At 40.3% G+C, this 288358-nt stretch overlaps 5 protein-coding genes and 1 pseudogene across 10 annotated transcripts; 1 reads left to right on the forward strand and 5 right to left on the reverse strand.

Moving 5' to 3' along the window:
* Positions 1–34263: 34263 nt before the first annotated feature.
* Positions 34264–65899, reverse strand: LOC148120727 (uncharacterized). Its single transcript, XM_087909626.1, has 5 exons — positions 65824–65899; positions 43485–43596; positions 42700–42826; positions 42450–42510; positions 34264–41222 (listed from the first exon to the last, which is right to left on the reverse strand). Exons 2-5 carry the CDS (start codon positions 43542–43544, stop codon positions 39980–39982), a joined length of 1491 nt encoding a protein of 496 aa, XP_087765752.1. The 5' UTR covers positions 43545–43596; positions 65824–65899; the 3' UTR covers positions 34264–39979.
* Positions 65900–113723: 47824 nt separating this feature from the next.
* On the reverse strand, positions 113724–146097 carry LOC146893706 (uncharacterized). Of its 4 annotated transcripts, XM_087909624.1 has the most exons (6): positions 145997–146088; positions 130331–130462; positions 129267–129388; positions 116836–116962; positions 116578–116638; positions 113724–115346 (listed from the first exon to the last, which is right to left on the reverse strand). In XM_087909624.1, the coding sequence occupies exons 4-6, from the start codon at positions 116867–116869 to the stop codon at positions 113957–113959; spliced, it is 1485 nt and encodes a 494-aa protein (XP_087765750.1). In that variant the 5' UTR covers positions 116870–116962; positions 129267–129388; positions 130331–130462; positions 145997–146088; the 3' UTR covers positions 113724–113956. The 4 variants fall into 4 exon arrangements, with proteins under 4 accessions (XP_087765750.1, XP_087765751.1, XP_085550313.1 ...); XM_087909625.1 differs by lacking the exon at positions 129267–129388; XM_085694187.2 differs by lacking the exons at positions 129267–129388; positions 130331–130462 and adding an exon at positions 117141–117188 and having other exon boundaries at positions 145997–146082.
* On the reverse strand, positions 131127–134149 carry LOC146893707 (exosome complex component RRP4 pseudogene; annotated as a pseudogene).
* An 18927-nt stretch (positions 146098–165024) lies between the features above and the next one.
* Positions 165025–194026, reverse strand: LOC146893708 (uncharacterized). Of its 2 annotated transcripts, none has more exons than XM_087909622.1 (4): positions 193925–194026; positions 173589–173715; positions 173340–173400; positions 165025–172128 (listed from the first exon to the last, which is right to left on the reverse strand). In XM_087909622.1, the coding sequence occupies exons 1-4, from the start codon at positions 193925–193927 to the stop codon at positions 170298–170300; spliced, it is 2022 nt and encodes a 673-aa protein (XP_087765748.1). In that variant the 5' UTR covers positions 193928–194026; the 3' UTR covers positions 165025–170297. The 2 variants fall into 2 exon arrangements, with proteins under 2 accessions (XP_087765748.1, XP_087765747.1); XM_087909621.1 differs by having other exon boundaries at positions 165025–172212.
* Positions 194027–201802: 7776 nt separating this feature from the next.
* On the forward strand, positions 201803–226721 carry LOC125397152 (uncharacterized). 2 transcript variants are annotated; one of them, XM_085694189.2, is made up of 5 exons: positions 201803–201957; positions 220888–221014; positions 221219–221279; positions 222420–222637; positions 225518–226721. In XM_085694189.2, exons 1-5 carry the CDS (start codon positions 201907–201909, stop codon positions 225691–225693), a joined length of 633 nt encoding a protein of 210 aa, XP_085550315.2. In that variant the 5' UTR covers positions 201803–201906; the 3' UTR covers positions 225694–226721. The 2 variants fall into 2 exon arrangements, with proteins under 2 accessions (XP_085550315.2, XP_085550314.2); XM_085694188.2 differs by lacking the exon at positions 225518–226721 and having other exon boundaries at positions 222420–224584.
* A 13439-nt stretch (positions 226722–240160) lies between these two features.
* Ptchd3 (patched domain containing 3) lies at positions 240161–253958 on the reverse strand. Its single transcript, XM_048429440.3, has 4 exons — positions 253007–253958; positions 251993–252114; positions 244780–244925; positions 240161–242742 (listed from the first exon to the last, which is right to left on the reverse strand). Exons 1-4 carry the CDS (start codon positions 253916–253918, stop codon positions 241247–241249), a joined length of 2676 nt encoding a protein of 891 aa, XP_048285397.1. The 5' UTR covers positions 253919–253958; the 3' UTR covers positions 240161–241246.
* Between the last annotated feature and the right edge of the window lie 34400 nt (positions 253959–288358).

Genomic DNA, 288358 nt, shown 5'->3' on the forward strand with positions numbered 1-288358 from the left:
CTTAGCAAATTAAAGACCCATGTGGTCAAAAAAGAGAGATATACAGTAAAGAGAGAAAGAAAACCTCTAAATGGTTTACATTGTGTTAAGAATATATACAGGCTAAAGGTTAAAGTTCTCAGAGTAAAAGAAAGAAAGAAAGAAAGAAAGAAAGAAAGAAAGAAAGAAAGAAAGAAAGAAAGAACAAGTAGCCTGGGAGGCAGAGACAGACGGATCTCTGGGAGTTCAAGGATAGCCTTGTTTACAGAGGGAATTTCAGGACAAAGATATACAGAGAATCTGTCTCAAAAAGCCATAAGGTAAAAGTAAAAATAAAAGAAAATGGAGGTTAAAATAAAGTCATGGAAAAATAGAAAATATACAGAGAATCTTGATACTGTTTGCTATTGTGCTCTCTTTAAATTGTTTAAATGCTGAGGAAAGAGCAACAGCTGCTAAAAGAGATTTGCTTATAAATGCTGCAGAATGAATCCAAGATAGGTATTTTGAAAATACCTTGGCTTCAAAATTGAAGTCAAAAGGTATGTTACTTTGGAGAAGAGATTTTGGTTTTGTTTCCACAGAAAATGAAAGGCTGTGAATTTATTCTGAGTTAAGAAAAATCAAGTTTGACCAAGGGAGACCACCTGAGAAATCTCCAGTAGGAACAGATGGCCCAGATGTCTGAGTTCTTCATCCAGAACAGGTTCAAGACTGCTGCCTGAGATGATCAAGACTCACAGGATACTTCAGTCAGGACTTGATCATAACTCTAAATTTTCTTTAGGTCCCCATAAGATTATCAGCGTCTCCAACCAGCTGGAAGTAGCCTGGAATACTACACCCACATTCCCAAAAAATGGACTATGGATATTTTCCGTTGTTTTTGTTTTTTTTTTTTTAAAAAAAAAAGAGGGGGAATTGGTGCAGAAGAATTGTCTGTATTCTGTCAGTCATGTTTTAAATAATACGCTGATTGGCCAGGCAGGAGGTGTAGGTGGGAAAACCAGTCAGGAAGTGGAAATGATGCAAAGAGAGCAGGAGAATTCTGGGAAGGAGAAAGTTGATTCCTCCCACTCCTGCCCAAATCACCAAAGCAGCAGGATGTGATCTGTCCCACTGAAAAAGGTACTGAGCCACATGGCTAAAATAGATCAGAAAAATGGGTTAATCAAGATATGAGAGTTAGCTAATAAGTAGCCTGACCTAACAGGCCAATTAGCTTTATAACTTACAGAGATCTCATTGTGATTTTTCTCTGGGACTAAACAGCTAGGGGAACTGGGCAGGACAAAACCCCAAAAAGCAGGCCCAGCCTTTTCATGTTACAATGGTGACTCCAGAAGCTGTTTGCCTACCTATAGTGTATGCAATAAACTATTCCTCCTATTCTGGTCTGAAAGGAAGTCATGTTCTACATACAAATCCTTTTCCTCTTACTGAAATGGACAGTTGACTACATGACTCAAATTTTAATTTTAGAGCTCAGTGGTGGTTGAGTTCTTTAATCTAAGAATTTAGTTAGTTTAATCACAAGGACAAGGTCATTGTTCTGGGGAGTGATGGTGTGGAATCAAGGCTACCTGATCCAACATAAAAAAAGTTAGTCTCAGAAACATTTTTCTACAATGCTGGAGGTACTGCTATCATAGAAAATATGCCTTCCCAGAGATAAATCATTCACACACTTAAAGTTTAATAGACATAAATTCCTTTATTAAGAGTGTGCATTCAGTGGTGGTTAATGCTAAAAGAGGAGAACAACCTGACCCAGATTTTGCATTCCACACATGCTGTCATCCTTAAGTCTTTTTTAGGTTCAGGCCTGAGGTTATACATTGAACAGTTTAAATAGGGACAGGAGAATGCAAGTCTCCATCTTAGGCAGGTGGAGATTTACAGAGCAAAACTATCTTTTAGATTATGCATTATGATCAAAATAAAAATATATCATAATGTATGATTTAGAAGATAAATAGATATTAATATAAGATCTAAAAATACATTTAAAAGATGTATTGATGCCTCAATCCTCACACATACAGAGGACATAGAACATAAATTTTAAAAAAATGTTACTGGAAAGTCACCTATCCACACTGATTGTTATTAAATCAACAGCTATTCTGAGCCATTCTAACCTCAGAATAAGCCATTTTTTGCCTCCAAACAAGCTAGCTCAGAGAAAGGCCACAGATGCTTCTTTGATGGACAGCTCTGACTGATGTTTATCTCAAGTCTGTGACATTACTGTACAGAATTTCATTTTTTTAAGTTTTATTTTATGTATATGGGTGTTTGACCACTGGTGTTTGTGTGCAGTACCTGCAGAGGCCAGATGAGTGAATCAGATCACTTGGAACTGGAGTTACAGGAAATAATTAGCAACCATGGTTTCTGGCAATGTAACATGTGTCCTCTAGAACAACACCCAGTGCTCTTAATTGCTACGCCATCTCACAAGCTACATTTTTATTTCAAATTTATTTTTATACATTTTAATTAAAACATATTGCATCACTTTTCCCCTTCCTTGTTAAGTCTGTGTGAATAAGTATGCGCAAATATATTAATAAAACCTGCTGGGTCCCTCTCTGTTGGTTTTGTGTTATGGTTTCACAATTGAACATGCTGTTTCAGATACACAAAAAGGGATCTCATTCCTGCCTGAGGCGAATTCACCCAATCATAAGACAATTTTAATCTTTATTGAGCAACATGAGTCTGACCTTTAAGTGACCTATGCTGACTTGGACAGAAAACATTATCAAGAATAGAAAACTTGGATTGGTAAATACCTCAGCTAACATTTGTTCTTGCCACAGCCCTGAATTTCTAGGACTGCAGGAAAGACTATAGACACTGTCCTGAGCAAATCACAGGCTCCCTAGGTTCAGTGGACCTTCCACCATACCCTACTGACCATTCTCATTTTGGATGATTTTGAAATCCTGAAATTCCTGCCTCCACTTTCTAAGTATCATGGTTATACCTCTATGCCACCATGCTTGTTGGCTTCAACTTCATTTAATCAGTCATTAGAATGATGGAATATGTAAGATGAGCAGTTATGCTTAATTATATTAAAACTCCACCGATCTCCATGAACCTGGGTTTCAACCATCTGTAGAATAAACAGTACTGTGATCTAGTCCCTTGATGAGCTATAATACAAAGATAAAGGAAAACAATATTGCTCATAGTGGGAAGCCACCCATAAGGCTTCACTTCTGGGTACTAACATCAGACACATGTGGGCAGACACTTGGGAACAAAGGGTCCAGTGTCCCATGTGTGTACATGCATGGTTACCTCCACTAAAGCTCTTGTGCACATGTGTGGGTCACCTGCCATCTGCATTATCAGTGTCTGACATACCCAAGCAAACCCCCTGTGCGCATGTGCAAGACGTGGGTTGCCTGTCATCAGCATCTGATGTAGTCCCGTCTTCCCCCTGTATGCATGTGCCAGGCAGCCTTTAAAAGCTGGACGTGCCATCTTTGCACTCTCTCTCGCTCTCTTTCTACCTCTCCCCATGTACAATGTTAACTCAGGCCTGTGAGCACCTTCTTTCTCTAATAAACTCCTAAGTGGGTTTGTTTGCCTCTCATGTCTTCTTCTCATTCACGTCCGACATTTCATTTGGTGCCGAGACTCAAGAGATTTTCCACCCCAGAACCCTATCCTGGGGCCAGAATTTCCAGCCCCAGGCCTCTATCCTGGGTCCAGGATCTACCCTGGGCTCCTGGGACCAGAATCGTAACTGGGGATTTTCTCAAAAATAACCCACGTGTACCATATGTCTGAGCCCGACCTCTCCAAACAAAACCAGCTTCCAATGCTGAGTGTTCCCATTCTGGTCAGCTTAACCGTTTCTTCGAACACAAGAAATTGACAGGATGAGCTCCTGGAAATCCTCTGGAGTTCCTAAAGATGGGAGGACTGCCCCTAACCATGGACTTCAAGACAGTGGTTGTTCCCTTCACTGGCATTCATCTGTGGTTTGCTTCCCTTAGTTAAGCTTGTGTTTGGAACAGCCCAGGGCCAACCTACCAATGACTGAGGGCCCAGGGTCCCTCAGATCTTTCTTTCTCTCTTTTTTTTCATTTCTTTTCCTTTCCTTTTGTCTTTTCTGAGGCTGCTCAGAGCAGCCTCTGGCCTCTCTGGGTTCAGGTCACCAACTGGATCCACCCAGGCCTTACCTTCCCACTCATGGCTTGAGGGACACCCACACGAGTCTTACGGAGGTCGTGCTGATTTACACCCTGCCCTGCAGTCAAGAGACGTCTTCTGTAGAGCCTTGCGGTGTTGCTGTTTTGCAGGTTTACGTGGCTTCAACCATGGGAAGCAAACCTTCCAAGCCTATCAATCTGGCCTCCCCACTAGGATGCCTTTCAGAGGCCCTAAAACCTCAGGCCTTAATGTCCTACCTACAGATTCCCACACTTATCTGAAGGTGAAAGTCACAGACAATACCACACCAGTTTGGAATTATGATTAATAGAATGGTTATTTATTCAAAGGGGAAAAAACTAACAGATTACCGTCCCAGACAACAGCCCCTCCACGTGAACAGGAAAGGAATCTAGAAGCCGGAATCGGAGCCAGAAGCCAGAGAGGGAGAGGAGGACAGTCGCTGCTTTTTTTAAAGAGAGAGACCACGCCCCAGTGGGCTGGTAACTCAGCGACGATTGGCTGAAGGAGCAGAAGGAGCTCCCACAGCATCTCCCCCTTTTGTTTAGGTAAGAGAGTTCTAAGCCTACTACGAAATTATATACAATAAGTACAAACCTACGAAATTATATACAATAAATACAAATATCCTATTCTAACTAGCTTAAGTCTTGTATAACAAATAACTTGGCCAAGTCATGAAAGGAAAGTAACTACATTTATATAATCTTCAATCCCATAGAAGATCTGAGAAGGGAAATAATGTTACCTGAGTAATTAGGAAGTGCAATCAAACAACTTCCAGAACATGTAGCAAATCACAGAGACAACTGGCTACCTGGGCAAACACCCAAAGTCACGTTTGCAGCATTGAAGCAACCAACTTTGGTTAAGGCCTGATGTAACTGACATACCATTTTCAAAGGCAAGAAACTTCAAAACTATCTTACCCTGTCTTGGCAGGATATGACAGTTCTGTTTTATCCATTTACAGATATTCTGTAACTCTCTCAGTAGTTGAGGTATGAGCATTTCTTTACCCAAAGGCCAGTTCTGCCAAGAAGAAAGGCTCCAGGTGGAGTGTCTTTGGTGCTCAACATTCTCTCGGGGATAGATCGATGTTACCAGGAGCGATTGTGTCTCCCTACCACAGAGCTCTGAATTAGATTAATTCTGAATTAGCCATTTTCTACAGCTCTTTGAAGAGGTTGAAAATTATCTATCTATACTGAATATAATGTCTATGTATCTAAAGAACCTGATTAGTCTAATTATAAATGACAAACTTAGATGACTGTTAATCTATATAATTCTCAATCTCTATCTAACCTAAAACTGAGATAATAAACAACTGTGCAATAAATGAGGACAATGTGACCTCCAAATATAAACAATGTGCAAGTATACATTGCAATATGGTAAATATATATATCAATACATAAACAATATATAAGTATCTTAATCAGAGGTAGAAGTGTACAATGGAATATGGTAAATATACATATATCAATACAATATATATATATATTTATATCAATACATAAAGATGTTTTAAACAGAGGTAGAAGCATGCATGCCTAAAATAGTCAACATAATTTAAGTTTGTATCAATATATAAGAATCAATACCAATATGTGTGTCTAAAAACAATAGCTCACAAGTACAAATCTATTATCCCATAATCCAATTATCACTCTTTTTTTAAGATTCCTGCACTTATAAAATTCCTCCCCCAACCCTCAACCGTATACTAATTATAACCAACTCCTAAATGATGTCCCTAAACCCAAGGACAAACTTTACTGGGAGAGGTGACGTCGTTCTCTAGAATTACTTCCAGCTATCATGGGGGCGACATTCTTTCTGGGGGATCCTGTGAAAGTAAAATGATGATTAAATTTCAAGATCAATGTCTTTTAAAATTGCAAATAGTCTCTGAGTATTTTGTGGAGGTCTGGCCAGAATGTTGTACAAGATGTGAACCATTTCAGCTAACCACGTTGGAACCATCTTGTGCAGCTGGTACCCAAAACAGGTCTTGTAGTAGTGCTATCAGTATCATGACGTCATCTCAACCAGGTGGAGTTGCTGTTATGGGGCCCCATCTTCTTCCTCGAAACTTCAAATGTCACTGCAGGAAAAACTCATTGTTCATTGTGGAAAACTTAAACAGTAATCATATAGACATATACAGACACACATATATTCAATGAAAGGCATGATAGATATATTTAATGAAAGGTATGATAGATATGAAGAAAAGTAAAGATGTTTTCTAAACTCATATTTCTTTCTGTCCCATATCATGGCTCTTGACATGAGACAGAAACTCTGGGTTTTTCTTTTAACAGGCTTGGAATTACAGAGGGACTGAGCCAGAGTCCAACTCCAAAACCAGCTCTATAAATTTAGAAATGTGATTTAGTATATTGTTGTAGAGGGCTGCAACCACATTCTCCATTACAAGATGGCGCTGACATCCGGCTTCACCGCCAGGTGAACACACATGTGCTCGGTAATTTCCCACTGCTGTCCCCGCCTACTCCTGAGGCATCGTCTGGGATAATGGACAGTTGACCAATCCAAGAGCGACACGTCCGAAGCTAAAACTGTTTCCTATATAAGGGATGGGTTCCTTCATATCTGGGTCTCTGCCATGTAAGCTTATGCTCTCTCTCTCTCAAGACGCATAAGGCTTTTCTACAGAAGGATCCTAGTGTCCCGCGTGGTTCTTGCTGGCGAGAGGAAGCATGGGACATCTGGTACTGAAACCCGGGACGCCGAGGGAACCTAACAACTACGCACCGCCGGAGAACCCTTGAATAGAGGAGGATTCAGAACTGTAGGCCTCATACTCAAAGAGGTATGAATATTCCTGGATTTTTCAGTTTTGGGCTTGACTTGTTCCCACATTGGGAGGGTTTGGTACAGGCCATGGTACTTCTTTCAGCAGTTTTCTTATTTTTCATCAGAAATTGCTTAAAAGATGAACCCTGCCAGGCGGTTGTTGCAAAAGCGGAGAAAGTCCGGGATGGCATATCAGAAACTGGATGGGGTGAGAGATTAGGCACGCGCAAGAAAAGGACAGTCCTAGGTAAGGAAAAAGGACCTCCCGATGATTCTGTAAAGATGGGGGAGAAAACTGACCTACAAGGTCAAAAGCTTTTTAATACCATCAATAGGAAAAAAGGAAAAAACAGTAGTTTATATCCTCTGCAGGGGCTTGAAGCTCTGCAAATTGAAATTGACTATGAAGGTGAGCACGAAAGTTCTGGCTCAGGAGAAGAGGTAGAAAAACTAGATACAGAGGAGGAGGCAGAATTAGCCAACGGTAGGGCCATGAGGCCATCCCAAACAACCCATCCGCCTCCTTATGAGCTGCGCCCTCCCCCAACTGCCCCTTCGGCGCCTCCTTATGAGGAACGCCTTGGGCCAAAGACCTTTTCATTTATCCCTGACAAGGTCAAGAGAAAGTTGCACCTGGCCTTCCCCGTTTACGAAGGGGAAAACGGGCGGGTGCATGCACCTATGAAGTACAACCAAATCAAAGAGTTAGCAGAGTCAGTCAGAAAGTATGGAGTGACTGCTAATTTTACCTTAGCCCAGTTGGACAGATTGGCCTCATCTGCCATGACTCCGGCGGACTGGGAAGCAGTTGCAAAAGTGTCGCTCATCAGCATGGGTCAATATTTGGAATGAAAAGCACTGTGGCACGAGGCAGCCCAGGAACAAGCCAGAGCTAACGCTCAGGCCTTAACTCCAGAACAACAGCAATGGACATTTGACCTCCTGACCGGGCGAGGGCACTATGCCGCTGCCCAGACAAATTACCCTTACGGCACCTACCGCCAGGTAGCCAATACAGCTGTAAGAGCATGGAAAGCCTTGTCAAAAAAGGGAGAAGGGAGCACTCCGCTCACCAAGATTATACAAGGGACTCAGGAGCCTTTTTCAGATTTCGTGGCATGAATGACTGAGGCAGCAGGACACATTTTTGGCGATACTGATATGGCCATGCCCCTCATTGAGCAGCTCATTTTTGAGCAAGCCATGCAGGAATGCCGTGCCGCCATAGCCCTTAGGAAAAATAAAGGGCTACAGGACTGGCTCAGGGTCTGTAGAGAACTAGGAGGACCCCTGACGAATGCAGGTTTGGCTGCAGCCATCATGCAGTCACAAAAATGCCCTTTTAAAGGGCCAGACAAAAGAGTTTGCTTTAAATATGGGAAGCCAGGACACTTAAAAAGGGACTATAGGTCATCAGAAAAGGAGAGGGCGCCTCCCACCCTTTGCTCACGCTGTGGCAAAGGTTATCATAGGATCGAGCTCTGCCGCTCCATTAGGGATATCCATGGCAAGATCCTCCCACCATTAGGAAACCCGCAGACTGATGATCCAAAAAATGGGATGACGGACCCTCGGTCCCAGAGCCCCCAAAAATATGGAAACAAGTTCGTCAGGGCAACAACCGAGGGACCCCCGGAGGCAGAACAAGAATGGACTTGTGTGCCTCCACCGACTTCTTATTGATGCCCCAAATGGGGGTACAGCCTGTCCCTGTGCAGCTGCCTGAGCCCCTACCCCCTGGAAGCGTGGGCCTGCTTTTAGGGCATGGCTCGTTTACCCTACAGGGACTGATTGTCCACCCAGGCCTCGTTGATAGTCAGCATACTACTGAAATACAAGCCCTATGCTCTTGCCCTAATGGAGTTTTTTTCCATCAGTAAAGGAGACAGGATAGCTCAATTACTGCTTCTCCTGGCAGACATCCACCAGAGGACGGAGAATAAATTAATGGGGTCAACAGGACAGGATTCAGCCTACTTGGTTGTTAGCCTTCAAGATCGACCCAAACTGCCCCTTTGGGTCAATGATAAATGCTTCAAAGGCATTTTGGACACCAACGCGGACAAAAGTATTATCTCATCGCGCTGATGGCCACCGTCCTGGCCCGTTACCGAGTCGTCTCATGCCCTACAGGGCTTGGGCTACAGTGCAAACCCCACCATTAGCTCCGCCAGATTAATCTGGGAAACAGATGAAGGGCAGTCAGGATATTTTACACCATATGTCCTCCCTCTGCCAGTCAACTTATGGGGAAGAGACATGATGCAGGGTATGGGATTGACCTTATCTAATACATATTCACCTCAGGCCCAAGATATTATGATAAAAATGGGTCATAGGCCAGGAAAGGGTTTAGGTCGCTCCAAGCAAGGGATACGGGAGCCAATAAATCCTAAACCTAATGTCAACAAACAGGGCTTGGGTTTTTCCTAGGCGCCACTGGGGCAGCACGGCCCATACCATGGAAAACAGAGACCCCCGTATGGGTTCCCCAATGGCCACTTACCTCTAAAAAACTGGAAGCAGTAAATCAGCTAGTTAATGAGCAGTTGGCTCTGGGACACATAGAACCATCCACCTCTCCATGGAATACACCCATTTTTGTCATTAGAAAAAAATCCGAAAGATGGTGCTTGCTACATGATTTGAGAGCCGTTAATGAACAAATGCACCTCTTTGGGCCTATGCAGCGAGGACTCCCGGTGCTTTCAGCTTTGCCCAAAAATTGGAGTCTGGTAATAATAGATATTAAGGATTGTTTTTTTCTATTCCATTGCATCCTGCTGATAGGCCTCGCTTTGCTTTTACTGTTCCTTCAATTAATCATATAGAGCCTGATAAACGCTTTCAATGGAAAACCTTACCTCAGGGTATGTGCCTTAGTCTGACCATCTGTCAGGTGTTTATGCAGGAGGCTCTTAAACCACTTCGTGAACGGTTTCCATGTTTGCTCGTGGTTCATTACATGGATGATGTACTTATGTGTCATGAGGACTTACAGGTCCTAAAGGAAGCCTACCCGCTGCTCGTTAAAAGTTTACAGCTATGGGGTCTTCAAATAGCCGCTGAGAAGGTCCAGATTGCAGATACTGGCCAATTTTTAGATTCTGTTATTCTTCCTGAAAAGATTCTGCCTCAGAAAATAAAAATTTATAGGGATGATTTGTGAACGTTAAATGATTTCCAAAAGTTGTTAGGAGATATTAATTGGCTGCGACCATTCTTAAAAATCCCTTCCACTGATTTGAAGCCGTTGTTTAATATCTTGGAAGGGGATACTCATATTACCTCCCCTCGGGCCTTGACGCCAGCAGCAGAAGCAGCCTTGTTGCTAATGGAAAAATCCATTAAGGAGGGGCAGCTGTGCCATATTGATGAAACTCAACCATTTGTTCCATATATGTTTAAAACAAGAAAGCTACCCACTGCTATGTTATGGCAGGATGGACCGTTACTATGGATCCATCCGCATGCTTCTCCTAACAAAAGTATTGATTGGTATCCAGCCGCTATAGCTCAAATTGCCCTTAAAGGCCTTAAAATGTCTGTTAGTCATTTTGGTAAACATCCAGAGGTTATGATAATTCCCTATACCTCCTCTCAGGTACAAACTTTGGCCACCGCCTCTGACGATTGGGCCATTTTGGTTACCACCTTTTCAGGGAAAATTGATAATCATTATCCCAAACACCCTCTGCTGCAGTTTGCTACATGTCATCCCATTGTGTTTCCCCGAGTTACGTCTTCTGCCCTGCTAAAAGACGGGATGATGGTTTATACAGATGGCTCCAAGAATGGTGTGGGAGCCTATGTTGTAGGTTCTAAGATATATACAAAGAACTTTTCTGCCACCTCACCCCAGGTGATGGAATGTATGGTGATTTTAGAGGTTCTTCAAAAATTTCATTGTCCCCTTAATATTGTTTCTGATTCTGCCTATATGGTTAACGCTGTTAGATTATTAGAGGCCACTGGAATTATAAAACCTACTAGTACAATGGCAGCTCTTTTCCAGAGGATACAGGACTGTTTACTAAATAGGAGAGCTCCATTTTTTATCTCACACATAAGAGCACATTCGGGGCTTCCAGACCCCATGACTTTGGGTAATGACCTGGCTGATCGCGCTATGCAGCTTGCTGCGGTAGCTCTTGCCTCCCCGTTGCGGACCGCTAAAACCTTTCATGATAATTTTCATGTAACAGCTAAAACCCTACACAAACGTTTTTCACTTACCAGAAAAGAGGCTCATGATATTGTAACCCAATGTCACAATTGTTGCCAATTTCTCCCTATCAGACACACTGGCGTGAACCCCAGAGGGATTGCGCCTTTACAAATATGGCAGATGGACATAACTCATATCACTGCCTTTGGAAAACTTCAATATGTGCATGTGTCAATTGACACATGCTCTGGCATTATTCATGCCACACCACTTACAGGAGAAAAAAATCTCTTATGTCATTCAACATTGCCTTGAGGCATGGAATGCTTGGGGCAAGCCCACATCTTTAAAAATGGATAATGGGCCTGCCTATACTTCTCAAAAGTTTAAATAATTTTATGCACAGATGCAGATCATCCACATTACGGGCCTGCCTTATAACCCCCAGGGACAGGGTATCATAGAACGGGCGGATCACACACTCAAATCTTATCTACTTAAACAGAAAGGGGGGATATTGAAAAAATTCCCCCCGACGCCAAGAGTGGTTATTGCCATGGCTCTGTTCACTATAAATTTTTTAAATCTAGATGATAATGGCCAAAATGCTACAACACGACATTGTTCGGATCCGCCGCGGCCCAAAGATTTGATTAAATGGAAAGACGTGCTTTCTAATGAATGGAAAGGCCCGGATCCCATTTTATTGAGATCCAGGGGAGCTATTTATGTCTTCCCACAGGATCAAGAAAGCCCATTCTGGGTGCCAGAGAGATTGACCCAAACGGTAAAGAATGATCCACAACACACGGATTCGCCTGAGGATTTGCCTGCTGTTCCTCCTGCCATATTGCAGATGGATGACAGCGGCTATGACAAAACACCGATGAGGGACACTCTCAGCCTTCCCAAAGTTGATACCAATCAGCCATAGGATGGTGATGTTTCCTTGCTTTTTTACAACCAATAAGACTCTGGGGCTCCCCTACCATCCTAGAGATAATTTATAAGCTTGGCCGTAGGATTCCAGTCCTGGGTCATGTCCTTCATTCTCCTACTTCAAAGAATGGGTGGGGATGGGAATGTTTGGAACAGCCCTATGCTATGGATTAATGTTTCTCCTCTGGATGGTCTGCTGACTTTAATCCCAAAGCCATAGGGACAAAATGGTTATTGCACCAACGCTGGCTGCCCTAAAACAGGAAACCTCTACTTATATATGGTTATCTATGTTAAAGCAGTAAGGTTTAAGCCAACCAGCTCCTGCACTCCTAGGACTATGGTCCATGGCACAGGATGAAATGCTCGGCTTAGCTAGCCCTAAAGGTTGTCAAGCTAAAGAACATCACACAGAGAATGGCCCTCTCTGAGAGATATGTCGCTCTGCATAAGGGTCTCCTGCCATATGTTCCCTTTCCCAAAAAAATGGCAGAGGGCAGGCCGGATAAGTTCCAGATGTCATGAACCTAGGGGCAGACTCCATGTAAGCCCATTTTAAAGTTTCCACTTTGGGAAGTGCGACCTCTATCTTTGCCTTCTGAGGGAGTTGCCTTTCTGCAAAGTAGTAATAAAAGGGGGAGATGTAGAGGGCTGCAGTCACATTCTCCATTACAAGATGGTGCTGACATCCGGCTTCACCGCCAGGTGAACACACATGTGCTCGGTAATTTCCCACTGCTGTCTCCGCCTACTCCCAAGGCATCGTCTGGGATAATGGATAGTTGACCAATCCAAGAGCGACACGTCCAAAGCTAGGACTGTTTCCTATATAAGGGATGGGTTCCTTCATATCTGGGTCTCCACCATGTAAGCTTATGCTCTCTCTCTCTCAAGACGCATAAAGCTTTTCTACAGAAGGATCCTAATGTCCCACGTGGTTCTTGCTGGTGAGAGGAAGCATGGGACATATTGTACTTACAGAACCTATTCAGTTTTCTTGATAGTCCCTATTGGGCCATTATTTTCCATATGTCAGTATTCAAATATCCAGGGTCCTTTGAACTTTTCAAAGATCAGTGTTTTCCTGTGGAGATAAGAACAGAACCCTGTCCCCATTCTATATGTTTTTCTTACCACCTGTATGAATATCATCATTGTAGATGAGCTGTCATTTCTCCTTTCCAAGAGGTTTCTCCTCTTCAAATTGAACTTTAATTAATTTTGATGGTATCCACAATTTTTCTTCTCCTGTGGAAACAAGAGCAAAACCCCTTCCCCAATGTAACACATCTCCTGGCTTCCACTGAGAGGTCAGCATATCTTTGAAATAAACAGGTTGGTTTAGTTCAGAAGTTTTTTCCATTATCCAATGCCTCTCTGCTGCTGTTGTTCCTTTCTCATTAGCATTAAGAAAATTCAAGGTTAATAAAGCATTATGCAATCTATTTCTGGGGGTATCTTTCGTCCCTTTCTGTTTGTTTAGCATATCCTTTATAGCACAATTTGATCTTTCTATAACTGCCTGACCTGTAGGATTATTTGGTATACCTGTAACATGTTTTATATTATAATAAGCAAAGAAGCGTTTCATTTTCTTAGATACATATGCTGGACCATTGTCTGTCTTTATTTGTGCAGGTATACCCATGATGGCCATAACTTCCAATAAATGTGTGATTACCAAATCAGCCTTTTCTGAGCTCAGGGCAGTTGCCCATTGAAAACCTGAATACGTGTCTATGGTATGGTGTACATATTTTAATTTACCAAATTCCATAAAGTGGAACACATCCATCTGTCAGATTTCATTCCTTTGAGTACCCTTTGGGTTACTCCCTGCAGGCAACGGTGTTTGATTATAGAAAGAACAAGTAGGACATCTCTTTATAATGTCCTTAGCTTGTTGCCATGTAATGGAAAACTCTTTCTTTAAGCCTTTACTATTGACGTGATGTCTTTTATGAAATTCTGAGGCCTGTAGAATGCTTCCAATCAATAATTGGTCAATTTCAGAGTTACCTTGTGCTAGAGGGCCAGGCAGACCGGTATGGGACTGGATGTGTGTTATGTACATTGGACAAAGCCTATTCCTAATTATATCCTGTACCTGGATAAACAATGAAGTCAACTCTGTGTCATCTGGTATGAATTCAGCGGTTTCAATATGCAAGATAACTCTTTCTGCATATTGTGAATCTGTAACTATATTAAGAGGTTCTTTAAAATCCCTTAGCACCATAAGAATGGCATATAATTCTGCCTTCTGGACAGAATTATAAGGGCTTTGTTCCACCGTACTCAATTCTTCCGATTTATAACCTGCTTTCTCTGATTTATTTGCATCGGTATAAAATGTCTGGGCTCCAGTTATTGGAGCATCACATACAATTCTAGGAAGAATCCAAGAAGTTCTCTTTATGAGGTTAAGTCTATCACTTTTGGGATAGTTGCTGTTAATTTCTCCCAAAAAATTAGCACAAGCTCTTTGCCATGGTTCATTATCTTCCCATAACTTTCTTATTTCCTCAGTAGTAAAAGGCACTATAATTTCTGCTGGGTCTATACCTGCTAGTTGACGAAGTCTCAGTTTACCTTTTATAATTAATTCAGGGACCTTTTCTACATAAGTTTTTAATTTTTTACTTGGTTTATGAGGTATAAATATCCACTCTAAAATAATATCTTCCCTCTGCATTAAAATCCCTGTAGGAGAAATTCTGGAAGGCAGTATGACTAGGATGGAACTAAGATTCGGGTTGACCCTATCCACATGTGCCTCCTGTAATTTTTCCTCAATCATTGTCAGTTCCTTTTCTGCTTCAACTGTCAATTTTCTGGGACTATTCAAATCTTTATCACCATCTAAGGTTTTGTTTAAATGAACTATTAGATCAGGTGTTATCCCAACAGCTGGTCATAGACTGGAAATGTCACCTAACAATCTTTGGAAGTCATTAAGAGTCCGTAACCGATCTCTCCTAATTTGTGCCTTTTGAGTTTGAATTTTCTCTAACCCTATTCTGTAACCTAGGTAATTAATAGAATCTCCTCTTTGAATCTTTTCAGGGGCAATGTGTAATCCCCACCTAGGCAAGACTTTCTTTACTTCTTCAAACATACTTTCCAAAATATCTTTATTTGAATCAGATAATAAAATGTCATCCATGTAATGATAAATTATGGACTTGGGAAATTGCTTACGAATTATTTCCAATGACTTATTAACAAAATATTGACACAATGTGGGACTATTGAGCATCCCCTGTGGGAGGACAGTCCATTGATATCTCCTAGTAGGCTGAGAATTATTATAAGTAGGCACTGTGAAGGCAAATTTTTCTCTATCCTTTTCTTGCAAAGGTATAGTGAAAAAACAATCTTTCAAATCAATAACTATAAGAGGCCCTCCTCTTGGTGATAGAGAAGGCAAAGGAATTCCAGATTGTAACAGACCCATAGGTTGAATTACCTTTTTGACAGCTCTTAGATCTGTCACCATTCTCCATTTACCAGATTTCTTTTTTACAACAAACACAGGAGAATTCCAAGGGCTGGTTGATTCTTCAATATGGTTAGCATCTAGTTGCTCTTGTACCGGCTGTTCCAAAGACTGTAATTTATCTTCAGCTAGAGGCCACTGCTTGATCCATATTGGCTTCTCAGTTAGCCATTTTAAAGGTAGGGCTGTTGGTACCTCTAAAGGTTTGCTACTGACTGTATGTTCTTGTACACCCTGAATGGCTGGTGACCTTTTTCCACAATACCTCATTATATCCTTCCGAGAATTGTGAGTTCCTGGAACTACAGGAATGTTAATCTGGGTATTCCATTGCTGTAGCAGATCACGGCCCCATAAATTTATTGCAATGTTGGCTATATATAGCCTTAGTCTTCCTATTTGCCCTTCAGGCCCTATGCATTCCAGCCATCTTGTGCTTTGTTTTACACGAGATAGGGTTCCAATTCCCAGGAACTGAACATCTACCTCTTGAAGAGGCCAATTCGGATGCCAAGATTCTGGAGTAATTATACTTACATCCGCACCTGTGTCTAATAAGCCTTCAATAAAAATGCCATTTATACAGACTCTTAGCTTTGGTCTTTGATCGTTAATAGAAGTTTGCCAAAATATGCGTTTACTCTGTCCTACTGAAATTTTTTTATTTTTTAAATATTTATTTATTTATTATGTATACAATATTCTGTTGTGTATGTCTGCAGACCAGAAGAGGGCACCAGACCCCATTACAGATGGTTGTGAGCCACCATGTTGTTGCCGGGAATTGAACTCAGGAACTTTGGAAGAGCAGGCAATGCTCTTAACCACTGAGCCATCTCTCCAGCCCCTGTCCTACTGAATTTTTTGACTCATTCTCCACATGTAATTCATCATTTAGACCAGTATTACTTTTTACGGTAGACATTGGAGTTTTCAATTTTCTTGATGAGACACATTTTCCACTGTAACTGGGAATGACTGGGCCACTTTTGGCTTGGGGTCCTGCGAGAGGCCCCTCAAGGAGTTTCCTGATGGTATTGGGTTGCCTTGTCTGTCTGTTGTTGACCTACATTCATTGGACCAATGTCGGCCTTTACCGCATCTCCTACATATACCTGAAGGCTGAGGTCTCCTACTTTTGTCATTCCCAGAGGAGATATTATTCCTAGAATTTCTTTGCCTGCAATCCCTATTCAGATGTCCTAATTTACCACAATTAAAACACCTGGTAGTTTGATGTCTCCTCATAGCTTTGGAAATTGCTTCTCCTACCCAGGATTCATCATTATAGCTAAATGTCTCAACATTCATTGTATGTTGTATCCATTCTTCCATAGGTTCTGATCTAGATCTTAAAGGCCCAATTATCTTTTTACATTCGGTATTTGCATTTTCAAAAGCTAGAGATTCAAGAAGTATTCGTCTAGCTTCTGGGTCTGTTACTCCTATGTCCAGAGCCTTAATTAATCTTTGCACAAAGTCAGTAAAGGGTTCTCTCTGTCCCTGCCTAACCCTGGTATATGATTCGACCCTTTTTGCTGGATCTTGTATTCTATTCAAAGCGTTCAAGGCTGCTTTGTGACATAAGAACAGCACTTCTTTGTCATAAAGAGCTTGGACCTGTGGATCAGCATATGCTCCTACACCAAGAATTTGATCTTGGGAAACCTCTACACCTTTTGCTCTTCCTTGCTGTTCCATATGTTTGGATTCTTCTCTGAAATAAATTCCAAACATCAAGAAAGGTTCATCATCTAAAACTGCACACTAGCTGAGAGAAATCATGGAGGGTAGCTCTGACATTAGAAGCCCAAGTACTTATCATTTCCTTAACAAATGCAGAGTGCAAGCCATAATTAACAACAGTTTGCTTAATTTCTTTTAAATCATTCATTGCTATTGGTGTCCATCTAGCTTCTTTAACTCCCTTTGAGCTTTTAGAAATTGACCCTTTGTCAGAATAAATTACAGGGTATGTTGTTAGAACCCTGGGTAAACCAGTTCTAACAGCTTGTGGTGGCATTGTATCCTGTCCTTGTGCCTTCTTACTCTGTTCACCAGCTCCAATAATTTCTTCAATCATTTCTAATCTTTTTATCATTGTCTCCCTTAAATCTTGAATCTCTTGACCTACCCGTGTTTCTAGGAATTTCACTAAGGTATCAGTATTTTGGTTCCCATTCTGGAGGTACATTCTATCTGTTACCTTATCAAAACTTTTTGGTAACGTCTGAACGTAAAATTCAACAGCCTGAACCCTTTCAGGTAACTTCCTAGTACCCTTGGACATGGAGTCAATTTTGTCTATCATAGTATCCACTTGTTCAGATAACCCCTGATTTTCAATAATTTTAATCCTTTCAACTAGTTGTTCATTATTAGTCCGTAGAAATTGTATCTTCCTTACTGATAAAATATTGAAAAGAAAACTGAAACCTAGTAACAAGTAAATTAATGTATCCCCATAGTCATATAAACCTTGCATGACATAATCCATTGTATTAATAAAGAAAACAGTAAAATTGGCATTGGAAACAAAAACTGCCATATTAACTCTTGTCTAGTGGGCGGCACTGTTGTCAAGTCGCGACTAGAACCACTGCAAAGGTGATGGAAATGGGGTCCTGTTTCAGTGTCTGCCTTAGTATTTGTTAAAAACTAGGAAATATAAGTTGCTCAATAAAGAAAATGTAATTAAACCAATTCCATACACAGAACCAGAAACTCAGAATTCAGGGGTAGAAAAGAGCAACCCAGAAGGTTCGTATGCCTCAATGTGACCAAGTCGTTCTGATTCACGCCACTAAAGCACCGTACTTACAAGGGAAATTTAAAAACAACTCAGAAAAGAGCAAATCAGTCAGGCAGAGACTGTCCCGAGCCTGTGGAGCTTGGGAGGCATGGGGTTTAATTGAACTGCTGGCTCTACACACAGGGCACAGGCCGCAGCTGAGGGAGGGCTCGTGACTAGCCGAGTTGGCAGCAAGCAGTTGAGTGGGGGGAAGGGGAGGTTCTACAACCAAACGTGGGGTGCCAGATGAAGGCGTAAGTCACAGACAATACCACACCAGTTTGGAATTATGATTAATAGAATGGTTATTTATTCAAAGGGGAAAAAACTTACAGATTACCGTCCCAGACAACAGCCCCTCTGCGCAAACAGGAAAGGAGTCTAGAAGCCAGAATCAGAGCCAGAAGCCAGGGAGGGAGAGGGGGACAGCCGCTGCTTTTTTTTAAAGAGAGCAAGACCATGCCCCAATGGGCTCGTAACTCAGCGGTGATTGGCTGAAGGAGCGGTAGGAGCTCCTGCAGTACTTATCTACATTTGTTCAAAAATAAAATGGCCTCGTTACAATTTAGATGGCAATCTAAAACGGCTGCCTACCGGCACCTTTAATCTCAATATTCTATGGCGCTTTCTAACTATTGTCAATATACAGGCAAATGGAAGGAACTTCCTGCTACATCCACGGCTGTCATGCCAGTATAGAAGAAATGCTGACTGGATGGACTGTCGCCGTAGGATTGGAATCTGTGCTTCACGGTGCTGTGTTCCAGGCAGTCCCTTAGCAATCAGTTGTGGTGTAATGTCACCTGAGTCACCATTTGTACTGACTCGACTTTGCTGTCCTTGGAGCCATATGTGTGTCTTTATGTTCTTTGTGATTCTTGCATATTGCCAACAGATCAGACTATTCCAGGCAGTTGCAGATACAAACAAAACTGCTGAGGACATTTTGAACTCTGCCCCACCATTCATTAAAGCCTTAAAAGAAGTAGCCAGTTCTGAAAATTGACAGGGTCATCATTAGGATAATTCCTTGATGATGTGAAACAAAAGGAGTTAATTTTACTGAGAAAAAACCTTAGAAACCTTCTACAGGAAAACAGTATTAGGCATTTGCCTGGGAAATACATGCAATTTAACAGGAGGCCTATGCAGCCTTCCTTATGACCAGAAAACCTAGGCTAATTACAACATGTGACCCTGAGAGTCAGGAAGGGAAGGGAGTTGAGATTAATGGTATGAGATGAGTTTCAGACAAGTTTGAGATCATAAAATTTCCTAGCAGAAAGTTTTCCCAGGAAGATAATGGCCTTTCTGAGCACAAGGTCACTGAGCTCAACCCAGCCAGCCACCTGGTGTAAGCTGATAAAGATGACCTAACTCAAGAACAGTGACCTCTCTAAAAACAAGAAAAAAGGCTGACTTAACAGTATGTGAGGAAACAAAAGTCCTTGTACCCCTGCCAACGCATCTTCAAAGATTCTCTTTGTAAAACTGTTTTGTGCTGATCTTTTCTATTTTATAATCTGATGATGTATGCCTTTACCATAGCTTTCCTTTTCCCACGCACCAGGCCAGGGGCTCCCTTCCAGAAACTGACTGGCAGCTGGATTTTACTCATATGTCCATGGTCAGAAGAGTTAAATATCTCCTGGTCTTGGTGGATACAATGTCTGGGTGGATTGAAGCATATCCCACCACTAATAAGAGGGCCCAGACAGTGTCTGATGTTCTTCTCTGAGAAATCATCCCCTGGTTTGGAATCCCAACTTCTCTTCAGTCAGATAATGGCCCTGAGTTTACTTCCCAGTGTTGTGGGAGTAACTTCCGCTGCCTCAACCAATAGTCGCTGAAATACGAGCCCACAGTGCAGCGGGGAGCGACTTCCGCTCCGTCAGCCAATAGCTGCTGAAATACCAGCCCACTGGGGCGTGGTATATTTCTCTTTTAAAAAGAGAAGCATATCCGGAATAGGCTCTCTTGGTTCCGGCTCTTGGTTCCGGTGCTTGCTCCTGGCTCCTGCTCCCGGCTCCTGCGACTAGGCTCCCTTCCTGACGGTTTATGGTGTATGTAAGTTTTACCCCCCAAAATAAATAACCCCTTAAAACATAACTGGTGTGGGATTGATTCGCCGATAATTGACGCCCAACGTTTGGTTTAAGAACCGCCTCACCCCCCCACCCCCAGCTCGGCCTCCCAGGATACACAGGTCCGGACAGTCTCTGCCGGCTTACTTTGCCCTGTTCGGCACGGATTTTTAAATTTCTCCTTGCAACGTGAGTCAAAGAGCTCACAGCGCAAGCTCCCTTTGAAGTTCCAGCAAGCTGTTTGAAACCCCTGCCATCTGCCATAACTGATTAGGAGTGCTGCAAGCAGCTTGACCCTTAATCCCAGCACAGGGACACGGGGCCCAAAGCACTAGGCCTCTTTAGCAACAGCGCAGTGGCTGTGTCACGACCCTCTGCATCCGGTTGAACAGAGCAGCAGGGCCTTGTTTATTGCCTTGTTTATTGGCCACTATAAGCTCTCTGACCTTTTGTGATCTGTGGATTTAACCTCTGGATTTGAGTGTATATATTCTAGAGTTTACTTCCTCAATCAACACCACTGCCACGTGGATTCAGGTGTGCCCCACCTCCTACTGGCAGGCAACGGTCATTACAGGTAAGATTTTTCTTTTCGGTTGAAAATAAATACATACATACATACATACAAGTACAATTTCCTTTGATTGAAAATGTCGGAAAATATTACTATCCAAAAGTTCAATGGTTTTTTCAGTTGCGCTATGGAGGATATTCTGAAGGATGTCTCAGATATTCCTCTTACTTTGTTATTCCTAGGATCTGTTGCTTTTCTGGTGTTTGGCTATTTTATAAGAAAGATACAGTCCTTACAGACTGAATCTACAATGCTGAGGGCAGAGATTAAAACCTTAAGAACAATTCAGACTGATACCAACCTCCTCAAAAAAGAGTTTGGAGATTTCAAGGAGGAAACTAGATCAGAGTTTGGAGTTTTCAAGCAGGAGACTAGATCAGAGTTTGGAGTTCTCAAGGAGGAGAATAGATCTTTGTTTGATATGACTCGGTCAACTGGCCAAAATATCAAGAAGGTACAGTCTGATATTGCTTCTTTAGAAGGGAGCGTCACTGCCCTGGAGGAGGGGACAACCAAAATGACGCATAACCTCCAGTCCATGACTGTAAGTGCTGAAACATTAGCTGAGAGGATTATAACCATTGAATGTGAAAATCGGACTTTATCAAAAGGGTATGATAGATTAATTGACAGGATTTCCATACAAGAAGGCACAGTACATGCCATGAGGATTATGTCCAAGGAGGATATCGTGTCTCTGACGGACAAGCTCCATGCCTTAGAATCGTTAATGAAGGCTTTGGAGCATAATACTGGACAGGAGATTCAGGACTTACAGAAGGCAATGGTGAGCAGATTTAATAAGATTGAGGAAATCATAGACTCTGATGAACAGGAGTAAAAGGTAGAAAGGCAACCTTCACCTCAAAAAACTCTCAGTCTACATAGAGTTATACCTGCCTTTCCAGTAATAACATCAGAAAAGATAACTGGCTCCAAAAACCCTAAGGTCATTAAAGAACATACATGGGAGCCTATACGTATGAATGATCTGAAGGAATTTAAACAAGCAATTGTGAATTATGGACTACATTCATCCTTTGTTAGGGAGATGTTAAAATCCTGGGCTCTGAGCAACAGGGCCACCCCTAAAGATTGGAACCAGCTCACATCAGCTGTCCTTGAGAACGGACCTTTATGGCATTTCAAATGCCTGTTCAAACAAGAGGCCAGACTTTTACAACAACAAGAATCAGCGAAAGGAATTGAGGTTTCTCTAGATCAAATTCTAGGGGAAGGACCTTACTCTGATCCTCAGGAACAAGCTCTTTATGATGAAAACATTTTATCCATATGTGCTACAGCAGCTCTAAGGGCCTGGGACAGGGTTCAAGACTCAGGTCAGAGAGTAGAATCATATGTCAGGGTCAAACAGGGTCAGAGAGAACCCTTTAGTGACTTTTTGCAACGACTAACTAAGGCTGTACAAATAGGGATACCTGATCCAGAAGCAAGAAATATAGTAATTGAGTCTTTGGCTTATGAGAATGCCAATGTAGAATGCAAAAGGATCCTGGGGCCTTTAAAGCTCAGATCAGCGCCTTTGGACGAATGGGTTTTACATACAATGAATGTTGATACATTTGATTATGGCAATGAAACATGGGTACAAGAAGCAATTTCCAAAGGTAAAAGGAGACATCAGATTACAAAATGCTTTCATTGTGGCAAAATGGGACACATGAAAAGGGACTGCAGACAATGGAAGTCCAGGAATAATGCCTCTTCTAGGAATAACAGGAATAGGAGGACTCAGCCTTCAGGTTTATGTAGGAGATGTGGAAAGGGCAGGCATTGGACGAATGAGTGTAGGTCAACAAGAGATAAACAGGGCAACCCGTTGCCATCGGGAAACTCAATAGGGGGCCTCTCGAAGGCCCCCATGGCAAATGTGGTCCAGTCATTTCCGATCACTGCAGAGAACATGCCTCTTCAGGGAAATTAGAATGCCCCATGCCTGCTGTTAAAAGCAATAACGGCCTGAAGGATGAGTTAAATGTGGTGAATGAATCAAGAAATCTAAGAGGACAAAGTAAACGAATATTCTGGCAGACTTCTATAAATGAACAAAGGCCACAGCTAAGAGTGTGTGTAAATGGCAAACTTATTACTGGCTTACTGGACACAGGTGCGGATGTAAGTATCATTACACCAGAGTCTTGGCATCCGCATTGGCCTCTTCAGGAGGTAGATATTCAGTTCTTAGGAATTGGAACCCTATCTCGAGTAAGACAAAGCACGAGATGGGTCAACTGTATAGGTCCAGACGGACAAATAGGAAAACTAAGGCCATATGTAGCAAATATTGCAGTGAATTTATGGGGCCGTGACCTATTGCAGCAATGGAACACCCAAATTAACATTCCTGCTGCTTCCAGAGCCCATATTTCTGAGGACAATATTACAAGATATTACAGATGGCGGAAACCAGCCATTAGAGCTATACAAGAACACAACACAATTGATGGCCCTTCAGAGGTACCAACAGCCATGCCTCTACAATGGTTGACTGAGAAACCAATATGGACTAAACAGTGGCCTTTAGCTGAGGAAAAGTTACAGGCTTTAGAACAGCTGGTACAAGAGCAATTAGATGCTGGACATATAGAAGAATCTACCAGCCCTTGGAACTCTCCTGTGTTTGTTGTTAAGAAAAAATCTGGTAAATGGAGAATGGTGACAGATCTTAGAGCTATCAACAAGGTTATTCAACCTATGGGCCCTCTGCAATCTGGAATTCCTCTGCCCTCCCTGTTACCAAAGGGATGGCCTCTTATAGTTATTGATCTGAAAGATTGTTTCTTCACTATACCATTACAAGAAAAATATAGAGAAAAGTTTGCCTTCACAGTGCCTACCTATAATAACTCTCAGCCTGCAAGGAGGTACCAGTGGACCGTCCTCCCACAGGGAATGTTGAACTCTCCCACCCTGTGCCAATATTTTGTAAGCCAACCATTGAAAATTATACGCAAACAATTTCCTAAGTCCATAATATACCACTATATGGATGATATCCTGATATCTGATCAAAACAAAGATACCTTAGAAAGGCTGTTTGAAGAAGTAAAACTAGTATTACCTAAATGGGGATTGCAAATTACTCCTGAAAAAATTCAGAGAGGAGATTCTGTTAATTATTTAGGTTATAAAATAGGCTTACAAAGAATTAAGACTCAAAAGGCACAAATCAGGAGAGACCGGTTACGAACGCTTAACGACTTTCAAAGATTATTAGGAGACATTTCCAGTCTACGACCAGCTGTTGGGATAACACCTGATCTAATAATTCATTTAAACAAAACCTTAGATGGTGACAAAGATTTGAATAGTCCCAGAGAGTTAACAGCTGAAGCAGAAAAGGAACTGATGATGGTTGAGGAAAAATTACAGGAGGCACATGTAGATAGGGTGGATCCAAATTTTAGTTGCGTTCTAGTTATATTGCCTTCCAGAATTTCTCCTACCGGAATTTTAATGCAGAGGGAAGATACTATTTTAGAATGGATTTTTTTTACCACACAAACCAAGTAAAAAATTAAAAACTTATGTGGAAAAAGTCTCTGAATTGATTATAAAAGGAAAATTGAGACTTCGTCAATTAGCAGGTATAGACCCATCAGAAATTATAGTGCCTTTCACTGCTGATGAGATAAAAAAGTTGTGGGAAGACAATGAACCATGGCAAAGAGCTTGTGCTAATTTTTTGGGAGAAATCAATAACAATTACCCAAAAAGCAAGAGACTTAACTTTATAAAGAGAACTTCTTGGATCCTCCCTCGAATTGTCCGTGATGCTCCAATAACCGGAGCCCATACATTTTATACCGATGCTAATAAATCAGGGAAAGCAGGTTACAAATCAGAAGAATTGAGTAAAGTGGAACAAAGTCCTTATGATTCTGTCCAGAAAGCAGAATTATATGCCATCCTTATGGTGCTTAGGGATTTTAAAGAACCTCTTAATATAATTACTGACTCACAATATGCAGAAAGAGTTATTTTGCATATTGAAACTGCTGAATTTATACCTGATGATACAGAACTGACCTCATTGTTTATCCAGGTACAAGACATGATCAGAAACAGGCTCTGCCCTATGTATATAACGCATATCCGATCCCATACAGGTCTGCCAGGTCCTCTAGCACAAGGTAATGCAGATATTGATCAATTATTGATTGGTAGTGTGCTGGAGGCATCTGAATTTCATAAAAAACATCATGTCAATAGCAAAGGCTTGAAAAAAGAGTTTTCTATTACATGGCAACAAGCTAAGGAGATTGTAAAGAAATGTCCTACTTGCTCTTTTTATAACCAAACACCATTGCCTGCAGGGACTAATCCAAAGGGTATTAAAAGGAATGAAATTTGGCAGATGGATGTGTTTCACTTTCCAGAATTTGGCAAGTTAAAATATGTACATCACACCATTGACACTTATTCAGGCTTTCAGTGGGCAACCGCTTTAAGCTCAGAAAAAGCTGACTCAGTAATCACACATTTATTAGAAGTTATGGCCATTATGGGTATACCTGCACAAATAAAAACAGATAATGGTCCAGCTTATGTATCTAGGAAAATGAAACGATTTTTTGCTTATTATAATATTAAGCATGTTACAGGTATACCATACAATCCTACAGGTCAAGCAGTTATAGAAAGATCAAATCGTACTATAAAGGATATGCTAAACAAACAGAAAGGGACGAAAGATACCCCCAGAAATAGATTGCATAATGCTTTATTAACCTTGAATTTTCTTAATGCTAATGAGAAAGGAACAACAGCAGCAGAGAGGCATTGGATAATGGAAAAAACTTCTGAACTAAACCAACCTGTTTATTTCAAAGACGTGCTGACCTCTCAATGGAGGCCAGGAGATGTGCTACGTTGGGGAAGGGGTTTTGCTCTTGTTTCCACAGGAGAAGAAAAATTGTGGATACCATCAAAATTAATAAAGGTTCGATTTGAAGAGGAGAAACCTCTTGGAAAGGAGAAATGACAGCTCATCCACAATGATGATATTCATACAGTTGGTAAGAAAAACATATAGAATGGGGGCAGGGTTCTGTTCTTATCTCCACAGGAAAACACTGATTTTTGAAAAGTTCAAGGGACCCTGGATATCTGAATACTGACAGATGGAAAATAATGGCCCAATAAGGATTATCAAGAAAACTGAATAGGTTCTGTAAGTAAAATATACTAAATCATATTTCTAAATTTATAGAGCTGGTTTTAGAGTTGGACTCTGGCTCAGTCCCTCTCTAATTCCAAGCCTGTTGTTAAAAGAAAAACCCAGAGTTTCTGGAGTCTCTGTCTCATGTCAAGAGCCATGATATGGGACAGAAAGGAATATGAGTTTAGAAAACATCTTTACTTTTCTTCATATCTATCATACCTTTCATTAAATATATCTATCATGTCTTTTATTGAATATATGTATGTCTGTATATGTCTATATGATTAATATATGATTATATATTATTATTATCATATAATATATGATATTAATATATGATTAATATATATGATTAATGTTTAAGTTTTCCACAATGAACAATAAGTTTTTCCTGCAGTGACATTTGAAGTTTCCAGGAAGAAGATGGGGCCCCATAACAACAACTCCACCTGGTTGATATGACATCATGATACTGATAGCGCTACTACAAGACCTGTTTTGAGTACCAGCTGCACAAGACGATTCCAACGTGGTTAGCTGAAATGATGCACATCTTGTACAACATTCTGGCCAGTCCTCCACAAAATACTCAGAGACTATTTGCAATTTTAAAAGACATTGATCTTGAAATTTAACCATCATTTTGCTTTCACAGGATCCCCCAGAAAGAACATCGCCCCCATGACAGCTGGAAGTAATTCTAGAGAACGACGTCCCCTCTCCCAGTAAAATTTGTCCTTGGGTTTAGGGACATCATTTAGGGGTTGGTTATAATTAGTATAGGGTTGAGGGTTGGGGGAGGAATTTTATAAGTGCAGGAATCCAAAAAAAAAAAAAGAGGGATAATTGGATTATGGGATAATAGCTTTGTACTTGTGAGTTATTGTTTTTAGACAAATATATTGGTATTGATTCTTATATATTGATACAAACTTAAATTATGTTGACTATTTTAGGCATGCATGCTTCTACCTCTGTTTAAAATATTTTTATGTATTGACATATATATATTGTATTGATATATGTATATTTTACCATATTGCATTGTACACTTCTACCTCTGATTAAGATACTTATATATTGTTTATGTATTGATATATATATTTACCATATTGCAATGTATACTTGCACATTGTTTATACTTGGAGGTCATATTGTCCCCATTTATTGCACAGTTGTTTACTATTTCAGTCTTTAAGTTAGATAGATATTGAGAATAATATAGATCAATAGTCATCTAAGTTTGTCATTTATAATTAGACTAATCAGGTTCTTTAGATACATAGACATTATATTCAGTATAGATAGATAATCTTCAACCTCTTCAAAGAGCTGTAGAAAATGGCCTTTAATCTAACTCAGAGTTCTGTGGTAGGGAGACACAATCGCTCCTGGCAACACTGATCTATTCCCGAGAGAATGTTGAGCACCAAAGACACTCCACCTGGAGCCTTTCTTCTTGGCAGAACTGGCCTTTGGGTAAAGAAATGCCCATACCTCAACTACTGACAGAGTTACAGAGTATCCGTAAATGGATAAAACAGGACTGTCATATCCTGCCAAGACAGGATAAGATAGTTTTGAAAAGTTCCTTGCCTTTGAAAATGGTATGTCAGTTACGTTAGGCCTTAGCCAAAGCTGGTTGCTTCAACGCTGCAAACGTGATTTTGGGTGTTTGCCCAGGTAGCCAATTGTCTATGTGATTTGTTACATGTTCTGGAAGTTTGATTGCACTTCCTAATTACTCAGGTAACATTGTTTCCCTTCTCAGATCTTTGATGGGATTGAAGATTATATAAACGTAGTTACTTTCTTTTCATGACGTGGCCAAGTTATTTCTTATACAAGACTTAAGCTAGTTAGAATAGGATATTTGTATTTATTGTATATAATTGTGTAGGTTTGTACTTGCTGTATATAATTTCGTAGTAGGCTTAGAACTCTCTTACTTAAACAAAAGGGGGAGGTGTTGTGGGAGTAACTTCCGCTGCCTCAACCAATAGTCGCTGAAATACGAGCCCACAGTGCAGCGGGGAGCGACTTCCGCTCCGTCAGCCAATAGCTGCTGAAATACCAGCCCACTGGGGCGTGGTATATTTCTCTTTTAAAAAGAGAAGCATATCCGGAATAGGCTCTCTTGGTTCCGGCTCTTGGTTCCGGTGCTTGCTCCTGGCTCCTGCTCCCGGCTCCTGCGACTAGGCTCCCTTCCTGACGGTTTATGGTGTATGTAAGTTTTACCCCCCAAAATAAATAACCCCTTAAAATATAATTGGTATGGGATTGATTCGCCGATATCCCAGATTTCCCAAAACTTGTGTAAGGTTCTTAACATTCCTTGGCATTTTCATATTCCATATCACCCTCAGTCTTCAGGGAAAGTAGAATAAACTAACCGTTCCTCAAAGAATGTTCTTGTTAAAATGTCACAGGAACTTGACCTTGACTGGGTAAAACTTTTGCCTCTGGCCCTCCTTAGGATTAGGGCTCTCCGCAAAAGCCCCCTTTTCATCTCACCCTTTAAACTCATGTATGGTTGGTCAGTTTTAACCCCCAGCCTCTCACCTAAAACCTCTCCCCTTCTTGATCACCTGCTTACTCCCCTGTTATCTCATCTACACTCCCCATTATAGGATTTCACCGACCACTCATTAACTCAACCATGTTAATGCTAACTCATGCCCACCACTGATTAAAATAGGAGATCAGGTGTTATTTTCTCCCTCAGAACAACATCCCTCACCCCCTTCCCCTAAATGGCAGGGTCCCCTTAGAGTAATTGTTGTAACTCCCACAGCTGTTAAGCTTGAGAGACTTCCTCATTGGATTCACCTGTCACATCTCAAACCTTTTACTCTTCCAGCTCAAGATAACCCCTAAGTTCCAGAGAACACCAAGATCAGCACCTCTTTCTCCAGTACCAAAAAACTAAAAGTCTCATCCATATTCAACATTCTGGTGCCAATATACTCTCCCTTTCCCTCTTTTTCCTATATGCAACTTCTCCATATACCGCCAATGTCATGCCTAAATTTCCAATTAACCACTCAGCTGTTATTACAGAAACCACCATTAAACATAGAGCCAGAGGTACAAGGACTGTCATGAGTCCAGGTGGTAAGAGACAATAATAAATTTATAGCCCCAAAACTCCAACAACAACAACAACAACAAAAACTCATGAAGCAGACTTTAACATAACAGGCTTATCACTGACTGCAGCAGTGTCTCCTGGATGGATGTTAACGTAATGCCATGATGCAAAATTTACTTCAGGTAAAACATGAAAGTCTAATAATTGTCCTTTTCAATACTTCCATCATTCTTCCCCCTCCCACCATTTTCCATTCTATGGTTATAATCATAAACTGTTAACATGTCTAAAATTTATTTCTTTTCAAACGTTTTTATAAGCTCAAGGGAGCCAATTTGACCTACCTAAATGGACCAGACTCGCCCGGAATAAGTATCATTTCATGCTTTTCTTGTCATTCCTGGTATTGGGAACCCTTAAACCCCCTCCCCCTCTATCTTCCATCTTGGGACTCTCCTCTATTAAACACTAGGATCTAATTTTTTTTCCTCCCAAACATAATTTTTGTCTTTCCAGCATCTTGCAAAGTCCAAGCTACCAGCTGACCCAGTTCCTCAGAGCCCGGAAAATGCAGTCATGATCAGCCACCCCAGGATGTGGTCAAACATCCCAACTCCTCGACGTCCACAAAGTCAGCGTGAAGCAGTCATGAGAGAACTTGCAGGTGACCCTTTTCCACCCATTAAGACCCTCAACCCCCCCCATTTTTTATAATAAACAAAAGGGTGGAATGTAACTGTTCAGCCACCCATAAGGCTGCACTTCTGAGTACTAAAGGCAGGTACATGTGAGCAGACCCTTGGGAACAATGGGCCCGCATGACCCACATGCACACATGTGTGGTTACCTCCACTAAAACCCTTCTGTATATGCATGGGTCACCCACCATGTGCGTCATCAGTGTCTGACATACCCATGCAAACCTCCTATTTGCATGTACAAGACGTGAGTTGCCCATCATCAGCATATGACATAGTCATGTCTTCCCCCTGTGCGCATGTGCTAGGCAGCCTTTAAAAACTGGACATCTTTGCTCTCTCTCTCTCCCCATATACCATTTAGTCAGGTCTATGAGCACCTTCTTTCTCTAATAACCTCCTAAGTGGATTTGTTTGCATCTTGTGTCTTCTTCTCACTTGCATTGGACATTTCACAGTGGACTTTAAGACAGAAAGGCTGCATTTGATGGGAGTCTTCTTCTGTTACTGGAGTTAGGACCAGAGACTGTGTCTTTGCTACCCCAACAAGTCAGGCTCAGACACTCACTCTTATTAAACCAATGAAAAGAACCAAATTACATTAGTACATTACCATTAGGGGTGGTACATATCTTTAATCCTAACAATTGGGAGGCAGAGGCATATGGATCTCTGTAAATTCAAGGCCAGCCTGGACTACAAAGCTAGTTCCAGGATAGCCAAGGCTACACAAAGAAACTCTTTGCTGAAAATCAAAAATCAAAACAAAACAAAACAAAAAACCAAGTTAGCTATCTGTGATGTACCCATCTATAATTCAGGTACACTGGAGACAAGGCAGGCAAATCTCTCTGATGTCTAGAAGAGCCTAGTCTATGTAGTGAGTTCCAGGCCACACAGAGTTTCATAGTGAGAGTGTTCTTTAGAATAAAAAGAAAGCAATAGAAAAAGGGAGCACATCATTAATAAAAAAAAATTGCAAACAATACTTACTTTCATTGTGACTAATTTAGAACAGTGATGAAGATATAAGGCAATTAATTCATCTTTGGGGTCCTAACAGGCTTAGATAAATAGCAAGACATATGCACAACAAGGTAATATAACTAAGTCCTATAATTAAAATTTTCCCATCTCTAAAACCCACAACCAACCTCAGCTCCTGTCTCTCCTCCAAGGAGGAAAGAGGAGATAATGTTTCCTCAGTACAGATAGTCTCATCAGCAGTCAGTCTTTTCCCAGAATGAAATTATCAAGGAAATAAGAATTTCATGGTATCCACTATTTCATGAGTTGTTAGCCAAAGGGAGAGATATAAATGTCTCTTAGAAGGAGGCAAGTACCAGGGATTGATGAGTTGGAGGCAGAGGACATTTAAGGTCTCGGTGGGGGCCACAAAGTGGGGGTTGTAGGATACTGTCACTGACAAAAGAATAGAAGACCTAGAGGAGGATGATCCACCACAGCTGAGTGGATAGAATACAGTTCATACCAACTGGTCCTCATGTACACACCAAGCACTGCTCTCGGGCATTTGAACTTCAGGCTTTCACACCCAAATCTAACAATTCTTCCAAACTCCACAGCTCTGTGTAAATGCCTGATTGCCTTAGCTTTAGAGTGACTCAAGTTCAAGTCTCAGGCTCTCCTCACAACCTGGATGTCATCTAGAGTGACCACCATTCAGAGCACCTAACTGGAGGTTTTAAACACATCAGAGAAACAGAATATGAAACCATTCAAACTAGTCAGACTTCATGCCTGCAAGTTACTTTTCTTTCCTAACAAGAGGTATAAATTTAATCAGGGGTACACCTGACATGTGAGATTGTGGGTTCCAACTGATGGTTATTTACCTTATTGGAGATCAACTCACTCTTGTGACTCTGGTTAAATAGTCAACCATCTTTTAAAGACTTTTATTGTCAGTTCTCTCCTGATCATTCATTGTACTTTTCCCTCATTTTGTGGAGATTTTGGCTTGGAAAATTCTTTAAGCATCAAGTCTAAGTTACTTTCTGATGCTATCAATCTTCGGGTCATCAAGGCTGAGGTAAAGATGAACTCAAATTAGCCAATCACACCTTACTGCTATCAATGGCATGTTCACGGGGTTGAATAGAAGGCTCAGCACTTAAAACACTGGCCACTCACCCACAGGGCTTAACTTTTGATTCCCAGTATCCAAAAGACAGCTCAAAACTGCCTGTACCTCCAGTCACAGGGGATCAGACAGAATCTTAAGATTACTATTGGTTCCTGGTATGCCATTGGTATACTCACTGGCAAAATCTATACACTTAAATTAAATTTTATTCTTTTCTACGATAATAGACACATGAAGAAAACTCTTTTTAATAATATATAATCATATACATATCTGTCTTTCCACCATTTGCATATCTGGTTCCCTAGGAGGGCAGAAGAATTTACCAGATCTCCAGGACCAGGAAATACAAGTAATTCTGAAGAATCAGATATAGGTGCCAGGAATTAAACTTTGGAATCCAAGAGGAGCAACACTACTGAGCCAACTCTCCAGGTTATAAAAATGCTCAAGATGAGGATGAGCTACTACTATCCCTTCTGTCTCCTATCACTTCAAGGTGAGGAAAGTCCCCTCTTAATGGTTGTCAAATAATTCAATGGATTTCTATACCTCTCCACATTGCTTCTCAGTTTCACTGTTAACACAGTTCTCTTGATGTGAGTAAGATAACAAAAGCTTTTGTTGAAACCAGTCAGAGTCCAGCCAGATTATATTAGGAAAAGTTACAAAATTTGAGATAAGATTGTATTTTTGGAATTTTTGACACAGGTTATGTCCACAAAGCCATAGCTGCAATGGAATTCACTATGGGCAACAAGATGGCCACAGACTCAGAGATTGGCCCAACACAATCCTGCAAGTGTTCGGATTTTAGCCATGTACCTCTAAGTCCAGTTGAGGTATGTGTTTTTAAATGACCTACCACTGAACCAAAGAATAAAAGGATAAAGTATGATTTAAAGGGACCATCATTGTGCTGATGTACAGTAAAATTTCTTGAAATTCTATAATTTAAATGTGCAACCATTTAATATGTGCTCAATAAATGGGTTATTTTCTTTGCTTTATTAACTTTATGCATGTAAAAATATTTGAACTGTGTTTGTGTGTATATACCTGTGCCATGATGTGTATGTAGCACTGAGAGGACAACTCCTAAGTGTCTGTTATTTTCTTCCCCTATGTGAGTTTAGTGACGAAACTTAGGGATTCATCTGACTACAACTGACCTCAGTTGCACTTATTCAGAACTAAAAATCATTTATGTAGGGGGCTGGAGAGATGGCTCAGAGATAAAGAGCACTGGCTGCTCTTCCAGAGGTCCTGAGTTCAATTCCCAGCAATCACATGGTGGCTTACAACCATCTGTAATAGGATCTGGTATCCTCTTCTGTACTGTAGGATACATGCAGGAAGAACCCTGCATACGTAATAAATAAAAATCTTTTAAAAATCATTTATGTATGTAAGAGTGTGCATATGCCACTGCCAAAGGTTAGAAAAAACTTGTAGGAGCAATATGGATCACTCAGAAATAGAAAACAGGTCATCTGGATTAGCAGCAACCAATTTTAATGAATGAGACAATTCTTTGAAATTCAATCATGGATTTGAGAAAGTGTTATAAACAATGTTCAGTCCCCAGGATAAACAAATTAAAAATGTGTATACTTATATAAATATTTTCCTATGCAAGGAGGATTTATTATTCAAATTATATTGTGTTTCTCTATCCTCATATGAAATTAAGTTTACAATCTGAAAATAAGGCAACAGTTTACTATTTTAATATTCCTAATAATCTTATTTGAGGACCAGTGAAATAGCTCCATGGGAAAGGTCTGTGGTGTGCAAGGATGGAAAACTAACCTTGATCATCATATTAAGAGAATCAAAAGTAGAAACTGCAAAGTTGTCTTCTGGTCTCCACATATCTGCATCGGTCCTACAAACCCATAATCACATTGCACACACACCATAAATCTTTGTCACAAAATAAATAGTAGTGCCATTACATTACCTGACATCTCTGGATAATTTCCTGAGAAGGCTATTCTTCAAGATAAAATGCCAAATGATTAACTAATGGAGATGGGGGAAGCATGGAACATCAGTATATATGTACATATATTTATATACATATACGCATAAAACATCAAGCTACAGTACGAGATACACAGTTGAATGTCGATTCTCCTACTTTATTACGTCTCTACCAGATAAACAAAAATACTGTTTTTGAATACACACGAGATCATTAATGTTTCTTATATTCTCTTCTATAAGCATTTTAATATTGACATTGGTAAATTGTATTGACAAAACAGTCAATGCTGGGTGTATATCATCTACATTTAGACTTGCACTCTGGAGATAGACACATGAGGATCATGAGTTCAAATTTATCCCTGAATCATTACTAACATCTAAGCAAAACTGAATAAGAAACAAGAAAATCTCAAGGAAATTTGAGAATTTGTGGAAATAAGAAAAACAAAACCAGGAGCAACAACCCACCACCATTTCAGACACTCTTACTTGAAAAGTATGATCACACACTGCCTGATATTTAAATAAACAATGGACCACTTAGATGATGGGGATACCATTCTACACATTATAGTAGAAAAATACCTATCAATAAGAAAAAACACAATAGATTAACAAAAGTTACAGAAGAACTATAAGGACCACAAAATAAACTTCACTAAATGGATCTGTCACACATGTAGCACACTTTAGTATCTACCTCAAATGTTTCAAAATAGAAACCATAATGCAGTGATCTCTACCATCAGTCTTCAGTGAGCATGGTAAATAATTTACTTCCTTCAAGGCTATGATGAAAAATAAATGATACACTACTTTTTTTTCTTGAAGCTGAAGACAACTGTGATGTCTAAAGTCTTTACAAAATCAATTTCAGAAATAGACCTTTCTTCTGTGTGAGTTTATCCCTATTTCCTGACTTTCAATTGATACAAGTAGGCTTTAAAATATTTAGAGCACAATAAACATGGCTGGGCAGTAAAGAAATGTTCACTCCCAGGACCAATGTCTGATTTTTGACAACCTCCTGTAATTTCTGCTATAAAATCCTTGGGTCTAATATTATCAGAAACCAGCATGCACATTCAAATACCCACACAAAAACACACTGATATCACATAATCACAATTAAAACAACTCTTTAAACGTTTTCACTCATGAAAGTTTTTCTCTTGTAAGAATTCATTCCTATAATAAATAATATTATTTATTATTAACTTAAATAAATTAGGTTAAAGCACCTAATGACTTATAGAACTTTTCTTCATCATGAAGCAATCAGGTAGCTTTTGAAGTCTGAGAAATCAAGACTTCTATGTTAATGGAATCATTTGGAAAGACTTAGGAAATGCTGTCCTGCTGGAGGAAATAAGCCACTGGGAGCAGGCTTTCCTAGTTTACACTCTCTGCTTCCAGTTGTAGGTTAAAGACTTGAGTTCTTAGCTTCCTGTTTTAGCTGTCATGTTAGACACTTGTAGCCATGACTCTTTCTTTCTTTTTTGAGAATGTGTTTCTCTGTAGCTTTGAAGTCCGTCCTAGAACTAGCTCTTGTAGACCAGGCTGGCCTCAAACTCACAGAGACCCACCTGCCTCTGCCTCCTGAGTGTGGGATTAAAAGTATGCACCACCACTTCCCAGCTGCCATGTCACTTTCATGGTGATCCTGTATCCCTCTGGAACCAAAGGCCAAATTAATTTTTATAAGTTGACATAGACATTATTTCACAGCAACAGAAAAAGAACGAATATAAATCAATAAAGTTTCACACCTAAATCAGTGATTCCATTTAATTGAAGAGAAATATAAAATCTAAAAGGGTTACAATATTGTTTACATTCATAGTGCAAGTGTTACAGCTCTGGAGGGAAAGTTATCCTGTCAGGCTATACCTACAACTAAGAAAGGAAGGTAGTCTGGATATCTACAGCTGTGTGGACAAAGAAACCCTAATTTGATGTGGGAGTCCCCCCTGTGTGCTGTGATTACCATTAATGAATAAAAACCTGTCTTGGCCTGTTAATAGGGCAGAACTTAAGTAGGCAGGGAAAACTGAACTGAATGCTGGGTGGAAGAATGACAGAGTAAGAGAGATGCCATGGAGCCACCAGAGACAGGGGTTGGGATTTTTACCCAGTAAGTCACAGCCACGTGGCTACACACAGATTAATAGAAATGGGTTAAATTAATATGTAAGAGTTAGCCAATAAGAAGCCAGAGCTAAGGGGCCAACCAGTGATTTAATTAATACAGTATTTGTGTGGTTATCTCAGATCTAAGCTAGCTGGTGGCCGGGAACCAAACAAGCGACCTCCCTAAATCACTGATTGTTAGAAGTCAGGTTATACATATAGTTGTGAAGGGAAGGTATCCTGTGATGTGGGATTCCCCTCTGTGTGGTGTGAACATGTTTTATTGCCATTGGTTAATATAGAAGTTGCTTTGGCCTACAGCAGGGCAGAATATAATCAGGCTGGAAGAGATATATAGAGTAGATAGAGTAAAAGAGATGCAATGTAGTTGTTGAAGCAGAAAGATGCCAGAACAGAACCTTACTGATAAGCCACAGCCTTGTGGTGAGATTAATAGAAAAGAGTTAATTTAAGATATAAGAATTAGTTAAAAGAATCTTGAGCTAACAGGCCACAGTGTTGTAATTAATACTTTCTGTGTGACTATTTGAGTCTAGATGGCTACAGAAACTGCCTGAGCAGTCTCCAACTACAATTCTGGATTTCTACAGCTGATAGGAAAGGTACCCTGACTGTTATTAAGTCAGGCTATGCCTGAAACTGTGGAGAAAAGGCATCCTGAATAGTTATAGCTCTGAGGAGAAAGGTACCCCCACTGTCATGTCAGGACATACCTACAGCTGTGAAGGGAAAGTATACTGGATACCTACAGCTATGAGAAAGAAATCCTGACTGCTGAGAAGTCTGGCTATAACTGAAGCTGTGAAGGGAAGGTAGCCTGATACCTAGGGCTCTGAAGAAAAAGGGGCCATGACTGTTAGAAGTCAGGCCATACCTACAGTTCTGAAGGGAAAGTGTACTGGACACCTACAACTATGAAGGGAAAAGGTATCCTTGTGGAGGCCCAAAGCCATTACCCTATTTCTGCCTTATCTGAAGGTCAAAGTTTAAGGTTGCTCAAAATTGTTAACAGGTGTGGCTATACACCCTGACCTAAGGTGTGGTTGTTTTGTGTTTTGGACTTTAAGAAAGCCCACAGAGGTTAAACCCTGCTCCTTGAGAAAAGATGAAAGAATTCAAACATACTTCTGCTCCTCCTTTGGAATTAAGAGGTTTGACCTAGGGAATAACTGCCGTTAGGATACTTGGTCTAGGGTGGGTTCACTGCCTGAATAACAGAATGTTTTTCTCAATAATTAAGGACTTGATGGCTCAAAGGATTGAAGCAAGTAACTGTTCTAGTTGTCTTTTGCATTATGTTAAAGCAGTCTTTTGTCTTCTTCCCCTTGTTGTATTGGGGTATAAAAGTATATGAAAAATGAATTGTAGGCAGATTTACAGTATTCACTGGAACTCCCTCCCAGTACTATCCTATGACTTTTTTTATTATTTTCACTTATTTCTTCAATCTCTTTACTTAATTTCTAATCACCATGCTCCTACCCTGGTAAGTAGTATACCTGTCAAAGATGGTCCCTGATATATACTGACTTTTGGGAAGTCCGGCTATACCTGAGGCTGTGTTCCAGTGGGAGATGTTCTCCCTAAAGAATGTAGCAATACTGCTCCTCTCAACACAGCTGGGCCTTGCTTCATTCTGCTAAGACAGCTTCAAAGCAGAGACGGTCATTCCTGTTCTGCTCCACTTTCCTAAGGGAGTTTCCTAGCAAGAGGTGTCCACTGCTCCTCTGTTCCACCCACTAGGGAGTTTCCTAACAGAGATGTCAATTTTTTTTCTCAGCTTCAACCCAAATTGTTAGTTCTCTGCTTCACTGGAATTAATGGGAAACTGTTGCAGAAATGTTGCAGTCTCAGGTGAAGAGTGAAGAGTCATTACTTCTGCTCTGCTCCTTTAAGGGAATCTGCCAGGAGAGGTGACCAAAGCTTCTCTGTTCCAATCCACTACAAAGTTTCTGATCACTCCAGTGAAAGGTCTTCACCCAAAACTCATTCAAGAAATTCATTTAGAAGGGAAGAATCCAGGAGAGGGACTGCCTCTGCCAGGGAAGAAATAGGCAGAAGGCAACTGAACATGTACAGAACTTATATAGTACTTCTTAGTGGCAGAGTTTTCCCAGGGAGAAGATTCTCATGGTGGGAATTGGTTAAATGATGGAGGAAGATTATCTGTCAAAGTGTTACTTTTATTGGTTAATAAATAAACTGCCTTGGTCTAATAGGTCAAAACATAGGTAGGCGGAGCAGACAGAACAGAATGTTAAAAAGAAGGAAAGTGAGGCAGTCGCCATGCTTCTCCTGCCCAAGATAGACATGGGTTAGAATCCTTCTAGTAAGCCACCACCTTGTGGTGCTACATAGATTACTAAATATGGGTTAAAACAAGATGTGAAAATTAGCCAATAAGAGGCTAAAACTAATGGGCCAAACAATGTTTTAAAAAATACAGTTTTCATGTAATTATTTTGGGGGTAAGCTAGCCAGGGTCCGGGCAGGAATGCAGCCCACTCCTTCATTCTACAGTTAAATGTCAATCCCTGATTTTGAACAATGCAGAGATTAGCCGGATTTCATGCTCAGATGTTGGTAGAGCTCAAGCTTAGGGATTAGCTGGTTTTATGCTCAGTTGGTCAAAAGTAGAGTGTGTTTCTTTGGCTCTTATTTCAGGGACAAAGTGTGTTTTTTCACTGGCCCCTTATAAACTTTTGAGTCTGGTTTCAGGATCAGGTGTTTCCTTTATTGACTCCAGATTCAAGAACAAACTGTGTTTCTTGGTCTTAGTTTTAGAGTCAGGATACGTATCTTTGACTCCAGCTTCAGAGTCAAAATTATATATTTTACTGGCTCTGGTTTCAGGGTCAGGATGTGTTTCTTTGGCTGGCCCATTTACCCTACACATAGGTCTTCATAAATTCACAAATTCATTTTAACAAGAGTTTCTAAGTACAAACAGTATAAAAAGGATTTCATAATGCTTGAAAATGTTGTTAACATTGTCAAATTCATTTCTAGAGAAGAAATAGTCTTGTATTTTAGGCAAAGAATTCTTGTTCATTCCTGGCTGCCCAGACCAAAAATAATCACACAGAAACTATATTAATTAACACTGCTTGGCCTATTAGCTCAGGGTTCTTATTAACTAACTCTGACATCTTAAATTAACACATTTCTATTATCTTGAATTTTACCAAAAGACTTGTGATTTACCAGTAAGATTCCAGGGCATCTGTCTCATTCAGCAGATACATGGAGGCAGACTCCACTTTCTTTTCTCCTCTATCTCTGCTTAGAATTCCTATTTGGCTCTATTCTGCCCTGTCATAAACTTTATTATTAAACAAGGGTAACAAAATACATTCACAGCATACAGAAGGGAAACTCAAATCATTGTGTAGCTGATTATAAATGCTTTGGCTAAAGATCTTACTAAATACTTTATAATAAGAAGTCTTCAGTATCTTTTCTAGGTAGTCAATGTCTATTGTAATATACAAAGACTTTAACAGATTGTTGCACATGAAAATTTCTCTCGTATATAAAGTACAAAACTTTATCACATTGAATACATTAATAGGGTTTTTCTGCAGTATGATTTTTTCTCATGATTTAGATTATTCATACATGCAAATGCTTTACCACACTGATTACATTCATAGGGTTTTCTCTCTAGTATGGCTTCTTTCTTGACTTTGAAGATGACTGTGCTATGCAAAGGCTTTACCATGCTGATTATATTCATAGGGTTTCTCTCCAATATGTTTGCTTTCATGTGTTTGGAGACTCTTGCGACATACAAATGCTTTACCACACTGATTGCATTCATAGGGTTTCTCTCCAGTATGGGTTCTTCCATGTATTCGGAGATAACTGGGCATTGAAAAGGCTTTACCACACTGATTACATTTATAGGGTTTCTCTCCAGTATGGGTTTTATCATGTTTTTGGAGACTACTGTGATATACAAAGGCTTTACCACACTGATTACATTTATAGCGTTTTTCTCCACTATGGTGTTTTTCATGTGTATGGAGACTATTGGGCCATAGAAAGGCTTTACCACACTGATTACATTCATAGGGTTTCTCTCCAGTATGGGTTCCTTTATGTATTCGGAGATAACTGAGCTTTGAAAAGGCTTTACCACACTGATTACATTCATAGGGTTTCTTTCCAGTATGGGTTCTTTTATGTCTTTGGAGACTACTGTGACATGCAAAGGCTTTAACACACTGATTACATTTATAAGGTTTCTCTCCAGTATGGGTTCTTTCATGTGTTTGGAGACTAATGTGACGTAAAAAGGCTTTACCACACTGATTACATTCATAGGGTTTCTCTCCAGTATGGGTTTTTTCATGCGTATGGAGACTACGGTGATATACAAAAGCTTTACCACACAGAGTACATTTATAGGGTTTCTCTCCAGTATGCGTTCTTTCATGACTTTGAAGATTACTGGGATGTGCAAAGGCTTTACCACACAGAGTACATTTATAGGGTTTCTCTCCAGTATGCGTTCTTTCATGACTTTGAAGATTACTGGGATGTACAAAGGCTTTACCACAATGATTACATCTATAAGATTTCTCTCCAGTATGGATTTTTTCATGTGTTTGGAGAGTACCGAGATATACAAAGGCTTTACCACACTGATTACATTTATAGGGTTTCTTTCCAGTATGGCTTCTTTCATGACTTTGAAGATGACTGTGTTGTGTGAAGGCTTTACCACTCTGATTACTTCCATAGGGCTTCTCTCCATAATGGCTTCTTTCATGACTTTGAAGATGAGTGTGCTGTGTGAAGGCTTTACCACACTGGTTACATTCATAGGGTTTGTCTCCAGTGAATGTTCTTTTATGCTTTTGAAGATGACTATGATGTGAAAGGGCTTTACCACACTCATTTCCTTCATAGGGTTTCAATCTAATATATGTCTTTTCATACCTGTGAAGATGACAGTCACATGCAAAGGCTTTAACACATTGAGTATATACAGAAGTTTTCTCTCTAGTTTGACTTTTTTCATGCCTACAATGATAATGGTACATGTGAAAGCATAACTACATTTAATACATTGTTGAATATTTTTATCTGTATAAATTAACTTTCCAATTTAGTCCTATTTTAAAGAAGAATTATATGTTAAGGTTTAGTCACCATGTCTACAATCTTGTTTTTTCCCTTCATTAAGGCTTGCTTTTCATCTTTGAAGATAACTGAAAACAGTCTTTAATACATGGTTTACATTTACCAAATCTTTTTTCCTGTGTGACAATTTCATGTATTTGAATAGAACTGAAAAAACTCAGAGCTTTACCACTCTTATTGCATTTATAAAGTTTCTGATACTCTGAGTGATACTACATTTGCTAAGTGAACTAGGACAAACAGAAATAGTTATACAGTTTTAGTAATCATGGTGCTTTTCTGAAATGTAAGCTTGTTGATATCTTAGCAATGACACTAGGAAACCAATTATTTGTATACTTGCACATCAACTTCAACAAGGATACTAAACATGGGGATTGCTACATATATTCTATTTGTTCTGAGAGAGAGGTATGTTATATCTTTTAACATCTCTATGCTCATGTGGTTTGTATCCAAAGTAACATATGATATACTTAGTAAATGAAGAATAACAAATATAAGGTTTCCACATTTCAAGTTCACACAGTTTGACTCTCTGTCCTCATAGACTTGTGGTATCTGGATTAAGGCTTCTCCACAACAGCTGCTCCTTGATTTCTGACTCTAACTGCCCCCTCAATAACTTAACACAGTCACAAATATATGGGTTAAACTACTTCTCCTATGGACTACTAGTGTAATAGAGAGTTTTACAGATATACTTATCACCTTTTCAACATGTATATCTTTTATAATATGAATAATATGAAATAAATGAATTGACAATTTTGCAGAGTAGCTTTCATTGTATTATGATTCCAAGGGCAATATAGGTTAAGACATTGTTTCCTTGACTTCTTTCTTAAAATAATGACGTGCAAATACAATTCTCCCATCTGAAATTAAGGTATACGATTTTGTGAGAATTAAAAAATCATCAATGCACTTTATTATTTACACTCTTGCTTTGGTTTCAAACATATAGGATACATTATAAATTCTTCAGAGGTACATTTGTGTCAGCTTATAAGTGAAAATTACCTTTCATGTCTTCTAGAACTTTGACAATGTTCTTCAATATTATGTTCTCCCCAATTGTATCCTAAAATATAGTGCCAAAAAGTGTATGTTATATATTAAAAATTGTAAAAATTTAGTTACCATTTGAAACCTTACAAGCATGCCTGATTTATTTACCCCTTCTTCTTTCTCAATCATATTACAAAAGAGCATCATTAACCAATGAACAATTGTCCCCTTATTTGAAACATGAAAGATAATTCTGCCTTACCTATAGTAGTGAGGTTTCTGTAGGTCTCCACCATCACATCTTTGTAGAGACTCTTCTGGGAAGGATCCAGCAAAGTCCATTCTTCCCAAGTGAAGTCAACATGCACATCATCATAGGTCACTGCATTCTAAAATATCCCATACATGTGCACAACAGAAAGTATGATTTGACAACACTGTAAATATATACTTCTCTGACAGTATAGTCATATAAATCTGGTGCTCCCCATACTTATTCCATAACATAGACACCATAATTTAATCACCAAGTCACTTTAATTAATAGTTTCTGTCTAATTATTTTCAGGCTGAGCAGCTGGGATCTAATAAGCAGGCTTCCCACAACAAACTGGTGCCCACGTGGACAACTAAAATCCACTTAAAATCTTAGAGAGTTTGGAAAGGAATTCTAGACACTAAAAAATGAAGTTCAGCCACATTTATTTCCCCAACTGAGCTTTCCTTACTGGTGACATGCTTAGGCTCCTTTAAGAGAGGTTTTCCTGATTTAGAGGTAGCAGAAGAAAAGCTGCACCATTTTGAAATGCCAGTTTTTTGGGCCATGCTACCAGCATGAACTCTGACTCTTTCCGAATGACTGCCTATGGGGTCTGTTAGTAGATAGCTAGTGGCAACTTAGACTCCATGTATGCCTAAAAATGGGGTAATGGGCATTGCTCTCAGAGGCAGCAAATATGCCTCTGCCGTGTTGGACTGTGTGGAATAAGCATGTAGGTAATATTTGCTCTACCAATGGCACAGCTTAAGTTCATAAGAAGTGCTTACCATTTTAAGAAGTGCTCCTGAACAGTACAGAATTACAGATACACAATAGGACAGATTCATACATAAAAGACCTCTAAATGAGACACAGTGTGTTTAAAAAATGTACAGAAGCCTGGAAGAGAGAAAAAAAATAATATAGAGAGTTATAAAAAGAAGTAAATGGTTTATAAAAAATTAAACAAAGTCTTTAAAGAGAGAGCATACAGACATTCATAAAGTAAAGAAGTAAAGATAATAAAATAAATATTAAAAAAGTAATAAAATTAAATAAGTCATGTAAAGATGGACTATATACAGAGTGTCTGGATTATGTATATTATTGTGTTTTCTTTGAATTTTTTGACTGTAAAGGAACTAAGTAACCAACATATATACTTTAAAGGTAACATGTCTTCAGAATTTGGGTCTAAGGATTTGTTGCTTTGGAAAAGAGGTTCGTCTTTTGTTTCCACAGAGGATGAGAACCTGTGGAATCCTTGCAGACTAATGTAGTTTGATGAATCAAGGCCACCAAAAAGGTCACTGTGAACGCCCCCCAAAAATTACTTCACCAAATAAAAAACAGGAAGCAGTTTGGAGAGAACTATACCCACATTCCCAAATACTGTTCATAAATGTTTGTTTAAATTTAAAGGGGGATATGCTATAAAGATTTGCATTGGTATGGATCTTGGTTTATTGATACAAATTTAAGGTCAATTTTATTATATGTATTTGCTCTTGATTAAGGTATTGTATTTGTGCAGCTCATTTAAAAATGTAATGTATAATTAAAAATATAGGTAAATAGAGAGTCATCTATAATAGTAATGGTCAAGTTTGTAGTCATATTAGTTAGATTTTCTAGATGTACAAAGATGCATTTCAGATAGATAAGGATTCTTCAACTCTTTCAGAGTCTTTCAGAATATGGCATTTAAAATGTTTTAAGAGCTTAAGACATTTTATGACAATGAAACACATCTGCTACTGGTGGCATCAATCTACTCCGAAAAGATGATGGGCATCAAAGAGGCTCCTTATGGAGTTTGTTAGCCATTTGGGCAAGAAACTGCTCGATGAACTGGAACTGCAGGACCCACAGAGAAATGACTGCTGAACTTGCCTAAAGGTGAGATGATTCTTCGGGGTTCCTGATTCATGAAGGAGTCTGACAGACATTCTGCAGACACAGAAGACAGCAACTAATGGACTTTTCCATTGCAAGGCAGAACAGGTCTTCAAATGTCCTGCTTCATAGAAATTCTGCTGGATACTATGATCCTGTGGGCTGAGCATTGGATGCCCCAACAACAAAGAAGAACTTTGGGTAACTGCCTGGGCAATTAGATGTCTCTGTCATTTCTAGAGTTTTGGAAGTTGCTTACAATATACTTCCTGTTTACTTAGGTAATATTATATCTTTCTGGGTCTTTAATGGAGTTGAAATATTTATACTTATAGTTTTCTTTAGTTATAATAAAAGATAAAGTAGATATAAATATGTAATTCTTGAATGATACCTGTTTTGTTATTTATAACTTTACTATGTTAAAAATTACAAGCTTCCTTTTCATTTAAATAGAAAAGGGAAGGTGATGTGGGATTCTCCTCTGTATGCTATAATTATCATTGTTTAATAAATGAACTGCTTTGGGCCTATAGCAGAGCTATATGGCAGAACTTAGGTAGGCAGGCAAAACTAAACTTAATGCTGGGAGGAAGAAGAAGGAGTCAGAGAGAAGTTATGTACCTCCACCAGAGTTAGTTGCTGGGAACTTTACCCAGTAAGCCACTGGGTATGCGATATGCAAATTAATAGAAATGGGTTAAATTAAAATGTAAGAGTTAGCCAATAAGAAGATAGAGCTATGAGACAAGCATTGATTTTAATTAATACAGAGTTTGTGTGATTATTTCAGGGCTGAGCAGCTGGGAACAAACAAGCATCCCTCCTTACTATATCATATCACATACCCAATGAGCAATTTCATCCACAAAGGCACCTTCTACTAATGGTTTCACAAGCAATCAAATGAAAGTTACCAAGAAGAGGCATATGTTAAAATAAACCTTCATATCTGGAAAGGTTTTCACTCAATCAATTACATTTTGACCTGGGTCACTACTATAGTCTCATGATCATCCAGGAAGAAAATTAATTTAGTCACTTCAATGATAATCATAGCCTGCAATAGGTCCTACACTGTTCAAATGTTCAAAGTCTCTTCTGATACTCAAGACAACCACTTGACAGTGATTTGTTGACAGAGGTTTCTGTTCCACTCAGTCCCACAGTCATTCAGTACTAAAGGAACACACAGAGGAATACATTAATTATAAACAGGTTGGCCTATTAGCTCAGGCTTCTTACTAACTAATTCTTACATCTTAGATTACTACATAATTCTTGTCTGTGTTGGCCACATGGCTTGGTACCTTTTATCAGTGAGGCATTCTCATCTTGTTTCCTCTGTGTCTGGGTGACAACTGGAGACTGAGCCCTTCCTCTTCCCAGAATTCTCCTGTTCTGGTCACCCCACCTATCCTTCCTGCCTGGTTACTGGTCAATCAGCATTTTATTAAACCAATACAAGTGACAAATCTTTACAAGGTACAAGACCACTGTCCCACAGAAAGTAACATCTTGTAAATATCGGAAAGCAAGGTACATCTTTCCAACGTACAATGGTACAGAATACCATTCACACTCCAAAATAGAGAAATGGAGATGTAGTGAGGAAAGATTGAATCAAGACAAGACTGAAGCATAAGAAGACAAACATCAAATCCTGTAGCTCTGTCTCAGATGCACAGGGCTTCAGTTTCAAAGGGCTTAAATGACCCTATTCCTGCATCTTCTCATACATCTCTCTTTGGTTACTTCTACTCCCTATATTCAGCTAGTTCTCCATAGAATATGTCTTATAGTTTAGGGATCTCAGTATCTTCTGATATCAAAATGCAACCTAGGCTGTATCAAAATACAACCCTTGCTGTTGGGGAATATTATTATTGTAAGATGAGTTATATTTATTTATGCTGTGAAACAATTGATTCAATGATGCAAATATGAGTTGCATTTGTTTAATTCTGTGAAGCTGTGGTCCTGGGCTGGTCTAAAATACCTGTTTGGCTTAATGAATAGTCAATAGCTTGGTAGGAAAGAATAAAAAGTGCTGAAAGGCAGAGAGAATAAATGGGGAGAGAAATCTAGGAGGGAAAAAGGAAGGATGACCAAGAAAAGAAGTGGAAGGCATGGGCCAGTCACTCAGCTACACAGTAAGCCATAGAGTAAGAAGAAAAAACTGTATACAGAATAGAAAAAGATAAAAGCCCAGAGGCAAATGGTAGATGAGACAATTAGTTAAGAAAAGCTGGCTAGAAACAAGACAACCCAAGACCAGGAATTTATAAAAAATAATAAGCCTCAGTGTATGTCATTTTTTGAAAGCTGGGTGACAGGCCCCCAAAAGAGTAAAAACAACAACAGAAATAGGTTTCATCTCACAGCTTTATGAAATAAACTCTCACAATCTCTTCACTGGGTTTCTGACTCTGCCAAACATGGATGCCAGTAACAATGTTGAGTTATAACCACAAACTAAGAACCCATTACCTTAAATTGTGATTCTTTCTTGTTTCCAGAACCAGCACATGATGAGTGGTCATAAAAAGTTTAACTTCTTAATTGACAGATACTAACATACTTGGACCACAGGTGTTGAGGTTTTGAATGAAATTGCTTCCTAGGACTAGGAATTACTTTGCATACTCCTTACATAAATTGAAGGTTTATGTGGATGGAGTCTTATTCTTGGACCACCTTGCTATATTTCCATTCCATGGCAAGGGTCTTCTCTATAATAGTAATAAACTTCTTGAAAATCCCTGCTTGTTTCAGTAATTGGCTGCCACCTGAAACTATCTTTTCATTTTCATTAATTTCAGCCCCAAATGTTTTCTTTTTACTGTAGACCTAAATGAATCATCAGGAATAAACATCCAACTGATTCAATATTTCCTTTGAGGAATTAGCCCATTATTCTCTAATTGTGCTTTACTAAATTTCCAGGTCATAGGCAGAAAAAGAAAGATTTTAAAGCCAAAACTATCACAGAAATGACCTCTAACTTAATCTGTTATGGAGTCTATCATTTCCAACTGAAATCCTAAGATCTCAATCTCTACTTCCTGGCATTCTTCTTAACATTTCCATCTTCCTGGTCCTACAAGAGCAGCCAATTTAGGTCTGTGTACTACTTTCTATAATTTTTTGCCACCTAAAGTCTAGATATCTTCTATACTCTTTCAAGAGACATCATTCCAGATTCTGCCCAGCAACAACGCTACTTTTGGTTTTTCATTTTTTGTTCTAACTTGCATTTATGTTGCTCTGATTAAATCCTCTAACCAAAAGCAGCTCAGACAATGAGTGGGGTAATTTGACTTCATCATTTTCAGAGTTTAGGATAGAAAATCAACCTAAAAGGCAAAAATCCATGGACAAAGATTGTTTCCTAGTTTTCTCTCTTGCCTAGTCACTGTCTCATCCATGGTAAGATAGCTCCCTTTTGTAGCCCAAGCCCACTTTCTTAGGGATATTGCCACCCTCAGTGGAGGAGCCTTCCCACATCAATCATCAATGAACACAATCTCTCCCAGATACAGCAGTCTACGGCTTTTATGAACAAAGCCACTATGAACACAGTTAAGCAAATGTCCATGTGGTAGGATATTTTGGGTAAATGTCTAAGAGTGGTATAGGTGGGTCAGTGAGGTAGAGTGACTCACAATTTCCTGAGGACTGAATACTAATTTCCACATTGGCTGTACAAGTTTGCACTTACAACATCAATAGATCCCCTTGCTACATGTCCTTACCAGCATTAGCTGTCACTTGTATTGCAGATCTTAACAATTCTAACGGGTGTAAGATAAATCTAAAAGTAGTTTTGATATTAATCACAGAGTATTCATGGCTCTATCAGGTCCTATGCATACATGCTATGGTTGTTTAGTTTGGGGGTTTGTGAAACTCCTAATTGTAGGAGTGATGGTATCTCTTGACTTTTTTGTCTGTTCCTAGGACACTTCCTTCTGTTGCATTATGTTGCCTAGCCTTAAAATATGAGTTTGGGGCTAGTCTTATTGCACTTTGATATGATTTATTTGGTTTATATCCCTGGGAGGTCTGCTCTTTTTTTGAGGAAAAAGGGGGCAGTGGAGCTGGGACAATGGGAGAGGGACTGGAATGAGTAAAGGAAGGGGAGAATTCAATCAGGATATATAGAATGAGAGAAGAATAAATATAAATATAAATGCATTTAGTCTAAGTTCAATGATCCTTATAATCTGTAGCAACTCAAACATCGCAAATGTCCAAAGTGTCTTCTGACACTTAAGACAATCTCTTGAATGTCACATGTTGTAAAATCAAAAAATAAATAAATATTTACAACATATAATGGGACAGGACATATGCCCATTCATAAAAATAGGGTTATCACTGTGTTACAGCTCCCAACTTAGGCAGACACATGTGTATGTCACACTAGTGAGAACAGATAAGCAGACAACAAACCCTTGAAATTTCCACACTCCCTACATTCCCACAGACACAATCCTCCAGCTACCCTACAGCTGCTATCCCCAAAACCATGTACCCATCCTTATGTCAGATGCACAGCCTCTGTTCAAGTGCAGGCCACATCAGCCAAAAAAAACAGGTAGGAAAAATGAGGTAAAGACTCTCTGCTGGACCAGAACCTATGCCAATCACCAGAAATTCATATAGGTTTCTTGTCTGTATACCTCCTCCATTCTTTTAATAATCCTGCAACACTATCCCCAATCCCACTTCCCTCCTCTTCTCTGTGTTGTAGCCCTCAATTTGAGTGGAGACCGTTGCACTATCTGTAAGACATCTATGTAGGCCACATTCCAACTGACCTTTCTCATTCTCATGGTCACTCTCAACACTATTCCCAAGTTCCCTACCCTTTCCCAAACATGGCCAGACACTTCCTGCTGGAGCAAAGGCCACACCATCTGTAAGATTTCCAGTCCTACTTGGGATGAGAGCCCCTGTTCAACCATAGGCCACATAAAGCAGAAAACTAGAGAGCAAATAGAAACCAAGGAACAAAACACCCATGCAACAAAGACAAACTGAGAAAATGGTACCTAGACCCACAAATATGTCAAACCCAAATACCTGGACACCAACATAAAAGCACAATCAACAACAGCCAGAGGATTAAGTCACTACCAGATTCCAGCTATCCTACTATTACAAGCCATGAATATTTCAACACAGTTGAAGTACAAATAAATCAAGACCAACTTTATAAAGATAACAAAAGTCCTTAGAGGAACTAAATGAATCCCTTAAAGAAAACAGAGAAAGGACAAATGAAGTATTTGAGAAAATTAATAAATCCCTTAAAGAAAGCCAAAAAGTAAATGAAGAAACAGTGGACAGAAATGAATGAATTTGTTCAAGACCTTAAAATAGAAATAGGAGCAATTAAAAAACATGAACTGAAGAAATTATGAAAATGAAAATCTCAGTAATCAAATAAGACCTACAGAGGCATGCTTCACCAAAAGAATACAAGACATTGAACAGAGAATTTCAGACTTTAAAAGCATGATCAAAGAAATAGATATATTGATCAAAGAAAATGTTAAACCTAAAATTTCCTGAAACATAACATCCAGAAAATCTGAAACACTAAGAAAAGACCAATCCTAAAAATAATAGGAAAAGGAGGAGAAGAATCTCACCCCAAAGGCAAAGGAAAAATTTTCAAAAAAAAAATCATAGTCAAAATCTTTCCTAACTAAAATGACACAGGAGAATGCAGGCCACAGAATCAACTAAGTAGGGCTCATAGGAGCTCACAGAGACTGAAATAGCAATCATGGAGCCTGTAGGAGTTTGCACCTGGTCCTCTGCTTATATGATATCATTGAGTAGCTTGGTGCTTTTGTGCAATTCCTAACAGTGGGAGTGGGGGATGTCTCTGATTCTTTTGCCTGCTCTTGGAACCCTTTTCCTTCTACTGGGTTGACTCATCCAGTCTTTGCTATGTGCCTATCATATTAATTTGTTATGTATGGCTTTATTGATATCGCTGGGATATCAGCTCTATTCTGAAGGGAAATGAAAATTGGGTGGATCTTCTGGTGGAGAAGAGAGTAGTGGAAATGACTGAGAGGAATGGAGGAGGGGAAACTGTAGTTGGGATATATTATAAGAAAAATCATACATGATGTCCTTCTGTATAAGTGTTGCTTTTATTGGTTAATGAATAAAGCTGCTTTGGCCAATGTCAAGGCAGAATATAACCAGGCTGGAAGAGATATAGAGAGAGAGTAGGCAGAGTCTAAGAGATGCCATGAAGCTGCCAAAACAGAAAGACACCCCAGAACCTCATCAGTAGGCTACAGCCTCATGGCCATACAGAGATTAATAGACATGGGTGGGTTAAGAGGAAAGAGGTAGCTGGTGTAGAAGGTCCTTCTATATTTTATGTTGCTTTCATTGGTTGAATAAAGAAACTGCCTTGGCCTTTTGATAGGGCAGTACTGATAGGACAAAACTGAATTCTGGGGGAAGGAAGGCAGAGAAATAGAACCACCATGAAGACTCCAGGTCAGACATGCTGAATCCTTCCTGGTAAGCCACGACCTCATGGTTTTATACAGATTACTAGAAATGGGTTGAATCAAAATGTGAGAGTTAGCCAATAAGAGGCTAGGACTAATGGGCCAGGCAGTGTTTAAATGAACACAGTTTCTGTGTAATTATTTCAGGGGGTAAACTAGCTGCACAGCCGGGACAACAAGCCCACTCCTCCTTACTACAGCTAGTTAATAAGAAGTCCAAATGGATCAAACACCTCAACATAAAGCCAGTCACACTGAACCTTGTAGAAGAGAAAGTGGGAAGTACACTTGATTGCATTGGCACAGGGAACCACTTCCTCAGTATAACCCCAGCAGCACAGACAATGAGAGAAATAATTAATAAATGGGACCTCCTGAAACTGAAAAGCTTCCGCAAATCAAAAGACATGGTCAACAAGACAAAGTGACAGCCCACAGAATGGGAAAAGTTCTTCAATAACCCCATATCAGACAGAGATCTGATCTCCAAAATATGGAAAGATCTCAAAAATTGGACACCAAAAGATCACATAATCCAATAAAAAAAAAATGGAGTAGAGACCTAAACAGAGAACTCTCAACAGAGGAATCTAAAATGGCTGAAAGACACTTAGGGGAACTCTCAACAGTGGAATCTAAAATGGCTGAAAGACACTTAAGGAAATGTTCAACATCCTTAGTCATCAGAGAAATGCAAATCAAAACAACCCTGAGATTCCATCTTATACCTGTAAGAATGGCCAAGATCAAAAACACTGATGACAACTTATGCTGGAGAGGTTGTGGGGAAAAGGGAACACTTCTGCATTGCTGATATGAATGCAAGCTGGTACAACCCCTTTGGATGTCAGTGTGATGATTTCTCAGAAAATTAGGTAACAATCTTCCTCAAGACCCAATAATTCCACTTTTAGGTATATATCCAAAGGATTCTTGCTCAATCGTGCCACAAGAATATATGCTCAACTATGTTCATGGCAGCTTTGTTTGTCATAGCCAGAACCTGGAAACAACCTAAATGCCCCTCAATTTAAGAATGGATTTTAAAAAATGTGATACATTTACACAATGGAGAACTACACAGTAGGAAAAAATACAGACATCTTGAATTTTGCAGGAAAATGGATGGAACTAGAAAACATTATTTTGAGTAAGGTAACCCAGACACAGAATGACAATTATCATACGTGCTCACTCATAGGTAATTTTTAAACATAAAGCAAAGAAAGTCAGCCTACAAACTACAATCTCAGAAAAGTTATACAACAAGATGGACACTAAGAGAGACTTACAAATATCTAATCTACATGGGAAGTAGAAAGTATAAAAAGACAAGATCTCCTCCAGGACAGGCTCCAAAGCTACAGAAAAACCCTGTCTTGAAAAACCAAAATAAATAAATTAATTAATAAATTAATAAAATATCACAGAATTAAAAAAAAAGACAAGATCTCCTGAGTACATTGGGAGCATGGGGATCTTGGGGGAGGGTTGAGTGGGGTAGGGGAGAGGCAGGGAGGGGAGCAGAGAAAAATGTAGAGCTCAATAAACATCAACAAAAAATAATAAAAAGAAGCCTGAGCTAATAGGTCAAACAGTGCTGTAATTAATATAGTCTCCATGTAATTATTTGGGTCTGTGTGCCCAGGAAATGAATAAACAGTCTCTGTTTACAAAAAGAATAATTTTTGAAAAGAGAGAGAAATGCGGACACAGTAAGGGAAGATTGGTTCACAGTAACACTAAAACTCAGTAGGGCAAACAACAAAAAACAACAAATTCTTATATATATATTTGCTACCTGTACTTTCTGTATATAGTTTTCCATGGCAGATATCTCAAAGCTTGGATATCTCAACATCCGATCATCTAAAAATACAACTCTGTCTTCATCTTCACAGCTCCATGCAATGAAGTCTCACAGTCTCCTCACTGGGTTTCTGACTGCCAAACATAGATGGATGCAACAATGCTAAACTGAAACTAAAGAGGAAGAATCTATGACCTATATTTTTTTGCTTCTGTCTTTTTTCCAGAAAAAATACAACATGGGTTCTATAAAAAAATTGGCTTCTAAGTTGCTATGGATGCTACCATGCTTGGATCAGAGTTCCAGCAGCTTCTGCATGAAGTTGCTTCCTCGGATTAGGAATCAAGTTACTTATTCCTTTGAGAAATTCAAGACTCAGATGGAATCTTACCCTAAGTTACCTTCCTAGGCTTCAAATAATAAGAAAGGCCTTCTATTTAATGGTTCTAAGCTTCTTGAAATTTTCTCCTTCTTTTTCATCACAGGACTGCCATTTGAATCTTCCTAGTGTTGTTTTTCTCCACAAAACTGACTTTTCATATTTTCTACACCACTTTTTTCTCCCGCTGTAGACCTAAATAAATCAGCAGTAATAAACACCCAACAGAATCAATACTTTCTCTAAGAAATCACCCAATTACTTTTTAATTTTGCATTACTCAATTTCTCATGGAATGGAACAAATTGGAGTGATATGGGAACAAAAATATTATGCAAATGACCAAAAGATAATTTTTATGGAGTCTATTTCCTATTGAAATTCTATGAACTCAAGCTCCACTATGTGCATTTCTTTCAACACTCCCGTGTTCCTAGTACTACAAGAATAGTTAAATAAGCTCTGTGTACAGTTTTCTATGGCTTTTGCCATCTAAAGTCCTAATATCTTCCACATTCCTCCAAAAGACAACGTTCCCACATTCTACCCAGCAACAAAATCACTTTTGGTGTACCACATTTTGAATTATTTTGTTCATTTTTTGCTGCGATTAAATGCTCTAAATAAAAGCATATGAGGTAATAAACAGGTTTGTCTGACTGATATTTCGAGATCACAGCCCACAATTGTGGAAGCTTAGGATACAAACTCCAGTTAGGAACAGAAGGCAAGGACACAGAGAAAAAATGTATACTGGCTTTTTCTCTTGTTTAGTCACTCTCTCACATTCAGCTAGCTTTCTTATCCCTCTCAGTCCCACTTGCTTAGGGTATTGAAACAATCGCTGGAAGAGGAGAGTCTTATCACATCAATCATCAATCAACACAAACATAGTAAGTAGCAATTTTGACCTGGCCAAAGCCTAGATTGATGTTCTCTCAGATGACTCTAACCTACATCATGTTGACAGTTGAAGCTAATTAAGGTAGAGACGATAATATATAAGAAAATTTTTGAAACACAAAATCAATATATTAACCATATCAAACATAAAGAACTGGAAAACACAGACAGTGCAAGAAATGAGGAAACGTAAGCCTGTAAGATCAAGAACAGAAAACTAACACTGTCTCTCCCCAGAAACTTCCTAAGCCAAAAAATGCTCAGGGACCTCATAATATAGTAAATTTTCTGAAAAAGTATGAAGATTGATCATTTTCTAGAGAAATAACAATAAATTTAGATGATAATTAATAAAATCAACAATATAGATAGTATCATAGACAAAGCAAGACACAAAAACAGACCTGAACATACGTATCATGGTTCCTTAAACAAGAATGACAAGATACTAACCAAAATTAAATAACAAGAAATCACTGCCCAGCAGTTATCCTATGCATTCTAGTTCTCTCCCTTGCTGATAATAGAAAATGGATTGGGTGAGAGATGCTGTTTCACAAAAAAATTGGAGAAACGTGCATAAAACTTTCTGATGTTTTAACTTTATAAAAAAGTTTTGATTATTAAAAGGATCTCATTCTCTTATAAAAGAAAGTTAAATTGATTAAGACCACTTAGACTCCATTTTGTTTGCTATGACTGAGATTGTAAGTCTGCTTCAGAGTGAGGAAATAAAAAAACTTTTTCAAACCAAATGCAAGATAATAACTTTTTTAAAGAAACAGTGTATGATTTGTATTTTATAAGTAAAGCAACTTCTTTTCCTCTAATTGTTTTATGAGAAACTAGGTTTTTTGAAAAAAGTTTATCCCCACATTTTGTATATGTTCATGTGTGAGAAAGAATGTCTTCTATGTGTATACAGGTGACATATAAGAAAAGAAGTTGTCAGATCCCCTGAATCTGGAGTAGCAAGTGGTTCTGAGCCTACCAACTTGGATATTGGGATATGAACAGGCCTAATAATTTCAAGTCACTAAAAAACTCTTAAAACATAGCCTGGCATGAACTGAGCAACACTTTAGCTATATCACTCTGGTTATCTATGGGGGGAAAAAACTTTTACAAACTTATAAAGATACAATGAAAATCAAAATGGCAGTTCCTCAGAAAATTGGGAATAGACCTTCCCCCAGGATGCTGTTGTACCAGTCTTGGGCATATATCCACAGATGATCCATCCTGTAGTTGGTTATTTTGTCTCTTTTGGAAGCCCACCATCCAGTTCCCAAATAAATCACATGGAGTATTATTCTTACCTATGAAAGCCCAGCCTTAGCTTGGTTCTTGTCAGCTTCTCTTAAGTTTTTAAATTATTTAATTTAAGTCTTAAATAATTTAAATTATTCTATCTACCTTTTGACTTTTGGGTTTGATCTTTAGTCTAGATACCTTTCTTTACTTCTTACTCTTTGACTGTGAAGCTGGGTGTCTGGTCCCCAACATTCTCCTCTATCTCTTCTTGGTCTTCAATCCTTCTCTCTTTCTCCTTTTATTTATTCTCCCTGCCTGGCATCTCAACCTATCCCTCTCCTGCCTAGCTATTAGCCATTCAGATCTTTATTAGACCAATCAGGTGATTTAGGCAGGCAAACTAACACAGCTTCACAGAGTTAAAAAATGCAATATAAAGAATGCAACACACTCTTGCATCATTAAACAAATATTCCACAGCATAAATGGATGTAACACAGCTTCAATTAATGTTCCACAACATTTCTTCTTTTGGCTAAATAAAAAAATGAAAGGTTATAACTTTTAACTTTCTCAATACCCGCCATTTATTCTTTAGTAGCATTAAAAATTAAAGTTCATAAACTACTGTGCAATTTACATCTAGGGGTCTTAATTACCCCTTTGTCTTTATTATGCATATCTTCTAGAAGGACAGATGAAACATTGACTAATTAATCTTTACCCATAACATTTGGGAGTCAGATATCAAGAGTAAAAACCCAAAAGATCAGTGAAACAGTGGGAAAGTCACCAGTGAATCTTTCTCTTCCATTCCTCTATACAAAAAAGGCAAAGATCCTCTCTCAGCCCAACCTTACTACTTCTTGTCTCCTATCTATCCACAGTCCTCCAAACCTCTATGACATCTATTGGTAAGCTCTGTTCTCTGATTCCAAATTTGCTTTTATATAAATATGATCAAAATATCACACAACACCTGACAACCTCTCATATACCTCACTCTTACTACTTCCACACCCCTATGTAGCTCTCCATGGCAGATGTCTCACAGCTTGGGTATCTCAACATCCTGTGGTCTTAAATATGATCCAGCTTCATATCCATCACTTCATGTAATGAACTCTCACAATCTCTTCTTCAATGGGGCTCTGACTCCACCAAACATAGATGGGCAAAATAGTGATGACCTGATCACAAAAGAAGAATCCATGGCCTTTATATTTTGTATCTTTCTTATTTCCTGAAACATTATGGCCTAGGTGATCCTTCCAAGATTTGATGGACTCTACCAAGCTTGGACCAAATTTGCTCCAAGTTCTATATGATGTTGCTCCTGGGACAAGGAATTACTTTGTGTCCTCCTTACAAGAATTACGGGCTTAGTTAGATGTAGTCTGCACTTGGAGCATGTTTCTGGGCTTCAACTGTACAGCCAGGCTCTTTCCTTTAATAGTGCTAAAACCCTTGATGATCTCTGCACCTTTCTCACAACTAGACTGCCATTGGAAACTACCTAGTGCTGTTTTTCTTAACACAACAGATTTTTTTTGATGTGGGATGTTCTTCTGAATGCTGTGAATGTGTGTTGCTTTTATTGGTTGAAGAATAAAGATATTCTGGTCTATGACAGGGCAGAATATAGCTAGCTGGGAAATACAAACAGATACAGAGAAAAAGAAGATGAAGTCAAGGAGACTCCAAGAGCTGCAGGAGGAACAAGATGTGAGATAACAAGTCATGAATCATGTAGCAAAGCAGATATATACAAAATATGGGTTAATTTAAATGGAAGCGCTAACCAGTAATAGTCTGAGTCATTGACTAAAAATTTATAATTAATATAAGCCTCTGAATGGTTATTTGGGAGCAGGAAGATAGGAGAGAAACTTACAGCTACACTTGTCATCTCTTTCTTCTTGTTATTTTATTCACTGTAGACCTGAATGAGTCATCAGTAATAACCATCCAATAGATGCAGTATTTTGTACAGAAAATCAGTTTATTCCTTTGAAATTCTGCCTATACATTTTCTCAGGACATGAAGAGAATAAGAAAGATTAGAAAAATATCACACAAATGATCTCTAGATATATTTTTCATGAAGTCTTCTAAGCACCTGGGCTTATGTACCAAGCTAAGATCACCTGATGGGGCCACAAGGAATGAAGCCACACTTGGGCTAGAAAGGCCACAACAACACAAGGCTGTGACTGTTTTATTGAGGACTCTCAGACTTTTGATTTATCAAAAATAGAAGATAATGGCAATTTCTAGGATCAATACAGTTGTAGCTTCTAGGAAGATGTGGGATTCCCCTCTGTAAGCTGTGAATATGTTTTATTCCCATTGGTTAATACAAAAAAAAAACATCTTTGGGCTTATGGCAGCACATGATAGAGCAAGGTGGGAATCCCAAGCAAAGATAGAGGTAAAAAGAAAGGAGAGTCAGAGAGACAAGGTGTAGCTGCCAAAGGACAGAGACACTGGATAGAAGTTTACCAATATGTCACAACCACTGGTAATACACAGATTAATAGAAACAGGTTAACTTAAGATGTAAGTGTTACTTTAAAAGAAGCCAAAGCTATTGGCCAAGCAGTGTTGCAATCAATATAGTTTATGTGTAAATTTTTCTGGGTAGCCAGGAAACAAACAAACAGCCTCTATCAACAAAATGGTGCCAAAATGAGACAACTACATCAACATAAAACCTGAGAGAGTTTTAAAAAATCTAGACACACAAAAAAAAGAGTTAAGCAAGACTTCCTGTTAGTCACATATTTTTCCAGATAGACTTTGTTAGCTGGCAGCAAGCAAGGGTACCACAGCTCCTATAAGAGAGGTCATCCTGACTAAGCATTGAAAACAAAGGATATACAGCTTCTTGAGGAAAGGGCTTCCTGTTTTGTGCTGGCACAAATAGCTCTGACTCTTTTGGGAGGTACTGGGGTCTGTATGTACCATGTTACAGACTGCTTAATGGAAACATAGATGCACCATGTCTCTGGAGCTGGGGCAGAGAGAATGGCTCACAGAGCTGGCAGTAAACATACCTCTGCCATGTTGGACTAAGTAGAGCAAGCAGGCAGGGCTTAGGAGTTGGTCCTAGCCATGCCTGTTTAGCATTTTTTAAAAAAGTGCTTCCGGTCAGAAAATGATTATAAATATGCAAAAAAACAGATTCAGATAAAAAGACCTGTAAATGGGTCACAGAGGATAAATATATGTAAGCTTGGGAGAGAAGACAGTCATAGATTAAAGGAGTAAAGAAAAATAAGCCATGTAAAGATGGGAAATAGAGAGTTTAGATTATGTATATTATTGTGTTTTCTTTGAATTTTTGACGGTGAATGAGCTAAGTACAGAGAGACATTTCATTGTTCTGTCTGCTAAGCCAAACCAACAGATATATTTTAAAGGTATCTTGACTTCAAAATGTGGGTCTAAGAATATGTTGCTTTTGAAAAGAGGTTCTGCTTTTGTTTCTGCAGAGGATGAGAACCTGTGGATTCATTCCAGAATAAGGTGGTTTGATGGACCAAGATCCCCTGATAGGTCTCCATGAACCCTCAAAAAAACTTTGTCCAACAAAAAGCAGAAAAGTGTTTGGAGAGAACTACTACAAAATTCCCAAATATTGTTTATAAATGTTTGCTTATATTTAAAGGGAATATGATATAGACATAATACTTTGCATTTATATAGATTTTGGTCTATTGATACAAATTTAAGGTCAAATTTGTTAAATGAATCTCTGCTCTTGTTTAAGATATTATATTTGTTCAGTTCACTTAAAGATGCAATGTAGAGTTAAATACAAATTAATAGATAGTCATTTATAATAGTTAAACTTGTAGTCATGTTAGATAGGCTTTCTAGATGTACAGAGATATATTTCATGATAGATATCCTTAAAATCTTTCAAAGTCATACAGAATATGGCATTTTAAATGTTTTTAAAACTTAGGTCTTTTCATGACAGTAAGACATGTCTCCTGATGGTAGCATCAATTATTTCAGAGAGGTTATGGACATTGAAGAAACTCATTATGGAATTTGCTTCAACATGACAAGGCTAGTCATTGGGGCAAGAAACTGCTCTTGCCTGGATTGCTTGATGGTATGTTGTATAAACTGGACATGAAGGACAAACACAAAAATGACTACTAAAGTTGCCTAAAGAAGGTGAGAAAGTTCCTGCTTCATGAAAGAGTCTGCTAGACATTCTGCAAGACACAGAAAAATAAGGTGACTGAGAAACTTCCAATATAGGTGGAACTGTCTTTAAAATTTTCTGCTTCATGGAAAAGTCTGCCAGACACTACGGGCCTGTAAACTGAAGATGGATGCCCCAGTGTTACAGAAGAACTTTGGGTGACCGTCCAGGCAGCAAGATGTCTTTGTCAATTCTAGAATTTTAGAAGTGCTTGTAATTACTTAGGTAATATATGTCGCCTTCAGGAGTCTTTGCTGGAGTTGAAGATAGACAGCTTTATAATTATAAAAGATAGATTAGATATAAAACTTTAGAGTCACAAAGATAGAATAGATGATAGTGTATTTTCCTTATTTGCAAAATTAAATAAACTAAATATTGGAACTATAATTCTTGCTTGATAATTATTTTGTTATATGTAATCTTGCTATATCAAAGTTAAAATCTTCCTTTTTATTTAGACAGAAAGGGGAGGTGTTGTGCGATTTCTCCTCTGTATGCTGTAAATATGTTTTATTCCCATTGGTTAATAAAGAAGCTGCTTTGGGCCTGTGGCAGCACAGAATAGAAGGTGGGAATTCCAGGCAGAGATAGAGGAGAAAAGAAGGCAGAGTCAGGGAGATGTCATGCAGCCACTGAAGGAGACAGATGCTGGATGGAGACTTGCCAGTTGGTCACAGCCATGTGGCACTACACAGATTAATAAAAATGGGTTAATTTAAGATGTAAAAGATACTTAATAAAAAGCCTAGGCTATTGGATATGCAATCTTATAATTAATACAATATCTGTATAATTATTGCAAGTCTGGGCAATGGGGAAATGACCAAGCACCCTCTGTCTATACCAGGATATAATGAAGTTTGCCAGCTATACAGCATGCACAAGATTAACATCTAAGTTCAATTGTCCTGTTAAGCCTTCATGATTCTTTGACTACTAACGGATCATAAAAAGAAGCACAAATCAGCCTGAATGCTTCACTGCTTGAGGGAATGCTACAGTCTGTCAGGAACTAGGAGGTATATTGTGACACAAGAACCACAGACTTTAACCTGAAAAACCTATGACAGGATTCTCTCAAGGCAGTTAGGTCAGGCCAACTCTATGGTTCCCTAAAGAGCCTACTGCTCACTAAAATCCTATGACCTTGACCTCCACTGTCTGCCATTACTCTCAACATTCCCATCTTCTAGGTCCCACAAGATCAGCTGATTTAGCTCTTTGTCCAGTTTTCTGATATCTTAAGCATTCTTATAAGAGTCAACATTCCCAGGTCCTTTGTAGCAACAAAATCCCCTTTGAGTCCCATTTTTGTTCCAACTTTCTTCTGTTGCTGTTATTAAATTATGCAATCAAAAGAAACTCAGGTAATGAAAATGTTTATTTGGTTGTTAACCCTATTTCACAATTCCATCTTATGAGAGCTTAAGATAGATACTCACGGTAATAACTAAAGGCAAAATATGTGGAACCATTGTTTTCTGGCTGTGTCACTGTCTCGTGCTCAGCTAGCTCTCCAATCCCAAGGTTGCCTGTTCAGATATTGCCAACTCAGTGGAAGAGCCTTCCTATATCAATCAAAATCAACATAATCTCTAACAGATACTTTAATCAGGTATTTTGATCTCAGCACATTCTCAATTGGTAATTTCTCAGATCACTCTAAGCTATGTCATGCTGATAGCTGAAGCTAATTAGAAGAAAAAGACAACATACAAGAAGGATATAAAGATCCAAATGCAACATACTAATCATATCAATCACTTAAGCAGCAAAAACACAAATGAAGATATATATATGCCAGGAAATGGAAAGAGGCAAACATGTAAAATAAAGAAGAGAAAACTAAAACTGTCTCTCCACAAAAACTTCCCAAACCAACAAAAACCCAAGGAACCCATAACATGAGAAATCTGAACACAAAATTGGTGAGAGCATTACTTTCCAGAAAACAAACAATAAATGTAGATAACAATGAATAAAATCAACAACACAAATGGGTAGCACTGACAAACAAAAACATATTATGCTCCTTTAAATAAAAACTACAAGATTCTGCTAGGTGGTGGTGACACAGGCCTTTAATCCTAGCACTTGGGAGGCAGAGGCAGGTGGATCTCTGTGAGTTGACGCCAGCCTGGTCTACAAGAGCTAGTTCCAGGACAGGGTCCAAAGCCACAGAGAATCCCTGTCTCAGAAAAAAAAAAAACCACAACCAACAACAACAACAAAAAAATTCCAAGATTCTAACCAAAATCAAACTGTAAGAAATCACTGACCACCACTCATCCTAGACACTTCAGTTCTTTATCCTTTACCAATAATAGGAAATGGCTTCGATGAGGAGAGCTGTTCCACCAAAATTATAGAGATTCACTTGAAACCTTCTCATGCCTTAACTTTGTAGAAAATAGTTTTGACTACTAAAAAAAATCTCATAATGTTATAATAAAGAAAAGAATGTCTGTTAGGATCACTTGGACACCATTTTGCTCCGCTTCATTGATGATTGCCTGGAAGTCTGCAATCGGAGTGAGGAAATGAAAACATTTTAAAACAAAATACAAGATAACTGATTTTTAAAGAATCATTGGACACCAAAAAGCAACTTGTTTTTACTCTAATTGCTTTATAAGTCACAAGCACTTTTGAAAACAAGTTTATTGCTATATTTTGCATATGTTTGTGCAAGAGTGAGAATGTCTTCCATATGTATACAAGCAATACAAAAAAGAGGGGTTCAGATGCCCTGGATCTGAAAAGGTACAGTTATGAGTCTCACAACTTGAGTGTAGGTATCTGAACTCAGGTCACCTCCAAAATGAATATGTGCTGAGCCACCTGCCAACATCCATAATACCTTTTATCCAATAAACCAAAAGTCTCACACAGATTAACAAGACCAACAAAACCTAAATAAATAAAGAGGTAAATAAATGATCCTTGGAAACATGATGTATTAAAAGTAAGATGATGTGTCTCGTAAATTTACACCATAAATGAATATAGTACAATGACAATTCCCAACAATTTATAACAGGAAAGCTGATTACAAAGCAATAGTCATACTGGAGGCACACAGAGTAATCAATGGGATTATGAAAAAATAGAAGACAGACTGACATAATATGACTTCTTTCTGGGTGGTGGTGGTACTTATCTTTAATCCCAGCACTCAGTAGGCAGAGATAGGAGGATCTCTGTGAGGTTGAAACCAGCCTGATCTACAGAGCAAGTTCCAGGACAGGCTCCAAAGTCACAGAGGAACTCTGTCTTGGGGGAAAAAATTACCACAAAGTTGATCAATCAGGAATGTGTATGATATTTGGGAAAGAATAGAGTATGGAGAGAATAAGCCAAGAACAAAAGCAGGAAAATATAGTCAGCTATTAATCAAAAGACCAAAGGAAACTTAGGCAGGAAATGTGTGATCTTGACCAATGTTACCCAGCTACCTATGATTCTATGTGTATAGAAATTGAATAAATAAAGACTTCACAATTTTCACAAAATTACCTCAAAGTGACCCTTAAACTCCAGATACTGGCATTTCTTCCAAAGAGACCCCATGCTCGAGAGCCCTCTCTGCAAAAAGAGATGTTCTACTGCTATGGTTCTGCAGACCCTTAGAACTCCTTGTGTTTTCAGGTAAACCCCAGCCCCACTGATGCCCAATCCCAAAAGAATATAGAAAAATTTCTGCTTCCTGTTCCATGGATTAAAGCACAAGATGTAGATTCTATTCTATCTACCTGCCCAACACCATACATACCTAAGAAACCTCTGCAGCTCAGAAAATCCCTTTGTCCCCTCGAACTAAACATCACTGAATCACACCATTGTAGCTGGTGGTAGCAGAAAGTTAAAAACATTTTAATCATGCATTGCTAAATTAACATCACTGTAATTCTACCAGCTTTTAAACTATTTGAAACATTTATAAGACAAACTTGAAAGTAGACTGCAATATCCAGAACTTCTAGAAACCAGATTATCAGTTTTCAAATCTGTCTTCCCACCGCACACCAAAAGCATGACTCTGTTTGTACACTAGACAGTGATATTACAAGCATAATATCCAAATCCCAGCAGAAATGACAGCTCAACAGACCTTTTCTGAATACCCTACACACACTATGGCATAGTTTGTGGTCTTCCTCACAACTCATTACAACAAAAGTAGAGAAGAATCCTGGAAAGAACCTGCAAGTTACCTGCCACTATTATTCCTGATTGCTAACACTTTCCAGAGTCCCTCATTGGCTAAGGATACCCTGCTGGGCCTCAGAATATTATTAGCTCCCCTAATGGGTGATCAGAGATTAACTGACTCAGACAGCACAGTACCTCCTATTCTGTCTTTCCAGCCAAGTAGACAGGGCCATAGTCCAGAAAGTTTGTGTTTTAGTACACATTCATTCACTTTCCTAGAGCATACCCTGTTCCTCATTCAAAGCACAGGGTCCTTTGTTTGCACATTCCATTACACATTCAATGTGCAGTACAGCCAACCCATCGCCTCATGCCTGAGAAATCCTGCAGCCAAACACGGAGCACATTAACAACTGTTGTTAAAGAAAAATTGGCCATGAATTAGAAGATAATAAGGGGTCATGGTAAGGCTTGCAGAAAAAAAAGAGAAGTAGGAAAGTTCTCAACCACTGTCCTATCTCTCCCTTTCTGCACTGTGAATTTACCTGCTTCATGCTTGACCTATGTACTCACCCTCTTCATCTATAATCATACACTGAAAGTCAGAGAGACTGGAGGTCACTCATTAGCTGGTTTATTTTTCCTTCCCACTGACCAGTCAAGGTGCAGTCCTGAAGAAGTTGACGGACTATCTACCCAGCAATGGGCAGTAGAAGCAGGATTAGGTTTTCAAAGCAATTCTCAATTGCATAGTGTGAGGCAACAATATTACAAGCTCATATTCTCACATGCCAGGATGGCAGAGCCTCCCCCACTCTGCAGCCCATGGTCTTAAACTTCAGTCTATGATCTAGCTATTGTCCAGTGTGTTTACTCCCTCCAGTGTACACAGTACATCCTTCCTACTTTTCTGGTCTGAAGGGAGAAGTCATGCTCCACATGCAAATCCTTTTATTGTTACCGCAATGGATAGTCACACTGCATGACTCAAACTGGTAATTTTAGAGCTCTGTGGTGCAGCATGCTTGTAATCCAAATATTTATGGTGGTTAGTCAAAAGGATAGCAAGGGTAATGCCCTGTGGGGCTGCAGAGAGGATTCATGTCCACCTCAATCAGCATAGGGGACACTGAGTCACAACTGCTTTCCTAAGAGCTGAAAAATACAGCTGTTCTAGAATTATTATACTATCCTGGCACACAAGGTTGTGACCACATAATGGCTCTTCAGCAGCAGGTCAGAGGCCTTTGATGGGGAAGTGGGTCTTCTGGCTGGTTTGTCTCATGTGTTATAGGAATGTACCTTAATGGCTGATTAATCCTGGTGAACAAACATTTCCATCTCATCATACAAATCTCTAACAGGCATGGTATGCATGCTACTCATCTTTGGATATTTGGGGTGCAGCCCTCCCTCACTTAAATTCCACTTTCTGTGACTTAACGTCTCCTAAGAACCGGTAAATCCTCATACCATTAATACTATTATTAACGATACTCTTCTACATCACAGTTTAGTAGCAGAGCGCTACTCAACACAGGAGAAACTGTTTACAAGCCATACGAAATTAACTACAGATGGATCCCAAACTCAAATGTTAAAAGTGCAGAACTTCTGAAAACCCAGGAGAGACCAGGAGTCTCCGCATTTGGCGAATGTGTCACATGCAATGATACAAGCAGGACAGACACCACCATCTGCAGCTCCTGACGAACTGCTCTGTGCAGACACAGCCCGGGCAGTGAAGTGATTCAGAGGCTGCCAGCAGAGAGCTGCAAGTTTAGGACTACTGAGACAGGAAGACGCTAAACTCTGTGTCTGTCCGCTGGCTCCCACCTAGCCAGTGTAGGACCCACCACACCAGCCGCGAGCCTCAGCAGGACGCTCCGCCTAGTGTGGGGACAATGGCTCCTCGCTCGCCAAGCCCAGCCACTCCTTCCCTCTGTGGAGAGCAACCTTCACTCACCATGGTACAGCTGCCGAGCTGACACGCTCGCTGCCCACAAGAGAGGCTGAGACTCAGTGTGTGAGAGAGCTGAGCCGGAACGGAAGTATGGCTCCCGGAAGAACCCTCCCATCTGACTGGCGGGTCTGCTGGAAGCTCTGATTGGCTGGTGAGGTCTGAGTGACCGGGACCAGGTGAGCTGCAGGGACTCAGCACCATGGTCCAGCACTAACTTCTAAAGACAGTAAATAAATCCCAGATTGCCTGGAGATTTATGCCAAATTCAACAGCAAGTCTCTTGCTAATGTAAATCAATGGGTTCGGTTTTAAAACAAAGTATACAAATTCAGAAAATTAACTAAAATTAAACTAAAGAACTGGCATTAAAAAAAAGAAATGAACTGGTTGGTGGAGGCACAAGGTTATAACTGCAAAGCTCCACAAAGCAGGCAGGCAGGCCTCTGTGTGTTCAAGGCTAGACAACCGGGAATGACACACAGAGAATCCCTATCTAGAGAAAAAAAATCAAAAAAAAAAATTGAGAAGCTGCTTTCAAGCTTCTACTGCTGAGTTTTTATTTATCTGACATATATGGGTCAGGTGGGGAAGGGATTTCTAAAAGAAATGGTCGGCGGCCTGAAGAGGCTGCAGGATCTGAGATGAATTCCAATGGCTGCCAGCAGATGTGAACTGGGGTGTGGCTTCAGATCACTGACTGGGTGTAGCTAGCATTGGCCTTGCCAATAGGCCCCAGTCATCTGTTAACATCAGGGCCTGAAGTTCCTCAAAAGGGACTGAATGAAGACCCAAGACCCTTGCTTATCTAAATGCTTGACTTTGGCGAAGGAACTTGTGGGAAGCAGGCGGCACTTGAAACTCAGGTTACTTGTCTTACTCTTTATTAATTCTTTTTTTAAAAAAAAAAAAAGAAAGACAAACTTTCTTTTTTTCATTATACATACCCAATCCAAGTTCTCCCTCCCTCCCCTCCTCTCATTGCCTCCACTACCCGCCCCACCAGGACATCCGACATCCAGTCTTCCGAGAGAGAAGGCACATTGCTTTGGGGAACGTCTAAATCCTTCCCTACTATATCTAGGCTGAGCAAGGTATTCATCCAAAGAGAATAGGATCCCAGAAAGCCAGTACGAGCAGCAACTGGTTTGATTCTATGATTGTTCCTTCCTAGTCTTACTCTTACTGTAGGGAACTGTTCCCTTCAGAATGCTCCCTTTCAAAATGGAAGGTCACGACTTCTTACTCTTTTCCCATGATACTTTTGTACCTCCCACTCTGATGGAATGGATCGTTCTGTACTGATTCCTAACCCTAACTGAACTCTTCCACTGTAAATAAATAAAGTAAGCAAGTATGTGAACAGATGAATCAACGAACGGACAAACAAATAAATAAAAAGTTCACAGTTGTTTATTGACTTTTGATTTCATAATGAAAACTTTTTAAAACATTTATTTATTATGTATACAATATTCCATCTGTGTGTATGCCTGCTGGCCAGAAGAGGGCACCAGACCCCATCACAGATGGGTTGTGAGTCACCATGTGGTTGCTGGGCATTGAACTCAGGACCTTTGGAAGAGCAGACAATGCTCTTAACCTCTGAGTCATCTCGCCAACCCCCATAATGAAAACTTTTGACATGTGACCTAGAAAGTGTCTGGAGCATAACTTTATACTCAACACCCCCGCCCCTCTCTCTCTCCTCTCTCTCTCTCTCTCTCTCTCTCTCTCTCTCTCTCTCTCTCTCTCTCTCTCACACACACACACACACACACACACACACACACATGGAAACACTTGGATAAATTCTAAAATTAAACTAAATATACAAAAAAGGAAGCAAAACACCTTTACTATCATCATCCCATCACTTGGGAGACACAGTGAACTCTGTGAACTCTGAAAGTCATGTTTTCCAGGCAGGGCTATGGAAAGAGATGCCCCACGTCAATATACAAACAAACTAAGAAACATGGAAAGACAGTGCTGGCTGTTGGGAGCTTCAGAATTGGTTCCAAGTCTAAAGCATAGAGTCTGGTTTCCTGTGCTCACCACCCAGCAGTGATTTAGGTTTGTGTGATCCTGATACCTACCCCAATTTAATACTTCATTGTCCTTGTATGATAGGGCACGTACACGCATGCTTGATATCACACACATACACAGCCTGTGTGGCTGTCTGCCCACCTGCCTCTGTGAACCCTGTGTGAGTGCCTCATTGGTACCTTCAGAAGACAAAAGATGGGAGTGGAGTTCTGATGAAATTAGAATTATGGATGGCTGCCAGCTGTTCCTTGGCTGCTGTGAGGATGGTGGGACAGTAACCCACCAAAGACAGAGACATGCCAGACAGGAGTTTTGGTAGAAAACCGAACTGAACTGAACTGAACTGAGTAGAAACTGGCTATTCAATTTTAGTGTTTACAGAGTTATGTCTGAGCAACCTTCTACTTAAATGAAACAAAACCAAATCCTTTCAAACTTCTAGATATCCTCTGAGGGGGATGAATGGATGATGGAAAAGAAAAGAAGATAAGAGGGCTTTGGTTGTTCCAAAATCTGCAGGGACAAAATTTCCCCTTATATGGTGGACTTGAGAATAGCAAGAATTCCTGCTGAATTGGGTCAAGATTTTCTCACTTGAGGGTGGATGGTGTCAACTGTAAGATTTTTATCTTTTATGATCATGTGAGATTCTAGCTTTTTTAAAATTGATAGATGGACACATGTTCCCTCTAGTTCTATTAGCTGTACAGTTTTGACCAGGAAAACAGGTTGGATTTCATCAAAGAATTTCTCTGCATTTTATCTTTCACCTTTGATTGCTATTAAGTGCCACCTAGTTGGTTCATAGTGTTTCATGAGCACTTTCCTAATTCTTTTGTTTTTTGTGTCTTGTTTTGTTTTGTCTTTTTAGGCAGGGTTTCTCTATGTAATAGCCTTGGAACTTGCTTGGTAGATGAGGCAGGCCTTGAACTCACTGATATCCTCCTGCCTCAGCTTCCCAAGTGCTAGGATTACAGGGATTATGTCACCACCGCTCAGCTTTTCGTAATTCCTTTTTGTTGTTGTTAGTGGTGGTGGTGTGGTTTTCTTGTTGTTCTTTTGTTTTTGGAGACAGGGTTTCTCTGTAGCTTTGGAGCCTGTCCTGGATCTAGCTCTTGTAGACCAGACTGGCCTTAAACTCAAAAATCTGCCTGCTTCTGTCTCCTGAGTGGTAGGACTAAAGGCGCCTGGCTTGATTTTTCCTAATTCTTGAATGGGGTAGCTACCAAAGACATTTCTTCCTATTTGGTTTGTGTTTGATTGCTGTTTGAGTTTTTAGATCACCTGTTCTATGGGCCCTAGCCTACACACCTGTTCCCTGAGGGGACCTGATAGGAGTGAGACTCACTGACTTCACAGACTAGAAAACGCCAAGGTCGCCAACCCTTACTAACCTTGAACAACTGACTGACCCATTAAAGGGTGAGGCTACAATTTGACTGGTCTGCTCAGATATACATTTTTTTGTTTCTCCAGACAGTGTTTCCCTGCCTAATAGTCCTAGCTGTCCTGGACCTAGCTCGTATAGACCAGCCTGGTCTCAAACTCACAGGGATTCACCTGCCTTTGCCTTCTGAGTATTGGGATTAGAGGCACGTGCCACGACCACCCAGCCTAGTTATGTAAACATATTTCCTGCCTTCTTATTGGAGTTGGGAAACATTACCTTCTTGTCAAAGTTAGGAAATTGCTGAATTCAGTCTTTTTCAGGCTTCTTAGCAAAAAAACAAAAACAAAAATCAAAAAACAAACATAAGAAACCCAAAAACCCTTATTTGCATTATTTGTTTTATTTCACATTTTAACTTGATTTTTTTTCTTGAAACAGGACCTGTCTTTTTATTTGTGCTTCAGACAAACTATTTTACTACATGGCCCAGGACTTCCTTCTGAACACTGCTGCTGCAAATATAATTTAAAAAGTAAAACTAAAATTAAAATAAATAATCTGATATTAGCAAAGAAAAAAGGCGGAAAGCAGCATTTTCTTTCTTTCTTTTTTGTTTTCTTTCTTTATTATTTTTTGGGGCACAGTTTCTCTGTGTAATAGCCATAGCCATTCTGAAACTCATTTCATAGACCAGGTTGTCTTCTTGGTAACATTCTGGGTTTTGTTCTTGTTTCCTATCTGTAAATTGACATTTCTTCTCTTTCTCTTTTGTTTAATTTATGTATTTTTGGTTTGTTGTTGTTGTTGTTTTGTTTTTCTCTGTTTCTTTGAAGCCTCTTCTTGGAACTAGCTCTTGTAGACCAGGCTGGCGTCAAGCTCCTGGAGACTCGCTTCTGTCTGCCAGATATGGAGCCAGGCCCCTCTAATGCTTTCATCTTGGTATTATGGGCTCCAAGCTCTCAGTACTGCATCAAAAAATCCAGTGTGCAGGCCCTTGTCTGTCATGCCAGCAGCATTCAGGAACTGGAAATACAAGGATCAGGAGATCAACTTAAGCAACACAGCAAATGTGAACCATCCTGGTTGGAAACAGACTCTCTAAAAAAAATCAATAAAATGACATTTTTACTTTTTCTGTCTGAAATAAAAACATTCAAAACAAATCACTGTGTCAATATTATTCCTGGAAATGATATCCAGTTGGGAAGTTTTTAAATTATTTCACAGTTGTTTTAATTTTCTCTGACAGAGTATTTAGTCTGAGAAAGGGGAGTGAGTTTGTACAAACAGAACAACAGACAGAGAACCGGAAGCAAGCAAGTGGTGGCCATGGTGAAATGTCTTTGAAAGGAGACTTAGATGGCAGGGAACTGCCTTTACCAGCTTCTTCCCCTCCTCCCTCCCTCAGTCACTCCCTCCCTCTCACCATGTCATAATTGTGGCAGCCCCTTGGTCCTCATAGTTCTTTTGCTGAACAGTCAGACACACTCTTGTTTTATTTTTTCATTTTTGAATTATGGTCAAAGTCAATTATTTGAACTCTTAGATTTTATTATTATTGTTATTATTATTAATTGTTGACTTTTGGTTTTTCGACATAGGGTTTCCCTGTGTATCTTTTTATGCCCTGGAACTCACTTTGTAGACAAGATGGGCCTCACATTCATAAAGATCCAGCTACCTCTGCCTTGGCCTCTGCCTCTGTCTCCTAGTGCTAGGATTACAAGCATGTACTAAACACACTTTTTTTCAAGACAGGGTTTCTCCTTGTTACCTTGCCTGTTATGAAACTCACACTGCAGAAGAAGGTAGCCTCAAACTCACAGCAATCTCTCTGCCTCTGCCTCTCTCTGTCTTTGGAGTCTGTCCCCTAAAACTGGGAAAAAAAGGAATGCAGCACCACCACCATCCAGCTAGATGGCTTTTTTTAAAAAATGGTAGGCAATGAGACCTATAAATTCCCTTAAAGGACTGAATTCACTGTATGCCAGGTATTCTGTAGGGTTATGTTTTCCTTTGCTTGAGGGAATACTCTGTTTCTCTCTCTCTCTCTCCCTCTCCCGCTTCATTCTAGATATCTATTTTGTCCCATTTCTCATAGGAACTTCTGTTTTTCTTGATTTTTTCCCTCAGTCTATCTTCCACATTTCTTTTCCTCTCTCTCTCTCTCTCTCTCTCTCTCTCTCTCTCTCTCTCTCTCTTTCTCTCTCTCCCCCGCTGTCACCCTAGACAGAAAGCTAAAGGTTTATGGTATTTTTCTTTACACATATAATGTATTGTCACAATGTGGAGAATCTGGAGACACTGATTTTGAATCGTGGCCTTCTTGAGGCAAGGAGACTGAGAACAAAATGGACCTTGAAAATATGACTCATGGTGTCATATTTCGCTGAGAGAAACAAATAAAATCTGAAATTAAACTCCATGTATGAGAGAGTCAGAGAACACAAAAACAAAACAAAACAAAAACTAAAATAAAAACATGCTACAGAGTGTTCTCATACAGGACTGTCATGCATTTGGCGATGAAATTCTGCCAGGGGACTTTGATTTTTAATGCATTTTTTGGTTTTGTTTTTTGAGACAGGGCTTCCCTGTGCAACAGTCCTAGCTGTCCTGGAACTAGCTCTTGTAGACCAGGCTGGACCCACAGATCTGCCGTTAGATTCCGCATTCCAGTGGATATCCACACCCGACCCAGGCGCGGGCCTTCCCGAACTCGGGCCCATGAGAATGGACGACTGTCCTGAGGGTTTAAAGAGACACACACAAAAAAAGAGACTTTTGCTCATTTACCAAGAGTAAATGGCAACTTTATTAAACTCAAGTCGGGTATTTATACCAGTGGGCTAGAGGGATCAAAAGGGCAAAGCCTCCTCCCATCCAGGAGCAGGAGGAAGGGATCACAGGCCCCAGTAAAGGAAAACTCCTCCCACCCAGAGGGGGCTGGGGAAACTGGCCTCTGTGGGAGTTTTTCCCCAGGCAGGTGGTCGAGGGTTCAAGGCAATGTCAGACAGGTTAGATGGGCCTTGGCGCCTGAGCTTCTTTGAGGCAGGTTGAGAAATTACCATTTTAAAGTAAAATAGATCCCTCAGGCTAATGTACCAGGCTGTAGCAGAACCAAGGACGGAACTAGCAGGAAGCTTAGCTGGTTAGCGTAAACATTATTTGCATCCAGTATTTTGGTCTCAAGGATCAGGGAGGACAGGGTCCCACAATCTGCCTGCCTCTGCCTCCCAAGTGCTGGGATTAAAGGTGTGTGCCACCACCACTGGGTCTAGACAGGTGTATTTGCTGCCTTTCAGCTACACATTACCTTCTTGTTGGTAAATTGGTAAGCTGGGAAATTGCTGATTTGAATTCAGTCATTTTCATGTTTCTTAGAAAAAAATGAAAGAAAACAAAACCAAAAAACTTATTTGTTTTATTTCACACTTTAACTTGATTTTTTGAGACAGAGCTTGTCTTTTTATTTGTGCTTCAGCCAAAGTATTTGAATACATGCTCCAGGATTTCTTTCTGAACACTTCTGCTGCAACTATAATTTAAAAAAGAAAAACTGAAATTAAAATAATTGATCTGGGATTAACAAATAAAAATAAAAAAGCTGCATTTTCTTTTTTTCTTTCTTTCTTTCTTCTTCTTTTTTTTTTTTTTTTTTTTGGTTTGTTGATACACAGTTTCTCTGAAACTTTGGATCCTGTCCTGAAACTAGCTCTTGTAGACCATGTTGGTCTTGAACTCACAGAGATTTTGGGTGATTACTCAGGAAGCCAGTTGTTTCTGTCAGTTGTTGTATATTTTTGAAAGTAGCTTGATTGCATTTGCTGCCTACTCAAGTAATATTCCCCTTCTCAAATCTTCAATGAGGATAAAGGCTAGATAGTTGTAGTTACTTTCCTCTCATGACTTGGCCAAGACTTAAACTCATTAGGATAGGATAATTATTGAAACATTTATCACAGGTTTATAGCTTGATATATTTGTTCTTATTGTATATAATTTTGTATTAGTCTTAGAACTCTCTTATTTAAACAAAAAGGGGAAGTTCTGTAGGAATTCCTACAGTCAGGGCTGGGGTCTTACTTCCAATCAAACAGTATCCCCACCTTCTGAGTACACAGCCTCTTTTCCAGGCAACTGTATGCAATTCAGCACTAAGAACATGAAGTTTTAGGAAGGAAAGACTTGGAAAGAAGTAGATTTTTTTGTATGCATCTGTGAGAAAGCCATCTTTAAAAGTGAAATTTACACAGAGTGTTATCAGTCTTATTTCTATGTCCACAAAAAAAATGTAATGTAATAGAGAGTATCTGGGTAGTGGAAAATAGGGGGAAGATGAGCTCCAAATATGTAGCTATGAACAAACCTTTGACCACACTAGAAGGAAATATTCCTGTGTGCTGCTTTTTGGTATCTTAGAGTTTCTATTGTTATGAAGGGACACTATGACTAAAACATTTCATTGGGGCTGGCTTACAGTTTCAGAGGGTTTAGTCCATTATCATCATGGCAGGAAGCATGGTGGCATGAAAGCAGACATGCTGCTGTGCTGCGGGAGCTCTTTCTGCTCCTTCAGCCAATAGCCTTTAAGATACCAGCCCTGCTCTTACTCTCTTGCTTTCCTCTTCATTTCTGGCTGCTACACTCTGTTCCTGGTTGTGCAGAGGACTGTTTTCTAGGACAGTGATCTGTGAGTTTTTCCCCTTAAATAAATAACCCTTTTATTAATCATAATTCCAAACTGGCGTGGGATTGTTTTGTGACTTAGGTCTTCACTGCTGGAGAAAGAGCTAACAGTTCCAAATCCAGAGCAGGGAGCAGCAGAAAGTGACTATTACAAACTTTCTCCAACAAGACCACACCTACTCCAACAAAGCTACATCTCCTTTAGTGCCACTTCCCTTTGGGAGTCATTTTGATTCAAACTACCACATTAATCAAAACTCTTGTAAGTACCTTTGCAAGCATGCTCAGTAATTAAGCTGGATAAACTCATTGGTTCTCCAGGACAGACTTGATGAAATTGTGCTTTGCATCAACATTAGGGCTTATGGGGATGGGGTAAACATTTCTTCCTCCCCTGTCTTGGGGGAGAAACTTCTCACAACAGATTATAAATATATTTGTTAATGTTCCTCTGTCTCATGGTACTAGAAGAAGGAAGCAGTATACAGAAGAATATGTTAGAAGCATACAAATATGGAAATGAACTTAGTAAAAAATTACTAGATATATGAAGATGATGATGATGACTGGATGACAGCAGAATAAAGAAGACTAGAAAGGTTTTGTAAGTTATGAGGTCTGAGTAAGTTATTTAATGTACATAAAGGATGAGATATAGAGATCCTATGTTAAGTGGGCAAGGTAGATATCAACTGTATCGAGGACTGGAAAACTGTCAAAAAAGTTTATGCGTTATGTTTGGCGAATGAAAATTATACAATAGTTAAAGTATCAAATTCATATAAAACTAATGTTCTGGCTATTACAAAATCATTCTTGGAGGTTATTCTAATGTGGTTAGAGGGATTAAAGGGAGAATATTCATACATTTTTCCTATAATGTGAGTCATACTACATTTGCAAAGTGAAAAAGGACAAACAGAAGTATTTAGACATTCCTACTACTCATAGAGCTTGTCTGCAATGTGAGGTTGTTGCTGTATTTACAATGAAGATGGAAAAGCATTTACTTGTAAACTTGAAACCTATCCAAAAAGTTCATTCAAAGTATATATCTCCTAATTGTTCTGAGAGGGAGAAGGGTATGTTGCTTCTTTTGATATTCCTATGTTTATATGGCTTGCATATAGAGTGACATAGATATACCTATTAAAGGAAGAATGACAAATAAAAGGTCATGAAGTTTGACTTTCTGTTTCTCATAGACATATGGTATACGGATTAAGGTTTCTGCACTACAACTGCCCCTTGACTCTTGACTCTTACTACCCCTCATCACACCAAACAAAGCAAAGTCACAACAAGTTTATGAGGAACACGAGCTTTATTGTAGACTGTTTGCTTATTAGAAGGTTTGGGACATATACGTATCACCTATTCAATGAGCATACCTTTTGTACTATGACTGGTATGAAACTAAATGGATTGGCAGTTCCACAATACAGCTCTCAAGAGCCTGATATTGAAATGGTGATATATGTTAAGAAACTGTTTCCTTCTCTTCTTTCTTAACATACTGGCTTCACATAATTCACATAATAAGACAAAATTGACATACTTGACATTAAAGTATATGGTTTTGGGAGAATTTAATAATCATGAGTGTACTTTAAGTTGTCTTTATTTACACTGTTGTTTTGTTTAAAATGTTCAGACACCTTAGAATTTCTTTTTTTTAATTTATAAAAGTTTATTAATTTATAAAAGTTTCCATTTCCGCCCCTCCTCCCAACACACTCCCACTCCCCCCACTCCCTCTCTTCCTCCCTCTCCATCCCTAAGAGCAGTCAGGGTTTCCTGCCCTGTGGGAAGTTCAAGTTCCTTCCCCCTTCCTCCAGGTCCAGGAAGGTGGCATCCAAACAGACTGGATCCCAAAACTCCAGTAAATGCAGAGGAAACAAGTCCCAGTGTCATTGTCAATGGCTTCTCAGAAAGACCCCATGCTCCGGTGTGATCCGTGTGATCCAGTTTGGTCACATGCTCGTTCAATCCCAGTCCAACTGGCCTTGGTGAACTCTCATTAGATCAGTTCCCTTGTATCAGTGGGTGAACGCACTCCTCACGGTCCTGCCTTTCTTGTTCATGTTCTCCCTCCTTCTGCTCCTCATTTAGACCTTGGGGGCTCAGTTCACTGCTCCAATGTGGGTCTCTGTCTCAATCTCCATCCATCAACGGGTGAAGGTTCCTTCTGGTCTTGCCTTCTTTGCTCACATTCTCTTTCCTTCTGCTTCTCCTTTGGACCTAGGGAGTTAAGTCCAGTGTTCCAATGTGGGTCTCTGTCTCTATCTCCATCCACCGCCAGATGAAGGTTCTATGGTGATATGCAAAATATTCATCAGTATGGTTATGGGCCAAGGCTGGTTCAGGCACCCTCTCCTCTGTCCAGAGAACAATCTTGGGATCTCTCCTTGGACCTGGGATCCCCTCTATAATCAAGTCTCTTGTAAACCCTTAAATGACTCCCTTAGTTGAGATATATACTTCCCTGCTCCTATATCCATCCTTCTTCTCTTCCCCCTATCCCAATCCCCCGAGCTTTCCCCATTCCTCTCCTACTCCCTTCTCTCTAACCCTCTCCCCTTCCAACAACCCCCCACACCCCCATGCACCCGAGGTTGCCTGGCACTCTTGTCTACATCCAATCTCCAGGAGGATAACTACACATCAGAGAAATTGTATGAACAATTACCAACTACAAAAAGATGATGGGCAAGCTGGTGTACTGGCTCATGTCTGTAATAATAGCTCTCAGAATGAGGAGGCAGGTGTGTTTGCCTCTGAATTGAATACTGGCCCCATTTATACAATCAGTTCCAAAACAGACAGAGGTACATTGTCCCACACTACTGTCTCACCAGCAAGAACAACGAGGGACACTTAGGATCCTTCTGCAGAAAAGCTTTAATGCGTCTTGAGAGAGAGAGCATAAGCTTACGAAGCGGAGACCCAGAATGAGGGGAACCCATCCCTTATATAGGAAACAGTCCTCGCTTCGGGTGTGTCACTCTTTGTACTGAGGGTGCTGCAGGCAGTCCTGCTTTTCATCCTGCCCAGCTCCTGCATGGCTAGCTTAGTCCCAGAAATAACAACACACAAATTGTATTCATTTAAGCACTGCCTGGCCCATTATCTCTAGAGAGTTGGTTCCTGACTAACTCTCACATCTTGGTTAACCCATTTCTATTAATCTGTATATCACCACGAGGTGGTGGCTTACCGGGAGAGATTCAGCATGTCTGACCTGGTGGCTGGCTCCATGGCATCTGCCTCATAGCCCTCTTCCCAGCATTCTGTTCTGTTTTCTCCGCCTACCTAATTTTCTGTCCTATCAAGGGGCCAAGGCAGTCTCTTTATTGACCAATGAAAATAACACAATAGACAGATAACCCTCCTCCATCAACTCTTGGATTGGTCCGCTGCCCATCAACCCAGATGATGCCTCGGGAGTAGGCAGGGACAGCAGCAGTGGAAAGTTATTAAAGGTGTGTGCTACAACACCTTGAACTCACAGAGATCTGTCTCTGCCTCCCAGGCATAGGGATTAAAGGCGTGTACTACCACACCTTGAGGTCACAGAGGTCAATCTGCCTCTGCCCCTTGAAGTCAGAGGTTAATCTACCTCTGCCTCCCTTGTGTTGGGATTAAAGGTGTGTACTGCCACACTCTGAAGTCACAGAGGTCAACTACCTCTACCCCTTAAAGTAATGGAGAATGTGGTTGTGGCCCTCCACAGTACATTATAAGAACCTGTCTCCTATGCAAAAATCAATCAAACAGAAAAGATAGGAAGAAATCAGAGGGTTTTTTTTACCGGAAGTTCCCAAAGGAGAATGTATTCATTTCAGTTCTGCATTCATCTTCAAGAAACATGAAATGCCTGTCTACACTGTAACATTAATAAGATATTTCTAAAAGGAAATTGCATATTTAAATAGGTACAAATGGACAGATAAAAGCAATATAAATGTTGATCAAAATAATCAACACAGGGCAGGAGAGAAACTCAGCAGTAAAGAGCATTTGCTGGTCTTTCATATATGTGAGCTCAATTGCTAGTACTTACATGGGGATCAAAATTATCTATTATTCCAAGTTCAGAGGTTCTGAGACCATCTTTGAGCTACAAGAAGGATGAAGTACCCATGGGGTACATATCCAGGCAAACAGACAAAAGACTCATATTCACTTATAAAAATTCAAAGCAAATAACAAGCAAGAAGAATTTCACAAATATGCAATCTACTGCCTCAGAAGACTCAGGCAGTATTAGTGTCATGAGTATATGCCATGTTAGGAAGGAGAATTATATACCCTCTGCAAAATTTCAAAATTCAAGATGTTGGGGAAGTTCCACACAAAAAACACATACTTGACATAGATAAAAATCTACATCCAAGGTCCATAACCCACTAAAATAAAAACAAAAGCCAGGAATGGTGGCCCATCTTTAATCCCAGCACTTGGGAGTCAAAGTCAGGTGGATTTCTAAGTTTGAGGCCATCCTGCTCTACGGAGCTACTTTCAGGATAGCTAGGGCTACACAGACAAACCTTGTCTACAAAAGCAAAAGCAAAAAAATTAAAATAATTAAAACAATATGTGAGCAAAATGGTTTAGCATTGAACAGCAGCTGCTTCTTCTGTATATGTTTCATGATTTTTCATGACACCACAAGAAGGAAGATGGCTGATCAGGTTTAATCACAGCATAGTGGACACAAACAATAGGGACTGAGTTGAGGCTATAGACACACTTTTCCCATCCCCGATGAGGAATTTTATCCTGAAGGGCTCCTCCTACTAAAGCTTCCACAAGAAGCCCAGCCACCACGGAGAGACACATGTTCAAATACATCATCTCTCTGTGAGGTTTTGCAGACAGTTGACTACATTCTGACCCAGGTAAGTACAGGCTCATGGTCATCACTGAACAAAATGCATTTAGTCACTTCAAAGATCCTCAGAGTCTACAACAGCCCCTACACTATTCACATGCCCAAAGTCTCTCCTGACACTCAAGCTATTGATTGTGACATCTCATAAAATCAGAAAACAAGTCATATCTTTCCAACATTCAGTAGCACAAAATACTCATTCTCATTCCAAAATAGAGGACTGTGTACCTAATGAGGGATGATTTGACCAAGACAAGACTGAAACCCAACAGGGCAACGATCACATCCTGTAGCTCTGGGTCAAATCCATGAAGATGCGGTTTCAAATGGCTTAAACCGTGCTATCCCTGCAACTTCTCACACATCTCTCTCTTTGTTTATTTTCACTCCCTATGTGCAACTCTCTGTGACAGATCTCTCATAGCTTGGCTATGTCAGCATCTGATGATCTCAAAATACAACCCAGGCTTCATCTTCACAACATTGTGCAATGAACTGTCTCAGTCTCCTCTCTGAGACTCTGATTCTGCTAAACACAGATGCCTGTAACAGTCCTCAACTGAAACCACAGACTAAGACATTTTGCTTCCTTCTTGCTTCCAGAACCAGTACCATTATGGGCCATGTTACAAGAACCTGAGAGGCTAACAAAAGCAAAGGAACTTTATTTATTGCAAGCTTGAGCTTGGTATCTCCATTCATTCTAACACAGCGGATGGATCAGGGAGCCCCGAGCTCACCTGTGGCAAAGTTTTTAATGATTAAAGCATGGGGGGTGGGGAGTAGGGGACTTCCAGATTCAGATGGGAGTTGAATTGGGCAGAATTGGGGCAACAAGAGTCTTGTAAAGAGGGATTGGTGCTGGCACTGCTGCAAGGAAACTGGCAACCTATATGCAAGTTATGTAAGCTATCTTTAACATTGTGGAATGTCTGACACTTGTTTGTCTAAATTCTGATTGGTCCCGGAACTCAGGGCCAATGTAAGGGTGAGGCCTTAGCATTGCAACCCTGCAGCCTGTTAGATGAACTGATGTTAAGTAACACTTCCTCAGCACAGTATCTATGATTCCTCCAAATTTGGCTTCTAAGTTGTGATGGAATCTGCCAGACTTGGGCCAGAGTTGCAGCAGATTTTGTATGAAGTTGCTTCCTGGGACTAGAAATCACATTGCCTAATTTTCCACTAACTGAGGGCATAGAAGGATGGATTCTTAACTTTAGGGCACCATCTTCCAGTGTAGAAAAAGGGCCATCTCTTTAATAGTGATAATCTCCCTGAAAATTCCTGCCTCTGTTTCAGCACTTGGCTGCCATGTGAAATTACCTGGGCTATTTTTCCCTACAACCCAAAGATTTTCATTTACTTCTGCCCAAATTGTTGCTTTTTCCCACTGGAGTCTTGAATGAATCATTATTAACACTTGTCTAGGACATTCAGTATTTTATCTAAGAAATCAGCCCATCATTTTTAATTCTTCTGTCTTATTCAATTTTTCAGAGAAAATCCTCAACTGATGTTTCATTAGATGACTGTAGGCTCTGGCATGTTGATACCTGGAGTTAACTAGGTCACAAAGACAATAATATACAAGACTTTTTTGTGCTTGTTTGCTTTTGAGATAGGACTTCTCTGTGTAGCTTTGTAACCTGTCCTAGAACTCACACTATAGACCTGGTTAGCCTTGAATTTGGAGAGATCCACCTGCCTCTGCCTCCCAAGTGCTGAGAGATTAAAGGCACATGCCACCACTGCCCTAAAACAAGAAAGTTTTAAAAAGCAAAAACCAATCTAGTAACCACTTCAGTAACTTAAATAGCAAAAATGCAATGATCAATATAGTAACAACTGGAAAACAAAGATATGCCAAGAAATGAGATGCTCAACTACTTGCCACATCCATCAGAAGACCAGGGAGGCTACCCTCAGATCTACCACATTATCTATTAGCCCAGATCCGATTTTCCCAGTTGCCTCTAGCATTGGAATAGAAACCAGAGAACTTTCCTCTTGTCCCACTCCATACCTCCTGGGGATCCCTAGGAAAATATGTCCCTGGCCTCTCATTCCCCTAGCCTCTAACACCAGCAAACTTTCTCCCTTGAGCATATAAGCCAAGAAGGGAAAGTTTTTTTTTAAAAGGCCTCCAATTTTCTCAGCCTCCAACACCAGCAAACATGCTCCCTTGAACACACCAGCCAAGAAGGCCAGGGAAAATGGAAACACTCATCCAACAAACACTCTGATACTTCAGAGAACACACAGAAATCCAGGAACAAACCTCACATCCAACAATGAAGCCAGAAATTAGCACCTAAACTTATAACCACACCAAACCTAGATGCTTACATACCTGCATAGCAATATAATCCATAACATACATGGAAATATATCATCAACAGAGCCCAGCTATCCTATCATAGCTGGTACTGAATATTCCAACATAGCTGAAATAGAAGAAAAAGACCTTTAAAACAACTCCATGAAGATAACAGGTCCTTAAATAGAAAATTAATAAATCACTTAAATTCAGAAAAGCACAAATATTGGGAGAAATCAATAAATCACCCCCCCCCAAAATTCAGGAAAACACAAACAATTGGAGTTTAAACTCCCAAAATAAAGCCAAGAAAAACAATACAAAACAAGAGTTAAAGGAAACAATTGAAACTGTTCAAGACCTGAAAATGGAAATAGAAGCAATGAAGAAAACACAAACTGCAGGAATCCTGGAAATGAAACCAGCCAGGAAAGAGTTGCTGTCCTGTCTTCCCAGCACTAGGCAGCAAGGTCAGGACTCGGTGTTCCAAGTAATTTTCAATTACATACTGTGAGGTAAGCCTGAGCTATAGGAGACATTGACCTAAACCAATAGTTCTCAATCTTTCCAATGCTGCAGTCTTTTAATACAGTTTGGGTTCCTGTGGTAACAACCAGGTATATAATTATTTACCTTGCTACTTCATAACTGTAACTTTGCCACACAGGCAACCCATGTATTAGGGTCTATAACCCTAGGAGTTGTGAACTACAGGTTAAGAAACACTGCTCTAAAGTAAGATAGATAGACAGACAGATAGATAGATAGATAGATAGATAGATAGATAGATAGATAAATAGATAGATAATAAAGTACTGAAGAAAAATAGAATGAAATTCTTTTAATCAGACACCTTCTGTTTATTAGACAATGTTTTAATTTCTCTTCATACTGAATAATATAGAAAAATACCCCTACTTTATTAAACTATATTAGTAGAAATATATTGATAAAAAATAAGAATATGAAATAATGCTAGATACTATAGCGAAATTGAAAGCAAGTTATTAAGAATGTGGGGTGGTGACTTATTAACACATGTAGTATTCTACACATGTAGAATTCTCTGAAGAAATTATAGGAGTGTTTCCCCTCAGACACAGCCAGGGGCCTTTAAGATTATTTATTATGTATAAATAAATAACTATTTGAAGTGTCCATGAGCAAATATTAATGTGTTTAAGATACATTGAACATGTTATTTTCATGGACATTGTGTCATTTTAGCAATAAGCTCTAATAATTGCTGCTATTTTGACTTATTTAAAGAAACACATGAGTACACAGATACTGTGTGTAGTTATCAAGTTAGAGCTGTCTCTCTTGTATCCTTCACATGAATCATTGAAAAGACCATCAGGAGTGAGGTAACCCAGACCCAGAAAAATGAACATGGTAATTGGATACTAGCTGTAAAGCAAAAGACATTGAGCCTATAGTTCATGAACCTAGAGAAGGTGAACCCTAAGAAAAACATACATATATCCACCCAGAAAAGGGAAATAGACAAGACTGCCTGACAAAATTGGGAGTAAAGGGGTGGAGGAAAAAGAACTTGAGGGAACAGGCTAGTTGAGATGGACGAAGGAAAGAGAGGAGAGCAAGGAAAGAGATATTTTGATTGAGGGAGCCATTATGGGGCTAGCAAGAAACCTGGCTCTAGAAAACTTCCTAGGAATTTACAAGGACGACCGCAGCTAAGAAACTAAGCAATCAAGAAAAGGTTGCCCAAACTGGTCTTGCCCTGTAGTCAGACTGATGAATATCATAAATATCACCATAGAACCTTCATCCAGCAACTGATGGAACTTAGACCTGCATTAGAGCACTGGGCTGAGCTCCCAAAGTTTGGTTGAAAGTGGCAGGAGTGAGAATATGAGCAAAGAGGTCAAGACCATGATTGGGACACCTACTGAAACAGTTTACCTGAGCTAACGGGAGCTCACCAAGGAAGGAACCAGCTTACATCCAAACTAGTCCCTCTGAATGTGGGTGACAGTTGTATAACTAGGCAGACTGCAGGGTCATTGGCAGTGGCACCAGGATACATCCCTACTGCTTTGATTGGCTTTTTGGGAACCCATTCTCTTTGGATGGACACCTTGCTCAACCTACATATAGTAAGGAGGGCCGTGGACCTTCCCCAAAGCAATGTGCCTTACAATCTCTAAGGAGTAGATGAGGGGTGGACTGTGAGGGCATGGGAGGAGGGGAGGCAGTGGGAACTGGGAATAGTATATAAAATGAAAAGAGATAGTTTGTTTTCTTTTTTAAAAAAGGAACGAAAATCTTAAGGACTGGGAAAAGTAGGGAAATAGAAACAGAGTTTAGAGCAGCAATGCATTTAAAGAAAATACAATTTAAAAAGTGATACCATAATTAAATGGTTAAAGAGATAAAAATGACTGGAAGAACACTTGGGTATAGTAACTTTGAAAAAGAATAGGCCCTTCCCTGGTAGAAAATGCAATTAATAAGACATTGTATGACTTGGTCCGGTGTAAAATGATAGCTTCTTAGGGCTGTAAACTCATACAGAGTTACAGGCAATGGCTGGTGTCTCACACTTCTCTGCTGAGTTAACTGTGTCCACCAGGACTGCACATATCTGCATAGGAGAGTTCTCTAACTGGAAACTGAATACTCAGTATTCAAGCTACCCTCACTAAAGTGCACACTCACCAATTATGTCTGTATTTGTTTCCACACAAGGGATAACACATACTGGGAAATTACACAGAAAGTACTTACCCTGCCCCATCAGTCCTTCTTTATGATGGAGATCCCCCAACTCACTGCCTTAAGCTTCAGTCTGTGATCTAGCTACTATCTATTCTATTTCCCCCTGCTGTGTGTCCAGTGCACTGTTTGTACACTTCTGGTCTGAATGGAGAAGCCATGCTTCACACACAAATCCTTTCCCTGTACTGAAATGGACAGTCTGCTATAGGACTCAAACGGGTAATCTTAGAACTTCGTGGTGCTACAGACCTGTAATCCAGATATTTAGGATGGCTAGTCAAAAGGATAGAAAAGGCAATGCCCTGTGGGTCTACAGACAGGGTTCAAGTTCACCTCAATCAACATCAGAGACTTTGACTCAAACCATTTTTCAAAAAGGTTAGTGATGTAGCTGTTCTATAATAATAAAACTTTATGGCATATGAGGACGTAATGCTGGTTGTGACCCTGTAATGTCCCCTTGAAGAGCATGTAATAGGACTGTTTTTTGATGGGGGCCTTTTGGCTGTTTACAAATAAAGGTTCTCTCTTTTGTTATGGGAATGTAGCTTAAAGACTGATAAATCCTGGTTAACAAACATTTATAACCTAGCTTCATTCCTAATTTCTAAAAGGCCTGGTTACCTTAATACTTATGTTTGGTGTATTTGGAAGGCAGCCCTAACCTTAGCTAAATTCTACTTTATGTGAATTAATGTCTCCTCCAAATTGGAAAATCCTTATACTATCAATTTTATCACCATCATTACTACTCTTGTACATCACAGTTTAGCAGTGGAATGCTACTCTACACAGGAGATACTGTTTATAAATTGCACAAAATTAACACCAGATGGATCCTAAAACTATATGTCAAATGTCGAAAGTTCAGACACCTCCTCTTCACAATGACCCCCAAAACAAGAATAATTTTAAGTAGTCCACTCTCAACGCTCTGCACAGAGGCAGCCCCAGGAAATTGCAAGGACAATGCAGGACCATGCAGAATTATGCAAGTCACAGGGGATTCTGCCTCTTGCCACTGGCTCCAACCCAGCCCTGGGGAGGACACACAATACCAGATCTAGTAGCTTAGCAGGCCACTCCTCCCTGTCTGGGGACAGTGGCCCCTTGCTCAACAAGGTGTGTCTGCTGAGCATGCCTGCTCTCTACTTGCAATAGAGCACAAGGCAACACACAGGCCAACTTCTGTCTTCCTCAGTGGTGTAGCTGAGACAGTAGATGGGGCCCAGAAAGACTTCCCACCTGAGATTCCAGGTCCAGTGGAGGCCCTACTTGGCTAGTGAGGTCTGAATGACAGGAGCTGTTCCCCTGGAGACAGGGTGAACTGAAGAGACACAGCATAGTGGTTCCCAGCCATGGTTTCCATTCCACCCTGAGTACAGACTATCCCAGACTGGCTGGAGATTTGCACCAATGTCAGCAACCTGACTCTTGTTAACATAAACCAATGGTTTCAATTTAAAAAAAAACTATACAAATTTAGGAGTAGGATAATCAATGTTGCCCAAGAAAAGCATAGGGTAACTCCAGAATATTATAAATAAAGTCCACAGTGACATTGGGACTGATAACCACAATCCCATGTGTGGAAAGAGTCAAGTTCTTAACTTCTGAGGCAACCCCTTCACAAAGGCCCTGGCCACAGATCTCCTTCTAAAGAAGGAGTTCTGTCCTTTTTTTAATACATCAGAGCCTTAGAGAAAGTTTGGTAGGTCGAGGCAGGTGATCAAAGCCAGGAGAGGCCTAGTTTCTCTTGCATCTTCTAGAAGTTCTGCACTTGGCATTTGACATTTAAGTGTAAGATCCATTTGGAATTAATTTTGTGGAGGTTCTACAGGGCATCTCTTGTGTTGGGTAGCAGTTCACTAGTAAGCAACCCCAGGAGGCACCATCTAACCAAGGGCTGTCACTACCAGGGTAACAAGTAGACTGAGGGTGGACACACACCATTCCTTCTGCTCTTCTAGATACAATCCTCCCAGTAATCACCAGGCCTGTAGCAGAAAATACTTTTTGGTCTCTCTTTTCTGAGCCCAATCCCAGTGCATCACAAAGATCAACTCCTCCACCCTCCTTTCCCCACAACTCATCCCATCACTCCAGCCTCCAAAACTAGCCGGCATTCATTGGGAATGCAAAAGCTGAGCAGGCCAGGGAAACAGGGAAGCCAACTGAAGACTTCCTCCTCCCCTCCAAATCTAAATCCCCAGTCTCATTCCTAGCACTGCAAGAGAAAATCAGCTACAGCCTCCCCGCTCACCCTGTCCCCTCATTTCCTATCGAGACCGCCCATGCCTACCCTCCCTCCCATCACTCATCAATTAACCCTAGCCCCCAACTCATGAAGGAAACACCTGCAGATCTTCTCTTCTCCCTCTGTTACCCTAGATATAATACCCCAAGTCATGCCCAACTCTGCAGCAGAACCCCTGTGTCAGTCTTCCCTGCCTGCCTGTTCCCATCTCTTGGGGATCCTACAGATTTTCCTCTGCTCCCCTCCCTCTTCCTAATAGTGTGAGTGATGATGTGGTGGGACATGTCAGAGCTGTACACTAGTGCATGATCCCTGATTCTGCTGTCCTCCATTAATGATTGGTTTCATAAAATGTGGTCAGCATCACATGTATTTCCACCATTGTGATGACAGTTCACGATGTATGGCATAGATGGTAACATGCAACAGCCTGTGAAATTTTGTTTTTGATTCATTCTCAAAACTGTTTCAGACAAAAAAATCTTAAATGTGAAAGGAAAGTCTTACTCATGTGCACACACTAGAAGTTTAGGACCTGGAAATTGCCCTCAAACTAGGTAGAGAGGCTGGCTTAGGCTCAGCAGCCTGTTTGGTGGGTCCTCCCCTGGATTGGTGGGAGCCAGTGGACAGACAGAGTTTGCTGTGATCCTGCCTGATCCAGCGTGGTCCTATGTGGCCTTGAAACTCCCTGGGCCAGGCTGGCTGCCCCTGAATAACTTCAGTCACCCGGCTGTGCCTGCGCAGAACATTGGGAGCAGAATTGTGCTTAGTAAGATCCTTGTTGTTAACATCACAGTGAAAAGCTGGTGCTGCAGTGTGGAGAGACATCACCAGATTTGCCAGAGTCAAAAAATACTGACCTCTCTAGTATCTTCTAGAAGTTCTTCACTTTCAATACTTAATGTTTAGGTTTAGAAACCATCCGGAGTTAATTTTGAGGAGCTTGTAAATGTTATCTCCTGTGTAGAGTAGCAGAATTAAACAAGTGATGGCAAAACAATTTACCAGTTCTTAGGAGACATTAAGTCACACGAAGTAGAACTTAGGTAAGGGAGAGCTGCATCCTAAATACTCCAAAGATAAGTAGTATGCTAACCATGCCAGGGGGGCAGAAGGGCACAGGAACAAACAGGATGTTTAGCTGGAAAATGCAACAAGATGTCTGGCCAGAAACTGTCCTCAAGATGAACAAGACCATGGGCCCAACAAAAAGACAGTTACCAAGAAGCTGTGCTTGATTCTGTTCTTGTCTGTCTATAATCCTTTTTTTAAAGCTTTCTCAGGTTTTATGTGGAAATTCTTGCCAAATGTGAGTGCCATCTGTAGACGGAAATTTCTATCCTGCAAGTTCCTGCAGCCATCCAGTCCCAAGCAAACTCTAAGAGGTTTATATTAATTATAAACTGTTTGGCCTCTTAGCTCAGGCTTATTCTTAACTAGCCCTTTCAACTTTTCAGTTTTCAATATTTTCAGTGGAGAATCATACCCAAATTTCAAAGATGAGTTTATGACAATACTACTCTCATTGTTCCACACAAGGGAAATTCTTTTTATGAAATGACAGTTGCCTTGCTACCCAAACTACAAAAAGATGCAACAAAGAAACAGAATTCCCTTAACGAACAATGATGCAAAAATACTCAATAAAATATTAGCACACCACTTCAAGAATAGAAATAAAAATCATCCACCATGATCAAGTAGGCTTCATTCCAGTGATGCAGGCATGGAATCCTATCATGATTTTCATGCAGGCATGAAAATCTATCAATGTAATCTACCATATAAACAAACTGAAGGAAAAAAATTACACAATCATCTCATTAGATACTGAAAAAAGTCTTTTGGACATGTAAAAACAGCTTATTCAAGAACCACACTACTGGTAAGACTAGACCCAAACTTAAGCTAAAATAATTGCACAGGTGAGCAGGCTTGGAGAGATAGGCTAGGACTACAGTTGGGAATTTAGAGTGTGAAACTTGTGTGATGACAATTGGTATGGTAAAATATAACTTTTGCTCTACTAACTATGCCTATCTACCTTATTGCTCACAAAGGTTAGGGTCACTTTTCTATGATTGAAGTCTAGGTGTAAGTCTGCATCAGAGTGGGGAAAGTATAGCTTATCCAAACTAAGGAAAGTAAACAGATTTTTTAAATAAAGAAATACCTGTATTATACACCAGAAGCATCTTATTTTTCTTGAATTGTTTTATGAGTCACAAAACTTTTGAAAACAAATTTATCAACAATACTTATGTGTATGTTTGTATGTTCAAGAGAATGTCCTTTATTTGTATACAGGTGAGACATCAGAAAAGAGGCTATCAGATCCCCTGAACCTGGAGTAGCAGGTAGTTATGAGCTTCCTGATTTAGGTTCTTTGATCTGAACTCAGGTAATCCCCAAGAAGAATATTTGCTGAGACACCAGTCTGCAGCCAGAAGCTTTTTTATACCACCTGCAGTACCGCAGCTGCTAATAAAATATTCATTTAAAGATGTAATATTAATTATAATTATTTGTCTGATGACTCAGGCTTATTAGATAGCTCTTAGAACTTAAATAAACCCATTTATATCAATCTGTTCATAACCACAAGAACCATGGCTTAAGAGTGATACTTGGAGATATTTCTCCTTTGGTGGCTTGATGGTATCTCCCCAACTCCACCTTCATTCTTACTGTTTCTCTACTTGGATTTTCTACCTTGTTATATTCTGCCCTACCATTAGCCAAAACAGTTTCATTCTTCAACCAATAAAGGCAACACATATTTGTAGCATACAGAAGGGCATCTGACATCACCTGCCCAGTCCCATAATATGTTTTTTACCTAATAATCTAAAAGCTTTTCACAGATTAATGACAATAAAACGTACATAGGTAGGGTATATAAATGATTCTTGAGAACATTATACATCAATATTAAGATCTTGTTTATGGTCAATTTACACCATAAATTGAATATAATTCAAAGAGAATGTCAAACAATTTATAATGGTAAAGCTGATTCTAATGCTACATGTAAAGTGGACCTAATATACATCTAATATACATAATCCAGACTCTTTGTGTATTTTCCATCTTTATGTGGCTTATTTCTACTCTTTTACTTTTGTACTCTGTTTCTTTAAAGATTTTTTGTTTTTTTAAACCATTTCTGTCTTTTAATAACTCTCTCTATTCTTTTTCTTTGACTCTAAAGACTACATACATTTATCCAACACTGTAACTCATTTAGAGTCTGAATCTGTCCTATTGTGTATCTGTAATTCTTTACTGTCCAGGAGTGCTTCTTAGTTAGTGCCTGAGACTGTTGGGTGGGAGCCAACCTCACCACCTCAACTCTGATAATCAGTCGGCCCATGCTGCCACCAAGTAACTTGCAGTATGTTGTCCAAAAACCCCATTTAAATGCTCGATAGCTGAACCTCCCAAAAGAGCCACAGCCATTCCTGTTGCTGAACCAGGAAGCTGCCATTTATTTTTTAAAGAAGCATCACAGTTTTTACTGCACCTTGCAGAACTTAATTGCCACAAGCCCATCTAGAAAAAATTGTGGCAATCAAGACACTGTGCTAAACTCTATTCTTTTTTGTCTAGAATTCCTTTGTAAGTCCTCTCAGGTTTTAAGTGGATTTTAGCTTGCCACATTGGTACCAATTTGTTGGAGGAGGGTGCTTGTTCATTTCCAGCCACACAGCTAGCTTAGATCCTAAATAATCATACAGAAACTGTGTTAATTAAATCCTCCAACACATGCTATTGTCCCTAAACTGTACACCCATTGGTGTCTGTCTTCATTCACATGGAAGGAATTAATGTATGATAGAAAATCATATAGGAAGTCACTCAACATGTTCCATCAGATCCTTCTTTGTAATGGATACCCCTGAAGCTTACTGCCTTAAACTTCAGTCTGTGATCTAGCTATTGTCCAGTATATTTCTCCCCTCCAGTGTACACAGTACACTGTTCCTACTCTTCTGGTCTGAAGGGAGAAGTCATGCTCCATACACAAATCCTTTTATTGTTATTGCAAAGGATGCCCAACTATATGATTGAAATGATAATTTTAGAACTATGGGGTAGCATACTTGTATTCCAAGAATTTATGGTGGATAGCCAGGAGGATAACAAGGGCAATGCCCTGTGGGGCTGAAGACAGGATTCAAGTGCACCTCAATCAGTATAGGAGACATTGACTCAAAACTGCTTTTCTAAAAGCTTAAGTTGCAGTTGTTCTAGAATTATTATACTTTCATGACGCAGAAGGTAGTGACCCTGTAATGGCCGGCAGCATATCAGAGGACTTTGATGGAGAGGTGGTTCTTCTGGCTGGTATAAATCATGGTTGTCTCAATTCTTAATGGAATGTACCTTAGTGGCTGATTAATCCTGGCAAACAAACATTTGCATCTCATCATACTAATCTCTAACAGGCATGGTTAACATACTACTTATCTTTGGGTATTTGGGTTGCAGCCCTCCCTTAACTAAATTCTATTTTGTGTGCCTTAATGTCTCCTAAGAATTGGTAAATCCTTATAACATTAATTCAATTATCAATTGTACTCTTCTATGTCACAGTTTAGCAGTGGAATGCTACTCTACACAGGAGATACCGTATACAAGTTGCACAAAATTAACTACAGATGGATTCTCAACCTAAAAGGGCAGAACTTCTGAAGATACTAGAGAGACCAGTATTCTCCAAGTTTGACAAATTTGGTGATATCTCTCCACATGCGACAATATAGGCACTACAGACACCACCATTTGTGGTTCTCAATGCTCTGCTCTGCGCAGATGCAGCCCAGGCAGTGAAGTTATTCAGAGGCTTCCAGTCTGGCCCAGGGAGTTGCAAGGATCACTTAGGACTACTTAGGATGAGGCAGGACCACACTAAACTCTGTGTCTGCCCCAGCCAGGGGAGGACCCACCACACCAGTAATGAGCCTCAACAGGCTGTTCCACCTAGTTTGGGGACAGGGGCACCTCACTTGCCAAGCCCAACCACTTCTCCGCACATGGGGACAACAGCTCTTTGCTCCCCAAGGCTGGCCACTCTTCCCCACCTGGGGACATTGGCTCCTTACTTATCTTGGCCCATCATTCCTCCTGTCTATGGAGAGCAACACTTCACTCACCATGGTACAACTGCTGAGTTGACATGCTCTCTTGCCACAAGAGAGCCGAAAGCACAGTGCATGACAGAAATTGTGATTTCTTCACAAATAGCTGAACTGGAAACCTAACTCCTGGAAGAACCCTTCTATTTGACTGGTGGGTCTGCTGGAGGCTCTGATTGGCTAGTGAGATGTGAGTGACAGGACCATGTGAGCAGAGGGGACACAGCATTGTGTTCCCAGCTCTGACTGCTAATTTAAAGACAGACCTATATCAGATTGGCTGGATATTTATGCCAAATTCAACAGCAAGTCTCTTGTTAATGGAAATCAATGGGTTCAGTTTTAAAAGGAAGTATACAAATTCAGAAAGAAGCTAATCAGACAATGTTGTACAAGAGGAGCTTTGGATAACTCAAGAACATTATAAACTAAGTCTGCAGCAATGTTGGGACTGATAATGACAGCCCCTTCTGTGAAAAGTCTTGAGTTCTGAGGATCTGGAGCAACCCTTTCCCAAAGGCCCTGACCCCACATCATTACCAGCTCTCCCCAGCATATTCCCAAGATTAAGGACAGAGCTCTGATTTGCTCTATACATCAGGGTCTTAGAGAAACCTCCCAAAGCCTAGGCAGGTTGCCAAACTCAGAGAAGCCTAGTTTCAAGTATCTTCTAGAAGTTCTGCACTTAGCATTTGACATTTAGGTGTAAGGTCCATTTGGAGTTAATTTGGGGAATGTTAAATGGCATCTCATGTACTATGTACTATGCTACTAAGTTGCAACACAGAAGAGTAAAATTGGTGATATAAAGGACTGGTCAATGCTTAGGAGTCACACAAAGTAGAATTAGGCTGAGGGAGGGCTGCCTCTGAAATTCCCCAAAGACAAGTAGTATGTTAATCAGGACTGTTAGGGATGTGGATGCTAAAATGTTAATGTTTATTTACCTTTTGTGTATACAAGTCTGTAGTGAGAACAACAAATGAGAGATCCCCTGTGAAAGGACACTCTAGAGTAAGCTGGAGCATTATAGTTTAAGAGGGATTTCTTAGTTGTGTTGTACTAGATGCTGTAAACATCAATTCCATGGTGTTTTGCTACATATTTGTTGCACTTGGTATTAACTACATACTCACATTGAATTACAAAAGCATGGTTATAGTAGTGATGCCATGTATCATATGAAGAATGTCTTGTGTTTTATCCAAGATTTAACTGAATAGTTTGTACCTAAGAAATATTAATTTATTACATTATCTTTTACAGTTTTGATTCTGCTTTCTTTCATTTAATTGTTATTACTCAGAACAATCATAGGACAGTCGGTACTTTCCCATGATCAACTGTGCCTGCTTACACAGGATGACAACCACCAAGTTTGCTGACTGTTTATATTCTATCATGACAGAAGGTATCCCCTCCATCAAGGATAAAGTCTCCTTTCCAGGCAATTGTATATAATTCATCCCTAATGATATGTGACCTTGTGGTTTTAGGGATTAGCTAGAGTACACAGCCTGGGAAAGACTTGGAGGATGTAGATTCTGTATATGCACCTATGAGAAAGCCATTTTTAAAATTGGGAATTTACCTTAAGTGCTATCAGGCTTACTTCCTACATCCACTGAGAAAAGTAATATAATAGATAGTGGAATATAATATAATATAATATAATATAATTAATATAACATAATATAACAGGGCAGTGGAAGAGTAGAGAGAAGGTAAGTTACACATATGGCAGCTATGGGAGAGCCACTGTACATACTGTTTGGAGACATTCTTGTGTGGCTTTTGGGTATCTTAGAGTTTCTATTGCTGTGAAGAGACACTATGACCATAGCAAAACTTATAAAGGAAAATATTTAATTGAGGCTTGCTTACAGTTCCAGAGGGTTTAGACCATCATTATCATGACAGAAAGCATGGTAGACACAGGCAGACACAGTGCTAGAGAAAGGGCTGAGAGTTTTACATTCAGATCAACAGGCAACAGAAAGTGACTATAACATACTTCCTTCAACAAGGCCACAGCTCCTAATAGTGCCACTCTCCATGGCACATTGGGGGTCATTTTTACTAAAACCACTATAGTATCAAAATCCTTGTAAGTATCTTTTCAACCATGCTCAGTAAGTAAGCTCAGTAAACTTCTTGGTTTCCCAGGATGGACTTTGGTGAAATTGTACTTTGCATCTTCATTGGGACTTACAGTTGGTTTAGACATTGCTTCCTCCCCCTCCACAGGGGAGAAAAACCTCAGGACAGATCATAAACAAATTTGTCAATGTTTCTATTTCTCATGATACTAGGAAATGGAAGCAGTACATAAAAGAACATGTTAGAAGAACGTAAATGTGTAAATGCCCTTAATGAAAAAAAGGACCTAGATATATGAAAATAATGATGAATGGGTGGCTCCAGAATAAACAACACAGGAAAGGTTTTGCAAGATATGAGGGTCTGAGTCAGTTGTCTAAGGTATATAAAGGATGAGATTTAGAGATCATATATTTATTGAAGTTGGCAAGATCAGATATCAACTATTTCAAGGACTGGCTAAAATGTATGTCAAACAAAGTTTATTAAGTTGTATCTGGCTATTGAAATATTATAAAGTAGTTAAAAGTACAAAACTAGTGCAAAACTGATATTCTAGCTGTTTAATAATCATTCTTAGAGGCTATTATAATGTGGTTAGAGGGACCAAAAGGGAGAGTATTTCTCCCCTTTCCATACAAGGTCAATGAGGTTCCTAGGAACAAAGGTCATTGATCACTTATTGTCCAGTTCATGGAGGCCATGGAGAACCCATTCAATGAATCTGAAACATTATCAAGTCTAAAATGGAGGATCAATAGAAAAGCCTTTGCATTATTCCCACATTGATGGACAAATGATAAAAGAGAGACTTGAAGAGTCTGAGATTCCTTCCAAGCCCAAGTGACCTCTGAGGACTAGTTACTCAACTGGCATTGACAACACAGAAAGAAAGATTAATTTTGGCAACCTGCATTGTTCCTCAGTACTTAAAGAGAAATTTTTTATTTATTTATTTATTTATTATGTATACAATATTCTGTCTGTGTGTATGACTGTAGGCCAGAAAGATGGCGCCAGACCTCATTAGAGATGGTTGTGAGCCATCACGTGGTTGCTGGGAATTGAATTAAGGACCTTTGGAAGAGCAGGCGATGTTCTTAACCACTGAGCCATCTCTCCAGCCCTTAAAGAGAAAATTTAATCAAAGACTAAGAGAACTGGTAACAACACAAGGGATTGCACTCCACAGACATTAGATATAAGTCTATATGAGATGTTATTTAGATAACAATTCTCACTAATATTTTCTTCTTGATAAAAAGATGTAGTCCAGATGTGAGACATCAGACCTTGGCTCCTGGAACACCTTCCCACAGCAAAGAAGAACAGGGCATTTATTGTTTTAATATTCAAATTAAATGATGCTAAATACCTTTTCTCTCTCTATTCAGAAGCTACACAGGAAGGGCATCTTGCTGACTTTTGGTTGATAAAACAGTTATAAAATGGTGTGAAAGTTGGTTGTGGGTTCATCACTCTGGAGACCAACTGTAGAGGTTAAATGGAAACATCTAATAGATGGGGAATATTGTGAGCTCATCAAGAATGTCTTAATGGACTTTGGACATTTTAGTTCTTCCCAGCCAACAGTAAAGGAATTCCTTTTCTGTCTACATCAGAGAGTTTGGTCTTTACAAGAGTCTTTCTGGGGGCTGGAGAGATGGCTCAATGGTTAAGAGCACTGGCTGCTCTTCCAGAGGGTTCTGAGTTCAATTCCCAACAAACATATGGCGGCTCACAACCAACTGCAATGAGAACTGGTGCCCTCTTCTGGCGTGCAAGCATATATGAGGGCAGAATATTATATACATAACTAACTAACTAAATAAACCTTTTAAAAAAGGGTCTCTCTGGATGGGTATCACAATACTGCCAACTGATACCCCAAGTTCACCTAGAAGAAACCAGATCAGTCATTGCCCCAATCCCACAATGGTAGTTAGCATTATCACTTCAGAGGAAGGTAGGAGAAGACCTGGAGTTAGAAATCAATTAGACAATTTCAGGTTAAAAAATAAACCCTCATGGCTCCCTATTGGCTCCATCATGGCTCACAATCTACTTTCCACTGGTGCTCCTGATTGCTAGGCTTGTCCAGAGTCCCTCAATAGCTAGTACTACCCAGCTGGGCTGCAGAACAGTAGCAGCTCCCTTACAGGATGAGCAGAAATCAAATGACTAAGCCAGCACAGCCCTTCCCAGCCTTGCCATTCCATGCTAGGTGAAGACAGGGCCCTAGTCTGATAAATTTGTATTTTAGTAGAAAGTCTTACAGTCTCTCAGAATACTTCCTGTTCCTCTTCCAAGATACAGGGTCCTTTGTGTTTGTATTCCATTACAGAGTCACTGAGCAGTGTAATCAACCCTTTCCCTCAGAGCTAAGAAGTCCTGAAGCCAATCATAGGTCATATTCAAACAATAACTCTTGTTAAATCAAAATGAGGATGTGAATTAGAAAAAAATGAAGTGTATATGTGTAAGAGTCATCACTTTCCAATGGATACCCACACCCGACCCAGGCTGCGCGCTTCCTGAACTCGGGCCCACGAGAAGGGACGATTGTCCTGAGGGTTGAAAAAGGAGACACACACAAAAAGAAACCTGGCTCATCTACAAGAGTAAATGGCAACTTTATAAAGCACAAGTCGGGTATATATACTGTGGGGCAGAAAGACACCAGCCCCCCATCAGGATCAAGGAAAGAAAAACTCAGGGGGCCGCACCCAAGGTTGGAGAGCAGCTGAACAGAGAAAAGAGGAAGCCAGGTGGGCGTGCTCAGGCTCAGAGAAAAGCTGACCCAGGAACCTTGCCTGCAGCGAGACCCTTGCTTGCAGGTGGAATTACCATAACAGTAAAGGGAGAGTTCTCTCTAAGCTACACCCTTGGGCCGTAGGTGAAATTAACATAACAGGAGAGGGCAGTTCTATGCTACACCCTCAAGCTGATGCAGTGGAACCAAGAAGCAGAACAGCCCTGCAAAGCGCCTCGGGAAAAATGGGGAACCTGTGTACCTACATATATGGAAGGGCTTAGAGGCAAGAAAGAAATGATGGAAATGATGTAATTATCATCCACAAAATTATTCTAAGAATTATTCATAAAAATGCCTTATGATCATGTGCTCCAGAGACTAGGGATTTGTATTAGAGAGCACAAAATATTAGTCACACATTTTATCTCAGGCTGTACATCTTAAATATGTAAAATAACAGTTCTTTTAGTCAGGGCCACACCATTTTATTCAGTTTGATTTTGGTCAAATTAGTGTAACTATTGTAATTTGGTTTCATGATAAGTTCTGTTCTTTATCCAGATTCTTGATTCCTTGCTCTGTGGGTGCAAGAAATGGCTAGTCAGGACATTTAATAAACATCTAAAATTGATTACCTCACTTCTTATTTCTAATGTGAGCTATGATCTAAGGGGGGAAACTTTCTTTTCTTTTTTTTTTTTCTTTATTTCTTTTTTTTTTGGGGGGGGAGGGAACTTTCATGCTTCTTATTGCCCATTCCTTTCTGTGCTGGCACTACATGCCTGCTTCATAGTTTGTCAGTGAACTCAATTCTTACATGGGTCCCTCTTCATTTGCAAATTTTCAACAAAATCCAGAAAAGTTGGAGGACACTCATTTACTCATGTATTTTCTTTCTCCATGAACAGTTAAGGCCCAGTCTTGAAGCAATTGCAAGACTTGCTTTCTGGGCAGCAGAAGCAGGATTAGGTGTTCAAAGCAATTCTCAACTACATAGTGTGAGATAAGCCTAAAGCTACAGAAGACAGAAATAAATAATCAACAGCATTTGAGGAAAATGGAAAGAAATTCTTTATGACCTGGAAATAGTACGGAATAGAAACAAATAGATTAGAGCAGTAATGCATTTAAAGTAAATAAAATTGAAAAAGTGAAAATAGCAATTATCTTTTTAAAAAACATAAATATAATTTTAAAAACTGCACAGTTATACTGACTTTGAACAAGAGAAAAACATTCCCCAGTAGAGAGACTGATATTAAAATGATATTACTTCACCATGCCCCTAAGTGAAATGTCAGCTGCTGAGACCTATGACCTAAAACACACAGCTATAGCTAATGGATATAATCATTACAGGCAGGATTGAACATATACGCATAGGAGAGTTCCCTTGTTAGAAATTCAATATTTATTGAATAAAGCAAACCTTTCTGAATTGTACACCCAAGATCTAGCCTGCCTTCATTCGCATGACATAGATTAACACATACTGGGAATTTAAAAAAATCAGTGATCCTGTCACAATCAGGTCCTATTTCACAATGGTTGTGGAACAATTGTCTCTATTCTGTCCATTGTGCTTTAAATAAAACGCTGATTGGCCAGGCATGAGGTGTAGGCAGGAAAACCAGACAGGAAGTAGAAATGATGCAAAGAGAGCAGGAGAATTCTGGGGAGGAGAAAGTTGATTCCTCCCACTCCTGCCCAAATCACCAAAGCAGCACGATGTGATCTGCCCCACTGAAAAAGGTACTGAGCCACATGGCTAAAATAGATCAAAAAATGGGTTAATCAAGATGTGAGAGTTAACTAATAAGTAGCCTGACCTAACAGGCCAATCAGCTTTATAACTTATGGAGTCCTCAGTGAGATTTTCTTTGGGGCTTGCCGGCTGTGAGGTACCAGGCCAGACAGAAAACCCCAACAAACAAGCAGGCCCCATCATGTTACAGAATGGCACCCAACGTGGATAACTGCATCCACAGAAAGCCTGAGAAAGCTTGGGAAAGACTAGAGTAAAGCATTTCAGTTTTCAGCCGTAGCAGGAAAAAAGCTGTGCTGTTTTAAAATGTCAGCTTTCTGGGCCATCCTGCCAGGGAAAACTCTGACTCCTTTAAGCAGGCAGTCCAGACTATGAAAACACTGTTGCAGCTTGCTTCCTGGCAAGGACCTTGAAATGCCTTAAGAGCTTTTGATTGTTGTTTTCTCCATATTCCTTAGCAAATTAAAGACCCATGTGGTCAAAAAAAGAGAGATATACAGTAAAGAGAGATTCAAAGAGTAAGAAAACCCCTAAATGGTTTACATTGTGTTAAAAATATATACAGGCTAAAGGTTAAAGCTCTCAGAGTTAAAAAAAAAAAAAGAAAGAAAGAAAGAATGAGTAGCCTGGGAGGCAGAGACAGATAGATCTCTGGGAGTTCAAGGTTAGCCTGGTTTACAGAGGGAATTCCAGGACAAAGATATACAGAGAACCTGTCTCAAAAAGCCATAAGGTAAAAGTAAAAATAAAAGAAAATAGAGATTAAAATAAAGCCATGTAAAAATGGAAAATATACAAAAAATCTTGATACTGTTTGCTATTGTGCTCTCTTTAAATTGTTTAAATGCTGAGGAAGGAGAAACAGCTGCTAAAAGATATTTGCTTATAAATGCTGCAGAATTAATGCAAGATAGGTATTTTGAAAATACCTTGACTTCAAAATTGAAGTCAAAAGGTATGTTACTTTGGAGAAGAGATTTTGGTTTTGTTTCCACAGAAAATGAAAGGCTGTGGATTTATTCTGAGTTAAGAAAAATCAAGTTTGACCAAGGGAGACCACCTGAGAAATCTCCAGTAGGAACAGATGGCCCAGATGTCTGAGTTCTTCATCCAGAACAGGTTCAAGACTGCTGCCTGAGATGATCAAGACTCACAGGATACTTCAGTCAGGACTTGATCATAACTCTAAATTTTCTTTAGGTCCCCATAAGATTATCAGCGTCTCCAACCAGCTGGAAGTAGCCTGGAATACTACACCCACATTCCCAAAAAATGGACTATGGATATTTTCCGTTGTTTTTGTTTTTTTTAAAAAAAAAAAAGAGGGGGAATTGGTGCAGAAGAATTGTCTGTATTCTGTCAATCATGTTTTAAATAATACGCTGATTGGCCAGGCAGGAGGTGTAGGTGGGAAAACCAGTCAGGAAATGGAAATGATGCAAAGAGAGCAGGAGAATTCTGGGAAGGAGAAAGTTGATTTCTCACACTCCTGCCAAGATCACCAAAGCAGCAGGATGTGATCTGCCCCACTGAAAAAGGTACTGAGCCACATGGGTAAAATAGATCAGAAAAATAGGTTAATCAAGATATGAGAGTTAGCTAATAAGTAGCCTGACCTAACAGGCCAATTAGCTTTATAACTTACAGAGATCTCATTGTGATTTTTCTCTGGGACTAAACAGCTAGGGGAACTGGGCAGGAAAAAAAACCCAAAAAGCAGGCCCAGCCTTTTCATGTTACAATGGTGACTCCAGCAGCTGTTTGCCTAACTACAATGTATGCAATAAACTATTACTCCTATTCTGGTCTGAAGGTAGAAGTCATGTTCTACATACAAATCCTCTTCCTCTTACTGAAATGGACAGTTGACTACATGACTCAAATTTTAATTTTAGAGCTCAGTGGTGGTTGAGTTCTTTAATCTAAGAATTTAGTTAGTTTAATCACAAGGACAAGGTCATTGTTCTGGGGAGTGATGGTGTGGGATCAAGGCTACCTGATCCAACATAAAAAAGTTGGGCTCAGAAACATTTTTCTACAATGCTGGAGGCACTGCTATCATAGAAAATATGCCTTCCCAGAGATAAATCATTCACACACTTAAAGTTTAATAGACATAAATTCCTTTATTAAGAGTGTGCATTCAGTGGTGGTTAATGCTAAAAGAGGAGACAACCTGGCCCAGATTTTGCATTCCACATATGCTGTCATCCTTAAGTCTTTTTTAGGTTCAGGCCTGAGGTTATACATTGAACAGTTTAAATAGGGACAGAAGAATGCAAGTCTCCATCTTAGGCAGGTGGAGATTTACAGAGCAAAACTATCTTTTAGATTATGCATTATGATCAAAATAAAAATATATCATAATGTATGATTTAGAAGATAAATAGATCTTAATATATGATCTAAAAATACATTTAAAAGAAGTATTGATGCCTCAATCCTCACACATAAAGAGGACATAGAACACAAATTAAAAAAAATGTTACTGGAAAGTCACCTATCCACACTGATTGTTATTAAATCAACAGCTATTCTGAGCCATTCTAACCTCAGAATAAGCCATTTTTTGCCTCCAAACAAGCTAGCTCAGAGAAAGGCCACAGATGCTTCTTTGATGGACAGCTCTGACTGATGTTTATCTCAAGTCTGTGACATTACTGTACAGAATTTCATTTTTTTAAGTTTTATTTTATGTACATGGGTGTTTGACCACTGGTGTTTGTGTGCAGTACCTGCAGAGGTCAGATGAGTGAACCAGATCCCTTGGAACTGGAGTTACAGGAAATAATTACCAACCATGGTTTCTGGCAATGTAACCTGTGTCCTCTACAACAACACCCAGTGCTCTTAATTGCTACGCCATCTCACAAGCTACATTTTTATTTCAAATTTATTTTTATACATTTTAATTAAAACATATTGCATCACTTTTCCCCTTCCTTGTTAAGTCTGTGTGAATAAGTATGCGCAAATATATTAATAAAACCTGCTGGGTCCCTCTCTGTTGGTTTTGTGTTATGGTTTCACAATTGAACATGCTGTTTCAGATACACAAAAAGGGATCTCATTCCTGCCTGAGGCGAATTCACCCAATCATAAGACAATTTTAATCTTTATTGAGCAACATGAGTCTGACCTTTAAGTGACCTATGCTGACTTGGACAGAAAACATTATCAAGAATAGAAAACTTGGATTGGTAAATACCTCAGCTAACATTTGTTCTTGCCACAGCCCTGAATTTCTAGGACTGCAGGAAAGACTATAGACACTGTCCTGAGCAAATCACAGGGTCCCTAGGTTCAGTGGACCTCCCACCATACCCTACTGACCATTCTCATTTTGGATGATTTTGAAATCCTGAAATTCCTGCCTCAGCTTTCTAAGTATCATGGTTATACCTCTATGCCACCATGCTTGTTGGCTTCAACTTCATTTCATCAGTCATTAGAATGATGGAATGTGTAAGATGAGCAGTTACTCTTAATTATATTAAAACTCCACCGATCTCCATGAGCCTGGGTTTCAACCATCTGTAGAATAAACAGTACTGTGATCTAGTCCCTTGATGAGTTATAATACAAAGATAAAGAAAAACAATATTGTTCATAGTGGGAAGTCACCCATAAGGCTTCACTTCTGGGTACTAACGTCAGACACATGTGGGCAGACACTTGGGAACAAAGGGTCCAGTGACCCATGTGTGTACATGCATGGTTACCTCCACTAAAGCTCTTGTGCACATGTGTGGGTCACCCGCCAACTGCATCATCAGTGTCTGACATACCCATGCAAACCCTCTGTGCGCATGTGCAGGACGTGGGTTGCCTGTCATCAGCATCTGATGTAGTCCCGTCTTCCCCCTGTATGCATGTGCCAGGCAGCCTTTAAAAGTTGGACGTGCCATCTTTGTGCTCTCTCTCTCTCTCTCTCTCTCTCTCTCTCTCTCTCTCTCTCTCTTTCTCCCTCTCCCCCTGTATAATGTTAAGTCAGGCCTGTGAGCACCTTCTTTCTCTAATAAACTCCTAAGTGGGTTTGTTTGCCTCTCATGTCTTCTTCTCATTCACGTCCGACATTTCATTTGGTGCCGAGACTCAAGAGATTTTCCACCCCAGAACCCTATCCTGGGGCCAGAATTTCCAGCCCCAGGCCTCTATTCTGGGTCCAGGACCTACACTGGGCTCCTGGGACCAGAATCGTAACTGGGGATTTTCTCAAAAATAACCCATGTGTACCATATGTCTGAGCGCGACCTCTCCAAACAACACCGGCTTCCAATGGTGAGTGTTCCCATTCTGGTCAGCTTAACCATTTCTTCAAACACAAGGAATGATAGGATGAGCTCCTGGAAATCCTCTGGAGTTCCTAAAGAAGGGAGGACTGCCCCCAACCATAAACTTCAAGACAGTGGTTGTTCCCTTCGCTGGCATTCATCTGTGGTTTGCTTCCCTTAGTTAAGATTGTGTTTGGAGCAGCCCAGGGCCAAGCTACCCATGACTGAGGGCCCAGGGTCCCTCAGATCTTTCTTTCTCTCTCTTTTTTTCATTTCTTTTCCTTTCCTTTTGTCTTTTCTGAGGCTGCTCAGAGCAGCCTCTGGCCTCTCTGGGTTCAGGTCAACAACTGGATCCACCCAGGCCTTACCTTCCCACTCATGGCTTGAGGGACACCCACATGAGTCTTACAGAGGTCGTGCTGATTTACACCCTGCCCCACAGTCAAGAGACGTCTTCTGTGGAACCTTGAGGTATTGCTGTTTTGCGGGTTTATGTGGCTTTAACCATGGGAAGCAAACCTTCCAAGCCTATCAATCTGGCCTCCCCACTAGGATGCCTTTCAGAGGCCCTAAAATCTCAGGCCTTAATGCCCTACCTACGGATTCCCACACTTATCTACATTTGTTCAAAAAAAATGGCCTCGTTACAATTTAGATGGCAATCTAAAATGGCTGCCTACCAGCACCTTTAATCCCAATATTCTATGGAGCTTACTAACTATTGTCAGTATACAGGCAAATGGAAGGAGCTTCCCTACAGCCAAAACTTTTTCTATTTAAGCTCTAAGTCTAGGCCCTCTGTCCTTGCAAACTGTTCAACTGCTCACATGTTTCTCGTGATGCCATTTGCTCTTGAAGAACCCCCCCACTTCTTCTCTGGACCCAGCTAATGAACCTCCACCTTTTCAACTTCAGCGGGAAGCTACCCCCATTCCCTCAGTCTCTGTTCCTGAGACGGCCCCAGCTCTTACTCCCACCTCTGTAGCTCCTTCAGTTGCATCATCACCTAGAGTAGCTCACTCTGCAGTTCCCTCTCTCCCCTCCCCACCTGCCCCAACAGCTAGGTTAAATCATCCTTCCTCTCTGGTGCCTGGCTGCAGCAGCCATCCTGCTCTAGCATCCACCCTTACACCACCTCTCACATCTTCATTTGCCACTATGGAACCTAATCCTAATCAAGCCAAGCCTGCTACAGTTCTCCCATTTCGAGAGGTGGCCAGTGTACATGAATTGATTAGGGTACATGTTCCTTTTTCAGTCTCGGAACTTTCCCATATAGAAAAATTACTGGGTTCCTATACATCTAATTCTACGACTTTCATAAAACTATTCCAATATCTTACCCAGTCTTATAATCTAACTTTTCATGACATCTATATGATCCTATCTAATAACCTACTTCACGAAGAGCACGGAAAAGTTTGAGAGCAAGCCAGGCAACATGCAGACGAGATTCACCAAACTCTTGCCTCCCACCCTCCTGGAGTAGAGACGGTTCCAGAGCAAGAGCCGCACTGGGATTATAATACTCTGGGTGGGATTTTAGCTATGGACAGGTTTTTGACTTGTCTCTTGGCAGGTCTCCATCAGGCTGCCCTCAAGCCAGTAAATTATACTAATCACTCAGAGATTATTCAGGATACTAAGGAAAATCCTTCCGCATTTTTGGAATGCCACACAAAAGTTCTGTTACAGTATACTTAGATCCAGAAAGTATGGAAGGCAGACAGATACTCATGGCACATTTTTGAATCAGTGCTCCTCTGACATTAGGGCCAATGTCAGAGTAGCACCGAGGTGACAGACTGCCCGATTCATGCTGTCTGTGCTGCTCCCTTGCCCCCTGGGGCTCAAGAATCTCCATGTCTGTGTTTCAAATGTGATAAAATCGGTCACCAGTCATTGGGACCTTGTCCAAGGTGTCATAGGAAAGATCATTGGGCAGTAGATTGTCCTCATGCACATAGTGGCATGGAGACAATGGACCCAGAAAATTTCCAAATTGACCTTCTAGGTCTGGCCATAGATGAGTGAGGCTTCCTGGGCTCCTTTGTCCCAACCACAACTGTCATCTGTAATGAGGAGCCACGGGTAATCATCACGGTATCAGGACGGCCCATCTCCATTCTCATGAACACCAGAGTCACATACTTGGTACAGAAGAAATTCTGGGGGCCTACTTCTCCTTCTAGTTTCCCTATCGTTGGGGTATGGGGACAGCCTTATCTACCTCAACAGACCCCACCACTTAACTGTGTGTTTACGAGCATTTATCTCATTCATTTTAAGTTAGGCCAACCTGCCCAGTATGTCTCATGGGAAGGGATTTTTTAACAAAGGTAGGAGCCTCCATTTCTTTTGCTCCTCCCATTTCCCTTACCCCAGATTTGCCAGCAGCTCCACTCCTCCTTCTCCTAGCCTCCCAACCTCCCAACTCTAATGTGTCTTTTCCTCTACCAACCTCCCAGGTAGACCCCCAAGTCTGGACACCAAAACTCCCTCCATTGCTAAACACCATCTCCCCATTATTATCCAATTACAAAACCTCTCTAAGTACATTACCCAAGCTCAGTAGCCCCTCTCTCTCCAGAGCCTTAAGGGACTAAAACCTATTATTTCTGACCTTTCAAGGAAAAAGATACTTCACCCCACCGCTTCTTCTTTTAACACCCCTATACTTGCTGTTAAAAAATCTAATGGAACCTATCATCTGGTTCAAGACCTCTGGGTCATTAACTCTGTAGTGGTCCCTCTTCATCCTGTAGTGCCTAATCCTCTCACCCTTCTATCCAATATTCCTCCAGGAACCTTCCACTTCTCAGTTTTAGACCTCAAGGATGCTTTTTACCTCTATTCCTCTCAGCCCTCAATCTCAAAACATCTTTGCCTTCACCTGGACTGACCCTGATACTCAGTTTTCCACATAGCTCACCTGGACTGTTTTTCCCCAGGGATTCTGGGACAGCCCACACCTGTTTGGCCAGGCTTTAGCTTCTGACCTGCTCTCACTGTTTCTCCCTAAGTCTAAGCTCATACAGTATGTGGATGACATTTTACTTTGCAGCCCATCATTGGCGATCAGCAAAACTGATACCTCTGCTCTTTTAAATTTCCTGTCAAAAAGGGGCTATAGAGTCTCACCTTCTAAGGCCCAACTGTCTACCCCTCAGGTCATTTATTTGGGATTAACTATAACTTCAACACAAAAGGCTATTTCTCTAGACAGAAAAAAAACTAATTCAGTCTCTTGCAATTCCTTCCACAAAAGAAGAGGTTTTTATCATTTCTAGGAGTAGCTGACTTCCTGCATTCCTGGATCCCCTCTTTTTCTCTCCTAGCCCACCCCTTATATGAGGCAGTTCTTGGCTCTCTGCATGAGCCTCTTCTCCATCCTGTTACTAAACCCTTCCAGAGACTCCATCAAGCCCTTATCCAGGCTCCAGCTCTTCATCTTACAGATTTAACTCACCCCTTTTCTCTTTATGTAGCAGAAAAGGAGGGATATGTCGTTGGGGCTCTAGGACATCAACTGGGACCTTTTTTGCACCTGTAGCATACCTATCAAAGATGGACCTCACCACTTGGGGATGGACACCCTGCATATGCGTGCTTTAGTAGCTGCTGCACTTATTCGTGAGTCAAAAAAACTAACCTTTGGGTCACCCACCCCTGTCTTCTCCCACCATAATCTGTCCCACCTCTTAATTTACAAAGGCTTACAAACCTTGCCCCCTTCCCAAGTTCTTTCCCTCCAGGTGGCACTAGTAGAAGATGCCAAACTCACTTTCCAATGCTGCTCACCCCTTAATATCTCAAATCTTCTACCTCAACCTAACATTTATGATTCCCCATCTCACTCTTGCATAAAGATCTTAGAGGATCTACTGCCCCACTCCTCATATATACAGGAGGGAAAATAGTCCCAGGTCACTTATACCTGATACACAGATGGCAGCTCCTTTTTATGTGATGGGACCCATAGAGCAGGCTATGCCGTAGTATCAGATACTGAAATAGAGGAGGCATGGGCACTCCTTGCCCATACCACTAACCAACATGCTGAGTTGATAGCTCTTACACATCACTTCCAGTTAGCAAAGGAACAATCTTTAAATGTTTACACAAACTCGAAATATGCCTTTCATATCTTTCTGTCCCGTGTGGCTATCTGGAAGGAGCGTGGGCTTCTTACAACAAAAGGAGGATTCATAACTAACTCAGGTTACAATATGGACCTGTTAAAAGCTTCTCATCTCCCCAAAGCTATAGGAATTATGCACTGTTGGCCTCATCACACTGACAGTTCCATTATTTCCAAGGGAAATAATCAGGCTGACTGAGCAGCTAAAACAGCAGCATTCCAAAGCCCAAACCTACCTCAATTGCCTCAGGGGGTCCATACACTACAGCCCACACTCTCACAGACACCCCATGACACCCAACAAATTCTGTCCTACCTACATCAGCTCTTTCATCCTAATAGCAAAGTTCTGTTTCATTTTGTTAAGGCTCACCTCCAACCCACCCCTGAGGACTTAAAGTTCCTAAAAGCTATCACTGCCTCTTCTCAAATCTGTCAAAAGTCAAATCCCAAGACCAAATACCATAGCTTTCCTTTTCCCACCCACCAGGCCAGGGGCTCCCTTCCAGAAACTGACTGGCAGTTGGGTTTTACTCATATGCCCACGGTCAGAAGAGTTAAATATCTCCTGGTCTTGGTGGATACAATGTCTGGGTGGATTGGAGCACATCCCACCACTAAGAGGGCCCAGACAGTTTCTGATGTTCTTCTCCGATAAATCATCCCCTGGTTTGGAATCCCAACTTCTCTTCAGTCAGATAATGGCCCTGAGTTTACTTCCCAGATTTCCCAAAACTTGTGTAAGGCTCTTAACATTCCTTGGCATTTTCATATCCCATATCACCCTCAGTCTTCAGGGAAAGTAAAATAAACTAAACGTTCCTTAAAAAAATGTTATTGTTAAAATGTCACAGGAATCTTACCTTGACTGGGTAAAACTTTTGCCTCTGGCCCTCCTTAGGATTAGGGCTCTCCGCAAAAGCCCCCTTTTCATCTCACCCTTTAAACTCATGTATGGTTGGTCAGTTTTAACCCCCAGCCTCTCTCCTAAAACCTCTCCCCTTCCTGATCACCTGCTTACTCCCCTGTTATCTCATCTACACTCCCTATTATGGGATTTCACCAACCACTCATTAACTCAACCATGTGCTAACACATACCCACCACTGATTAAAATAGGGGATCAGGTGTTATTTTCTCCCCCAGCCCAACATCCCTCACCCCCTTCCCCTAAATGGCAGGGTCCCCTTAGAGTAATTGTAACTCCCACAGCTGACAAGCTTGAGAGACTTCCTCATTGGATTCACCTGTCGCATCTCAAACCTTTTACTCTTCCAGCTCAAGATACCCCCTAAGTTTCAGAGGACACCAAGATCAGCACCTCTTTCTCCAGTACCAAAAAAATAAAAGTCTTATCCTTATTCAACTCTCTGGGGCCAATATACTCTCCCTTTCCCTCTTTTTCCTATATGCAAATTCTCCATATACCGCCAATGTCATGCCTAAATTTCCAATTAACCACTCAGCTGTTATTACAGAAACCACCATTAAACATAGAGCCAGAGGTACAAGGACTGTCATGAGTCCAGGTGGTAAGAGACAATAATAAATTTATAGCCCCAAAACTCCAACAACAACAAAAAAAAAACTCACGAAGCAGACTTTAACCTAACAGGCTTATCACTGACTTCAGCAGTGTCTCCTGGATGGATGTTAACGTAATGCCATGATGGAAAATTTACTTCAGGTAAAACATGAAAGAGTCTAATAATTATCCTTTTCAATACTTCCCTCCTTCTTCCCCCCTCCCACCATTTTCCATTCTATGGTTATAATCATAAACTGTTAACATGTCTAAAATTTATTTCTTTTCAAACATTTTTGATAAGCTCGAGGGAGCCAATTTGTCCTACCTAAATGGACCAACTCGCCCGGAATAAGTATCATTTCATGCTTTTCTTGTCATTCCTGGTATTGGGAACCCTTAAACCCCCTCCCCCTCTATCTTCCATCTTGGGACTCTCCTCTATTAAACACTAGGATCTAAATTTTTTTCCCTCCCAAACATAATTTTTGTCTTTCCAGCATCTTGCAAGGTCCAAGCTACCAGCTGACCCAGTTCCTCAGAGCCCAGAAAATGCACTCGTGATCAGCCACCCCAGGATGTGGTCAAACATCCCAACTCCTCGACACCCGCAAAGCCAGCGTGAAACAGTCATGAGAGAACTTGCAGGTGCCCCATTTCTACCCATTAAGATCCTCAAGCCCCCCAGATTTTTGTAATAAACAAAAGGGTGGAATGTAATTGTTCAGCCACCCATAAGGCTGCACTTCTGGGTACTAAAGGCAGGCACATGTGAGCGGACCCTTGGGAACAAAGGGCCCGCATGACCCATGTGCATACATGCGTGGTTACCTCCACTAGAGCCCTTGTGTGCATGCATGGGTCACCCACCATGTGCATTATCAGAGTCCTACATACCCATGCAAACCCCTTATATGCATGTGCAAGACATGGGTTGCCCATCATCAGCGTCTGACATAGTAATGTCTTCCTCCTGTGCACATGTGCTAGGCAGCCTTTAAAAGCTGGACATCTTTGCTCTCTCTCCCCATACACCGTTTAGTCAGGCCTATGAGCACCTTCTTTCTCTAATAAACTCCTAAGTGGGTTTGTTTGCATCTCATGTCTTCTCACTTACGTCGGACATTTCACAGTGACTTTAAGACAGAAAGGCTGCATTTGATGGGAGTCTTCTTCTGTAACTGGAGTTAGGATCAGAGCCTGTGTCTTTGCTACCCCAACAAGTCAGGCTCAGTCACTCACTCTTATTAAACCAATGAAAAGAACCAAATTACATTAGTACATTACCATTAGGGGTGGTACATATCTTTAATTCTAACACTTGGGAAGCAGAGGCATATGGATGTCTGTAAATTCAAGGCCAGCCTGGACGACAAAGCTAGTTCCAGGATAGCCAAGGCTACACAAAGAAACCCTTTGTTGAAGGACCAAAAAAAAAAAAAAAAAGAACAAAACAAAAGAAAACAAGTTAGCTATCTGTAATGTACCCATCTATAATTCAGGTACACTGGAGACAAGGCGGGCAAATCTCTCTGATGTCTAGAAGAGCCTAGTCTATGTAGTGAGTTCCAGGCCACCCAGAGTTTCATAGTGAGAGTATTCTTTAAAATAAAAAGAAAGCAATAGAAAAAGGGAGCACATCATTAATAAAGAATTTGTAAACATTACTTACTTTTATTGTACTAATTTAGAACAGTAATGAAGATATAAGGCAATTAATTCATCTTTGGGGTCCTAACAGGCAAATAGCAAGACATATGCACAACAAGGTAATATAACTAAGTCCTATAATTAAAATTTTCCCATCTCTAAAACCCGCCCCCAACCTAAGCTCCTGTCTCTCCTCCAAGGGGGTAAGAGAAGGAGATAATGTTTCTTCAGTACAGATAGTCTCATCAGCAGTCTTTTCCCAGAATTAAATTATCAAGGAAATAAGAATTTCATGGTATCCACTATTTCATGAGTTGTTAGCCAAAGGGAGAGATCTTAGAAGGAGGCAGGTACCAAGAATTGATGAGTTGGAGGCAAAGGATCTTTAAGGTCTCGGTGGGGGCCACAAAGTGGGGGTTGTAGGATACTGTCACTGACAAAAGAATAAGACCTAGAGGAGGATGATCCACCACAGCTGAGTGGATAGAATACAGTTCACACCAACTGGTCCTCATGTACACCCCAAGCACTGCTCTCGGGCATTTGTACTTCGGGCTTTCACACCCAAACCTAACAATTCTTCCAAACTCCACAGCTCTTTGTAAATGCCTGATTGCCTTCGCTTTAGAGTGACTCAAGTTCAAGTCTCAGGCTCTCCTCACAACCTGGATGTCATCTAGAGTGACCACCATTCAGGGCACCTAACTGAAGGTTTTACACGCATCAGGGAAACAGAATATGAAACCATTCAAACTAGTCAGACTTCATGCCTGCAAGTTACTTTTCTTTTCTAACAAGAGGTATAAATTTAATCAGGGGTACACCTGACATGTGAGATTGTGGGTTCCAACTGATGGTTATTTACCTTATTGGAGATCAACTCACTCTTGTGACTCTGGTTAAATAGTCAACCATCTTTTTAAGACTTTTATTGTCAGTTCTCTCCTGATCATTCATTGTACTTTTCCCTCATTTTGTGGAGATTTTGGCTTGGAAAATTCTTTAAGCATTAAGTCTAAGTTAGTTTCTGATGTTATCAATCTTTGGGTCATCAAGGCTGAGGTAAAGATGAACTCAAATCAGCCAATCACACCTTACAGCTATTAATGACATGTTCATTGGGCTGAATAGAAGGCTCAGCACTTAAAACACTGGCCCCTCACCCACAGGGCCTGACTTTTGATTCCCACTGTCCAAAAGACAGCTCACAACTGCCTGTACCTCCAGTCACAGGGGATCAGACAGCATCTTCAGGTTACTACTGGTTCCTGGTATGCCGTTGGTATACTCACTGGCAAAATTTATACATTTAAATTAAATTTTATTCTTTTCTAAGATAATAGACACATGAAGAAAACCCTTTTTAACAATATATAATCATATACATATCTGGCATTCCCATCTCTAAAACCCTCTCCAAACCTCAGCTCCTGTCTCTGCTGTAAGGTAGACAGGTAAGGAGTAAATGTTTCTTCAGTAGACATGGTCTCACCAGGAGGAGTCAGTCTTTTTCCACAGTGAAATTCCTAGGTGCTACATCCACGGCTGTCACGCCAGTGTAGCAGAAATGCTGACTGGACAGACTGTTGCCGTAGAATTGGAATCTGCACTTCACGGAGTTGTGTTCCAGGCAATCAGCTGTGGTCATGATGTCACCTGAAGTTGCTACCTGCACTGACTCGACTTCACTGTCCTTGGCGCCGATATGACTGCCTTTTTCTTGTCTTTCTGTGATTCTTGCATATTGCTAACAGATCAGACTATTCCAGGCAGTAGTGGATACAAACAAAACTGCTGAGGACATTTTGAGCTCTGCCCCACCATTCATTAAAGCCTTAAAAGAAGTAGCCAGTTCTGGTAATTGGCAGGGTCATCATTAGGATAATTCCTTAATGATGTGGAGCAAAAGGAGTTAATCTTACTAGGAAAAACCTTAGAAGCCTTCTACAGGAACACAGTATTAGACATTTGCCTAGGAAATATGTGCAGTTTAACAGGAGGCCTATGCAGCCTTCCTTATGTCCAGAATAAGCCTAGGCTGATTACAACATCTGACCCTGAGAATCAGGGAGGGAAGAGAGTTGAGATTAATGGTATGAGATGAGTTTCAGACAAGTTCGAGACCATGTTTTTGAAATTTCCTAGCAGAAAGTTTTCCCAGGAAGATAGTAGCCTTCTTTCCCACCCAGGATAGTCTGAGCACAAGGTCACTTAGCTCAAACCAGCCAGCCACCTGGTACAAGCTGATAAAGATAGCCTAGCTCAAGGGCAATGGCCTCTCTAAAGGCAAGAAAAAGAGTCAAAATATGAGAGAGCAAAAGTCCTTGTACCCATGCCAAAGCATCTTCAAAGATTCTTTTTGTAAACTGTTTTATGCTGTTCTTTTCTATTCTATGATTTGATGATGTATGCCTTTGCCGAGTTTTTTTGATTGTAAAAGAACATAAATCTTATACTGAAAAAAGTAAAATTTCAGCAGCATCTTCAATCACATTGAGGGTGTCTGTCTGTCAATCCTCGCCGATTTCCTGAACTCTCCTGAGTCTTCGCCCTGATTTTCCCACGGTCTGAGTGGCTCCCCTGAGCCGGTCCGTGGCACCTAGGTAAACTTAAATTTTATAGTGTCTATTATTTCACTAGCTGTTAGCCAAAGGGAGAGATTTAAATGTATCTTTGAATAGCCTTAGTCCTGTCAGGCAGACAAGTATTGGGGATTGATGGGGTGGAGACTAAAGAGTTTTATGCTCCCACGGAGACTGCAAAATGCCAGTTGCAGGATAATGTCACTGACAGTTACCTGAGTTGCCAAATAGTAAATAGTGGAAGACCTGGAGGAGGTTGAACCACTATAGTAGAGTGGATACAGAGTACAGATGGTGCCAACTTACTTAAGTGCACCCTATGCACTGCTCTTTGGCATTTGATCCTTGGACTTTTGCAAAGCTGTGTCCCTAACAATTCTTTCAACCACAGCTCCATGTAAGTATCTGATTAACTTAGCCTTACAGTGACTTCAGTCCAAGTCTCAGGATCTCCCTACAACCTGGATGTCATTTGGTCATCACCATTCAAAACTCATAACTAGAGATTTTGTAGGCATCAGGGAAGCATGATATGATTCCATTCAGATAAGTGAGACTTCATGCCTGCAAGTTCCTTTTATCTCCTTCACAGGAAGTAAAAACTAAACCTGGGGTCCATCTGACATGTGAGCTTATGGGTTCCAACAAATGCCTATTTACCACACTGGAGACAAACTCATTATAAATATCCATATATTATATATATTATTTGTGTGCTTGTGTATATTGGGATATAAACATATCTTGAAGTTTCGTAGTTCTCCCTGTCCCCATAGTTAAATATTTGGTATTTCCTCTTGAAGAACATGAGTTTGTGAGTACAAACAGTATAAAAAGGACATCACTATGCTTGAAAAGATTGTTAATACTGTCAAATTTATTTCTATAGAATAGAGTCTTGTGTTGTAGGTGGAGGATTCTTGTTCATTCCTGGCTGCCTAAACCCAAAATAATCACACACAAACTATATTAATCAAAATACTACTCGGCCTATTAGCTTAGGATTCTTTATTAACTAACTCAAACATCTTGAATTGACCTATTTCTCTTATTTTGTATTTTACCACAAGACTTGTGATTTACCAGTAAGGTTCCAAGACATGTGTCTTCTTCAGCAAATACATGGAGTCTGACCCCACTTTCTTTTCTCCTCCATTTCTGCTTGGAATTCCTGCCTTGCTCTATTCTGGCCTGCATAGACTCAAAGCGGCTTCTTTATTAAAAAATGGTAACAAAATATATTCACAGCATACAGAGGGGAATTCCAAATCATTGTGTAACTGATTATAAATCTTATGGCTAAAGATCTTACCAAATAATTTATAATAAGAAGTCCTTAGTATGTTTTTCAGGTAGTCAATGTCTATTGTAATATACAAAGATTTTAATAGAATGATGCACACAAAAAGTTTTACTCCTCACGCCAGGCGGTGATGGTGCATGCCTTTATTCCCAGTACTTGGGAGGCAGAGGCAGGCGGAACTCTGTAAGTTTAAGACCAGCCTAGTCAACAAAAGCTCGTTCCAGGACAGGCTCCAAAGTCACAGAGAAACTCTGTCTTAAAAAATGAAAAAAAGTTTTACTCCTATATAAAGTATAAAACTTTATCAGAATGAATACACTTATAGGGTTTCTCTGCAGCATGATTTTTTCTCATGATTTAGGTTATTCATACATGAAAATGCTTTGCCACACTGATTACCTTCATAGAGTTTATCTCCTGTGTGTGATCTTTTATGCATTTGAAGAGTACGGTTAAGTGCAAAGGCTTTACCATACTCATTACATTCATAGGGTTTCTCTACAGCATGGGTTAGTTCATGTCTTTAAAGATAACTATGATAAACAAAGCCTTACCACACTGATTACATACATAATGTTCCTCCCTCTTTAGTATGGGTTCTTTCATGACTTTGAAGATGACTGTGCCGAGTGAAGGCTTTACCACACTGATTACATTCATAGGGTTTCTCTCCAGTATGCATTCTTTCGTGCATTCGGAGATAACTCTGAGACACAAAGGCTTTACCACACTGACTACATTCATAGGGTTTCTCTCCAGTATGGGTTTTTTTATGTTTTCGGAGATAACACTGAGAAACAAAGACTTTACCACACTGACTACATTCATAGGGTTTCTCTCCAGTATGGGTTTTTTCATGCATTCGGAGATAACTCTGAGACACGAAGGCCTTACCACACTGACTACATTCATAAGGTTTCTCTCCAGTATGGGTTCTTTCATGAATTTGGAGATTACTCTGACACACAAAGGCTTTACCACACTGATTACATTCATAGGGTTTCTCTCCAGTATGGGTTCTTTCATGACTTCGTAGATGAATGTGCTGTGCAAAGGCTTTACCACATTGATTACATTCATAGGGTTTCTCTCCAGTATGGGTTCTTTTATGTTTGCGGAAACTACTGCGACATGCAAAGGCTTTACCACACTGATTACATTCATGGGGTTTCTCTCCAGTATGGGTTCTTTCGTGACCTTGAAGATGACTGTGCCTAGCAAAGGCTTTACCACAGTAATTACATTCATAGGGTTTCTCTCCAGTATGGATTCTTTCATGACCTTGAAGATAACTGTGCCTAGCAAAGGCTTTACCACACTGATTACATTCATAGGGTTTCTCTCCAGTATGGGTCCTTTCATGACTTTGAAGATAACTGTGCTGTGCGAAGGTTTTACCACACTGATTACATTCATAGGGTTTCTCTCCAGTATGGGTTCTTTCATGACTTCTTAGATGACTGTGTTGTGTGAAGGCTTTACCACAGTGATTACATTCATAGGGTTTCTCTCCAGTATGGGTTCTTTTATGACTTCGGAGATGAATGTGCTGTGCAAAGGCTTTACCACAGTGATTACATTCATAGGGTTTCTCTCCAGTATGGGTTCTTTCATGACTTCTTAGATGACTGTGGTGTGTGAAGGCTTTACCACACTGATTACATTTATACGGTTTCTCTCCAGTATGGGTTCTTTCATGACTTCTTAGATGACTGTGCTGTATGAAAGCTTTACCACACTGACTACATTCATAGGGTTTCTCTCCAGTATGTGTTCTTTTATGCATTTGAAGAGTACGGTGACGTGCAAAGGTTTCACAACATTGATTACATTCATAGGGCTTTTCTTCAGTATATGTTCTTTTATGCATTTGAAGATGACTGTGATGTGAAAAGGCTTTACCACACTCATTTCCTTCATAGGGTTTCAATCTAGTATGTGTCTTTTCATGCCTGTGAAGATGACAGTCACATGCAAAGGCTTTAACACATTGAGTATATACAGAAGTTTTCTCTCTAGTTTGACTTTTTTCATGCCTACAATGATAATGGTACATGTGAAAGCATAACTACATTTAATACATTGTTGAATATTTTATCTGTATAAATTAATTTTACAATTTAGTCCTATTTTAAAGAGGAATTACATGTTAAGGTTTAATCACCATGTCTACAATCTTGTTTTTTCACTTCATTAGAGCTTGCTTTTCATCTTTGAAAATAACTGATAACAGCATTTATTACAGGGTTTACAATTACAGAATCTTTTTTTCTGTATGAGAATTTTCATGTATTTGAAGAGAACTAAAAAAAACTCACAGCTTTACCACTCTTATTGCATTCATAAAGTTTCCTATATTGTGAGTGATACTACATTTGCTAAGTGAACTTTGACAAACAGAAATATTTATACAGTCCTAGTACTCATGGTGCTTTTCTGAAATATGAGCTTGTTGATATATTAGCAATGACACTAGGAAACCAATTACTTGTATACTTGTACATCAAGTTCAACAAGTATACTCAATATGGATATTGCTAAATATCTTCTATTTGTTCTGAGAGAGAGGTAGGTTATGTCTTTTCACATCCCTATGCTCGTGTGGCTTGTATCCAGAGTAACATATAATATACCTAGTAAAGAAAGAATAACAAATATAAGGTTTCCACAAGAGTCCACACAGTTTGACTTTTTGTACTCATGAACTTGTGGTATCTGGATTAAGGCCTTTCCACAACAGCTAACCCTTGATTTGTGACTCTAATTGCCCCCTCGCTAAACTTAACACAGCCACAAGTATATCGGTTAAACTACCTTTTCTATGGACTATTAGTGTAATAGAGAGATGTAGAGATATACTTATCACCTTTTCAACATGTATATCTTTATAATATGAAAACTATTACATAAATGCATTGAAAATTGTACACTATAGTTCTCATTGTATTATGATTCAAATGGCAATATAGGTTAAGACATTGTTTCCCTGACTTCTTTCTTAAAAGAATGACTTGCAAATACAGTTCACCTATCTGAAATTAAGGTATAAAAATATGATTTTGTGAGAATTTAATAATCATCAATGCACTTTATTATTTACACTCTTGCTTTGGTTTCAAACATATAGGATACATTATAAATTCTTCAGAGGTACATTTGTATCATCTTATACATAAAAATTACCTTTCATGTCTTCTAGAACTTTGACAATGTTCTTCAATATTATGGTATTCCCAACTGTATCCTAAAATATAGTGCCAGAAAAGTGTATGTTATATATTAAAAATTGTAAAAAATAATTACTTACCATTTGAAGCAAACCTTACAAGTATGCCTGATTTATTTACTCCATTTTTCTTTCTCAATCATATTACAAAAGAACAGCATTAACCAATGAACAATTGTCCCTTATTTGAAACATGAAAGATAATACAGTCTTACCTATAGTAGTGAGGTTTCTGTAGGTTTCTACCATCACATCTTTGTAGAGACTCTTCTGGGAAGGATCCAGCAAAGTCCATTCTTCCCAAGTGAAGTCAATGAGCACGTCATCATAGGTCACTGCATTCTAAAATATCCCATATATGTATACAACAGAAAGTATGATTTTGACAACACTGTAAATGTTTACTTCTTTGACTGTATAGTCATATATAATTCAGGTGCTCCCCATACTTATTCCATGACATAGCCATCATAATTTAATCACCAAGTCACTTTAAAAGCAAACTGAATAGGAGGCTCACCTCTGTCATTTCTGAACCCATTGGGATATCAGCTTTCAAGAGAAATGCCTATTAACCAACAATGAAAAATAAGTAAACAGGTCAACAGTACAGAGTACAGATAAGAGAAATTGTATGAATGATTAATTCCTAACTAAAAAAAAAAAGAAAAATAAGATGAAAAAGCTGGATGAATTGAATCATGCCTCTAATCTTTGCACTCAGAAGGCGGAGGCATGTATATCTATCTGCTTCTGAGTTGAATACCAGCCTAGTCCTTGCATACACTTCTAGGGCAGCCAGAAATACATGTTAAATACCTGTTTCACATGATAAAAATGAATCAAACAAATATAAAAGTTAGAAATAACTCATAGGTCTTTGCTGAAGTTTCTACAAAAAGCTATGCATTCACTTCAACTCTTTATTCATCCAACAGAAACCTGAAGTGCCCCAATTTAAACTGCAACATAAATAAGATTTTACTGTGATTAAAAAATTACAAATGTACAAATGAAAACAATATCAATTAATATACTGATTACAAATAATCAAGACAGAGCAGGAAAGATGGTTCAACAGTAAAGAGTCTTCCTAGTCTTGCATATAGGTGGCCTCAAGGACTTACACAGGGATCATAAGTATCCATTATTCCAAGTTCAAGGTATACAAGTTCCTAGTACCATTTTTGATCAATATAAGAACCAGGTACTCACATGGTGCATATTCTTACATACAGGTATAATACTCTTTTTAAAATAAGAATTTGAGGGCTGGAGAGATGGCTCAGAGGGTAAGCGCACTGGCTGCTCTTCCAGAGGTCCTGAGTTCAATTCCCAGCAACAATATGGTGGCTCACAACCATCTGTAATGAGATCTGGTGCCTTCCAAACCAGTAGTACATTGTATGCTTAGTAAATAAATAAATCTTTTTTAAAAATTAAAAAAATAAAAATTCAAAGCAAAACAGACAGAAAGAAGGTTATGCACCTGCAATCCAATAACTCAGAAGGCACAGGCAGTATTAAGGTCATGAATACATGCCATCTTGGGAAACATAATGATACCCTCTGTCAAATTTTAAAATTCGAGATACAGGTGAAGCTCAGTACAATAGCATATGATTGATAGAAACAAAATCTTTAATACAACAATATAAAAATAAAAAAGCCAGGAATGCTGGACACCTTTAATCCCAGCACTTGGGAGTCAGAGTCAGAGGTTCTCTGAGTTTGAAGCCAGCCTGGTTTATAGAGCTACTTTTAGGGCAGCTAGGGCTACACAGACAAAACTTGTGCTATAAAACAAACAACAAACAAACAGAAATATAAACGATAGGCTACCAAACCACCTTAGCACCATATAGCAGTTAATTCTACTGAATGATATGTGATTTAGTGATAGAGTTTATGATGGTGGGGAAGTTATGACATCTAAAGAAGAAAGCTGACTGATTAGTTTCAACCACAACACAGTAGGCACAAAGAGCAGGAAATGGGTTGAGGCTAGACTCATATTGTGGGATTCCCTTCTGTATGCTGTAATTATCATTGGTTAATAAAAAAACTGATTTGGACCTATGACAGAGCTATAGGCCGGAACTCAGGTAGGTGGGAAAACTAAACTGAATGCTGCGAGGAAGAAGGTGGAGTCAGAGAAGTCATGCAGCCCAGTTGGAGACAGACACTGATAACTTTACCTGGTAATACACAGATTTACAACTTTACATAGCAATACACAGATTAATAAAAATTGGTTAAATTAATATGTAAGAGTTAGCCAATAAGAAGCTAGAGCTAATGGGCTAAGCAGTGATTTAATTAATACAGCTTCTGTGTGATCATTTTGGGGCTGAGCAGCTAGGAACTAACAAGTGGCTTCCAACAACAGACAGGTGCCCATGTAAAATCCAATTAAAATCTTAGAGAGCTTGGAAAGAAATTCTAGACACTTGAATATGAAGTTTAACCATACTTATTTCCCCAAATGGGCTTTGCTTACTGTTGACATGCTGCAGCTCCTTTAAGAAAGGCTTGCCTGATTTAGAGGTAGCAGAAAAAAAAGTTGCACCATTTTGAAATGCCAGCTTTCTGGGCCATGCTGCCAGCATGAACTCTGACTCTATATGGATGAATGGCTATGGGGTCTGTGAGCAGATTGCTAATGGCAACTTAGACCCCTATGTGCCTGAAAATTGGGCAATGTGCATGGCTCTTGGAGGCAACAAACATGCCTCTGACATGTTGGACAGGGTGAATCAAGCAGGCAGGCCATATTCACTCTACTAATAGCACAGCTTAAGTTCATAAGAAGTGATTAGCATTTTAAGAACCACTCCAGAACTGTACAGAATTACAGATATACAATAGGAAAGATTCATACATAAAAGACCTCTAAATGAGACACAGTGTGTTTTAAAAATGAACATAGGCTTGAGAGAGAGAAGAAAAATAATGTAGAGTTATAAAAAGAAGTAAATGGTATATAAAAATGAAATGAAGTCTTTAAAGAGACAGAGTATAGACAGTCATAAATTAAAGAAGTAAAGATAATAAAATAAATAGTAAAACGTAATAGAATAAAAACAAATAAGCCACGTAAAGATAGACTATACAGAGTGTCTGGATTGTGTATATTATTGTGTTTTTTGAAATTTTTGACTGTAAAGAAGCTAAGTAACCAACACATATACTTTAAAGATAACATGTCTTCAGAATTTGGGTCTAAGGGTTTGTTGCTTTGGAAAAGAGGTTCTTCAATTGTTTCCACAGAGGATGAGAACATGTGGAATCCTTGCAGACTAATGTGGTTTGATGAATCCAGATCACCCAAAAGGTCGCTGTGAATGCCAACACAAAATTACTTCACCAAATAAAAAGCAGGAAGCAGTTTGGAGAGAACTTGCCGATATTCCCAAATACTGTTCATAAATGTTTGTTTAAATTTAAAGGGGAATATGCTATAAAGATTTGCATTGGTATGGATCTTGGTTTATTGATACAAATTTAAGGTCAATTTTATTATATGTATTTGCTCTTGATTAAGGTATTGTATTTGTGTAGCTCATTTAAAAATGTAATGTATAATTAAAAATATAGGTAAATAGAGAGTCATCTATAATAGTAATGGTCAAGTTTGTAGTCATGTTAGATTTTCTAGATGTACAGAGATGTATTTCAGATAGATATGGATTCTTCAAATCTTTCAGAAACTTTCAGAATATAGCATTTAAAATGTTTTAAGACCATAAGACTTTTCATGACAATGAAACACATCTGCTCCTGGTGGCACCAATCTACTTCTAGAGGATGATGGGCATCAAACAAGCTCATTATGGAGTTTGTTAGCCATTTGGGCAAGAAACTGCTCTTGCCTGGACTGCTTGATTAACTGGACATGCAGGACCCACAGAGAAATGACTGCTGAACTTGCCTAAAGGTGAGATGATTATTCGGGGTTCCTGATTCATGAAGGAGTCTGACAGACATTCTGCAGGACACAGAAGACAGAAACTGATGGACTTTTCCATTGCAAGGCAGAACAGGTCTTCAAATGTCCTGCTTCATGGAAAGTCTGCTGGATACTATGGTCCTGAGGGCTGAGGATTGAATGCCCAACAACACAGAAGAACTTTGGGTGACAGTCTGGGCAACAAGATGTCTCTGTCATCTCTAGAGTTTTGGAAGTTGCCTACAATATATTTCCTTTTTACTTAGGTAATATTATTTCCTTCTGGGGTCTTTGATGAAGTTGAAAAATTTATAGTTATAGTTTTCTTTAGTTTTGATAAAAGATAAAGTAGACATAAATATTGTATCTGTAATTCTTGCATGATACCTGTTTTGTTATTTATATTTTTACTATGTTAAAATTAAAACCTTCCTTTTCATTTAAATAGAAAACGGAAGGTGATGTGGGATTCCCCTCTGTATGCTGTGATTACCATTGTTTAATAAACAAACTGCTTTGGGCCTATAGCAGAGGGAGGAAGAAGGTGGAATCAGAGAGAAGTTATGTAGCCCCACAAGAGAGAGATGCTGTGAACTTTACCCGGTGAGCCACAGCCATGCAGCAATACATAAATTAATACAAATGGGTTAAATTAAAATGTAAGAGTTAGCCAATAAGAAGCTAAAACTAATGGGACAAGCAGTAATTTAATGAATACAGTTTCTGTGTGATTATTTTGGGGCTGAGCAGTTGGGAACAAGCATCCCTCCTTACTATATCATATCACATCCTGTATGAGAAATTTCATCCAGAAACGCTCCTCCTACTAACGGTTTCACACACAATCAACTGAAAGTTACTAAGAAGAAGCACATGTTAAAATACATCTTTCTATCTGGGAAGTTTTTCATTCAATTACCTTCTGACCTGGGTCACTAATACAAGCTCATGGTCATCCAAGAAGAAAACTAATTTAGTCACTTCAATGATAATCATAGCCTGCAATAGCCCCTACACTGTTCAAATGTTCAAAGTCTTTTCTGATGCTCAAGACAATCACTTGACAGTGATTTGTTGACAGAGGTTTCTGTTCCGCTCAGTCCCACAGTCATTCAGAACTAAAGGAACACACAGAGGAATACATTAGTTATAAACTGGTTGGCCTATTAGCTCAGGCTTCTTAGTAACTAATTCTTACATCTTAGATTAGTACATAATTCTTGTCTGTGTTAGCCACATGGCTTGGTACCTTTTATCAGTGAGGCATTCTTTTTTTTTAAGTTTATTAAATTATGAAAGTTTCCATTTCCGCCCCTCCTCCCAAAACCCTCCCACTCCCCCCTCCTCCTCCTCCTCCCTCTCCATCCCTAAGAGCAGTCAGGGCTTCCAGCCCTGTGGGAAGTTCAAGTTCCTCCCCCCTCCCTCCAGGTCCAGGAAGGTGAGTATTCAAACAGACTGGATCCCAAAAATCCAGTATATGCAGAGGAAACAAGTCCCAGTGTCATTGTCAATGGCATTCTTATCTTGTTTCCTCTGAGCCCTTCCTCTTCCCAGAATTCTCCTATTCTGGTCACCCCACCTATCCTTCTTGCCTGGTTACTGGTCAATCAGCATTTTATTAAACCAATACGAGTGACAAATATTTACAAGGTACAAGACCATTGTCCCACAGCAAGTAACATCTGTAAAAATCAGAAAACAAGTTACATCTTTCCAACATACAATGGTACAGAATACCATTCACACTCTGAAATAGAGAAATGGAGACATAGTGAGGGAAGACTGAACCAAGGCAAGACTAAAGCATAGCAGAACAAACATCAAATCCTGTAACTCTGTCTCAGATGCACAGGGCTTCAGTTTCAAAGGGCTTAGATGGGTCGATCCCTGCATCTTCTCATACATCTCTCTTTGGTTACTTCCACTCCCTATATTCAGTTAGTTCTCCATAGAAGATGCCTTGTAGTTTAGGAATCTCAATATCTTGTGGTATCAAAATACAACCCTAGCTGTTGTGGAATATTATGGTAAGATGTGTTATATTTGTTTATGTTGTGAAACAGTTGTTTCAATCATGCAAATATGAGTTACATTTGTTTAAATCTGTGAAGCTATGATACTGGGCTGGTCTAAAATACCTGTTTGGCTTAATGAATAGTCAATAGCTTGGTAGGAAAGAATAAGAAGGGCTGGCAGGCAGAGAGAATAAATGGGAGGAGAAATCTTGGAGGGGGAAAAAAGAAAAGATGACCAAGAAAAGGAGAGGAAATCATGGACAAGCTACTCAGCTACACAGCAAGCCACAGAGTAAGAAGTAAAAAACTGTATACACAATAGAGAAAGATAAAAGGCCATAGGCAAAAGATAGATAGGACAATTAGTTAAAAAAAACTGGCTAGAAACAAGACAACCCAAGACCAGGAATTTATAAGAAATAATAAGCCTCAGCGTATGTCATTTTTTGAAAGCTGGGTGACAGGCCACCAAAAGAGTAAAAACAACAATAGAAATAGGTTTCATCTCACAGCTTCATGAAATAAATTCTCACAATCTCTTCACTTGGTTTCTGACTCTGCCAAACATGGATGCCAGTAACAATGCTGAGTTATAACCACAAACTAAGAACCCATTACCTTAAATTGTGATTCTTTCTTGTTTCCAGGACCAGCATATGATGAGTGGTCATAAAAAGTTTAACTTCTTAATTGACAGATACTAACACACTTGAACCACAGGCATAGCAGGTTTTGTATGAGATTGCTTCCTAGGACTAGGAATTACTTTGCTTACTCCTTACATAAATTGAAGATTTATGTGGATGAAGTCTTACTCTTGGAGCACCTTGCTAGATTTCCATTCCATGGCAAGGGCCTTCTCTATAATAGTAATAAACTCCTTGAAAAATCCCTGCTTGTTTTAGTAATTGGCTGCCACCTGAAACTATCTTTTCATTTTCATTAATTTCAGCCCCAAATGTTTTCTTTTTACTGTAGACTTAAATGAATCATCAGGAATAAACATCCAAAGGATCCAATGTTTCATTTAAGGAATTAGGTCCTTAATTTTTAATTGTGTTTCACTAAAGTTCCAGGTCATAGGCAGAAAAAAGGAAGATTTTGGAGCCAAACTATCACACAAATGACCTCTAACTTAATCTGTTATAGGGTCTATCATTTCCAACTGAAATCCTATGATCTCAATCTCTACTTTCTGGCATTCCTCTTATCATTTCCATCTTCCTGGTCCTATAAGAGTAGTCAATTTAGTTCTGTGTCCTACTTTCTTTATTTTTTGCCACCTAAAGTCTAGATATCTCCTATACTCTTTCAAGAGACATCATTCCCAGGTTCTGCCTAACAACAATATTACTTTTGGTTTTCCATTTTTTTGTTCTAACTTGCATTTATGTTGCTCTGATTAAATCCTCTAACCAAAAGCAGCTCAGACAATGAGTGGGGTAATTTGACTTCATCATTTTCAGAGTTTAGGATAGAAAATCAACCTAATAGTTGAAGGCAAAAATCCATGGACGAAGATTGTTTCCTAGTTTTCTCTCTTGCCTAGTCACTGTCTCATCCATGGTAAGATAGCTCCCTTTTGTAGCCCAAGCCCACTTTCTTAGGGATCTTGCCACCCTCAGTGGAGGAACCTTCCCACATCAATCATCAATCAACACAATCTCTCCCAGATACAGTAGTCTATGGCTTTTATGAACAAAGCCACTATGAACACAGTTGAGCAAATGTCCTTGTGGTAGGATCTTTTGGGTATATGTCCAAGACTGGTATAGGTGGGTCTTGAGGTAAAGCAACTCACAATTTTCCGAGGACTGCATGTTGATTTCCACATTGGCTGTACAAGTTTGCACTTGCAACAGCAATGGATCCCCTTGCTACATGTCCATGCCAGCATTAACTGTCACTTGTATTATGGATCTTAACAATTCTAACAGGTGTAAGACAAAATCTAAAAGTAGTTTTGATATTAATTTCCTTGATGGCTAAAGATGTTGAACATATCTTCAAATATTTCTCAGCAACTTTAGATTCTTTTACTGAGAATTCTGTTTAGAGGTGTTCCCTATTATAATTGGATTATTTGGTTTGTTGTTGAATTCTTGATATTCTTTAATATCCTTAAATTCTTTAATATCCTAGCTAAGGAAACCCATAATCACATAGAAAAAATATGGTATTTACTCACTTATAGGTGGATATTAGCAGTTAAGTAAAGTATAATAATGGTAATCACAGGACAATCCATAGACATAGAGAGGCTAAGTAACAAGAACAGCTCTAGAGGGGATGCATGGATCTCCCTGGTAAGCAGAAATAGAATAGATCTTGTGGGTATACTGGAGGCAGGTGAGGATGAGAAGAGGATGGATTAGGTGAGTAAGGAAGTGACAGATGAGGAGAAGACAGGGAGAGATGACTGGAATAGGGGAGATTTTAACAGGGGATGTGGAAACAGTGTAGTGACAACTTTCTGGAACTATAAAGGTGACCCTGGTGAGGACTCCTAGTAATCAAGAATATGGAGGCTGAACTAGTCATCTTCTGTAACCACACAAAGTTCCCAGTAGCACTGGGACACCAAGCCAGCTGTAAAACATTCAACCCATACTTGTACTACCTGCAAGATATGCTGGGGCACTAGTGACTCAGAGCTTTCTTAGTGGCCAATAAATGACTAGTCTGACATGAAGCCCATGCTGTGAGAGGAAGCCCATAACTGACACTACCTAGCTGGCCAGGAACCAGGACATTAATGGGTCAGTGAACAGGGGTAGAACCTAATACAGCCAACCAAGAAAAATCATCAATAAAATGATTCTTAACTATTTCCTGCTATAATCATAGGTTGATACCTGGCCTACTTGTTATTAAAGAGGCTTCTTCCAGGGGCTGATGGAAGCCCATGTAGAGATCACTATCCAAACATTAGCCTGAGCTCTAGGAATCTTGTAGAAGGAGGGTGTATTGTAGCATTCAGTGGCTGATGAAATCAGGAGAACATGGCCCACACAATCAACTAAGTAGGGCATATAGTGGCTAAAAGAAACTGACATAGCAATCACAGAGTCTTCATGGCTCTGTGCCAGGTCTTATGCATACATGCTATGGTTGTTTAGCTTGGGTGTTTGTGAAATTCATAACTGTGGGAGTCATGGTGTCTCTGACTTTGTTGTATGTTCTTAGAACCCTTTTCCTTCTATTGGATTGCCCGGTCTAGCCTTGAAATAAGAGTTTGTGCCTAGTCTTATTGCACCTTGGTATGATGTATTTGGTTGATATCCCTGGGAGGTCTGCTCTTTTTTTGAAGGGAAAAAGGAGCAGTAGAGCTGGGACAATGGGGATATGGTGGGGAGGGACTGAAATGAGTAGCAGAAGAGGGGAGAATTCAATAAGGATACATAGTATGAGAGAAGAATAAAAACAAATGAAAATAAAAATGTATTTACTCTAAGTTCAATGATCCTTATAATCTGTAGCAGCCCAAACATTGCAAATGTACAAAGTCTCTTCTGACACTTAAGACAATCTCTTGAATGTCACATGTTGTAAAATCAAAAAAAAAATTAATGATTTACAACTAAAGGGACACAGGACATATTCCCATTCATAAAAACAGGAATGTGACTGTGTTACAGCTCCCAACTTAGGCAGACTCTGTATATGTCACATCAGTGAGAAGAACAGATAGGTAGACTACAAGCCCATGAAATTTCCACTCCATACATTCCAACAGACATGATCTTTCATCAACCCTACAGCTGCTACCCCCAAAAACATGTGCCCACACCTATATCAGATGCATCAGCCAAAAAACAGGTAGAAAAACTGAGGTAAAGACTCTCTCCTGGACCAGAACCTAAGTCAGTCACCAGAAATTCACATAGGTTTCTTGTCTTTGTACCTCCTCCATTCTTTAAATAATCCCACAACACTTTCCCCAATCCCAATTTCCTCCTCTTCTCTGTGTTGTAGCCTTCAACTTGGGTGGAGACCCACACACTACCTGCAAGAAGTCTATGTGGCCACCTTCCAACTGACCTTCTCTATTCTCTCAGTCCCACTCAACACTATCCCCAAGTTCCCTACCCTCTCCCCCTTTTTCAGGCCCAAACATGAGCAGACACTTCCTGCTGGAGCAAAGGCCACACCATTTGTAAGATTTCCAGCCCTAACTTGGGATGAGAGCCCCTGTTCAACTCTAGACCACATAAAGCAGAAAACTAGAGAGCAAATAGAAACCAAGGAACAAAACACCCATGCAACAAATATAAACTGAGAAATCGGTACCTAGAACCACAAATACCTAAAACCCAGATATCTGGACATCAACATAAAAACACAATCAGCAACAGCCTGAACAATAAGTCACTACCAGATTCCAGCTATCCTACTATTACAAGCCCTGAATATTCCAACACTTTATAAAGATAACAGAAGTCCTTAAATAGGCAGAAAATGAATCCCTTAAAAAATAGAGAAAAGATAAATGAAGTATTGGAAAAAATTAATAAATCCCTTAAAGAAAGCCAAATAGTAAATGAAGAAACAGTTGACAGAAATGAATAAATCTATTTAAGACCTTAAAATAGAAATAGGAGCAATTAAAAAATGTGAAGAAATTATAAAAATAAAAATCTAAGTAATCAAATAAGACATACAGAGGCATGCTTCACCAAAAGAATACAAGACATTGAACAGAGAATTTCAGATTTTAAAAGCATAATCAAAGAAATAGATATATTGATCAAAGAAAATATTAAACCTAAAATTTCCTGAAATATAACATCCAGAAAATATGAAACACTAGGAAAAGACCAATCCAAAGAATAATAGGAAATGGAGAAGAATCTCATTCCAAGGCACAGGAAAATTTTTCAAAAAAAACATCATAGTCAAAATTTTTCCTAACTAAAATGACACAGGAGAATACAGACTACAGAATCAACTAAGTAGGGCTCATAGCAGCTCACAGAGACTAAAATAGCAATCATGGAGCCTGCAGGAATTTGCACCAGGTCCTCTGCATATGTTATCATTGTGTAGCTTGGTGTTTTTGTGCAACTCCTAACAGTGGAAGTGGGGGATGTCTCTGATTCTTTTGCCTGCTCTTGGAACCCTTTTCCTTCTACTGCATTGACTCATCCAGTCTTTGATATGTTCCTATCATATCAATTTGCTATGCATGGCTTTATTGATATCTCTGGGATATCAACTCTATTCTAAAGGGAAATGAAGATTGAGTGGATCTGGTGGAGAAGAGAGTAGTGGAGAGGGCTGAAAGGAATGGAGGGAGGGGAAACTGCAATTGGAATATATTACTAGAAAAGTGATGTGTGATGTCCTTCTGTATAAGTGTTGTTATTATTGGTTAATAAATAAAGCTGCTTTGGCCTATGGCAAGGCAGAATATAGCTAGGCTGCAAGAGATATATATATAGAGAGAGAGTAGGCAGAGTTTAAGAGATGCCATGAAGCTGCCAAAGCAGAAAGACACCCCAGAAACATATCAGTAGGCCACAGCCTAGTGGTCATACAGAGATTAATAGACATGGGTTAAGAAGAAAGAGCTAGTTAATAAGAAGCCTGAGCTAATAGGCCAAACTGTGCTGTAATTAATATAGTTTCTGTGTGACTGTTCAGGACTGTGTGCCCAGGAAATGAATAAACAGTCTCTGTTTATAAGAAGAATAAATTTTGAAAAAAGAGAGAAATGTGGACACAGTAAGGGAAGATTGGTTCACAGTAACACTAAAACTCAGTAGGGTAAACAACAAATCCTTTAGCTGTGCCTCAGACAGGTAGGGATTCATTTTCAAAGAGCTTAGATATTACTATCCATGAAAACTATATATATATTTTTTTCTTTGCTACTTCTACTTCCTGTACATAGTTCTTCTTGGCAGATATCTCATAGCTTGGCTATCTCAACATTCAATAATCTAAAAATACAACTCTGTCTTCATCTTCACAGCTTCATGCAATGAAGTCTCACAGTCTCCTCACTGGGTTTCTGACTGCCAAACATAGATGCAACAGTGCTAAACTGAAACTAAAGAAGAATAATATATGACCTATAAATTTTGCTTCTTTCTTTTTTCCAGAAAAAAATACAACATGGGTCCTCCCCACACAATATTTGGCTTCTAAGCTGATATGGATGCTAGCCCAATAAAAAGCAAAAAGCAGTTTGGAGAGAACTACTACAAAAATTCCCAAATATTGTTTATAAATGTTTGTTTACATTTAAAGGGAATATGATATAGACATAATACTTCGCATTTGTATAGATTTTGGTCTATTGATACAAATTTAAGGTCAGTTTTGTTAAATGAATCTCTGCTCTTGTTTAAGATATTATATTTGTTCAGTTCACGTAAAGATGCAATGTATAGTTAAATACAAATTAATAGTCATTTATAATAGTTAGACTTGTAGTCATGTTAGGCTTTCTAGATGTACAGAGATTTCATATGGATAGGTATTTTCAAATCTTTCAAATACATATAGAATATGTCATTTTAAATGTTTTAAAAACTTAGGCCTTTTCATGACAGTGAGACATGTCTCCTTCTGGTAGCACGAATTATTTCAGAGAGGTTAATGGGCACTGAAGAAACTCATTATGGAATTTGCCTTCAATGTGACAAGGCTAGCTATTTGGGCAAGAAACTGCTCTTACCTGGATTGCTTGATGGTATATTGTATAAACTGGACATGCAGAACCTCCAAAAAAAATGACTGCTAAAGTTGCCTAAAGAAGGTGAGACAGTTCTTGCTTCATGAAAGAGTCTGCTAGACATTCTGCAGGATACAGAAAAAAAGGTGACTGAGAAACTGTCAATATAGGTGGAACTGTCTTTAAAATTTTCTGCATCATGGAAAAGTCTGCCAGATGCTATGGGCCTGTAAACTGAAGATGGATGCCCCAATGTATCCATCTGTGGGTGACTGTCCAGTCAGCAAGGTGTCTTTGTCAATTCTAGAGTTTTAGAAGTGCTTATAATTTCTTAGGTAATATTTATCCTTCTGGAGTCTTTGATAGAGTTGAAGAAAGACAGTTTTATAATTATAAAAGATAGATTATATATAAAACTTTAGACTCACAAAGATAGATGATAGAGTATTTTCCTTAATTTTCCAAATGTAAATGGACTAAATATTGTAACTAATTCTTGCTTGATTAATTGTTTTGTTATATGTAATCTTGCTATATCAAAGTTAAAACCTTTTTATTTAGACAGAAAAGGGGAGGTGATGTGCGATTCCCCTCTGTATGTTGTGAATATGTTTTATTCCCATTGGTTAGTAAAGAAACTGTTTTGGGCCTATGGCAGCACAGAATAGAACAAGATGGAAATTCCAAGCAGAGATAGCGGAGAAAGAAAGGCAGAGTCAGGGAGATGCCATGTCGCCACTGAAGGAGAGAGATGCTGGATGGAACCTTACCAGTAGGTCACAGCCATGTGACAATACACAGATTAATAAAAATGAGTTAATTTAAGATGAAAAAGTTACTTAATAAGAAGCCTAAGCTATTGGATATGCAGTCTTTTTTATCTTGTTTAATTTTAAATTATTTAAAAGTTAATACATCACCACATCAATTACACAAGGAAATGGCTTAGCTTTTCACAACTGTTTTTTGTTGTTGTTGTTGTTGTTGTTGTTGTTGTTGTTGTTTGAGCATTAAAAATCACTGTGGTCCCAGAACATCCATTCTCTCAGTTATTGGCAATGGCTCACCTTCTTACAAACCACCCTCAGGCAGGACAGGCACTACAGAGAAAACTGCCAATATCTCAGGGAATATCGCAGGCACTTCATAAAGGCTCCAGGCCAGTTCCTGTTGGTGGACATGTTGAAGAAGCCTAGATGCTAGAAAAACAGGAACATCTCACATACAAGGGGTAGAAGCCCAGGTAGAGGGTACAGATCCCTTTAACCCATCACGAGAGGACACAATAGGAATCAGATTCCAACAAAGGCTGCTGGCTCATTTTGTTCTGACTGACTGCTGGTCTTACTTTACCTCCTCTTCTCCTACCACAATTGTGCATTAAAGGAAATATAGTGGACGTCAAACAGATCACACCCACTGGCACCACATGTCTTTCTCTTTCTCTTTTTCTTTTCTCTGGGGTAGGAGTAGGGCTGGGAATTGAACTTAGGGCCATGCACATGTTAGGAAAGAGCTGCATTCCTGAGCTATATTCCCCAGCCCACCATGTTTTCCACTGGAACAGTTTCATGGGGTGTATGTGGTGTGACTGGAAGTCATGGATTTTACAGCTTACTTCAAGATACATCATCAGGCTGGGACACTATGCTCTGAAAGGGACCCAAGCATCCAAAGCCACCATTCGCTTCCACCCTGGCTTTGTCTCAGAACAGAAGAGAAGAGGCCTGACTCTGCTGCACTGCTGCAGGTGAGTAACATCTTTGTCAGATCCTTCCTGGGCCACATGTGGGGCAAGAGTCATCACACATCAGACTCTTCCCTTCCAGAGAGGCGCACAGTCCCATCCTTCAGCACCTGGCCTTAACCCTCCTGTTCTAAAAGCCTCTAGCATGTCTCTAGCATGATCTCCTCCACTACTTCTGGCTTTAAGATACCTTTGATCTGATGTGCAAGGGAGGCCTCATAGCAGTACAGGATGCTGGTGTCATATAGCATCGTTCTCTGAGTTACCAGCAAGACTACTCAAGGAGATAACCTCTCAATCGCTAAGGGCTACCATCTCGAGATGTGTAATGAAGCCTCCAGCATCCTCATCTTTGTGCTCAGGTGTAGGGTAGATCTAGATGGAACCATTGCTACCCAGAATCACTGAAGCACCACATGGCAAGTCATGGAAATAAGTCTTTTGTCATTTCACCAGGGAAGGAGAGACTTGGACTAAAACTACCTGACCTAGCTTTTCATATTTCAGGCTCCTTGTGTGCAGAGAAAAAGCTCCATCCGAGAACACTACCTGAACTTCCACACTGATGAGTTCTCCTTCCTGTAAGAAGTCTCTCATGGCCAGCTCATCCTCTGCAGATCTTCTCATCAGCTCCCCTCCAGGCAGGTTCATGGATGAGAGGAGTAAGACAGAATCCAGCCTGGAATTTGTCTCCACCTTCCACCTCTTCTGTTGAGCCTCTGTGATTCTGCCCACTACAATGTCTCCTACTTCTCCAATTGTATCTGGTTTTCAAGGCTTTCACACAGATCAGCTTGTTCACTCTCTCCACCGAGCCAGCCACAGATGCAATGAACTTCTCTTCCCCCATGTATGTCCCATGTCCCCACATGAATCCTGTGTCCATGGTGATTGTATCCCCCGGTACCAACAAATGTTTCTTAGAGTCATGGCCCAGGCTCTCACTGAGAGGTTTGCAAGCCTTAGGAAGCCTCATCTCCATCGCCATCTTGGTGCCAATGACTTACACAGGCTTAGCTCTACTCTTGGTGCTGGATGTGCAGTCTTATAATTAATCCAACTTCTGTATAATTATTACGGGTTTGGTCAGTGCAGAAATGACCAAGAAGCCTATGTCTGTACCAGGATATAATTAAGTTTCCAAGCTGTACAGCATATACAAGATTAATGACTAAGTTCAATTGTTCTGTTAAGGATTCATGATTTCTTGACTACTAAGGGATCATATAAAGAAGCACAAATCAGCCTGAATGCTTCACTGCCTGAGGGAATGCAACAGTCTGTCAGGAACTAGGAGGTATATTTTGACCCAGGAACCATGGACTTTAACCTGAAAAACCTATGACATGGGTCTCTAAAGGCAGTTAGGTTGGGTAAACTCCATGGTTCCCTGAAGAGCCTACTGCCCACTAAAATCCTATGACCTTGACCTCCACTGTCTGCCATCACTCTCAACATTCCCATCTTCTAGGTCCTACAAGAACAGCTAATTATGCTCTTTGTCCAGTTTTCTGATATCTTAAGCATTCTTATAAGAGTCAACATTCCCTGGTCCTCTGCAGCAACAAAATCCCCTATGAGTCCCATTTTTATTCCAACTTTATTCTCTGTTGCTGTTATTAAATTATGCAATCAAAAGAAACTCAGGAAATGAACATGTTTATTTGGTTGTTAACTCTATTTCACAATTCCTCCTTATGAGAGCTTAGGATAGATACTCAAGGTAATAACTAAAGGCAAAACATGTGGAACCATTGTTTTCTGGCTTTGTCACTGTCTTGTGCTCAGCTAGCTCTCCTATCTATCCCAGGGCTGCTTGTTCAGAGATATTGCCAAATCAGTGGGAGAGCCTTCCTATATCAATCAAAATCAACACAATCTCTCTCATATACCTTAATCAGGTATTCTGATCTAGGCACACTCTCAATTGGTATCAGATCACTCTAAGTTATGGCATGCTGATAGCTGAGGCTAATTAGAAGAAAGAGACAATAATGTACAAGAAGGTTTTAAAGATCCAAAGGCAACATACTATTCATATCAATCACTTAAGAAGTAAAAACACAAACATGAAGATAGACATGCCAAGAAATGGAAAGAGGCAAACATCTAAGACAAAGAAGAGAAAACTAAAACTGTCTCTCCACAGAAACTTCCAAAACCAATAAAATCTCAAGGAAGTCATAATATGAGAAATCTGAATACAAAATTGGTGAGACCATTATTTTCCAGAAAATGAACAATATACTTAGATAACAATGAATAAAATCAACAACATAGATGGGTAGTACTGACAAAGACAAAAAGACATATTATGCTCCTTTAAATAAAAACTACAAGATTCTAACCAAAATCAAACTGTAAGAAATCACTGACCACCACTCATCCTAGACATTTCAGTTCTTTATCCTTTACCAATAACAGAAAATGACTTGGATGAGGAGAGCTGTTCCACCAAAACTGGAGAGATTCAGTGCTGGCTACCCCCTCCCGCCTGCCATCCCAGCTCCCATCCAGGTACAAATTCCTATATTTCTCCCTTCCCCCTGGGGCCATAAAATTTCCCCAGATCAGCTGCCTTGCTAGCTGGACCTGGGCTGTAGGCGCATCCCGGCTGGAGGCAGTTGCTGGGTCTTAAAGGCCTCCCTGAGGACAGGTGGACCAGGGGCCAGCTCAGCCACATTCCTGACCAGCAGGGGCCCTGACTTCTAGCAGAGGGCCATCGGAGGGGTGAGTTTCCTTTGGGCCGGGGCAGGGTCCCGGTGAGGAGCAGCTTGGGCGTTCCCCGACCCCATAGATGCCCAGGTCGCCCTGCAGTGCTGGCTACCCCCTCCCGCCTGCCATCCCAGCTCCCATCCAGGTACGAATTCCTATATTTCTCCCTTCCCCCTGGGGCCATAAAATTTCCCCAGCTCAGCTGCCTTGCGAGCTGGGCCTGCATTGTAAGCACATCCGGAAAGAGGGAGTGCCTGTGCTTCAATAGGCTGCCTGAGGAAAGGTGGGCATTCTGTCAGTGAAGTCCCTGCCCAAGAAGGGAACCTGATCCGGTAACAGAAGTTCCAATAGAGAACATTTGAAGTAAGAGATGGGCAGACACCAAGGCAAGACCTCATCCAACAATCTGAAAAACAACATGAAAACACCAGATCCCAAGGACCCTACAATAGAAGGACTTGAACACCTTAATCCAGAAGAAGTGGAAAAAAGTGCCATTATGAAAGCAATAGAGTCCCTTAAACAGGATATGAATAACTCCCTTAAAGAATTGGATGAGAAATATAACAAAAAGTTTGAGGAAATGAGTATAGAATTAGATGAGAAATATAACAAAAAGTTTGAAGAAATAAGTAAATCCATGAATGAGACCCTGAGAAACCAAGAAAAAACAATCAAACAAGTAAAGGAAACAGTCCAAGAATTGAAAACTGAAATGGAGGCAATGAAGAAAACACAAAACGAGAACCGGCTGGATATGGAAAACCTAGGTAAACGAACGGAGACTACAGAATCAAGCATAACCAACAGAATACAAGAGATAGAAGAACGAATCTCAGATTCTGAAGATACCATAGAGAAAATAAATGCTCTGGTCAAAGAAAACGGCAAATCCAACAAATTCTCTTCACAAAACGTTCAGGAAATCTGGGACACAATAAAAAAACCAAATCTAAGAATAATAGGGATTGAAGAAGGAGAAGAACTGCAGATCAAAGGCCCAGAAAATATATTCAACAAAATTATAGAAGAAAACTTTCCCAACCTAAAGAACAATATTCCTATGAAGGTTCAAGAAGCATACAGAACACCGAATAGACTGGATCAGAAAAAAACATCCCCTCGCCATATAATAATCAAAACACAAAACATACAGATTAAAGAAAAAATTTTAAGAGCTGCAAAGGAAAAAGGTCAAGTAACTTATAAAGGTAAACCTATCAGGCTTACACCGGACTTCTCTATGGAAACCATGAAAGCCAGAAGATCCTGGATAGAGGTACTGCAGAAACTAAGAGACCATGGATGCAAACCCAAACTACTATACCCAGCCAAGCTATCGTTCACTATCAACGGAGAAAACAAAATATTCCAGGATAAAAACAAATTTAAACAATACGTAGCTACTAATCCAGCCTTACAGAGAATATTAGAAGGAAAATCACTACCGAAGGAATCCAATATTCCCAACACTGCCTACAATAACTCGAACATCTAGCGACCATTCACAAGCACAAATCAAAGAAGAAAAACACAGACACTTTACTACCTAAAAAGAAAAAATGACCGGAGTCAACAACCACTGGTCATTAATATCACTTAATATCAATGGACTCAATTCACCTATAAAGAGGCACAGACTTAGAGATTGGATACGAAAACAGGATCCAACATTCTGCTGTTTACAAGAAACACACCTCAACCACAAAGACAGACACCTACTCAGAGTAAAGGGTTGGGAAAAGGTTTTCCAAGCAAATGGACCTAAGAAACAAGTGGGTGTGGTCATTCTAATATCTAACAAAATCGACTTCAAACTAAAATCAATCAGAAGAAATGGAGATGGACATTTCATACTCATAACTGGAACAATTCATCAGGAGGAAGTCTCAATCCTGAATATCTATGCTCCTAATATAAAGGCACCCACATATGTAAAAGAAACTCTTCTAGAACTCAAGGCAGTCATCAAACCACACACACTAATAGTAGGAGACTTCAACACTCCTCTCTCACCAATGGACAGGTCAATCAGACAGAAACCAAACAGAGAATTAAGAGATTTATTGGAGGTATTGAATCAAATGGACTTAACAGACATCTATAGATCACTCCACCCAAATAGGAAAGAATATTCCTTTTTCTCTGCAGCTCATGGAACCTTCTCGAAAATTGACCACATACTCGGTAACAAAGCAAACTTCCACAGATACAAAAAAATATTAGTAACTACCTGTGTCTTGTCAGATCACCATGGACTAAAATTAGAATTCAACAACAATGCTTCCCCCAGGAAGCCAACAAACTCATGGAAGTTGAACAGTCAACTACTAAATCACCCCTGGGTCAAGGAAGAAATAAAGAAAGAAATTAAACTCTTCCTTGAATTTAATGAAAACAAAGACACAACATACTCAAACCTATGGGACACTATAAAAGCAGTGCTAAGAGAAAAGTTCATAGCACTAAGTGCCCAATTAAAGAAAGCGGAGAAAGCGCACATTGGAGACTTAACAGCTCACTTGAAAGATCTAGAAAAAAAAGAAGCTGATTCACCCAGGAGGTCTAGAAGACTGGAAATAATCAAACTGAGGGCTGAAATCAACAAAATAGAAACACAGAAAACAATCCAAAGAATCAATGAATCAAAAAGCTGGTTCTTGGAGAAAATCAACAAGATTGACAAACCCCCTAGCCAAATTAATCAAACGGCAGAGAGAGAACATGCAAATTAATAAGATCAGAAATGAAAAGGGGGACATAACCACAGACACAGAGGAAATTCAGAGAATCATTAGATCTTACTATGAAAGTTTATATGCCACAAAGTTGGAAAATGTAAAAGAAATGGACATTTTTTTAGATAAGTACCATATACCAAAGTTTAACCAAGAACAGGTGAACAATCTAAATAGACCTGTTAGTCGCGAAGAATTAGAAGCTGTTATCAAAAATCTCCCTACCAAAAAAAGCCCAGGCCCAGATGGTTTCAATGCAGAATTCTACCAGAACTTCCAGGAAGAGCTAATACCTATACTCCTTAACGTATTCCACAATATAGAAACAGAAGAGTCATTGCCTAATTCCTTTTATGAAGCTACAGTTACCCTAATACCAAAACCACACAAAGACACAACCAAGAAAGAGAATTACAGGCCAATCTCACTCATGAACATCGACGCGAAAATTCTCAATAAAATACTGGCAAACCGAATCCAAGAACACATTAGAAAAATTATCCATTATGATCAAGTCGGCTTCATTCCAGAGATGCAGGGCTGGTTCAACATACGCAAATCTATCAATGTAATCCATCATATAAATAAACTGAAAGAAAAAAACCATATGATCATCTCACTAGATGCTGAAAAAGTATTTGACAAAATTCAACACTCATTTATGATAAAGGTGTTGGAGAGACTGGGGATACAAGGATCATACCTAAATATAATAAAAGCAATATACAGCAAGCCGACAGCAAACATCAAACTGAATGGAGAGAAACTCAAAGCCTTTCCACTAAAATCAGGAACGCGACAAGGCTGTCCACTCTCTCCATACCTCTTCAATATAGTGCTTGAAGTTCTAGCAATAGCAATAAGACAACATAAGGAGATCAAGGGGATTCGTATTGGAAAGGATGAAGTTAAACTTTCGTTATTTGCTGATGATATAATAGTATACATAAGTGACCCCAAAAACTCTACCAAAGAACTCCTACAGCTGATAAACACCTTTAGTAATGTGGCAGGATACAAGATCAACTCCAAAAAATCAGTGGCCCTCCTATACACAAAGGATAAAGAAGCAGAGAGGGAAATCAGAGAAACATCACCTTTCATGATAGCCACAAATAGCATAAAATATCTTGGGGTTACTCTAACCAAGGAAGTGAAAGACCTATTTGACAAAAACTTTAAGTCTTTGAAGAAAGAAATTGAGGAGGATACCAGAAAATGGAAAGACCTCCCCTGCTCTTGGATTGGGAGAATCAACATAGTAAAAATGGCAATTCTACCAAAAGCAATCTATAGATTCAATGCAATCCCCATCAAAATCCCATCAAACTTCTTCACAGACCTTGAGAGAACAATAATCAAGTTTATATGGCAAAACAAAAAACCCAGGATAGCCAAAACAATCTTATACAATAAAAGAACTTCTGGAGGCATTACCATCCCTGACTTCAAACTCTATTACAGAGCTACAGTATTGAAAACAGCTTGGTATTGGCATAAGAACAGAGAAGTCGACCTATGGAATCGAATAGAAGACCCAGATATTAACCCACAAACCTATGAACACCTAATTTTCGACAAGGGAGCTAAAGGTATACAATGGAAGAAGGAAAGCATCTTTAACAAATGGTGCTGGCATAACTGGATGTCAACCTGTAAAAGAATGAAAGTAGATCCATATCTATCACCATGCACAAAAATCAAGTCCTAATGGATTAAAGACATCAACATTAATCCGTCCACTTTGAACCTGATAGAAGAGAAAGTGGGAAGTAGTCTACAAGATATAGGCACAGGAGGCCTCTTCCTAAGTAGGACCCCAGTAGCACAGACAATAAGAGAAACAATGAAAAAATGGGATCTACTGAAACTGAGAAGCTTCTGTAAAGCAAAGGACACTGTCAGTAGGACAAAAAGGCTGCCTTCTGACTGGGAGAAGATCTTCACCTCATCAGACAAAGCTCTGATCTCCAAAATATACAAAGAACTCAAGAAACTAGACACTAAAACTCTAATTAACCCAATTAAAAAATGGGGTACTGAACTGAACAGAGAATTCACAACAGATGAACTTCGAATGGCCAGAAGACACTTAAGGTCATGCTCAACCTCCTTAGCGGTCAGGGAAATGCAAATCAAAACCACTTTGAGATACCATCTTACACCTGTCAGAATAGCTAAAGTCAAAAACACCAACGATAGCCTATGCTGGAGAGGATGTGGGGTGAGGGGAACACTCATCCATTGTTGGTGGGAATGCAAACTTGTGCAGCCACTGTGGAAATCAGTGTGGCGGTTTCTCAGGAAACTGGGAGTCAACCTCCCTCAGGACCCAGCAATTCCACTCTTGGGAATATACCCTAGAGATTCCCTAACATACTACAAAAGCATTTGTTCTACTATGTTCATAGCAGCACTATTTGTAATAGCCAGAACCTGGAAACAGCCTAGGTGCCCCTCAATAGAAGAATGGTTAAAAAAGGTGTGGAACATATACACATTAGAGTTTTACTCAGCGGTAAAAAACAATGACATCTTGAATTTTGCATGCAAATGGATGGAAATAGAAAACGCTTTACTGAGTGAGGTAAGCCAGACCCAAAAAGAGGAACACGGTATGTATTCACTCATAAGTGGATTCTAACCATAATTAAAGGTCTTTGAGCCTATTATTCGTGATCCTAGAGAAGCTAAATAAGAAGATGAACCTGATGAAGATTATTTAGCTATCCGCCAGGAGGTGGGAAATAGGCAAGAGTCCCAGGTAACCTCGGGTGCATGGGGGGGGGTGGGTGGGAGGGTTGATGGAAGGGGAGAGGGTTAGAGAGAAGGGAGTAGGGGAGGAATGGGGAAAGCTCGGTGCCCTGGGATGGGGGGGGAGGAAGGATGAATATGGGATCAGGGAAGAATATATTTCAACTAAGGGAGTCATTTTAGGGTTTACAGGAGACTTGATTATATATGGGATCCCAGGTCCAAGGAGAGATTCCCCAGATTGTTCTCTGGACAGAGGAGAGGGTGCCTGAACCGGCCGTGGCCCATAACCATACTGATGAATATTTTGCTTATCACCATAGATCCTTCATCTGGAGAAGGACGGCGATACAGACGGAGACCCACATTGGAGCACCGGACTGAGCCCCCCAAGGTCCAAATGAGGAGCAGAAGGAGGAAGAACATGAAAAAGGAAATCAGGACTGCGAGGGATGCTATCACCCACTGATACAAGGGGACGGATCTAATGAGAGTTTACCAAGGCCAGTTGGACTGGGACTGAACGAGGACGTGATCTAACCAGATTCTCGGAATTTGGCCGGATTCTCTGAATGCGGCTGGCCCGAAGTCTTTCTGAAAAGCCATTGACTATGATACTGGGACTTGTTTCCTCTGCATATACTGGATTTTGGGGATCCAGTCTGCTTGGATACTCACCTTCCTGGACCTGGAGAGAGGGGAGAGGAACTTGAACTTCCCACAGGGCAGGAAACCCTGACTGCCCTAAGGGACGAAGAGAGAGGAGGAGAGGGAGTGGGGGAAGTGGGAGGGTGTTGGGAAGAGGGGCGGAAATGGAAACTTTTATAATTTAATAAAATTTACTTTCAAAAAAAAAAAACTGGAGAGATTCACTTGAAACCTTCTCATGCCTTAACTTTGTAGTAAATAGTTTTGACCATTAAAAAAATCTCATTATCTTATAGTAAAGAAAAGAATCTCTGTTAGGATCACTTAGACACCATTTTGTTCCCCCTGACTGATGATTGCCTGGAAGTCTGCAATCAGAGTGAGGAAATGAAAACATTTTAAAACAAAATGAAAAATAACTGATTTTTAAAGAATCAGTGAACACCTGAAGCAACTTGTTTGACTCTAATTGCTTTATAAGTCACAAGCACTTTTGAAAACAAGTTTATTGCTATATTTTGTATATGTTTGTGCATGAGTGAGAATGTCTTCCATGTGTATACAAGTAATACAAAAAAGAGGGGTTCAGATGCCCTGGATCAAAAATGGTAGAGTTATGAGCCTCACAACTTGAGTGTAGGTATCTGAACTCAAGGTACCTCCAAAATGAATATGTGCTGAGCCACCTGCCAACATCCATAATACCTTTTATCCAAAAAACCAAAAGTCTCTCACAGATTAACAAGATAACAAAACCTAAATAAATAAAGAAGTAAATAAATGATCCTTGGAAACATGATGCATCAAAATTAAGATGATGTGTCTCGTAAATTTACACCATAAATGAATATAGTACAATAATTCCCAACAATTTATAACAGGAAAGCTGATTACAATGCTACATTCATATTGGAAGCACTCAGGGTAATCAATGGGATTATGAAAAATTAGAAGATAGACTGAGATATAATATGATTTCTTTCTGGGTGGTGGTGGTACATACCTTTAATCCCAGCACTCAGGAGGTAGAGACAGGAGGAAATCTGTGAGTTTGAAACCAGCCTGGTCTACAAACCAACTTCCAGGACAGGCTCCAAAGCTACATAGAAACCCTGTCTCAGGGGAAAAAATTACCACAAAGTTGATTAATAAAGAATGCATATGATATTTAGGAAAGAATAAAGAAGATGGAGAGAAAAAGCCAAGAACAAAGGGAAGAAAATATAGTCAGCTATTAATCAAAAGACCAAAGGAAACTTAGTCAGGAAATGTGTAATCTTGACCGATGTTACCCAGCTACCTATGATTTTATGTGTATAGAAATTGAATAAATAAAGACTTCACAATTTTCACAAAATTACCCCAAAGTGACCCTTAAAAAGATGTTTCTGACTCCCCAGCTATTGATATTTCTTCTAGAGCGACCCCATGCTCTAGAGCCCTCTCTGAAAAAACAGATGATCTACTGCTATGGTTCTGCAGCCCTTAGACCTCCTTGTGTTTTCAGGTAAACCCCAGCCTCACTGATGCTCAATCCCAAAACAATGTAGAATAATTTCTGCTTCCTGTCAAATGGATTATAGCATAAGATATAGATTCTGCTCTATCTACCTGCCCAACACCATACACACCTAAGCAACCTCTGCAGTTCAGAAACTCCCTTTGTCCCCGGAAATTAAACATCACTGAACCACACCATCACAGCTGGTGGTAGCAGAAAGTTAGAAACATTTTAATCATGCATTGTGAAAAGACAACATCACCATAGTTCTACCAGCTTTTAAACTATTTGAAACATTTATAAGACAAACTTGATAGTAGACTGCAATATTCAGAAAATTATCAGTTTTCAAATCTGTCTTCCCACTGCACACCAAAAGCATGACTCTGTTTGTAGAGTGGATAATGATATTATAAGCAAAATACCTACCATGGCAGGGCTGCAGAGTCTCCCTCTTCCCAGGAAATCCATACAAAGGGAGGCTCAGAGGACAAGGAGCACTGCACAGGTCATTACATAGAGCAACAGAACCACAGCCTGGCTTATGGTCCATCCAAATCCCAGCAGAAATGATAGCTCAACAGACCTTCCCTGAACACCCTACACCCACTATGGCATAGCTTGTGATCTTCCTTACAACTTATCGCAACAAAAGTAGAGAAGAATCCTGGAAAGAACCTGCAAGCTACCTGTCACTATTATTCCTGATTGCTAAGACTTTCCTGCTGGGCCTCAGAATATTATCAGCTCCCATAATGGGTGATCAGAGATCAAATGACTCAGACAGCACAGTACTTCCTGTTCTGCCCTTCCAGCCTAGTAGACAGGGCCCTAGTCCAGAAAGTTTGTATTCTAGTAGACATTCATTCACTTTCCTAGAGCATATCCTGTTCCTCATCCAAAGCACAGGATCCTTTGTGTGCACCTTCCAAAACACACTCAATGTGCAGTGCAGCCAACCTGTCACTTTATATCTGGGAAATCCTGTGGCCAAACACAGGCCACATTCACAACTGTTGTTAAAGAAAAATGGGCCAAGAACTAAAAGATAATAAGGGGTCATGGTAAGGCTTGGGGAAAGGAAAGAGAATGTGGATATGATATAATTATCTCAAAAAATTATTTTGAAAAGTTGAAACAGGATTTATGGCCATGTGTTTCAGAAACAAGGGATTTATATTAGAGCACATCAAAGATTTCTCAAACCTTTTTTCTCAGGGTGTATATTTAAAACCAGTAAAATAACAGTCCTGTCAGGCAGGGCCACATTTTACTCAGATCTATTTTGGTTGAACTACTGTAATATAGCAATTTGGTTTCATAATAAGTTTGGTTCTTTATTGAGATTCTTAATTGCTTGGTCTGTGGACATCAAGAAATGATGATCAGGACATTTATGGAGCATCTAAAATTGATTACCTAGTTCCACACTGCTAATCTCAACTACTGTTGAAGTAGGAAAGTTCTCAACCACTGTCCTGTCTCTATTTTTCTGCACTGTGAATCTACCAGCTTCGAGCCTGACCTATGTACTCACCCTCTTCATCTATAATCATACACTGAAAGTCAGAGAGACTGGAGGTCACTCATTAGCTGGTTTATTTTTCCATCCCACTGACCAGTTAAGGCCCAGTCCTGAAGAATTTGACGGACTATCTACCCAGCAATGGGCAACAGAAGGATTAGGTTTTCAAAGCAATTTTCAGTTATACATTGTGAGACAACAATATTACAAACTCATAGTCTTTCATGCCAGGATGGCAGAACCTCCCCCACTCTCAAATAAGCTCAGAGGCCAAGGGCCACTACCCAGGTCACCACAAAGAACAATAAAACCAGTCTGGCTCAGGGTTCATCCCTGTCCAAGCAGCTCTGACAGCTCAGCCAACCTGCTCTTCCTGGTCTGGGGACAGTTGCTCCTACATTCACCATGGCATGGCTTGTAGTCCTCCTTACAGCTTCCTAGAGCAGAACAGGAGAATCCTGGAAAGAACCTGTAAACTACCTCCTACTGGTGCTCCTAATTGCTAACCAGAGTCCCTCTAGGATCACTAACCTGGGCTTCAAGACATTAGCAGTTATCCTACTGGGTGAGCAGAGATCGAATGTCTCAGCAAACATCCTCCAGGTTTGTCCTTCCACACTATGGTCAAACAAGACGCTAATCTGAAAAATTTGTAGTTCAGTAAAATCGTCCATTCTCCCAGAGTACTTCCTGTTAATCCTCCAAGGCACCGGGTCCTGTGTGTGGTCTGTGGACACACAACATGGCCAGACAGGACATTTATGGAACATCTAAAATTGATCACCTCACTACTGACTACTAATGTCAACTACTATCGCTGCAGGAAAGCTTTTACTCTCTTTCTTGCTCATCCTTTGTCTGTTGTGATTACACTGGCTTTACATTGGTCAGTGAACTCAATTCTTACACAGGTCCCACTTCACTTGTAAATTCACAATAAAATCTACAGAAGTTGGAGGATATTCATTCACTGACCTATTTCTCCTTCACACAGACCAGTCAAGGTTCAGCATGGTAGGAGTTGCAGGACTGTCTTTGCAACACAAGGCAGTAGAGAAAGGATTAGGTGTTCACAGCAATTCTCAGTTACATAGCAAGATGCAAGCCTGGGCTGCAGGAGACATTAAACTAAACCAGTTGTTCTCAATCTTCCTAGTGCTGTGACTTTTTAATACAGTTACTCATGATTAGTGATCTCCCCACCTATAAAATTATTTTTACTGCTACTTCATAACTAGGTTTTGCTACTGTTATGAATTATAATATAAATATCTGTAATTTCTGATAGTCTTAGGCCAGTCCTCTGATAGGTTCATTTGATTCCCCCAAAAGGAGTCATGGTCGATCAGGTTGAGAGTCACTGCTCTAAACTGATATAAATAAACAGATGAATAAATAAACAGGACTTAAAAATGGAATGAAATTCAAAAACTGGGAAACATTGGAAAATAGAAACAAAAAGAGATTATAGCAGTCATGCCATTGAAGAAAATGAAACCTAAAAAATGATAACCAATAAATGACTTCTTAAAATGATAAAAATAATTGAACCCTCAGTTATACTGACTTTGAAACAGAGTAGGCAATTCCTTGGTAGGGAGAATGCCATTAATAAGAGAGTGCATGAATTTGTGCCATGTAAAATGTTAGCTGTTGAATGCTGCAAGCTGTCCCATGGAGTTACAGCCAATGACCTGTGTCTAAGTATCTGAGCTGACTTAACTGTGTCAACCAAAATTGAACATATCTGCATGGGAGAGTTCACTAATTGGAAGTTGAATACTTTGTAGTTCAAGCTCTCCTCTCTAAATTGTACACCCACTAATTCTGTCTTGATTCACATGGAAAAAATTAATGTATGATGGAAAATCACACAGAAAGTTACACACTGTGCCCCATCAGGTCCTTCTTTGTTATGGAAACCCCTGAAACTCGTGGCCTTAAACTTCAGTCTATGATCTAGCTATTGTCCAGTGTGTTTACCCCCTCCAGTGTACACAGTACATCCTTCCTACTTTTCTGGTCTGAAAAGAGAAGTCATGCTCCACATGCAAATCCTTTTATTGTTACTGCAATGGATAGTCCCATTGCATGACTCAAACTGGTAATTTTAGAACTCTGTGGTGCAGCATACTTGTAATCCAAAAATTTATGGTGGTTAGCCAAGAGGATAGCAAGGGCAATGCCCTGTGGGGCTGCAGACAGGATTCAATCAGCACAGGGGACACTGAGTCACAACTGCTTTCCTAAGAGCTGAAAAATGCAGCTGTTCTAGAATTATTATACTCTCCTGGCACACAAGATTGTGACCCCATAATGGCCCTTGAGCAGAGGTCAGAGGCCTTTAATGGGGAAGTGGGTCTTCTGGCTGGTTTGTCTCATTTGTTATACCTATTTGTCATTCCTATAGGAATATAACTTAATGGCTGATTAATCCTGGTGAACAAACATTTCCATCTCATCATACTAATCTCTAACAGGCATGGTATGCATGCTACTCATCTTCGGATATTTGGGGTGCAGCCCCCCCTCACTAAAATTCTACTTTCTGTGACTTAATGTCTCCTAAGAACCGGTAAATCCTTATACCATTAATTCTATTATCAACTATACTCTTCTACATCATACTTTAGTAGCAGAGCGCTACTCTACACAGGAAAAACTGTTTGCAAGCCATACGAAATTAACTACAGACGGATCCTAAACCTAAATGTTAAAAGTGCAGAACTTCTGAAAACCCAGGAGAGACCAGGAGTCTCCGCATTCGGCTAATGTGTCACATGCAATGATACAAGCAGGACAGACACCACCATCTGCGGCTCCTGACGCTCTGCTCTGTGCAGACACAGCCCGGGCAGTGAAGTGATTCAGAGGCTGCCAGCAGAGAGCTGCAAGTTTAGGACTACTGAGACAGGAAGACGCTAAACTCTGTGTCTGTCCACTGGCTCCCACCCAGCCAGCCACTGGCTCCCACCCAGCCAGTGTAGGACCCACCACACCAGCCGCGAGCCTCAGCGGGCCGCTCCACCTAGTTTGGGGACAATGGCCCCTCGCTCGCCAAGCCCAACCACTCCTTCCCTCTGTGGAGAACAACCCCTCACTCACCATAGTGCGGCTGCCGAGCTGACAGGCTCTCTGCCCACAAGAGACACTGAGAAACAGTGCGTGAGAAAGCTGAGCCGGAACGGAAGTCTGGCTCCCGGAAGAACCCTCCCATCTGACTGGCGGGTCTGCTGGAAGCTCTGGTTGGCTGGTGAGGTCTGAGTGACGGGACCAGTTGAGCAGAAGAATCTCAGCACCATGGTCCAGCACTGGCTTCTAAAGACAGACCTGTCCCAGATTGCCTGGAGATTTATGCCAAATTCAACAGCAAGTCTCTTGCTAATGTAAATCAGTGGGTTCGGTTTTAAAACGAAGTATACAAATTCAGAAAATTAACTAAAATTAAACTAAATAACCAGGCATTAAAAAAAAGAAATGAACTGGTTGGTGAAAGCACAAGGTTATAACCACAAAACTCCACAAAGAAGGTAGGCAGGTCTCTGTGTGTTCAAGGCCAGACAGTTAGGAATGATACTCAGAGAAACCCTGTCTCGAGAAAAAAAAAATCAAAAAAAAAAAATTGAGAAGCTGCTTTCAAACTTCTACTACTGAGTATTTATTTATCTGACATATATGGGTCAGGTGGGGAAGGGATTTCTAAAAGAAACGGTCTGTGACCTGAAGAGGCTGCAGGATCTGAGATGAATTCCAATAGCTGCCAGCAGATGTGAACTGGGGTGTGGCTTCAGGTCACTCGCTAAGGAGTGTAGCTAGCATTGACCTTGCCAATTGGCCCGAGTCATATGTTAATGTCAGGGCCTGAAGTTCCTCAAAAGGGACTGAATGAAGACCCAAGACCCTTGCTCATCTAAATGCCTGACTTTGGGGAAAGGACTTGTGGGCACTTGAAACTAAGGTTTATTGTCTTAGTCTTATTATGTAGGGACCTGTTCCCTTCAGAATGCCCCCTCTCAAAAGGGAAGGTCACGACTTCTTACTCTTTTCCCATGATACCTTTGTACCTACCATTCTGATGGATGGTTCTGTACTGATTCCTAACCCTAACTGAACTCTTCCACTGTAAATAAATAAAGTAATCAAATACGTGAACAGAAGAATGAACGAACGGACAAACAAATAAATAAAAAGTTCACAGTTGTTTATTGACTTTTGATTTCATAATGAAAACTTTTTAAAATATTTATTTATTATGTATACAATATTCTGTCTGTGTGTATGCATGCTGGCCAGAAGAGGGCACCAGACCCCATTACAGATGGTTGTGAGTCACCATGTGGTTGCTGGGAATTGAACTCAGGACCTTTGGAAGAGCAGACAATGCTCTTAACCTCTGAGCCATCTCTCCAGCCCCCATAATGAAAACTTTTGACATGTGACCTAGAAAGTGTCTGGAGCATAACTTTATACTCAACCCGCCCACTCTTGCTCTCTCCTACTCTCTCTCTCTCTCTCTCTCTCTCTCTCTCTTTCTCTCTCTCTCTCTCTCTCTCTCTCTCACACACACACACACACACACACACACACACACATACACACACGGAAATACTTGGATAAAATTTAAAATTAAACTAAATATACAAAAAAAGGAAGCAAAACGCCTTTACTATCATCATCCTGTCACTCGGGAGGCAGAGTGAACTCTGTGAACTCTGAAAGTCATGTTTTCCATGCAGGGCTATGGAAAGAGATGCCCCACGTCAATATACAAACAATCTAAAAAACATGGAAAGACAGTGCTGGCTGGTGGGAGCTTCAGAATTGGTTCCAAGGCTAAGGCATAGAGTCTGGTTTCCTGTGCTCACCGCCCAGCAGTGATTTGGGTTTGTGTGCTCCTGATACCTACCCCAATTTAATACTTCATTGCACTTTTATGATAGGGCACGTACACACATACTTGATATCACACACATACACAGCCTGTGTGGCTGTCTGCCCGCCTACCTCTGTGAACCCTGTGTGAGTGCCTCATTGGTACCTTCAGAAAACAAAAGATGGGAGTGGAGTTCTGATGAAATTAGAATTATGGATGGCTGCCAGCTGTTTCTTGACTGCTGTGAGGATGGTGAGACAGTAATCCACCAAAGACAGAGACATGCCAGACAGGAATTTTGGTAGAAAACTGAACAGAACTGAACTGAGTAGAAACTGGCTATTCAATTTTAGTGTTTACAGAGTTATGTCTGAGCAACCTTCTACTTAAATGAAACAAAACCAAATCCTTTCAAACTTCTAGATGTCCTCTGAGGGGGATGAATGGATGATGGAAAAGAAAAGAAGATAAGAGAGTTTTAGTTGTTCCAAAATCTGCAGGGACAAAATTTCCCCTTATATGGTGGACTTGAGAATAGCAAGAATTCCTGCTGCATTGGGTCAAGATTTTCTCACTTGAGGGTGGATGGTGTCAACTGTAAGATTTTTATCTTTTATGATCACGTGAGATTCTAGCTTTTTTTAAATTGATAGATGGACACATGTTCCCTCTAGTTCTATTAGCTGTACAGTTTTGACCATGAAAGCAAGTTGGATTTCATCAAAGAATGTCTCTGTATTTTATCTTTCACCTTTGATTGCTATTAAGTGCCATCTAGTTGGTTCATAGTGTTTCATGAGCATTTTCCTAATTCTTTTGTTTTTTTCTGTCTTTTTAGGCAGGGTTTCTCTATGTAATAACCTTGGAACTTGCTTGGTAGATGAGGCAGGCCTTGAACTCACTGATATCCTCCTGCCTCAGTATCCCAAGTGCTAGGATTGCAAGTATTATGTCACCATCGCTCAGCTTTTCCTAATTCCTTTTTGTTGTTGTTGTTGGTGGTGGTGGTGGTGTGGTTTTCTTGTTGTTGTTGTTTTGTTTTGGGAGACAGGGTTTCTCTGTAGCTTTGGAGCCTGTCCTGGATCTAGCTCTTGTAGACCAGACTGGCCTTAAACTCAAAAATCTGCCTGCTTCTGTCTCCTGAGTGGTAGGACTAAAGGCGCCTGGCTTGATTTTTCCTAATTCTTGAATGGGGTAGCTACCAAAGACATTTCTTCCTATTTGGTTTGTGTTTGATTGCTGTTTGAGTTTTTAGATCACCTGTTCTATGGGCCCTAGCCTACACACCTGTTCCCTGAGGGGACCTGATAGGAGTGAGACTCACTGACTTCACAGACTAGAAAACGCCAAGGTCGCCAACCCTTACTAACCTTGAACAACTGACTGACCCATTAAAGGGTGAGGCTACAATTTGACTGGTCTGCTCAGATATACATTTTTTTGTTTCTCCAGACAGTGTTTCCCTGCCTAACAGTCCTAGCTGTCCTGGACCTAGCTCGTATAGACCAGCATGGTCTCAAACTCACAGGGATTCACCTGCCTTTGCCTTCTGAGTATTGGGATTAGAGGCACGTGCCACGACCACCCAGCCTAGTTATGTAAACATATTTCCTGCCTTCTTATTGGAGTTGGGAAACATTACCTTCTTGTCAAAGTTAGGAAATTGCTGAATTCAGTCTTTTTCAGGCTTCTTAGCAAAAAAACAAAAACAAAAATCAAAAAACAAACATAAGAAACCCAAAAACCCTTATTTGCATTATTTGTTTTATTTCACATTTTAACTTGATTTTTTTTCTTGAAACAGGACCTGTCTTTTTATTTGTGCTTCAGACAAACTATTTTACTACATGGCCCAGGACTTCCTTCTGAACACTGCTGCTGCAAATATAATTTAAAAAGTAAAACTAAAATTAAAATAAATAATCTGATATTAGCAAAGAAAAAAGGCAGAAAGCAGCATTTTCTTTCTTTCTTTTTTGTTTTCTTTCTTTATTATTTTTTGGGGCACAGTTTCTCTGTGTAATAGCCATAGCCATTCTGAAACTCATTTCATAGACCAGGTTGTCTTCTTGGTAACATTCTGGGTTTTGTTCTTGTTTCCTATCTGTAAATTGACATTTCTTCTCTTTCTCTTTTGTTTAATTTATGTATTTTTGGTTTGTTGTTGTTGTTGTTGTTTTGTTTTTCTCTGTTTCTTTGAAGCCTCTTCTTGGAACTAGCTCTTGTAGACCAGGCTGGCGTCAAGCTCCTGGAGACTCGCTTCTGTCTGCCAGATATGGAGCCAGGCCCCTCTAATGCTTTCATCTTGGTATTATGGGCTCCAAGCTCTCAGTACTGCATCAAAAAATCCAGTGTGCAGGCCCTTGTCTGTCATGCCAGCAGCATTCAGGAACTGGAAATACAAGGATCAGGAGATCAACTTAAGCAACACAGCAAATGTGAACCATCCTGGTTGGAAACAGACTCTCTAAAAAAAATCAATAAAATGACATTTTTACTTTTTCTGTCTGAAATAAAAACATTCAAAACAAATCACTGTGTCAATATTATTCCTGGAAATGATATCCAGTTGGGAAGTTTTTAAATTATTTCACAGTTGTTTTAACTTTCTCTGACAGAGTATTTAGTCTGAGAAAGGGGAGTGAGTTTGTACAAACAGAACAACAGACAGAGAACCGGAAGCAAGCAAGTGGTGGCCATGGTGAAATGTCTTTGAAAGGAGACTTAGATGGCAGGGAACTGCCTTTACCAGCTTCTTCCCCTCCTCCCTCCCTCCATCACTCCCTCCCTCTCACCATGCCATAATTGTGGCAGCCCCTTGGTCCTCATAGTTCTTTTGCTGAACAGTCAGACACACTCCTTGTTTTATTTTTTCATTTTTGAATTATGGGCAAAGTCAATTATTTGAACTCTTAGATTTTATTATTATTGTTATTATTATTAATTGTTGACTTTTGGTTTTTCGACATAGGGTTTCCCTGTGTATCTTTTTATGCCCTGGAACTCACTTTGTAGACAAGATGGGCCTCACATTCATAAAGATCCAGCTACCTCTGCCTTGGCCTCTGCCTCTGTCTCCTAGTGCTAGGATTACAAGCATGTACTAAACACACATTTTTTTCAAGACAGGGTTTCTCCATGTCACCTTGCCTGTCATGAAACTCACACTGCAGAAGAAGGTAGCCTCAAACTCACAGCAATCTCTCTGCCTCTGCCTCCCCGATCTCTGAGGTCTTTTATCATCTCTATCTATCTGTGTATATGTCTATCTACCTATCTATTCATTCATCTATCAATCTATCTATCTATCTATCCATGTATCTGTCCATTCATTTAATACTTTATTTATTTTTTGTTTTTTTGAGACAGGGTTTCTCTCTCTGTCTTTGGAGTCTGTCCCCTAAAACTGGGAAAAAAAGGAATGCAGCGCCACCACCATCCAGCTAGATGGCTTTTTTTAAAAAATGGTAGGCAATGAGACCTATAAATTCCCTTAAAGGACTGAATTCACTGTATGCCACGTATTCTGTAGGGTTATGTTTTCCTTTGCTTGAGGGAATACTCTGTTTCTCTCTCTCTCTCTCTCCCTCTCCCCCTTCATTCTAGATATCTATTTTGTCCCATTTCTCATAGGAACTTCTGTTTTTCTTGATTTTTTTCCCTCAGTCTATGTTCCACATTTCTTTTCCTCTCTCTCTCTCTCTCTCTCTCTCTCTCTCTCTCTCTCTCTCTCTTTCTCTCTCTCCCCCGCTGTCACCCTAGACAGAAAGCTAAAGGTTTATGGTATTTTTCTTTACACATATAATGTATTGTCACAATGTGGAGAATCTGGAGACACTGATTTTGAATCGTGGCCTTCTTGAGGCAAGGAGACTGAGAACAAAATGGACCTTGAAAATATGACTCATGGTGTCATATTTCACTGAGAGAAACAAATAAAATCTGAAATTAAACTCCATGTATGAGAGAGTCAGAGAACACAAAAACAAAACAAAACAAAAACTAAAATAAAAACATGCTACAGAGTGTTCTCATACAGGACTGTCATGCATTTGGCGATGAAATTCTGCCAGGGGACTTTGATTTTTAATGCATTTTTTGGTTTTGTTTTTTGAGACAGGGCTTCCCTGTGCAACAGTCCTAGCTGTCCTGGAACTAGCTCTTGTAGACCAGGCTGGACCCACAGATCTGCCGTTAGATTCCACATTCCAGTGGATATCCACACCTGACCCAGGCGCGGGCCTTCCCGAACTCGGGCCCACGAGAATGGACGACTGTCCTGAGGGTTTAAAGAGACACACAAAAAAAAGAGACCTATGCTCATTTACCAAGAGTAAATGGCAACTTTATTAAACTCAAGTCGGGTATTTATACCAGTGGGCTAGAGGGATCAAAAGGGCAAAGCCTCCTCCCATCCAGGAGCAGGAGGAGGGGATCACAGGCCCCAGTAAAGGAAAACTCCTCCCACCCAGAGGGGGCTGGGGAAACTGGCCTCTGTGGGAGTTTTTCCCCGGGCAGGTGGTCGAGGGTTCAAGGCAATGTCAGACAGGTTAGATGGACCCTTCTTTGAGGCAGGTTGAGAAATTACCATTTTAAAGTAAAATAGATCCCTCAGGCTAATGTACCAGGCTGTAGCAGAACCAAGGACGGAACTAGCAGGAAGCTTAGCTGGTTAGCGTAAACATTATTTGCATCCAGTATTTTGGTCTCAAGGATCAGGGAGGACAGGGTCCCACAATCTGCCTGCCTCTGCCTCCCAAGTGCTGGGATTAAAGGTGTGTGCCACCACCGCTGGGTCTAGACAGGTGTATTTGCTGCCTTTCAGCTACACATTACCTTCTTGTTGGTAAATTGGTAAGCTGGGAAATTGCTGATTTGAATTCAGTCATTTTCATGTTTCTTAGAAAAAAATGAAAGAAAACAAAACCAAAAAACTTATTTGTTTTATTTCACACTTTAACTTGATTTTTTGAGACAGAGCTTGTCTTTTTATTTGTGCTTCAGCCAAAGTATTTGAATACATGCTCCAGGATTTCTTTCTGAACACTTCTGCTGCAACTATAATTTAAAAAAGAAAAACTGAAATTAAAATAATTGACCTGGGATTAACAAATAAAAATAAAAAAGCTGCATTTTCTTTTTTTCTTTCTTTCTTTCTTCTTCTTCTTTTTTTTTTTTTTTGGTTTGTTGATACACAGTTTCTCTGAAACTTTGGATCCTGTCCTGAAACTAGCTCTTGTAGACCATGTTGGTCTTGAACTTACAGAGATTTGGGGTGATTACTCAGGTAGCCAGTTGTTTCTGTCAGTTGTTGTATATTTTTGAAAGTAGCTTGATTGCATTTGCTGCCTACTCAAGTAATATTCCCCTTCTCAAATCTTCAATGAGGATAAAGGCTAGATAGTTGTAGTTACTTTCCTCTCATGACTTGGCCAAGACTTAAACTCATTAGGATAGGATAATTATTGAAACATTTATCACAGGTTTATAGCTTGATATATTTGTTCTTATTGTATATAATTTTGTATTAGTCTTAGAACTCTCTTATTTAAACAAAAAGGGGAAGTTCTGTAGGAATTCCTACAGCCAGGGCTGGGGTCTTACTTCCAATCAAACAGTATCCCCACCTTCTGAGTACACAGCCTCTTTTCCAGGCAACTGTATGCAATTCAGCACTAAGAACATGAAGTTTTAGGAAGGAAAGACTTGGGAAGAAGTAGATTTTTTTGAATGCATCTGTGAGAAAGCCATCTTTAAAAGTGAAATTTACACGGAGTGCTATCAGTCTTATTTCTATGTCCACAAAAAAAATGTAATGTAATAGAGAGTATCTGGGTAGTGGAAAATAGGGGGAAGATGAGCTCCAAATATGTAGCTATGAACAAACCTTTGACCACACTAGAAGGAAATATTCCTGTGTGCTGCTTTTTGGTATCTTAGAGTTTCTATTGTTATGAAGGGACACTATGACTAAAACATTTCATTGGGGCTGGCTTACAGTTTCAGAGGGTTTAGTCCATTATCATCATGGCAGGAAGCATGGTGGCATGAAAGCAGACATGCTGCTGTGCTGCGGGAGCTCTTTCTGCTCCTTCAGCCAATAGCCTTTAAGATACCAGCCCTACTCTTACTCTCTTGCTTTCCTCTCCATTTCTGGCTGCTACACTCTGTTCCTGGTTGTGCAGAGGGCTGTTTTCTAGGACAGTGATCTGTGAGTTTTTTCCCCTTAAATAAATAACCCTTTTATTAATCATAATTCCAAACTGGCGTGGGATTGTTTTGTGACTTAGGTCTTTACTGCTGGAGAAAGAGCTAACAGTTCCACATCCAGAGCAGGGAGCAGCAGAAAGTGACTATTACAAACTTTCTCCAACAAGACCACACCTACTCCAACAAAGCTACATCTCCTTTAGTGCCACTTCCCTTTGGGAGTCATTTTGATTCAAACTACCACATTAATCAAAACTCTTGTAAGTACCTTTGCAAGCATGCTCAGTAATTAAGCTGGATAAACTCATTGGTTCTCCAGGACAGACTTGATGAAATTGTGCTTTGCATCAACATTAGGGCTTATGGGGATGGGGTAAACATTCCTTCCTCCCCTGTCTTGGGGGAGAAACTTCTCACAACAGATTATAAATATATTTGTTAATGTTCCTCTGTCTCATGGTACTAGAAGAAGGAAGCAGTATACAGAAGAATATGTTAGAAGCATACAAATATGGAAATGAACTTAGTAAAAAATTACTAGATATATGAAGATGATGATGACTGGATGACAGCAGAATAAAGAAGACTAGAAAGGTTTTGTAAGTTATGAGGTCTGAGTAAGTTATTTAATGTACATAAAGGATGAGATATAGAGATCCTATGTTAAGTGGGCAAGGTAGATATCAACTGTATCAAGGACTGGAAAACTGTCAAAAAAGTTTATGCGTTATGTTTGGCGAATGAAAATTATACAATAGTTAAAGTATCAAATTCATATAAAACTAATGTTCTGGCTATTACAAAATCATTCTTGGAGGTTATTCTAATGTGGTTAGAGGGATTAAAGGGAGAATATTCATACGTTTTTCCTATAATGTGAGTCATACTACATTTGCAAAGTGAAAAAGGACAAACAGAAGTATTTTTAGACATTCCTACTACTCATAGAGCTTGTCTGCAATGTGAGGTTGTTGCTGTATTTATAATGAAGATGGAAAAGCATTTACTTGTAAACTTGAAACCTATCCAAAAAGTTCATTCAAAGTATATATCTCCTAATTGTTCTGAGAGGGAGAAGGGTATGTTGCTTCTTTTGATATTCCTATGTTTATATGGCTTGCATATAAACATATATGCAAGATATGTTAAGATGTTAAGATACACCTATTAAAGGAAGAATGACAAATAAAAGGTCATGAAGTTTGACTTTCTGTTCCTCATAGACATATGGTATATGGATTAAGGTTTCTGCACTACAACTGCCCCTTGACTCTTGACTCTAACTACCCCTCGTCACACCAAACAAAGCAAAGTCACAACAAGTTTACGAGGAACACGAGCTTTATTGTAGACTGTTTGCTTATTAGAAGGTTTGGGACATATACGTATCACCTATTCAATGAGCATACCTTTTGTACTATGACTGGTATGAAACTAAATGGATTGGCAGTTCCACAATACAGCTCTCAAGAGCCTGAAATTGAAATGGTGATATATGTTAAGAAACTGTTTCCTTCTCTTCTTTCTTAACATACTGGCTTCACATAATTCACATAATAAGACAAAATTGACATACTTGGCATCAAAGTATATGGTTTTGGGAGAATTTAATAATTGTGAGTGTACTTTAAGTTGTCTTTATTTACACTGTTGTTTTGTTTAAAATGTCCAGACACCTTAGAATTTCTTGAGGCATGTTTTATTAGCTTGCACATGAAAATTACCTTCCATGTCTTCTAAAACTTTGACAACATTCTTCAAAATTATGATCTTCCCATTTGCAGCCTAAAATATAGTACCAGAAAATGTATGATGTAGTGTAACATGAGGGCCAGCTTGTTGGGGTTTCTGTCCCTCCTGGTACCCCAACAGCCGGCAAGCAACAAAGAAAATCACACACAGGACTCCATAAGGTTATAAACTGATTGGCCCACTAGGTCAGGCTTCTTGTTAACTCTTATAACTTATATTAACCCATTATTTTCATCTATGTTAGCCATAATGGCTCCGTACCTTTCTCAGCTGGGCAAGTTACATGCTGCCTCTTCGGTGGTCTGCACAGGAGTGGCACAGGAAAATTCCTGCTTCCCAGAATTCTCCTAGTCTCTTTGCTCCACCCCTACTTCCTGTCTGGCTTTCCCACCTATACTGCCTGCCTGGCTAATCAGCGTTTTATTAAAATATGATTGACAGAATACAGATAATTCTCCTGCACCATTTCCCTCTCTTTTTTTTAAACAAAGGAAAATACCCATAATCCATTTGTTGGGAATGTGGGCGTAGTATTTCAGGCTACTTCCTGCTGGTTGGGGGCGCTGATTATCTTATGGGGACCTAAAGAAAATTTAGAGTTATAATCAAGTCCTGACTGAAGTATCCTGTGAGTCTTGATCATCTCAGGCAGCAGTCTTGAATCTGTTCTGGATGTAGAACTCAGACATCTGGGCCATCTGTTCCTGTTGGAGATTTCTCAGGTGGCCTCCCTTGATGGAACCTGATTTTTCTTAACTCAGAATGAATCCACAGCCTCTCATTTTCTGTGGAAACAAAAGCAAAATCTCTTCTCCAAAGTAACATACCTTTTGACTTCAGTTTTGAAGCCAAGGTATTTTCAAAATACCTATCTTGGGTTAGTTCAGCAACATTTATAAACAAAAGTCTTTTAGCAGCTGTTACTCCTTCCTCAGCATTCAAACAATTCAAAGAGAGCATAATAGCATACAGTATCAAGATTCTCTGTATATTTTCCATCTTTATGCAGCTTTATTTCAACCTCTATTTCTTTTATTTTTACTTTTACTTTTTGCTTTTTGAGACAGGTTCTCTGTATATATCTTTGTCCTGGAATAACTCTGTAGACCAGGTTGTCCTTGAACTCACAGAGATTCCTTGTCTCTGCTTCCCAAGTACTGGGATTAAAGGTGTGTGCTACAACACCTTGAACTCTCAGAGATCTGTCTGTCTCTGCCTCCCAGGCATTGGGATTGAAGGTGTGTGCTACCACACCCTATTTCTCCCTTTCTTTCTTTTTTATTTTAATGATTTTAACCTTTAGCCTGCATATATTTTTAACACACTGTAAACCATTTAGAGGTTTTCTTTGTCTTTGAATCTCTCTTTACTGCATATCTCTCTTTTTCTGACCACATGAGTCTTTAATGGGTAGGACTAAAGTCATGGCTTTGACAGTTAGATCCAGCCCATTTCTTAGCTTTCCAGCCTCACGGCTGAGATACCAGCCAGAGCTGTGTTCACTGCCACAACTCTATGGCGTTTCAAGGTCCTTGCCAGCAAGCAAACTGCAACATTCTGCTCACAGACCACACTCAGTCAGACTGCCTGCCTAAAAGAGTCAGAGTTTGCCCTGGCAGGACAGCCCAGAAAGCCAGCATTTTAAAACAGCACAGCTTTTTCCTGCTACGACTGAAAACCAAAAAGCATGCGTTCAGCTTTTCACCAACAGCGTTTAAGTGTTTCGTGACAGGACCTCTTAAAAGAGCTGCAGGGTTTTGCAGCTAAAGCTGAGTCAGGAAGCCTCTCTTAGATGAGAGTGCTTGCTTGCCTCTAGCAAGCAGCGCAGACCTGAGAAATTGCTGCTACCAACAAAACATGCTTTATTCTTTCCCAAACTTTCTCAAGCTTTCTGTGGATTCAGTTATCCACGTCTGGGCACCATATGTCACATGAGGGGCCGGCTTGTTGGGGTTTCTGTCCCGTCTGGTACCCCACAACCGGCAACTCCCAACGAAAATCAATCACACAGAGATCTCTATAAGTTATAAAGCTGATTGGCCCATTAGGTCAGGCTTCTTGTTAACTCTTATAACTTATGTTACCCCATTATCCTTATCTAGGTTAGCACATGGCTCCGTACCTTTCTCAGCTGGGCAGGTTACATGCTGCCTCTTCAGTGGTCTGCACAGGAATGGCGGAGAGACCTCTCTGCTTCCCAGAATTCTCCTGTTCCCATTGCATCACTTCTACTTCCTGTCTGGCTTTCCCACCTATACTGCCTGCCTGGCCAATCAGCGTTTTATTAAAATATGATTGACAGAATACAGATAATTCTCCTGCACCAATGTAGTATTAGAAATTGTACAAAATTTATTATCTTCGGTGAACCTTAGAACCATGTCTGACTTATTCATATCATCTTTCCTTACTCTCTGTCACAATTACAGAAGAGCATCTATAACCAGGAAACAATTATCCCTTTATTTTAAAATGTGAAGGAAAATCCAGTCTTACCTACAGCAGGGAGATTTCTGCAGGTCTCCAGCATCACATCTCTGTAAAGCTCTACTGAGAGGGATCCAGCAAAAACCACGCATCCCAAATGAAGTCAATAAGCACATCATCATAAGTCACTGCATTATAAAATATATTGTGGAAACAGCAGCCCCGAGTTACATATCCCTGCCCCCATTTGAGGTGTTTATCTGCAAAGAAAACATAATAAATCCCCTCTGCTCCTGGAGTTGGGAAAGGAATTTTGAGTGCATGGTGACCATCCCTTGATCCCTGCTGGGGTCAGGTTACAGTCCCTTCACAGGCCCCTCCTCATTTGGTGCTGAGGTATAAAAGCTAGCCACAGAAGAACAATAAAAAAGCTGTTCAACCTCAACCTCGTGCTCTGTGCATTCATTCAACCTGGACACCCTCCACCGAGATTCTTGGTTCCAGCCCGCGCTGGTGTGGCAATATATATATATATATATATATATATATATATATATATATATATAAATGTGATGCTGAAAACATCATGAATCTATACTTATTTGAAAATATACTCATATTATTCTGGTGTTTCCCAACATGTTTCATGACAAAGAAGTTCTAATGTAATCACCAAGTCACTTTAGAAGGACAGTAAATAGGAGGGACATCTATGTCATTTCTGCACCTTTGAATGCGACAGTGCCTTGTTAGAGAAATGCCTATTAACAGACACAGAGAGACTAGAAAACAGATCAATAGTACTGACTACACATCAGAGAAATTGTATGAACAATTACCAACTACAAAAAGATGATGGGCAAGCTGGTGTACTGGCTCATGTCTGTAATAATAGCACTCAGAATGAGGAGGCAGGTGTGTTTGCCTCTGAATTGAATACTGGCCCCATTTATGCAATCGGTTCCAACACAGACAGAGGTACATTATAAGAACCTGTCTCCTATGCAAAAATCAAACAAACAGAAAAGATAGGAAGAAATCAGAGGGGTTTTTTAACTGAAGTTCCCAAAAGAGTATGTATTCATTCCAGTTCTGCATTCATCCTCAAGAAACATGAAATGCCTGTCTACACTGTAACATTAATAAGATCTTACTAAAAGGGAATTGCATATTTAAATAGGTACAAATGGACAGATGAAAGCAATATAAATGTTGATCAAAAATAATCAACACAGGGCAGGAGAGAAACTCAGCAGTAAAGAGCATTTGCTGGTCTTTCATATATGTGAGCTCAGTTGCTAGTACTTATGTGGGGATCAAAATTATTATTATTCTAAGTTCAGAGGTTCTGAGACCATCTTTGGACTACAAGAAGGATGAGGTACCCATGAGGTGCATATCCAGGCAAACAGACAAAAGACTCATATTCACTTATAAATATTCAAAACAAATAACAGGCAAGAAGAATTTCACAAATATTCATTCTAATTGTCTCAGAAGACTCAGGCAGTATCAGTGTCAGGAGTACATGCCATGTTAGGAAGGAGAATTATATACCCTCTGCAAATTTCAAAATTCAAGATGTTGGTGAAGTTCAGCACAAGAAACACATACTTGACATGTATAAAAATCTACATCCCAGGTCCATCACCCACTAAAATAAAATCAAAACCCAGGAATGCTGGCCCACCTTTAATCCCAGCACTTGGGAGTCAAAGTCAGGTGGATTTCTAAGATTGAGGCCAGCCTGTTCTACAGAGCTACTTTCAGGATAGCCAGAGCTACACAGACAAACCTTGTCTACAAAAACAAAAGCAAAAAAATTAAAGTAATTAAAACAATATGCTACCAAAATGCTTTAGCATTGAACACCAGCTGCTTCTTGTGTATATGTTCCATGATTTTTCATGGCACCACAAGAAGGAAGATGGCTGATCAGGTTTAACCACAGCACAGTGGACACAAACAATAGGAAATGAGTTGAGGCTATAGACACACTTTTCCCATCCCCGATGAGGAATTTTATCCTGAAGGGCTCCTCCTACTAAAGCTTCCACAAGAAGCCCAGCCACCACGGAGAGACACATGTTCAAATACATCATCTCTCTGTGAGGTTTTTCACACAGTCGACTACATTCTGACCCAGGTAAGTACAGGCTCATGGTCATCACTGAACAAAATGCATTTGGTCACTTCAAAGATCCTCAGAGTCTACAACAGCCCCTACACTATTCACATGTCCAAAGTCTCTCCTGACACTCAAGCTATAGATTGTGACATCTCATAAAATCAGAAAACAAGTCATATTTTTCAACATTCAGTAGCACAAAATACTCATTCTCATTCCAAAATAGAGGACTGTGTACCTAATGAGGGATGATTGGACCAAGACAAGACTGAAACCCAACAGGGCAACGATCACATCCTGTAGCTCTGGGTCAAATCCATGAAGATGCGGTTTCAAATGGCTTAAACCGTGCTATCCCTGCAACTTCTCACACATCTCTCTCTTTGTTTATTTTCACTCCCTATGTGCAACTCTCCGTGACAGATCTCTCATAGCTTGGCTATGTCAGCATCTGATGATCTCAAAATACAACCCAGGCTTCATCTTCACAACATTGTGCAATGAACTGTCTCAGTCTCCTCTCTGAGACTCTGATTCTGCTAAACACAGATGCCTGTAACAGTCCTCAACTGAAACCACAGACTAAGACATTTTGCTTCCTTCTTGCTTCCAGAACCAGTACCATTATGGGCCATGTCACAAGAACCTGAGAGGCTAACATAAGCAAAGGGACTTTATTTATTGCAAGCTTGAGATGGTGTCTCCATCCATTCTAACACAGAGGATGGATCAGGGAGAGCCCTGAGCACAGCTGTGGCAGAGTTTTTAATGATTCAAACATGGGGGGTGGGGAGTAGGGGTCTTCCAGATTCAGATGGGAGTTGGACTCCTGATTGGGCAGAATTGGGGCAACAAGAGTCTTGTAAAGAGGGATTGGTGCTGGCACTGCTGCAAGGAAACTGGCAACCTATATGCAAGTTGTGTAAGCTATCTTTAACATTGTGGAATGTCTGATACTTGTTTGTCTAAATTCTGATTGGTCCCGGAACTCAGGGCCAATGTAAGGGTGAGGCCTTAGCATTGCTACCCTGCAGCCTGTTAGATGAACTGATGTTAAGTAACACTTCCTCAGCACAGTATCTATGATTCCTCCAAATTTGGCTTCTAAATTGTGATGGAATCTGCCATACTTGGACCAGAGTTGCAGCAGATTTTGTATGAAGTTGCTTCCTGGGACTAGAAATCACATTGCCTAATTTTCCACTAATGAGGGCACAGAAGGATGGATTCTTAACTTTAGGGCACCATCTTCCAATGTAGAACAAGGGCCATCTCTTTAATAGTGATAATCTCCCTGAAAATTCCTGCCTCTGTTTCAGCACTTGACTGCCATGTGAAATTACCTAGGGCTGTTTTTCCCTACAACCCACAGATTTTCATTTACTTCTGCTCAAATTGTTGCTTTTTCCCACTGGAGTCCTGAATGAATCATCATTAACACCCGTCTAGGAGATTCAGTATTTAATCTAGGAAATCAGCCCATCATTTTTATTTCTTCTGTCTTATTCAATTTCTCAGGGAAAATCCTCAACTGATGTTTCATTAGATGACTGTAGGCTCTGATATGTTGATATCTGGAGTTAACTAGGTCACAAAGACAATAATATACAAGACTTTTTTGTGCTTGATTGTTTTTGAGAAAGGACTTCTCTGTGTAGCTTTGTAACCTGTCCTAGAACTCACACTATAGACCTGGTTAGCCTTGAATTCAGAGAGATCCACCTGCCTCTGCCTCCCAAGTGCTGAGAGATTAAAGGCACGTGCTACCACTGCCCTAAAACAAGAAAATTTTAAAAAGCAAAAACCAATCTAGTAACCACTTCAGTAACTTAAATAGCAAAAATGCAAATATCGATGATAGTAACAACTGGAAAACAAAGATATGCCAAGAAATGAGATGCTCAACTACTTGCCACATCCATCAGAAGATCAGGGAGGCTACCCTCAGATCTACCACATTATCTATTAGCCCAGATCCGATTTTCCCAGTTGCCTCTAGCATTGGAATAGAAACCAGAGAACTTTCCTCTTGTCCCACTCCATACCTCCTGGGGATCCCTAGGAAAATATGTCCCTGGCCTCTCATTCCCCTAGCCTCTAACACCAGCAAGCTTTCTCCCTTGAGCATATAAGCCTAGAAGGGAAATTTTTTAAAAAAAGGCCTCCAATTTTCTCTGCCTCCAACACCAGCAAACATGCTCCCTTGAACACACCAGTCAAGAAGGCCAGGGAAAATGGAAAAAAAAAGGCCTCCAATTTTCTCTGCCTCCAACACCAGCAAACATGCTCCCTTGAACACACCAGTCAAGAAGGCCAGGGAAAATGGAAACACTCATCCAACAAACACTCTGATACTCCAGAGAGCACACAGAAATCCAGGAACAAACCTCACATCCAACAATGAAGCCAGAAATTAGCGCCTAAACTTATAACTACACCAAACCCAGATGCTTACATACCTGCATAGGAATATAATCCATAACATACATGGAAATATATCACCAACAGAGCCCAGCTATCCTATCAATAGCAGGTACTGAATATTCCAACATAGCTGAAATAGAAGAAAAAGACCTTTAAAACAACTCCATGAAGTTAACAGGTCCTTAAATAGAAAATTAATAAATGACTTAAATTCAGAAAACCACAAATATTGGGAGAAATCAATAAATCACCCCCCAAAATTCAGGAAAACATAAACAATTGGAGTTTAAACTCCCAAAATAAAGCCAAGAAAAGCAATACATAACAAGAGTTAAAGGAAACAATTGAAACTGTTCAAGACCTGAAAATGGAAATAGAAGTAATGAAGAAAACACAAACTACAGGAGTCCTGGAAATGAAACCAGTCAGGAAGGAGTTGCTGTCCTGTCTTCCCAGCACTGGGCAGCAAGGTCAGGACTCGGTGTTCCAAGTAATTTTCAATTACATACTGTGAGGTAAGCCTGAAGTATAGGAGACATTGACCTAAACCAATAGTCCTCAACCTTTCCAATGCTGCAGTCTTTTAATACAGTTTGGGTTCCTGTGGTAACAATCAGGTATATAATTATTTCCCTTGCTACTTCATAACCGTAACTTTGCCACACAGGCAACCCCTGGATTAGGGTCTATAACCCTAGGAGTTGTGAACTACAGGTTAAGAAACACTGCTCTAAAGTAAGATAGATAGATAGATAGATAGATAGATACATACATACATACATACATACATACATAGATACATAGATAGATACATAGATACATAGATATTAAAGCACTGAAGAAAAAATAGAATGAAATTTTTTTTAATCAGACACCTTCAGTTTATTAGACAATGTTTTAATTTCTCTTCATACTGAATAATATAGAAAAATACCCGTATTTTATGAAAGTATATTTGTAGAAATATAGTGGTAAAAAATAAGAATATGAAACAATGCTAGATAGTATAGCAAGATTGAAAGCAAGTTATTAAGAATGTGGGGTGGTGACTTATTAACACATGTAGTTCAAGAAAGATTCAAGTATGATTTAAAGGGACCATCATTGTTCTGATGTACAGTAAAATTTCTTGAAATTCTATAATTTAAATGTGCAACCATTTAATATGTGCTCGATAAATGGGTTATTTTCTTTGCTTTATTAACTTTATGCATGTAAAAATGTTTGAACTGTGTTTGTGTGTATATACCTATGCCATGATATGTATGTAGCACTGAGAGGACAACTCCTAAGTGTCTGTTATTTTCTTCCCCTATGTGAGTTTAGTGATGAAACTTAGGGATTCCTTTGACTACAACTGACCTCAATTGCACTTATTCAGAATTAAAAATCATTTATGTACGGGGCTGGAGAGATGGCTCAGAGGTAAAGAGCACTAGCTGCTCTTCCAGAGGTCCTGAGTTCAATTCCCAGCAATCACATGGTGGGTCTCAACCATATGTAATAAGATCTGGTATCCTCTTCTGTACTGTAGGATACATGCAGGAAGAACCCTGCTTACATAATAAATAAAAATCTTTTAAAAATCATTTATGTATGTAGGAGTGTGCATATGCAACTACCCAAGATTAGGGAAAAAAAACTTGTAGGAGAAATATGGATCACTCAGAAATAGAAAACAGGTCATCTGGATTATCAGCAACCAATTTTAATGAATGAGACAATTCTTTGAAACTCAATCATGGTTTTTGAGGAAGTGTTATAAACAATGTTCAGTCCCCAGGATAAACAAATTAAAAACGTGTATACTTATATAAATATTTTCCTATGCAAGGAGGATTTTTTATTCAAATTATATTGTGTTCCTCTATCCTCATATGAAATTAAGTTTATAATCTGAAAATAAGACAACAGTTTACTATTATAATATTCCTAATAATCTTATTTGAAGACCAGTGAGATAGCTCCATGGGAAAGGTCTGTGGTGTGCAAGGATGGAAAACTAACCTTGAACATCATATTAAGAGAATCAAAAGTGGAAACTGCAAAGTTGTCTTCTGGTCTCCACATATCTGCATTGGTCCTACAAAACCATAATCACATTGCACACACACCATAAATCTTTGTCACAAAATAAATAGTAGTGCCATTACATTACCTGACATCTCTGGATAATTTCCTGAGAAGGCTATTTCTTCAAGATAAAATGCCAAACGGCTAACTAATGGAGATGGGGGAAGCATGGAACATCAGTATATATGTACATATATTTATATACATATACACATAAAACATCAAGCTACAGTACGAGATACACAGTTGAATGTCGATTCTCCTACTTTATTACGTCTCTACCAGATAAACAAAAATACTGTTTTTGAATACACACAAGATCATTAATGTTTCTTACATTCTCTTCTATTAAGCATTTTAACATTGACATTGTTAAATTGTGTTGACAAAACAGCAAATGCTGGGAGTATATCATCTACATTTAGACTTGCACTCAGGAGATAGACACGTGAGGATCATGAGTTCAAATGTATCCCTGAATCATTACTAACATCTAAGCAAAACTGAATAAGAAACAAGAAAATCTCAAGGAAATTTGAGAATTTGTGGAAATATGAAAAACAAAACCAGGAGCAACAACCCACCACCATTTCAGACACTCTTACTTCAAAAGTATGATCACACACGGCCTGATATTTAAATAAACAATGGACCACTTAAATGATGGGGATACCATTCTACACATTAGAGTAGAAAAATACCTATCAATAAGTAAAACCACAATAGATTAACAAAAGTTACAGAAGAACTATAAGGACCACAAAATAAACTTCACTAAATGGATCTGTCACACATGTAGCACACTTTAGTATCTACCTCAAATGTTTCAAAATGAAGCCATAATGCAGTGATCTCTACTATCAGGTCAGTGAGCATGGTAAATAATTTACTTCCTTCAAGGTTATGATGAAAAATAAATGATACACCACTTTTTTTTTTCTTGAAACTGAAGACAACTGTGATGTCTAAAATCGTTACAAAATCATTTTCAGGAATAGAGCTTTCTTCTGTGTGAGTTTATCCCCATTTCCTGACTTTGAATTGATACAAATAGGCTTTAAAATATTTAGAGCACTAGAAACATGGCTGGGCCGTAAAGAAATGTTCACTCCCAGGACCAATGTCTGATTTTTGACAACCTCCTGTAATTTCTGCTATAAAATTCTTGGGTCTAATATTATCAGAAACCACCATGCACATTCACATACCCACACAAAAACACACTGATATCACATAATCACAATTAAAACAACTCTTTAAACATTTTCACTCATGAAAGTTTTTTCTTGTAAGAATTCATTCCTATAATACAGGTGTTAAGGCACCTAATGGCTTATAGAATTTTTCTTCATCATGAAGCAATCAGGTAGGCTTGAAGTCAGAGAAAGCAAGACTTCTAAGTTAATGGAATCATTTGGGAAGACTTAGGAAATGCTGTCCTGCTGGAGGAAATAAGCCACTGGGAGCAGGCGTTCCTAGTTTACACTCTCTGCTTTATGCTGTAGGTTAAAGATTTGAGTTCTTAGCTTCCTGTTTTAGTTGTCATGTTAGACACTTGTAGCCATGACTCTTTCTTTCTTTTTTTGAGAAAGCGTTTCTCTGTAGCTTTGAAGTCTGTTCTAGAACTAGCTCTTGTAGACCAGGCTGGCCTCAAACTCACAGAGACCCACCTGCCTCTGCCTCCTGAGTGTGGGATTAAAAGTATGCACCACCACTGCCCAGCTGCCATGTCACTTTCATGGTGATCCTGTATCCTTCTGGAATCAAAGGCCAAATTAATTTTTATACATGGACATTGTATCACAGCAATAGAAAAAGAACGAATATAAATCAATAAAATTTCACACCTGAATCAGTGACTCCATTTAATTGAAGAGAAATATAAAATCTAAAAGGGTTACAATATTGTTTAAATTCATAGTGCAAGTGTTACAGCTCTGGAGGGAAAGTTATCCTGAGTGCCAGGCTATACTTACAACTATGAAAGGAAGGTAGTCTGGATATCTACAGCTGTGTGGACAAAGAAACCCTGATTTGATGTGGGAGTCCCCTCTGTGTGCTGTGATTACCATTAATGAATAAAAACCTGCCTTGGCCTGTTGATAGGGCAGAACTTAAGTAGGCAGGGAAAACTGAACTGAATGCTGGGTGGAAGATCGACAGAATAAGAGAGATGCCATGTGGCCACACAGATTGATAGAAATGGGTTAAATTAATATGTAAGAGTTAGCCAATAAGAAGCCAGAGCTCAGGGGCCAAGCAGTGATTTAATTAATACAGTATTTGTGTGGTTATTTCAGATCTAAGCAAGCTGAGTGGCCAGGAACCAAACAAGTGACCTCCCTAAATCACTGATTGTCAGAAGTAAAGTTATACATACAGTTGTGAAGGGAAGGTATCCTGTGATGTGGGATTCCCCTCTGTATGGTGTGAACATGTTTTATTGCCATTGGTTAATATAGAAGTTGCTTTGGCCTACAGCAGGGCAGAATATAGTCAGGCTGGAAGAGATATAGAGAGAGAGTAGATAGAGTAAAAGAGATGCAATGTAGTTGTTGAAGCAGAAAGATGCCAGAACAGAACCTTACTGATAAGCCACAGCCTTGTGGTGAAATTAATCGAAATGAGTTAATTCAAGATATAAGAATTAGTTAAAAGAATCTTGAGCTAACAGGCCACAGTGTTGTAATTAATACTTTCTGTGTGACTATTTGAGTCTAGATGGCTACAGAAACTGCCTGAGCAGTCTCCAACTACAATTCTGGATTTCTACAGCTGATAGGAAAGAAACCCTGACTGTTATTAAGTCAGGCTATGCCTGAAACTGTGGAGAAAAGGCATCCTGAATATTTATAGCTCTGAGGAGAAAGGTACCCTCACTGTCATGTCAAGACATACCTACAGCTGTGAAGGGAAAGTATACTGGATATATGTATCTTTCTCATATACAGCTATGAGAAAGAAATCCTGACTGCTGAGAAGTCTGGCTATAACTGAAGCTGTGAAGGGAAGGTAGCCTGATACCTAGGGCTCTGAAGAAAAAGGGACCCTGTTAGAAGTCAGGCCATACTTACAGTTGTGAAGGGAAAGTGTACTGGACACCTACAACTATGAGGGAAAAGGGTATCCTTGTGGAGGCCCAAAACCATTACCCTATTTCTGCCTTATCTGAAGGTCAAAGTTTAAGGTTGCTCAAAATTGCTAACAGGTGTGGCTACACACCCTGACCTAATGTGTGGTTGTTTTGTGTTTTGGACTTTAAGGAAGCCCATACAGGTAAAGCCTCCCTTGAGGAAAGGTGAAAAAATTCAAACATACTTCTGCTCCTCCTTTTGAATTAAGAGGTTTGACCTAGGGAACGACTGCACTTAGGATACTTGGCCTAGGGTGGGTTCATGGCCTGAATAACAGAATACTTTTCTCAATAATTAAGGACTTGATGGCTCAAAGCATTGAAGCAAGTAACTGTTCTAGTTGTCTTTTGCATTATGTTAAAGCAGTCTTTTGTCTTCTTCCCCTTGTTGTATTGGGGTATAAAAGTATATGAAAAATTAAATGCAGGCAGATTTACAGTATTCACTGGCACTCCCTCCCAGTATTATCCTATGACTTTTTTTTTTTATTATTTTCACTTGTTTCTTCATTCTCTTTACTTAGTATCTAATCCCCATGTCTCTACCCTGGTAAGTAGTATACCTGTCAAAGATGGTCCCTGATATATACTGACTTATGGGAAGTCCGGCTATACCTGAGGCTTTGGTCCAGTGGGAGATGTTCTCCCTAAAGGATGTAGCAATACTGCTCCTCTCAACACAGCTGGGCCTTGCTTCATTGTGCCAAGACAGCTTCAAAGCAGAGACGGTCATTGCTGTTCTGCTCCACTTCCCTAAGGGAGTTTCCTAGCAGAGGTGTCCACTGCACCTCTGTTCCACCCACTAGGGAGTTTCCTAACAGAGATGTCAATTTTTTTTCTCAGCTTCAACCCAAATTGTTACTTCTCTGTTTCATTGGAGTCAATGGGAAACTGTTGCAGAAATGTTGCAGTCTCAGGTGAAGAGTCCCTACTTCTGCCCTGCTCCTTTAAGGGAATCTGCCAGGAGAGGTGACCAAAGCTTCTCTGTTCCAATCCACTACAAAGTTTCTGATCACTCCAGTGAAAGGTCTTCACCCAAAACTCATTCAAGAAATTTATTTAGAAGGGAAGAATCCAGGAGAGGGACTGCCTCTGCCAGGGAAGAAATAGGCAGAAGGCAACTGAACATGTACAGAACGTATAGAGTACTTCTTAGGGGCAGAGTTTTCTCAGGGAGAAGATTCTCATGGTAGGAATTGCTTAAATGTCAATCCCTGATTTTGAACAATGCTGAGATTGGCTGGATTTCATGCACAGATGTTGGTAGATCTCAAGCTTAGAGATTAGCTGGTTTTATGCTCAGTTGGTCAAGGGTAGAGTGTGTTTCTTTGGCTCTTGTTTCAGGGACAAAGTGTGTTTTTTCACTGGCCCCTTATAAACTTTTGAGTCTAGTTTCAGGATCAGGTGTTTCCGTTATTGACTCCGGATTCAAGAACAAACTGTGTTTCGTTCGTGGTCTTAGTTTTAGAGTCAGGATATATATCTTTGACTCCAGCGTCAGAGTCAAGATTATATATTTCACTTGCTCTGGTTTCAGGGTCAGGATGTGTTTCTTTGGCTGGCTCAATTACCCTACTCATAGGTCTTCATAAATTCACAAATTCATTTTAATATGAGTTTTTAAGTACAAAAAGTATAAAAAGGATTTGATAGTGCTTGAAAATATTGTTAACACTGTCAAATTTATTTCTAGAGAAGAAATAGTCTTGTATTGTAGGCAAAGGATTCTTGTTCATTGCTGGATGCCCAGACCAAAAATAATCACACAGAAACTATATTAATTAACACTGCTTGGCCTATTAGCTCAGGGTACTTATTAACTAACTCTGACATCTTAAATTAACACATTCCTGTTATCTTGAATTTTACCACAAGACTTGTGATTTATCAGTAAAGTTCCAGGACATTTGCTTCATTTAGCAGGTACATGGAGGCTGACTCTACTTTCTTTTCTCCTCTATGTCTGCTTGGAATTCCTGTCTTGCTCTATTCTGCCCTATCATAAACTTTATTATTAAACAAGGGTAACAAAATACATTCACAGCACACAAAAGGGAAACCCAAATCATTGTGTAGCTTATTATAAATGTTTAGGCTAAAGATATTACCAAATACTTTATAATAAGAAGTCTTCAGTATCTTTTTCAGGTAGTCAATGTCTATTGTAATATACAAAGACTTTAACAGATTGTTGCACACAAAAAATTTTACTCCTATATAAAGTACAAAACTTTATCACATTGAACACATTAATGGGGTTTCTCTGCAGAATGATTTTTTCTCATGATTTAGATTATTCATACACACAAATGCTTTACCACACTGATTATTTTCATAGGGTTTTTTCTCCAGTATGGCTTCTTTCATGACTTTGAAGATGACTGTACTATGCAAAGGCTTTACCACATTGATTATATTCATAGGGTTTACCTCCAATATGTGTTCTTTCATGTGTTTGGAGACTATTGCGAGATACAAAGGATTTACCACACTGACTGCATTCATAGGGTTTCTCTCCAGTATGGGTTCTTTTATGTATTCGGAGATAACTGAGCCTTGAAAAGGCTTTACCACACTGATTACATTCATAGGGTTTCTCTCCAGTATGGGTTCTTTTATGTCTTTGGAGAGTACTGTGACATGCAAAGGTTTTACCACACTGATTACATTCATAGGGTTTCTCGCCAGTATGGGTTCTTTTATGCAAATGGAGACTAATGTGACGTACAAAGGCTTTACCACACTGATTACATTCATAGGGTTTCTCTCCAGTATGGGTTTTTTCATGTGCTTGGAGACTACTGTGATATCCAAAGGCTTTACCACACTGATTACATTTATAACGTTTTTCTCCACTATGGTTTTTTTCATGTGTATAGAGACTACTGTGATATACAAAGGCTTTACCACACTGATTACATTTATAAGGTTTCTCTCCAGTATGGGATTTTTCATGGGTTTGGAGACTATTGTGATATACAAAGGCTTTACCACACTGATTACATTCATAGAGTTTCTCTCTAGTATGGGTTCTTTTATGTTTTTGGAGAGCACTGTGATATGCAAAGGCTTTACCACACTGATTACATTTATAGGGTTTCTCTCCAGTATGGGTTCTTTTATGCATCTGGAGACCACTGGAACATGAAAAGGCTTTACCACACTGATTACATTCATAGGGTTTCTCTCCAGTATGGGTTCTTTCATGACTTTGTAGATGACTGTGCAGTGCAAAGGCTTTACCACACTGATTACATTCATACGGTTTCTCTCCAGTGTGGGTTCTTTCATGTTTTCGGAGACCACTGGGACATGCAAAGGCTTTACCACATTGATTACATTCATAAGGTTTCTCTCCAGTATGGGTTCTTTCATGACCTTGAAGATGAGTGTGCCGTGTGAAGGCTTTACCACACAGATTACATTCATAGGGCTTTTCTCCAGTATGCGTTCTTTCATGACTTTGAAGATTACTGGGATGTGCAAAGGCTTTACCACAATGATTACATTTAAAAGATTTCTTTCCAGTATGGATTTTTTCATGTGTTTGGAGAGTACTGTGATATAGAAAGGCTTTACCACACTGATTACATTTATACGGTTTCTTTCCAGTATGGCTTCTTTCATGACTTTGAAGATGACTGTGACATATGAAGGCTTTACCACACTGATTACATTCATAGGGTTTCTTTCCAGTATGGGTTCTTTTATGCAATTGGAGACCACTGGGACATGAAAAGGCTTTACCACACTGATTACACTCATAGGGCTTCACTCCAGTATGCGTTCTTTCATGACTTTGAAGTTTACTGGGATGTGCAAAGGCTTTATCACAATAACTACATTTATAAGATTTCTTTCCAGTATGGATTTTTTCATGTGTTTGGAGAGTACTGTGATATAAAAAGGCTTTACCACACTGATTACATTTATAGGGTTTCTTTCCAGTATGGCTTCTTTCATGACTTTGAAGATGACTGTGCTTTGTGAATGCTTTACCACACTGATTACTTTCATAGGGTTTCTCTCCAGTATGTGTTCTTTTATGCATTTGAAGAGTACGGTGATGTGCAAAGGTTTTACAACATTGATTACATTCATAGGGTTTCTTTGCAGTGAATGTTCTTTTATGCATTTGAAGATGACTATGATGTGAAAAGGCTTTACCACACTCATTTTCTTCATAGGGTTTCAATCTCGTAGGTGTCTTTTCATGCCTGTGAAGATGACGGTCACATACAAAGGCTTTAACACATTGAGTATATACAGAAGTTTTCTCTCTAGTTTGACTTTTTTCATGCCTACAATGATAATGGTACATGTGAAAGCATTACTACATTTAATACATTGTTGAATATTTTTATCTGTATCAATTAACTTTCCAATTTAGTCTTATTTTAAAGAATTGTATGTTAAGGTTTAATCACCATGTCTACAATCTTGCTTTTTTCCATTCATTAAGGCTTACTTTTCATCTTTGAAGATAACTGAAAACAGTCTTTAAATGGTTTACATTTACAGAATCTTTTTTTCTGTGTGACAATTTCATGTATTTGAAGAGAACTGAAAAAACTCAGAACTTTACCACTCTTATTGCATTTATAAAGTTTCTGATACTCTGAGTGATACTACATTTGCTGAGTGAACTAGAACAAACAGAAATATTTATACAATCCTAGTACTGATGGTGCTTTTCTGAAATGTGAGCTTGTTGACATATTAACAATGACACTAGAAAACCAATTACTTGTATACTTGTACATCAACTTCAACAAGGATACTCAACATGGTGATTGCTACATATATTCTATTTGTTCTGAGAGAGAGGTATGTTATATCTTTTCCCATCCCTATGCTCATGTGGCTTGTATCCAAAGTAACAGATGATATACTTAGTAAATGAAGAATAACAAATGTAAGGTTTCCACATGAGTTCACACAGTTTGACTCTCTGTCCTCATAGACTTGTGGTATCTGGATTAAGGCTTCTCCACAACAGCTGCTCCTTGATTTCTGACTCTAACTGCCCCCTCACTAAACTTAACACAGTCACAAGTATATGGTTTAAACTAAGTCTCCTATGGACTACTAGTGTAATAGAGAGTTTTACAGATATACTTATCACCTTTTCAACATGTATATCTTTTATAATATGAAATAAATGAATTGACAATTTTGCAGAATAGCTTTCATTGTATTATGATTCCAATGGCAACATAGGTTAAGACATTGTTTCCTTGACTTCTTTCTTAAAAGAATGACTTCCAAATGCAATTCACCTATCTGAAATTAAGGTATATGATTTTATGAGAATTTAATAATCATCAATGCACTTTATTATTTACACTCTTGCTTTGGTTTCAAACATATAGGATACATTATAAATTCTTCAGAGGTACATTTGTATCAGCTGATATGTGAAAATTACCTTTCATGTCTTCTAGAACTTTGACAATGTTCTTCAATATTATGTTCTCCCCAATTGTATCCTAAAATATAGTGCCAAAAAAGTATGTTATATATTAAAAATTGTAAAAATTTAGTTACCATTTGAAACCTTACAAGCATGCCTGATTTATTTACCCCTTCTTCTTTCTCAATCATATTACAAAATTGCATCATTAACCCATGAACAATTGTCCCCTTACTTGAAAAGTGAAAGATAATTCTGCCTTACCTATAGTAGTGAGGTTTCTGTAGGTCTCCACCATCACATCTTTGTAGAGACTCTTCTGGGAAGGATCCAGCAAAGTCCATTCTTCCCAAGTGAAGTCAACATGCACGTCATCATAGGTCACTGCATTCTAAAATATCCCATACATGTGACAACAGAAAGTATGATTTTGACAACAGTGTAAATATATAATTCTTTGACAGTATAGTCATATAAATCTGGTGCTCCCCATACTTAGTCCATAACATAGACACCATAATTTAACCACCAAGTCACTTTAATTAATAGTATCTGTGTGATTGTTTTCAGGCTGAGCAGCTGGGGTCTAACAAGCAGGCTTCCCACAACAAACTGGTGCCCACGTGGCCAACTGAAATCCACTTAAAATCTTAAGAGAGTTTGGAAAGGAATTCTAGACACTAAAAAATGAAGTTCAGCCACATTTATTTCCCCAAATGTGCTTTGCTCACTGGTGACGTGCTTAAGCTTCTTTAAGAAAGGTTTTCCTGATTTAGAGGTAGCAGAAGAAAAGCTGCACCATTTTGAAATGCCGGTTTTTTGGGCCATGCTGCCAGTGTGAACTCTGACTCTTTCTGATTGACCGCCTATGGGGTCAGTGAGCAGAATGCTAATGGCAACTTAGACTCCGTGTATGCCTAAAAATGGGGTAATGGGCATTGCTCTCAGAGGCAGCAAATATGCTTCTGCCATGTTGGACTGTGTGGAATAAGCATGTAGGTAATATTTGCTCTACCAATGGTACAGCTTAAGTTCATAAGAAGTGCTTACCATTTTAAGAAGTGCTCCTGAACAGTACAGAATTACAGATACACAATAGGACAGATTCATACATAAAAGACCTCTAAATGAGACACAATGTGTTTAAAAAATGTACATAGGCCTGGGAGGGAGAGAGAAGAAAAATAATACAGAGAGTTATAAAAAGAAGTAAATGGTTTATAAAAAAATTAAACAAAGTCTTTAAAGAGACATCATACAGACATTCATAATGTAAAGACAATAAAATAAATATTAAAAAAATAATAAAATAAAAACTAATAAGTCATGTAAAAATGGACTATATACAGAGTGTCTGGATTATGTATATTATTGTGTTTTCTTTGAATTTTTTGACTGTAAAGGAACTAAGTAACCAATACATAAACTTTAAAGGTAACATGTCTTCAGAATTTGGGTCTAAGGATTTGTTGCTTTGGAAAAGAGGTTCTTCTTCTGTTTCCACAGAGGATGAGAACCTCTGGAATCCTTGCAGACTAATGTAGTTTGATGAATCAAGGCCACCCAAAAGGTCACTGTGAACGTCCCCCCAAAAATTACTTCACCAAATAAAAAGCAGGAAGCAGTTTGGAGAGAACTATACCCATATTCTCAAATACTGTTCATAAATGTTTGATAACATTTAAAGGGGGATATGCTATAAAGATTTGCATTGGTATGGATCTTGGTTTAATGATACAAATTTAAGGCCAATTTTATTATATGTATTTGCTCTTGATTAAGGTATTGTATTTGTGCAGCTCAATTAAAAATGTAATGTATAATTAAAAATATAGGTAAACAGAGAGTCATCTATAATAGTAATGGTCAGTTTGTAGTCATGTTAGCTAGATTTTCTAGATGTACAAAGATGCATTCCAGATAGATAAGGATTCTTCAACTCTTTCAGAGTCTTTCAGAATATGGCATTTAAAATGTTTTAAGAGCTTAAGACATTTTATGACAATGAAACACATCTGCTCCTGGTGGCACCAATCTACTCCGAGAAGATGATGGGCATCGAAGAGGCTCCTTATAGAGTTTGTTAGCCATTTGGGCAAGAAACTGCTCTTGCTGGAACTGCTTGATTAACTGGACATGCAGGACCCACAGCGAAATGACTGCTGAACTTGCCTAAAGGTGAGATGATTATTCGGGGTTCCTGATTCATGAAGGAGTCTGACAGACATTCTGCAGGACACAGAAGACAGAAACTGATGGAATTTTCCATTGCAAGGCAGAACAGGTCTTCAAGTGTCCTGCTTCATGGAAAGTCTGCTAGATACTATGATCCTGTGGGCTGAGGATTGGATGCCCCAACAACACAAAACTTTGGGTAACTGCCCGGGCAATTAGATGTCTCTGTCATTTCTAGAGTTATGGAAGTTGCTTACAATATACTTCCTATTTACTTAGGTAATATTATATCCGTCTGGGTCTTTAATGGAGTTGAAATATTTATACTTATAGTTTTCTTTAGTTATAATAAAAAATAAAGTAGATATAAATATGTAATTCTTGAATGACACCTATTTTGTTATTTGTAATTTTACTATGTTAAAATTAAAACCTTCCTTTTCATTTAAATAGAAAAGGGAAGGTGATGTGGGATTCTCCTCTGTATGCTGTAATTATCATTGTTTAATAAATGAACTGCTTTGGGCCAATAGGACAGCTATAGGACAGAACTTAGGTAGGCGGGGAAAACTAAACTTAATGCTGGGAGGATGAAGAAGGCATCAGAGAGAAGTTATGTACCTCCACCAGAGATAGGAGCTGCATTACATTGCCCAGCCTTAAAATATGAGTTTGGGACTAGTCTTATTGAACGTTGATACAATTTATTTGGTTTATATCCCTGGGAGGTCTGCTCTTTTTTTGAGGAAAAAGGGGGCAGGGGAGCTGGGACAATGGTAGAGGGACTGGAATGAGTAGAGGAAGGGGAGAATTCAATCAGGATATATAGAATGAGAGAAGAATAAATATAAATAAAAATGCATTAAGTCTAAGTTCAATGATCCTTATAATCTGTAGCAACTCAAACATCGCAAATGTGCAAAGTGTCTTCTGAAACTTAAGACAATCTCTTGAATGTGACATGTTGTAAAATCAAAAAATAAATAAATATTTACAACATATAATGACACAGGACATATGCCCATTGATAAAAATAGGGTTATCACTGTGTTACAGCTCCCAACTTAGGCAGACTCATGTGTATGTCACACCAGTGAGAAGAACAGATAAGCAGACAACAAACCCTTGAAATTTCCACACTCCCTACATTCCCACAGACACAATCCTTCAGCTACCCTACAGCTGCTATCCCCAAAACCATGTACCCATCCTTATGTCAGATGCATACACTCTGTTCAAGTGCAGGCCACATCAGCCAAAAAAAACAGGTAGGAAAAATGAGGTAAAGACTCTCTGCTGGACCAGAACCTATGCCAATCACCAGAAATTCATATAGGTTTCTTGTCTGTATACCTCCTCCATTCTTTTAATAATCCCGCAACACTATCCCCAATCCCACTTCCCTCCTCTTCTCTGTGTTGTAGCCCTCAATTTGGGTGGAGACTAAGTTGCACTATCTGTAAGACGTCTATGTAGGCCACATTCCAACTGACCTTTCTCATTCTCATAGTCACTCTCAACACTATTCCCAAGTTCCCTACCCTTTCCCAAACATGGCCAGACACTTCCTGCTGGAGCAAAGGCCACACCATCTGTAAGATTTCCAGTCCTACTTGGGATGAGAGCCCCTGTTCAACCATAGGCCACATAAAGCAGAAAACTAGAGATCAAATAGAAACCAAGGAACAAAACACCCATGCAACAAAGACAAACTGAGAAAATGGTACCTAGACCCACAAATATGTCAAACCCAGATACCTGGACACAAACATAAAAACACAATCAACAACAGGCAGAGCATTAAGTCACTACCAGATTCCAGCTATCCCGAAATTACAAGCCCTGAATATTTCAACACAGTTGAAGCACAAATAAATCAAGACCAACTTTATAAAGATAACAAAAGTCCTTAGAGGAATTAAATGAATCCCTTAAAGAAAACAGAGAAAGGACAAATGAAGTATTTGAGAAATTAAAAAATCCCTTAAAGAAAGCCAAAAAGTAAACGAAGAAACAGTGGACAGAAATGAATGAATTTGTTCAAGATCTTAAAATAGAAATAGGAGCAATTAAAAAACATGAACTGAAGAAATTATGAAAATGAAAATCTCAGTAATCAAATAAGACCTACAGAGGCATGCTTCACCAAAAGAATACAAGACATTGAACAGAGATTTTTAGACATTAAAAGCATGATCAAAGAAATAGATATATTGATCAAAGAAAATGTTAAACCTAAAACTTCCTGAAACATAACATCCAGAAAATCTGAAACACTAAGAAAAGACCAATCCTAAGAATAATAGGGAATGGAGGAGAAGAATCTCACCCCAAAGGCACAGGAAAATATTTCAAAAAAATTCATAGTCAAAACTTTCCTAACTAAAATGACACAGGAGAATGCAGGCCACAGAATCAACTAAGTAGGGCTCATAGGAGCTCACAGAGACTGAAATAGCAATCATGAAGCCTGTAGGAGTTTGCACCTGGTCCTCTGCATATATGTTATCATTGAGTAGCTTGGTGGTTTTGTGCAATTCCTAACAGTGGGAGTGGGGGATATTTCTGAATCTTTTCCCTGCTCTTGGAACCCTTTTCCTTCTACTGGGTTGACTCATCCAGTCTTTGCTATGTGCCTATCATATTAATTTGTTATGTATGGCTTTATTGATATCGCTGGGATATCAGCTCTATTCAAAGGGAAATAAAGATTGGGTGGATCTGGTGGAGAAGAGAGTAGTGGAAATGATTGAGAGGAATGGAGGAAGGGAAACAGCAGTTGTGATATATTATAAGAAAAATTATACATGATGTCCTTCTGTATAAGGGTTGCTTTTATTGGTTAATGAATAAAGCTGCTTTGGCCAATTGCAAGGCAGAATATAACCAGGCTGGAAGAGATATAGAGAGAGAGTAGGCAGAGTCTAAGAGATGCTATGAAGCTGCCAAAGCAGAAAGACACCCCAGAACCTCATCAGTAGGCTACAGCCTCATGGCCATACAGAGATTAATAGACATGGGTGGGTTAAGAGGAAAGAGGTAGCTGGTGTAGAAGGTCCTTCTATATTTTATGTTGCTTTCATTGGTTGAATAAAGAAACTGCCTTGGCCTTTTGATAGGGCAGTACTGATAGGACAAAACTGAATTCTGGGAAGAGGAAGGCAGAGAAATAGAGCCACCATGAAGACTCCAGGTCAGACATGCTGAATCCTTCCTGGTAAGCCACGACCTCATGGTTTTATACAGATTACTAGAAATGGGTTGAATCAAGATGTGAGAGTTAGCCAATAAGAGGCTAGAACCAATGGGCCAGGCAGTGTTTAAATGAATACAGTTTCTGTGTAATTATTTCAGGGGGTAAACTAGCTGCACAGCCGGGACAACAAGCCCACTCCTCCTTACTACAGCTAGTTAATAAGAAGTCCAAATGGATCAAAGACCTCAACATAAAGCCAGTCACACTGAACCTTGTAGAAGAGAAAGTGGGAAGTACACTTGATTGCATTGGCACAGGGAACCACTTCCTCAGTATAACCCCAGCAGCACAGACAATGAGAGAAATAATTAATAAATGGGACCTCCTGAAACAGAAAAGCTTCCGCAAATCAAAGGACATGGTCAACAAGACAAAGCAACAGCCCACAGAATGGAAAAAGTTCTTCAATAACCACATATCAGACAGAGATCTGATCTCCAAAATGTGCAAAGGTCTAAAAAATTGGACACCAAAAGATCACATAATCCAATTAAAAAAAAAAGGAGTAGAGACCTAAACAGAGAACTCTCAACAGAGGAATCTAAAATGGCTGAAAGACACTTAGGGGAACTCTCAACAGTGGAATCTAAAATGGCTGAAAGACACTTAAGGAAATGTTCAACATCCTTAGTCATCAGAGAAATGCAAATCAAAATCACTCTTAGATTCCATTTTACACCTGTAAGAATGGCCAAGATCAAAAACACTGATGACAACTTATGCTGGAGAGGTTGTGGGGAAAAGGGAACACTTCTGCATTGCTGGTATGAATGCAAGCTGGTACAACCCCTTTGGATGTCAGTGTGATGATTTCTCAGAAAATTAGGTAACAATCTTCCTCAAGACCCAATAATTCTACTTTTAGGTATATATCCAAAGGATGCTCGCTCAATCGTGCCACAAGGATATGTGCTCAACTATGCTCATAGCCAGAACCTGGAAACAATATAAATGCCCCTCAATTTAAGAATGGATTAAAAAAAAATGTGATACATTTACACAATGGAGAACTACACAGTAGGAAAAAATACAGACATCTTGAATTTTGCAGGAAAATGGATGGAACTAGAAAACATTATTTTGAGTAAGGTAACCCAGACACAGAATGACAATTATCACATGTACTCACTCATAGGTAATTTTTAAACATAAAGCAAAGAAAGCCAGCCTACAAACTACAATCCCAGAGAAGTTATATAACAATATGGACACTAAGAGAGATTTACAAATATCTAATCTACATGGGAAGTAGAAAGTATAAAAGACAAGATCTCCTGAGTACACTGGGAGCATGGGGATCTTGGGGGAGGGTTGAGTGGGGTAGGGGAGAGGCAGGGAGGGGAGCAGAGAAAAATGTAGAGCTCAATAAACATCAATAAAAAATAATAAAAAGAAGCCTGAGCTAATAGGCCAAACAGTGCTCTAATTAATATAGTTTCCATGTAATTATTTGGGTCTGTGTGCCCAGGAAATGAATAAGCAGTCTCTGTTTACAAGAAGGATAAATTTTGAAAAGAGAGAGAAATGTGGACACAGTAAGGGATGATTGGTTCACAGTAACACTAAAACTCAGTAGGGCAAACAACAAAAAAACAACAAATTCTTTTATATATATATATATTTGCTACTTCTACTTTCTGTATATAGTTCTCCATGGCAGATATCTCATACCTTGGATATCTCAACATCCGATAATCTAAAAATACAACTCTGTCTTCATCTTCACAGCTTCATGCAATAGAGTCTCACAACCTCCTCACTGGGTTTCTGACAGCCAAACATAGATGATGCAACAATGCTAAACTGAAACTAAAGAGGAAGAATCTATGACCTATAAATTTTGCTTCTTTGGCTTCTAAGTTGCTATGGATGCTACCATGCTTGGATCAGAGTTCCAGCAGCTTCTGCATGAAGTTGCTTCCTCGGATTAGGAATCAAGTTGCTTATTCCTTTGAGAAATTCAAGACTCAGATGGAATCTTACCCTAAGTTACCTTCCTAGGCTTCAAATGATAAGAAAGGCCTTCTATTTAATGATTCTAAGCTTCTTTAAATTTTCTCCTTCTTTTTCATCACAGGACTGCCATTTGAATCTTCCTAGTGTTGTTTTTCTCCACAAAACTGAATTTTTATATTTTCTACACCACTTTTTTCTCCCGCACTTTTGGTGTACCACATTTTGAATTATTTTGTTCATTTTTGCTGCGATTAAATTCTCTAAATAAAAGCATATGAGGTAATAAACAGGTTTGTTTGACTGATATTTCCAGATAACAACTCACAATTGTGGAAGCTTAGGATAGAAACTCCAGTTAGGAACGGAAGGCAAGGACACAGAGAAAAAATGTATACTGGCTTTTTCTCTTGTTTAGTCACTCTCTCATGTTCAGCTAGCTTTCTTATCCCTCTCAGTCCCACTTGCTTAGGGTATTGAAACAATCACTGGAAGAGGAGAGTCTTACCACATCAATCATCAATCAACACAAACATAGTAAGTAGCAATTTTGACCTGGCCAAAGCCTAGATTGATGTTCTTTCAGATGACTCTAACCTACATCATGTTGACAGCTGAAGCTAATTAAGGGAGAGATGATAATATATAAGATTTTTTAAACACAAGATCAATTATCAAACATGAAGAACTGGAAAACACAGACAGTTCAAGAAATGAGGAAATGTAAGCCTGTAAGATCAAGAACAGAAAACTAACACTGTCTCTCCCCAGAATCTTCCTAAGTCAAGAAATGCTCAGGGACCTCATAATACAGTAAATTTTCTGAAAAAGTATGAAGATCGATCATTTTCTAGAGAAATAACAATAAATTTAGATGATAATAAAATCAACAATATACATGGCATCATAGGCAAAGCAAGACACAAAGACAGACCTGAAAATATGTATCATGGTTCCTTAAACAAGAATGACAAGATACTAAACAAAATTAAATAACAAGAAATCACTGCCCAGCAGTTATCCTATGCACTCTAGTTCTCTCCCTTGCTGATAATAGAAAATGGATTGGGTGAGGGATGCTGTTTCACAAAAAAAATTGGAGAAACGTGCATAAAACTTTCCGATGTTTTAACTTTATAAAAAAGTTTTGATTATTAAAAGGATCTCATTCTCTTATAAAAAGAAAGCTATATTGATTAAGACCACTTAGACAACATTTTGTTTGCTATGACTGAAGATTGGAAGTCTGTTTCAGAGTGAGGAAACAAAAAACTTTTTCAAACCAAATGCAAGAAAATAACTTTTTTAAAGAAACAGTGTATGATTTGTATTTTATACCTAAAGCAACTTGTTTTGCTCTAATTGTTTTATGAGAAACTAGATTTAAAAAAAAAAGTTTATCCCCTCATTTTGGATATGTTTATGTGTGAGAAAGAATGTCTTCTATGTGTATACAGGGGACATATAAGAAAAGAAGGTGTCAGATCCCCTGAATCTGGAGTAGCAAGTGGTTCTGAGCCTACCAACTTGGATATTGGGATATGAACAGGCCTAATAATTTCAAGTCACTGAAAAACTCTTAAAACATAGACTGGCATGAACTGAGCAACACTTTAGCTATATCACTCTGGTTATCTATGGGGGGAAAAAACTTTTACAAACTTATAAAGCTACAATGAAAATCAAAATGGCAGTTCCTCACAAAATTGGGAATAGATCTTCCCCCAGGATGCTGTTGTACCAGTCTTGGGCATATATCCACAGATGATCCATCCTGTAGTTGGTTATTTTGCTCTTTGGCTCTTTTGGAAGCCCACCATCCAGTTCCCAAATAAATCACATGGAGTATTATTCTTACCTATGAAAGTCCAGCCTTGGCTTGGTTCTTGTCAGCTTTTCTTAAATTTTTAAATTATTTAATTTAAGTCTTAAATAATTTAAATTATTCTATCTACCTTTTGACTTTGGGGTTTGATCTTTAGTCTAGATACCTTTCTTTACTTCTTGCTCTGTGACTAACTGTGAAGCTGGGTGGCTAGTCCCGACATTCTCCTCTTTCTCTTCTTGGTCTTCAATCCTTCTCTTTTTTTTCCTTTTATTTATTCTCCCTGCCTGGCATCTCAGCCTATCCCTGTCCGGCCTAGCTATTGGCCATTCAGATCTTTATTAGACCAATCAGGTGTTTTAAGCAGGCAAACTAACACAGCCTCACAGAGTTAAAAAAAAATACAACATAAAGAATGCAACATACTCTTGCATCATTAAACAAATATTCCACAGCATTAATGGACATAACACATCTTCAATTAATGTTCCACAACATTTCCTCTTTTGGCTCAATAAAAAATGAAAGGTTATAACTTTTAACTTTCTCAATAGCCGCCATGTCTTCTTTAGTAACATTCAAAAATTAAAGTTCATAAACTACTGTACAATTTACATCTAGGGGTCTTAATTACCCCTTTGTCTTTATTAAGCATATCTTCTAGAAGGACAGATGAAACATTGACTAATTAATCTTTACCCATAACATTTGGGAGTCAGATATCAGGAGTAAAAACCCAAAAGATCAGTGAAACAGTGGAAAAGTGACCAGTGAATTTTTCTCTTCCATTCCTCTACCCAAAAAGGCCAAGATCCTCTCTCAGCCCAACCTTACTACTCTTGTCTCCTATCTATCTACAGTCCTCCAAACCTCTATGACATCTTTTGGTAAGTAAATAGTTAAGCTCTGTTCTCTGACTCCAAACATGCTTTTATCAAAATATGATCAAAATATCACACAACACCCGGCAACCTCTCATATACCTCACTCTTGCAACTTCCACACCCCTATGTAGCTCTCCAGAGCAGATGTCTCACAGCTTGGGTATCTCAACATCCTGTGGTCTGAAGTGTGATCCAGTTTCATATCCATCACTTCATGTAATGAATTCTCACAATCTCTACTTCACTGAGGTTCTGACTCCGCCAAACATAGATGGGCAAAATAGTGATAACCTGATCACAAAAGAAGAATCCATGACCTTTATATTTTGCATCTTTCTTGTTTCCTGAATCATCATGACCTAGACGATCCTTCCAAGATTTGATGGACCCTACCAAGCTTGGACCAAATTTGCTCCAAGTTCTATATGATGTTGCTCCTGGGACAAGGAATTACTGTGTGTCCTCCTTACAAGAATTAAGGGCTTAGCTTAATTAGATGTAGTCTTACACTTGGAGCATGTTCCTAGGCTTCAAATGTACAGCCAGGCTTTTTCCTTTAATAGTGCTGAAACCCTTGATGATCTCTGCACCTTTCTCACAACTAGACTGCCATTGGAAACTACCTAGTGCTGTTTTTCTTAACACAACAGACTTTTTTTGATGTGGGATGTTCTTCTGAATGCTGTGAATGTGTGTTGCTTCTATTGGTTGAAGAATAAAGATGTTCTGGCCTATGACAGGGCAGAATGTAGCTAGCTGGGAAATTCAAACAGACATAGAGAAAAAGAAGGTGAAGTCAAGGAGACTCCAAGAGCTGCAGGAGGAACAAGATGTGAGATAACAAGTCATGAATCATGTAGCAAAGCAGATATATACAAAATATGGGTTAATTTAAATGGAAGCGCTAACCAGTAATAGTCTGAGTCATTGACTAAAAATTTATAATTAATATAAGCCTCTGAATGGTTATTTGGGAGCAGGAAGATAGGAGAAAAACTTGCAGCTACACTTGTCATCTCTTTCTTCTTGTTTTTTTTTTTTTTACTGTAGACCTGAATGAGTCATCAGTAGTAACCATCCAATAGATGCAGTATTTTGTACAGGAAATCAGTTTATTCCTTTGAAATTCTGCTTATACACTTTCTCAGGACATGAAGAGAATAAGAAAGATTAGGATAAAAATATCACACAAATGATCTCTAGATATATTTTTCATGAAGTCTTCTAAGCACCTGGGCTTATGTACCAAGCTAAGATCACCTGATGGGGCCACAAGGAATGAAGCCAGACTTGGGCTAGAAAGGCCACAACAACACAAGGCTGTGATTGTTTTATTGAGGACTCTCAGACTTTTGATTTATCAAAAATAGAAGATAATGGCAATTCCTAGGATCAATACAGTTGTAACTTTTAGGATGATGTGGGATTCCCCTCTGTAAGCTGTGAATATGTTTTATTCCCATTGGTTAATACAAAAAAAACCTGCTTTGGGCTTATGGCAGCACATGATAGAGCAAGGTGGGAATCGCAAGCAAAGATAGAGGTAAAAAGAAAGGAAAGTCAGAGAGACACCATGTAGCTGCCAAAGGACAGAGACACTGGATAGAACCTTACCGATACGTCACAACCACTGGGGATACACAGAATAACACAAACGGGTTAATTTAAGATGTAAATGCTACTTAAAAAGAAGTCAAATCTATTGGCCAAGCGGTGTTGTAATCAATATAGTTTATGTGTAATTTTTTCTGGGTAGCCAGGAAACAAACAAACAGCCTCTATCAACAAAATGGTGCCAAAATGAGACAACTACATCAACATAAAATCTGAGAGAGTTTTAAAAAAAATTTGGACACAAAAAAACAGAGTTAAGCAAGACTTCTTGTTAGCCACATATTTTTCCAGATGGACTTTGTTAGCTGGCAGCAAGCAAGGGTACTACAGCTCCTATAAGAGAGGTCGTCCTGACTAAGCATTGAAAACAAAAGATATACAGCTTCTTAAGGAAAGGGCTTCCTGTTTTGTGCTGGCACAAATAGCTCTGACCCTTTTGGGAGGTACTGGGGTCTGTGTGTACCATGTTACAGATTGCTTAAAGGAAACATAGATGCACCAAGTCCCTGGAGCAGAGAGAATGGCACACAGAGCTGGCAGTAAACATACCTCTGCCATGTTGGACTAAGTAGAGCAAGCAGGCAGGGCAGAGGAGTTGGTCCTAGCCATGCCTGTTTAGCATTTCTTTAAAACTTTATTTAACTTTATGTATGAGTGCTCCGCATATACACCTGCATGTCAGAAGAGGGCATCAGATCCCATTATAGATGGTCATGAACCACCATGTGGGTGCTCGGAATTGAACTCAGGATCTTTGAAAGAGTAGCCAGTGCTCTTAACCACTGAGCCATCTCTCCAGCCCCTGTTTAGCATTTTTAAAACAGTGCTTCTGGTCAGAAAATGATTATAAATATGCAAAAAAAACAGATTCAGATAAAAAGGGTCACATATAAATGACCCTATAAATGGGTCACAGAGGATAAATGTATGTAAACTTGGGAGAGAAGACAGTCATAGATTAAAGGAGTAAAGAAAAATAAGCCATGTAAAGATGGGAAATAGAGTGTTTGGATTATGTATATTATCGTGTTTTCTTTGAAGTTTTTGACGGTGGATGAGCTAAGGACCAGAGAGACATTTCATTGTACTGGCTGCTAAGCCAAACCAACAGATATATTTTAAAGGTATCTTGACTTCAAAATGTGGGTCTAAGAATATATTGCTTTTGAAAAGAGGTTCTGCTTTTGTTTCTGCAGAGAACCTGTGGATTCCTCCCAGAATAAGGTGGTGTGATGGACCAAGATCCCCTGATACATCTCCATGAACCCTCAAAATAATTTTGCCCAACAAAAAGCAGAAAGGTGTTTGGAGAGAACTACTACAAAATTCCCAAATAATGTTTATAAATGTTTGTTTATATTTAAAGGGAATATGATATAGACATAATACTTTGCATTTGTATAGATTTTGGTCTATTGATACAAATTTAAGGTCAATTTTGTTAAATGAATCTCTGCTCTTGTTTAAGGTATTATATTCAGTTCACATAAAGATGCAATGTAGAGTTAAATACAAATTAACAGATAGTCATTTATAATAGTTAAACTTGTAGTCATGTTAGATAGGCTTTCTAGATGTACAGAGATATATTTCATATGACAGATATTCTTCAAATCTTTCAAAGTGATACAGAATATGGCATTTTAAATGTTTTAAAAACTTAGGCCTTTTCATGACAGTGAGACATGTCTCCTTCTGGTAGCATCAATTATTTCAGAGAGGTTGATGGGCATTGAAGAAACTCATTATGGAATTTGCTTCAATGTGACAAGGCTAGTCATTGGGGCAAGAAACTGCTCTTCCCTGGATTGCTTGATGGTATGTTGTATAAACTGGACATGAAGGACATACACAAAACTGACCACTAAAGTTGCCTAAAGAAGGTGAGATAGTTCCTGCTTCATGAAAGAGTCTGCTAGACATTCTGCAAGACACAGAAAAATAAGGTGACTGAGAAACTGCCAATATAGGTGGAACTGTCTTTAAAATTTTCTGCTTCATGGAAAAGTCTGCTAGACACTACGGGCCTGTAAACTGAAGATGGATGCCCCAATGTTACAGAAGAACTTTGGGTGACCATCCAGGCAGCAAGATGTCTTTGTCAATTCTAGACTTTTAGAAGTGCTTGTAATTACTTAGGTTATATGTATCCCCTTCTGGAGTCATGGCTGGAGTTGAATATAGACAGTTTTATAGTTATAAAAGATAGATTAGGTATAAAACTTTAGAGTCACAAAGATAGAATAGATGATAGAGTATTTTCCTTATCTGCCAAATTAAATGAACTAAATATTGGAACTATAATTCTTGCTTGATAATTATTTTGTTATATGTAATATTGCTATATCAAAGTTAAAACCTTCCTTTTTATTTAGACCAAAAGGGGAGGTGTTGTGCGATTCCCCTCTGTATGCTGTAAATATGTTTTATTCCCATTGGTTAATAAAGAACCTTCCTTTTTATTTAGACCAAAGGGGGAGGTGTTGTGCGATTCCCCTCTGTATGCTGTAAATATGTTTTATTCCCATTGGTTAATAAAGAAGCTGCTTTGGGCCTGTGGCAGCACAGAATAGAAGGTGGGAATTCCAGGCAGAGATAGAGGAGAAAAGAAGGCAGAGTCAAGGAGATGTCATGTAGCCACTGAAGGAGACAGATGCTGGATGGAGACTTGCCGGTTGGTCACAGCCATGTGGCAATACACAGATTAATAAAAATGGGTTAATTTAAGATGTAAAAGATACTTAATAAGAAGCCTAAACTATTGGATATGCAATCTTATAATTAATACAATTTCTGTATAATTATTGCAAGTCTGGGCAATGGGGAAATGACCAAGCACCCTCTGTCTATACCAGGATATAATGAAGTTTGCCAGCTATACAGCATGCACAAGATTAACATCTAAGTTCAATTGTCCTGTTAAGCCTTCATGATTCCTTGACTACTAAGGGATCATAAAAAGAAGCACAAATCAGCCTGAATGCTTCACTACCTGAGGGAATGCTACAGTCTGTCAGGAACTAGGAGGTATATTGTGATGCCAGAACCACTTTAACCTGAAAAACCTATGACAGGATTCTCTCAAGGCAGTTAGGTTCGGTAAACTCCATGGTTCCCCAAAGAGCCTGCTGCCCACTTAAATCCTATTACCTTGACCGCCACTGTCTGCCATTATTCTCAACATTCCCATCTTCTAGGTTCCACAAGAACAGCTGATTTAGCTCTTTGTCCAGTTTTCTGATATCTTAAGCATTCTTATAAGAGTCAACATTCCCAGGTCCTTTGTAGCAACAAAATCCCCTTTGAGTCCCATTTTTGTTCCAACTTTCTTCTGTTGCTGTTATTAAATTATGCAATCAAAAGAAACTCAGGTAATGAAAATGTTTATTTGGTTGTTAACCCTATTTCACAATTCCATCTTATGAGAGCTTAAGATAGATACTCACGGTAATAACTAAAGGCAAAATATGTGGAACCATTGTTTTCTGGCTTTGTCACTGTCTTGTGCTCAGCTAGCTCTCCTATCCCAGGGTTGCTTGTTCAGAGATATTGCCAATTCAGTGGAACAGCCTTCCTATATCAATCAAAATCAACACAATCTCTCTCAGATACCTTAATCAGGTATTTTGATCTAAGCACACTCTCAATTGGTATTTTCTCAGATCACTCTAAGCTATGTCATGCTGATAGCTGAAGCTAATTAGAAGAAAAAGACAAAATACAAGAAAATTTTAAAGATCCAAAGGCAACATACTAATCATATCAATCATTTAAGCAGCAAAAACATAAATGAAGATAGATAGATATATAGATAGATAGATATGCCAGGAAATGAAAAGAGGCAAACATCTAAGATAAAGAAGAGAAAACTAAAACTGTCTCTCCACAAAAACTTCCCAAACCAACAGAAATTCAAGGAACTCATACCATGAGAAATCTGAATACAAAATTGGTGAGACTACTATTTTCCATAAAATAAACAATAAACTTAGATAACAATGAATAAAATCAACAACATAAATGGGTAGCACTGACAAACAAAAACATATTATCTGTAAGGAGCCGTCCGGAGAAATCGCCATTACAATATGGCGCCGGCATTCCTGCAGCTTGGAGGTAATCAAGTCCATATTTGGTATTGCCACGTGGGGCCTATCGCCCTTTGCCTGCACATGCGCAATTGAGCCTTTTGTCCCTGGCCAATACCGAGGCCCCGGGCATCAGCAGAATGGTATTCACCAATCAGGACAGTACCCAAGTCCCTCCACCCTATAAAAGCAGCTGCCTCTGGGCTTTTGCTCTCTCTCGCTTCCTGCTCTCCCTTCAACCAAGAGGCTCAAATAAAGTGTGATCAGGGAAGAATCCTCAACTCGTGGTCGTTCTTGCTTGCTGGTCAAGCAGCGTGTCACAATTATGCTCCTTTAAATAAAAACTACAAGATTCTGCTGGGCAGTGGTGGCACACGCCTTTAATCCTAGCACTAGGGAAGCAGAGACAGGTGGATCTCTGTGAGTTTGAGGCCAGCCTGCTCTACAAGAGCTAGTTCCATGACAGGGTCCAAAGCCACAGAGAATCCCTGTCTCGAAAAACAAGCAAACAAAACAACAACAACAACAACAACAACAACAAAAACTACAAGACTCAAACCAAAATCAAACTGTAAGAAATCACTGACCACCACTCATCTAGACACTTCAGTTCTTTATCCTTTACCAATAATAGGAAATGGCTTGGGTGAAGACAGCTGTTCCATCAAAATTGTAGAGATTCACTTGAAACCTTCTCATGCCTTAACTTTGTAGAAAATAGTTTTGACTACTAAAAAAAATCTCATTATGTTATAATAAAGAAAAGGATGTCTGTTAGGATCACTTGGACACCATTTTGCTCCCCCTGATTGATGATTGCCTGGAAGTCTGCAATCAGAGTGAGGAAATGAAAACATTTTAAAACAAAATGCAAGATAACTGATTTTTAACGAATCATTGGACACCAAAAGCAACTTGTTTTACTCTAATTGCTTTATAAGTCACAAGCACTTTTGAAAACAAGTTTATTGCTATATTTTGTATATGTTTGTGCAAGAGTGAGAATGTCTTCCATGTGTATACAAGTAATACAAAAAAGAGGGGTTCAGATGCCCTGGATCTGAAAAGGTACAGTTATGAGTCTCACAACTTGAGTGTAGGTATCTGAACTCAGGTCACCTCCAAAATGAATATGTGCTGAGCCACCTGCCAACATCCATAATACCTTTTATCCAATAAACCAAAAGTCTCTCACAGATTAACAAGACCAACAAAACCTAAATAAATAAAGAGGTAAATAAATGATCCTTGGAAACATGATGCATCAAAATTAAGATGATGTGTCTCGTAAATTTACACCATAAATGAATATAGTACAATGACAATTCCCAACAATTTATAACACGAAAGCAGATTACAAAGCTACAGTCATACTGGAAGCACACAGAGTAATCAATGGGATTATGAAAAAATAGAAGACAGACTGACATAATATGACTTTTTTTCTGGGTGGTGGTGGTACTTATCTTTAATCCCAGCACTCAGTAGGCAGAGATAGGAGGATCTCTGTGAGGTTGAAACCAGCCTGGTCTACAGAGTAAGTTCCAGGACAGGCTCCAAAGTCACAGAGGAACTCTGTCTTGGGGGAAAAAATTACCACAAATTTGATCAATCAAGAATGTGTATGATATTTGGGAATGAATAGAGTATGGAGAGAAAAAGCCAAGAACAAAGGCAGGAAAATATAGTCAGCTATTAATCAAAAGACCAAAGGAAACTTAGGCAGGAAATGTGTGATCTTGACCAATGTTACCCAGCTACCTATGATTCTATGTGTATAGAAATTGAATAAATGAAGACTTCACAATTTTCACAAAATTACCTCAAAGTGACCCTTAAACTGCAGATACTGGAAATTCTTCCAGAGAGACCCCATGCTCGAGAGCCCTCTCTGCAAAAAGAGATGATCTACTGCTATGGTTCTGCAGACCCTTAGAACTCCTTGTGTTTTCAGGTAAACCCCAGCCCCACTAATGCCCAATCCCAAAAGAATATAGAATAATTTCTGCTTCCTGTCCCATGGATTAAAGCACAAGATATAGATTGTGCTTTATCTATATACTCTGCTCTATCTACCTGCCCAACACCATACATACCTAAGAAACCTCTGCAGCTCAGAAAATCCCTTTGCTCCCTGGAACTAAACATCACTGAATCACACCATTGTAGCTGGTGGTAGCAGAAAGTTAGAAACATTTTAATCATGCATTGCTAAATTAACATCACTGTAATTCTATCAGCTTTTAAACTATTTGAAACGTTTATAAGACAAACTTGAAAATAGACTGCAATATTCAGAACTTCTAGAAATCAGATTATCAGTTTTCAAATCTGTCTTCCCACTGCACACCAAAAGCATGACTCTGTTTGTACACTAGACAGTGATATTACAAGCATAATATCCAAATCCCAGCAGAAATGACAGCTCAACAGACCTTTTCTGAATACTCTACACCCACTAGGGCATAGCTTGTGGTCTTCCTCACAACTCATTACAACAAAAGTAGAGAAGAATCCTGGAAAGAACCTGCAAGTTACCTGCCACTATTATTCCTGATTGCTAAGACTTTCCAGAGTCCCTCATTGGCTAAGGATACCCTGCTGGGCCTCAGAATATTATTAGCTCCCCTAATGGGTGATCAGAGATTAACTGACTCAGACAACACAGTACTTCCTATTCTGCCTTTCCAGCCAAGTAGACAGGGCCATAGTCCAGAAAGTTTGTGTTTTAGTACACATTCATTCACTTTCCTAGAGCATACCCTGTTCCTCATCCAAAGCACAGGGTCCTTTGCTTGCATATTCCATTACACATTCAATGTGCAGTACAGCCAACCCATCGCCTCATACCTGGGAAATCCTGCAGCCAAACACGGAGCACATTGACAACTGTTGTTAAAGAAAAATTGGCCATGAATTAGAAGATAATACGGGGTCATGGTAAGGCTTGGGGAAAGGAAAGAGAATGTGGATATGATATAGTTATAATCTCAAAAAAGTATTGTGAAAAGTTGAAGCCGGATTTATGGCCATGTGCTTCAGAAACAAGGGATTTATATTAGAGAACATCAAGAATTTCTCAAACCTTTTATCTGAGTGTATATTTAAAACCAGTAAAATAACAGTCCTGTTAGGCAGGGCCACATTTTACTCAGATCTATTTTGGCTGAACTACTATAACTACAGCAATTTGGTTTCATGATAAGTTCGGTTCTTTATCCAGATTCTTGATTGCGTGGTCTGTGGACATCAAGAAATGACCATCAGGACATTTATGGAGGACTTAAAATTGATTACCTAGTTCCGCATTGCTAATCTCAACTACTCTTGAAGTAGGAATGTTCTCAACCACTGTCCTATCTCTCCCTTTCTGCACTGTAATCTACCAGCTTCACGCTTGACCTATGTACTCACCCTCTTCATCTATAATCATACACTGAAAGTCAGAGAGACTGGAGGTCACTCATTAGCTGGTTTATTTTTCCTTCCCACTGACCAGTCAAGGTCCAGTCCTGAAGAAGTTGACAGACTATCTACCCAGCACTGGGCAGCAGAGGCAGGATTAGGTTTTCAAAGCCATTCTCAATTACATAGTGTGAGGCAACAATATTACAAGCTCATATTCTCACATGCCAGGATGGCAGAGCCTCCCCTACTCTGTAGCCCATGGTCTTAAACTTCAGTCTATGATCTAGCTATTGTCCAGTGTGTTTACTCCCTCCAGTGTGCACAGTACATCCTTCCTACTTTTCTGGTCTGAAGGGAGAAGCCATGCTCCACATGCAAATCCTTTTATTGTTACTGCAATGGACAGTCCCACTGCATGACTGAAACTGGTAATTTTAGAGCTCTGTGGTGCAGCATGCTTGTAATCCAAAAATTTATGGTTAGCCAAGAGGATAGCAAGGGTAATGCCCTGTGGGGCTGCAGACAGGATTCAAGTCCACCTCAATCAGCACAGGGGACACTGAGTCACAACTGCTTTACTAAGAGCTGAAAAATGCAGCTGTTCTAGAATTATTATACTCTCCTGGCACACAAGGTTGTGACCACATAACGGCCCTTCAGCAGCAGGTCAGAGGCCTTTGATGGGGAAGTGGGTCTTCTGGCTGGTTTGTCTCATGTGTTATAGGAATGTACCTTAATGGCTGATTAATCCTGGTGAACAAACATTTCCATCTCATCATACTAATCTCTAACAGGCATGGTATGCATGCTACTCATCTTTGGATATTTGGGGTGCAGCCCTCCCTCACTTAAATTCTACTTTGTGTGACTTAATGTCTCCTAAGAACCGGTAAATCCTCATACCATTAATACTATTATCAACTATACTCTTCTACATCACAGTTTAGTAGCAGAGCGCTACTCAACACAGGAAAAACTGTTTACAAGCCATACAAAATTAACTACAGACGGATCCCAAACCTAAATGTTAAAAGTGCAGAACTTCTGAAAACCCAGGAGAGACCAGGAGTCTCCGCATTTGGCGAATGTGCCACATGCGGCGATAGAAGCAGGAGAGACACCACCATCTGCGGCTCCCGACGCTCTGCTCTGTGCAGACACAGCCCGGGCAGTGAAGTGATTCAGAGGCTGCCAGCAGAGAGCTGCAAGTTTAGGACTACTGAGACAGGAAGACGCTAAACTCTGTGTCTGTCCACTGGCTCCCACCCAGCCAGTGTAGGACCCACCACACCAGCCGCGAGTCTCAGCGGGCCGCTCCACCTAGTTTGGGGACAATGGCCCCTCGCTCGCCAAGCCCAACCACTCCTTCCCTCTGTGGAGAGCAACCCCTCACTCACCATGGTGCAGCTTCCGAGCTTACACGATCTCTGCCCACAAGAGAGCCCGAGACTCGGCGCGTGACAGAGTTGAGCTGGAAGGGAAGTCTGCCTCGCGGAAGAACCCTCCCATCTGACTGGCGGGTCTGCTGGAAGCTCTGATTGGCTGGTGAGGTCTGAGTGACGGGACCAGGTGAGCAGAAGGATCTCAGCACCATGGTCCAGCGCTGGCTTCTAAAGACAGACCTGTCCCAGATTGCCTGGAGATTTATGCCAAATTCAACAGCAAGTCTCTTGCTAATGTAAATCAATGGGTTCGGTTTTAATACGAAGTATACAAATTCAGAAAATTAACTAAAATTAAACTAAAGAACTGGCATTAAAAAAAAGAAATGAACTGGTTGGTGGAGGCACAAGGTTATAACTGCAAAACTCCACAAAGCAGGCAGGCAGGTCTCTGTGTGTTCAAGGCCAGACAGCCAGAAATGATACACAGAGAAACCCTATCTCGAGAAAAAAAAAATCAAAAAAAAAATTGAGAAGCTGCTTTCAAGCTTCTACTGCTGGGTTTTTATTTATCTGACATATATGGGTCAGGTGGGGAAGGGATTTCTAAAAGAAATAGTCTGTGGCCTGAAGAGTCTGCAGGATCTGAGATGAATTCCAATGGCTGCCAGCAGATGTGAACTGGGGTGTGGCTTCAGATCACTGACTGAGTGTAGCTAGCATTGACCTTGCCAATAGGCCCCAGTCGCCCGTTAAAGTCAGGGCCTGAAGTTCCTCAAAAGGGACTGAATGAAGACCCAAGACCCTTGCTTATCTAAATGCCTGACTTTGGGGAAAGAACTTATGGGAAGCAGGCGGCACTTGAAACTAAGGTTACTTGTCTTATTCTTTTTTAAATTCTTTATTTTTTAAAAAGAAAAACAAACTATCTTTTTTTCATTATACATACCCAATCCAAGTTCTCCCTCCCTCCCCTCCTCTTATTGCCTCCACTTACCGGCCCCAACACGACACCCGCCATCGAGTCTTCAGAGAGGGTAAGGCACCTTGCTTTGGGGAACATCTAAAGCCTTCCCTACTATATCTAGGCTGAGCAAGGTATTCATCCAAAGAGAATAGGATCCCAGAAAGCCAGTACGAGCAGCAACTGGTTTGATTCTATGATTGTTCCTCCCTAGTCTTACTCTTACTGTAGGGAACTGTTCCCTTCAGAATGCTCCCTCTCAAAACGGAAGGTCACGACTTCTTACTCTTTTCCCATGATAACTTTGTACCTACCATTCTGATGGATCTGGATCGTTCTGTACTGATTCCTATCCCTAACTGAACTCTTCCACTGTAAATAAATAAAGTAAGCAAGTATGTGAACAGATGAATCAACGAACGGACAAACAAATAAATAAAAAGTTCACAGTTGTTTATTGACTTTTGATTTCATAATGAAAACATTTTCAAATATTTATTTATTATGTATACAATATTCTGTCTGTGTGTATGCCTGCTGGCCAGAAGAGGGTACCAGACCCCATTACAGATGGTTGTGAGTCACCATGTGGTTGTTAGGAATTGAACTTAGGACTTTTGGAAGAGCAGACAATGCTCTTAACCTCTGAGCCATCTCTCCAGCCCCCATAATGAAAACTTTTGACATGTGACCTAGAAAGTGTCTGGAGCATAACTTTATACTCAACACCCCCCCCCCACTCTAGCTCTCTCCTTCTCTCTCTCTCTCTCTCTCTTTCTGTTTCTCTCTCTCTTTCTCTTTCTCTCTCTCTCTCTCTCTCTCTCTCTCTCACACACACACACACACACACACACGGAAACGCTTGGATAAATTTTAAAATTAAACTAAATACACAAAAAAAGGAAGCAAAACGCCTTTACTATCATCATCCTGTCACTCGGGAGGCAGAGTGAACTCTGTGAACTCTGAAAGTCATGTTTTCCAGGCAGGGCTATGGAAAGAGATGCCCCACGTCAATATACAAACAAACTAAGAAACATGGGAGGACTGTGCTGGCTGGTGGGGGGAGGTGTACATGACTTACAGAGGAGGGGTTTCATGGGATTAAATAAGAAAGTCTCATCCTTCACAGGCTGCACAGGCAACCTTCTTTGGTCTTAACAAGGTTCAGACAGCCATCAGACACAGTGAGGTAGAAAATGAGGCACCTCCTGGAGATTCTCAATGGAGGCCTACCTAGCCCCTTGTTGTAAAGCAGAGAAGGGGAGGAATGGCACCTATGTGGTGAGCACAGATGAGTTGAGATGCCCACAGTGGTATTTGCATGTTTGTTCCTGTCTTGGGTAGTGCCATGTCAGTCAGTCAAGCTGATGTCCACCTCCAGAGAAGAGGAGTGATCCTGCTGAGCGGTATGTTGGTGGCACATTCCTTTAATATCAGCACTTGAGAGTTCCAGAGCCAGTTCCAAGGCTACAGCACAGAGGGTGGTTTCCTGTACTCACCACCAGGCAGAGATTTAGATTCGTGTGCTTCTAAGACCTACCCCAATTTAATAGTGCCATTGCCCTATCATAAAGGATGGTAGGGCACATATATGCATGCTTGATATCACACACATACATTGCCTGTGTGTCTGCCTGCCCACCTGCCTCTGTGAACCCTGGGAGAATGCCTGGTACCTTCAGAAGACAGAAGATCGGGGAGAGGGGTTCTGCTGAAATTAGTGTTATGGATGGCTGCCAGATCTTTTTTGGTTGCTGTGAGGATGGTGGGACAAGAACTCATCAAAGACAGAGACATGCCAGATAGGAGTTTTCGGTAGTAAACTGAACTGAGCCAGGCCATGGTGGTGCAGGCCTTTACTTCCAGCACTCAGGAGGCAGAGGCTGGTGAATCCCTGTGAGTTTGAGGCTAGCCTGGTCTACAAGAGCTAGTTCCAGGACAGCTAGGACTGTTACACAGGGAAAACCTGTCTCAGAAAAAAAAAAGAAAGAAAAGGAAAAAAGAAAGAAAAAGAAAAGAAAAGAAAGAAAACTGAACTGAGTAGAAACTGGCTCTTTCGTTTTAGTGTTTTCAGAGTTATGTCTGAGGAACCTTCTACATAAATGAAAGAAAACCAAATCCTTTCAAACGTCCAGATGTCCTCTGAGGGGGATGAATGGATGATGGAAAAGAAAAGAAGATAAGAGGGTTTTAGTTGTTCCAAAATCCTCAAGGACTAAATTTCCCCTCATATGGTGTACTTGAGGATAGCAAGAGTTCCTGGTGCATTGTGTCAAGTTTTTCTCACAGGGTTGATTGGTATCAACTGTAAGATTTTTATCTTTTATGGTCATTTGAGATTCTAGCTTTTTTTTTAAATTGATAGATGGACACATGTTCCCTCTAGTTCTATTAGCTGTTCAGCTTTGACCATGAAAGCAGGTTGGATTTCATCAAAGAATTTCTCAGCATTTTATATTTTACCTTTGATTGCTATTAAGTGCCATCTAGTTGGTTCGTGGTGTTTCACAAGCACTTTTCTAATTCTTTTGTTTTTTTGTGTTTTGTTTTGCTTTTTGAGGCAGGGTTTCTCTATGTAACAGCCTTGGAACTTGCTTCGTAGATGAGGCAGGCCTTGAACTCACTGATATCCTCCTGCCTCTGCCCTAATTCTTTTTGTTGTTGGTGGTGGTGGTAAGTGTGTTTTTGTTTTTGGAGGCAGAGTTTCTCTTTAGCTTTGGAGCCTGTCCTGGAACTAGTTCTTGTAGACCATATTTGACTCGAACTCACAGAGATCTGCCTGCCTATGCCTCCCAAGTGCTGGGATTAAAGGCTTGGGCCACTACTTCCTGGCTCAATTTTTTTCCTAATTCTTGAATGGGGTACCTACCAAAGGCATTTCTTCCTACTTGGTTTGTGTTTGATTGCTGTTTTGAGTTTTTAGATCACCTGTTCTATGGGTCCTGGCCTCCACACCTGTTCCCTGAGGGGACCTGGTAGGAGTGAGACTCACTGACTTCACAGACTAGTTTAAGACTTAGCAAGACCTCTTGCTAAGGTCTTGAACTCCTGGTTGACCCATTAAAGGGTGAGGCTACAACTTGACTGGTCTGCTTAAATATGCATTTTTTGTTTTTGTTTTGTTTTTTTTGAGTCAGGGTTTCTCTGTGCAACAGTCCTACTGGTATTAGCTCTTGTAGACCAGGCTGGCCCCAGAGATCTACCTGTTTCTGCTTCCCAAGTGCTGGGATTAAAGGCATGCACCACCACTGCCCAGCCTAGACAGGTGTATTTGCTGCCTTTCAGCTACACATTACCTTCCTGTTGAAGTTGGGAAATTGCTGATTTGAATTCAGTCATTTTCAGGTTTCTTAGAAAAAAACCAAAAGAAAACAAAACAAAAAATTTATTGGTATTATTTCACATTTTAACTTGATTTTTTTTAGTACAAGATCTGTCTTTTTATTTGTGCTTCAGCCAAACTATTTTAATACCTGGCCCAGGACTCCAGGACTTCTTTCTGAACACTTTGCTGCAACTACAATTTAAAGAAGAAAAACTGAAATTAAAATAATTGACCATGGGATTAACAAAGAAAAAAAGAAAAAAGTTGCTCTTTCTTTCTTTCTTTCTTTCTTTCTTCTTTTTTTGGTTTTTCAAGTCAGGGTTCCTCTCCTGAAACTAGCTCTTATACACCAGCCTGGCCTTGAACTCACAGAGATCCACTACTCTCTGTCTTCTCGGTGCTGGGATTAAAGGTGTACGCTGCCACTGCCCGGCTCTTTGTATAATTTTCTTTAATTTTTCAAGACAGGGTTTCTCTCTGTAGTTCTTGCTGTCCTGGAATTTGACTTGTAGACCAGGCTGGCCTTGAACTCACAGAGATCTGCCTGCCTCTGCCTCCCAAGTGCTGGGATTTAAGTTGTGCACCAACACTGCCTGGCTCTTTCTTTTTTTCTTTCTTACTTTCTTTTTTAATTTTTTTTGAGGCACAGTTTCTCTTTGTAATAGCCCTAGTTGTTCTGGAACTCACTTTATAAACCAGGCTGTCTTCTTGGTGAAGAACATTCTGGGTTTTTTTTTTCTTATTTTCTATCTGTAAATCGACATTTCTTCTCTTTCTCTCTTTTGCTTGATTTATGGTTTTTTGTTTGTTTGGTTTTTTGTTTTGTTTTTCAAGGCAGGGTTTCTCTGTTGCTTTGGAACCTGTTCTTGGAACTAGCTCTTGTAGACCAGGCTGGCCTCGAACTCCCTGATATCCACCTGCCTCTGCCAGATATGGAGCTATTCCCCTTGAATGCTTTCATCTTGATCTTATGGACTCCATGCTCTCAGTACTGCATCAAAATCTTGAGTGTGCGAGCCCATTTTCAACCACTTCAAAGAGCTGTAGAATATGGCATTTAATTAACTTAGGGTTCTGTCAAAGTGAGACATGATTGCTCCCGGCAGCACCAATCTATTCCAGAGAGAATTTTGAGCACCAAAGACACTCCACTTGGAGCTTGTTTTCTTCTTGGCAAAATTGATCTTTGGGCAAGGAGCTGCCCATGTCTCTACCATTGACAATGTACATGGTATCCAGAAATAGATAAGCAGGACACAAGGAAAAAGACTCAAATCTTGCAAAGACAGGGTAAGACAGTTTTGAAAAATTGCCTGCCTCTGAAAATGGTCTATCAGTTATGCTAGACCTTAGCCAAAGACTGTTGCTTCAATAGTGCAAATGAGACTTTGGGTGATTGCCCAGGTAGCTGGTTGTCTCTGTTAGTTGCTGTACATTTTTGGAAGTTGCTTGATTGCACTTGCTGCCTATTCAAGTAATATTATTTCCCTTCTCGAATCTTCAATGAGGTTGAAGACTAGATAATTGTAGTTACTTTCCTCTCATGACCTGGCCAAGACTTAAACTCATTAGGATAGAATAATTATTGAAACATTTATCACAGGTTTCTTGCTTGATATATTTGTTCTTATTGTATATAATTTTGTATTATTAGAACTTAGAACTCTCTTATTTAAACAAAAGAGGGAAGTTCTGTAGGAATTCCTACAGCCCGTAGCTTTTAAGTTACCCGCCCACTTGGGTGTGGCCTCTTATACTATTTATGCCGACGTGAAGTGCACGTCCGGCCTCTTTTCCAGGTGCTGGATTTGGTTGCTGTTCTCCATTCCAACAGAGGATTGTGACTTCTGAGTCTATCCCTAAATAAATAACCATCTATTATTCTCTCTCTCTCTCTCTCTCTCTCTTGGTTTTTCAAGACAGGGTTTCTCTGTGGCTTTGAAGCCTGTGCTGGAACTAGCTCTTGTAGACCAGGCTGGCCTCAAACTCACAGAGATCCACCTGCCTCTGCCTCCCAAGTGCTGGGGTTAAAGGCATGCGCCACCACCACCCAGCCCGTCTATTATTTTCAATTCTGAGCTTGTGTGGGATTTCTTTTTTTTTAATATTTATTTATTTATTATGTATACAATATTCTGTCTGTGTGTATGCCTGCAGGCCAGAAGAGGGCACCAGACCCCATTACAGATGGTTGTGAGCCACCATGTGGTTGCTGGGAATTGAACTCAGGACCTTTGGAAGAGCAGGCAATGCTCTTAACCTCTGAGCCATCTCTCCAGCCCCTAGTGTGGGATTTCTTTTAAGCATCCTTCTTCAAAGAAGTTTGTCAGATTCCCTGGATCTGGAGTTGCAGGAACATATGAGCCATCCAACATGAGTATTAGGATCTGCACACAGGTCATCCCAAAGAAGAGGACGTGTTAAGCCACCCATCTAGCCCCAAAGTATATTTTAGGCAATAAACTAAGTTTTCACATATACAGAAAACAATAAAAAACTAAATAAATGGTTAGTCCCTTGATGATCCTGTTAACATGATGAGTTACTATTAAGAAGTTGGACATGTTCAGTTTGCAGCATAAATTCAACATACCAAAAGAAAACTTCTAAATATTTATAAAAGAAAAGCTGTTTCTAAAGTTATATGGAAAGCAGAAAAGATAAGAATGCTCATAGGCTTATGATTAGGGATCAACACGACACATTTAGCCTGTGAGATATTTGAATCTTGCAGAGAGTTTGCCTGTTGGTGAATGGGTTCACCTTCCCACTGGGCTGAGCTAACCTTGAGCAAAAAGAAACCACGTGGTTTGCTCTCATTTGACTGGTGACCTCATCACAAAGGCAGCAGCCATTTGAATTAGCTATCTTCTTTAGTAATGGTTTTGTTAAAAAGAATCAATGCCCAGTGACTTCTTGGTTACTGTGGCATAAAACAAAAAGGAAACATCCATAAACTTCCTGCTTCCACTGAGCCCTGAGTGGATTACCCTATTTATACTAAAGAAATGAAACCAGACTTCTCTGGTTTTTGTTAGTTTTGGTGTTTTGTTTTGTTTTTGAGACATTGCTTTTCCTGATATAATTAATGGCTTCATAAGGAAGTGAAGAATTTTCATGTGCCTCCAAAACTAGCAACACATCAAAGGAATCTGGCACTTTTAAAATCAGAGTTCCCTCTCTAATACCGGGAATATGCTTGGCAGAGCTGGCAACGATCTGGGGCCAGGGCCTTTGGGATGGGATTGCTTCAACTCCTGAGAATCCAACACTTTCCACACAAAGGTCTGTGGTTATAAGTTCCAAGGTCACTGTGGACTCTGTGTTCTTAAGTTATCTGTGTTCCCCCTTGTGCAACATTATCTGAGTGACTTCCTCCTGAATTTGCATACTTCCTTTTAAAACTGAGCCCACTGGTTCACATTAACAAGAGACTGGTTGTTGAATTTGGCACAAATTTCCATCCAATCTGGGGTAGGTCTGTCTTTAAGATTGAAGCCAAGGCTGAGAATCATTGGGTTGCGTTCCTATCACTCACTCATTACTAGCCAATCAGAGCCTCTAGAGGACCGGCCAGTCAGATTGGTGGGTTCCTCCGGGAGGCAGACTTCTGGTTCAGCATTTCTGAGGAAGTCGGAAGTTTCCCCTGCGCCGAACCTTGAGCTGCATTGTGAGGAGAGCACGGATTGTTCTGGCAGCCGCAGCATGGTGAGCGAGGGGTTGCGCTTCACAAACGGGGAGGAGCGGTGGACCACGGTGAGTAAGGATCGGTTGTCCTCATGTCGGGAGGAGTGGCTGGCCATGATGATTGATGGGCTGCTGACCCCATGCGGGGAGGCGCGGTGGGCCTTGGTGAGCTAGGGGGTGCTGTCCTCATGCCGGCAAGAGTGGCTGGCCATGGTGAATGAGGGGCTGCTGTACTCACGCGGGGAGAACCGGTGGGCCTTGGTGAGCCAGGGTCCGCTGTTCCCACGTGTGGAGTAGCTACCCTTGGTGAGGGAGAGGCCGCTGTCCTCAAACTAGGTTCAGCAGCCTGTGATGGGTCCTCCCCTGGCTTGGTGGGAGCCAGTGGGAAGACAGAGTTCGCTGTTTTCCTACCTGGTCCAGCGTGGTCCTATGTGGCCTTGCAACTCCCTGCCTGGGTCGGGCTGGCAGCCTCTGAATAACTTCAGTCGCCCGTCCGTGTCTCCCGGCAGAGCACTGGGAGCAGAATTGTGCTTAGTAAGATCCTTGTTGTTAACATCACTGTGAAAAGCTGGTGCCTGCAGTGTGGAGAGACATCACCAGATTTGCCAGAGTCGAAAATTACTGATCTCTCTAGTATCTTCCAGAAGTTCTTCACTTTCAATACTTTTTTGAAAAGCTATTTTGAGTCAGTTTGATTAAGGTGAACTTGAACCCCGTCTGTAGTCCCACAGGACCCTGCCATTGCTATCCTCCTGACTAAACCACCCTACGTTCCTGGATTGCAGGTCTATAGCAAATTACCAGTATGAGTCATATAGTGGACTATCCAAAGCAGTAACAAGAGAAGGATTTATGTAGATGTAGCATGGCTCATCTATTTGGAATAGAAGAGGAGAAACAGTGTACTGTGCACACTGCAGTGGCAAACAGACTAGACAATAGCTACATCACACTCTAAAGTTTAAAGGCAGTGAGCTGCAGGGGTCTCCATTACAAAGATAGACCTGATGGGTGAGTGACTATCTGTGCATTTCCTATCATGAATTAACCCCTACCATGTGAATGAAGACAGACAGAATTGGTGGGTGTACAGTTTAAGGAGGATAGCTTGAACTCCTAAGTATTCAGTTTCTAATCAGTGAACTCTCCCATGTAGATATGTGCAATCTGGATTGACACAGTTAAATCAGCTGAGAGGTTTGAGACATAGGCCACTGGAAAAGCAGGAAAGCCTTGACCCTCCTCCTTGCCCATCCTTTTCTGTGCTGTGACTACACATGCTTTACAGTTAGTCAGTGAACTCAATTCTTCCATGGGTCTCACTTCATTTGTAAATTCAAAATAAAATCTACAGGATCATTCACTGATCTATTTTTCCTTCCAGTCAAGGCCCAGCCTGGAAGGAGTTACAGGACTGTCTTTTCATCAATGGGCAGCAGAGGCAGGAGTAGGTGTTCAAAGCAATTTTCAGTTACTTAGTGTTAGCTTACAGCATTCAGTAGCTAGCATTTTACATGGGACAAAGTCATGCATTCTCTTATTAATGGCATTCTCCCTACCAGGGAAGTGCCCACTCTGTTTCAATGTCAGTATATCTGACTCTTCCAACTATTTTTATCATTTTAAAAGGTCAGTGTTTTGTATTTTTTTATTTCATTTTTTGATACATTACTGCTATAATCTCTTTGTTTCTATTTTCAATGTTTCCCAGCTTAAGAATATCATTCCATTGTTTTTTCTTAAGTGCTATTTATTCATATTAGTTTAGAGCAATGGTTCTCAATCTGGGGGGTCTGGCTCACTTTGAGGGATCAAATGACCCTATCACAGGACTGGCCTAAGACTATCAGAAAATACAGATATATAATAATTCGTAACAGCAAAAGTATAGCTGTAGTGAAAATAATTTTATAATTGGGAGTTACTACATCATGAGGAACTGTACATTAATGAGACAGCATTAGGAAGGCTGAGAACCACTGGTTTAGATCAATGTCTCCCATAGCTCCGATGCCTCACACTAAGTAACTGAAAATTGCTTTGAACACCTACTCCTGCCTCTGCTGCCCATTGATGAAAAGACAGTCCTGTAACTCCTTCCAGGCTGGGCCTTGACTGGAAGGAAAAGTAGATCAGTGAATGATCCTGTAGATTTTATTTTGAATTTACAAATGAAGTGAGACCCATGGAAGAATTGAGTTCATTGACTAACTGTAAAGCATGTGTAGTCACAGCACAGAAAAGGATGGGCAAGGAGGAGGGTCAAGGCTTTCCTGCTATGACAGTAGTTGACATTAGCAATGAGTAGTGAGGGAATCAATTTTAGATGGTCAAAAAAGGTTCTGTCTACCCATATCTTGGGTTCACAGAGCAGGCAATAAAGAATCTGGAAAAAGAACTGAACTAGAATCCAAATTATTGTAGTTATACGAGTTCAACCTAAATAGAAGAACTGGATAAAATGGTGTGTCCCTGCATTGCATGACTGTGTTTTCCAGGTTTCAGTTGTATACCCTGAGAGAAATGGCATGAGTGGTACCTGGTGTGCTCTACTAGAAATTCCTAGTCTCTGGAGCATATGGCCATAAAGCCTGTTTCAACTTTTTAACATAATATTTTACGATTATAATTACATTATTTCCCCTATCTCTGTTTTTGTCTCCAAGCCATCCCATAGACTTTTCATTGTGTTCTAATCCATGGCCTCTTTTTGTTTAACAACAGTTACTGTTTGGATGTGACCTGCCTTTAGCTGCAGGACCTCCCAGCTATGAAGCAAAGGATTGGCTGTACTGGCCACTGAGTGTGTGATGGACAGTGCACACATAGGATCTGGTGCCTTGGAAGAGGAGCAGGAAGTGTTCTGGGAGGTTGGGGGATTTTACTAAACTGCAGACTTCCCAGATTAGGGCCTTATCTGATCATATGTAGAAGGACAAGGTTGGGAAGGACTGTGTGATCTGAGTCATTTGATCTCTACTCACCCAGTGGCATTGCTGCTATTGTCCTGAAACTCACTGGGTGGTCTTAAGTAATGAGGAAATTTGGGAAGGCTTGGCCTTCAGGAGCACTAGTTGGAGGTAGTTTATAATTTCTTTTCATGATTCTCCTCTTGTTCTGCTGGGGGCGGGGGCTGAAGTCCACAAGCCAGTCCATGGTGAGTGTGGGGGCCACTGTCTCCAGACCAGGAAGAGTAGGTTGACTGAGCTATCAGAATCAGGACTTCTTGGACTCAGATAGCCCATAAGCCAGCCTGGGGTTCTGTTGATCCCTGTGGTGACATGAGCAGTGGATCTGGACCTCTGAGCTTCCTTGAGTGTGGATTCCTTGTGGAGGGGGAGGTTCTGCCATCCTGGCCTCGGAGACAATTATCTAGTAATATCACCATCCAGTGTCCACACAGAGGCATTGTTTTTGTTGTGCCGTGGGAAGACAGATTGGAAAACTGAAGATCTGGGTTGTAGAAGTTCTGAATGTTCCATTCCACTTTCAGGTCTGTTTAACACGTGTCAGATAGTTTAGAAACTGGCAGAAGGAGGTGATGGGCATCATCCTTCAGCAATACGTGATTAGAAAGTTTTCAACTTTCTGCTACTGCCAGCCACCATGGTGTGATTCAGTGAAGCTCAGTTCCAGGAGACAAAATGAGTTTCTGATCTGTAGAGGTATCTCAGGTTTGCATGGTGTTGGGCAGGTGAATAGCACAGATGCCACAGCTTGTGATATTACCAATCTGGCAGGAAGCAGGCATGAAATTATTCTTCAACATTGTTTTGTGATTGGACATCACTGGGGCTGGGTTTACCTGAAACCACAGGAGGCCCGAGGAGCTGCATAGCCATGTTAGGCTCTGGAGGAGATTGCCTCCATTTGCAGGGAGGGCTCCAGAGCATGGGGCCTCTCTGGAAGACATATCAGTAGCTGGAGGTTCAAAACATGAACAGTTTAAGTGTCACTTTGAGTTAATTTTGTTGAAGTTGTGAAATCTATCTTTATTAATTTCTGTACACACATAGAATTATAGGTAGCTGTATAGACAGAAGTTTCTGTGCCACCCAGTTCCACAGCCCTTCAGTCCCAAAGAAACAAAGTGAGGTTTATATTAATTATAAACTGTTTGGCCAGTACAAGCAGTAGAAATAAATCCTGGTCTCACTGTCAATGTCCCTGTAGTCTGCCCCAGTCATACAACTGTCACCCACACTGAGTGGGCCTATTTTGGTCCTATGCTGGACTGCAGTCCATGGGCTCCCATTAGCTCAGGTAAGCTGTGTCAGTGGGTCTCTCCATCATGGTCTTGACCTCTTTGCTCAGCAGCATTTATAATCAAATGTGTTTTAGCAGCTGTTGCTCCTTCCTCAGCAGTCAATTCAAAGACAACAATTCAAATACAACACAATAACATACAGGATCCAGATACTCTGTGTATTTTCCATGTTTATATAGTTTTCCCCCCCTTACTCTATTTCTTTTATTTTTATTTTTAAATGGTTGGTTTTTGAGACAGGATTTCTCTGTGTATCTTTGGCTCTGCTGGTTACACACTCTGTAACCAGGATGACCTTGAATTCAGAGATTTACCTGTCTCAGCCTTACAAGTTCTGGGATTAATGGCCTGTGTCACCACACCCAACTACTCTATTTCTGTTTAAGTACTTTCTCTATCTTTTTTTCCTCTCCCAAGCCAACATATATTTTTAAACACACTGTAAATCATTTAGAGGATTCTTTTTCCTCTGAATCTGTCTTTACTATATATTTTCATCTTTTTCTGAACACATGAGTCTTCATCTTCTAAGCGAAATGGCTAGAAGTAAAGCTGTGGCTTTGGCAACCGGCTCTTCTACATTTCTTAGCTTCCTAAGAGTCTAGCTTCATGGCACAAGTACAAGTGGGAACCACATTGAATGTCACAACTCTGTGGAGTTTTTAGGTTCAGCCACCACCAAGAAGCCTGATGCTAGCTGCTCATAAAGCCGTTTAAGTGTTTGGTGGCAGAGCCTCTTAAAAGAGCTGTGGAGGGAGGGGAGAAGGTGAAAATTTGTAATAATAATAAAAAAAGAACAAAAAAAAAGCTGTGGAGGTTTTTGTCATTAATGCTGAGTCAAGAAGCCTCTCATAAAGGTGCAGAGCGTACTGGAGAAAAGGCAATTACCAAGAAACTGGACTTGACTTTGTTCTTATATAGTTAGAATTCTCTTTTTAAAGCTTTCTCAGGCTTTATTTGGAAATTCTTGCCAAACATAAGTGCTATTTGTAGATGGAAATTTCTATCCTGTATGTTCCTGCAGCCATTCAGTCCCATAGAAACACACAGAGCTTTATATTAATTATAAACTGTTTGGCCTCTTAGCTCAGGTGTATTATTAACTAGCTCTTTCAACTTACATTAACCCAAAATTCTTGTCTATGTTTAGCTGTGTGGCTTGGTATCTATTCTCACTAAGACATTCTCATCTTGCTTTCTTTGCATCTGACTGGTGACTGAATCTCTGCCTTTCCTCTTCCCAGAATTCTCTTAATCTGGTCACTCCATCTGTACTTCCTGTCTGACTACTGACCAATCAGTATTTTATTAAACTAATACAACTGACATATCTTTACAGTGGACAACAGCATTATCCCTCAGCATAGCTGGGTAACACTGGTCATGATCACACTTGGTAATGGTCTGGGGCCATGGCCTTTGGGAAGGGGTTGCTTCAGAAGTTAAGAACTTGATTCATTCCACACTTGGGATTGTGGTTATTGGTCCCATGGTCACTGTGGACTTTATTTATTTATTGATTGATTGATTGATTGATTGACTGACTGACTGACTGACTGAATGATTTTTATTGAGCTCTACATTTTTCTCTGCTCCTCTCCCTTCCTCTCCCTTCCCCCCTTCAACACTCCCCCAAGGTCTTCATGCTCCCAATGTACTCAGGAGATCTTGTCTTTTTCTACTTCCCATATATTTGATCTACGTAAGTCTCTTTTACTATCTTCATTGTTGTCTAAGTTCTCTGGGATTGTGGTTTGTAGGCTGCTTTTCTTTGCTTCATGTTTAAAATTCACCAATGAGTGAGTACATGTGATAATTGTCTTTATGTGTCTGGATTACCTCACTCAAAATAGTGTTTTCTAGCTCCATCCATTTTCCTGCAAAACTCAAGATGTCATTATTTTTTTCTGCTGTGTAGTACTCCATTGCATAAGTGTACCACATTTTCCTTATCCATTCTTCAGTAGAAGGGCATTTAGGTTGTTTCCAGGTTCTGTCTATGACAAACAATGCTGCTGTGAACATAGTTGAGCACATGTCCTTTGGCACGATTGTGCATCTTTTGGATATATGCCCAAAAGTGATATTACTGGGTCTTGAGGAAGGCTGTTTCCTAAATCTGAAACATTGACATCCAAAGGGACTGTACCAGCTTGCATTCCCACCAGTGATGCAGAAGTGTTCCCTTTACCCTACATCCTCTCCAGCATAAGTTGTCATCAGTGTTTTTGATCTTGGCCATTCTTACAGGTGTAAGATGGAATCTCAGAGTTATTTTGATTTGCATTTCTCTGATGACTAAGGATGTTGAGCATTTCCTTAAGTGTCTTTCAGCCATTTGATATTTCTGTTGAGAGTTCTCTGTTTCGGTCTGTACTCCATTTTTTTTTTTATCGGACTATTTGTTCTTTTGACGACCAATTTCTTGAGCTCTTGCTATATTTTGGAGATCAGACCTCTGTCTGATGTGGGGTTAGTGAAGATCTTTCCCCATTCTGTAGGCTGTTGTTTTGTTGAACATGACCTTTGCTTTGCGGAAGCTTTTCAGTTTCAGGAGGTCCCATTTATTAATTGTTTCTCTCTGTGTCTGTGCTGCTGGGGTTATATTTAGGAAGTGGTCTCCTGTGCCAATGCATTCAAGTGTACTTCCCACTTTTTATTCTATGAGGCTCAGTGTGGTTGGCTTTATGTTGAGGTGTTTGATCCATTTGGACTTGAGTTTTGTGCATGGTAATAGATCTGGATTTATTTTCATTCTTCTCCATGTTGATATCCAGTTATGCCAGCACCACTTGTTAAATATGCTTTCTTTTTTCCATTTTATATTTTTTGCTTCTTTATCAAAGATCAGGTGTTCGAAGCTGTGTGGATTGATATCCAGGTCTTCTATTCAGTTCCATTGTCCTCCTGTCTGTTCTTATGCCAATACCAGGCTGTTTTCAGTACTGTAGCTCTGTAGTAGAGTTTGAAGTCAGGGATTGTGATGCCTCCAGAAGTTCTTTTATTGCACAGGATTATTTTGGCTATCCTGGGTTTTTTGCTTTTACATATGAAATTGAGTACCGTTCTTTCGAGGTCTGTGAAGAATTTTGCTAGACATTGCTTTGAATCTGTAGATTGCTTTTGGAAAGATTGCCATTTTTACTATGTTAATTCTGCTTACTTAAGAGCATGGGAGATCTTTCCACTTTCTGGTGTCTTCTTCAGTTTCTTTCTTCAGAGATTTAAAGTTCTTGTCATACAAGTCTTCCACTTGTTTGGTTAGAGTTACTCTGAGATATTTTATGCTATTTGTGGCTATTGTGAAGGGTGTTGTGTTTCTGATTTCTTTCCCAGCTCTTTTATCATCTGTGTACAGGAGTGATCCTGATTTTTTTTTTTTTTAGTTAATCTTGTATGCTGCTATATTGCTGAAAGTGTTTATGAGTTGTAGAAGTTCCTTGGTAGAATTTTTGGATTGCTTATGTAAACTGTCATATCATCAGCAAACAGTGAGAGTTTGACTTCTTCTTTTCCGATTTGTAAGCCCTTGATCTCCTTTTGATGTCTTATTGCTCTACCTAGGACCTCAAGAACTATATTGAATAGATATGGAGACAGTGGACAACCTTGCCTTGTTCCTGGTTTCTGTGGAATCTCTGGGCATTTCTCTCCATTTAGTTTGATGTTGGCTGTTGGCTTGCTGTATATTGCCTTTATTATGTTTAGGTATGTTCCTTGAATCCCTGCTCTCTCCAAGACCTTTATCATGAAGGGATGTTGTATTTTGTCAAAAGCTTTTTTGGCATTTAATGAGATGATCATGTGGTTTTTTTTCAGTTTGTTTATATGGTGGATTATGTTGACAGCTTTTCATATATTGAACCATTCCTGTATCTGTGGGATGAAGTCAACTTGATCATGGTGGATGATGGTTCTGATGTGTTCTTGGATTCGTTTTGCCAGTATTTTATTTAGTATTTTTGCATGTTCATGAGTGAGTTTGGTCTGTAATTCTCTTTCTTAGTAATGTCTTTGCTCTGCTCCCTTGGAGTTTACTCTCTCTGGCCTACTTTGGCTTAGGTTACTGGCTCTGACCTGTTTCTGTAAATCCTGGTCTGGATCCCCTCCTGCAGAAATCCCTGGCTTGGAGTGTGTCCTGCAAAGGTTTCTGGCTCCAATCTACTGCCTCCGAGTTCCCAGGCTTGGGTGCGCCCAGAACCGCAGATGACCTGGCTCAGGCTTACTGCCTCAGAGATCCCAGATTCATGCTCAGACCTGCAGAGTTTCCAGGTTCCTGCCTATTCCCTTTGATGTCCTAGACCAATGCCCGGGCCTACAGAGGTCCTGCCTCAGGCCTACTCCCTCTGAGGTCCCAGTCTCATGCCTGGCCCTGCAAGATCGCTCGTTCCTGCCTACTCCCTAGGAGGTCCCAGATTCACGCTGAGACTGGCAGAGGTCCTGGCTCAGGCCTAGTTCTTGGGAGATCCTAGACTCACATCTGGACCCTCAGTAGTCTCTTGCTCTGGCTTACTCACTCAGCGGTTTCTCCCTGATTTTATTTATAATATTCTGGAGTTACCCTGTGTTCCTCTTGGGCAACATTGATTATTCTCCGTCTGAATTTGTATAGATTTTTTTATAACTGAAACTATTGGTTTAGGTAAACAAGAGATGTGTTGGTGAAGTTGCTATAAATCTCCAGCCAGTCTGGGATAGTCTGTTCTCAGGGTGGAATGGAGGCCAAGGCTGGGAACCACTGTGCTGTGTCCCTTCAGCTCACCCTGTCTCCAAGGGAACTGCTCCTGTCATTCAGACCTCACTAGCCAATCAGGGCCTCCACTGAACCTGGAAGCTCAGATGGGAAGGTCTTTCTGAGCCCCATGCTGCCTTCTCAGCTACACTACTGAGGAAGTCAGAAGTTGGCCTGTGTGCTGCTACTTGTGCTCCATTGCAGGTAGAGAGTAGGCATACTCAGCAGACACACCTTGGTGAACAAGGGGCCACTGTCTCCAGACAGGGAGTGGTGGCCTAAGCTAGTAGATCTGGTGTTGTGTGTCCTCCCCAGGGCTGTGTTGGAGCCCATGGCAAGAGGCAGAATCCCCTGTGACTTGCATGATTCTGCATGGTCCTGCATTATCCTTGCAATTTCCTGGGACTGCCTCTGTGCAGAGCATTGGGAGTGGACTACTTAGACGTATTCTTGTTTTGGGGGTCATTGTGAAGAGGAGGTGTCTGAACTTTCAACATTTAACATTTAGTTTTAGGATCCATCTGGAGTTAATTTTGTACAATTTATAAACAGTATCTCCTGTGTAGAGTAGCACTCCACTGCTAAACTGTGATGTACAAGAATAGTATTGATGGTGATAGAATTGATAGTATAAGGATTTTCCAATTTGTATGAGACATTAATTCACATAAAGTAGAATTTAGCTAAGGGTAGGGCTGCCTCCCAAATACACCAAAGATAAGTATTAAGGTAACCAGGCCTTTTAGAGATTAGGATGCTAATATACGAATGTTTGTCCATCAGGATTTGTTAAGCTACATTCCCATAACAAAAGAGAGAACCCTGATTTGTAAACAGCCAAAAGGCCCCCATCAGAGAACAGTCCTCTAATATGCTCTTCAAGGGGACATTACATGGTCACAACCAGCATTAAGTCCTAGTTGCCATAAAGTTTTATTATTATAGAACAGCTTCATCACCAGCCTTTTTGAAAAATGATTTGAGTCAAAGTCTCTGATGTTTATTGAGGTGAATTTGAACCCTGTCTGTAAACCCACAAGGCATTGCCTTTTCTATCCTTTTGACTAGCCATCCTAAATATCTGGATTACAGGTCTGTAGCACCACGAAGTTCTAAGATTACCCGTATTAGTCCTATAGTGGACTGTCCATTTCAGTACAGGGAAAGGATTTGTGTGTGAAGCATGGCTTCTCCATTCAGACCAGAAGTGTACAAACAGTGCACTGGGCACACAGCAGGGGGAGATAGAATAGATAGTAGCTAGATCACAGACTGAAGCTTAAGGCAGTGAGTTGGGGGATCTCCATCATAAAGAAGGACTGATGGGGCAGGGTAAGTACTTTCTGTGTAATTTCCCAGTATGTGTTATCCCTTCTATATAAACAAAGACAGACAGAATTGGTTAGTATGCAATTTAGGGAGGGAGGCTTGAATACTGAGTATTCAGTTTTGAGTTAGAGAACTCTCCTATGTAGATATGTGCAGTCCTGGTGGACACAGTTAACTCAGCTGAGAGGTTTGAGACACCAACCATTGGCTGTAATTCTGTATGAATTTACAGCCCTAAGCATCTACCATTTTACACAGGACCAAGTCATACAATGTCTTATTAATGGCATTCTCTACCAGGGAAGGGCCTATTTTGTTTCTAAGTCAGTATAACTAAGTGTTCTTCCAATTATTTTTATCTCTTTAAGAAGTCAATTATTGGTATCACTTTTTAAATTGTATTTTCTTTAAATGCATTGCCTCTCTAATTTCTATGTGTTTCTGTTTTCTAACATTTTCCAGTCATTAAGAATTTTCATACCATTTTTTCTTAAGTGCTTTATTATCTGTCTGTCTGTCTGTCTGTCAATCGATCAATCGGTCGATTTATGTATACATCTGTCTATCTACCTGTCTATCTATCTATCTATCTTTAGAACTGTTTTTTAACCTGTGGGTCATAATTCCTGGGGTCAAAGACCCTAACACAGGGGTCACCTAAGACCATCATAAATGCATATTTATATTACAATTCATAATAAAAAGCAAAATTGTGGTTATAAAGTAGCAATGGAAATAATTTTATGCTTGGTTGTCACCACAGGAATTTGAACTGTATTAAAACATTGCAGCATTAGAAGGGTTGAGAACTACTGGTTTAGGCCAATGTCTCCTATTTCTCAGGCTTGCTTTACAATATGTAATTGAGAATTACTTTGAACATTTAATCCTGACTTTGCTTCCCATTGCTGGGAAGACAGACCAGTAACTCATTCCAGACTGATTTCATTTCCACAATTCCTGCAGTTTGTGTTTTCTTTATTGCTTCTATTTCCATTTTCAGGTCTTGAACAGTTTCACTTGTTTTAACTATTTGGTTTTTATTTATTTTTTATTTTCTATTTTTTTTTTTTTTTTGGTTTTTTGAGACAGGGTTTCTCTGTAGCTTTGGGGCCTGTCCTGAACTAGCTCTTGTAGACCAGGCTGGCCTCGAACTCACAAAGATCCATCTCCCTCTGCCTCCTGAGTACTGGGATTAAAGGCATGCGCCACCACCGCCCGGCCTGGTTTTTATTTTCTTTGCTTTATTTTGGGAGTGTGTACTACAGCTATTTATGTTTTTCTTGATTTTTTTGGTGATTTATTGATTTCCCCCAACATTTGTGTATTCCTGAATTTAAGTGATTTATTCATTTTCTATTTAAGGACCTCTGTTAACTTCATATATTTTTTTTCTTTCTTTGTATTTATTTATTAAAAATTTCCACCTCCTCCCATTTCTCTCCCACTTCCCCTCCCCCTCCCTCTCCAGTTCTAAGAGAAGTCAGGATTTCCTGCCCTGTGGGAAGTCCAAGGTCCTCCCCCCTCCATCCAGGTCTAGGAAGGTGAGCATCCAAACAGACTAGGCTCCCACAAAGCCAGTCCATGCAGTAGAATCAAAACCCAGTACCTTTGTCCTTGGCTTCTCAGTCAGCCCTCATTGTCAGCCACATTCAGAGAGTTCGGTTTGATCACATGCTCCTTCAGTCCCAGTCCAGCTGGCCTTGATGAGTTTCCATTAGATCAGTCCCACCGTCTGTGTGGGTGGACGCACACACACACACACACACACACACACACACACACACACACACACCGCGGTCCTGACTTCCTTGTTCATGTTCTCCCTCCTTCTGCTCTTCATTTGGACCTTGGGAGCTCAGTCCAGTGCTCCAATGTGGGTCTCTGTCTCTATCTCCATCCATCGCCAGATGAAGGTGCTATGGTGATATGCAAGATATTCATCAGTGTGGCTATGGGATAAGGCCAGTTCTGGCACCCTCTCCTCTGCTGCCCAAGGAACAAGCTGGGGACATCTCCTTGGACACCTGGGAACCCCTCTAGAGTCAAGTCTCTTGCCAATCCTAAAATGGCTCCCTTAATTAAGATATCTACTTCCCTGCTCCCATATCTACCCTTCCTCCATCTCAACCATCCCATTCCCCCCAAGCTCTCCCCAATCCTCCCCTTCTTACTTCTCTCTCCCCATCTCCCCTTACCCTTACCCCACCCCCACCCTGTGCTCCCAACTTCTACGTGGCAATCTTGTCTACTTCCAATATCCAGGTGGATAACTATATGTTTTTCTTTGGGTTCACCTTCTTATTTTATCTATTTATTTATTTATTTATTTATTGGTTTTTTGAGACAGGGTTTCTCTGTAGCTTTGGAGCCTGTCCTGGAACTAGCTCTTGTAGACCAGGCTGGCCTCGAACTCACAGAGATCCACCTGCCTCTGCCTCCCGAGTGCTGGGATTAAAGGCGTGCGCCACCACTGCCTGGCTCACCTTCTTATTTAGCTTCTCTAGGATCACGAATTATAATGGATGGAAATATAAAACACTTTACTGAGTAAGATAACCCAGACCCAAAAAGATGAATATGGTATGTACTCACTCATAAGTGGATTCTATCCATAAATAAAGGACATTGAGCCTATAATTTGTGATCATATAATTGTTTTTAAGGCCCTTTTTGTTGTATTTCAGCTATGTTGGAATATTCAGTACCTGCTATGATAGGATAGCTGAGCTCTGTTGGTGATATATTTCCATGGATGTTATGGATTATATTCCTATGCTGGTGTGTAAGCATCTGGGGTTGGGATGATTGTAGGTCTAGGTGCTAATTTCTGGCTTCATTGCTGGATGGGAGGTTTGTTCCTGGATTTCTGTGTGCTCTGGAGTATCAGAGTGTTTGTTGGCTGAGTGTTTCCTTTTTTCCTGATATTCTTGGCTTATATGCTCAAGGGAGAAAGCTTGCTGGTGTTAGAGGCTAGGGGAATGAGAGGCCAAAGGGAGATCTTCCTAGGGATCCACAGGAGGTATGGAGAGGGTCAAGGGGAAGCTTCCTCTGGTTTCTATTCCAGTGCTAGAGGCAACTGGGAAAATCGGATCTGGGCTAATAGATAATGTGGTAGATCTGTGGGTAGCCTCTCTGATCTTCTGATGGATGTGGCAAGTAGTTGAGCATCTCATTTCTTGGCATATCTTTGTTTTCCAGTTGTTACTATCATCAATATTTACACTTTTGCTATTTAAGTTATTGAAGTGGTTACTAGATTGGTTTTTGCTTTTTAAAACTATCTTGTGTCTAGAGAGTTGTGGCGCATGCCTTTAATCTCAGCACTTGGGAGACAGAGGCAGGTGGATCTCTGTGAGTTCAAGGCCAGCCAGGTCTATGGTACAAGTTCCAGGATAGGCTACAAAGCTACACAAAGACTTTTGAGAAGCCTTGTCTCAAAAACAATCAAACAAACAAAAACATTCTTGTATATTATTATCTCTGTGTCCTAGTTAACTCCAGGTGTCAACATGTCAGATCATACAGTTGATGTATGATGTCCTTCTGTATGTGCTGCTTTTCTTGGTTTATCAATAAAGCTGTTTTGGCCAATGGCTTAGCAGAGTAAAGGCATGTGTAAAATCTGAACAAAGACATATAGAGTGAATAGGCAGAGTCAGAGAGAGACTCCATGTTCTGCCAAAGGAGGAAGACGCTGGAATCATACCCATAAACCACAACCCTCATGGTAAAATATTAAATCATTGAAATTGGTTAATTTTAAATGTAAAACTGGGTAGGAATACACCTAAGTTATTGGCCAAGCAGTTTTGTAATTAATATACTTTCTGTATGATTATTCAGATCTCTGTTTCTGGAAATGAAAGAGGAGTCTCTGTTTACAAAATGGCAACCAACATGGGACAACTACATCTACATAAGACCTGAGAGAACTTGGGAAAGAATTCTAGACAAAAAAGAACAGAATTAAGTTTGACTTCTTGGTAGCAGCAGTTTCTTGAGTGAGCTCTGTTTGCTAGAAGCAAGCAGAGGTGTGATTCCTTTAAGAGAAGGCTTTCTGTCTCAGCATTAACAACCTAAACTGTCTGACTTCTTTGAGAGACAGCTTCCTGGTTGGTGCTGGCAGCATGAACAGCTCTGGCTCTTTTTAGGAGGCTGAGCACTTAAATGGGATTTGTGAGCAAAGTGATACAAGTTGTTTAATAGAAACATAGACCCTCCGAGTCCCTGGAACTGGGGCAGTGAGCAGGACTTGCAGAACTGGTGGTGAATGTACCTCTGCCATATTGGACTGTGTGGAGCCAAAAGGCAAAGCAGCCTTAGTCCTAGCCATGCCACTTAGCATTTTCAGAAATGCTCCTGATCAGGAAAGAATTACAGATACACAATAAAGACAGATTCAGAACAAAAAAAGACTTCTAAATAGGTCACAGTGATGAATGAATGTACATAGGCTTAGGAAAGAGAGAGAGAGAGAGAGAGAGAGAGAGAGAGAGAGAGAGAGAGAGAGGAGTACTGACAGTCATAGATTAAAGGAGTAAAGATAATGTTTTGAAAGTCATAGATTTAAAAAAGTGCCAGGTAAAGATGGAAAATGCACAAAATCAGGATTATGTATATTATTGTGTTTTCTTTAAATTTTTTGACTGTTAATGATCTAAATGCAGAGAGACATTTGATTCTGGGGACTGCTAAGCTAAATCAACAAAAATATTTTAAAGGGGGGCTGGAGAGATGGCTCAGTGGTTAAGAGCACTGGCTGCTCTTCCAGAGGTTCTGAGTTCAATTCCCAGCAACCACATGGTGGCTCACAACCATCTGTCATGAGGTCTGACACCCTCTTCTGGCGTGCAGGCATACTTGGAGGCAGGATGTTGTATACATAATAAATAAATAAATAAATAAATAAATCTTTTAAAAAATATATTTTAAAGGTATCTTGACTTCAAAATTTGTGTCTAAGGATATATTGCTTTGGAAAAGAGGTTCTGCTTTTGTTTCCACAGAAGATGAGAACTTGTGGTTTCCTTCCAGGCTAATGTGGTTTGATGGAACAAGAGCTCCTGAAAAGTCTTTGGAAACCCTAAAAATACTTCTCCCAACAAGTGTCAGGAAACAGTTTAGAGAAAACTATGCCTAAATTCCTGAAGTGATTGTTTAGAAATGTTTATTTTTATTTTAAAAGGGTTGGTTATCAATGTTTAATGATCACAGTCAATTTCTGAAAAAGGAAAAGAAAAAGAAGGTGGATATGTTATAGAAATTATTACATTGCTGTAGATTTTGGTTTATTGATACTAATTTAAGGTCAATTTTGTTATATGTATATTTCTATTCTTGCTTAAGGTATTAATGTTTATGCAGCTCATTTAAAAGTGTAACGTATAGTTAAGAAATACAGATTAGGGGCGGGAGAGATGGCTCAGCGGTTAAGAGCACTCCCTGCTCTTCCAGAGAACCTGAGTTCAATTCCCAGCAACCATATGGTGGCTCACAACCATCTGTAATGAGATCTGATGCCCTCTTCTCGCATGTGGGCGTATATGCAGGCAGAATGTTGAGTATATAATAAATAAATAAATAAATAAATAAATAAATAAATAAATAAATCTTTAAAAAAAGAAAGAAATACAGATTAATAGATAGTCATCTATAATGTAGTCATGTTAGGTTTTCTAGATGTACAGAGATATATTTCAGATAGATAAGGAATCTTCAAACTGTTCAAAGACCTACAGAATATAGTATTTTAAATGTTTTGTTAATTTAGGACTTTTCATTACAATGAGACATATCTCCTGGTAACACCAATCCACTTCAAGAGGATGATGGGCATCAAAGAGGCTCCTTATGGAGTTTGTTAGCCATTTGGGCAATAAATTGCTCTTGCCTGGACTGCTTGATGTTATGCTGTATGAACTGGACATGCAGGACCCTTAGAAAAGTAACTGCTAAATTTTCCAAAAGACAGAATGGTCCTTCAGGGTTCCATCTTCACAGAAGAAACTGCCAGATATTCTACAGGAAACAGAAGGAAGCAACTGACAAACTTTGCCAGTACAGAGCAAAACAAATTTCCTGCTTCACTGAAAGTCTGTCAGATATTATGGGCCTGTGTGCTGAAGATGGATGCCCCTACATTACAGAAGAACTTTGGGTGACTATACTGGCAGTGGGATGTCAATTCTATAGTTTTGGAAGTTGTTTGCAATGTACTTTCTGTTTCCTTAGGTATTATATTATATCCTTCTGGGGTCTTTGAAAAGTTGAAGACAGATAGTTATCGCTCTTCTTAGTTATGATAAAAGATAAATTAGATATGAAACTTTAGATTCAAAAAGAAATATTGTAACTGTAATTCTTCCTTGATACCTGTTTTGTTATATATAATTTTACTATGTTAAAGTTAAAACCTTCCTTATTTAAACAAAAAGGGAGATTTTGTGGGATATCCTTCTGTATTGTTGTTTCTATTGGGTAATGAATAAAGCTGTTTTGGCCAACAGCTTAGCAGAGTAAAATCAGACAAGAAATCCAAACAGAGAGAGAGAGAGAGAGAGAGAGAGAGAGAGAGAGAGAGAAGGCAGAATCAGAGAGATGTCATGTAGCTGCCAAAGGAGGAAGACATCGGGACCTTACCTGTAAACCATGAGCCTCGTGGTAAAATATTAAATCATAGCAATGACTTAATTTAAGATGTAAGACCTAGATAGGAATATGCCTAAGCTATTGGCCAAGCAGTGTTGTAATTAATACAGTTTCTGTGTGATTATTCGGATCTGGGCAGCAAGGAAATGAAAGAATGGTCTCTGTTTACATACAGTCATCTAATGGAGCATCAATTGAGGATGTGCCCTGAGAAATTGAATAAGGCAGAAAATTTTAAAATGATGGGCTGATTTTTTAGATGAATTATTGAATCTCCTAGATGGCTATTAAGGGTGACTCATTCAGGACTTCAGTGAAAAAAACAACAACAAATTGGGCAGAAATAAATGAAAATCTGTGGGTTGTAGGGAAAAGCAGGCCTGTGTAGTTTCAGGTGGCAGCCAAATGCTGAAACAGAGACAGGAATTTCCAGGGACATTATCACAATTAAAAAGATAACCCTTGTTCTGCATTGGAGCAAGGTGCCCTATGGTTAAGAATCCATCCTTCTATGCCCTCAGTTACTGGAAGGATTAGGAAAAGTGATTCCTAGTCCCAGGAAGGAATTTTCTATAAAAATCTTAAGCAACTCTGTTCGAAGTATGGCAGGTCCCATCACAACTTAGAAGCCAAATTTGGTGGAATCATTGATGTTGTACTGAGGAGGACTAACTTAACATTAGTGCAGCCATGAAAGGCTGCAGCCTAGGAATACTGGTACTAGGCCTCATCCTTACATTGATCCCAAGTTCAGCAACGAGTCAGAATTGAGACAAACAAGTACCAGACATTCCAGAAAGTTAAAAATAACTTATATAACTTCCATATAGGTTTCAATTTCCCTGCAGCAGTGCCAGCACCAATCCCTGTTTGACAAGACTCCTGTTGCCTCTCACCTCCCCAATGAGGAGTTCCCCTACCCCCATCTCCCATACTTTAATCATTGAAAACCCTGCCACAGCTGAACTTGGGGCTCTCCCTGAACCAACTTCTGTTTCAGAATGGATGGAGAGTTTAAGCTTGTGCTTGCAATAAATAAAAGCTCATGACACTAATACTGCTTGAGCATTCTGAGTCATAGGATTGCAAATTTGTGACATTCTTCCTGCCTGTTGTATTTGCTTGAAATTTTTTAAAATTAATATGAATCTTTGTCTGTTTCCCTGGACATACACCCCATGGGTGCCTGGTCCTCACAGTAGTAAAAAGATGGTCTCAGAACCTCTAAACTTGAGATAATAATTATGATTTCCCCCTGTAAGTACTAGCAATTGAGCTCACATATATGAAAGATCAGCAAATGTCCTTTTCTACTGAGCCATCTCGCTTGCCCGATGTTGATTATTTATGATCAACATTTACATTGCTTGTTTTCATTTGTCCATTTGTACCTCTTTAAACATTCAGTTCCTTTTAGTAAGATCTTATTAATGTTACAGTTTAGACAGGCACTTCATGTTTCTCGAATATGAATGCAGAGCTGGAATAAATATATACTCTTTGTAGGAACTTCAGTAAGAAACCCCTGAGTTCTTTCTATCTTTTCTGTTTGTTTGATTTTTGCATGGGAGACAGGTTCTTATAATGTACTTCTGTCTGTGTTGGAACTGATTGAATAAATGGGGCCAGTATTCAACTCAGAGGCAAACATACCTGCCTTTGCCCTCTGAGTGCTAGGATTACAGACATGAGCCAGCACACCAGCTTGCCCATCATGTTTTTGTAGTAGGTAGTTGTTCATACAATTTCTCTGATGTGTAGTCAGTACTATTGATCTGTTTGCTTGTCTCTCTGAGTCTGTTAATAGGCATTTCTCTAACAAGGCAATATCCCATATAAAGGTGCAGAAATGACAGAGTTCACCCTCCTGTCCAGTTTCCTTCTAAAATGACTTGGTGGTTACATTAAAACTTCTGTGTCATGAAATATGCTGAGAAGCTCCAGAATTATATAACTATATTTTCAAAGAAGTATACATTTGCAAGGCTGTCACTTTCTTTTGTACACATGTATATTTTAGAATGCAGTGACCTATGATGATGTGTATGTTGACTTCACTTGGGAAGAGTGGTCTTTGCTGGATCCTTCCCAGAAGAGTCTCTACAGAGATGTGATGCTGGAGACCTACAGGAACCTCACTGCTATAGGTAAGACTATGAATTTTCCTTCACATTTTAAAATAAGGGGATGACTGTTTCTTGGTTATAGATGATCTTTTGTAATTATAATTGAGACTAAGGAAGGATGATGTGAATAAGTTGGGCATGGTTCTAAGGTTCACTGAAGATAACAACTTAAATTTTGCACATTTTCCAATAATACATCATTCATTTTATGTTACTATATTTTAGGCTGCAAATGGGAAGATCATAATTTTGAAGAACGTTGTCAAAGTTCTAGAAGACATGGAAGGTAATTTTCATATGCAAGCTAATATAAAAGAAACTAAGATTTCTGGACATTCTAAAAGAAAGCAACAGTGTAAATAAGGACAACTTAAAGTGCACTGATGATTATTAAATTCTCACAAAACCACATATCTTGATGTCATATAGGTGAATTTTGTTTGCAAATCATTATGTTAAGAAAGAAGAGAAGGAAACAGTTTCTTATAGATACCACCATTTCAATTATAGCCCCATGCGAGCTGTACTGTGGAACTGCCAATCCATTTAGTTTCATACCAGTCATAGTACAAAAGGCATGCACATTGAATAGGTGATACATATATGTCCCAAACCTTCTAATAAGCAAACAGTCTATAATAAAGCTCATGTTCCTCATAAACTTGTTGTGACTTTGCTATGTTTGGTGTGAGGAGGGGTAGTTAGAGTCAAGAGCCAAGGGGCAGTTTTTGTGCAGAAACCTTAATCCCTATACTATATGTCTATGAGGAACAGAAAGTCAAACTTCGTGAATGGAACACGGACACCTTTTATTTGTCATTCTTCCTTTAATAGGTATATCCTATGTCACGCCGGATACAAGCCATATAAACATAGGGATATCAAAAGAAGCAACATACCCCTCTCCCTCTCAGATCAATTAGAAGATATATATTAGTCCCCACTTTGAATGAACTTCTTCAGTAGGTTTCAAGTTTACAAGTAAATGTTTTTACTTCTTTGAAAATTCAGCAACAAACTCATACTGCAGAAAAGCCCTGTGAGTAATAAGAATGTTTAAATACTTGTTTGTCCTTGTTTACTCTGCAAATGTAGTATGACTCACATTATAGGAAAATTTATGAATGCAATATGTGTGGTAAAGCTCTGAATTTTTTCAGTTCTTTTCAAATATGTGAAAAATCTTAAATAGAAAAAAGATGTTATAAATGTGAACCATGTAATAAAGTCTCTTACCATCATAGGTATCTTCAAAGATGCAAAACATCCCTTAATGAAAGTGTATAATATGAATGTAATCACAGTGATAAAACCTTAAGATCTGGTTCCTATTTACTTAGACCAAATTGTAAAATTAATTCATACAATATATTCAATAGTGTAATGAATATGGTAAAGCTTTTACATGTGCCAATTATTGTTCCAGGAATGAAAGAAGCCATACTGGAGAGAAACCTTCTGAATATACTCAAAGTGTTGAAGCTTATTCTTATAATAATCAACTTCAAAGGCATGAAAGAATCCATACTGGAGAAAAACGCTATGAATGTGATCAGTGTGGTAAAACTTATGTATGCAACAGGAATCTTCTAAGGCATAAAATAACACATACTGGAGAAAAGCCCTATAAATGTAGTCATTGTGGTAAGGCCTTTTCACGTGACAGTAATCTCCAAATGCATAAAATAATACATACTGAAGAGAAACCATATGAATGTAATAAATGTGGTAAGGCCTTTTTACGTGACAGTATTCTCCAAGCACATAAAAGAATACATACTGGAGAGAAACCCTATGAATGTAATCAATGTGGCAAAGCTTTTTCATTTCACAGTTATCTCACAACACATAAAAGGATACATATGGGTGTGAAACCCTACGAATGTAATCAATGTGGTAAAGCCTTTGCACAGCACAGTCGTCTTCTAATGCATAGAAGAACACATACTGGAGAGAAACCCTTTGAATGTAACCAATGTGGTAAAGCTTTTGCATTTCACAGTTATCTCCGAATACATAAAAGAACACATACTGGAGAGAAACCCTATGAATGTAATCAATGTGGTAAAGCCTTTGCTCAACACAATCATCTTCTAATGCATAGACGAAAACATACTGGTGAGAAACCCTATGAATGTAATCAGTGTGGTAAGGCCTTTGCATGTCACAGTAGGCTTCAAACACATAAAAGAACACATACGGGAGAGAAACCCTATGAATGTAATCAATGTGGTAAGGCCTTTGCATTTCAAAGTTATCTCAAAACACATAAAAGAACACATACGGGTGAGAAACCCTATGGATGTAATCAGTGTGGTAAAACCTTTGCATTTCAAAGTTATCTCAAAACACATAAAAGAACACATACAGGCGAGAAACCCTATGGATGTAATCAATGTGGAAAATCCTTTACCACTCACAGTTACCTTCTAATGCATCAAAGAATACATACTGGAGAGAAACCTTATGAATGTAATCAATGTGGTAAAGCCTATGGATATAGCAGTGCTCTTCTAATGCATAAAAGAACACATACTGGAGAGAAACCCTACAAATGTAGTCAATGTGGTAAAGCCTTTGCACGTGACAGTAGTCTCCAAACACATGAAAGAACACATACCAGAGAGAAACTCTATGAATGTAATCAATGTGGTAAAGCCTTTGCATTTCACAAATATCTCAAAACACATAAGCAAACACATACAGGCAAGAAACCCTGATTGTTGATATAATCAACGTGGGAAAGCCTTTGCATATAACAGTTGATTCCACATATATAAAAAAACACACACTGAATTGAAACTCTATGAAAGTAATCATTGTGGTAAAGCCTTTGTATGTGATTTTTGTCTTTGAAACCATGAGGAAAAAAAATCAAACTGCAGAGAAACCCTACAAATGTAGTTAATGTGGTAAGGTTTTGCACTTCATAGTACTCTTTATACTACAATAAAACTTTTAGTGTGAAACCATTCTGTTAAAGCCTGTGCATATCACAGTAGTCATTGAGGACATGATAAAAACTCATACAGAAGAGAATCTAGCTATAAAGGATTTGGGAAGACCTTTAGCTAACACATTAAAGTTACACAAGGGAATTCTGAAGATAAAATCTGACAATATCAACAATCTGTTCAAGCAGTATATTATCATTTTGTTTGTACCTACAAACTTGTATGAACAGAGCCCTACAAACTTAAATGTTAAAGTAACCCTTTTAGATTTCATATATCTCTTCAATGACATGAAATAAGTAATTCAGTTGTAAAACTTTATGGATACTTGCTGTGGGATGGTGCTTTTGTACACTGTAAAGATTTGTCACTTGTATTTGTTTAATAAAATGCTGATTGGCCAGTAGCCAGGCAGGAAGAATGGGGTGGGGGTAACCAGGCTAAGAGAATTCTTGGAAGAGGAAAGTCAGAGTCAGTCACCAGCCAGATGCAGAGGAAGCAAGATGAGAATGCCTCACTGAGTAAAGGTACCAAACCACATGGCTAAGCATCAACAAAAATTATGTGTTAATTTAAGTTGTAAGAACTTTAGTAATAAGCCTGAGCTAATAGGCCAAACAGTTTATAGCTAATATAAGCCTCTGTGTGTTTCTTTGGGATGAATGGTTGCAGGATCAGGCCAGACAGAAACTTCTGTCTACAAATGGCACCCTATTGTTTGGAAAGAATATCCACTTGAAGCTTGAGAAAGCTTTCTTTTAAAAAATGTATTCTAGTCAGACAAGAATAGAGCCAAGTGCAGCTTCTTGGTAACCATCTTTTCTCTGGTAGACTCTGCTGGCAGCAAGCAGAAGCTCAGCTCCTTTAATTGAGGCTTCCTAACTTAATGTTAATGACAGAAACCACATGGCAGCTCTTTTAAGAGGTTCTGCTTCCAATCACTTAAAAGGTTTTTATGAGTAGCTGGTGGCATGCTTCTTGGTAATGCCAGGGACCTGCAGATTTAATGTTAACCATGCTGCTTCGTAGATTTAAGACTCATGCTCAGAAAAAGATAGAGATATGCAGTAAAAACAGATTCAGATAGAATAAAAACATCTAAATGTTTTACAGTATGTTTAAAAATATATGTAGGCTTGAGAGAAAAAGGGTAGAAAAAAATTTTAAGAGTATCTGGGCATGATGGTGCATGCCTTTAATCCCAAGATGTGGGAGGCAGAGGTAGATGAATCTTTGTGAGTTTGAGCCAGCCTGTTCTACAGAGTGAGTTCCAGGACAGACAAAGATAAACAATGAAAGCCTGTCTCAAAAAACCAAAAAGCAAATAATAAAATAAAAGAAATAGGGTAATAAAGAAAAGGCTATATGAAGATGAAAAATACACAGTCTGAATACTGTTATTGTATTGTCTTTGAATTGTTTGACTGCTGAGGAAAGAGGAACATATGCTAAAAGTCATTTGATTATAAATGCTGCTGGATTAACCCAACCTATATATTTTGAAAATGACTTCAAAATTTATGTCAAGATATGTTACTTTGTAGAAGAGGATTTACTTTTGTTTCCACAGGAAAAGAGAGGCTGTGGATTCATTTTTGGTTAAGAAAGATCATGTTTGATCAAGGAAGACCCCCTGAAAAATCTCCAGTGGAAATGAATGGCCCAGATGATCCAACATTTCAGTGCTCCTCTGCTGAAGTTTCCTCCAAGTTCTACATTCAGAAAATCTTTGAGACTGCTGGCTGAGATAATTTGATGTGGGCTGTCCTTCTCTATGTGTTTTTTAATTGGTTGATGAATAAATCTGCTTCGACCTATGGCAGGGTAGAGCAAAGCTAGGCGGTGGTGATGTACACTTTAATCTCAGCACTGGGGACCAGCCTCAGCAGAGAATGTGTCTCGAATCTGGGATCTGGAAGGTGAAGTGAGTACACAAATACAGGGTTCTGAACAGAGATCTAGAGAGAGAGTAGGTAGAGTCAAAGAGATGCCACGTAACTGCCAATGGAGGATGCCAGAACATTGCTGGTAGGCCATGGCCTCATGGTAATAATTAATACGTCTTTTATTTTAAATTTTACACAAGGAAGTTGATTCTTTTTTCTTGTCACAGATTAATCATTACATGGGCAAAGCAGTACACAAGAAATACAAAGCTGCCCACTCTTCCACTAACACAGGCATGCAGGAAAAATGAAGAATCAGGCCTGGAGAGATGGCTTAGCCTTTAAGAGCACTAATTGCTCTTCCTTCAGAGTTTCCAGAAACATGGTGGTATCTGGTGCCCTCCTCTGGTAAAGGGGCATACATGCAGATAGAGCACTCTTGTACATAAAATAAAAGCTTAAATCTCTTTTGTTGTTATTGTTGCTGTTTTCAGGACAGGGTTTCCCAGTGTAGCAGCTCTGGCTGTCTTGGAATTCATTCTGTAGACCTGGCTGGCCTCCAACTCACAGTGATCCGCCTGCCTCTGCCTACTGAGTGCTGGGATTAAAGGAATGCACCACCACACTCAGCCTACAAAAATCTTTTTTAAAAATTAAAGAATCAAACAAATCAGAGTGCACTGACCTGTCATTTCCACATAAAGTTCGGCATTTTCTGCAAATCACCAAGTCCTAAGAGAGTTCAGCGAATATGAAGACAGAGACAGGGCCCTGCGGGCTCCTTATGTGATGAGCAGAGAGTCTGATTGAACCACAATTTGCCAGAGTATGCTGCTTGAAAAATCATGATTATTGGAGGTTGAATAAAGCAATCTTTTTTAAAGAGAAGCTGTTACTCATTTATGTCTCTCTCTCTCTCTCTCTCTCTCTCTCTCTCTCCCTCTCTCTCTCTCTCTCTCTGTGTGTGTGTGTGTGTGTGTATCTGTCTGTCTGTATGTCTAAGTACAGGAGTATGCATTCCTAAACTGAGTTTAAAGTTCATAAAAGACATGAAAGAGGACACATCTAATAAGCAGAGAATCATATTTAACTGCAGTTTGCAAGAACATTTTATTAGCCCAAATGCTGCTGGAAAAAAAATCAAGAAAAAATTCTAATCCACAGGGGTGGGACTGAGGCTGATCCCCCTCTTTCCAGCTGCTGAGTGCTGGGATTACAGGAATGGAGCAGCACACCCAGTTTATGCAGTACTGAGAGGGTGGAACCCAGGGCTTCCCACTTCCCTCACAAATCAGATCCCCACTACTGCTGCCTTAGACCTTGACCCTGTCCTTAACCCTATCTCTAAACCATAATCCCTACGCCTAAGACACTGCCTTAAACCTCTTCTACTTCCTACCACTTGTACCTGCTTCCCTTTGGCTTATGATTCTCAATGTCCAAATTCCATGTGTGTTGCCTCACCTACTTGGCATCTCTTCTCCCCTCCAAGGCCTCTTCAAAGAGGTCTCTAAAGATGAAGGAGTCAGGGCATTGCGCTTGTCCAGCATTCATCCGCTGCTGGCTTGGTCTTCCAGTTACACACAAGTTAGATGTTTTCCTCCCTCACTGCCTCAGAAAGTATTCTATGAGCAAAAATAAAGTAATGAAACCAAACAAAAACAAAATGCACAGGCAGCAGCATGGGCCCTTCTTGGAAGTCGTGAGACTGACTTTACAAGTTGTGCAGTTGCTTTTGTTCCACTAGCATGCATGTGTCTGAGGAAGACAGCACACATGTAGCTCCATGCTCCATGACCAAATGCACCTGAGCAGAGGACTGGGAAGGGAAGGGCACAGGAGAGGAGAAGGAGGCAGGCAGATGGCAAGGAGCCAGAGGGAGGAGAAGAGCCAGGGAAAGGCTAGGAGGAAAGCAGAGAAATGCTTTCCTAGGGAATAGGGGAAGAGACAGGGGAAATAGAGGAGGCAGGAGGAGGGATGAAAAAGTCAGTGTCAGTTGTCAGGGGGCAGGGAGTTGAGCTTAGGATAAGACAAGTTACCCCAAATGTGCATCAGTATATATTAGTCCAATATACCAACTTCGAATGCCAGTCAGCTAGTTAGGAGCTACCTGGCAGAGCCAACTTCTTCTTTTATATCAACTTAATGCTACAAACTTACAAAAAAAATGTATTGCTGAACCCCTGAGGAACAAGAGCTCCCTGGGGCTGAGTGGAGGACCTCTCAGCGGCTTTACCTCCAGGAGGACCTAAGGTAAAACACAAGTGACCTTGGTTCAGCCCAGAGCATTCCCCATCCCAGGAAGGGAAGTGGAGGAAAGTTGACTCCTGTCCCTGTCTGACCACAGGGACCCTAGCTGGTCAGCCTCTGGGGAAATAAATGGAGCCAAGGCCTTTCCCACATCCCAAGAGAGATGGTAGGCACTAGCCCATTTCCTCACTAGCTACTGAGGCCTTGTCTTCAGTGAAGACTCACTGTCACTCCATCAGTGTCCCAGAGGGAGAGGTATAAACCTGCCACCAAGCTAAAACCCCAATCCTAACCATCCTCAAATACTCAGTTGTTACAGCAGTATCCACTAAAAACACTTTCCCACATTAATTTAGGAACTTCTTTCAAAATGCAGCTGGTGTGGGAAGTCCTGTGTATGTGTTGTTTTTATTAGTTAAAGAATAAAGAAGCTGTTTGGGCCTATAGCAGGGCAGAATAGAGCAATGTGGGAATTCCAAGCAGAGATAGAGGAGAAAGGAAGGTGGAATCAGAGAGACACCTTGTAGCTGCCAAAGGAGAAAGACACCAGCCACCAGCCAGAACTTTACCAGTAGGCCATAACCACATGGTGGTACACAGATTAATAGATATGGGTTAGTTTAAAATGTAAGAGTTAGCTAGGAATATGCCTAAGCTATTGGCCAAACAGTGCTGTAATTAATATAGTTTCTGTGTCATTATTTGGGTCTGGGTGCCCAGGAAACACATGAGCAGTCTCTGCCTACATACAACAATGTATATGAATATGAATTCAAGACTATGTTTTACTGATCTTATGTTCATGTCAATGATATTTCTTATTAGTATACTTGTTTGGTTCTTTTGAGACAGGGCCACACTACATCCTCTAGACTGACCTGGATTCACAATCTTCCAGCCTGTGGCATGTGGGGCCACACTGAACTGCTTATTAGTGTAACTAATGCATTTCTATAGTAAGCTTTAAAATTATTTAGTGTAAGATTTTCCATTTATTTTTAGAAATATGCTTTGGTTATTCTCAGTTTTTTGCATTTCCACACAAATTTTAGATTAGCCTATTCATTTAAACACAAAATGCCTCTGAATCTAAAAGGTAACATGCTATGTTAACAACACTGAGTTTTTCATTGTGATCATGACATATTTCTGCATTATGATGGGTTTTATAATTTCTTTAAATTTTATCTGTCTTATTTGGGAGAGAGAGAGTGCCATAGTATTCTGTAACATGAGGGCCGGCTTTTTCAGGTATCTGTCCCGCCCAGTACCCCACAACCGGCAAATCTCAAAGACAATCACACAAAGTCTACATTAGGTTATAAACTGATTGGCCCATTAGCTCTGGCTTCTTGTTAACTAATTCTTACATCTTACAGTAACCCATAATTCTTGTCTGTGTTAACCATGTGGCTCACTACCTTTTCTCAGCAGGGCAGCTTACATCTTTCCTCTCTGGTGGTCTGGGCAGAACTGGCTGAGGGAGCTTCCTCCTCCCTAGCCTTCTCCTATTCTCATTGCCCCACCTCTACACTTCCTGTCTGGTTGACCCGCCTATACTTCCTTCCTGGCCAATCAGCGTTTTACTAAAATACATGATTGACAGAATACAGAAAATTCTCCCTCACCAGTATTCTAAGTGGAATTGCAGTAATTGGGTCTTTTCTTCCATGATGTGTGTCCAGGCACTGAATTCTCAAGCAAGCTCCTTTACCCACTAAACTACCTCACTGGCCCTTTGCTCTATAATTTCATTTAAAATTGCTTTAGTTTTCATCCTAGTCCATACATATTTCATTAATAAAATCTGAATACATTTATATCATTATAAATGGAAGCACATAGTTCTGATTTCACTTTCTAGATGTTCTGTGACCTTCATAAACTCCCTTAAGATTTTGGGAGCTTATGAATAAAGAGGAACTTTGGAAGAGAAAATTTTGTTACCACACACAGTTTTCTTGATTATAAAATTTAACATGGTCTCTGTGGAGAATTTGGCAAGAGTGAGACAGTGTGTTTTGTTTTGTTGAAACAGGGTCTCACCATGTAGTCCTAGCTGTCCTGGAACTCATGTGTAGACCATAGTAGCCAAAGAAATCCACCTGCCTCAGCTTCCTGAGTGCTGATATTAAAGGTTTGCACCATCACCCCTAGTAACAAATAAAACAGTTTTAAGGTATTGTGTTGGGTGGCGGGGAGAAAGTGTCTGTATTTATGTGCCAGACCTGTAACTATAGGTGGTTGTGAACTACCATGTAGGTACTGGGAATGGAACCTGAGTCTTCTATAAGAGCCACAAGCAATCTCAATCTCTGAGCCATCTCACCAGCCCAAGCAAGTTTTAAAAACAATATGCAGGTTAGTTGCTATTAATCCTTCACATATTTTCTTAAGTTTAGGGCAATGGACACCTATTTATTGTGTATTTATTTATAAATATGTTAGTTTATGTCATACCAACACCGATCATGCTTTTTCCCCACTATACATGCCAGTTATCAACCTTTCCATTATTAGACTTGTGTATATAATTTTAATGTCTGCGTAATATTCTATTACATAGATATATAATAATCAAAATGTTGATGAATGTTTTTATTTCATAAATTATCGACTACTATAAGCACCAGCTGAACGATCATCAAATGTTTACCTCTTTTTTGTTATTTTTACTTTCTTGAGGGTGAGGGGATATGTGCTATGTTGTTTCTTTCCTGTTACCATTTATACTCTGGGTACAAAACTCAGATCATCAGGATTAGCAGAAAGTGACCCTACCCACTAGCCCCTCACCATTTGCTGCACTTCCAGGTCTTGAGGGCAAAGCTAGTATTATTCACTGCTCAGGTAAAGATCCCTGCTAAGGGCCAGGCACTGTTTAAGTATTCCATGCATTACAGTCAGGCCACACAATAACCTTCTGATAGAGTTTCAGCTGTATGATTGAGTTAAATGAGTCATGTGTTATCAGAACGATGCCCTGTTCTCTGTGGTTCTCAAGTTTGATTCTAACCATCATTCCTAGATTTCCCCAAGATACCGAGAACTCCGTCTTCTAACACTCAGATATCAGCTGACAACCAAATACCAAACAATACCTATAGTTTAAAATGGCAACATTATTATCAATTAGATAGCACAGCATAGGAAGAAATCATCTTCATAATAGTCCACAGGTAAAAAAAATGCCCAATAGAATGGGGTATTTCCATGAGATAAACACACTACATTACAGGCAGATACTCCCATTTACACCATGCCAGATACCAGAGAAAAATAGCAGCAAACACATGAAAGCACAGAAGAAGCAAAAGACGTTCTGGAGTCTGTGGTCAGGGCCATGCCTATCTGAGATTCACCAATCAGGGAGTTGCCTCCACATGATCACTAGCATTAGCCCAACACAGTGTGTCAAGAAATCTAATAGAGGGAATGAAGAAATAAAAAATTTAGTTCATGATTCAAATATGAGATTCTTATCACCAGGCTTTTCCCCTGACACATTCTTTACGTTACTATCAGTGAATATTCTTTTTGTTTTGTTTTGTTTTGTTTCAGTTCTGAGTACTGAATCTAGGATATCAGGCATGCTAAGCAAGCCCTCTGCAAAAAAGCTACATCACCAGTTCTTAATATTCTGTTCTTTTAATTATGTGTATATGTGTGAGGGGGTTTGTTCATGTGAGTATAATATCCAATGAAGTCATAAGAGAACACTGGATCCCCTGGAGCTGAAGCTACAGGTAATAGTGAACCACCAGGCGCAGTGCTGGGAACTGAACCAAGGTCTTCTGGAGAAGCAGCATGCACTTTTAACTACATATACAGACCCCAATTTAATATTCCTAAACAATATAATCAGTCATGTTTGGGCAAGGCCTACTACCTATGTCACCAAAAGACATGATGATGATGAATTTTAACAGATTGCTAATCTCTTAAAATCCACATTGCTCAATCTATAGTATTACAATTTTATATAAGATTATCATATGCATTATGTAGTGTAAGCAGATTATAGCCTCTTATATATATAGTTAAAGCAATACTGTTTATGAAAATTTGACACATTACTGTTGAATGGATGATGACTGCTCCCCCCAAGGGTCTAGGGTACCACTACTGAGAGGTGGGGGAACCTTTAAGAAGTGAAGACCAGTTACCCAGCTTAAACACCATTCCTGATTCTGATTTATATGCTACTTTATAATTAACCTCTTTTTATGAATTTCTACATAAATTCATTATTTGTTTAGAGACATACTGTTAATACAGTTCTTAAAAAAACAGAGAAAAAAGTGAATAAATGGCCTTATAGCATTTTTTTTCTAAACATGTTTGACAACCTTTCACAACCATGTTTGTGCACTGCTGCTAGCACACTGTTCTAGAGGGGTAAGGTAGGTGTGGTGGCACAGGCCTTAATCTAAGGGTAAGGTTAGACAAAGGGAAAGAAGAAGGAAGGAAGAGAAAGAAATGTGACTTTGGGTTACTGTTCATTGGTTTTAGGATATCCTGGCCGTGTGACTGAATAAATTAAGTAACATCTGGGGAAAGCATATGATGTAAGCATTCTTTCTGGTGAGCATTTCATCTGTGCTACATGAACCCTGTGTTTAAACAAAACCAGTGGCCTGACATGGAGTTTTTTTTAGGTGTTGACATAACAGGAAAAAGTTGAGCATACCTAATCTGAAATCCAAAATGGTATAAAATCCAAAACATCAGAAGCCAACAAAATCATATATATTGCCATTAGTAAGGTACCACACAACTCTCTTTTGAAACTGTTTGGGGCACAGAGATCCTTGTGCTCACAGATAAGGAACAGGAAAACCAGGAATGCTAAACATACAGGATTGCCTCTTCAAAGGAAGAGTTTGAGGACAGCCTGGTTAGTATACAAACATAGTGAGTTCCAGGTCAGCCAGGACTACATAGTGAGATCTTATCTTCAAAAAATAAACACAATTATCACTCAATTAATTAATGTGAATGCTGAAGGTAGGATGCTAGATAATGAGCTGAGAACAGGTCAGAGAAAAGAGACAGAGAATGAAGGAGTGGGGATGAGCAAAAGTTCTGTTTTCTTTTTACCTAGAAGGCTGGTTGTCCTTATGCACACACTCAGGAGGCTGGGGAAAAAAAGCATCTTTGGAAGCTGTATAACAATTTGCATGTTAGACATAATAGCATTGAAATGAAATGTATGTAAGTGGAAAACTCACCAACATTCTGGGTTCTAGCAAGAAGAGTTAGGCAGAAGCCAAAAGACTTTTCTAGAACTACAGACATTTACGAATTAGGTCATTGTTTTCCTTTTGGCAGGTGGTGCCACCACATGCTGGATTCCATGACCTAAATGGTACTTCCAAGGTGGTACTGGTTGTGCTAAAGTCTGGGGGCCTCTAAAACCCTGTGGTACACCGACAGACATATCAACAAAATACCTATATAAACAAACAAAAAACTCAATCACTTTTGTGGCCCTTCTCAGAGAAAGCTGCTTCCTGCAGTTCTCGGCATCACATCTTTGTACATAATCTGCTGATCAGCATTCAGCAGCTTCCACTCTTCCATGAAGAAGGCCACAAGCACATTACTGAAGGTCACCAGTGTCTACAACATCAAACAAATATGCACTGAGCAAGACACATGTCTTTGCCCTCCATTTCTGGAGTTCCATCAGAAAGAAACTGAGCTGACAGTACTGAAAAGTCTGCTGGATGCCATGGGCCTGTAGGCTGAAGATGGATGCCCCAACATGACAGAAGAACTTTGGGTGACCTTCTGGGCAGCAAGACATCTCTGTCAATTCTAGAGGTTTGGAAGTGACTTGCTGTGCACTTCCTCTTAACTTGGGTAATATTATATCTTCTGGGGTCTTTGGTGGAGTTGAAGATAGTTATAGTTTTCCTTAGTTATTGTAAAAGATGAATTAGCTATGAAACTTTACACTCACAAAGAAATACTGTAACTATAATTCATGCTTGATAATTTTTTGTTATATGCAATTTTACTATGTTAAAGTTAAAACCTTCCTTTTAATTAGGCAGAAAGGGGAAGATAATGTGGGGTGTCCTTCTGCATATATGTTGCTTTTACTGACTAATGAATTAAGCAGTTTCAGCCAATGGCTTAGCAGAGTAAAGTCAGATGATAAATTCGAACACAGATGTAGGGAGAGAGTAGGCAGAGTCTAAGAGATGTCACTTAGATGCCAAAGGAGACAAACACTGGAACCTTACTGGTAGGGCACAGCCATGTGGAGATACACAGATGAATAGAAATGGGTTAATTTCAGATGTAAGAGTTAGGTAGAATATACCTTAGTCAATGGCTGAGCACTGTTATAAGTAATATAGTTTCTGTGTGACTATTCGGTTCTGGGCAGCCGGGAAACAAACAAGCAGTCTCCATCTACAAATCTACAGTACATTCTGTTTGGTTGGAACCTCCAGCTCTCCTCTACATGATATGGAAAGACCCACGCCTCCCACCAAACTCTGCCTACTCACAGAATCTCTGAACAAAGGGAGGCACCAAAAAGCCCAATTCTGTATTCTTAGTGGTTACTGCAGCTTCCTCCCCTGAAGTTGCCAGCTGCCCAAGTCCCTGCCTAAAGTGGTCAGCTTTTGACCATGCTTGGGCATAAACCTAGTGCTGCGGAAGCACCTTGCACTCCTTTAGCCAATAGTCACTGCAGTACGAGCCCACTGTGCTGCGGGAGCACCTTCTGCTCCTTCAACCAATAGCTGCTGAAATACCAGCCCACTGGGGCGTGGTATATTTCTCTTTAAAAAAGAGCGGCAAACTTCGGCTCACTCTCTTGGTTCCAGTGCTTGATTCCAGCTCCTGCTCCAGCAACTAGGCTCCTTTCCTGACGGTTTGTGTTATGTAAGTTTTACCCCCCAAAATAAATACTGCTTTAAAACCTAAGTGGTGTGGGATTGTTTCGCTCATTAACCTAGCTTGTGACAGACACGTCATCACTCCTCGCCTACAGCCTATATAAAAGCTCCCTGTTCAAGTGTATGACTTCTCCAGCCTCAATCTCTGGGACTGGAGAACTCACCCAGAAGTTGTTTTGCTCAAAACACACACACACACACACACACACACACACACACACACACACACACACAAACCTCTTCTTTCACTTTTTCTATTTGATCTGGCTTAGTGAAGAAACCTATTATCAGGCTACAGAAAACCTATTTATTTTTTTGATTAGTGATTGATGGGGAAGGGCACACACTATTGTGGGTATTGGTACCCCTGAGCAGATGGTCCTGGCTGCTATAAGAAAGCAGTCTGAACAAGCCATGGCAAGCAAGCCAGTAAGCAACAATTGATGGAGGAGGGTCATCTGTCTACATGTTACTTTCATTGGTTAATAAAGAGACTGCCTTGGCCTTTGATAGGATAGCAACTTAGATAGGTGGAGTAGACAGAACAGAATGCTGGGAGAAAGAAGCAGAGTCAGGCTGAGTCAGAGAGCTGCCTGCCATGAAGCTACAGGGTCAGACATGCTGAATATTTCCTGGTAAGCCACGAGCTCATGGTGACATATAGAATATTAGAAATGGGTTGAATCAATATGTAAGAGTTAGCCAATAAGAGGCTACAGATAATGGGCCAGGCAGTGTTTGAATGAATACAGTTTCCGTGTAATTATTTCGGGTAAAGCTAGCCGGGTGGGCAGCAGGAAGCAGCCCACCATTCCTTCTACAGAGTGGCACCTAACGTTGTAACTAAATCCACTTAAAAACCTGAGAGGCCTTTTAAAAAAGGGAAGAAAGTTTAACACAGTTTTTTGCTGTTTGTTAGGACGTGCCGTAGAGAAATTTCCTGTTTCAGCAATAGCAGCAGAAAAAAAGCTGCGTCATTTTAAAACGCAGCTTCCTGGGCTGTGCCGCCTGTATAAACTCTGGCTTTAAAGCATTTCAATGACTTTTATGGGCCTGGATGTTTTTACTCTGAGACCATGCCAATGGCTCAGCGCTCCCTGCCTGCACCTGGGCAGATGGCTGGGTGGTACAGAAACCCCAACAAGCTGGCCATCATGTTGCAGATGGCACCCACGTGGATAACTGCATCCACATAAAGCCTGAGAAAAAGAATGTTTTCTTGGTAGCAGCAATTTCTCGGGTCTGCTCTTCTTGCTAGAGGCAAGCAAGTGCTCTCATCTAAGAGAGGCTTCCTGACTCAGCTTTAGCTGCAAAACCCTGCAGCTCTTTTAAGAGGTCCTGCCACATAACACTTAAATGGTGTTGATGAAAAGCTGAAGGCATGCTTTTCAGTTTTCAGCCATAGCAGGAAAAAAGCTGTGCTGTTTTAAAATGCTGGTTTTCTGGGCCATCCTGCCAGGGCAAACTCTGACTCTTTCAGACAGGCAGTCCGACTGAGTATGGTCTTTGAGCAGAATGCTGCAGCTTGCTTGCTGGCTGGCAGGGACCTTGAAACACCATAGAGTTGTGGCAATAAAAATGGCTACAGCCAGGACCTCTGTCATGAGGCTGGGAAGCTAAGGAATGGGCTGGATCCAGTCGTCAAAGCCATGGCTTTAACCCTCTCCTTAAAGACTCATGTAGTCAGAAAAAGAAATACAGTAAAGAGAGATTCAAAGACGAAAAAATCTCTAAATGTTTTACAGTGTGTTAAAAATATATGAAGGCTAAAAGTTAAAAAGAAAGAAAGAGTAGTTGGGTGTGGTGGTACACACCTTTAATCCCAACACAAGGGAGGCAGAGGTAGATTGACCTCTGTGACTTCAAGGGGTAGATGTAGATTGACCTCTGTGACTTCAAGATGTGGTAGCATGCACCTTTAATCCCAATGCCTGGGAGGCAGAGACAGACAGATCTCTGAGTTCAAGGTGTGGTAACACATACCTTTAATCCCAGCACTAGGGAGGCAGAGATAGTCGGATCTCTGTGAGTTCAAGGACAGCCTGGTCTACAGAGTTGTTCCAGGACAAAGATATACAGAGAACCTGTCTCAAAAAGTAAAAGTAAAAATAAAATAGAGGTTAAAACAAAACCGCATAAAGATGGAAAATACACAGACAATCTTGATACTGTATGCTATTATGCTCTCTTTGAATTGTTTGAATGCTGAGGAAGGAGCAACAGCTGCTAAAAGATATTTGCTTATGAATGCTGCTGAATTAATCCAAGATAGATACTTTGAAAATACCTTGGCTTCAAAATTGAAGTCAAAAGGTATGTTACTTTGGAGAAGAGATTTTGGTTTTGTTTCCACAGAAAATGAGAGGCTGTGGATTCATTCTGAGTTAAGAAAATTCCAGTTTGATCAAGGAAGTGTCCCACGCCCGGTCTTGCCAGCAAGAACCACGCGGAACACTAGGATCCTTCTGCAGAAATAGCTTTAATACTTCTTGGGAGAGAGAGTATCAGCCAACATGGCCAGGGACGCCGGACAAGGTGAACCCAGCCCTATATAAAGGAAGCAGTCCTTGCTTCGGACGTGTCACTCTTGGATAGGTCAACTGTCCATAATCCCAGGTGAATGCCTCAGGAGTAGGCGGGGACAGCAGTGGGAAATTACCGAGCACATGTGCGTTCACCTGGCGGTGAAGCCGGATGTCAGCGCCATCTTGTGATGGAGAATGTGGCTGCGGCCCTCTACAAGGAAGACCACCTGAGAAATCTCCAGTAGAAACAGATGACCCAGATGTCTGAGTTCTACATCCAGAACAGATTCAAGATGCTGCCTGAGATGATCAGGACTCACAGGATACTCCAGTCAGGACTTGATTATAACTCTAAATTTTCTTTAGGTCCCCATAAGATTATCAGCACCCCCAGTCAGCAGGAAGTAGCCTGGAAAACTACGCCCACATTCCCAAAAAAATGAACTATGGATATTTTCCTTTGTTTAAAAAAAAGAGGGGGAAATGGTACGGGAGAATTGTCTATAATCTGTCAATCATATTTTAAATAAATGCTGATTGGCCAGGCAGGAAGTATAGGCAGGAAAACCAGACAGGAAGTAGAGGTGATGCGATGAGAACAGGAATATTCTGGGAAGCAGGAAGCTCCCTCAACCACTCCTGCCCAGATCACTGAAGAAGCAACATGTGAGCTTACAGCTGGAAAAGGTACTCAGCCACATGGCTAACACAGACAAGAATTATGGGTTATTGTAAGATGTAAGAATTAGTTAACAAGAAGCTAGAGCTAATGGGCCAATCAGTTTATAGCCTAATGTAGACTCTGTGATTTTCTTTGGGATATGCCGGTTGTGGGGTACTGGGTGGGACAGATACCCCCAACAAGCAAGCTGGCCCTCATGCTACAAACAATCCTCTATGGGCTTCTACACCAGCTCCTGGCTCTAGGCTCCTACCCTGTATGAGTTCCTGCCCTGATTTTCATCAGTGATAGGCTGTGACATGGAACTATAAGCTGAAATAAATCCTTTCTTCTCCAGGTTGTTTTGTTTACAGTAATAAAACACCTAGCTAAGAGAGTCAATGGGTCCTGTTGCTTTGGGGCCTGGACCAGCACAGCACATCATTGCAGACAAGTCTGGCAGAAGAGATCTGTTCATGTCATGGTCAGGAACAATCAAGGAAAGAGATCAAGGCCTCATTAATCCCTTAAGAAGCATATATCCAATAATCTAAGGTAGTCTTGCTAGGTTCTATCTTTTAGAAGATTCCACTACCTCTCAAGATTGTATCTCTGGATACAAACTTTTAACATGGGGATAATTGGGAGATGCATAAGGTCATTCTTTTCACACATATCTGAGAGTGCAGAGATACATTCACATAAAAACTGTTATGCAAGTATATAAAACTGGAAAAGGCTTTATAACTGCCCAAACATCTTCCAACAGAGAATGCAAAAATAAGATGTGGTATATCCATATGATGGAAATATATTCAACAATTAAAACAAACCACTAACTTATCTTATATTTCATATAAATCTCAAATTAACCAAGCGTTGTCAAAGAAGCTATAGCCAACATTCCACATAATTCCATCCATGCAACATTTGAGATAAGCAAACTCTATGGATAGAGAATAGCCATAGAGGCAATGCCGGGACTCAGTAACCTGGCTCCTCCAACTCCACTGGATCCACAGGACATATTTTTGTTTTTGAGGCCCTCCTAATAGCCCTTGTAGTGTTATTTCAAATGTATTTTAATAAATAAAGACTGCCTGGAGATCTGAGAGTAAAACAGTCTCACTAGTTAGCCTTACAAACCAGGTTATGATAACACGCACCTTTAATCTCAGTAGTCACAATGACACATACCTTTAATCCCAGTGACACACTAGTTGCCACAGAAACTGGGTGGTACATGCCTTTAATGACAGTGGTGCACACATTTACTTCCAGCCCTAGAGAGAAATATAAGACAGGGGAAGACAGCTCTCAGAAGCAGTTTCCTTCTGAGATTCCAGAAGGTACTATCGCCATTTCAGACTGAGGTCGAGGTAAAAGCCAGTGGCTGGCTGTTTTGCTTTTTGGGATCTTCAGACTGAACCCCAATTTCTGACCCTGAGCTTTTGTTAAATCATGCTTCAAGCCCTGTTACCAACCAGAGGAGAGGGACAAACTCAGATAAAGGGGTCACACAAACAAAAGACAAGAGGTTATACTTAAGTAGCCAGCTCACCAAGGGCTGTGGGAGGCAAGGAAGTACTGGCTGGTACTTCACTGTGTTTGGGGTGATGAATCTGTTCTCTGCTTAGTTTTTTGCTGTTGTTGTTTTTTAAGCACAAAGTCTCATGTAGCTCAGGCTGGCCTTTATCTCCTCTTTCTCTCTCCAAAGTGCTGGTGTAACAGGTGTACACTACCATGCTCAGTCAGTTCTAAAGTTTGGAGGAGGTAGTGGTTACACAACTATTTGCATTTGCCAAAAAAAAATCACCAAAATGGAAAGACCTGACTGTAAAAATGAAAAAGTCAATACAAAACACATTATTTTAGAAATTACTTTTATAGTACTGGGGACCGAACCCAGGGATCCACATATGTTAGGTCATTATAAATAATGTCAAAACTTGAGGGGAAATAATTGGAAATGATAACTCTGTTCTGTCATAGTTTATTAAGGAAGATGAGCAAGAAGAAATAAAGCATATGTCCAAAACCAAAAATGATGTAATCCATCTTTTTGAAACAACATGAATATATTCCTACTTACTAATTACTAATAAATTTATTTAGACAGAATGAATACTATCTCCTTCAAAAAACTATGTATGTTCCCAAACAACATTATGACAGAGGTGGCAGGGTTGGCACACACCTTTAATATCAGTACTCAGGAGGCAAAGGCAGGCAGATCTGTGTTTAAGGCCAGTCAGGTGTACAGAGTGAGTTCTAGAATAGCCAGGACTACACAGAAAATCTCTTGTCTCGAGAAAGAGAGAGTAATGTCTTGTCTTTGATAGTTCAGTACCCACAGCACCTAGCTTACAGTCCCTTCCTGGTCCATCTCTGGAAAGGTTCCCTAAGGTATGTAAGAAATCAGGCTGAGCAACCCTATGAGGAACAATCCAATAAGAGCTTTTCTAACAGTCTACGCCTCAGTTCCTGTCTCCCAGTTCTTGTCCTGACTTTTCATTGTGATGGACTGTAAGCTATAAACTGCAATAAACCCTTCCTTCCAAAGTTTGGTTTTGGTCATCACATCAATAGAAAAGTAACTAAGACTTATTGTAGATATTAGAATAAAGATGATAACATTTTTCTGAATTTGGTAAAGACATTTTAATTTTTCTCAGAATATGTTAAGGAATAATGTAATATGGAACTTCAAAATCAAGAAAACATCTTTAAAGTGGAATGACTATTTTTAACACTTTATATCTGTTTTTAGTTATACATTAATAATTCATACTTTATTAGGACATACCAATTGGACAAACTAGTGGTTTTTATTGAGACATTTTCATACATGTATACAATGTTCTTTGTTTATATCCCACATTACTCTCCCTTCCCTCCCACCCTCACCCCTGGTTTTTCTTACCCTGAAATGCCTCTTCTAATTTATCTCTCTCTTTTTCTATTGACTAGTCTTAATTAGTACATTTTGCAATCAGACTGGATTCAGGTCATCAGGAATTCTTTAACTGGTTAGGGCTATTTACTGTGTACTGAAACAAACTTTCAAAAAAAGGTTAAGAATACTGGAATAAAAATTAGGCCATGAGCAGCCCCAAAAAACATAACAAGAAACATAATCTTAAAAAATGTCCTGAAGATGTAAGCTTTAGCTGCAGATAAAACACACACCCCTATTATTGTTGAAATTGCACTTTGCAGCACTGGATAGCCTAGCATATATAATGCCTCAATTGACTTTTTATTTACTGAGGTCTCAGTACTGGAAACAAATGCATAGGAAATGTGTGCAGAAAAATCAAAAGAAAACCCTATACAAATAACAAGATTAATCATGGATATGGAATCAAGATTAACATTCCAGAATGCCATAAAACCCGTCACTCCCACAATCACAGACGCAATAGCAAAAGTAACCCACAAGGAGCACACTGGGTGAGGAATTAACAATAAAGAAACAATGAGCATAGCTGTTGACGCAACCATGACATTTCGAACAGTGTTCTCTATTATCGCAGCATACTGATCAAAATAGATGAATGCCTGGTTATACACCATCAAGGGAACCTCACAGTTCTCAGCTATGCCTCGTAACTGCAGTAACATTCTCTTCTTATTGCTTGACATAGAAACCCTTACAGTCTGAATGAAGCCTCTGGAAGCAGTGATCTCATTTGATGAGGAAATATTAATATCATATGTAAAAACAGGGGAAACTTTTAAAAAACCTGAAATATTATTCATAAATGTATTCTTGTCATTAGGATTATTTCCACTGTTATTCATATATTGAATATATGCTTTCAACCAAAACTCTGTAAGATTTTTATCTACATATTCGTTTTCTTCAAATTTTATCATACAGTTGTCCAGCTTCTGTCTTACATCACCATCCCAGTAGTTAACACTCTCAGTGACTATGACCATAACCCTTGGACCATAGTCTGAAAAATAATCTTCCTCAACATTAAAATATGGTGTGATGTAGGAATCATCGCTCGCAAGGTTCCGAAGATCTAACCCTTCCTGCACTTGGAAACATCCATATATACTGCTTATGATGTAGAAAATGTATATCAGCACTACAAAAAACTTGGCTTTAGAAGTTGTGAGGAAAGGACCAAAATAGTCTCTAAAGAACAAATTCATTGGATGCTTATCTTCTCCATTCTCCTCTGGGGTTGAGCCAAATGGGACACAGCAGGATTTTTTTAATGAGGCATATTTTGGGTCTGGCTTTTCTAGCCAGTGGAAGCACGCAACTTCTCTTTTACCATCCAGAGCCATAACTGCTCCAAAACAGGTGATATTATAAAAATAGCAAAAGAGCAGAGTTGTTCCTGTATAGATGCAAAAATACTGTACAGACCTGAAAGAGCTGGAGATTCCTGTGTAAAAAGCAAGGACATTGGTGAGGGTGGTGATTGTAATGGACACTGCCACCTTTGAATATGAATTGGAGAGTCGTTCTCTTATACTTTCCATGAGGCTGGTCTTCTGCCAAGCAGAAATCATGATAAACATGTCATCAACCCCAACACCTATAACAAAAGAACAGATCTTTCTATATATTAATAATACACATTAAATATTAAAACGACCAAGCATTTTCTATTACTTGTCTTGAAAATCTCTGTTTCAACACCATCTTCTCAGTCTGCTTCTGAATTTATGACAAAATTTGTTACTCCTTCCTCTGTAATAGGTCTTAGTTTTGTATATACCTATGTTACTAGTACACAGAATACTCCCTAGTGTTTACCCAGGGTGTCTTCGTTATAAAATGAGGACATCTACCTGATTGCATACCAGTTGAAACAGCATCGGCAATCTATCTTTGATCCCATCAAACATTCTGTGGGAGTTGGCAAACGCTTTTGCAGGTAAGCATAAGGCTATCCAAGTTGTGCCATTTTTATTATAGCGCCCAATTTACAGATTTACTTTCAGGCATACACACAAATATAGTGTCCCTGTGGCTTTTATTTGACACCTAGCATGCAGTGGACAGAATGTTTCTTTAGTTCTGAGATGAGAAAGGTGCGCGAAAGTGAATCTTTGGAATCCTTTCCATGGTGCCATTTCATGGTTGACTTGAAACAGAAATGAAGAATGTTTGAGAGCTTTTACATTAATAGTGTAAAGAATGAAGACACAAAAGCAGGGAGACTAGACAGTCTGAGCCAGCTACCAATGACTTCCCCTTCCCTCCAGCATTAGACTGAAGTGGAGACCACTTGCAGTCATGTGTGCTTTTATTTCCATGTGTATTTAACAGCAGGTTTGGGACTGCAATGCTGATCTTTACTTCTTTTTCATTGGTTACAAGTTAAGATTAGGAGAATACTGGAAATTACAAACTGGCCTGTAGTTCAGATATAATTGAGGTAGGAAGATACAAAAGTTGTGCAAAGGTAGAGGGGCTGTCATATACTGTATGGTAGCACACCATGACTAGCAACTGAACAGAGGAAACAATCAGAGGCACTAAAAACTAAGAATGGAATTCACTGGTATCTCTTGGGTGTTTAAAACCTGATTTTATTACTTATGGAAATTTGTTCAGAAATTCTCCTTACAGTTCTTGAGTTGCTAGAATTACATATACTCTATACAAATCTATACTTACAATCCTATGGATGCAGACCATATGAATACAGTGAATACAAACTGGCTTACAATAAATACATCAACCTAGCCATTGATGACTATGGGCACAGTGGCTGACTGTATGAACATGAGGGTGTAATCTTAAGAGCAGGCTAAACTGGTGTGCAATATAAACCCATCTATCTACAGGGGAAAAAACTGATTTCTCTCAAATTGCATAGTTTGACATACATACTTACTGTAAAATAAAATTTAAAAACAGCAAAACAAAAAAACTATAATCACCCTTGAAAGGAAAATTCTTAAAACTCATTTTAAAAATTCATCTAGACTATGTTCTATGCAGCTATATCCATGAAATTATCTATTGCATGTATCTTGATTTATAATGACAAATTTTCATTTAATTCATTATATTTGTCTTTTTTAAAAGGTCAAATATGGTTTCAATTTTTAATATGTTTGATTTGACAAATGCCATATTGATATGGGATCAAGTTGCTTTCAATATTTTCTTATTCTAAAACACACCAAAATAAACCCATTTGTTCTACTTATGATCAATTACATGTACCAAATAAATTTTATAGAACTGAAATTGTTGCTCTATAATTTTTTGCTATAAACTTGGGGAATACAAACCAATTTATATTTTTCCGACAGCAAACTCTTGAGTTCTCATTCACACACAACATTCCAAAATAATCTTGCTAGTACTGATTTTAGAAAAAAAAAACTTTTTCAAATTTGGTGTGTATCCTTTGATACAAAATACTTCTTGCGTATTTTCAGTGTGAACTAAAGTCCATCCTCCTTTCTATTTGTCTTGGGTACTACATTTTTCCAGCTCTGAAGAGAGATAATTCAATTTGTTCTTCCAGTTCCTGGAGCTTTCTACACAAATGTATTCCCCTTTTCACCACACATACCTACAGGTTCAACAAAGCTTCATATTTTGTTTTACTCACCAAGAATAAGAAATGGTGAATTTGCAACTATGATCACAAATGGGACTCCAATGTGCAACATCAAGCCAAAGCCGCTCACCACTGACAAGGCAACACAAAACACTCCAGAGACTGCTACCCACATTTTGTTTCTTACACAGTCCAACCTGTAAGTGTAGAGGGAAAAATAAAAACTTGTGATGGTAGCTTTCCTACTGAAATCCGACCAATTGGTTGTTGACTTAGACACCAAGGCAAAAGCCTCTAGGATGATAATTTTTATATCTGTTATATACATATGTATGCATATACATATCTTTTATCCATACATATGCATATATACATATACAAATATATACATATTACAGGTATACCAAACAATTCCTCAGGTCAGGCAATTATAGAAAGATCAAATTGAACTATAAAGGACATGCTAAACAAACAGAAAGGGATGGGAAAATACCCCCAGAAATAGATTGTATAATGCTTTATTAACCTTGAATTTTCTTATCTCTAATGAGAAGGAAACAGCAGCAGAGAGATTGGATAATAGAAAAAGATTCTGAATTAAATCAGCCAGTGTATTTCAAGAATGTGTTGACCTCAGAATGAAAACAGGAGATGTGCTACATTGGGGAAGGGGTTTCTCTGTTTCTACAGGAGAAGAAAAGCTATGAATATCATCAAAATTAATAAACATTTGGCTTGAAAAAAAGAGAAATCTCTGAGACACAAAAAAATGACAGTTCATCCACAGAGGTTACAATCATATAAGTGGTAAGAAACCCTCATAAGGGTTGGGGCAGATTCTGTTCTTGTCTTCGCAGAAAAATACTCATCTTCAAAAAGTCAAGAGACTTTGGACATTTAGATGCCTAAAGGAGAAAACATAGCTATCCAGAAAGAATCAACAAGCAAAGAGAAATCTGACTTATGATACCATATCCTTTACAGGGTAAAATTTCATTACATATATATACACTTCTCAGTATAATAAAAGCATAAATCACTTAAAAATCAAAGCTGGCTTTGGAGTTGAACAATGACTATCCATCTCTAAATCTAAGCATGTTGTTCAAAGAACAATTCAGAGTTTCTGTCTCATATAGAGTCAACTGGTAAGGAACAGAAAGAAGAAAGAATTTAGGAAAGATTTTGCTTTTCCTCATAAATATTTCTGTCTCTATCATACCTTTCATTGAATATATGTCTATATGAATAATAATAATAATGAACAATAAATTTTCCTGAAGTATTCTTTGAAGTTTCCAGGAAGAAGATGGGGTCCCACAACAATGATTTCATCTGACTGTTATGACATCATGATGCTGATAATGCTACTTTAAGATCGGTTTTGGGTACCAGCTGCTCAAAATGATTCCAACTTTGTCAGCTGAAATGGTGCATCTTCTTACAATGTTATGGCCAGAATTTCAAATGAGAACTTCATTAAAAACCCTACCCACTACTCAGAGACTATTTGCAATTATACCAGACAGTAATCTTGAAATTTAACCATCATTTTAGTTTTTACAGGATCCCATAGAAAGAACATGGCCCTCATGATAGCTGGACGTAATTCTAGAAGATAACGTCCCCTCTTTCAATAAAATTTATCCTCAGGGTTAGGGACATCAATTAGGGATTGATTATAACTGACATAGGGTTGGGAGTTGGGGTGTAAATTTTGTAATCTCAGGGATCTCCTTTGGGGGATAAAAGTTAAAAAGGGATATAAATATGATAAGATAGAAAGGTAGATTACTGAATCTACTCTTAAAAGAAAAAGGGAGGATATAGATATGATAAGATAAAAGGCAGATGTTGAATCTACTTTCTAAAAGCAGCTATTAGTTTTAAATGTTTTACATTGGTTTTACTTTTGTCCATTGTATACAAATTTTGTATAATGATATAAATTCGAGATTAGTTTTGTTAAAACATTGTTCAAGGTATTGTATCTATACAGTTCATTTAACAATGTAATGCAAATTTCTAGTCCTTAAAAATTATCATCATCAACTGTTTAGGATAATAAAGAAATATAGGTTAGTAGTTAATCACATAGTATAATCGAACTTGTAGTATTTTCAAGGTCAAACAAAGATATAATTTAGATAGATAGGTAATCTTCAGACACTTCAGAGATCTACAGAATATGGTTTTTAAGATGTTTTAATAACCTAGGTTCTTCTTTTTTTATGACAATGAGACATGTCTACTTCTAACAGCACCAATCTACTTCAGAGAAGATAATGGGCATCGAAGAAACTCCACAAGGAGTTTACTTTCTTTCTGGCAAAAGTAAGCCCTGCCTCAACTGCTGGGACTATTCTGTCCTGATTAGACAAGCAGGATACAAAATATCCTGCTTCACAGAAAAGTCTGTTGAATATACTAAGCTGCAGGCCAAAGATGGATGCCCCAATGTTGCAAAGAAACTTTGGGTGACTGTCTAGGCAGCCAGCTGTTTCTGTCCTTACATTTTTTGAAAGTTTCTTCCTTCCACTTCCTGCTTACTCAATATTTCCTTCTTGGGTCTCTGAGGGAGTTGAAGATTAGATAGCTATAGTTATAGTTTACCAAACACAGAAAGCAAGTTATGATAAAAAGTAAATTAAGTATAAGACTTTGGACTCACCAAGATAGGATAGGAAATATTTTCTCTGAATTTGTCAAATGGACTAGACATTGTTGATGTACTTATTGCCTGTATGTATTGTATATAGTCATTGTACTTATCATATATATTTTTCTTATATTAGTTATAGCTTTCTTTTTTATTTTAGACAAAAAGAGGGAATGTAGTGGCATTTCAATTGTATCTTAATAAATAAAGACTGCCTGAAGATCTGAGAGTAAAACAGTATTACTAGTCAGTTTTAAGACCAGATTATGGTAACACACACCTTTAATCCCAGTAGCCACAACGACACACACCTTTAATCCCAGTACTAAAGGGGAATATAAAACAAGGAAAGATAGCTCTCAGACACACTCTCATTCTGAGATTCCTGAAGGGAGAATTGTCATTTCAGACTGGTGTCAAGATAAGAGCCAGTGGCTGGCTGTTTTGCTTTTCGGATCTTCAGGTGGAACCCCAATTTCTGACCCTGAGCTTTTATTAATTTTTCTTTGTTTAATCATGCATCATCTGTCTGATGGAGACCTTAAACTAACAGGCACTATTACATTTACAACTCACACAAAAAAAATAGAGGAGACAACAAAGTTGGGACTCCATAGACATTCCTGGGTGATTAATATCTGGGTAACTATCTGATCACCAATCTACTGGCTAGCATTTCAGAATAAAAATTTGCTAAGCACTACAAATGGTTAACTCTGCTCTGACTTTCAGAAGGGTATGAATGAAATACAGTAGATAATAGATGGTGGTGTGGTTCATTTTCTGTTGCTGTGGCAAAATACTTGTGGCCTGATACTTTATAAAATGAAAACCATTGATTTAGTTCACAATTCTGAAGGTCCAAGAGAATGATACAGCATCTTTGCAAGAGCTCCTCTCATTGTGTTATAACATGGTACATGTCTTTGTGGTGGGAAAGAGAGAGAGAAAGAGAGACAGAGACAGAGAATAAAAGGAAAGATGGGAAAGTAGATTTAAGAGAAAGGCTTGCTGTTTTCATAGCAACTTTCTGTTACAAGAACTAATGAGAGTTGCTTTCTGAGGGCAGCGTCCCTATCACTTTTCATACTCTACTTCTTCAAGGTATCACTGTCTCCCAATATCACAATGCTAAAAATCAAGTTATCAATACATGAACTAGGGCTCCCTCAAATCACATCCAAAGCACAGTTGAGGGCAAGCTGTTCATGAAATGAAGCACATATTCAGCTCTCTGTCCATCCAACCCCTGACTTCAACTAGACATAAACATAGTACAAATAGTCTGTAATTTCAAATTAGTCCAGTAGATACTGTGCTAAAAGTATGAAAACATTGCTTAAAATCATTTTCATGATTTTTATCTACTTGATGATGTGTGCTTTATAGAAAGGTTGATAATTTGAAAAAGGAAAGAAAAGAATTGGAGCACAACACATTTTGAACGACCAACCTATTTCCTTGTCAGGACAACAGAAAAGAAGATAAATACAAGACATGTTTAAAGTATGATACAACACTTTCAACCCCACTGGCCACAGTGCATTTTTAAAATTTTTGGACTTATTTTCTTCTGTGTGTATGTTTGTTTAGCCTGCATATCTGTATGTTCACAATGCCCATTCCTTCTTCCCACAGAAGTCAGAAGAGGATGTTTTATCATAAGCCATCAAGTGAATGCTGGGAACTGAACCTGGGTTCTCTATAAGAACCAAAAAAAAATCTCTTAAACCATCCCTCTGCCCCCATCAGTACATTTTAAAACCTTGGCAATACACTACAGGTTTTAGACTTCACTTGCTAGAAACTGCTTCAAAACCGTGAGTGACAACTATACTTCCAAATACATTACAGGGAAAAGAAAACAAGTTAGGGCCCTACATGTGAGGATGATGAATAGGAATTCAAATCAGAGATTCTAAGATAAAAGGAAAGATCACATTCAAATAGGCAAAGATTTCTTCACCTATTCCTATTCCAGGAAGGAGGAAGAAACTTAAGAGACACACATCTAGGAAAGCAGAAGCTTGTAAAAATCCTCATAGATCTGCTAGGAGAGGAATCCAACCAGTCAAGACACAGGAAAAACCCTCAGTCTATCCAGTTTCCTTGCAAATTATGCAGAAAGTTCTAGGGATACAACTTTCATGAGTGGCCACCCATGTTAAGTTGTGCTTTTTGGTGATCCAGTTGCTCTTTCTGAGTCACCTCTATTCCTGTAAGTAACCCCCTTACACATACTACTTTTAGTAACCCCATTAAAAATTCATTAGTTCTTCAAATTTAAACTCTGCTGCAATCATTACTTTGATCTATTGTGAGTTCCCTTTCTGGGGTGAGTAGGTGTGTGTGTTATGTTGTGCTTTTCCAAGAAAAGTATGTCATACAATAGTGACAAATGATGTTCCAATGACAATGTTGTTTGGAGGCAGGGGAAAGTGCATAATCAATGGTGATTCCAGAAGATTAAACCAGGGCTGACAACTTCATGTCACCTGCTCAGTGTACAGATAAATATGCAGAAAAATGAAAAACACCACAGAATAATTTTCATGAAAAGTCATATTGAGGGACTTAGCTTTTCAGACCTCAACAAACTCTTTAAAGAGTTAGAAAAAGGAGCCGTAGAAATGACTCAGCAGTTAAGAGCACTAGCTGCTCTTTCAGGGGACCAGGGTTTGGTTCCCAGCACTCAGAGTAGCTCACACCATCTGTAACTCTGTTCTAGGGTATCTGACAACATCTTCTGTCCTCCATGGGTACCAAGCAAGTACAAAGCATACAGACATATGTGCAGGCAAAACACCCATATATATGAAATAAAATAATATTTAAAGAAAAATTTTAGATTGGAAACCTAAAACTATTTTCATCAACAGAGAATAAGGTTTGTAGCACACAATCTACTTGCAAGCAACTCAGCAATTAGAAAAAGAAACAAACCAAGCCAACAGGCAAGGGCCCATCTCAGGCTGGTAGCTGAACTTCTCAGTGTTGTTCACATAGTACTAGTTTTGTAGACAAGAAAGATGCAAAATTGAGAAAGTCACTGATTCTTTTCCACAGTGTCAAAGAGCCACTGAGGCCAAGCAATGTGTGCCAACGTCAGAGGCCCTGAAACGCCATTGTGTGAAGCTTGTAAAAGTAAAACCCAGATTGTGTTTCAGACCTCAAGATGTTGGAGATGTCAAAACTGCAAAAGATGTGTATCAAGGAGGGCTGAATACAGGGAATGAAACCAGCTCAGGAGAGATACTGCTGACAACAAAGCTGGAAGTGCCAAGGCATCTAACCAAGCCCTCTGAACCTGAAGTCCCAGCTACCAGACAGAGAGCTACAAACCTTTGGGTTTGCCCTGCTGGGTTTCAGTCTTGGTTTCCTCTAATATTTCCTTACTATGTCCCCAAACTTCCATTTTGGAGGGGTAATATATACTCTGGCCCATTTTATAGTATATATGTGTATGTGTATCTGCATATATATGTGCATATATATAATTTGGTTTTTTTAAAAAAACAGGAAATCACAGTTAAGAAGAAAATTTGGACTTTTGAACAGTGCTTAGACTTAAAATTATAGGAACTTACTTTTTACATTTTGTATGTATATGTCTTACACCATATTTGCAGTGATAAGAAGGGAAGGTCAGACCAACTAGAAGTGGGGTTACAGGCAGTTATTAGCCACCATGTGGGGGTGCTAGGAACCAAACCCAGGTACTATTAACTGCTGAGCCATTTCTCCAGCCATTACTGTGGGAATGTTTAAGGTTGGATTAAATGCATTTTGTATTGTAAGATGGTCATGAACTTATGGGGACAAGGGGCAGAAATTATTAGTCTGAATGAGAAATTAGCCTCATGGACTTTTCCCCTGAACACTTGGTCCTCATTTGGTGGTACTGTTTGAGGAAGTTATGGAACCTTTAGGAGGTAGAGCCTTTCCAGAGAAAGTACATCACTGGGTATCAGCTTTGAGGGTTTAAGCCTCACCCACTTTCTGTTGTCCTTCTGTTTCTTATGTGTGGATGAAATATGACCAGCCAGATCCCTGTTCCATAATAAACTGTATCCCTTGAGAAACATAAGCCAAAATTAATTCTTTCTTCTATAAGTTCTTTTTGGTATAGGTTTTCTATCAAGTGACAGAAAAGCCAAACAATATTATAACTTACAGAGTGAGGTGACAAGGCAATACACGGCAATAGACACCTACTTTAAAAAGGAAAGACTTGAATAATTGGAAATCTGTAAAATTAGGCGAAAAAATAAAACCAAAGATAACAGAAGTGTCCGTCTGTTATGGTTTCTTTAGACTGAGTAAGCTATAAAGAACAGAAAGGAAAAGTCTAGGACAGGCAAATTCAGAGATAGAAAATAGGTTAGTTTTTCTGGGACTATGGGAGAAGGGTTTAGGGGGTTACTGCATAATTAATAGAGTATCTATTAGTAGTGATGAGATACCTAGGAAGCAGACAGTTGTGATGGATAAACAGTATGGATAGAATTAATATCACTAAATTGTTACAATAAAATATTGTATATCGTGTATGTTTTATCACAATATATTAGAAAGTGAGAAGTAAATCATGAGTGAGAGGTTTACCTGAAACATGATACAACTGAAAACAGTATGATTAAAATGTATGCCAGATGGAACAGAGGAATTACAGTTTTGGAGGTTGCCTCAAACTCCAGCTGCCTTGAAAGGGATGTAAAGTAGACTACCTGCAACAACAAAAAATACTCGGTATCAATCCCAATTCCAGAGTCTGTCAGAAGTTACAAACTCTGCTGGACACTTCAGCTTGTTAATACCCACACTGTAAAAAGTGAATTATTTGCCTCACATAAAATCTGCAGTGTGTTTTCCAACCTTTCCCTCAAAATGCAAAGTTTAAATGGTTGCTCTACATTTTAGCCAAGATCGGGTTTAAAAAAAAATGCCAACCATAAATATAAACAAACCAAAATTGAATTTTATGCACACTGTAAAACCTTATCCTCACTGACAACTGTGGAAACTTGTGGGCATTTCCTACATCTTATTATATTGGTGTCTTCTCATATTTTAGTTGCATCAGTAACACTTTAAGAAATGCTTGGCTTCCCACTAAGCATTTGCTTTCACTACAGTTATATATTGGAATTGCTGACCCAGAATTTTAACAGATGACATATACTTCAATACTAAGCTAGGTGTCTTATCTATAACTAACCAGACAAGGGTTGAAGTAGTTATCTATCTTCTTAAATAACATGACAGAACTTGAAAGTTTTGTCTTTTAATTTCATTGGGCACAAACCAGGCTGTAGGAACTCCTAGGAACAAGGATGGGCTTAATAAAAGAAATATTTTTCAAGTAACTTAATTAGAAAACCAAACCCCACACCAGGTGTGAAAGTCATTTTCTATACTAAGCAGAGTTCCTGATGCAGGATTCGTGTACAGACCAGAATGATGACAATGCTTTATGATCTGTGGCTTCATCCATCTGTATAACAATGGGATTCCATACCAAGCATAGCAGAGCATATTCAGATTTAATTCAAGGGTCATCTCATCTCCAACCCTCCCACCCTTATTGGCCTCCCTTGCAAACCGTAACCTCCAGAATACCTCTGTCTTTTCTAAAGTCAGACTGTTCTCCATGTCGTTGAAATGGTCAAGAAAGTGAGTCAGCCATGCCTTGCTACGCGCACTGTCCTCGGGGTCTTCGGTCTTGAGGTAATACAGCAGCCTCAACGCTCGGGACTGGACAAGTCGTTGACTTCTTCCCACCGTTTGGCCCAAGACGTTTCCCCCAAAGAAGCCCGCCAAGTAGATGAAGTGGTTGGACAGGTTATGAATGGGGAAGGTGAGGCTTGATAGATCCAATGACAAGTTATGCTGCCAGGCATACAGCAGAGGGTTGGGTGGCACGCACAGCGTCTTGTACTTGGCGCACACCTCTTTGTACAGGATCTGCGTTCCGTCTTCCTGTACCACCTTCAGCGCCTGCACCGCACTGTCCAGCTTGCTCACCTCTGTGAATGTCCTCGGCTCCAGGAGCGTGTCGGTGAGAGACACCACCAGGATGGACGCGAAGTTGGACTCAGAGCTGGTCCTGGAGGCGGAGAAGCGGTACGAATCGTTGGTGCTGAAGTGACCTTGCACGAAGCGCCGCTCGGCCTTGGCAGGGCTGCCAATCGGCGTGTACTGCTCCTCCAGGTTCTCCTTCTCCTTGGGCAGGAAGATAAGGCCGGTGCCCAGTGCGACCGTCAGTAGCACAGGCCCAAGCAAAAACAGCCAGGGGTGAGAACCCACCGCGGCGCCAAGGCGCTGGAAGGAGCGCGACAGGGGCGCTTCCAAACAGTCGGTGTGGCAGCGGCGTGGTGGAGGTGCCTCCTGACCCAGGGGCGGCAGGCGCTCTGATGGCGGCCCTGCGGCCCAGCTAGGGCCAGCCTCGTCGGATGACTCTGCTTCCAGTCGACCTTCAGACAGTGTCTCCCGCTGAGCCTCCTCTTGGGGCACCACCTTGGAGGAGATCATGTCGCCTACAGCTGCTCAGAGGATCTGCTTCCGAGCTACTTGCGCCCCAACGGTCTGGGACCCATGGACCGTTGGCTGCTCTGGGGGCCCGGATGCTGGAGGCAACGGTTGGGAGCACGTGACCGAGGGGGTCTTCCTGGTCCCGGGTCTGTCCCAGGGTTAGGGTTGGTACCACTCTCCTTGTTACAGAGCATCTCCTCAAGCCAAGCCCTATGGAGCAGTTCTCCCTCACTGGGAGTATGAGCTTACCCCTTCCAGTTTGCTGATCCAGTGGCAGGGACAGCTTCACACTTGCTTTGTCGTAGCCTAGTCGCTTTCCCCTTCTAGATTGTCAAATCTCTGAGATTGAGGCTTGTTGTATCTAGGTTTGTTAAAAAAGTAAATGCCAATCAGATGAACGGAAGTATTTCTTAGAGGAAACACTGCTTATACTTATTACAAAGTTATCAATGGGAAGTTTACAGTTTCCAATCAAAACAAAAACTGTACTGAGACAGCTAGATTTGAGATTCATTATAAATTAGCATCCAAAGAAGGAAGTGTTGCACATAGATTATTACTTCCAGCTTATTTCCTCTATATTCAAGTAAAAAGCCTGTAACCAGATAGCATTTACTGGAGATTGGTTAAGATCATCGAACAAAATTTCCTCTAAATTTGTTGCATCTTTGTGTGTTTGCAGTATCCATGAACCAATATCAGTTGCTTTTATCACAGCAGGTGATAGATTCTTTGATAATTTGCTGAGTTATTGTGCCCATCCTGGAACTGTGGTATGCAATTGTGTGAATTTCCAAATGTTTATTCACCCCAAAGAAGAAAGAGCCTAACAGATTAAAGAAAGATTCTGCTCTCCCCCGCTTTAAACAAATCAATGAGTATTAGGATTACTTACAGGAGCAGGGGCAACCTACAGACAGCTGCACCACCAAAAAGACCCACCTCAGTCAGCATTTTACTTCTTACAGCCAGCCATTGCCTGCCTAAAGCAAGGAAAGGAGGGAACAGGGTTGAAATAGAGAAGAGTCGAGGAGATCCTGCTAATAACTCAATTACTACAGGTCTAGCTAATCTGCTGTATATTTCTGTTAATTTTGTTTTCATAGCTGCAGGGTAAGGTCTCCTGTAGGTCATCACAACTATTCTGAAATATGCCAAGAGGAGTACATAATCCATCACTTGTGCTTAAACTGAGGTCAGTTTTTGGTTGGCCAAAAATTACAGATGAAGCCAGATGCAGTGGTCTGCACCAGTAGCCCTAACTATTCATGAAGTAGAGATAGAAAGATTGTAAGTTCAAGGCCAATCTGGGCAAGAGAGTGGGACCTGTCTTAGAACAAAATATTGAAGCTGAGGAATGGGACTGTAGCTCAGTGCTAAAGTTTTTGTCTAACATGTACAAGATCCTGTACTTAATCCCCAGGACCACACACACACACACACACACATATATGTGTGTGTATATAGATATATAACCTTGTGGAGGTCTTATGATTTGATGGAACAAGACCCTCCAAAAAGGTCTCCGTGAACCCTAAAATTACTTCACCCAACAAACATCAGGAAGTAGTTTGGAGAAGACAACACCCAAATTCCCAAAATGATTGTTTATAAATGTTTGTTTTCATTTAAAGGTGATTGATTATAAATGATTAATAGTCACAGTCAATTTCTAAAAAAAGTAATAAACAATATGATATAGAAATTAATACTTTATGCTGGTATGGATTTTGGTTATTGATACAAATTTAAGGTCAATTTTGTTATATGTATATTTCTAGTATAAGGTATTATGTTTATACAGCTCACTTAAAAATGTAATATATAATTTAAAATGACAGATGAATAGATAGTCATTTATTATAGTCAAACTTGTAGTCATGTTAGGTTTTCTAGATCTATAGAGACATATTTCACTTAGATAATCTTCAAAACTTCAAAGACCTACAGAATATGGCATTGAAAAGGTTTTAAGAACTTAGACTTTTCTCAACAGTGAGACATGTCTGATTCTGGCAGGACCAGTCTACTTCAAGAAGATGATGGGCATTGAAGAGGCTCCTTATGGAGTTGGTTAGCCATTTGGGCAAAAAAACAACTCTTGCCTGGACTGCTTGATGGTATGTTGTATTAACTGGACATGCAGGACCCACAGAAAAATGAGTGCTGAACTTGCCAAAAGAAGGTGAAACAGTACTTCAGGGTTCCTGCTCCACCAAAGAAACTGCCAGACATTCTGAAGGACACAGAAGAAAGTGACTGACAAACTGCCAATATAGGCAAAACTTTCAAAATTTTCAAAAAGTCTTTCAAATTTCCTGTTTCACTGAAATGTCTGTCAGATATTATGGGCTGAAGGTGGGTGCCTACAACATTACAGAAGAACTTTGGGTGACTGTTCAGGCAGAGAGATGTCTGTTAATTCTAGAGTTTTGGAAGTTGCTTACAATGCACTTCCTGTTAACTTAGGTAATATTATATCCTTCTGGGGTCTTTGATGGAGTTGAAGTAGGTAGTTATAGTTTTCCTCAGTTATGATAAAAGATAAATTAGATATGAAATTTTCCAGATACAAATAGACTGAATATTGTAACTGTAAATTTTGCTTGACACCTGTTTTGTTATATGTAATTTTACTATGTTAAAGTTAAAAACCTTTCTTTTTATTTAGACAGAAAGGGGGAGGTGATGTGGGATTCCCCTCTGTATGTTGTGAATATGTTTTATTACCATTGGTTAATAAAGAAGCTATTTAGGCCTATGGCAGGGCAAAATAGAGTTAGGCAGGAAAACTAAACTGAATGCAGGGAGAAAGAAGGCAAAGTCAGGGAGATGCCATGAAGCTTCCAAAGAAGAAAGATGCCAGAACCTTACTGGTAGGTCACAGCCTCGTGGTGATACACAGATTAATAGAAATGGGTTCATTTAAGATGTAAGACCTAGCTAGGACTATGCCTAAGCTATTGGCCAAAACAGTGTTGTAATTAATATAGTTTTGTGTGATTATTTGGGTCTAGGCATCCAGGAAACAAACAAGCAGTCTCCACTTACAAGGATCCAGTCCCTGACTCTCTATGTATTCAAAGTCTTGTGCACTAAATCTCACTTTAAATGGGCTCTGGGGGAAGTGTGATAGAGCAAAGTCATGAGCCTACAGGAAGGAATCCCACAGGAGAGAGTTTCATGCTTCACTCAGATCTGTCCACCATCCTGGTATCTCCTGCCTTCACCCATTCCTATCTCAGAAACAGCAAGTTATAAACAACAGGAGCTACCCTGTTTAAGCAGTAAAGTAAGAATTGGCAGCCTGGCGGCAGTGGCGCACGCCTTTAATCCCAGCATTCAGGGAGGCAGAGGCAGGCGAATCTCTGTGAGTTTGAGGCCAGCCTGGTCTACAAGAGCTAGTTCCAGGACAGGTTTTAAAGCTACAGAGAAACCCTGTCTCGAAAAACAAAACAAAATATAACAAAACAAAAAAAGAATTGGCAGTGGAAAAGTTGTCATCTAGAAAAGCAGAGTTGTTAGAAGTAATCCATCTACAGTAACTCTGGTCCTGCATGGCTAGAGATTAATTTCTCTCAACACAAGGGTATTCCAGCCTTAATCTTATGCAACTTGTCTCTCCCCTTCTGCCTTTACTCTCCTGTGACTATCCAAACTCTGACTTGATTTTTAATCTTCTGGAAAGTAGATTCTTGGTCTAGGATCACTGGAGCACCTTCAGGGTGTCTTCACAAAATGTGTCTATTTCCTGAAAGGAAAGCTTTTCCCACATGAAGCAAATTCTGAAATGGTTACTAAGAGGTGTCTGAAGGAAATTATAGTTTGCGTCAGTTTCTCTGCACAAACACTTGGTGTCAGCAGAGTAACGCGCAAGGCTGGGCTCTGGCTCACAACTACCAATGTAACTACAAGTTAATTTTTCCTTTTACTTGGTTTGGATCGTTTTTCCAGCTGTGTTTTTTGTTAGAAAAAGGTTTGATCATTCCTGACAGCTGGATTTAGTGCTTCAAGAGAGTGAATTAGACAGAGGAAATCTATAGAGCGTGATTGCTGGCTGTAAGATTCTTAGTGAGCTACCAAACATTCCCAAGTTGTTTGCTAACTGGAATTGTAATCCCCAAGAAGCAAGTGCTCCTGGGCATTAAACAGTTGGGCCAGAAACCATACCCTATCCCTGGCTGTGCCTACTTTTTCCCTCACCCTGCACCAGGCACACAGCAGGAAAAATCAGCTCTAGGGCACAGTAGAGCAAGAGCTCCAAAAGCACATATTGCAAAATGGTGGTGTGTGATCTAACAGCGCTAAAAGACCCTTGTCACACTTGGATTCTTGGTTTTCTAGAGCACAACAGAGAAAGGAATACAGATGTGCCTGCTGCCCCCCTAAGCTCCCGTGTTGTAGGAGGAGGCCATTTGTTTGTCCCGCCCGCCCAAAACTGAAATAATCACACAGGAACTGTATTAATGAAATCACTGCTTGGCCCATTCACTCTAGTTTCTTATTGGCTAACTCTTATATCTTAATTTAACTCATTTCTATTAATCTGTATATCATCACGGGATCATGGCCTACCAGCAAAGTTTCAGCAAGTCTGTTTCTGGGGGGCGGATCCATGGCATCTCCTTGATTCTGCCCTCCTTTCTCCTAGCATTCAGTCTGGTTTTTCCTGCCTACCTAAGTTCTGCCCTATCAACAGACCAAGGTAGTTTCTTTATTTATTAATGGTAATCACAGAACACAGAGGGGACTCCCACATCACTCCTGCAGCCTGAGCATGTCACAAGGAAACAGTGGGAGGAGGTCAGGGTGGGAGCACTGAACAGCTGGAGGAAAAGATTCACATTCTCTTAGTGAGGTGTGGGATGGTATACTCTGATGCTGCCTGATCATTGTCTCCCTTCAGCACATATGGCTGGAGATGAGACACTACAAACACTACTGTACCCCTAAAAACGGGGTACAGCACTGAGATTCTTACTGAACTGACTATAAGTTTGGCTTCTGCTTCTCCAAGGCCCTTTGGAAAAGCTACTCCAACATCCTCTGAGACAGGCTATATGGATGGTTTTACCAGGAGATAAAAGGTGGATGGAAGGGAAGAAAACAGGGTCTGTGAGGAGTCTGGTGGGGCTTCCCATGCTGAGATCTGGTTCCTGCAGGCAGCAAAGCAGGGTTGGGCCTGGGAGAGGAATCTACCCAGATAATAGGATCTTGGGACAGGCCTCTCAATTGGAATATGGGCTTTCGATGTTGGGGGTCATCAATTTCCTATTGAAATTTTAGCTATTCCTAGTTATTGAGACCCTGCTGTTGGTTGGTGCCATTCTACTCTACGAAGCAGGAAGACAGAATGTGATCTTATTTTCCTGAATGCCTTCATTTTGCAAGAAGGCTGGGCTTGCATGAAAAGCTTTCCAGTGAGTAAGCAGGATGGTCAGGTCTAGAACAGAGGTTCATTATTTAAGGGGGCTGAAGGCTAAGGTATCAAGGGATCATCAGGAGCCCCATTAAAGGCCTTCTAGTGTGATGAAGACTATGGGTTTCCTTAAACATGAAATGAGGTAAAAGTGTCATAACCAAGGCTTCTTTTTAAATTAATCCTTTGGCTACTGGGTAGGCAGGGGGAAGGGAAGCAAGACACTAGGAAGCTTCAGAGAGTCTAAGCCAGGTGTTCAGGGAATGGCATAGGACTGAGGCCCTGGGGAATCCGGGACTTAGAATGCACAACAGATTCGGAGTCTTGGGAAATAAAGGATAAATGTGGGGCTTATAAGAAGAGCCAAGTTGATCAAGGCATAACTTAGGCAGAAAGAATGGGGCTTTTCTTTGGGGGAGCTGCTCCAGTTTGGACATAACATATGTGAGCTTACATTAGACATGCAAGTGGAGACAGATCAGAACCAGGAAAGAAGTTCACCTCCTAAGAAAGTTATCCTCAAACGTCTCAGCATCCAGTGGGAGCGGAGTGGGAATTCGCAGCACCAGAAACCGCTAGGCAGCCTCTAGGTATCAGGCTGAGTTCAGCTCCAAGCACCAGAGCTATAGTTCACCTGCCTGCTCCCCCTAGTATCTCTGTTCCTCATGCCTGAGAGAACAATGATGTAGGGAATTAGACCCTGTCACAGCTCAGGCCTGAGTCCCTCCGCCCACCCTCCCTCCCTTTGCCAGACATCCCTGCTAATGACCTGTTCCTCACATAGTCCCCTCCCTATCCCAGTCCTTCCTCCCTTCCTACTACTTCTCCTCTCCTACCTGCCGGCTCTCTGACTTCCTCTCCTGACAGGCACAACAGCACAGGCAGGGAAAACCAGTTACGAGGAGGCAATTTCAGCTTCTACATTTCAGGAAATGTCCACTGGCTACCCATCGGGGTTTCTCCCCAGGGAAACTTCCATACCTGTTCTTTGAGCTTGGTCTAAAAGGAAGACAGCCCTCTATCTGTTAAAAAGTCTCACAGGGCCCAATCCATGAAGAGCTAGTTAATTTTGTTATTTGCATTTTTATTTCTCTTAAGAAAAAAAATATTGTGCTCATCTATAAAAGCATACACATAGAACACAAGTATGCCCCAAATACATCCTAACCTGGCACAGATATGCTGGGAGCTGTGGCCAGTCATGGCAGAGTAGGAAGAAGAGCCAGGTGGTGGAGTTGAGGGAGAATCAGAACAGTCACACCACCAAGACAACAGAGCAGATGCTGGTAGGTAGGAAACTCACAAAAGGGATGGGGGAGGAGGTTAAGAAGGAGAAGGAGGAATCACCATGGAAGTGAATGTATTGGCACAGAGCCTAGGACCTACTCTGAGCTTCAGTAGTGAAGCATGATCACTGCTGGCTTTAAATCTGTGAGCCACCTGCTGCCATATGGAGTGTCCTTCCCCGTCTGGTCTGAACCACCTTTTTAATTGCCTATAAAGAGTCACTGGCTGATGACAAGCACTGCCTCCCTGCCTAAGCTTCCCAGGCTTCTCGGTGCTTTCTTCTGGACCTGCTAAGCCTGAATCCCAATCAGATGTCTAGTGAAGTTCTTATCCTGCCCCTGCCTTACTAATCCAGTTCTTTGTAATTTTCTACTCTCCCCTTCAACTCTCCTGGTCAGCTGTGAACCCACACCTAGCTATTCTGTGTTCAGTGTTTTCCTCCTATTGTGATCATTATGAATAGTCTTTCTGGCCATTTTGATGGAACATATATGTGCCTGCAGTGTGAGTTCAGATGCTTGGTTCCTCCTGTTGATATGTGTGGCTATCCATGTGATATGCTTGTTTACTGGAGTCCCTTTAGCTCTGTGACGCTGGCTGAAAGTCTCAACAATCTGCCTGAAGGACAACGTATGCGTGAACCTGAAAATGAAGAGTTGGCCAGAAACTGGCATAGCGGTTATTCCAGGACCTTGACAGTGATGTACACAAAATGGCAGCAGCTAAAGCCTCTGGACGCTCATTTTGACCCTCAACAAATATGTGAATATCATCTCTCTATATAAGCCTTGTGGCTGGGAAGGAATATTAAAGTTGAGACCCAGATGTTTCACATCTAGAGCAGAAATAAGAATCTCTAGAAACTGAACTGAGTCAATGCAGAGGAGGAATGCTTCTCCTGAATCTGTTCAAGAGTCACCATCTGTTCATATTCTCAACACCTCATGGTTGTGGCTTCAGCTTCCACTGAGAAATTGTTTGGGGAGGAGAGAACATCCAGCATGTTGGCCTTTCAGTTAACTTCTTCTCACAATGGCAAAAGAGTGCAAACATAAGCCAGGCAGTGGTGGTGCATGCCTTTAATTCCAGCACTTGGAAGGCAGAGGCAGGTGGATCTCTGTGAGTTCAAGGCCAGTGTGGTCTACAAGAGCTACTTCCAGGACAGTCTCCAAAGTTACAGAGAAACCCTGTCTCAAAAAGCAAAGCCAAACAAAAAAGGGTGGAAATATAATAACCAAAGGCTACTCTAACTGAAAATTTGCACTAAGTTCTGCATGTCTATTTTTAGGATTTGGATACATATTATGCTTGTAAGAGATTGAGCCTAAAACAATTTTTAAAATGGGCTCATGATAAAAAGAGATATTTTAATATTTTCATCAATTCAACCTTCTACAGCTAAAGATGATGAAACTAAAAATATGTATTTATGAAGTGATAGAAGTATTAGTTGCCAACCTAGCTGACAATGTTAAAGCCCCTCCTTGAATCTGTAGGAAGCCCATATCCAGACAGTATAAATGTAACCTGGAAGGGTATGAATAGGAACAAGCAACAAGTGGTAACAGTGACAGGTTCTGAATTATGAACACTGTAGTTTAGTGATGTAAATTACCAGTTGGTGTGTGGTCAAAGACTGTGCTTATGTTTCCCAGCTGCCCAAACTCAAATAATAGTTACTCAGAAACTATATTAACCACAACATTCTGTGGCCGATGGCTCAGGCATATTCCTAGCTAGCTCTTACATCTTAAATTAAACCATTTCTATTCATTTGTGTATCGCCTCAAGGCTGTGGCTTGCCAGTAATGTTCTGGTGTCTTTTTCCTTCAGCAGCTACATGGTGTCTGCCTGACTCTGCCTCCTTTCCTCCTCTATCTCGTCTTCAATTTTCTGCCTTGATATATTCTGCCCTGCCATAGACAAAAGCAACTTCTTTATTAACCAGTGATAATAAAACACATTCATAGCATACTGAGGGGAATCCCACATCATTGGTGTACAGTCCTGAGATCCATACAAATGTAAGGATAGCACAATAAATAGTTCATAATTTGTCTATAAGAAATAAAGATTATTTAAAGTTAGCATTCTCCTAGCCATCCCAAGTACCACAGGAATAAAATCTACTCCACCAGCTCAAAACTGAGCCACAGAACTGCATTAATGGGATAATTCAGGCTGTACTAATAAATAATAATGTGGACTCATGAGGTATCCTCCCAAAAACAAAGCAAAATAGTACACAGTTTGAGAAGGAAAGGACAAAGTTGTTACCTTATCCCCAGAGCTTTCTGCAGTGCTCACATATAGATAAGCATGCACAAATTCATCCATCCATCCAATCTCAATATTCGACATACAGCAGAGACCTTATAAATAGCAAAACAAAGAAAAAGATGGACAGAACTGTAAAAACACAGCCACCGAAGCACTCCAGCATGCCACTGTCCATAGGACCTTGTAGGGACTGGCTACACCTCACTGTGAGGTGGATATGGTCTCTTCATTGTTATTAACCTGGGCAAGGATAATCACAACTTTTAAGAATGAAATCCCAAAGAGAATCTATTCAGCGATACAGCATCAGAGTCACATTTTACACAATGGACCAAGGTATATGTACATACAGAACATGCACTGACATTACAAGATACATACTGAACATGTTCACACATACGCAATCAAACACGTGCGTGCACCAAACACATCCACGTGCTCACACATGCATAATGTAGAACATAGAGTCCTGGAGACTCTCCTCCTGGCATGTGTTGTTTGTCCCAGCTGGTGACCTGAGCACAAATCCTTATCAATACAGTCCTGGACCAGGCATAGCCAGGAAGCACATCCCATATCTACCGCTGTCCTCAGTAGCAAAAGTGCTCCTTGCTAAAGGAAGGCTGTTCCTATGGGCTGCCTGCCCAGCTCCACCCTTAGGACTTAACTGAAGACAGGAGTCCTTGGGCCCAGAGACCATGAGGCTAGCTACAACCTAACTTAGGAGTTTAGAGGTGTGCAGCTCTCATCTCAGTAATGAGCTGGTAACTTGGGGATCAGTATTTCCTCTGCCTCGTCAGCAACTTCAGAAGGTCTTCCCATGCTCTGGCCAAGTCAGCAGCTATCACAGAATGCCCAGAAGCCTAAGCACATCAGTTTATGGCTCTAGTTAGCAGTAGACAGACAAGGAAGAACTGGCTCTGTCTTTCCTAAGGTACCCTCACAGCCTATGTCCCATTTCCATTCATCCACACCAGAGTGTGCTGACTAGTTTTTAATGTCAACTTGACACACAGGCTAGAGTCATTTGGGAAGAGAGAACCTCAGTTTAGAAAATGCCCCCAAAAGACTGATCTGTAGTCTGTACTATAGGCAAGCTTGCAGTACATTTTCTGCACATGCTATTAACCCACACTCAGACTCCCAAGGAAAGCTTTACACCATTTCTCTGAGCCTCACCCTGAGTTAGGAGGAAACTCTACCATTTTCCCATGGGTTTGAAACTAGGTTCCTTGGCATGGCCAGCTCCTGTCAACCACACACATTCACTTGAGAGTTCACATACCCAGGGTTTTCAGAAACAACTCTCCCATCCCAGTGACCTCTGAAGAGCCAACAGCACCTCCCTGCTCTACAACCTTGAGCTTTGAAATCATGCAGTGAAGAGCTTCTTCATGTATCCTAATCAACCATGAGTTTCATCAAAGAAGCAGAGTTTCACTGTTCACCCATGTGGAGGAGGCCGCCTCAGGCTCCCAGACTCCGCTTTGTTCAGTCAGGATGCACCCTGTGTGGGCAGAGGGGCCAAGAGGACGTAAAAATCAAATCCTTCGTGTACGAATGGCCCAGAGAAGAAGATATGGGCCAGGTGAAGCTGGGTATGGAGTCAACATGCTTGGCGAGAAAGAGATCTGCTTTTAAAACTTTAGGTTCAAAAACCCAATGAAACTGTCAAGTAAGAAACTGTGCCTTACCTGTTCCAAGGTCCCTGTTTGGTTTCATCTTCTGTAGATTAGTCTGTTTTCTGAAACCTTACCACCCACTCCTACAAATGAGTGGATAGATAGGCAGACCACAGACTCCCAGGAAAAACTAGAATGACACTCTCAGGGCCCAGCCAACTGGAGAGGTGAGCACGGGCAAGTAACCATGTCTAACCAGAGCCAAGCAGCCCATGGGACTTTATTAGAGAATATCTGCATATAGTCAAGTACCTGTTTTTCAACTCCAAGAAAAACTTCAGGCCATGAGGAGAGTTCTCCTGGGGTGAGAAAGATATCACTGGTTAAAGGAATGAGTGAAAGTTCCTACAAGGGTCCATCTTGCTGTCTCTGCCTCACAGCCGAGCCTGAACACAACCTCCAGTGTAACCCAAGGAAAAGACTCTGCATTACCAGGACAATGCAAAGGGACGGGCTGGGTTAGTGAGCAGAGTGCAGAAGCCTACACAGGTCACTACAAATAATCTCTCCTGCACTCATCTACTGACTGGGACCAAACCGTTGCCTCTGCTGGCGTCCCTGGCGATCTTGCCTCCGAGGCTGTGTGGGACCTGAATGCAGTAAGTTGGTGCTAACTTGTTTGGGAGCTCTTCGGAGATGGAGGCAGATGAGATCCACTGAGATGTGAAACCTGGGCCTGGGGCAATAACAGATGGGTCAAGGACCAGCAGCCAGCAGGGGGCACTGCAGAAGCATAGGAGACTCTGCTCAGGCTCTCCCCCAAATGATTTTCTGCTTCTGCACAGCTGGGCCCTGCCCAGGTTCCTCAATCTCTCTCATAGCCGGAAAGTTTGGACAGGGGTCAGATTTGAGAAAGACTGTGGTCATGGGAGAATAGCAGGGGATGCTGAAACTTCAGTCACCCTCCAACACTACTTCCATGATTGTTTTCTCTTCCTTCAAACATATTAGAATCCATATTTGCAGTAGGAAAGGCACTAAGCAATCTGATCAAACTCCAGCGCCTGCTTCATAAAGGCAGGAGTGTAGGGTAAGAGTTGGCCCAGGGCAGTCGAGTTGTTACTGGTCAGTGTCCAGGGGAAGGTCCTGCATCAGTGACCTACTAGCTCTACCCCTAGGCCCATAGTCTTGGATCATCTCTAATGTGTTGACCTTCTGCCTAACAGGCCATGGCTGTGTGTAGGATTTGGATGTGTGCGTAACTATAAACACAAAAAAGTGTAATGTGTGTGCTTTATGTATAAAACAGCATATTCTTTATGAAGAAAGGTCTGCGTGTGTGTGTGTGTGTGTGAGAGAGAGAGAGAGAGAGAGAGAGAAGAGAGGAGAGAGAGAGATGCTATATGTATATAAGTATTTGTGCATATGAGTATTTGCATATAGTATGCTTTCTATGTGTGAGCAAGTATGTGATGTGGTGTGTCATCCATATGTGGATATGTGTGTGATGCGGTATGTCTTCAGTATGTGAGCATGTGCACATGACATAATGTGTTATGTGTATAAACACATGTGCCTGGTTTGTTTGTATGTATTTCTTGGCAGGTATGTGTCAGGTCTGGTCTGTGTCCTGTGGCTGTGTGTATTCCATCGCTACTGTATTCTCTGATATTTAGACAGACTTCCTATTGTCTGCACAATGTGACTACAAGTCATTATCTCTGCTTGTGGGGAGCAACAGTGTCTGCTGACTGAAGCGACCAAAACCCTGATATATCTGCAGGGCTGCCCTCAGTCAAGATTCCATCCAACGATGCTGGAAAATGGGGCACACAACAGTATGTGGCTATCAGGGTCAGTGTCCTGGCTGGCACCTAACCCTTCCCCCAACTTTTGTTTTTTAACATTTATTAATTATGTGTGCATGTATGTGCATGCATATACATACATCATAGTATGCATGCCAAAGTCAGAGAACATGTGGTCCCAGGGATCAAATTTAAGTTATCAGGTTTGGCATTAGGTAAGTATCTCTTTTTTAATTCTTATTTTATTTTTATTTATTTATTTATTTATTAAAAATTTCCACCTCCTCCCCACCTCCCTTTTCTCTCCCCCTCCCTACCTCCTCTTCCTTCTCTAGTCCTAAGAGCAGTCAGGGTTCCCTGCCCCGTGGGAAGTCCAAGGTCCTCCCCGCTCCATCCAGGTCTATAAAGGTGAGCATCCAAACAAACCAGGCTCCCACAAAGTCAGTCCATGCAGTAGAATCAAAACCCAGTGCCTTTGTCCTTGGCTTCTCAGTCAGCCTTCATTGCCAGCCACATTCAGAGTGTCCAGTTTGATCACATGCTCCATCACTCCCAGTCCAGCAGGCTTTGGTGAGCTCCCACTGTCTCAGTGGATGGACGCACCCCTCGTGGTCCTGACTTCCTTGCTCATGTTCTCCCTCCTTCTGCTCTTCATTTGGACCTTGGGAGCTAAGTCCAGTGCTCCAGTGTGGGTCTCTGTCTCTATCTCCATCCATCGCCAGATGAAGGTTCTATGGTGATATGCAAGATATATTCATCCATGTGGCTATGGGACAAGGCCAGTTCAGGCACCCTCCCCTCTGCTGCCCAAGGAACAATCTGGGGACCTTTAAGTAAGTATCTTCACCCACACAACCATCTCGTAGCCCACCCTTCCCTCTTCCTCCACCTTTCTCATTCATTCCCCAGTTGCACCTCAGCCGGGCAGGAAGCCGGGGTGCCATGAAGAATACCCATGAGAAATTCAGGAGAAAACAATACCTAAAGTAGTTTCTGAAGCCAGTTGCAGAGTAAGATTGGTGCATTCCTCAGAGACTTTCCAAGGGCTGTAAGTGAGAATGAACTGGACAAAAAGTTGGCTCACAGGCCTTTAAAAGGGGCCAAGCAAAGCAGAGATGAGTCCTAGGCCTGATCAGGACTGAGATGGTGCCTCCCCACCATCATTTCTTGAAGCCCCTCTGTCCTATGACTTCACACCCCAGGCCTTCAATGTCATCCCTGCTGACCTAGAGATTCTGACCTCCAAATGTTCCTCTGCTTCCACAACAGTAGTGATGGCTCACACTCAGCAGAAAATTCCTCAGTGTAAGTCATGTGACCAGTTTTCCTAGAGTCCAAAGGTGATTCATCACGAGAAAGACCCCAGCTGCAGAATCAATGTTCTTTTATATTTTGGAGCTAGTGGCAGCAATTTTTATCTAGTTGCAATATTTTTGACCCTACGTCCTGAACTTTAGGTTCTGAATGTAATAAAAGAATACCAGCCCAATAGAGGTTCTGGAACCTTGGTTCTTTTTGCATTCAGAACCTAAAGTTCGGGACATAGGGTCAAAAATATCTAAACTAGATAGAAATAGCTCCCACTAGCTCCAAAAATATTTTAAAAACATTGATTTTGATCCCTAATATCATACCAAGTTTTCATTTGGAGGATTTACTATAAAGTATGCATTCCAAACAAGTCCACTAAGTTAGTAAACCACTCAGTTTACTAACTTCTATTCACATCAACACTCATCCAATCAAGAGAGCAAGAAGGGCCAGTTCAGGCTGAGCAATCTCCAGTCCCAGACTGCCTCAGCAGCTGCTGGTAGTTTTACTTGTCCTCTTAGGGACACCACAACAGCTTTTCTAACACTTCATATTCAAGTCAGTTTCCTAACAGACTGGCTTTCTTAGGCTACCCTTCTCCAGGCTCTCTGTTGACCCTTCTGTCCCATTCTAGAAATGGAAACCTGAGATCAGAGAGTTCTTAGGGCCCTCAGCTTCCAGGTAGATGCATGAGCTGGCTCTGTCCACAGAACCCAAACCCAGAAATTACTAGAAGCAGAAGGCCCACTTCCCCTCAGGGCACACAGTAATTTAGAAGTCTGAGCCTCTGAGGGTTACTAGGGCCTCAACACCTGTTCTGCCAAGCTACTACAAGCTACATAAACTTCTGACACAATGAAATGTACCAACAGTCTTGGGTGACTGTATAGGGTGTTGTGAAATATTGGTGACCACATAAGTCTTGCTTCTTCACAAGTAAAACAGAAACCAGACCATGAATTACCTAAGATGCGCAGGCAACGCCTACGACTTTCCAGGTAAGGATAGACGTGCGCCCATAGGAAGCTTGAAGGCTGTGGTATACCCACACATAAGTGTCCCCCTTCCTGGGCCAGCTCTGGTTAGTCTGAATTCAGGAAGTAACCCCAGTCTTCAAAAGGTAAGGAAACCACAATGTTAGTTGCTCCCTTGGGCAGCCTTCATGGCCTGGGTAGGTATAGGTTAAAGGGAGGGACATCCAAACAGCCTGGGAGGGGCCCCAAACTCCAGGACTGTCCACATCATCCTGTGACTGAAGATGGCTGATTCATGTGTTTCCTGCGACAGCCACAGCAGCATCACATCCGCTCTGAGGACTATTTTTAACTGATTTATGTATTTCTTATAGGAGGAAGATATCAGCTCCTTTCTGCAAGACTTTTGCAATGTGCTCATGTCAGCACTGACACCATGGTCCAGGGCAGTGCCAGGCACTTCAAAAGCCTTGCAGAATTTATGAAGTTAGAAGTGTGAGTCAGGCTTGCAGACCACTCATTTTGAAAAAGAGGAAACTCAGTTGTCAGGTCCTTCTGACTAATTAACAGATACATTTTGAGAAAGAACACATTGTTTCTTTAAATCCTTTTAGAAGTGCCTGAGACAGGGTTATGGCTGTGTCCTCTTGTGGGCCATTGCTACTGCCCACCAACTGTTGATGATCTTATATGGGTGGACAAGCCTTCTGAGCAAGAAAGGACGGACGGCTTAATTAAATTTCTGGGCCCCAGAGAACTTCTTTGAGTCCACAATGTCTTGACACAGTACCTGCCTTCAGACAAATGTGCACTCAGGCCTGCATAAACCTCTGGGCTCAAACCAGATCTGGGGTACTTGTAGACAGTATCTGTCGGTTCCCTGGCAGGCATGGGTGAAAGCAAGAAAACGTGCTGCCTAGCAGGAGTCCAGCCAGATGAGAGTCTATTGTCAGCAGGGAGTCCCTTAAGGCACAGCCAACAAAGGAGACCATTATGTGCCTCCAGAGCCCAGAGGTAGTCACAGGGCTAGAAAGGCCTGTGAAAGGTGAGCACATTTTTCCTTCTCAACTGAATGGTATTTATATACAACAGAGTAACAAGGGGTATCTTGTGCCCTCTGCTTAGCAAATGAGAAAGTTGAGGCTCTTGTCTGCATATCTCCAAACCTGCCTTCCCCCTCCAGCTCCGCCCCAGCAAATGTGGCAACTTCCATCTTGGAAACCCCTAGGTAGCCAAAGTCTGGTTGAGTCTCCTAAAGCCGTGGGCAGCCTAAGGCTTGTCTCTGTCCTAGGGCTCCAGCATGGGAGGGCCATGGGTAGGGCATGGGCCAAACTGTGAGTTCAGTGTTCTCACTCACCAAGTTACCTATCTGGTTTCTTCCCTTGCTCTCCTCTCTGCTGGGAGAAGTAAGATGGCAAATGGTTGGAGGCAGGACCTGAGCCTAAAGCTAAGACACCCTCTGAAGTATTTACAGGAGGGCTTTGTTTTGATCTGTACAACCATCTCTTGGAGAAGAAGGAACAGGAAGCTCAGCCACCAACTAGCACCCAGCCTTAATGCAGGCTGGACTCCAGCCCAGGAAGCTGGCCCCTAGGCTATAATTTGTGTCCTCCAGGGCTCAATATATCTAAGGCTTAATGTGGAAAAATGGTTCCACTCTGTCTCACCCCATACCCCAAAATAAACTTAGATTAGGGAGAAAAAGCATAATTATAAAAGTTTTAGAGTACAACACAAGATGAAGTCTTTGCCCTCTCAGGAAAGCAGGCAAGAGGCAAGCTCCAAAGCCTCTAGCAAACAGCTAATAGATTTGGCTTTTTTTAAAAAAAAAAAAATTAAAACTTCTATGTGACAAAAATATCACCATTAGAAAGACAAAATGGCAGTGTCAGCACTATAAAAACAAGTGTTGCATACACAGAACTCCCAAAAAGCAACGGAAAAAAAGCAGATACCCAACAGAAACAGTGAAGGGTAAAAATACAAAATAATAGAAAAATATAAAATGTCTCTATTAATCATAAGAAAAATGAAAAATGTTTAATGGCAAATGCTGATATGAATATAAGTGGGCCTGGAGAGCTAAACTGGAGTCTCATCAGAGATTTGGGGACCCCAGCCAGCTCCATGGAATGACACCTGTGCAGAGGTTGTGTCTAGCATGAAGACTCAAGAAGCCACAGAAACCAGGGCTCTTGGGAATTTGGGTGAGGAGAGTGGTAGTACATGATACTGGGGTGGCTGTCTTGGACTACAGGTCCTTTGTTCAGATGCCCTAGGGGATGTGGACAGGAGATTTAGTGAGACTCCAAGGAACTCAGTCAGCCTACTGGAGACAAAAGCTGATCAACTCCAACTTGGGGCATAGTGGCTGGGTCTGGGCTCTCCAGGCAGCAGCCTCCCTCACCCCATTCAACTCATTTCTACTGTTTCAGGGCCTCCCCCACATCCTGAAGTTTCTTCTACTTGGGGGTCAGCCTTCGAGTATAGGCGGTGTCATCTCTCCCTTCCCTTTCTGCACTCCAGTGAGCTGGGGGTGGGGTGCATGCATCACATTGGAATGAAGAGTGGTAGCTTCTGTCTTTCAGAGAGTTCCTGTCTCTAATTTTATACATGACATGAGCTAGTAATTTGATACAGATGTCTGCGAAATTCACAGCCAGATACATGGTGGTAGCTGGTGGGTGGTCACAAATGGCTTTTATCTTATGAACCAGGAGTGAGGTCCGAAGGGTCTGTCCATGGGGAACAATATGGATCATTCTAGGGTTCCCCCCTTTTGCCACAGGAACCTCATGCTTGAGCCAACACCCACACTGTGTCATCTCAATGGGAGAAGGGAGGAGTGATTTGGGGACTGACCTCACATTAAAGCCATCTCCCTGTTTGGGGCCACTGCCCTTTCTCTCTGTACCACCATTTTCTGCATATTTTCCCTGCCAAGAAGAACCCTGGGCTCACCTGATCGCACCATGACATTGGATCATCACCTTGCCTTTCCCCAGTTCCCACCTGAGCTTAGAGTGCTCCTGGAAGTCTCCTTCCCACTGAGATTCACATGTCTTCTCGGCACCTACCTTCCACAACCACCTGCAGCCATAGGCCAAGGCTTAGGCACAAAGGCCCAAGGATCACATGAAAGCATTTGTACTGAGCACACCCCATAAAGGCTGTGCCCTCCTCTACCTGGTACTGAGCACACCCCATAAAGACTGTGCCCTCCTCTACTCAGTACTGAGCACACCCCATAAAGTCTGTGCCCTCCTCTACCCGGTACTGAGCACATCCCATAAAGTCTGTGTCCTCCTCTACCCGGTACTGAGCACACCCCATAAAGTCTGTGCCCTCCTCTACGCAGTCTTCACTCATTTGTCTGTTCTTACAGAGCATCTCCCTGCCTTTTTTCTCCTGACAAGACACAGCTTACTGATGTTAGGCAAATATTTGCTACAACCTGATTAGAAGCTGCAGACAAGTATGGGAATGGGTGGGGATCCATCCTGGTCCACCAAGGCCTCTAACCAGGCTGAACAGAGACTGCCAGAGGAGTGGAAGTTCTGTATGGAACAGGCGTTGACTCTCAGGCCAATGTAGAAAAAGTTATGTTCCTTTATGCAGGCTCACACAGCTCCTCTGCTGAAGTCTCAGCAGGGAACAGTAAGGGCGTCCAGCTCTACCACCTCAGATCTGAACACCATAAGGCACTCACTGGAGTGTCCTAAGAGAAGCCAGCCCTGAATTCCAGGGTCACCAAAGGCATGCAGGACCAAAGCCTAGCCTCAAACAGGACTCTGAAAGCTAAAGAGCAAAACACTACTTGGTGAACATAGGACAAGCACGTTTCTCTTCCCAAACCAAGGCTGAGGGAAGCCTCTCATACCCAGCAAAGGGTGTGTCTACTGAGAACAACCACAAACTGGAGTCATTTCCAAAAGACATGCTCCCCAGCTTCCCACATGGGCCAAGACTGAGGTGGTGGGCTAGCAGAGATAGTGAGGCCCCAAGAGGAGTTTAGGAAGTGCATTTAGGCCATACCACCTGAAATGAGAGCTTGCTAGGAGAGAGGCATGGATGCTAGGCCCCGATTCTGTTTCTAGACATTATAGTATGATTCTCTACCCTGTGTCAGGTAGAGGAGCCACCTTGGGTCCTCACAAGCCCAAGTGGACAGCTGTACCTGTGTAAACTGCACCCTCTACTGTTTTTCATGAAGAGCTTGCTGGCGTCCTTACCCTGAACCAAGCCTCTGTGTGATGCGGCCAGTTCATACCTACAGTGCTGAGTTCTAACTAAAATTCCCAACTGCTTCCAAAGTTCCACGTTTCCACTTAGTGCACATCCCAGAGAATACTACTTCCTGCCCTATGGGACAAGGTGAGGCAGTAGCTCCTCTCAGCCATGGTACGCATGTACTGTGTGAGAAAAACTCAACAGAGTTAATGACTGACCCACTCCAGTTCCTACCTCTTCCTTCTTAAATGACCTGAATATACACCCTGTCTCCTAGGGCTGGTGAACAACACTTAAAACAGTTGCTTCAATATCCAGACAGCTTACATTGGGGCTGTGTGTCTCCATATAGCCATACCCAGCCCTAGAGGCAAGTCCTCTTCTGGCTCAAAGTCCTTGATCTTTACCAGGAAATGGCTCCTGGCAAGACTTTCTAGATCTGCTGAACTTTGGTCTTGTCCTCAGTCATAGAACACCTACTCTATCCTAGTGGTGAGGGCTCCTGACACACCCAAGTCTCTCCCAACAGATCTGCTATGCTAGCAACTCAGAGCTCAAAGGTGTGTAGACCCACTAACTCTGTGTTCCTAGGGGTCAGTAGTCGCATTCGTTAGTTAACAGAAAAAAAAATGGAATGAGAGTATATGGTGTCCTTATGAGATGTTTGAGCCATCTCAATGAACCATTCACCCTCTAACATGGGCACATGGATTATAGAACACAGACTGCTGCCTCCTGTGTGCAATAGAAGTCTGTTGGGGACACCACAAGGACACTCTCTGCCCTTCATGGGGCAGCTTCTGCACATGTGTGCGCGCACACACACACACGCACGTGCCGCACGCGCACACACACACAACGCAGCCCTCTAAGAGGAGAAAAATGACTGTGTAGGCTAGAAGAGCATGTCAGGCTGTGTCTAGATATCAAAATACCAGGGTAAGGCCAGGATCTGAGCATCACAGAGGAATCCTAAACATATAACTTCATCAGTGGGTGGTTAAGGATAGAGACATGTCTGTGTCTGAAGGGGTATGAGATTAGGATCTGCCATCATGTCTCTAACATTGGCCCTACTCCTGAGAGGTCTGGACCAGATCTACCAACAACAGACCGCACAGAGGCCAACACTAAGCAAGCTAGGAAAAAACTGTTAAAAGGGGAGACACTTGAGACAAAATCACCTGACATGGTCCCAGGATGGATGCTATATCTTATCCACAACTGTTCAATCTACAGATGGGGCCAAGGCAGGGTGGTATCCAGTGCCCTATAGCTAGTACATCCTTGTCTGTCTAACCTCAAGCCAAGTACAAATCTGGCATATTCTGTCTCAGTAAAGTCACTGATCCTGGTGTGACTGTAGAATTCAAGTTCATCATCAGTGCTCAGAAGTCTATGCATGTCATCACGCCAACAGGCTCACCTCCTCTCTTAGAGTCTGTCAGTAGGACCAGACTTTCTTTTCTGAGGTCAGGCTCTCAGAGTGGGTAAGTGTGGTCGGCTTCTGTCCAGAGCCTCCGTTGACCCTATGTTGTCCTAGAAAGCCTTTCTCCTCCCTGGAGGACAAGAGGTTCCCATAGTTTCCATTAGGTTGGGTGTTTTCTGTGGCCTGGGTGCCTGGAGGTTCAGGGAGGTAGGCCATGCCGTGGAAGTTACCTGGTCGGAGGGTGTGCATGAACTCCTCCTGGCTATGGAATAATCCTTTTGTACACGGTGAAGATATTTTGCTCTCGGTGATCTAATAAAGAGCCAACTGGCCAATAACTAAGCAGAAAGAGGCTAGGCAGGAGAGCCAGACTGAGAGAATGTTGGGAAGAAGGAGAGCGGAGTCACCAGTGAGATGCATAGAAAGCAGGAGATGAACATGTGATGAAAAAAGGTACTGCCACGTGGTAGAACATAGACAAGAAATATGGGTTAATTTAACTTGAAAGAGGTGGTTAGTAGCAAGCCTAAGCTATCAGCTGATCATTTATAATTAATAAAAAGTCTGTGTCAGTTATTGGGGAGCGGTCAGTCCCAACAAAAAATTCTTCCTACACTCCTGCTCCTATTTCCAGGAAGAGACCTAGAGTTCTTTGGCCTCAGCCTTATCCCACTGAGCCCCACATACTTGTCCATTGGCACTGTCCTCAGGGAGACAGGTACTACACCAGGAAAGTGAGGATAGGCTTTGCCCAGGAATAAGGTTGATTCAGGAACTTATAATCTACAAGTGCCACCCTCACTGTGTGGCTGTGTCCTAATCCATCTACTGTTCCCACCCAGGATGACCTTTGGTCTTATGATTGGGGCCCCTTTCTAGCCTCTTGGCCCTTCCTCTTCTGAGCCTCTAACATTACCCTGGGTGTGGACTTTGAAACCAGGGTTTCTTCCTTCAACAAACATAGCTTCACACTTACCATCTACAGAACAACTTCCACAGAAGGGTGCCATTTGAGTTGCTTGTGTGGCTCATGGCTTGGGGTTGATGGGAGGGTAGGAAATGATGAGGCTTTTGATAGGGAGACTCTGGTTATAGAAGACAGATCAACAGGCAAGATCATAGTGTTGAGGGTGAACAATTTGCTGCATTGTTCATAGATGGGTAGGAAGAGGGAAATCATGTTCAACAGAACATAGAGACTTTAGGAAGGCAGGAAGACAGATGTATGCATCAACATTCTGTAAACCCAGAGAATCACTGTGTAGTGGATGGAAACATGGTATTTGTCCTACTAATGTCCGTCATGTGACTGTGAGCACATATCCAGACTTCTGTCCTGATCTGATGAGTGATCTGTTTGTAGAGTGCTATAGTGAGCAAGAAGCAACCTTCTTTAGGTGGTTTGCAGTCACTTACAGAGCCAAAGCTTATTCTCTGGGTTCTCAGTTTTCCCCATCCATATACTGGACATCACTGGGCAAAGCCTCTGCTCCATAAGATACCCCAGCCAGGAGAGGGGGCCACATCGAGCAAGGCAGCTCATGAAGCTCAAACCAGTACCTAGGAGTCTATCAACAGTGTTGGACAACAGCTTTGATAGAAGAGGACTTGAGGAGGCCAAGAAAAGAGAGGACTCCAAAAGCAGAAATTCAGGAGGCACAGGATCTATGTAGTCCTTCTAAACCAGATGACATGCAATGCCTGTGTTTCATATTTCCATCATCCTAGGGAAAAATGGGAACTCCAATATGGCCTCAAATTGACTAAAAATAATAATGTAAAATGCAACACTGTGTTTTGTCTGGTCCACTGGAATGAGATTTAAGTTTGCTTTGACATGTACTTAGGACACTAGTAAGAAATGAAACAGGCCAGGCAGCAGTGGTGCAGGCCTTTAATCCCACTTGGAAGGCAGAGGCAGGCTGATCTCTGTGAGTCCAGGCCAGTCTGGTCTACAGATCTGAGTTCCAGGACAGCTAGAGCTACACAGAGAAACCCAGTCTCAGAAAAATAAATAAATAAAATAAACAAATAAACAAACCAAAACCAGTTCACCCTAACACTCCACAGAGGCTGGCAGAAGAGGCAGCAGGGAGATACTGAGCATGTAACTGAAAGCAGTCTGGATGCATCAAGGATCAAGCCAATAGCCAATACAACTCACCTCAGGGAACCCCAGAGCTTCCTATAGATCTCAGTTCCTGCATAATTTTAGGAACAGCTGAGTTGTACCAACAAGCAGGTGGGCCCCTGTTGCCTGGTCAGGGCCAAGCTGTTTAGCTTGGGCCAAAGTGTGCAGCATCCATCATCAGCTTTGCAAACAGTGCGAGGCGCTTTCAGGGCTGTGAGCAAAACAATCCCAACCTTATTCTCCACAAGCACCAACAGATGTTTAAAATTGGGGAGGAATCTCTAGACTGAAACATTTCTCAGGCAGGGCCCCTGGAGCAGCTCCAGGGAGCTGCACGCCCATGGCTTGTGCTGTTGTTTTAAGCCGCCCTTCACACATCAGGAATGTCAAACAGAGCTGACCTCAGCACCCTGAGAGCCCCACTCCAAACAGAGACCTGGGCTGTGCTCTCTCCATCAGCCGGCAGGCTCTGGGGTATTTGTCTAATTTAAAACAAGCTAGTTGGACGGTGTATTATTTCTCCAACCAAACAATATTGAAGCTGCATGTGCAACCACCTCTATTGTTTCCTGCACTTCATGCATCTCTCAAGCCTGCTCAGCATATTTAACAAGTGAAAAAGAGATGATTGTTCTTTATTTCACTGAGAAAATAAAAAGAATCAAAAGAGAATTTCCATGTGTTTCTTCCAGGCATCTCCCCACCCCTAGCCAGCTCTGTGGATTCGGCCAAGCCTAGCACTTCCTCAACTCAGGGGCCTGACAGTGATCATCTCCTAGGCTGGGTCTGTCCACAGCAGTCATGGCTTGAAGGGGGTCACCATATGAAGCCTGCAGGCTTTGCCACTGCCTGTCTGTGCTTTTTATTACGAACAGTCACGAAGATGGTATTGCTATCTTCACCTACTCTACATTTTCTGAATCCTTTCCTGAAGACTTTGTCTCCTTCTTTACACACACACACACACACACACACACACACACACACACACACACGTTTTTGCTGGGTTCATAAGTGGCCTGTCAGTTGCCAAGTCTGGGTATCAAATCTTAGTGTTCTTTCAGTTTATCAGCAACATCCCCACACAGGACACAGGCCCTGTAGAAAACAAGTCCTTCCTAACCTTCCTCTCCAGGCCCATTCCTTAGTTGTTCTCACCACCATGGCCCTGTATTATTTTCTTAGGCTAAAACACAGTATTGCAAAGTCTGGCTTCAAACAAAGCAAAGCTGATATCTTACAGTTTTGAATAACAAAACTCCAAAACCAGGTTCTCTAGGCAAAATCAGGATTTAGCAAGATTACCCTCATGCTGAAAGATCCAAGTGAAAGCTTAATCCTGGACTTTCCCAACTACCCATGCTTCATACTCCATGGTCCCTCCCTCTCTTTACAAGACAATATCAACCCTCTCACCTTCGCTTCTATGCTTACATCTTCTCTGGTGACAACAGTCCTGTTTCCTTAAAAAAAAAAATACTATGACTCTTTGGGGACTACCTTATCTTCTCTCTTACCAATTGCAACAGCAAAACCTCTTTTGACATATAATGCAGCATAGTGACAGGTTTCTTTGGGGATAATTGTTATGTGATCACAATCTGGCCTCCAAAACTTTACACACAAAATGAGTTCACACCATCCCAGCATCTATAAAAATCTAACCCACTGTGTTATTAAGTCAAAGTTTACAAAAGTCTAAATCTAATCAATTAACAGTCTGGGAGCACAGGCCTATAATCCCAGCACTTGGAAGGGTTAGGTAGGAGAACTGTAAAATCAAGGTCAGCCTGGGCTACATAGGTAACAACTTATAAAGTGTATAAATTAGTACATAAATATCCCAAGTCCCATCATCTCAGGAATAAGTGAGGCTCTGTGTATAGTCTATCCAAACGTACAATATTCTCCATTCATGAGCCTGTGGGGAACAGGTACTTACTCCTCACGTGTGACAATGTGGAAGACACATGCTAACCTTCCCATTAATAAGCAAGAAAATAGGAGAAAAAAAGGTACTGAGGATGGAAGGAAAACTATTCTGCTATGGGAGTAACTGAAGGATTCTAGTGTAACTATTATAGCATACTAATTTCCTACAGCTACCATACAAATCACAACAAGCTAACTGACTTAAAACTACAGAAATTTATTCTCTGTAGTTCAGGAAGGCAAAGGGACAATTCTCAAGGGTAGTGAGGAACTTTCCTGTCTCTCACAGCTTCTGATGACTCCAGATGCCCCTTGGCTAGTCCATTCCCCCAATATAATCCCATCAGATTAAACATTCTATACAAAGAACATTCCCCTGCTTTTCCAGTCGAAGTGTGGGTAATGACCAAGAGGTGCCTCTCAGTCCTACAGCTAGTTCTTCCTGGGTGTCTGGAAGAGATGATTTTCATTCCAACTGAAGCTTAAGGAAAGCTAATGAGTGGCTATAGGTCATAGGGTGTATAAAGAGTAGCCTACCTGGCCTTGCCTAGAGAATTCTCCATTCTAGCAGAGAGAGCAGGATCCTTGCCTTGTTTTTACTTTGCCTTAATCGCTCAGCTACTCCCAGAGCAGAACAGTTTTCCTCCCATCCTCAGTACCACAGGTGGCCATGGGACCTGGTGTAAATACTGGAATGTGGTTGAAGGGGTAGGGAGCTGTTCTGAGCAGAGGTTTCAGAAGCAAAATACACTTCTGCTCACACTCTTGAAGTTCCTGTGTGGAACTTGCCCTAATAAGCTTCTGCATCTTCCACAGGATTTCAGAAAGAAGGATGAGCCTGGAGGTGGTAATGCACACTTTTAACCCCAGCACACAGGGAGGCAGAGGTAGGCAGATCTCTGTGAGTTCGAGGCCAGCCTGGTCTACAGAATGAGTCCCAGGACAGCTGGAGATACACAGAGAAACCCTGTCTTAAAAAACAAAAAGAGAAAGAAAGAAAGAAAGAAGGGAAGGAAGAAAGAGGAATGAGAAGTGACTTTAAAATGACACCTTGTGACAGACGCAGGAATCAAGAGAAGCCCTAATTCAGTGGGATCAGCAGGGCAGTTATTACACAGCATCATTGCAGCAATAGCTGACTAGAAAAAAAAATCTGGTCTCAAAAGTTGGGAAAAGGCAATCTGTGTTACGTAATTGTCTTTTGTTTTGTTTTAAATCACAAAACTGCATGCAATAACCTAGAAAACAGGAATTTTGCACCTAGTGCAGCTGAGGCTTTGCAAAGAACTTTCCAAGCAAAACATCACCAGAATGAATTAGCTGCTCTGCTGTGCTCAGTAACATACCTTGAGGAGGGGGGGGTTAATATACAAAAGAATAAGTAAATTGGCAGAAGAGTTGAGAAAAAATGTAGAAGTCCCAGAAATATAGCTTTTGCAAGACTAGAAACTGTGATTGTTTCTTCAGCTGATATCTGAGGAATATTCAATCAAGGACCTTCAACTAGAAAAGGTTTTCAGATTTAAAAACAAAACAAAACACATCAGGGATGCCTCCACAATATTGCCAGAGCACATTCAGGGCACAGAGAGGAGACACAACTCTCAAAGAGCAAGGTCAGGAATGAACACTTTGCAGCCTAGGGATTTCTGCCTTGAGGGGCTTATCTCCGTGTTTTCAGTAGCTGAAACAGCCCAGAGCAGCAGCTTTGTCTGCCATCCTGTTATGAAGGAAGGGAGTGTGACTGACACAGACAATAACAGAAGTGAGCCAAGAAAGAACACAACACCCAGGAGGCTAAATCGTGGTTGACGACACCACTACCCTGCCCTGAGCTAACCTTAGTGGTATCTGAACCTCTGCCAACATGGGTTTGATTTCAGAACAGACCAGCCAGGTCACCCCAAAGCAGGATTGGCTCTGCTCCTAGGCCCAAACCCCTATCCTTGTCAGGAGACCTGCATAGCCTACGCCCCCAGGACCCTGCCAAAAACCTGCCAGTCCGGATGTTTGTGTGGCTGCTCCAGTGAACCAGGGTTATACTGGGAAGGGAGGTATTTTTTGAAGCTGTAGTCACTGCTTTTGGTCTACAGACGATGACAGTAAGGAGGAGAAAGTCTGGGATTTGGAACCAGACCTGGTCTAGACCCTGGCTCAGTTTCTTCATAGTCATGTGGCTCTGAGCAAGTTGTTTACGCTCTTTGAGTCTCAACATCCATTCGTGTGACTCAAATATACTACCACTGCCAGCTGTGGAATGTGATTAAAAAAAAAAAACGTGAATGATATTCATTTTCTGACAACTACCTATAATGGTTAAGTATTAATTATCAACTTGACGGAACCTAGAATCATCTGGGAGATGATTCTGGACACACCTGTGGGAGAATTATTAAATTGATTATGTTAATTGGTTTGGGAAGACCCATCTCAGTTGTGGGTGAGACTATTCCCCCAAGGAAGGCATTTAGACTACATAAAACGGAAAAGGGAACAGAGTGTGCATTCATTGCCCTCTTATAACTTCAGATGTAACTGGACAGCTTCAAGATCCTGCTTCACTGCTCGCCCCACCTTGATGAACTGCGAGCTAAAATAAGCCCTTTGTCTCTTAAGTTGCTCTTGTCAGGATATCATGGCAACAAGAAATTTTTTTTTTAAAAGACACTATCTAAGCACTAGTATGCTCCCTAAACATCTCATGAGAGGAACTGTAGAGGCACAAGATGAGGAGGCTGAGGCCAATGACAATCACAGTTTTATAAAGGGCCTGGAGTCGGTGCCCACCGAATTTGTGCCCATAACTGTGTATGAGGCATAGATGAGCAGTGTCACCACCAGTTCTGGACAGAACCTGACAAGGTAAGACCCAATAGTACAATGGGACCATACGATCCAATTTACCTTCTTAGGGAAATGGGGGATAAAAAGTGGGAATCCCAGGACTGAGTAGAAGACAAAGCAAAGCCCCCGCAACTAAACCGTGGAGAAGTGGACAGAAGCAGTGAAGAGTCATAGCCTGGGAATGTACCTGAGAAACCAGCAGCATAACATCTGTGAGAAGAACACAAAGACAGCTTTTCCTGAGCATCACGGCGGGCATAGCCTCTACAGAAACAGAAACTTAGGTTGGTTTGATGAAACACATTTTTTCCGTATTTCTAGTTTACACAGCTTGGCCCAGCTCTGCTCCTTATACCTAACACGGAGACAACTCTAAACCACTGTCTTCAGCTGTCACTCAAAATAGGACAGGATTGAGATTAGAACGATTTCTCCCTCGTTCCCGTCTTCAGAGGCTCTTTCTCAAACTGTGCAAGGACTTCTTTTTGGACCTGGGACTTTCTTGGAGACCCAGAAACTGGAGCCTTCAACACAAGGGTTTGTCTGACCATGACCTAAGAAGGTTTTTTTATTTCTTTTCTATAAATGGGGCCAGACTTCAAAGAGACCATGTATGAAGATGCTCCCTGTTACAAGATGATTTCATTTCACCTGAGGGAGGCCTTCTAGCACACTCCACAAATTTTCTTGGAGTGAACTTATTTCTTCCAAATTGACTGGGACATACAGGCTTTGTGAATTTCAGCCTAATGTCATTTTGCCATGAGCAAAAGTGCTGGTCAGGACAATCATCCTGCCTTGGAAGCCATACCCTGTGTCGCCCTCTGCACCCATGCTGTCTCCAGCAGGTTCCCACCAGACAGCCCAGCTCCTCTGGCAGGGACGCTAGTCTCACTGCTATTTTAATTTGAATTTTACTGTTAGCCCCGTGGATGAGAAACCAAATGCACACTGCCTACTTGTATCAATTACACATCTTTCCCTTGAAATTGTTCTTTTTCTTATCAATAGAAGGAATGATTTGTGTGTCCTAGACATTAAACTGATGAATTTTAGAGATTGGAAATATCCTGTCCTACTTGCCATACACAGCTAAACCTGTGAAAGGACATCCATATTATCTTATGAGTCACCGTGAAGAAGCAAGGTAAGCGCCTTTGCTAAGCCCAGTTTTCAGACTCACAGAAGTCGCTTCCCTGGACAGTCATGGAGAGAGGTGAGACTCGAACTCAGGCCATATGTTCTGACTTGTGGGATTTGTGCTGCGATGGTACTTTTCCAGACTAAACTAAGAAGCCCCGGTAAACGGTGGTGGCCTGCATCAGGGCCACACAGTCATTCTTGGTCTGGTTCAGCACTTACTAAATTTGAATTTAGGATTATAAAAGGAAGGAAATTCTGTTTCATTAATATTCGGCTCAAATTTAGGTCAAATTCAGAGAAAAAAAACTTAAGGTTTTGCTCAATCTCATATAGTCTTCTATACCAAGAGTTTCTCTTTTTATCTGTTCTGTTGCCACAGCTTGAATTGCTCGCCCAGAACACCCAAGGCCACCTTGAGGCCTGTGCCACAGTACATACCCCTCCTATATCTTCTGGGGAGTGTAGAAACATCTGGCATCAAGGAGCCCTGCTTTGTTTGATCTTGCAGAAACCACAAAAAATGTAGGGCGCCAAGGTGCCACAACCCTGCCGTCATTTCCTGCCTCTCAAGCAGCTTCGGGCCCCGCCCCGAGGCGCTTGGCGTGCTTTCCCGAATGGCGCGATCCAGCCACCAATCGTGAGCTGACTCGTAAAATCAGGAGTGGCCAGAGCCATTTAGACTCGGACACGTCTCAGGCTTTGTTCTGCACGGTTTATAAGCCGTGCGCACCAGGGTCCTTCGCCATCAACCTCAAGTTGTGCGCTCCCAATAAAAGTAAGTTCTGAGAAGAATCCTGTTGTGGTCGTCTCTTCTGCTGGCGGACAATGCATGCCACAAGTGGTGCCGAAACCCGGGACTTGGACATCTGGGCACCGTGCAAGGACCCCCGGCTCATCGGGAAGGATTCAGAACTTAGGCGTACGGAGCGGCAGTACCAATAAGTTCTCCAAAGATAACACTGACATGCTGGTGGGAGGAACAGACCTATTGTGGGTAGTAGCTGTAATTGTTTTAACATCATGGGAAATAACACTTCAAACCCAAGAATCTCAGAGAGTTTTCTCCGCCCACTTCAGCGATTGTTGAAACAACGAGATCTAAAGATCTCTGATCGCTCTATAAGGGGATTTTTGGATGACCTTGATCGGGCGACTCCATGGTTCGAGGCGACAGGGGATGTTAATCTCCCCTGTTGGGAGAAGCTAGGACGAGATCTAGAAAAGGCTAAAGTTGAAGAGAGATTACGGCCGGGAACACAACCCCTGTGGAGGTTGATACGCTCTTGCCTTAAGGATGACAAGTGCATCGATATTGTCAGTGAGAGCCGCAGAGCTCTCTCTGCCCACCAGGATAGCATGTCAGAGTCAGATAGTAAAAAGGGAGGAGAACTAAAAGAAAAGAAACCTAGGGATAGTAAAAAGAGCTCAAAAGGAAATAAAGAAAGACAGACCATGGGAAAATGGGACAAAAACCCTCCGGGCTGTACCCAGTCCTGGATGAGTTTGCACACCTGACTCTCTCAGATACCTCTGAGGAGGAGTTGGATCTAGAGGAAAAGGAAGAATTAGTAGAAGCTGCCGCGGAGTATGAGTGGGGACGGTATAGTCCGGACAACTCCAATCCACCGCCATATTGCCCGCAAAAAGGGCAGCTGACAGGGATCCCATCCATGCCAGTTGCCTCGGGCACATTTTTTATAAAACCCAGCACGTGGAGTCGGCTGACCAGTGCATTCCCAGTGTTTGAAGACCCCACTACGCAAAATAGATATCATGAGCCAGTAGGGTATAAGCAACTGAAAGATCTGGCCGAATCGGTCAGGACGTATGGGGTGAGCGCTAGTTTTACCCTGACCCTCATGGAGCGTCTTGCCCAGAATGCCATGACTCCTTCAGATTGGTTTGGCGTGGCCAAAGCATGCTTAACCTTAGGGCAGTACATGGAGTTTAAATCAACTTATACTGACTTGTCCTATTCCCAGGCCAGGACAAATGTGATGAATGGGAATCAGTTTTGGACAGCAGACATGTTACTGGGACAAGGGCAGTGGCTTAATAATCAAACAGCCCTCCCAGTAGAAGTCTATACACAAATTAACACATTAGCCACACGGGCATGGAAAGCCATCCCCAACAAAGGAGAAGTGACCAGGACATGGCCGATGCCAATGCCAGTGCGCGCTAATTCCAGTGCACTTCCGGTAATTTTTTTCTACATCCTGCGATATGGATGTGCCCTGCATGATTCCTATTGGTGGTAACCCGCAACGGTTTAATGTTTCTAAGATTAACTTGTTAGGTTCCTATTGTTTTTCCCTGAACAATGCCAACTGCATTCTATTAAGGAAGAGAAATATTACTGCCTGGTTAAATCCTCTTCAGAATTCTAGGGTCTCTGTCGGAACGCTATTTTCCGTCCTGACACAGGATACTCAAGGACAGCATGCAGGCGTTGGCAGCCAATGGCCTTTGCACCCCGTTCAGCCTTGTTGCCCTTGCACTTGGGAAGGCATTGGCATCCTTTCCCTCCGGAACCACTGTCCTTGATCGGTTGGAGCATCATGAGGTTCCGACCTGATTGGATACGTCCTGGGCGTCTATTAGTATATATGTAAGAGGGAGATGTAGGGCGCCAAGGCGCCACAACCCTGCCGTCATTTCCTGCCTCTCAAGCAGCTTCGGGCCCCGCCCCGAGGCGTTTGGCGCGCTTTCCGGAATGGTGCGATCCAGCCACCAATCGTGATTCCTGGCGCGCTTTCCCGAAAGGCGCGATCCAGCCACCAATCGTGAACTGACTCGTAAAATCAGGAGACACGTCTCAGGCTTTGTTCTGCACGGCTTATAAGCTGTGCGCGCCAGGGTCCGGGGTCCTTCACCATCAACCTCAAGTTGAGCGCTCCCAATAAAAGTACGTTCTGAGAAGAATCCTGTCGTGGTTGTCTCTTCTGCTGGCTGATGCGGCGTGCCACACAAAAAAACCACTGGGAGGGCTCGGAGCGAGATCTCAGCTACGAATTTACTTGTCATGCAAGCATAAGAACCTGAGTTCAAGTCCCAATACTCAAAGAGTTGGGGGAATCCAAGTATGGAAGTGTGCACCTACAAATCCTAGAATGGGGGAGACAGAGACTTCTGCGATTTTTCTTGCTAGTCAATTTACAAGGGTCCAGATGTAGTCAGAGATCCTGTCTCAAAAAAAAAAAAAGATAGAGAGCAATTGAAGACATTTCTTTGACCTCTGGTTTCAACATGCATGTGTGTAACACACATGTACACACACATAAACATATACACACAAATACACAAAAAACTCGCTTGGAAAACACACTTTATACACTGATGCAATTTTCTTTTATTCTTTACCAATGGTTGTTCCATCAATCCTACCCAAAGAGAGGGCTGCAGCTCTGAGTGTGGGAAGCAAAGAGCTCAAATCCTCTCTTTACTAGCAGTAGATATCATAAATGAGGAAGCATCTGATACCCAACCCACCACCCAGATGAAAACTACCATACACATGTAGTAGGGCCCTTCTGGACAGCTGACAGCTGCCTGAGAGTCCCTCTGGAAAGAGCAGCTAAGAGGAAGATGCTACCTGTCTGATTTGCTCATGTGAGTCAAACCTCACAACTAAAGCCAGCTATCCTGCTTTCTCTAAAGCGTGGCTCCTAAAGGCAGGGTCATCCCCACCACCAACTCTGGACCTCCCTTGAGGCCACCCAATAGTGCACAGATGTTTTGTGGGACACTTAACACATTGTTCTTAAAATATTTAGAATAACATCAAAAGTAAAAAGCCTTCAAAGACAGAAAAGAGTCTCTCTAAGAGGAAGTGGGGAGATCATCAACCTCTCCGATCACATAATATATTTGAGGAAGTAAGTAAAATGAGGATTAAGATACTTCAGAGACACCAGACCTCTTTTAACATTTCTACTTGAGTTATTTTGTCAAACAACAATGTGTGGACGCTTTCAGCTGACTATTCAAAATACAGAAGGCAACCTCAGGGTACCCCCAAACAGAACCTAGGTTGCTACCCTTGAGCTTCCCACCAAGGAAAACAGAGGCCTTCAAGGGCTAGTGCCTTTGCATAATGGCTTTCTTTCTTCACAATCCAGGGCAGAGAAGGTGAGAACAGGATCCGGGGATTTCACCTCCCTCACTCAGTCTATAAACAGACCACAGTCAATAGTAATACCACCATCAGCAGCATTGTGAGGGAGTCCCTGGGGTGCTGTTGAGGTGAAGGATCACAAATATTTATCCTGAGCTGCAGTCAGTGATGCCTTCTGTATCCACTCTATTTCCTGCTAGAGGAACATCTCCTTTCATTAGGCCTGGCACAGAACATAGACTGTGATCATCACATAGATAAAAACAACCCAGGAAGCACCAACCAGAGCCCCTCTCAAGTCTCCCCTTGGTATAAGCAGGATTGCCTAATGTCTGTTCCCTAGTCAGTCCCCAGGTCTATCGACAGAGCTGTACCTAATACTGTCTCTAGCTGCTTCTATAACTATGAACCCTGCATTCCATGAGCCAGCTACCAAGACATGGTTAGCCATGGAAAAATGATTATTATGAAAGAAATGAGTGGTATCTTTCAAACACTCAAGACATAGCCTGGTTGTCTGTTACATCTCTGTCCCTACATAGACATTCAATTCCAGAAGCCCAAACCCATTCCACATTAAGTATGTCACCCTGCATAATGTACATCTCCCGAACAGTGTGTACCACCCTAAATAGTACACAAAAACCCACACAGAACACACCACCTTGTACAATGCTTGCCGCCTTGCATAAAGCTCCAATAATCCTGGCAGCAAGGAGGGTAGGGTTGGAGCCACTCAAAGAACTTCAAGAACATTGGTATGGCACTACTCAACTCTATTCTTCTGGTAAAGTGGAGTGTAGATGTGGACCACATGCCCATAAATCACCATCCTAGAGAACAAGTTGAAGGAAGGCTTAGGTGGGGGCCAGAGGATCCTGATTCCAGTCAAACCCTGGGAACTTCTCAAGGAACCTCATATACTTCAGAACTAACTGATCTCCCTCTGCAGCCAGGGAAGTTGACTGTGGCATTTCACATATAGGCTAAGATGGGGTTCCCCTAAACTGTTATGTGGTGTGCTTTGCTGCTGAGTATGCCTTGCAATGGCATCTATAGAAGGCAAGCATCTACTATAGTTAATTCCTGATGTCCAGGTCTCCGGTGAACCCATTTTCCTGAAGCTAACCCTAGAACATAAGGAGTCTGTTCTTTGAGAGGAAGGGACACATGATGCAGACCTAGTTAAGGCCTGGAAATCCATCAACCTGACATGCCAGCCTTCAGGAGCATATATGTCCCCATCACTCAGGACATGGGTTATGGAGCTGAACACACACAACTGCTCGCTGTCTTCGGAGTACAAACATAACAGACATTGTCTTAATCGGAGCAGCTGAGATTACCCATAAGACACCCTTAAGATCAGGCCTGTTGATGGTCCCTGATAGAAAGGATTGGGATAGATTAGATCCTTGCTTAAAACTCCAGTCATTCTTTCTTTCGTGTGCCCTGTTGTGTGCAATTTCCTCCTAATTGAAACATTTCATTCTGGAGAAAACTCATCAATATTTCTAAGGTCTAAACTAAGACAGACAGACAAACAGATAGGTAGGTAGACAGATGATAGATGACTATATACAGTTTTACATAGATATAAACAATATATATACATATATAAACTTTATAAATATAAGCTATATAGTTTATATCTAACTACATATACAGTTTTATATAACTTACATTATATATATATATATATATATATATATAGTTTCTATCTAAAGAAGTCTAAACTTCCTTTAGATTCTAAAGTAAGGCTCCTTGAGTCTCAGAAAGTGAACAACTCATAAGATTCAGGAAGACCCTGAAACTTACCAGACCCACAAGGCCACTTCATAAGGCTGTATAAGAAGATGAAATTCTCCAACCTGTTAAGCTGCCTCGACATTGTACAGAGAGCTCCAGGGTAG

Source organism: Myodes glareolus, chromosome 9, assembly GCF_982192425.1.
Source record: "Myodes glareolus chromosome 9, mMyoGla1.1, whole genome shotgun sequence".
In the NCBI taxonomy this organism is placed as follows: domain Eukaryota; kingdom Metazoa; phylum Chordata; class Mammalia; order Rodentia; family Cricetidae; genus Myodes; species Myodes glareolus.

Excerpts from the sequence above, each read along its gene's own strand:
- LOC148120727 (XM_087909626.1), bottom strand. The coding sequence starts at position 43,544 with ATGAATCTGTCCTATTGTGTATCTGTAATTCTGTACTGTTCAGGAGCA. Across the intron at positions 42,827-43,484 it reads CAGGAGCACTTCTTAAAATG|AATGCAGTGACCTATGATGA; the intron begins GTAAGCACTTCT and ends GGGATATTTTAG. Across the intron at positions 41,223-42,449 it reads AGTTCTAGAAGACATGAAAG|GTATGAAAAGACATATATTA; the intron begins GTAATTTTCACT and ends TCATCTTCACAG.
- LOC146893706 (XM_085694187.2), bottom strand. Across the intron at positions 116,963-117,140 it reads TGGGTTCAGAAATGACAGAG|AATGCAGTGACCTATGATGA; the intron begins GTGAGCCTCCTA and ends GGGATATTTTAG. Across the intron at positions 115,347-116,577 it reads AGTTCTAGAAGACATGAAAG|GCATGAAAAGACACATACTA; the intron begins GTAATTTTTATG and ends TCATCTTCACAG.
- LOC146893708 (XM_087909621.1), bottom strand. Across the intron at positions 173,401-173,588 it reads CAGAAACCTCACTACTATAG|GATACAATTGGGGAGAACAT; the intron begins GTAAGGCAGAAT and ends ACTATATTTTAG. Across the intron at positions 172,213-173,339 it reads AGTTCTAGAAGACATGAAAG|GCATGAAAAAAGTCAAACTA; the intron begins GTAATTTTCACA and ends TTATCATTGTAG.
- LOC125397152 (XM_085694188.2), top strand. The coding sequence starts at position 201,907 with ATGGTGAGCGAGGGGTTGCGCTTCACAAACGGGGAGGAGCGGTGGACC. Across the intron at positions 201,958-220,887 it reads GGGAGGAGCGGTGGACCACG|AATGCAGTGACCTATGATGA; the intron begins GTGAGTAAGGAT and ends TGTATATTTTAG. Across the intron at positions 221,015-221,218 it reads CAGGAACCTCACTGCTATAG|GCTGCAAATGGGAAGATCAT; the intron begins GTAAGACTATGA and ends ACTATATTTTAG.
- Ptchd3 (XM_048429440.3), bottom strand. The coding sequence starts at position 253,918 with ATGATCTCCTCCAAGGTGGTGCCCCAAGAGGAGGCTCAGCGGGAGACA. Across the intron at positions 244,926-251,992 it reads TCAGTTGTATCATGTTTCAG|GTTGGACTGTGTAAGAAACA; the intron begins GTAAACCTCTCA and ends CTACACTTACAG. Across the intron at positions 242,743-244,779 it reads TTCACCATTTCTTATTCTTG|GTGTTGGGGTTGATGACATG; the intron begins GTGAGTAAAACA and ends CTTTTGTTATAG.